Here is a 235,481-nt window from a genome sequence, read left to right as displayed (position 1 = left end):
TGGTGTTTTATCACAGCAACAGAAAAGTAGCTAAAACAGGTGCCCTGGTACATTATTAATTTTGCCCATAGTTCATCGTATTATTGAAAAAAAAAAAACCTTAAAAATAAACCTCAGGAGCAAAAGCTTGTGGACTGCAGTCATAAGGCTGCCCACTTTTTTACTCATATGCATGATTACCATTTATAGATGTTTATTTACTAGTGACTTGTCCTTCTCTTCTGTCTCTTTTCTCAGCCCGCTTTCCTTGACATTTTGGATTCCTTCCTCTTTCTCTCTGCCTTTGGCTGCTTGTTCCTTGTGTCTGATTCCATATCCAGCTCCAGTGAGTTTCCCTTCTCTCCTCTCCTGGCCTCTCCCAGGCAGCTGCTGGAGTTCTGCAGTTTTCCTGCCCCGAGGTTGTTCTTATAAACTCTAATAAAATGTGTCCTTGTGGTTCCAAAACGAACTCCAGGCTTGGGTTCTCTTATTTATCTAAATGACAGCAGACTTGCTTTTATTTCAAAGGTAATAGATGGAATGTTCTAGATGCTGGGTCACACTCAGCAGTCATCTGGAAACACTGAACGCATCATTTGTACATTTAAAGCACTGTAGAGATGAAAAGCCCCAACCCAGAGCAGATATGCCTACACTTTAGCAACCAGACCCTGACTACCTGGAGTCTGACCCAAGTGACTTGTACTGTCTTATGCCATCATCCAGGGCCTAAAACCTATTGACCCAGAGTGCCACGCCCAAATGGCTGGTCTCAAGAAAGACAACTATAAAATTTACTACTTAAACGTGGTGACAGTCAGGTGCCTGCTTGTCTGCCTAAATACGGACCTCACACAGATGGACACAAGGAAGACCAGTAACTTCCCTCAAGTGGATAGAGCAGTGTTCCTCAGCCTTCCTAACCATAAAATTGTTTTCATTGCTACTTCAGAACTTTGCTACTGTAATGAATTGCAATATAAATAAATATTTGTGTTTCCTGATGGTCTTAGGTGATCCCTGTGAAAGGGTCGCTTGACCCCCACAAAGGGGTTGTGACTCATGAGTTGAGAACCACTGGTATAAAAGAACTCTCTGGCTCTCTCAGGGGTCATCCCTGTGCTGGTAATTCACCTGCTGGGTCTGACTCTCCTTGCAGTCCATTTTCTTTTTTTTTAATTTTCATTGTTTTTAATTATGTGTAGAGGTGTGTGTGTGTGTGTGTGTGTGTGTGTGTGTGTGTGTGTAGGGTATGTGCATGTGAATGCATGTGTCCACAGAGGCCAGAGGCATCAGATCCCCTGGAGCTGGAGTTACAGATAATTTAAGCCACGATATGAGTACTTGGATGCAAAATCAAGCCCTTCGGTAGAGCAGCAAGTACTTTGTTTGTTTGTTTAAACAGGGTTTCTCTGTATAGCCTTAGCTGTCCTGGAACTTGCTCTATAGACCAGGCTGGCCTCAAACTCACAGACATCCACGTGCCTCTGCCTCCTGAGTGCTGGGATTAAAGGTATGTGCCACCAAGGCCTGGCCTGCAAGTACTCTTAACCACTGAGCCATCTCTCCAGCCTCTTTATTTACTTTCAAAGAGATTTATTTATTTACTTATTTATTGAGGTGTGTGTGTGTGTGTGTGTGTGTGTGTGTGTGTGTGTGTGTGTGCACCACATGAGTGCAGGTGCCCATAAAGGCCAGAGGAGAGCATTGGATTCCCTAAGGAAACAAACACAGGTCCCCTGCAAGATGAGCAATGCCCTTAACCACTGAACCATCTCTTCAGCTCCACATTTTCTTTAATAAATCTTTTTTAAAAAAATATCAATTCATGCCTTGTAAACACTTTAACACCCATACCTTTATAATTGTCACCGTCTTTCCTGGCATGGCAACTACCTTAATCAGGCTGTGTGTCAAAAGTTCATAAATGTAAACGGAGACTTTTCTGTCCTGCTTGGTCCCATGGCTGCTTTTGAAATAATCATTCAGAGATGTATATTAATTACAAAATATTTGGCCAATGGCTCAGGCTTATGATTAACTAGCTCTTACATTAACTGATTTCTACATCTTAAATTAACCGATTTCTATTAATCTGTGTATCACCACATGGCCCGTGGCTTACCCGTGGTGCTCTGGCATGTTGTTCCTTGGGCAGCTGGCTGGGGTCTCCTCCAACTCCATCCCTCATCACCTGTATCTCTGCTTAGATTTCCCACCTGGCTCTATCCTTCCTTGCCATAGACCAAAGCAGCTTTATTTATACAACCAATGAGAACAACACATATTCACAGCATACAGAAGGACATTCCACATCATTTCCCCCTTCTGTCTAATCAAAAAGGAAGGTTTTGACTTTAACATAGTAAAATAATATATAACAAAACAGTTATCAACTAAGAATCAGTTACAATATTTAGTCTATTTTGTATTTGGCAAACTTAAAGAAAATACTCTATCATTTATCCTGTTTTGGTGAGTCTAAAGTTTTATATCTAATTTATCTTTTATCATAACTAAGAAAAATAAAAACTATCTAGTCTTCAACACCATCAAATTCCCCAGAAAGATATATTACCTGAGTAAACAGGAAGTACATTGCAAGCAAATTCCAAAACTCTAGAAATGACAGAGACATCTGGCTGCCTGGACAGTCACCCAAAATTCTTCCGTAATGTTGGGGTATCCATCTTTAGCCTACAGGCCTAGAATATCTGGCAGACTTTTTACTGAAGCAGGAAACTTGAAGGACTGTCCTCTCTATTTTGGCAAAGTTTGTCAGTTGCTTTCCTCTGTGTCCTGCAGAATGTCTGGCAGTTTCTTCTGTGAAGCGGGAACTTGAAGACCATCCCATCTTTTTTTAGCAAAGTTTAGCACTCACTTTCCCGTGGGTCCTGCATGTCCAGTTTATACAGCATACTGTCAAGCAGTCCAGGCAAGAGTAATTTCCGGCCCAAATGGCTAGCCTTGCCACATTGAAAGCAAACTCCATATGGAATTTCTTCAATGCCCATCATCTTCTTTGAAGTAATTGGTGTTGCCAGGAGCAGATGTGTCTCATTGTTGAGAAAAGTCGGAGTTCTTAAAATATTTTAAATGCCATATTCTGTATGTCTCTGAAATGTTTGAAGACGACTTGTCTATCTAAACTGTATCTCTGTTTGACCTAGAAAACATACCAATATAGCTACAAGTTTGATTGTAATAGGTGACTAACTACTAACCTGCATTTCTTTATTATCCTAAATAGTTGGTAATAATAACAAGGACTAGCAATTTGCATAACATTGTTAAATGATTTGTATAGGTATAATACCTTGAATAAGAGTAGAAATGTATGTACAGTATGTTCTAACAAAATAATCTCAAATTTGTATCAATATACAAAGACCTATATGAATGTAAAATATTTCAGACAAGTAAGTTGCATTTTAAAAGTAGATTCAATAACTGATCCTTTTATCTTATCATATATACATATCCCCCTTTTTTTCTTTTCAGGGTAGATTAAATAATCTACCCTTTTATCTTATCCTCTCTATATCCCCCCTTTTTTCTTTTCAAAACAAGAATCCTGAATCTAATCTCCTTTGTTCAGCTTTTTTCGTGACCATTACAAATAACAACTTGTAACCAACCACCCTAAACAATGACAATTATCCATAACCCACTGAATGACCAAAAACTGTCCACTCCACCCTTTGGGAATGTGGGCATTGTGGTTTTTGTTTTTGTTTTTTCTAGAGCTGAGGACTGAACCCAGGGCCTAGCACTTGCCTAGCACTGAGCTAAATCCCTGTGGGCACTGTGCTCTTAAAATTACTTCCTGCTATCTGGGGGCAACAGCATCTTTAGGAGATCCTGAAAAAAATATTGGGATAATTATCAATTCCTGGGAGAGCTAGCTGTATCATTTGCTGTCCAGTCTCTGTGTAATGGGAAAATGCAGGGCTTATCTCAGATCCTGGCTAGAGCAGTCTGTGAGGCTGGATCATCTCAGCTAGCCACCTTGAGATTGAGCAGTTTGTAGTCCAAAGCCGATCTTCAGGTGGCATTTGTCAGCTTAGTGGTGTCCTCATCGTCCTGATGGAATCATCATTGTGGGGCCCCATCCTCCTTTTGGAAACTTCAAAAGACATGGTCATGGTTCACTGCAGAAAACTTAAACATTTTAAATCTCTTATGCAGCAGATATCAAAGAGGTTAAAGGATCAATATTTGTTATGTTCATCTAGAGTACAAAAACTTAATTCCTAGTTACCTGATAGAAACTCAAACCTGAAATCATGTACAGGAAGCTAGATGAAGCCTTTTTCTAGAATTAGTTAGTACTCTATATGATCGTTAATATCATGACAAAAAGTTTAAATATATATATTAATCTTACAAATTTTGAGATACTATTTATACCTTAAGAAAAGCTTTAAAGAATCAAAATAAAACTAAAGGATTATGAGGCTAGTGGCAATAGAATAGTTCCTTAATTTTTGTTTTTCTTCTGTCACATATCACATAAAAGTTGGTTAAAACTTGTATCAGTTGCCCTGACCTGCGTAGGAACAGGTCATGAGACTAGAGCGCCCCACCCCCCTCACTAAAATCCCTTCAGGGACATAAGCAACATATCTCTCTTTCTTCCTAAGATTCAGTAACAAACCAAAGCACAATTCTACCAGAGTTCACTCTGGGGAACCACTGGGTTTATTGGGCTTCCTGACAGAGCATGGATGAGGGCTTGTTTAGTGGAGTGTGGGTCCGACCCTCACCGAAAGGCTGCATTGGAAAGTCTTACCCAACAGGGCAGCTTTCCCACAGCCCCTAGATGGAGACCTCTCCCCTACTCCTTCCCTCCTTATAGCCTCTAGCCTCACCCTGAGGCCAGATGAGGCAGAACTGCACACAGCAGGTGGTATGGAGTGGCTGCAGATTCAGGTGAGGGTCCCATGACTGTCTTTGAACCTCTAGGAGGGGGTGTAGACAGTCAGGAAGTCCTGCAGAGTGATCTTTTGCATGGCTGAACTCCTGAAGATGGCTGTTTGCGCTGGAGGACAGTCATATATAACAGACCGACCCATCATAGACGGGGCATAGACTGATTACTTCCCCAGTTTTTTGTTTGTTTGTTTTTGTCTTTTCCCAGGATTCTGTAACAGATTTGGTTCCGCTTTCATATTAAAAAGGTAGTATTTTAAGACCAACGTCTAGTTGCTTTCCAAGACTCTCATAAAGAGTCAAGTTGCTTTCAATATTAATACAAAAAGAGATTCTTCCTTGTCTTGAAATTTAGTATTTATTTGTGTGTACCAAATATGAGACAGCTTGCATCACGTGGGTTCCAGCAACCGAATTCTGGTCATCAGACTCATGGCAAGTCCTGCTGAGCCATCCCACCAGCCCCCAAACTTAGTATCATTTCTTTTTTTATTTTCTACTTACACATTTTTTTTTGAGACAGGGACTCATGTAGCCCAGGCTAGCCTTGAACCCCTTGCTCCCTCTGCCACCACCTTTCAAGTGCTAAGATTACAGGATCAATGACACCAAGCTGTGTTTATATGTTTTTATGAGGAGGTAATGCCTCCATTACCCAGCCACACCTACCCAGCCAGGCCTAACTAATAACAGCAAGTTCTCAAAACATTAAAAAAAAAAATGCTTTGTAGTACAGCAAATTCCACAGAATTGTAACATTCCCTCTTGGAGAGAGGGGCTGCTCCCAAAGCTCAGTGTCTTCGTTAGGGTTTCTATTGCTGTGAAGAGACACCATGACCATGGTAACTCGTATAAAGAAAAACATTTACTTGAGGGGGTGGCTTACAGTTCAGGGGTTTAGTCCATTATCATCACAGCAGCAAGTATGATGGCCTGCAAGCAGAAATGGTGGTGGCTACATCTTGATCAGAAGGCAACAGGAAGTGGACTATCTCACTAGGAGTAGCTTGAGCATATATGAGACCTCAAAGCCCGCCTCCACAATGGCACACTTCGTCCAACAAGGCCACACCTACTCCAACAAAGCCACACCTCTTAATAGTGCCACTCCTGCTGTGGGATGTTCTGTATGTCCTGTGGGAGCCCATTCTCGGGTTCCTTGTGGCTTTACCCAGCAGGTCCACATAGAGGATGATCAGGACCACAGGCCTGAGTGCAGGTGTCTGAGATGGTCTGCACTTGGCTGTGCTGTGGGATGGTCTGTATGTCAAATTACTCTGATTGGTCAATAAATAAAACACTGACTGGCCAGTGGCTAGGCAGGAAGTATAGGTGGGACTAACAGAGAGGAGAAAAGAAAGAACAGGAAGGCAGAAGGAGTCACTGCCAGCTGCAGCCAGGACAAGCAGAGTGTAAAGATGCCGGTAAGCCACGAGCCACGTGGCAAGGTATAGATTTATGGAAATGGATTAATTTAAGCTATAAGAACAGTTAGCAAGAAGCCTGCCATGTCCATACAGTTTGTAAGCAATATAAGTCTCTGTGTTTACTTGGTTGGGTCTGAGCGGCTGTGGGACTGGTGGGTGACAAAGATTTATCCTGACTGTGGGCAAGGCAGGAAAACTCTAGCTACACACTCCCAATGATCATATGAGGGCAAATTACATTCAAACTACCACACTCAGGAAGTAAACAAAACTTACAGGTTCCAGAAATCTGAAACTTACAAGAGTCACAGTGCCCTGGCAAGGTTACTCAAGTCCCATTGCTCATTCACAGGGAGGCTCCCCCTCCCCAGATTATACCAGCTCCCTTTGTGCCTTCACTCAGAGCCAGAAGATTCTCCTATTAAGCTGTCTGCAAGTCCTGTAGGGGCTTCCAGGGATGCAGATTTCCTGGGTCTTCACCCATGCTGGGGTGGACTTTTTGGTGATGCAGTTGTCTTTGTGTGGTTCATGTTCTGGTAAGTAGCCCCAAGAGACTCACTGGTTCATGAAGCTAGACTTGGGTAGAATGGTTTCTGTGGTCCTTGGTTCATGTCTCCCCAGGAAAAGTCACACAATTGGAGGGTTACTAAAATCTTTGTTTAAATGTGGTTTCATTAAACTCAAGGATCCTCAAATCCATCCATACCTAGCAAATGCAGACAGACCTGAGCAGAAATTCTACTAAGAAACTTCGGACTTTTAAACATTGTTGAGACTGTTGTAGACTATGAGGACTTTTGAAATTAGACTAAATGCATTTTGCACCATGATATTGTTACAAGTTTATGGGGGCCATGGAGTGGAATGTGGTAGTTTGAATGCAATTGGCCCCTGTAAACTCATAGGGAGTGGTACTATTAGGAGGTATGGCTTTGTTGGAGGAGGTATGGCCTTGTTAGAGGAAGTGTGTCACTGTGGGGGTGGGCTTTGAAGGCTTATATATGCTTAAGTCATGCTCAGTGTTCAGTTCATTTCCTGTTGCCTGTGGATCAAAGATGTAGAATTCTCAGCTCCTTCTCCAGCACCACATCTGCCTGCATGCTGCCATGTCCCGCCATGATGATAATGGATTAAACCTCTGAAAACGTAAGGCACTCAATTAAATGTTTTCCTTTATAGGAGTTGCCGTGGCCATGGTGTCTCCTCACAGCAACAGAAACCCTAATGAAGACAGAAGTTGGTTCTGGGTGTGCACACGACAGGTGTAGATGCAAACTGTCCATCAGCGCTGTCCTGCAGGCTGAGGTTTCTAACAGGAGGAGAAACAGATACACAGCCCCGGGGTGGTGATTTACCTCTAGAGAGAGGACTACTCACTTTTAAAAAGTTTATCATTCAGGGGAAAAATTGAGTGAAGAACTTCTGGGGGGAAAATGGCTCTCTGTGGGCTGCAGTTATCTGGGAGAGACAGGAAAGCCTGTAAACTAAACTGTTCAAAATGACAGAAAGTCCTGTTTCCAGTCTGACTAGATTCACGTGCCCTAAAATGGTTAGGAATAAATACAAAACAAGGAAAGCAAAAAAAGCTGAAATGCTAAGGACAAAAAAAATCTCAGAAGCTGGGCAGTGGTGGCGCACACCTTTAATCCTAGCACTCGGGAGGCAGAGCCAGGCGGATCTCTGTGAGTTCGAGGCCAGCCTGGTCTACAAAGTGAGTTCCAGGAAAGGTGCAAAGCTACACAGAAAAACCCTGTCTTGAAAAACCAATAATAAATAATAAAATAATAATAATGATGATGATGCAATTTTGGGGCTGGAGAAATGGCTCAGTGGTTAAGAGCACTGGCTGCTCTTCCAGAGGTCCTGAGTTCAATCCCAGCAACCACATGGTGGCTCACAACCATCCATAATGAGATCTGGTGCTCTCTTCTGGCATGCAGGCACATATGTAGACAGAACACTGTATAAATAATAAATAAATAAATCTTTTTTAAAAAAATCTCAGAAATACCCCAAGTGGCAGAAGGAATGTTAGTCGATTTGTCTGTCTAGAACCCAATCATCTTTGTCTTTTGCTCCCTTTAAAAAGGATGCGTGTGAACTCCATGTAGCTGGCATCCCTTCTTCCCACCAGGGGCTGCTCTGTTCAGCTCACCCACTTCCTCCACTGTACACAATCACCCATGGATGTCAGCAGCTCCCTAAGGGAGTCTTTCTGGACTAGTCATTTCTTCATCAAAGCAAGCATCCCTGATGACCTCGTCGGCATCTGTGTCCACCAACTTCTCACCAACCACAGTGAGGGACGCGGTGAGATTGACGGAGCCTGGTGCCTCATTCCTCACGGTGTCCAGACAGCCGTCAGCTAGATTTTCGCCCCAGTGAAGCAAGGAGACCATGCAACTCTTCCTTGCCCAGGAAGCCAGGCCGGTTCCAGCGGATCACGTTAAAGGTTTCTTTTACCTCCTCCGTGACTGGTCAGACCTTGAAAGCACATTGGGCATCGTGTTGCTGAGGACACCTCTTGATCTTAGCTGTTGACCTTCTGCTTGACGCAGTGATGGTTAGGAACCTGCACAGCCAACGGAATCAGAACACCTTTGGCAAGCAGTGCTTGCTCTACATGCTACTCTCACCATTCTGCAAAACCAGCATGCCTCCGCTGAACGGACACCTCCCGCATCCACCAGCAAACCGGCAGACGGCTCATGTTTTCTAGTCGAGAGTGAATCCTGTAAGGATGCTGTCTATGGAGAGTTAACAGCAAAAAGGGAGGCATCAAATCCCTGGTGTACCCCTCATGCCCTCTAGATGTCTATTCTATTAGGAAAGAAAGCTAAGAAGATGCTGAGCTGTGTGATGGACGAGCCTCAGGGAAAAGCGTGCTGGCCAAAAAAATGTACAAACAAGGTCTATTTTTTGTGGGTAGAGTTTTTCATCAGGGCCTCTGTTCAGCTCTGTCCCAACAGCTGGCTCTCAAATAACCACACTGAGACTTATTATTAATTATAAATGTTCAGCCAATATTTTAGGCTTGTTACTAACTAGCTCTTACATCCTAAATTAACCCATATTTCTTATCTACATTCTACCACATGGCAGTGCCTTTTTCCAGCTGGGCATGTTCATCTGCTTCCTCTGTGTCTGCCTTGAGACCTCACCCTCCTTCTTCCCCTGAGCTCCCTTTTTGTCCACAAGTCCTACCTAACCTCTACCTGTCTAGCTATTGGCCAATAGCTCTTTATTAATCCAATCAGAAGGCTCCTTGGTAAAGACACATTTTCGAAGAGTACAAAAAGTTTATTCCAGCCAGGCAGTGGTGGTGCACGCCTTTAATCCCAGCACTCGGGAGGCAGAGCCAGGCGGATCTCTGTGAGTTCGAGGCCAGCTTGGGCTACAGAGCGAGTTCCAGGAAAGGCGCAAAGCTACACAGAGAAACCCTGTCTCGAAAACAAACAAACAAACAAAGATTATTCCATATAAGTTTTAATGTGAGGGGCATTAAGCGCTCACTAATTAATCACAGACAAGGAGGCACTAGGTCCCCCTCTTCCCTAGCTAGATGCTGGCCCCTTCTTACATGGGGCCCTTTTTAGTTTATCATAGGTTGAAAAATTACAATCTACTAAGCGACTATGCCCGTGAAAAGGAAAGGGATGAGATCTTGAGTCTCAGAAAACTGAGAAATTTGCGATGGGAATTACGCTAGACAAGAAGGAAAAAAAAAATGTACTTCCTTGAAATAGACCTTACAAGGACAGGCAGGTAATGGCTCGCTCGAAGCTGGATGGAGGGAGCATGGGAAAAAAATCCCCTTATGCTGTGGGACCTGAAGAGTCCCTGGTGGAGTGACAGCGAGAGCCCTAAGACCCTGGCGAGTCGGGGATGGGGACATGGAAGTTAGTTCCAAGTCTTGAAGCTGACCGTTTACCTGACTGTGACTATACCCTTGCAGAATCATGCAAGGATATAAGAAATGGCAGGGAATGAAAGATTGAATCAAGCCGTTGCCAGAGCAACAGAATGGGGTGGGTGGGGGACAGCGACTTAATTCTGTCTCCATAGAGGTTGCGCGGGTTGAACATCAACATTCCTGCACGCGCCAGGATGCGACAGCAGGGGTCTGGAGCCAGCCCTCGGACACAGGTTGGCCCCTAAGCTTTCTGATCTCTAATCCTGCCTGCTCTGAACTTTATAAACCGAAGACTCGTCCCTGAACCTAGGGTGCAGTTCTCCAGAATTTTCGGGGTAAGGAAGGGGGGTAGCTGAGCTGAGGGAGCGGGTTGGCCCGGGCCTCAAGCCATGGCGCCCAAGAAGAAGCGCGGGCAAAGCGCTCGCAAGCAGGCGAGCGACAATGCAGAGGCCCCGCTCTCCGAGCGCGCGCAGTACCTGCAGCGCGAGTACTCGCTGCTCTCAGAGAATCTAGTGGCCTGTGAGAAGCGGGTGGACCAGGTGCTGCAGGACAATACGTTCTTGAACCAAGAGGCGAAGCGCTTGCGCGAAGAAAACCGGCTTTACGCCAGTTATGTGAGCGCGCACGCGCAGCGCTGCGCCAACACCATCGTGCGCCTCGAGGACCAGAACCGCATGGACCTGGCGCAGATTCGGTGGCAACGAGCCGAGCTGGCGTCGCTTTACCTCGGGCGCGAGGACGGGGTGCGTGCACAGCTGCTGGAAATGAAGATGCGCGCGGAAAACATGGCACAGCAGGTGCAGGAGCTGCAGCCCTACAAGGCCAGTGAGCGCGCCCCCCGCGGACCGGGCGGGGTCGAGAGGGATGGGCGCGCTCCTACCGGTGAGCTGATCCGCGCCCCCGCTGCAGGAATTGCAGCTGGAGCAACTGGCGCGAATCCGGACCCTGGAGCGTGAGCTGCTGCACATGCGCGTGGAGCACACGCAGCTCCTCCATCGGGTGAAGCGGCGCTTCCAGGAGGACAAGTCCGCTTTTGAGCGCGAGGCGCGCCTGCAAGTGCAGTCCCTGACGCGCCGCTCAGAGCGGGAGGCGGCGCGTGCCCTTATTGCTCACACACAGGGCATCAGGGCTGACAATGGGCGTCTCCGACTTGAACTCCTGAGGCTTATCATCCGGGCCCAGGTCCTGCAGGACTTGAAACTACAGCTGAAAGAGCAGCAGGAGCAGCTGCGCCGGGAGCACGCAGACGTGCGGAACCTGCAGTGTGTGCACGGCTGGCTGCACCGGGGCCCCGGGGGGCCACCACTCTGGCAGCCGCCCCAAATTCACCACCCCCACTTGCGCATCGGGTCACTTGCCACCGTGTTGGAATCATCCTACACAACTTTAGGCGCCCAGGCTATAGCCCAATCACGTGTGGCCTCCCGGGCCCCGTCGTTGGCCCAGTCACACCGAACCTCCCAGACTCCTTCTGTAAAATCTTTTGAGTCTTCTCAGCCCCAGTCTCGGAAGGCTGGGTCTGTGGTTGCTCTCCTGAGTCCATCACGTCCTGGATCCCGCCCCTCCTCTCTGACTCCCTCGCACCCGGGCTCGCGGATCTCGTCCCTGACCCGGTCACGGAAGAGCTCCGGGGTTGCATCCCTGGCTGTATCGTCAGCTACTTCTGTCTTGCAGCGCAAGAGCTCTCGGATCTCTCCACAGCCTTCCTTGCGTGAGTTCTCTCAAGAGACTGACATCTCTGCAAAGTCTAGCTTCAAGCTCCTCCCCGTTCTGTCGCAGGATCGAGTCCCTCTCAGCCCACAACCGGAGGAGACAGCAAACACTGATGAGGATGCTACAGAAGGTGTCTTGGGGCAAGCCTAAACCCACGGCAGCGGGGAGGCCAGTAGGACTATGGGGTGGGAGAAACATACCCTGAAAGCTTTCTTGGTACATAAAGATGTTAATAGACATGTAAAATAAACCCCATGATGGCACCTGCCTGGTTCGCTGCCCCTGTATTTCAGGTGTGCAGAGGTCTGCCATGCATGATACAAGGGAGCTTGATGTCTCCTTGTCTGCTGGAATTCGATGTCCTTCCACCAACCGCCAACCTGGGTAGGGAACCAGCGAGGCAGGCTGGGGCTGTGCTCCGGGGAAGTTGAGTAGTGTTCATTTCAAGGGGATTTCTGCAGAAGAGAGCAGGTTATGTCCCCGTCACCACAGGAAAACCTACTGGGACTTTCCCAATCATTTAAAAATACATAGTTTCCAATTTAGGGAAGACTGCAAGAATTATCCAGAAATTCCTAATGCCACACATCTAGACAAACCAGGCATACAGGTTATGTTTGGGTCTTTGAATCATCTGGGATTCTGCTGGAGACAGTTGTGCCCCTTAATTTTAAACACAACCCTGTGTGTTTACTGGCTAGAACTTTGGCCTGTTTTTTCTGGTGCTGGGGTTGAACCAGGGCCACATGCATGATAAACAAACCTGAGCTACATCCCTAGCCCTGCCCACTATTTCTTCAAGACACAATCAAAATTAGGAAATTCACCCTGGAGAAAATACTATCAACAAAATTATACTGGCCAATCAGATTTCGTCACTTGTCACAGTGGCATCCATAGCTACCTATGCCCCTTTCCTGGGTCACATCTTGTAATCCATTGTCCTGTCCTTTTATATTTGTTTTGCTTTTTGTTGTTGTTGTTTGTTTTGTTTTGAGACAGGGGCTCTCTATGTCGATCAGGCTGGCCTTGAACTCAGAGATCCTCCTGCCTCTGCCTCTCGAGTGCTAGGATTAAAGGTGTGCTCTACCACCACCCAGCAACAAAACTATATTTAAAAACAATTTTTTTTAGGGCTTGAAGAGATGGCTCAGCACTGGTTGGTCTTCGGGAGGTCCTGAGTTCAACAGGCTGTGTGTGTGTGTGTGTGTGGGTGTGTGTGTGCGCGCGCGCGTGCGTGCGTGCGTGTACCATGTGCATGCCTGGTGCCTGCAGAGGCCAAAGGGGTGGCTGATCCCCAGGAAATGGAGTTACAGATGGTTGTGAGCCATGGTGTGGGTTTTGGGAACCAAACCTGGGTCCTCAGCAAGAGCAGCAACTGATCCATCTTTCCAGCTCCCTACATGTAGTCTTGTAGACAACAGTCAAGTTCCAGAATTGCTGAAGGAAGAGAGGAGCATGTAGGCCGTGTGGGAGTATGTCCTACTGCCCAAGAACAGCTTCATGACCATCTCTCTCCTCTGTCAGATCCAACATCTGAAATCTCCCTTGTATGTGCAATGTATGTCTAGAAGGATATTTGCATGCATACGGGTGTGCTTGTGAAGGCCAGAGTTCAACATCATTGGGTCTTCCTTGATCACTCTCTGTGATTAATGAGACAGGGTCTCCTGCTGAACCTTGGCTAGTCCAGCTAGCCAGTTTGCCCCAGCAGCCCTGTCTCCACCTCCCGAACTCTAGATGATGGGTGGGCCACATGCTCATCCAGCACTTTTATGTGGGTGCTAGGGCTCCAAACTTGGGTCCTCACGCTTGCCCAGCAAGTTCTTTATCCAGTGAGCCATCTCCCACCCCTCAGATGCCGCAACCTCAGTGTGAAACACTTGCCAAATATTACTACTGCTATCTGGGCTGATTTTGTGAGGCCAGGCCCCCTCACAAAATCAAGCCTATCAACATTCCCTGTAAAGGGAGTGGGTCATCAGACCACGTCCAAGATCCAGACCGCTCCCTACTGCCAGCCTCCAACTGGGTCTAACACTGCCCCAGCTGCAAGCGGGCCCCAGAAGTGCTAGTATAGGGGAGAGGTCTTAAGTAAGTGAAGGTGGGACTAGGCGTGAAGCTTTTCTATTGCGCAGCTGCTGTAAAATAAGTCAAAGACTGGTCCGCCGCCGGGCTGGACTCGAATGGCATCCTTCCTTTGATCTCTCGGGGGTGGCTGATGTCTGGTGAGTACCACGGCCTCTGGGGTGATCTGAATGAGAAATGAGAAATGTTCCCCACAGGCGCGGCTGCTTGAGTGCTTGGTCCCCAGTTGGTGGCGCTGTTTGGGGAGGGTAGGGAGGTACCACCCTACTAGAGGAAATGCACACCGGGGCGCAGGCTTTTCAATTAAAGGCCTCATCCTACTTCCAACTCTGTCTTTGCTTAGTGCTTGTGGTTGAGGACATGAGTTCTCAGCTTCCTGCTGCTACTGCCATGCCTCCTTGACTCGTGGACTCTTCTTCCTCCGGCACTGTAAGTCAAAATAAACTCTTTCTTAAGTTGCTTTCGGTCACTTTTTTTTTTTTTTTTAATCACAGCAACAAAAAAAAGTAACTCATACAGCTTTCCAGGAAAAGTCACGAAACACTCAGCTACCTTTTCACATTTTAAGTGCCTTAAAAAAAAAAAAAAAGTATTACTGGGCAGTGGTGGCGCACACCTTTAATCCCAGTACTCGGGAGGCAGAGGCAGGCAGATTTCTGAGTTTGAGGCCAGTCTGGTCTATAGAGCGAGATCCAGGACAGTTAGGGCTACACAGAGAAACCCTGTTTCAAAAAGAAAAAGAAAAAAAAAAAAGGATGGTTTCCCCTATTCCTTTGTATGGGACTTTGCAGTTTTCCGCATGGCCTGTGGGCTGAGAGCATGGGAGCTATGATGGGCACTGGGGACTGTTAGTCCACGGCAATTTCTAGATGCAGCTTCAGGACGCTGCAGATGGCCGTGGTGGGGCAGGTTTGTGACCCCAGCACTAAGAAGGCTGAGGAGGCAAAAGGATCAAGTTCAGGACCAACCTGGGCTACATAGTAAGACACTGTCTCCAACAAGCAAGACAAAATGGCACTGCAGGTGTAGATAGGGGACAGCAGGTGGGGGAGACGGGGGGGGGGGGGGCCCCCGGTCAGCTGGCCATCGGTGTCCTCCCATCCCCCTCTAGTGAGGCTATCTCGAGCCCTGACATAGAATGTGCAAGTCACCAATGCTCAACAAAACTGAGACAAACCCACCAAACACTTCTTAGGTCCAGTCAAAGAACCCACTTACTTGCTGGTGCTGGGTAGTCAGTGAGCATGTTGGAAGACACTGGAGGTCACCGCAGGCTTCCCTTCCCTTGGATGTGGATTGGGAAGTATCTCTGTAGCTCCAGTCTATCAGGGAAAACTGATACAGGTCGTCAAATCCCCTAGCAAGTATGCTGAGGCAAGGGCAGGGCAGGGCAGCGTGAGGTGTCAACTCTACTTAGGTGTAGAGGTGACCCCAGACTCCCGTCATCCTCAAGTTGCCACTGTGAGTGGCTCTCAGGTTCCCACAGTGTTCTGAAGATGTGGTGGGCACCACAAAAAAGATGCCTTTCCAAGTTTTAAATCCAATGTGCTTCCACCATTAGGTCACTGAAGAACCAACTCTTTTGGTCATTTGAAGGCCTACAATGCAGATCCCAGATACCAACACAGTGACCGTTAGGGATAGACATGTGCTGAGAAGGTGGTCTTCCACCTCCACAGAGTTCCTGTGAGTTGAAGAATCTCCAAAACTGACCCACATGCACACGTACCCTACAGGGCCGATGTGGTCCACACTGCTGGCCGCACACCTGCTTACAAACACCAAATGGGACCCCGTCAGTCTGAGAAGGTAGTGAGATGAGACCACTCTGACATTGTCTTCCCTCTCCCCAGGCCAACTGCCGGAAGCTTCCTAAGGGACAGGATGGGGGAAGCGTCTCTGAGCAGCCAGTTCACAACTGTATTATAACTCTCTAGAGGTGGCAGGACAGAGATGTCTGCCTGTTCTAGAGTCCACTTAGCAGGGCACGGGAAGCAGGCTGGCCATGCCTTGGCTACCAACTGGACCGAACCGCAACCAGGCACCCGGACAGCCTGCTCTGACCAACAGGCAACAATTAGCAAAGAACTCACACTTCACTCCCAAGTTCTGTCACGGTTAACCTCGCACAACTATGGGGAAGTGAAAGCATTATGGAGGGTCAAAGCCAGGTCTGGGGGCCTGGGGGTGACTCAGTAGGCAAAGTGCTTGCTGCTCAGGTAGGGTGCCAACTCATTGGCATCCCTCAGCACCCACATAAAAGCCAGGCTTTGTGGCACGTGTGTGTATCAGTTCAGGGGAGGGAATGTCACAGAGGGGTGGATAGCCTCAACTTCCAGGCTCCGTGAATACTCTGTCTCAAAATTAATTAATTAATTAATTAATTAATTAATTAATTAATTAATAAAGGTAGAGTGACAGAGGACCACTAATGTCTACCCCTGGCCTTCACATGCACACACATGCACCCACCTGCAGATACACACAAACCAAACCAAACCAGGTAGAGGCCAGCTGGTTCTGGAAAGTCACTTAAAACTCAAGTTTGTAGGGCCCGGGGGTACAAGATCATAAACTCAGCTACTTGGGAGGCTGAGGCAGGAGGATGGAAAGTTCAAGATAAGCCTGGACAATGTGAGGCTGTCTCAAAGAGGGCTAGGGTGGCAGTTCAGCCCTTGCCCAGCTGCAGCTAGGTCCAATCTCCAGAACTGCAAACCACTCAAGTCCAAGTGCCCGCTCCCCACGGACACAAGGCAATGTGCTCAGACAGCAGGCCTTTTTACGACCACACGTGCCTATGAAAGGCCTTCCCAACCCCACCTATCGGACATGAACAGACACCTGGCAGCCCTTCAGTGGAAGGCAGACATGCATTTTTGTTTATCCAAGTTTGTACTGTTAAGTACAGGGAATGTCATCTGCATCCTTGATTCATTGGCTCCATTCACTGCACGTCCGTACATTCACTGGCTCCAGCAGCCCAGATAGATTGCCGCAGACTTCACAGTTCCTTTGTTGGAACTACAAAGTCAATGGCATGAATTCGGATGCCGGGTCTTGAAGAAGTGACCCAGCCTGAACGAAATCACACAGGTGGGGCCCCAGTGAAATCAGCACCTTCGTAAGAAGAACAAACAAGGCTCCAGCTCCCTTCATGCAAGCCAGGAAGAGCTCATACCACAAAGTAAGATGTTGCCGTTCTGGTCTCCCAGCCTCCAGATCTGAGGACAATGGTTTCTCTTTAAGCCACTCTGTGGTGTTTTGTCACAGCCTCCAGCACAGACTAACAGTCAACAATGGTCAGTATGTACACACTAACTTAAGGAAATACTGAAACTTAAACACTCACTCAGCTAACAACTTCCAGTTCTGCCATACAACCTAACACCCAAGCTCTGTTCACATTGCCATGATTGAAAAAATTACTTTTTACAGGGCTGGGGATGTAGCTGAGTTGGCCTAAGTCCTGGGTTTGATTCCCAGCACTGCATCAAACCAGCTGTATGGTGGTGTACAACTATAATCTTAGCATTCTAGGATGTAGAAGCAGGAGGATCACAAAGTCCTGATTTCCTTCAGCTTTATGAGTTCAAGGGCAGGCTTGGCTTCACTGGAACAGCTGGGGCGGTGGTGGCGCACGCCTTTAATCCCAGCACTCGGGAGGCAGAGCCAGGCAGATCTCTGAGTTCGAGGCCAGCCTGGGCTACAGAGTGAGTTCCAGGAAAGGCGCAAAGCTACACAGAGAAACCCTGTCTTGGGGAAAAAAAAACAAAAAACAAAAAACTGGAACAACAATGGCTCAGGGGTTAAGAGCACTTACAGGTCTTGCAGAGGACCTGGGTTGTTCCCGGCACTCTTATGGTGCTCACGATCATCTATAAATCTAGTTCCAGGGTATTTGAGTCTCTTCTAGACACCCGTGGGTACCAGGCACACACATGCTGCATACATACATGTAGGTAACATACTCATTCACATAAAATTTTTTTAAAAAAATCTTAAAATTTAAAAGCTGGACATGGTGGCTGGCACATGCCTTTAAATGCAGCACTTGGGAGACAGAGGCATGTGGATCTCTGAGTTTGAAGCCAGTCTGGTCTACAAAGCAAGTCAGTCAAGATTATCTCAACCCTCCCACAAAAAAACCAAAACCAAAACCACAACTTAAGAGTAGCTTATTAAGATCGAGGCCATCTCTCAGCTCCACCTGATTTCCTGGGTTATCAGGTATCATATCTTATGGGGTGTAGCTCAGCACTTTCCCAGCAGAATTTGACCTTTTGCTTCCCATTTCCTTTTCAACTCCTTCCCAATTCCATGTGCATTTTTAAACTGGAACTTCGAGACAGGGTTTCTGTGTAGCCCTAGCTGTCCTGTACTTCAATCTGTAGACCAGGCTGGCCTTGAACTCAGAGATCCTCCTGCCTCTGCCTCCTGAGTGCTGGGATTAAAGGAGTGTGCCACCACTATCCCACAACTAACTGGAACTTTTAAAAATTAGGTGGATAGGCCTGCATGCATACCTATATACCACATGCGTGCCTGGTGCCCACAGAGGCCAGAAGAGGGTTATTGTGGAATAATCTTTGTACACTGTGAAGATGTGTCTTTGCCAAGGCACCTTCTGATTCATTTAATAAGAGTTGACTGGCTGGTAGCTAGGCAGGAAGGGGTCAGGTGGGACTTCTGCAGAGAGAGGAAGAAACACTAGATGCCACAGGACGTGGAGAGGAAACAGGAGGTGCAAGATGAAAAAGAGGTAAAAAGCCATGAAGCAAAAATGAAGATTAATATAAAATGGATTAATGTAAGTTATGAGCTAGTGGGATGAGCCTAAGCTATAGGCCGAACTTTCATAATTAGTAAGTCTGTGTTGTTTTTTGTGAGCTGGCGGCCCAAAGAAAAATCTGTTACAAAGGATGTTGTATCCCCTGGAACTGGAGTTAGACTTGTAAATTGTCATGTGGGTTCTGTTATTTGAACCTGGATTCACTGGAAGAGCAGTCAGTGCATTTAATTGCTAAGCCATCTCTCCAGCCTCCTGGAATTCTTTCAAAGTATAATCTGTTATCAGACCTAGAGATAAAGCTAGAAAACCTGATTTACAGTGGATACAAGTGCTTGGTCTCTTGAACAGCTTGCTGAATGCAGAGCCATGCCGTGAGCTCCACCTGGGAGACTGAGGAACCTGCCTGTCTCTATTTTGAAGGCAGGAGCCATTATTTCTTGTTTTGTTTTGTTTTTTTTTTTTTGAGACAGGGTTTTTCTGTGTAGCTTTGGAGCCTATCCTGGATCTCGCTCTGTAGACCAGGTTGGCCTCGAATTCACAGAGATCCACCTGGCTCTGCCTCCCAAGTGCTGTGATTAAAGGTGTGCGCCACAACCGCCTGGCCTTTATGCTGTATTTTTTTTTTTTTAAATAAGTTTCTATTTACTGTGAGAATTGAGTGGCTCTTTCCTGGAACCTGACCTTCTCCAACCCAAGACCTTGATTTGTTTTACTCCTTATAAGGGGCCCAAAAGATGGATTCAGGGCTGCTCTCTTTAACTAGACTTAGGAGGCAGTCACTGACCAACTCTTGGATGTACCCCAACAACAACAACAAAATCGAAGGCCGAGCGGTGGTGGCGCATGCCTTTAATCCCAGCACTTGGGAGGCAGAGCCAGGCGGATCTGTGAGTTCGAGGTCAGCCTGGGCTACAGAGTGAGATCCAGGAAAGATGCAAAGCTACACAGAGATACCTTCTCGAGAAAAAAAAAAAAAGAAATCGAGCTTGCTTCAAATTTGGCTCAAATTGTGGTAGTGTTCCTAATCTCATCGTTGGGATTAACAAGACATTTCTGGCTGAAAGTCGACATGCTGCTTTAGAACTGAAGATGTCCCGTGATGCACAGGGCCACCTCACACTGCTGTAAGGCTCACACTGCTGTAAGGCCTGGCTTATTTCGAGGGACATGAGCAGCTCCCAAGGCACCAGGGCCAGAGCTGAGCAGAGGAGCTTCTAGGGCAGTGGCAGGCAAAGGCCACCGCTTCTGCATCCTGAGTGGGCGGACCTGACCCAGCCAGCTCCTGAGCACCACCTGACAGCCAGCAGCAGAGGAGCCTCAGAAGCACAGCCTGGGATAGTGAAGTGGAAGAGGTTCATTCCTGAGGCGCCCAGCTTGGTGGCCATCTCTACAGCTCATGAGCCTGTGCAGAGAAACAGGACCAGTGAGAAGCATCCAGCTCTCAACCACATGCCCAGCAGAGGCTCCACTGCCCCTTCCTAGGACAGCTCTATGCAGGAAGAGTCCGGCCTGAAGCCAAGGCTCATCTAAGATCCCACACCACTGTGATATAACCTTCTGGTTACGCTTTAATGAGACCAAATAAATAGAGCCAAAGATCCGGTATCTCTTGCTGGATCACCTGCTAGAGAATCAGTGCTGAGGGCATTTCAACAATCTCCCTCTACCCAGGCGGTCCCCGACAGTCTGTGGCTGCTTCTCCACATACCCCCACGCTGCGCTGAATACCCAGTGTGAATCCAGGCCTCCCTGCAGCCCTTTAACAAGGGTGTTTGTTTCTATGGTCACCTGTGGAGGTTGAAGAAGTTTTTTTTTTTTTTTCCTCCCCATTTATTTATGTATTTCTTGTGCGTCTGTATGCACACATGTGCTGCGGGAAGTCAGAGAACTTAGGGCATCGGGTTCTCTCCTCCGACCGGGTGGGTCTCTGGGCACCAAACTCCGGTTCTCGGGCTTTGCCACACGCATGTGCCTTCACCCACCGGGCCGCCTTGTCAGCTCCAACCTCCCTCCCACCAACAGGAGACGTGATGAAAGAGCTGGGGGGGGGGTTAAAGGGCACCCAAGTGACACTCGGGACAGGGGCAAACTCCTCAGCTGAGGCAGCCAGCGCTGTGGCCGGCTCGGCCTGCACACGTGATGCCCGCCCCCCCTGTGCCCATTTCCTGGCAGGACTTCCTCAGGGAGGGACTCGGGGACCACCGGGCTTCGAGGCTTGCCGCGGCTGGCCCGGAGCCCCAGAACCGGGGAAGGACCAGCAGCTGCCTGCGGGTCCCCTCACACCTCCCCGCGCCCGTGAGTTCTCTGGTGGCGCGTGAAGAAGCCCAGGTGGCGGAAGCCCTTGCCACAGTGCTGGCACTCGTAGGACCTCTTGGTCAGGTGCAGCCGCTGGTGGATGCTGAAGCCCTTGGGCCACCGGAAGGCCTTGCCACACTCGCCGCACGTGTAGGGCTTCTCCCCGCTGTGGATCCGCTGGTGGTGGCCCAGGTTCTCCTTCGTGCGGAAGGCCTTGCCGCAGCTGCCACAGAAGAAGGGCCTCTCCCCGGTGTGCACGAGTCTGTGGCGCAGCAGGTTGGACTTCTGCTTGAAGGCCTTGCCGCAGTCCCCGCAGGCGTAGGGCCGGTGCTCCGTGTGGACCTTGCGGTGCTGGGCCAGGCGGTCCTTCAGGCTGAAGGCCTGGCCGCACAGCTCGCAGCAGAAGGGCTTCTCGCTGGTGTGATTCCTCTGGTGGCGCAGGAGGTTGGACACCCAGCGGAAGGTCTGGCCACACTCACAGCACTCAAAGGACCGGGTCCCGGTGTGCACCGTCTGGTGAGCAGCCAGGCGGCTGTGGCAGCTCAGCGCCTTCCCACACGTGCCGCAGATGAAGGGATGTCCCTCCGCGGCAGCCCTGCACGGCTCCTCCTCCTGCAGGCCCGGCTGCTTCCTGCAGGATTTCCCACACGGCCGGTTCGGGAAAGCTTCCTGGTGGTCCGCTTTCTCGCCAGAGGTGGCTCTGGGGAGGCGCACCTTACCCAGGGTCAGGACACTCTTCTTCAAGGTAGCCCCCCTCTTGGCTCCTGTCCGTGGATGGGTCCTCTCATGAGCTGAAGCCAGAATGCGGGCTCTCTTACGATCTGTGGACTGTCTGCCTCCTGGGGAGGAACAGACACGTTTACACGGAACTGGCCCAGGGACAAGCCAACTTACAAAGCAGCTATCCAACAAAGGACGAGAAAAAGCTAACAAGTGCCAAGTCAACGCAATCTACTTAGGGACTCAAAGAAAAATGGCATGAATTATGAAGAAAATGTGTTCAGTGTACACAGGTGAGCTAAAACTAACGAGACTTACAGGGCCAGGTACTCGGACCTGTAAAAAAGAAACCATAAGTGGGTTTAAACGGCCCCAAACCCACTAATTGTCCATCAAGCTTGTGTTGGTTCAAGTAACAGGCCTTATTCCTACCATGGAGGTGGGCCTGGGGCAGGCACTGAGAGCTGGCTGTCTGCAAATTAGAACCACCCACCCTCAGAGCCATAAGCTTCCTGCAAACAGAGGCCTGATACACTCCCAGCTGGGGGCTCCCCATAATCTGGGGCCCTCCCAGCCTGTCTCAGGCACATAAAGTGCCTGGTCTTCTTTCTGGGAGGATGTGCAGTAAAAAAAAAAACAAAACTCAGGGCAGAGGTGTATCTCAAGAGTTGTTTATCTGGGCTGGAGAGATGGCTCAGTGGTTCAGAGCACCGGCTGCTCTTCCAGAGGTCCTGGGTTCAATTCCCAGCAACCGCATGGTGGCTCACAACCATCTGTAATGAGATCTGGTGTCCCCTTCTGGCCTGCAGGGACACATGCAGGCAGAATACTGTACATATAATAAATCTAAAAAAATAATAATAATTGTTTATCGAAGGCCTCAAGTTCTATGCCTAGTATGGCAAAAAGAAAACAAAAGCTCCATGACCACCATCTGGAGCACCTTACTTAAGGAAAAAGCCAGGGTTTTCCCCCCAGTTTACAAATGAGCAAACACATGTGAAATAGAGAGAGAACCTGCCCCAGTATCACAAACCTGGAACATGTCAGATCCAGACAGACACTCTCTCTCTCTCTCTCTCACTCTCTCTCTCTCTCTCTCTCTCTCTCTCTCTCTCTCTCTCTCTCTCTCTCTCTCTCTCTCTGCTCTACCAAACAAATCTCTCACAGTCAAATCTCAGCCGCCCCTAGACTCACCACAGACAGTGCTAGGACACTGCCTCCCTTTCTCAAACACCTCCCTCCCACAACAACCTCACCACAAGGGTCCATTGAGACGTGTACACGTCCCTCCCACCAGAGCTAAGTGGCAGAAATACGCCACTCATCCACCTCCAAAAACCCTAATTAAGAAGGCACTCGGCAGGCTGGAGAGATGGCTCAGAGGGTTGGGAACACTGGCTGTTCTTCCAGAGGTCCTGAGTTCAATTCCCAGCAACTACATGGCCGCACACAGCCATCTGTAATGGGGACCTGATGCACTCTTCTGGCTTGCAGGTAGACAGAACACTGTATACATAATAAGTAATTTTTTTTTTGTTTTGTTTTTGTTTTTTGTTTTTCGAGACAGGGTTTCTCTGTGTAGCTTTGGAGCCTGTCCTGGAACTCACTCTGTAGCCCAGACTGGCCTCGAACTCACAGAGATCCGCCTGCCTCTGCCTCCCGAGTGCTGGATTAAAGGCGTGTGCCACCACCCCTGGCGTAATTTTTTTTTTAAGGGCACTCTGCATCCACTCTCCCACTGTGTCTGTCTGAGGGGTGGGAAAAGTGGCCTTAATCAGTGCCAGGAAATGTGGGAGGGGTCAACCAAGAGAAATCCATCCTACTTACCTGGGCAGACACCTTTTTGTGCTTCTAGAAACTCAGGTCTGTCCCAGTCTTCAACCCATGGTTCATCCCACTGATCCAGGTGAGAAATAAGGTCTGGTCTAGGGCCACAGTATCCTTTTCAAAAGTGAGAAATGGTATCTGATTTGTGTAAAAGACAACATAAGTCCAGGACTCAGACCAGCTCTGGGCAGCACAAGATGACCCCAGCAGCCCAGTCAGCCCCTGTAGATCCCCTGGATCCCCTGGAGAAGCTGCCTGGAAGCAGGAATGAGGAAGCCAGAGGCTCACAGGAGGGAAACAGGAGTATGCCTGCCCGCGCCTGAGCACAAATATGCTGACACAAAATGTAGGGACCTAGGCTACCTCCAGAGGAGCCAAAAGAGATGCCCTTGATCAGACACAGCACAGGGGTCTTAGCCAGGACCTACCAGGCTCCAGAAACCGACATGCAGCAGCCCTTACCCAGCTCGATGAAGTTCCTGAAGTTTTCAAGCATCACATCCCGGTAGAGGGTCCTCTGGCTAGGGCTGAGACAGTCCCACTCTTCCCTGCAGAAGTACACGGCCACATCTCTGAAGGTCACTGGCACCTGACACACGGATGGCTCCAGGACTGCCTGCTACTGAGTGAGAGTGAGTCAGAGAGAGCATGCTAGAAACCCATGCGCTGTACAGGAAGAAGGGGTAGGGCAGGCAGCGATCTCTGTGGTGGTTAATATTCACCAGGAATCACCTAGGAGACACACCCCTGTGGATGTGTTTGTGAGGATGTTTCCATAGAAATCTAACCAACCCTGAAGGTAGGCACTATCATTCCATGGGTGTGGTTCCAGCCTCCAGAAAAGGGAAAGGGCAGCCAGCTGAGCACCAGCATTATCCTAGCCAAGGATGCCACCTGTCCGGCTGCAGCTCACACTCCTGCCTCCACGATGGGCCTATGTGACATAGGCAGCTGTCACAGCAACAGGAAAAGTCACTGATACAGAAAACATCCTCTCGGTGCAGGGCATATGATTCTCCAATTTGTCCTGTGCCATTTTAAAATGAAACAGAGTCATAGTGGTGCACACCTTTGATCCCAGCACTCAGGAGGCAGAGGCAAGTGGATCTCTGAGTTTGAGGCCAGAGAGTTCCAGGACAGCCAGAGCCATGAACCATCATTAGCCACTGTTGTGGTTTGGCTGTAGGCAAGCATGACCTTCTCCTCACTCATCCCATTGCTATCAAGAGATAATCTTGATTCTGTAGTCAGGACAACAAGATAAGCAAACAGCACAGTAATAACTAGGTGGACTGCAATGCTAATGAGGGTGTTAACAGTCTACAGGATGGGAGGGCCACAACATTCACTAGAATTTGACCCACAATCCCAAGCTTCCTGTGCTCAGCCCCCTTTCCTTTTCATTTGATCCAGGGTCCAGTTCGTGAAATGGTGCTACCCACATTCGGGGTAGATATTTCCACTTCAGCCAACCAATTAAGAAGTCCCACTGCCATGGTGGCGCATGCCTTTAATCTCAGCACTTGGGAGGCAGAGGCAGGCAGATCTCTGAGTTTGAGACCAGCCTGGTTTACCCAGCAAGTTCCAGGACTGCCAGGGCTATGCAGAGAAACCCTGTCTCCAAAAACCAAGGGGGAAAAAAAAAAAAGGAAGGAAGGAAGAGAGAAAGAAAAGAAAAAAAGAAAATCCCCCTTGGGTGAGCCAACTATAGAGACCCAATCTCAAAAACAAAGAGTTCAAGGCCAGGTGTCCTAGTGTCAATTCTGCTCCTGAGATAGAATTCCGACAAAAACCAGAAAAGAAAGGCTTATCTAACTTACAATTCCTGGGAGGCAGAGCCAGGCGGATCTCTGTGAGTTCGAGGTCATCCTGGGCTACCAAGTGAGTTCCAGGAAAGGCACAAAGCTACACAAAGAAGCCCTGTCTCAAAAAACCAATAAATAAATAAATATAAATAAATAAAATGTTTAGAACTCAAACTTGCTTTCTCTAATCTTCCATAGTCCAGGGGCCCCAAACCTGTGTTTGCCCATCAATTAAGCCAATCAAGGCAACGCCCCACGGACATGCCTAAAGGCCAACCTCAATTTAACATCCCTTACCGAGGCATTCTTCCAAAAGGACTCTAGATTGTGTCAAGTTGAGAAATTAATCATTACACTTACTTTGCCTACGCCGCTACCTCAAAGACCGATTGGGATACTTTAAAAAAAGCAAGCCAAATAAAACAAAGCAACAAAATTTAATGGAACCAATAAAACTTAGATTTTCTGGTTCTAAAAAGGAGTTAGGAAGATAAAATGGCAAGCTAGAGGAAATGTTCCCAATTCACCATCCTGCCAAAGAACTAGTGGTATCCATTATAACTTTTACAAACTAACGGTAAAAAGAGAAAGCCATTCTATAAGGGTAAAAATAAGCTGTACTAATGCTAGCACTCGGGAGACAGAGGCAAGGGGATCAGGCACAATTGGAGCCCAGCCCGACTACAAAAGCGAGACCCTGTCTATAACAGGGAAATTATTTTTTAACACTTAGCACAAAAGTTGCGCCTTCGGCATTCAACCCTGTGACATTGAGCCTGGACTAGTTTATCTACAAACGCTCTGGTCTGCATTCTTATCTATAAACGACCTGCAAGGCCGAAAATTAGGACACACCGAAGCTCCGGAAACTCGGGTCCGGGTAGTGACTGCCAACCACAAACAAGCTGATCAAATGAGAACATTGCTTCTCATCTGAACTCCTGAACTGGTGCAAGTGCAGGAAATCCACCCGAAAACAAGACTGCAACCCTGGAGGGCAGGAGCCGACACAGCCCCGGACTGAGATCCGAGGGCTGCCCGAGCGCAGTACCAGCGAGAGGAAGGAAACCCGAGCGCGAGAGCCCTGGGATTGTGGGGAGAGGGTCCGTACTCACCGGAGGGTCCTCACGGTGAGCCCGCCCGGGAGGAGCGCTGCCCCGTCGGAAGCAGCGCTTGCGTCCAGCCTCCCGGGGAGCAGCGGCAGCGAGATGTGGGCGCATCTGAAGGCCGCAGGGGCTGCGGCGGGTCCAGTCGGCTTCGGCGCAAGCGCGGTGGCGCGGAGCAGGGCGACCCAGAGCTGCACGCCAGGCCGGCACCGGACGATCGCCCAGCTCCTGCAGCTTCAGTCCTCAGTTCGGCTGCGCGCCGCCCTGACTTCAACTCTGTAGCGGAAATACGCCAGCGACCGAAACCGCTTCCGGCAAATCTAGGAGCCGCGACTCAATGATGCGCGCCAGACAAGCCCCAGACAAGCCCGCGGGAAAGCGGAAGTGTGCGCCGAGCAGCCCCCAGGAGCTCTGACCTTCGGTTGCTGCGGGTAGTCGTGCTTGCTGTGCACCTGACTCGTGTGCACCTGTCTCCTTCACCTGCTTGTCCTGGTCCTGCAGATCCCTCCACCGTGGAGGCTGGGCTGGGCTGTGGCGTTCCTGAGCCCTCTAAGAGTTTGTGGTTTTTTGAGACAAGGTTTCACTGGCTGTCCTGGAATTTGCTGTAGACCAGGCTGGCCTCAAACTCAGAGATCCGCCTGTTTCTGCTTCCCAAGGGCTGGGATTAAAGGCATGTGCCAACGCACCTGACTTCTCTCTTTTTAAGTATGATAAAGTACAAGTAATAACACAACTTTCATTTTAACCTGTTGAGTGTACCAGTAGTGTATGGGACTTGCAGTTTTGCGTTTTGAAACTTGAAAGTGTGTTATCATGCAAATCAGAAATGTCCCTGCCCAGGGAACTTTTCTCCAGTTCCTCTCCAGCAGCCGGGGCCACCAACATTCCTTGATTGGAATTTGTCCTAGGACCTTCTCAACCCGATGTTTGCCAGGTTCATTTATGTGGTGGCATGGGTCAGGATTTCCCACCTCATTCTGTTCACTCATTGGTCAGTGGACATTTGGGCCACTGTGATGCTAAATGTAATCCTAAAGATCCAAACTTACTTGTAATTCTAGTTTAGGCAACACTTGATTCCATAAAATAAGAGTCCCACGATGTTGGGCGGTGGTGGTGCACGCCTTTAATCCCAGCACTCGGGAGGCAGAGCCAGGTGGATCTCTGTGAGTTCAAGGCCAGCCTAGGCTACCAAGTGAGTTCCAGGAAAGGGGCAAAGCTACATAGAGAAACCCTGTCTCGAAAAACCAAAAAAAAAAAAAAAGATAGTCCCACAAACTGAGCAGTTTTCTGTTTTATAGAGAGGGGAGTTAGGTCTAAGAGAAAGAAAGAAAAAGATTGGTCTTGTCAAAGTTAGTTTCTTCCTAAGGCAGAGACAGACAACAGAAAAAACAAAACAAAACAAAACAAAACAACCAACCAACCCCGCAGGGACACTGGGTTAGTCCAGGCTGCTTTTCTGTAAGGATTAAACCAGAGCAAACTCGACTGTCTCGCTCACTGAAACCCACCCTCTCTCTCCTGATTTCCCAAAAGGCCAAATAACAACCCAGCTTCCCTTGATGCATGACACTTGAGTATGGTTGACTCCTTTGCTGAGTCTGGTCAGCTAAGGGCCCAGTGTAGCTCAGATTCTAATTGGTCTTAATAATAAAAACCCAAGCCGGGCGGTGGTGGCGCACGCCTTTAATCCCAGCACTCGGGAGGCAGAGCCAGGCGGATCTCTGCGAGTTCGAGGCCAGCCTGGGCTACCAAGTGAGTTCCAGGAAAGGCGCAAAGCTACGCAGAGAAACCCTGTCTCGAAAAAACCAAAAAAAAAAAATAATAATAATAATAAAAACCCAGAGCCATATATCAGGGGTAAATGCTGAAAGATCAGAAAGACAAAAGAGCAAGCCATAGCCACCTCTTACCTCGCCAACTCCTCAGCCAAAAAGGGGGCTGACTTCCTGTCTCCACCCTGCCACATCAAGTCCTGTTTCCTCCTCCCTAGTGCCGGGATTAAAGGTGTGAGCCTCCCAAGTACTGAGATCAAAGGCATGAGATCCCAAGTGCCGGGATTGAAGGTGTGTGCCACCGTGGCCTGGCCTCTATGGTTAACTAGTGGCTGGCTCCACACTCTGGTCTCCAGGTAAGCTTTATTTGTTAAGAGCGCAAACAAAATATCACCGTAGCCCAGTGCAGGAGTCTACTGCCAAGCAATGGCTTCCAGTGGATTTTGTTGAACAAGGGTGCCATGAACATAGGCGTGCATTATCTGTTTGTCTTCACTTCTTTGCGCTATGTATTCAGGAAATAGAATTTCTGGGATTTTCCAGATTATGTTAATTCTGTTTGACTTGTCGAGGAATCAACACACTGTCTTTACATCCCATGCACCTGTGCTCTGAGCAGCAGACCCAAGGGGCTCAAACCTTTCATCCTCACCAACCATGCTCATTTTCTATTTGGAGTTGTTTCTGGGCTTTTTGTTTTGCTTAAATTGTAACCATCATAATTGATTTACAGTGGTGTGTTGTTAGAAACCATCATCTTGGTGTTGCACAAAGTAGCATAGAACAAAGCCAAAGTAGTTTGGCAAGGCAATTGCTTGCTATAAGCCGCAAAAATATACAAAGTAGGATTCCAGCTGATTATGGCAAAGCTAATACCTGGAAGAGGCTAAGGGCCTTTCAGAGGTCAAGCTGAGGCTCAAGGAGCCTTGGTGATATTTGGCTTTTGATTATCAACCGTTTCCTGCTATGAGTTTCTCGTGTGCTGTTGTAGCTTTCCCATCATTTATTGGGCACCATTTCCCCTCTACTAAAGGAATATTTAGATAACCTTCTGTGCTGACAGCTGTGCACAGCCAGAACCCCACCAGTTGAAGCCTCCCTGTAATTATCGTCATTGACAGCATCCGGCCAGGTCCATCCCCAGACGGAGCAAAGTACCTTATCAGAGACACCTCTGTACTCTCTAAGAACAGACTTAAGTGTCCAGACTACCTGTTTGAGAAAGCCTGGCAGATATGCTAATTAAGCTTAACTTCCTCCTTTCCCAAATCTTACCTCTAGTTCCAGATCTCCCTTTAACTATCACCAGAGGCATCTACCTGTGCACAGGTTGCCTAGAGACCGAGCATACTTTCCCCCACCCTGCAGAAAGAATGGCAGATAGCTTGGACAGATAGGAGCCACAGGAAAAAAGAAGGCAGTTTTATTTTCTCCCATTGACCTAGCAACTTATAGATTCTTAACATTTTCTACCAATTATGTTTATGAGTATAGTGAGCACGTAAGATCCGTCTTCTTAGATATTACCCAAATTTAGCCCTTAGTTAATTCATTTCCCCATTAGTCACTTCCCTAATGATAATTAACAATTACTGCCCCTCTGTGTGATTCTTATCACCCCTCCACTTGACCCGGAAGCCTGGCTTTGCACTGCCAAGGGATTACTGCTTGTCAGTGTATATATACTGGGACTCCCAGGACAGTGCAGAGAAGAAGATTTGAAAGAATGAATGACCAGACTAAGAGCTCAGTGTTCTGAGACTCTATTTCCCGAAAATAGTCCTCGCCTTTCGTAGTTCTCTCTCCTGAGCCCCTGGGATGTATAATATTTAGGCTGGTCCCTCTAATAGCATACAAGACTTGCTCTTTGTAAAAAGGGTGCACCAGAACCCAAATCCGACTAGTAAGCTGACTGAGGCAAGAAGTTCCCCTGGTCGTTCTAATGCAAGTGGTGACTGTGTCTGTTTTCTATTGGCTGGGATCTGACCTCACAGTCTTTTGCAATTGTCTTGTTTTTAAAGGAATCAGTGCAAAGGAAATAAAAGGAGAATGGATCAGCCACTTCAGGCTGTCAAGATCCCAGAATGCAGCGGGGTCTTTGTATAAATAAGTTTTACCAGGTAGGAGAAATGAAAAGGTTTGCATAAAAGTTTTACAGGGTGGGTAAGATTGAAGATGAAGGAGAAACTCTCTCTCAAAAATAAAATAAAATAAAATAAAATAAGAGCCAGGCACAGTAGTGCAGGTCTTTAATCCCAGAATTTGGGAGGTAGAGGCAAATGGATCTTGAGTTTGAGGCTAGCCTGTTCTACACAGCAAACTCCTGGACAGCCTAGGCTACACAGTAGAGAGATCTTGTCTGGAAAAAAAAAAAAAGACAACAATAGTAATGATGGAGACTTAAAGAATATTATCCCTTGGCAGGCAAGCTTTTTTTTTTTTTTTTGGAGGCAAGGTCTCACTATGTAGTTCTGTAGTTCTGGTTGGCCTGGAATGTAGACCAGGCTGGCCTCAAACTCACAAAGATCTGCCAACAAGCTATCTTTGATAGAAAACAAACACTTCTCACACGTCATATATATGTAAATTTCTATTTGAATGTTGTGTGTTTTAGTCATCTCCCAATAATGATGTGTGAAAGGTTTTAGGTTCAAGGTTCAAGGGAGACACTGTGATGGATTAACCTTTAAGTAAAAGATTTATTAGAAATATTAATGCCATAAACAGGCACGTTACAGCCTGCAAGGGTCTCTGAGGAGCATTCAGGTCTACATGCCAGACAGAGTAGGGGGCCTTTCTTACAATTTGTAGAGGAAGAGGGTGGGAAGGAGATTAAGTTTCCTTTTTTGGTTGTGGTTGGCCATTGTTAAAGATAATTGGTGAGTGGTCAGTTCAAGAAGGACAGGTGACTGGCTCATTTCTCTCGTGGCCATACAGATTCCCAAGTAACTGACATAAAGAATCTAGAGAGGGCTGGAGAGATGGCTCAGAGGTTCAAGAGCACTGGCTGCTCTTCCAGAGGTCCTGAGTTCAATTCCCAGCAACCACATGGTGGCTCACAGCCATCCATAATCTGGTGCCCTCTTCTGGCATGTAGACAGAACATTGTATTCATAATAAATAAATAAATCTTAAAAAGAAGAATCTAGAGAAACAAATTATTTTACTTCTGGTAACCAAAGAGGGGGTCTCTACAGCCGTCAGACAGAGAAGCAAACCTTTTGAAGAGATGAGACTGATAAGTGACTTCATCAACATAGAGTAAGACTTCAAAAGTGTAATGCAGGTGGTTTATTCCCAAAAAATTTTAAACAGAGTACAATTTAGGGGAAAAAAGTTTTCTGGTATAATACAATCCCTGGTGCACACGTAAGTATAATTACATTGAAACTCAACTCCGGGTAAATGTCATTTCCTCCAAACAGATGGGTTTTAGCCAGGTGGTAGTATTGAATACCTTTAATCCCAGCACTTGGGAGACCAAGGAAAGTGAATCTCTGAGTTCAAGGCCAGCCTGCTGTACAGAGCTAGTTCCAGGACAGCTGGGGATACACAGAGAAACCCTGTCCAGGAAAAAAAGTTTTTAAAATTTAATGTGTATGGGTGTTTTCCCTGCATGTATGTCTGTGGACCACATGCATGGCTTCTGACCAAGAAGCCAGAAGGCTGTCAGAACTCGAGTTACAGATGATTGTGAGCCATTATATGGGTGCTGGGAAATGGACCCCAGGTCCTCTGGCAGAGCAGGCAGTGCAATTAATATGAGCCATCTGAGCTCACTTTCTTTGTTTATTTTGAGACAGGGTTTCTCTGTGTAGCCCTGGCTGTTTTGGAACTCACTCTGGAGACCAAGGCTGGCCTCAAACTCATAGAGAGCCCCCTGCCTCTGCCTCCCGAATGTTGGGAATCAAAGGCATGCACCATCACCACCTGAGCTCAGCTTTAGCATGCACACACATACATGCATGGGGGATGAAAAGGAACTTCTGAAATATGTTAGCTTTTCTTGGCTGTGGCAACATATCTGGAGTTGACAGAAGATTTGTTTATGTTTACAGTTCCAGTCCATGGAGGTTGCTTCACTGCTGTGGGACTGTGGTGAGGCAAAAACATCATTGGTAGCAGAACAGTAATGGACGGGGCTGCTCACTTCATGGCAGCCAGGGAGTAGAGAGACAGTAAGAATGGGGGAAGGCATAACTTCCCCCCACAGACTGACTTTCTCCAACCCAGCTCCACCTCCTAAGAGCCATCCAGATTACAGGTGGGAGCCACCCTGCCCAGTTTGGGAAAGTTGTTTTAATTTTTATTATGTGTATGGGTGTTTCGCCTACATGTATCTGTGTACCACATGCATTTCTGGTGCCCACGGGGGCGCCAGAAGAGGGCACTGGATCCCCTGGAACTCAAGTTATAGACAGTTGTGAGCTACTAAGTGGGTGCTGGGAATTGAACCCAGGTCCTCTGGAAGAGGAACCAGTGCTCTTAACCTCTTGAGCCATCTCTCCAGCCCCTTGGAAAGGTGCTTTGCAAAAAACCTTGTTGGAGGCCCACAAAGGTTTCCTAGTGAGATCTGAGCTTGCTTTACCCAGCAGGGCTGCATTAGAGGGTGGTTTGACCACCTGTGTGGTTACCAGGTGATTGGAAGGGTCTGCACTTGGCTGAGCTAGGGGGGAGGTATTTTGCTCCACCCTTTGGCATTCCTATAAACAGCCCTTTAGAGGAGCCAGAAGGAGCCGGTGAATTAGGATCCAGGCCCTCCAGAAACTATCCTGTGTTTCTATTTGTTTCTCTCCCCTCTATCCTTCTATCTAAATCTCTTATCCTTCTCTCCTCAAGAGGATCCTGGGGTAATATGTGGGAGCCAGTCTCCCACAAAACTATACAAAAGTTGGGCATGGTGTGCACCCGCCTTTAATTCCAGTGTTCAGAAGGCAGAGGCAGGTGGATCTCTGTGGGATTTTTTTTGTTATTGTTGTTGTTTTTATTTTGTTTTCTTTTGTTTTTTTTTTTTGAGACGATTTCTCTGCGTAGCTTTGGAGCCTGTCCTGGAACTTGCTTTGTAGACCAGGCTGGCCTTGAACTCACAGAGATCCACCTGCCTCTGCCTCTTGAGTGCTGGGACTAAAGGTGTGCGCCACTACCGCCCAGGCATCTTTGTGGGTTTGAATCCAATCTAGTCTACATTGTCAGGTCCACGCCAGCCAGGCCTGCAGAATGAGACTGTCAAAAAGGGATAATAAATAAATAAATAGCTGGGCGGTGGTGGCGCACGCCTTTAGTCCCAGCACTCGGGAGGCAGAGGCCGGCGGATCTCTGTGAGTTCAAGGCCAGCCTGGTCTACAGAGCGAGATCCAGGACAGGCTCCAAAGTTACACAGAGAAACCCTGTCTCAAAAAAAAAAACCAAAAAAATAAAAAATAAATAAATAAAACTAAAACTATTCAAGCTGGGCATGGTAGCCCATACCTATAATATAATCTCATCACCTGCAAGGCGGACATAGGAATACCACTTACGGCCAGCTGAGCTACATAGTCATACCATCTGAAAGCACGAAACAAATCAAAACAACAAAACAGAGTCCAGAACGGACAATGCTCAGTGTTGGCAAGGACTGGAACAACACGAGTACCCACGTGCTGGCAGGAACATGGCACGGCACAGCACGAGAGCGCTGGGCTGCAGCACCCTCTTACAGCTGGACAAGCGCTCACGCCCACAGACCGAACACATGCATCTGACAATGACGTCGAGATCCCCAAAGAGATGGTATCCAAAGGTGGGGGGGGGGCCTTTGGGAAGTGACTGAACTTCAGTGCAAGCTTCAAGACTGGGACTTCTGCCCTTAGAAGAGGCTAGAAAGATCTCCCTAACGCCCTTCTGCTATGCTAGGCTGCAAGGAGGAGGCACCCACCCACGGATGTCTCACTAGACCCTGGGTCCCTCAGACTCCAAAACTTTTCGAAATACATTCCTACTGTCCATAAGCCACCCAGTTGACATTATTTGATTATTTATTTGGTTATAGACACCTAAGATTGAGATGCTTATAACCTGTAATGAAAGTTGTATTTACCTGAAATAAACACACATGTGCACATGAATGCTTTTACACAAATGATCATAGCAGTTTATTCTTGAGAGTCCACCCTGGAAACCCACTTTCCATAAGCGAGTGGACCAGTGAGCACAGGATGGCCTACCTACACAATGGGACTCAACTTGGCCAAGAGAACTACTAATGCAAAGCTACTTGACAGAGTCTAAAAACACTTTGGTCACATGCCAACGTGACCCAAGTCAGACACAGGGGCACCTACCTCACCAGTCCACGTGTAGGTGGTTCTAGGACACGCAGGGCAATTCTACACTCACAGGAAGTGGCGACCAGGGCAGGGGTTGGACTGACTCTGGAAAGGGCAAAAGGGGACTTTTTTGAGGTAAAAAGAAATGTTGCTTTTCTTGAATGTGGTATTGCTACAAGGGGCAAAGGAAATTCCTAAACTGTATGAAGTCGGGACTGTACTGTACTGTCTGAAATGGTCTGATAACATGTGTCTGCTAGATATGTCATGGTATAGTGAGTTTTCCAGAAAATAGGCATCATGTCCCTTTTAAATTATCTGCCTAGTTGAAGCTTCTAGGGTTGCTGGGATTTGCTCAAAACTCAAAATTGCCCTCTGGGACAAACATCTTCATATTGTCTCAAAACTAGTTGTTGTGGTTAATGCTCTTCTCAAAGGAATCCAGAAGCAGAAACTAGCACATTTGCTGGCTGGAATCCACTGTGGACTAACCCTGAGGAGCAGGGCAACCTGTGCTCTGCCTGTCTGTGGAGACACCATCTCAAATTCCTGCTCTCAAGCTGACAGATGTCCACTGATTTCTCTGGACCAGTTAAAATATCAAGTCCGCGATGGAGCCTTCCTAGATCTACAGTGCCACTAGTCACCTCCTTGGTAGAGCTATTACAAGGACTGATGCCCACTTCACTCACGGTTCTGGGATCTATCTGGCTTCCCAAGCACCCAACACAGGATGCATGGCACCTTCTTACTCTCATTTTTCAAATATCCAAAACTATTCCTCACAGACCCTAATACATCTTCAAACAAGTGACGTTAGAATTTGTGACCTGCTGACATCCCACGCAACCTAAGTCAGAAGCTCATTTTTTAGTAAAAGGGGAACCTGTAAGGCCCTGGCCCCCGTTTAGGGTAACTGTTGCCTTGCTTGCGGACCTTGACCTTGATATCCTCCCTATGCTAATTCCCTGCCAGGTTCCACCCTCCTGAATGCTTAAGGGAAGTTCCTTGTCTGTGTATCCTGCATAATAGGCATTAACAGCTTAGATGCAAGATTGTAAAACATCGGTAGCGAACTTCTGCCCTCTGGGGTTTCCCATTGTGCTGTAAGCCTATATTTAAGACCTCTTCCCTCCTTCAATAAACAGCATTTGGCATTTAAAAAAAAAAAAAAAAAAAAAAAAGACTTCTATCCAGAAGTCCCTCAAAATTCAATAGTGGAGTGTGGGGGTCAGCAGAAGATAGAGTGAGGTGAGGAAGGACTAGAGAAGAACAGAAGGTTACTTTGGTGAGTGACAACAATGTCTACTATATTGGCTAAGATGATGTCTTACAAATGTATCTATGTATCAAAATGTGCCAAGTTATTTGTTTCAAAGATAATTTTTATGTCATTCTACCTCAATAAAACTGTTTAAAAAAAAAAAAAAGAAAGAGACAGTTGAGCCTGGAGCTGCTAAAACAGAAAAAAAGTGATGTAGGCATGAGGGCACCACCCTCAAAGTACAGTGGACAGCTCTGAATGAGGACCGTGCCACCCCTGGTGGGCAGTAACTGCAGACAGGAGATTGTCAGCAAATCTTCACAAGAGCAGGTATCAACAGGACTTGGGGAGACAGCACTTCCTAGTAGAACAGCCCACACTGATGACAAAAAGAACGCCCCGAAATTTAAAAACAGCAATATAGAATGGTAGCAAGGTGTTGTAGCACACATCTATCATCCCCGCACTCAGGAGGCTGAGGGAGGGCAGTGAGTTTGAGACCAGCCTGGGCCACATGGTGAGAACCTGTCTCAAAAAAACAGAGAAGATAAAGGATATGACGATGACACAGATTTGGGGTTTTGTTTTGTTTATTGTCATGTGCTAGACACTAGGGACACAGGAATCAATGACACATGATCATTGTCCTCGGGGAACAGAGCACAGTGAAAAAGAGAGAATTCAAAATTGTGGTACTTAAAAGCAAGTACAGTAGCAGAGGTTAGCACTGAGCAACAGACGCACAAGACACAAACCCAGCTCGGTATTAAGGAAGCATTTGGGGGCACGGTGCCTGAGAGAGGTCTCACATAATAGTCAGGAGCAACTGGGAGAAAGGGGGAGAGCCATCAGGAACAGGAGTGGGAGCAGCCTGAAGGATGTGGGCGGGGGTACGCATCATACACATCAAATGCATTACCAGGAGTCAAACAGCTGAGAAAGCAAAGGCCAGGGACTAAACCCCAAGGCTTGGAGTTTACTCCCAGACAACAGGGAACCAACCTGCCGCTTTGCATGAGCAAGGCCCCTTTTTCCAACCTTTAGGAGAGGTAACCACTTCTGAAGTAATACAGCTCTGCTCTGTATACAGCGTGCTGGAACTTCAAAGAAAATGTAGAAAATTCTCTAGAGGCTCTCCCTCGGCTTTCAGCTCAAGGTCAGTTGTTCAGCCCCTCAGCTTTCCTGCCCTGGTGACAGACAATAGACCTAACCAAAGCAGCCCATGACTTGGGAGATGGGACTTGGACAACTGTGACAATCCACATCTTAGAGGCCATATATATATACTAAGCATGCCCATTTCCAAGCACCACTTGCTGACTCGGAGAGTGGCTGACTGTCTTATAAATTATCTGCATGACACTCCTGATCCATAGACGTCTCTCCTAAATGAACAGAGGTCTCACTCAGGGAAAGATCCTCCTGGTGGACAAGATCAGGGGGTGGGGTGAGATCTTTTCCATGCTGACTGAACTTGTAGAGATTCTCTTCAGTGTGCATCTTCTGGTGCTGAAGGAAGTTGGACCTCTGTATAAAGCCTTTTCCACAGTAGCTGCACACATAGGGCTTCTCTCCAGTATGTACAATTTGATGCAGCAACAGCTTCGAGCTCTGGATGAAGGCTTTCCCGCAGTCTTTGCACTCAAAGGGTCTGTCTCCAGTGTGGATCTTCTGATGCTCAGTGAGGTGAGCCTTCTGCAGAAAAGCCTTCCCGCATTCTTTACATTCATACACCCGTTCACCAGTGTGGATTTTCTGGTGTCGAATAAGGTATGAACTCAGAAAGAACGCTTTCCCACATTCATTACACTCATAGAGTTTCTCCCCAGTATGGATTCTCTGATGCTGAGTGAAGTTGGAGGTCTGACTGAAACGCTTCCCACACTCATTGCATACATAAGGCCGCTCTCCGGTATGAATTCTCTGATGCTGAATGAGCTTTGAGCTTCGAATAAAGGCCTTCCCACACTCCTGACACTCAAAGGGTCTCTCTCCAGTGTGGATTCTCTGGTGCTCAATGAGGTCTGAACGGTGTCGGAAGGCCTTCCCACAGTCTCTACATTCATACTGTTTGACTTCGGTGTGGATCTGGTAATGCCGAATAAGGCTCGAGCTCCGAATGAAAGATTTTCCACACTCGTTACACTCATAGGGTCTCTCTCCTGTGTGAATTCTTTGATGGCGAATGAGCAAGGAGCTCTGACTGAAGCCTTTCCCACACTCCTTACATTCAAAAGGCCTCTCTCTGGTATGGACTCTCTGGTGCCGAAGCAGGTCTGAACTGTGACAAAACGCTTTTCCACACTGGGCACACTTGAAGGGCTTTTCTCCTGTATGTACATGCTGATGTTCAACTAGGTTTGCATAGTGAATGAGGTCTTTCCCACACACGTTACACACATAGAGTCTGTCCCCGGTGTGGACTCTTTGATGTTCACTGAGGAGGGAGTTCTGACTAAAGCCTTTCCCACAATGATCACATTGATAAGGCTTCTCCCCTGGGTGAGAAATCTGATGTGGAACTACATTTGAATTAAAAGGGAAGCTCTTGCCACCAATACCACAAGAATGGCCCTCCCCTTCTATAAGCTCTCTCTGAAGTATAAGGAGGTTTGAGTTGAGAATAGGGTTTCTTCCTGACTTACTACACATCTGGGCTGTTTCTCCTGTTTGAATTTTCCAGTGGGTCACTGTCATCTGCTTGAAGCCCCCCTCCTGAGAGGGGGGACTCTCTAGGCCCTGCCTTTCTGGATTCCCCAACAGCTGCACTAATCTGTCTTCATGAAATTCCCCGGGCTCAGAGGCGGAAGGCTCCAGCACTGTGAGCTTGTCTGACATCGTATTATGTGAATTTTCATCCCCAGAAATTCAGGCTTCAGGATCACCTTCTTGCCCCCAGCTCCTACAGTAGAATCTGAAATGAGAAAAGAAGATGGTCTTTCCCCTTTGTTCACAGGAAGCTGCTGAACGGGCGGGAGGTCTAAAACTAAACTCCCACACAGGTGAGAGAGGAAGCATTTCCTCTGCCCACACTTCGGACGCTTCACTGTTACCAACTTTCCCCTTGCCTGGACCAAGCGTCCACATGGGAAGGTTTCCTGTGGCTCCATCTCTCATACGTCCAACCCCAGCACAAACAGGCCTGTGCTGTTTAAACAACACTACTCCTCTACCTTGTGTCCTGTGAGGGAGACTGAGGGGCAGGGATAGAGCCAGGGCTCCACTTAAAAATCAAGACATCTAATTCCAAAGACCGCTCCAGGAGAACCTGCCACTTCTCCTGCCCTCCACCCTCATCTTGTCCCCACCCAGTGCGCAGCCCATGGCCCACAGCCCTGCAGTCCCTTCAGGCGCCCTGTGGCACACAGATGACAAGGGGGCCATGATCCCGGCAAGACCTCCTCTCTCTCTACTGACCTATCTTAGCACAGAGATGGTGGTATCTACGGCTGAAAACCTTTTTCCTCCTGCAACTGGGCTCTTCCCCAACTTCCACATTTGACTGGCTCTCAACCCGATGCCTTTTCAGGTTCTCAAACCTCGGGCGTCAACTTTCTGACTTCTGCTAAATCCGCCCCCTCCTACAGTGAGATCTCCATCAACTTGTGTTTGTTCAGGCCAGAACTGTGCAATAATCCTTGGTTCCCTTTACTTTTATTCACTCCCCACATCCAATCCACCAGCAGACCTGTAGGCCAGGCCACTGTACTGCACCCTGCTCCTGTCTCAAAACCCCAGCGCCGGGGCTGGAGAGATGGCTCAGAGGTTAAGAGCACTGCTTGTTCTTCCAAAGGTCCTGAGTTCAATTCCCAGCAACCACATGGTGGCTCACAACCATCTGTAGTGAGATCTGGTGCCCTCTTCTGGCCTGCAGGGGTATGTGCAGACAGAACACTGTATACATAATAAATAAATAAATCTTTAAAAAAAAACAAAACAGCGCCATCCTCTACAATTATTTCGTAACACACAAGGATGACAATCTTCTAACCTGTCTCTATTACTTTTCTACAGAGCCAGCAGGATGGCCCCTTAAACGCATAAATGGAATGACGACTTTCTATTTTAAAAGCTTCAAGGCTCTCCTATCTGGCTACCACCAGCATCCTTCTCCAGGTAGGTAGATGAATTAGCAGAAACACCTGAGTCACTTACTAGGCATTTGAGGGCAACCTATGCCACCACCCCTTCTAAGAGCTGGCTGTTTCCAGGGGCCACGGCTCTACTCCGCTCCATACCAGCTTTCAGCTTCAGAACCGCCGGGGCTACAGCAAGGCAGTGCCGCCAGCCTGCTGCACCAGGGTCTAGCCGGCACTCAGCATAAGGAAGGCCAAGGCCACCCAGCCAACCACGGTGCTTAGAAAGGACCTGCTTCATCTCACACGTGTCACCACGGCTGCACTATTTACAGAGAAAAAGCCAGACTAGAAGAGGAAGCAGATCAGTCAGGAGCAGAGTGAAGGTTCAAATTCAGGTCTGTCACCCACAGAGTCCATGTCCTGCTTTGAGAGACTTTATCCTCTATAAATACATGTAGGTTTTACAGGGTGTTTTGTTTGGAGACGGACAGGATCAGTACTATGAAGAAATCTGCAGGTTGAAACTTAAATGTTTAAAAAAAGGGTAAAATGGACATGTGGTTTCTGGTTGCAGAAATCACGAATACCGTCTGACTTTTACTATTTTACATAACATAGTCGCACTAAGGATACTTACTACACATCATGTAGAGCTCGGTATGTGCATTCGAGGCAAGTAAGTGCCCTACCAATGAGCTACACTTCAGCCTCTGATATACTTAAAACGACTACGCTACCTGGAAACAGGCCTGCATCTGCTTACAAGAATAGCTTAAAACCATGTGTGCCTCTTTGTGACTTTTGTAAGTTCTTATTTTAAGGGAAGTTTCTTCAATGCAATAGATCTGCTTGACGAAATGCTCATCTCAAAATCAGCAAACTGGGGGCTAGGGAGATGGCTTAGCAGTTAAGCTACGCTTCTAGAGGACCTGAGCTCAGTTCCCAGAACCCACAGAGCCGTTCACAACTCCAGTTCTAGGGGATCCAGTGCCCTCTTCTGGCTTCTGAGGGCACCAGGCACACACATGATGGACAGACTTACATGCATTACAAAACACCCACGCACAGAAAATACAATAGAAGAGGCAAAGTCTGTGTAGCTTCTGCCTTGGGAATAACCAGGCAAGGGGGCCCGCCTCCTCAGAAGCCTGTGCAGATGCCTCGCCAGATGTGTGTGCAAAGCAGGTGTGTACCATGTTCTCCTCACAATCATCCGTACGTTTACCAGAGGCAGCTGACTGAGGTTAAAAAGAACAGAGGCAGTGGCAGGCTGCCCTCTTAGGGCTCCTCCTCCGACCTCTGCCCCTAGTACCTGCACACAAGGTCTCCCATAGACAAACAAGCTTCTTTCCCTTACAACCCCCGGGACCTTTCAGCAGCCATCTGCCATAAGCCAAAAAAGCAGTTAGGAGGGTTCTCTGAAAAACTTCAAGGGCACCATTCTGTTCTGGCCTGCTGCTTCTCTGACATGCCGTCCACCTCCAGCTCAGATCATGAGTCTTGGGGGGGTAGGGGGTGGGGTTCCCAGCTCTGCTGCTCTCTATCATCCCCCAAATCATTCCAGAACCAGGAATCCACCTTCAAAGAACCAGGAGTGTCCAGAGGTAAATGTACCTCTCATGAAGTATTAAAACAGACACGATGCCACAGCCAGGGAAGTAACAAAGGTATCTCTGTGAGTTTGAGGCCAGCCTGCCTGGTCTACTGAGTGAGTTCCAGGACAGCCAGGGCTACACAGAGAAAACCTGTCTCAAAACAAAAACAAAACAAAACAACAACAACAAAACCCCTCCGTGTAGGGAGTGGGTGGGTGGGTGGGAGTCAATTCTGATTTCTTTGTGAGCAGAAGACATTTATTTCTCTCATTCATTGGGATGGGTCTCAGAGGAAGGATGTCTGCTAGTGCACAGGGTGACCAGCTCCTCCTGAAAATGGCTTGAGTTTAGAGCTTATTCCTGCTAAAGACCCATGGGAAACTCAGGCCCTGGACTCCTGGACCACAGTGGGGCAGGATGCGAAGAGAGTTAAATGCCCCTAGCATCATCACAGAGATACCACAGACATTGACTCACACACTTCTGATTATGAAAAAGCTTCGTGGAAAAGCTAAGGACAGTTTGGCTGATACCTGACCCCACCTGGGAATCCTCCTTCACGTCATTAGGAGCTAATTCTGCCCAACATGCACATTATCTACAACCCCTGAAGCGCTGGGATGCCCGCTCTGCACCTCCTCCAGCAGAGGCGAAAGGCCTGAGGGAAGGCAGGAGGGCAAGATCCAAGCAAAAGAGCAGATGCGCGCACCTGCGCTCCATCACCTGAGCAGCCAGCCTGCAAGCAGCCAAGCGGAGGCCTGATCTGCAGGCGCCGAGGCTGAGTGTGCAACCCTTGAGGGCCTCCATGTCCTCCGGCGACCCGGTCCAGGCATCTACCACACCCAGCTCGGCGAGAAAAAGACGCAGGGCTCGGCCCCAAGGAATCGAGGCTGCAGACACCTGCAAGAGCGAAGTGCAGCCGGGCCCGGAACACCAACCTAACCGCTGAACCCCGCTGGCCTGGAGGCAGCCCGCCCGCCTGCGTGATCGACGACGCCCCACTCACCCGGAGCCCGGCGGCAAGAGGACGGCGCGGAGCCAAGCCAAGCCCCACCCGGCCGCGCAGCCCCGGGGCGGCCACAAAGCCCACACCACCGCTGCACACCCGGGCCGGAAGCTGCCCGAGGCCCCGCCCGGAGGACATCCGTGGTCGCTCTAGGATGAGAGTGGGGACCGGAGCCTTCTCCGTGCCAGACTTCCGGCCCAGACCACTGCATCCAGCCAGAGGAATCAGTGCGCAGACGCGGGGGCTGAATTGTTTGCACACGTGGGTGTGGGGTTAGCCGCGATGCCCAGCAGTAGATGTCGCCAGACTTCCCTGGAAGAGCTGGGAAAGGCAGGCCCTCTAGAGAGCGTTTACTGAAGGTGTCTTGTTGGTTGTGGTGGTGTTGGTTCTGTTTGGGGCTTTTGGTTTTAGTTTTTGGGGTTTAAAACATCTTTGTTATTACTATACGTGTGTACACGCGTGGTCAAAGGACAACTTTGAGCCACTGGGCCTGAGAAACGTGATCTTAGCTTTGTAATAAGCCACTGGAGACTCCGCGTAGTGAAATCAAGACGGGTCATTTTACTACCTTGCAACCCATTTATAGTAATCTATATTCTTTCACGGGGTGTGATCTCTCTTCCATCTTGCACCTCCTGTTTCCTCTCCATGTCTCCTGGAGTCTCTTGCACGCCTCGACTCCTCCTCCTCTTCCTTTCCCTGGAAATCCTGCCTGTACCTCCTGCCTAGTTATTAGCCGATCAGCTTTGTATTATACCAATCACAGCAAATGTGTCTTCACACAGTGTACAAATATCCCACAACAAGCAATGCATGTTAACTGCTGAGCCATCTCTCCAGCGCCATGGAGGGTACAACCTTAATAGTCATCTGTATTAACAAAAAACTGTGAGTTTTAATAGGTTTTATGCTAGTGCCCCCCCCCATAATAAGTTACTCGTCAACGCAGTAAGCCAGCTCAAGCCTAACTAAAAAAGTATAACAACTATATAACAGGTATAATGAGCAAATCAGCTCCCGGGATGGTTCTCCAGTCCCAGAGATCAAGGCCCAAGAAGTTGAATCCCCAAACTAAAGCAGGGAGATTTTATAGGTTATAGGCAAGGGGTGATGATGTGGCTGCCACAAGCTCTTGGTGCCTTTCCTTTGTTTGGAGACTGTCTGAGCAGGCTGGGTTTGGAGAGAGAGAAATAGGTCTTTCTGGATGAGTTGGAGGCTCCAACTGAACCGATTTATCTCTACTTTTTGTTGTTGTTGTGTTTTTTGAGACAGGGTTTCTCTGTGTAGCCCTGGCTGTCCTGGAGTTCACTCTGTAGACTAGGCTGGCCTCGAACTCACAGAGATCCTCCTGCCTCTGCCTCCTGAGTGCTGGGATTAAAGGCATGCGCCACCACCGCCCAGTTTATCTCTACATTTTGTATCCTGTTTACTTACCAGACTCATGACCTTATAGGCAAGCTTGACTGCAATTTTCTACGCTAAACTTCTAGGGTTCTTTGTTTTGCTGGGAGAGAAAGCTTAGCAGAGTTTGGTGCAGTTGTAGGGGATAGCTAAATTAGCAGGTAGAGCCGGGGCTCGTGTTTTCCGTTCCTTTGTGGATGGACCTAAACTGGCTTGAGGAACCTTTGGAAATTAACCATTAGGTTTCACTTCCAACGTTTTAGAAGTGGTTTTAGTTAGTGTTTCTGTTGCTGTGATGAAATATGATGACCAAAAAGCAAGTTGGGGAGGAAAGGGTTTATTTGGCTTACACTTCTACATCACAGTCCATCATTGAAAGAAGTCAGGACAGGAACTCAAACGGGGACAGGACCTGGAGGCAGGAGCTGATGCAGAGGCCATGGAGGGTGCTGCTTACTGGCTTGCTCATCATGGCTTGCTCAGTCTGCTTTCTTACAGAACCACAGTGGGCTGGGACCTCCCCTATTAATCAGTTTTTTAAAAAATGCCCTACAGCCCAGTGTTATTGAGGCATTTTCTTAAGAGGTTTCTTACTCTCAGATGATTTTAGCTTATGTCAAGTTGATAAAAAACTATTCAGCACACATATTGTTCTAAAAACTGCAGAAGGACTGTGTTGGCTCCTTCACTGGAGATGTCAACCCTTCCATGTCCCAGTGGCCCAGGATATCCCCAGTGAAATTCTGTTACCTGTCAACTTTCCAAAATCCTTTTGTCCCACCTGCATAGAAATCGTGGGTTAGCCGGGCGGTGGTGGTGCACGCCTTGGATCCCAGCACTAGGGAGCCAGAGCCAGGTGGATCTCTGTGAGTTCTGGTCTACAGAGCAAGATCCAGGACAGGCACCAAAACTACAGAGAAACCCTGGCTTGAAAAACCAGAGAGAGAGAGAGAGAGAGAGAGAGAGAGAGAGAGAGAGAGAGAGAGAGAGAGAGAGAGAGAAATCATGTAATCATGTGTTGAGGTAAAAACAAGTTCAAGCCGGGCGGTGGTGGCGCACACCTTTAATCCCAGCACTCGGGAGGCAGAGGCAGGCGGATCTCTGTGAATTCGAGGCCAGCCTGGGCTACCAAGTGAGTTCCAGGAAAGGCGCAGAGCTACACAGAGAAACCCTGTCTCGAAAAAACAAAAAAAACAAGTTCAAGTGTTGGCCTTTGAGTACCCAAAGCCGAGGGAGGGGCTGCACAGGCAGACCCGCTTGCTTGAAGCTCCAAGCCCTGAGAGGGATTTAGAAGCCAGAGACTGAATGCCGTTGGCACTCAGATGTAAGACTTGCTTCTCTGGGCTGTAACCACCAGTTGCCCTGGCACTTAGCAGCAGCCTTTGTAGTCCTCAGTGTCTAGTAGAAGTGTGTGGTGGCATCATGCAGGTCGGTTAGTGTTACACCACCTGGCTGAGCCTCGGGTTCCTGGATCCTTAACTCCTCCAGAGGCCAGTGTTTCAGCTCTCAGTCCTGACGGGTCTGAGAGCTTGGGGGCCTTTTAAAGCTTCTCAGCTCCCTACGACTCCTCTTGCAGCCAAGGCCGTTTCCCACCTTCGGTTTTTCACAGCCTAGTCTCCAGAGCCTCCGCTCCCCGATAATGGTTGCTATCTGGAACCGCCTTCTCGCTGCGGCCACCATCTTTGTCTTTGCTACCATTTTACCGCTCCCCAGCTCTTCCTATGACCGGATAAGCCTACTCTACCCTGATTCAAAACCAAAGTAGTAAAAGAAAGACCATTTGAGAGAAGTCTTCAGTTGGGCTTCAGGATGCAGCACAAGCGAGTTATCACTCAGCTGTCTTGGAAAACAAGCAAGTAGCCTGCTTATGCAAAAGGAAATGTGACAGGACTGTTTGGGCCAATTACAGCAGTCTTTAAGGCAAATGAAGGATCACGCATGTACTAATTATACTACAGTCCTTTGTGCAAACAAAAACTGTTTGCACCAATCATGGACCTTCTGTTTGGCTACCAGGAGAAGTGTACCTGTCTGGTCAAGTTGAAAATGGCTGTTAGTGTTCATCAAGGTATACGTGTGCGTGCATGCATGAGTGTATTTGTTTGTTTGTGTGTGTGTGTTTTTATGTGTGTGCACATGTGTGATGAGGACAACCTTTGGTGGTGCTCTGGCACTATCCACCTCTAGGTTTTTTGTTTGTTTGTTTGTTTTTGTTTTGTTTTGTTTGTTTTTGTTTTTGGAGACAGGGTTTCTCTATGTAGTTTTGGTGCCTGTCCTGAATCTTGCTCTTTAGACCAGGCTGGCCTCGAACTCACAGAGATGCACCTGGCTCTGCCTCCCGAGTGCTGGGATCAAAGGCATGCACCACAACCACCTGGCTCACTTCTGTTTAAAACAAACAAACAAACAACAAAACAATGGAGCAATGGCTTAGCTGTTAAGAGCACCCTTGTTCAATTCCCAGCACCCACAGGGTGGTGGCTCACAACCATCCATAACTCCAGTCCCAAGGGATCCAATACCCTCTTCTGGCCTCCCAGGACACAAGATAGGCAGGTGATATACAGATATACATGCAGACAAAAAACCCATACATATTAGATAAATGAATAAATAAATATTTATAGACAGAGTTCACCACTGGCCTGGAACTCACAAAGCCCCGAGATCCCTCGATCTCTGCCTCCCTGCAGAGCTTGCTTTTTTGTTATGTGTATGGATATTTATTTTACTGGCATGTATGTCAGTGACAAAGACACCAGAAGAGGGTCACTTTTTAAAAAGCCACGGGCTCAAACTCCACTCTTTGTGCTGCGCTTTACTGACTGAGCCATCTCCGCAGTCCCAACCCAGGCTTCTCATGGCCAAAGGGTGGGTGCAAGCTATGTGAAACTTGTGGTAAGTCATCCAGTGCCTTCTGGAGCTGGACTTGTGCTTCAGCAGCAAGTGTGGTCGTCCTGTAGCTTCCTCAGTTATCTGAGATCTTTCAAGTGTTTTAACAGCCTTACAGTAGCCGGGCAGCAGTGGCGCACGCCTTTGATCCCAGAGGCAAGCGGATCTCTGTGAGTTCGAGGCCAGCCTGGTCTACAGAGCGAGATCCAGGGTACACACAGAGGAAAAAAGGGCATCATGGTTGCCACAAGTGTAGTTTGACTGGACAGAGAGGGTCTGCTTAGCTGACAGTTCTCCATTCTAGGAAGCTAGGCACTATAGTCTAGTACTTGTTAGTTAAGGATTCAATTTAGGACCGCCACCCACTGTCTTACCGTAGTCACAGGAAAAATTAACATTAAAAGGAATGATTAGTTGTTGTGGGATATTAGTTGAAGATTTGTTACATTTGTATATGCCGTAGAACATTTGTTTAATGATGCAGAGATGTGTTGCATTCTTTTATGTTGCATTTGTGTAACTCCGAAGCTTTATTGCTTTGCTTGTCTAAAATACCTGATTGGTCTAATAAAGAGCTGAATGGGCAGTAGCTAGGCAGGAGAAAGGATAGGTGGGGTTGGCATTCAGAGAGAATAAATGGGAAGAGGAGAAGAGTAGAAAGGAGTGAGAAAGGGAGAAGAGAAGGACTCCAGGGCCCAGCCACCCAGCTACACAGCAAGCCATGGAGTAAGAAGAAAGATATATAGAAAGGTAAAATCCCAGAGGCAAAAGATAGTTAGGATAATTTAAGAAAAGCTGGCTAGAAATAAGCCAAGCTAAGACCAGGCATTCATAAGAAAGAATGAGTCTCCATGTGATTATTTGGGAGCTGGGTGGCAGGCTTCCCAAAGGGTAAGAGTAGAAAAAAAAATACCAACAATAATTAGTAGCTGGGTACATGTCTTGGGTGGATCTTTGTGAGTTCGAGGATAGCCTGGTGTACATAGCTAGTTCTGGGCCAGCCAATGCTACATAGTGACATCCTGTCTCAAAAAAGGGGGGGGGAGGTGATGATTACAGTAAAGCTTTATCATTATTAAACAATATGGTAACAGTTCTAAGCTTGTGTCCAAAGACATTTTAGACAGGGACTGGATCTCTGCTCAAGAGATAACCGCTCCAGAGGCTTCAGCAGGCTGAGCATAACCCCAGCTCAAACTTCTCTAAATTCCTAGAGAATTTAGGTAAGGGCTTTCCACTCTGAAGGGATCTTTTCCACACAGCAAGGTCTTTGAAAGACCTGAAGTCATTCCTTTGAAATGTAATCAGCAGAGATGGATTTCAAGTCTGTCAGTGTGGGAAGTTGCCCATGCTCCAATAATGATGTTATACCCAAGCTCATGGAAGCAACCCTAATTATATTTAATGAGTCATTAAAAAGACATAAAATTGGGGGGGTTGCTTGCTCAGAAGACGGGGTTCAGAGGGAGTAGGGGGCTAGATGCTAATGAATGTGAATTAAATAAAAATACATTGTATACATGCATTAAATTGTCAAGCAGTAAATAAAAGATGTTGAAACATCCCACTCCAGGGAGGCTCCTTAAGACTTGGGAAGCAAACAACACATGGGGCCTCAAGACGTCCCTAAAACCAGATTCCTAAGATTCTGTAAGCAGTAAGGACAGCCGCGGAGGGGAGACCTGCCCAGCTAACTGCACATCGTGCAGAGAGCTCCAGGGTCTCAGCTTTCCCGAGTCATTACTCATTCTAGGGTGGACTTGTTAGTGATGTTCCTCCTGATAGTAACCCCAGCAAACTCATTGGTTCGCACAGGTGAAGGGGTGTCACAGGACAGTTACAAATTTGACTCCTACCCACTCTTGTCCTTCCTACCAGCTTTCTGCTTCTGTTTCTCTAGCCACCTTGGAACTCCTCGAACTCTGCTGAATCCTCTGTAACCCACTGTAGACATTCTGTAGCCTGCATGTAGATGGATAGATTCACTGTGTGCTGTATAACCTGTAACCTCAAAGTTAATAATCATAGTTAAGATTGGAATAAAGTAACCTGTGTTTGCTTCAGCTCCATATCAAGGAAATCAGGACTACTTGGTATATTGCTTGGTATATACTTGGTGAAATCATTATGCCTTTTAAATTTGTTATTGTCCAATTGTGGTGGCCAACAGAGGATTCCTAGTGAGACCATACTCAAGGTCAGAGAATCTGAGCTTGCTTTAACCAGCAGGGCTGCATAATAGAATGATTTGGCCAGGGGCGTGGTTACCAGGTGTTTAGAAAGGTCTACATTTGGCTGTACGGTGTGATTTGATCTTGCAAGGGTGAGCCCTTTTGCCTCTTCCCTTGGCATATTATAAAAGCCCTTTTGAATAAAGCTCTGGGTGACTGGGTATGGACCCAGGCCCCTCCCGAAGCTATCCTGTGTCTCTTTCTCCTCCTTGTCCAGGTCTATCTTTCTACCTAATATTTCCTCATTCCCCTCTCCTCCACCTAAGAACCCTTCGAAAGGTAGAAGCATGTTGGAGCTGGATTCTGGCAGACTCTCACGTCCAATAAATTCTGATATTGTGGAAAAACACAAGTGTGCCAGTTCTCTCCCTCCATAATTTATTTGGGTTTGGAGAATTGAACTCCAGTGACCTGTTTGTTGGTGAATGCCCCTATTTGAGCCATAGCCTCAGCCTGTGTCTGTATTTTTAAATCGACACTACCAGCCCAGTTGATATAATTAGATGAATTCAATCATCTGTTGTCCTACTGGCATCCTTAATAACCCATATGTATAGTATATATGCATAACCTATATATAGATACAGAGATAGATGAGTGTGTGTGTGTGTGTGTGTGTGTGTGTGTGTGTGTGTAGTTTTTCGAGACAGGGTTTCTCTGTGTAATATCCTCGACAACATCTTAAAGTGTGTTTCATAATGAAAATTTAAAATATCAGCCAAGCGGGCCCATGCCAGAATTGTAGGGGAGTTTTGTTTTTTATTGGCTTTGGCTTTTCTTTTTCTTTTTTTCTTTTTTTTTAAAGATTTATTTATTTATTATGTATACAGAAGAGGGCGCCAGATCTCATTACAGATGGTTGTGACCCACCATGTGGGTGCTGGGAATTGAACTCAGGACCTCTGGAAGAGCAGTCGGTACTCTTAACCTCTGAGCCATCTCTCCAGCCCCTGGCTTTGGTTTTTCTAAACAGGGTTTCTCTGTGTAGCCCTGACTGTCCTGGAACTCGCTCTGTAGACCAGGCTGGCCTCGAACTCACAGAGATCCACGTGCCTTTACCTCCCAAGTACTGGGACTAAAGGCGTGCACCACTACCGCCTGGTGGTAGGAGAGATTTTATTCACTGCTTTAAAATACTGATTTAGGTATAAGGAATCTGAGTCTTTTGTGTATTCTTGGCTGAAACACAACTGACCGACCACCTAGAGGCTTGGTGCCGGATGCCGACTCAGCCAGAAGGAGGCCCCTGGCCACTCAAAGACATGCAGAAGGGCCAATGGGAAGTGATTCTTCCTTGCAGGATAAGAAATAAGAGATTCCTGGCCAGCCCACTACTGCGTTGGGGGACCTGTGTCCGTACAACCACCAGAGGGTTTGGGTGAGCAGCTTCAGCGTTGCAGTTCCGGAGACCAAAGCGGTAGCGCCCATGCCACGCCCATAGACCTCTACGCGAAGCCCGGAATACATTTCCCAGAAGCGCCCGCGTCGCACTGGTGCACGACGAAGACTTCATTTCCCAGAGCTCCCCGGGAGGGCCTCGCCCCCTCCACCTGGACCGCGAGTAACTGGAGAATTGTGCACCGGAAGCAGCTCTCGGACTGGTGGAACCCGGCGCAGGTGAGGCTCTCCGGTGGGCGCAGCGCAGCAAACTCGGGACCCCAGAGGCTGCTGGTTGGTCGAGGCCGTAAGAGTGCGTCTGGCATCGGAGGTCTCCGTGGGCTTGGGGTGAGTGGCCTGCGAGGTAGGGGACCATGGGGTGTAGGGGCCGGGCCCTTGCTCATCTGGATGATGGTGGAGCCATGAGGCTGGGCCAGAGCCATCCTGCTGGGACTGTAGCATATTTTTAGCGACCCGAGGCCTTCCAGCCGTGCACCCTGCCCTAGAAGAACTAGGCCTTCCTATGCCATAGGCTATTAGCTCAGCACTAGTGGATACCGGAGCTCCAAGCAGGGTACCGCCCCTTGTCTATCTGTAAAGGGTGAGAGTTGGCGTGAAGCAGCCGCTACCTAAGATCTCTGTTCCTGGAACTGCCAGCCCTAACTTTTCAGTCGTAGGGACGGGATGTACCCTTTTCTCTGCTTAGTAGGGTCATGGGTTGGGACCAAGCTGCTTTGGTTTGGATAGCAGCCAGCAGGAACCTGTGGCGGCCAGGGCAAAGGACTTCTTAGGGGGAACAGAGCTGGGTGTGTCTGGCAGCCCGTCGTCACTCTTCCTTGGGAGTTTGATTCGGTGCCTGTTGCCCATTGGCTCAAGAGAATGGGGCGGGGAGAACAGCACGTCCGATATCCTCCTTAGCTCACGACATTTGGCCCTCCAGGTGCAGCCACCATGGGTGAGCCCCAGGGATCCATGAGGATCCTAGTGACAGGGGGCTCTGGACTGGTGGGCAGAGCCATCCAGAAGGTGGTCGCAGACGGGGCCGGCTTACCTGGAGAGGAATGGGTGTTTGTCTCCTCCAAAGATGCAGATCTGACGTGAGTTGGGGCCATATTCAGACCTAACCCCTCCTCCCGGGTCCCTCTCCAAGCTGAAGAGTGCCCTGCTGGGTCTGTTCCTGAGCCTAGCAGTAGCCCTCCCTGAGTCTGGGTCCTCCCTGCCAGGTGACTGATCTGGCTCTGGTTGCTGGCTGTGCTAAGTAAACATCCTCCTGTAGTTCTGGGTGCCCACACCCAATACCTGCTAAAGCCCTGAACTTGGCTACTTGTCGCTTTGGCCACCCATCTCGCCTTAGACCTAACCAATTTCTACACCCACTGCCCAAGCTCCTAATTCCTGATTTCCTCGGGCCTCACCAGCCCCCGTGACATACTGGCTTCCCTCAGGGATGCAGCACAAACCAAGGCTCTGTTCCAGAAGGTCCAGCCCACCCATGTCATCCATCTTGCTGCGATGGTAGGCGGCCTTTTCCGGAATATCAAATACAACTTGGATTTCTGGGTAAGTTGGGGTGCTGGGGACAACAAGCTTTGGGAGCCAGGAGCTTAAGCTCTTGGTACTTCCACCGAGTCACCCCCAAGAAGTCCCCGAGGACTGTTTTTTTTTTTTTTTTTTTTTTGGTTTTTTGAGACAGGGTTGCTCTGGGTAGCTTTGCGCCTTTCCTGGAACTCACTTGGTAGCCCAGGCTGGCCTCGAACTCACAGAGATCCGCCTGGCTCTGCCTCCCGAGTGCTGGGGTTAAAGGCGTGCACCACCGCTGCCCGGCCCGAGGACTGGTTTTGCAGAGCCCTGGGGTCATTTGGCCAAGCGCTGACCTGCAGGATTGGGAAGCTGAAAAAGAGTCAGCACACCACACTATGCGACTGGAGGCAGGTTCCTACTGCCAGATTCTTGACCTCTCAGGCTTGGTTCATTCAGCTTCCTGAATCTACCAACCACTCGGGGTGTTGGACTGTCTCTAGCATGCGCCTTAGGAGGAAGGGCGAAGCATAAGAGCTCTGCCTCTGCTGAATGTGCTCCTCAGAGTTGGCCCACCTGCCTCTGGGCAATGGCTTGGTCTGGCTGGCCCCGATTAGAACCTGCAAAGATTCCCACCAAGATTTTGTCTGACACCCAAAGCTCTCTTTGCTCGCCCCAGAGTTTTCAGCAAACTGCCTGGTCACCACCTCTTCCCTGCTCTTAGGCCACGTCAGTTTAGGGAAGAGAGCTGGAGAGAGGCAGGGTGAGGCACTGGGAAGTAGAGCTGGGCGTGACTCCTCTGGAGGTGGGAAGTGAGGAGGGCTGCTGCTTTGTGGTGGGAACCCCAACTACAGTTTCCCTCATCTCTACCACCTGCCCCGCACGCGGCAGCCCTGGGAATGCCACTCGGGCCTCCACACCCAGGCAGGCAGGGCAGGACCTTCCTGTGTCCCTAGAAAATGGCAGCATCTAGAAGGTCAGTGCTGGGAGGCTTAGCCTTGTTCCAGAAGCACTTCAGATAAATAGGCACAGATAGCGCTCATATCTGAGTCAGGCTGTGTTCCTATGTCTCTTCCTGGAGGAACAGACTGTGGTTGTTTGTTTTTCTTTTTCTTTTTTTTTTTTAGTCTTTGGGGGCCTGCTGCCCAGCTTCCAATTAAATACATGGAGACTTTTCTTACTTATGAATGCCCAGCTTTTGCTGGGTTTGATTCTAGCCAGCTTTTCTAACTTAAATTATTCCATTCCTCTTTAACTATGTTTTGCCTCTGGGCTTTTTACCTTTCTTTATTCTATATATCTTTCTTTCCTTCTTACTCCGTGGCTTGCAGGGTGGCCGGCCCCTGGTGTCCTCCTCTCGTCCTTTTCTCCCTCCTCCCTCTTCTCTTGTTCTCCTTCTCTTTATTCTCTCTGCCTGGCAGCCCTGCCTGTCCCTCTCCTGCCTAGCTATTGGCCAGCTAGTTCTTTATTAGACCAATCAGGTGTCTTAGACAGGCAGAGTAACACAGCCCTACAGAGTTAGACAAATGCCGCATAAAAAAGCAACACATCTTTGCATCATTAAAGAACTAATTCCACAGCATAAACAAATGTGACGTCTTAAACTAATGTTCCACAACGTCTAACCCACCTGTGCCGCCCACTGCAGAGGAAGAACGTGCACATCAATGACAACGTCCTGCATTCAGCCTTCGAGGTGGGCACCCGCAAAGTGGTCTCCTGCCTGTCCACCTGCATCTTCCCTGACAAGACCACCTATCCTATTGATGAGACAATGGTGAGGGGTCAGGGCCCTCCTGGGGTAGGACCTGAGGGGGTGGGCGGGGCCAGGTGGCGGTTCTCAGCGCATCTCCTGCTCCTTCAGATCCACAACGGCCCGCCCCACAGCAGCAATTTCGGGTACTCGTATGCCAAGAGGATGATTGACGTGCAGAACAGGTGCTCCTTCTTGGTCTTGCCCCGGCCTCCCTGGAGAGGGGAGGATGGACCCTTGGGTTAGCGAGGCGTTGTCGCTGCCTCGTTTATCCAGTTTCAGAAGGACTTGGGGACACCGGGGGCACGGTCTGGGGACGAGGTCAGGAGACGCCGTGTCCCCGCAGGGCCTACTTCCAGCAGCATGGCTGCACCTTCACTGCTGTCATCCCCACCAATGTCTTCGGGCCGCACGACAACTTCAACATCGAAGATGGTCACGTGCTGCCTGGACTCATCCATAAGGTGCACCTGGCCAAGAGTGAGTGAAGCTGTCCAGCACACACGCCTGGCCCAGGTTACCTGCCTGAAGGGGCCCTGGGCTCAGCTGCGGGGTGGGCAGGGAGCTGGCTCTGGACGCAGCGCTCTGACACATCTGCCTCATCTGTAGGTAATGGTTCAGCCTTGACTGTGTGGGGTACAGGGAAACCACGGAGGCAGTTCATCTACTCACTGGTATGTATAGGGGCAAGCATGGCTGTCCCAGAAAGCTGTGCGGGGGAAGTGGTGGCGTAGGAGACAGTCCTTGAACCTTGCCAGGTCCCCAGGGGTTCAACTTTGGTTCAGTAGGAGAAAGTGTGGCCTGGATGAGGGACCTCCATCCAGGGTGAACCCTGACTGTACCCCCAACAGAGCAGAAACAGTAGTACAACCTCCCCACCAGGGGCATTTGGTACTCACTTGTAGATTTGACCAAACTTTCTGACCTCCAGGACCTAGCCCGGCTCTTCATCTGGGTCCTTCGGGAGTACAGTGAAGTGGAACCCATCATCCTCTCAGGTGGGCACCCTGCAGCTGTCCTTCCCTACAGCAGGGCAGGCCCCGTGTCTACCCTGAGGAGTGGGAGCAGACATGCCCCTGGGGGTCTGGACAGGGAGGCCTGACTGACCACCGGCCTGTGGTTCCCCACAGTGGGCGAGGAAGATGAAGTGTCCATCAAGGAGGCAGCCGAGGCAGTAGTGGAGGCCATGGACTTCCGTGGGGAAGTCACTGTATCCTTTGCCTCCAGTGATGGGCTGATGGTGAGGTCCTAGGGAGGAGGACTGTGGCTTCCCCTGGTAGGGTGGCCAACATAACTCCGTTTTGTCTCTGGTGGTGCTTTCCCGGGCAGCAGGAGGGCATCTGCTGTGTCTAGACCTGTCCCAGGAAAAGACAGGTACCTGGTAGGGCAAATGGGTAGTGCTCCTGCTATGGCCTTGACCAAGGTGTCCAGTTTGATTCAACAAAGTCAGATGGGCAGTACAAGAAGACAGCCAGCAACGGCAAGCTTCGGGGCTACTTGCCTGACTTCCGTTTCACACCCTTCAAACAAGGTGAGCTATCCCTCCCCAAACCCATAACCACCCCAGCCCGGGCTTGCAGGCTCCTTGCCGGCTAGTCCTTGGCTTCAGCACCAACTGTTCCTCCCTGTTCCCCGCTGTGGTCTCAGCCTCCATGCGGTGGCCATGGGGGTTTGGTGCCCTCCAGGCCTGGTCACCAGACCCTCGTCGGAGCCGATATCCACTGGGAAGCAGGACACTGAAGTTTAGGGTGTGTGGGAGGGAGCCTCCACCCTCCCTACCTCCTGGGGGGGACGGGATGGGGTGTCACCGGCTTTCGCCTGTCTGCCTCTGCAGCTGTGAAGGAGACCTGTGCCTGGTTCACCGACAACTATGAGCAGGCCCGGAAGTGAAGCACAGGGCAATCGGGTGCCCAGCTGGCAATGCCCAGTCGGTGGTCACCACTCTCAGACCTTGCCGAGAACTGAGGATAGTATCCAGCAACCTAAGCCACATGCTGGCCTCTCTGCCAGGGGCCTCCATGCAGCTGTCCAGGAGGGTCCATGTTTGTCCATCCTCGGGGAAAGGCCAGACCAACATCTTGCTCGTCTGCTTCTGCCCCAACCTCGGTGCATCCATGCTGGTCCTGATGTCCCTTGTCTAAGAAACCAATAAAATGGATTTTCATAAGCCTGGACTCAGAAGCTGTGTCCAGCCTTTCCCTCCCTGCAACAGAGCCTTCCTAGCTTGTCCAGTCCCGAGACCCACTGTCCCTGTGTGCTTCTTAGCTCTTAAGAGCTGTGAGGCCCAAGGCAAGAGTCCCCATGTGAAGGACCAGAGGGTGGAAATGTGGGTGTCAGGAAGCAGGCAGTGCAGGTCAGATGTGAATTGTCAGTGGGCTCAGGTATAGGACGGGGTACCTCCCCAACAGTCTGAGCTGGATTTTGGCCATGCTTAGCCCTTCCTGTTGTCTTTGCTTTTGGTGGGCCTGCCACCCAGCTTCCAAGTAAATCACACTCTACACAGGCTTATTCTTAATTACAAATGCCCGGCCTTAGCATGGCTTGTTTCTAGCCAGCTTTTCTTAACTTTAAATTAACCTGTCTATCTTTTGGCTCTGGGCTTTTCCTTTTCTATTCCTGTATGCCTTTCTTTGTTTCTTACTCCGTGGCTTGCTGTGTAGCTGGGTGACTGGCTCCTCCTTTTCAATCCTCTCTTCCCAGATTTCTCCTTCTATTTCTTCTCTCTACCTGCCAGCTCCACCTATCCTTTCTCCTGCCTGACTATTGGCTGTTCAGCTTTTTATTAGATCATCAGGTGTGTTAGACAGGCACAGTAACACAGCTTCACAGAGTTAAACAAATGCAACATAAACAAAAGTAACACACCGTAAAATTATAGTCTAGTACACCTTCTACTTGTCACACACAGGCTTCTCTGCCTCAGACTTGAGGATCTTGGTGGATCTTGATTTGGACTGATTCAGTGGGCCATTTGGGGACACAAGGATGGACCTGCAAGGAGACTAGTGATGAATAACTCAGACTTTTTTTTTTAATGTACTTTCAAGATTTTATTAATTTATTATATATGCAATATTCTGCCTTTCAGGCCAGAAGAGGGCACCAGATTTCATTATGGATAGTTGTGAGCCACCGTATGGTTGCTGGGAGTTGAACTCAGGAAGAGTTGAACTCTTAACTGCTGAGCCATCTCTCCAGCTCAGTGACTCAGACTTTCCTAGGACCCCCCAGGCCTGGCCTTGTTAGCTCCAGCCACCTGAGTGGTGATATTCAGGACCTTTCTATTCTCAATGTCAAGATGGTCAAATCCAAGCCAGTTAGGGCAGGACAGGAGAAGCTACCTAAGGGTGCTGTGGCTAGAGGCAGGTCACCTTGGGATTGCCTGTCGTGTCTGTGTCCACTGTAGCTCTGGGTCATTTCCAGGCTCCCATCCTAGATTCCATTCACCTAAGACTGTTAGGATTTTTCCTCCTCCATGATGACCTGGGGCTGGAAGCTACAGGCCCCTTGACTCCTCTCAATCTTGGAATGGAGCCGCCACTGTCCCTGAAGACTGGGGTAAGCAGAGGTGAGCATTTACTCCCAAGACGTAGCTCCAGGCAGGCGGAAGTGATGGTTGGCACCTGTGTAATACATTAACTTTCCCAGAGGGTGGTGACTCATGGCACCAGCCACATGGCTAAAACTGACAACGGGCTGCTAGACTAGTCGGGGTTCCCTAAAGGAACAGAACTGTTATGCATACATACATAGTGATTGATAGACTGGCTTACAGGATGTGCTCTGGGTAGCCCAACAATGACTAATACTGGAGAGGCCAAGAATCCAGTAATTGTTCAGTCAATGACGCTGGATGCCTCAGCAGTACCAGCCTGGCCTGGAGGACTCCCGGAGAGTTGCTGGTCTTCTGTATACTGTGTACATTGGGATCCTAGATGGACTTGGCAGCATCAAACAGGCAGAAAAGTGTCCTTCCACGTCCTGTTACCTGGGCTGCCACTGAAGGCACTCACTGCCTTGATTTAGGGCGGGTCTTCCTGCTTCAAATCATCTTAAGAAAATCCTTCACAGGTTGCCCAGACACTTGTGTTTTAGTTAGTTCCAGATGCAGTCAGAGTTGACTATTCAAACCTCTACGTCCCCTCCCCTCAGAAACCACATCCATTCCACCCCACTGCCTTTTTCCAGGTGATCAGCCTGTCTGCTGCGGTCTCATCATTTGCTCAGAATTCCTCAGCCCAACCCAACCTTCCTATACATTCTGCCTCTCACCTCCCAGAAATACTAAAGATATCCAGTTGTTTTCCCCCAACCCACTAACCCTTGGTCCTCAGCCTGCATCTGAGGCGTTTTGTCCTCCAGCAGGACAGTCCGTGGCCTGCCTGGTCTTTCACCCTCTCTAAAGCAGAGTCTGCTGGCCTCTGTCTGGGGGGAGGGGGGGGATGCTTGTGTACTGGTAACTGATTAGTTAGTGCTGCCTTTAATCTGGAGAACCAGAACCAGCACCAAGGACGCAACCCAAGGCACGCAAGCTACTCAAGAGCTATACTAGTTTGTAGTACCAACATACACCTCCCAGCCCCATCCTGGACATCTCTCTGCACGGCTTCTGGGAAGACTTCAACTTTGGGTTTTCCGGGTCTAATCAGACAGCCTGTTTAGGACTAGCTCTTCATCATCTCCCTTTCCCCTCAGCAAAATCGCCAGCTGCTTCACCCATGTTTGTAGAAAAATCCCACCTCCTGGAGAGATGGCTCAGAGGTTAAGAGCACTGACTGCTCTTCCAGAGGTCCTGAGTTCAATTCCCAGCAACGACATGGTGGCTCACAGCCAGCTGTAATGAGATCTGGTACCCTCTTCTGGCCTGCAGGGACACATGCAGTACAGAACATTGTATGCATAATAAATAAATCTTTAAAAAAAAAAAAAAAAAAAAAAGGAAAGAAAAATCCCACCTCAAGGAACAAAATGCAGGGGTTCGAGCCCCACCCCGCCCCGCCTTACTCCTCCCCGATCCCGCCCCTTACCCCTCCCCGCCCCCGCCCCTTACTCCTCCCCGATCCCGCCCCGCCTTACTCCTCCCCGTCCCCGCCCTTTACTCCTCCCCGATCCCGCCTCTTACCCCACCCCGATCCCGCCCCTCACCCCACCCCGAACCCGCCCAGAACCCGCCCAGCGGCTTCTCTTCATCAATGCGGCTCTAGTGGGCGGGGCTCGTGACGTAGGGACGTGAGAAGGCCAGCCCGGAGCACGATGGCGGCGGCAGCATCTGAACCCCTGCGTGTGGGCTTCGTGGGCGCAGGCCGCATGGCGGAGGCCATCGCCCAAGGCCTCATACGAGCAGGTGGGGAGGCGAGGCCTGGTTGGGGGGCTTTCCAGTGGGAGGAGCCCTTAAGCCTCGGCGGAAGGGGTGCAGATGGTTCGCCCCAAGGGCCAGTGGGGTGAGTTCGCCCTGTTCCTGGGTCTCCAGGGTCCCTAGGTGAGCCTGCAGGAGGGAGGGTGGGTGGACGAGCCAGGTGTGGTATAGAGAAAAATAACACAGCTTGTTTTATGCAACACTGATTGTGTCGTTGAATGATATTCCTTTAAATGTATTGAATTAAAGAAAATTACCATTAACTCCATTCGTGACTTCTTTGTGGGGGTTTTGCTCTTTTTTTTCTCCCTGTTTTTTAGAGACAGTTTCTGGTTTCCTGGTTTCTCCGTGTCGCCCTGGCTGTCCTGGAATTCGCTTGGTAGACCAGGCTGGCCCTAAACTCAGAGATCTGTCTGTCTCTGCCTCCTGAGCGCTGCGATTAAAGGCGTGCGCCACCTCTGGTGGGCTCAAGTTTGACTTATATCCTTAATGTGGCTGTGGTTTTATAGTTCCCTATGTGGCACAAACCAGGGATTTGTCTTAGATTGGACTGGTTTAATGCCAAGTTAGTGTCCGACTTCCTGGCCGCCGCCTCCTGTGCCACATTCTCTGTTTTCTGTTCGGGCATCCGTGCCACTCTCAGGGGTGGGCAGCTGCGTGACATTTGAGAAGAAGAGGATTGGCTCTGTGGACTGAAGAGTGTCCGCCATCACTGGTCTGTCATCTCTAGATGTCAACAGCACCTTGCATGGGAAGGCCAAAGTGTCTCTCCTACACTGCCAGATGTCTGCTGCCTGGGCGCTGGAGGGGGCGGGGTGAGGAGGGAGGCAAACTGCCTGGCTGAGGACTGCTGGTGAACAGCAGGGGCTGGCAATCCTGGCCTAACTGCTTACAGTGTTTGGAAGACTTTACCTACAGATTGCAGGTAGAGGAAGTTGGTGACCTTTGGCTCTCTGCTTGCAGATGAACTTTAAAGTCCAGAGGGTCATGATCATTAGAGAATGGCTTCCTGCAAGTCTCATGGTATCCACATGTAAAACTGGCGCACGCCTTTAATCCCAGCACTCGGGAGGCAGAGGCAGGTGGATCTCTGAGTTCGAGGCCAGCCTGGTCTACAGAGCGAGTTCCACAGGACAGGCTTCAAAGCTACACAGAGAAACCCTGTCTCGAAAACAACAACAACAAAAACAACCTGGCAGCTCACCTGCCTGTTGGTGCTATAACAACCGTCACTGGCATGATTAGCTGCCTCTGTACCTTCCGAAAACATGATTTCCACCGAACGGGCACTTAGTCCTTCCCCTAGACATCCCAGCATACTTTGCCCTGCAAGGGAGCTTGTTGCCTGTCAGGTCTTTATCAGATAGGCTATTTTTTTTTTTTTAAAGATTGTGTGTGTGTGTGTGTGTGTGTGTGTGTGTGTGTGCGCGCGCGCGCGCATGTGTTGGGTGCCTGCTGAGACTAGAGGAGGGCACTGGTTCCACTGGAGGTGGACAGTTATGGACAGTTGGCAGTGCCATGTGGGTCCTGGGAACCTATCCCATGTCATCTGCAAGAGCAGCAAGTATTCTCAGCTGCTGAGCTGTCTCTCCTTAACCATCCATCTGCCCACCCTACTGAGCCATCTTTCCAGACCCTCCACCAGCTATCTCCCTATCCACCATGCTGCTCCAGGCCTGGTTCCTGCAGAGATTTTGCATTTTTGGCCAACAGACCATAGGTGCTCCAGTCAGCTGCCCCTTCCCTGAAAGCAGAGACCCTTGGGCCTTGTCAGGATCAGGCAGGTTCCTGGCCCCAGTGTCCCAACAGCAGCGATGGCAGTGGTGGTCACGTAGGATCGAATTCCCGGGGATTGCTCAGCACGGCGGACACGAGCATCCCTGCTGTGATCCTATGGAGCCTTAAGCTAGCAGTGGATGAGGCACGCTGTTTCCCATCCTCCCTGCCCTCACCGGCTTCTGCCTCTCGATCCAGGCAAAGTGGAAGCTAAGCAAGTGCTGGCCAGTGCCCCGACAGACAAGAATCTCTGCCACTTCAGGGTGAGTGGGACTTAGGGTCTTGTCCTTCTGAAGCATTTCCCAGGGGCAGCTTTGGCTGAAGGTCTGAGATGGTTTGGTTTGTCCTGGAGAAGGCGAGGTCAGAGGTCAGGGAGAAGGTCAAGCTTCCGGAAGACTAGAGTACCCTGAGGGTGTGCCTGTGTACGGTGGTTGTGGACACTAAATTAGGAGGGAAGGTTCCAGAAGGTAAATCTTGGCATCTGTGAGGAGCAGGGCCTGCTGGGGGTGTTTCTTAGGCATTTGAGAGTCACGGCTAGTATAGACATTTGTAACCACAGAGGCCTGAGGGCACCCACGGGATGCGGGATGATGGATGGCACTCGGGTGGGTTGTCCGATGTCCCCTCACACGGTCATTTCTGGCCCTGGTGTCTGTGCAGGCTCTGGGTTGCCAGACCACTCACTCCAACCAGGAAGTGCTGCAGAGCTGTCCTCTTGTCATCTTTGCCACCAAGCCTCAAGTCCTGCCAGAGGTTCTGGCAGAGGTGGCACCTGTTGTCACCACTGAGCACATCGTGGTGTCTGTGGCTGCTGGCATCTCTCTGAGCTCTCTGGAGGAGGTAAGTGGTGTGCGGTGTGAATACAGCCTTGACCATGAAATAAGCTCTGCTGGCCACACTTGGGAGGCAGACAGTATCCCAGACAGTCTCCAGAAGTAGTTAGTTGGCCCACCAGGGTTAGTTAGTTGGCCCACCAGGGTTAGGTAGTTGGCCCACCAGGGTTAGGTAGTTGGCCTGCCAGGGTTAGGTAGTTGGTCCACCAGGGGTTAGGTAGTTGGCCCACCAGGGTTAGGTAGGTGGGGTAATGTTCTGCCACTGTACCTGGGAAGTAGGGACTCGAGGCTGCATTTAGCTGAGGTGTTTGCCTGGCAGGCTCAGCCTGCCTGACACTAAGCTCTCTCTTGTCCAGCTGCTGCCCCCGAACACCCGAGTGTTGCGAGTCTCTCCCAATCTACCCTGCATAGTCCAGGAGGGGGCCATGGTGATGGCACGAGGCCACCACGCTGGGAACGACGATGCCAAGCTCCTGCAGAACCTGCTGGAGGCCTGTGGGCAGTGCATAGAGGTTCCCGAGTCCTACGTAGATATCCACACTGGCCTCAGTGGCAGCGGTGTGGCCTTTGTGAGTATTGTCTTAACCCATACCCTGGAAGGCAAGCCCTTAGCAAAGGCCTTGCTCTCAAGGTCTCAGAGTCAAGCCTTGGGGCCTCGAGTGGTCCATGGGCTCTGCTGTCTCTCAGAACATCATGCTTTGTTGGACCATTGAGGCTGGCCCCTTTACCAAACTCTGGGTTTAGGCCTTATGGCCTCAGGTATCTGTGCCGATGTTTGGGGCCCTGTTTCTTGTGGTTCTGAGCCAGTGGTTCTCAGCCTTCCAAATGCTTCAAACCCTTTAATACAGTTTATGTTGTGGGGACCCCAACCATAAAATTATTTTTGTTGCTACTTCATAACTAATTTTGCTACTGCTATGAATCGTAATGTAAATATCTGTGTTTTCTGTTGGTCTTAGGCGACCCCTATGAAAGGGTTATTTGACTCCCAAAAGGGGTCGTGACCAACAGGTTGAAAGCTGCTGTTCAGAGCATTCTCTAGCTGGGAACCGTGTCCAGCAAAATGTCAGTTTTGACCTTCCCCCTTTCCCACTTCCAACGCTATTGCTACAGGTGTGCACATTCTCGGAGGCCCTGGCTGAAGGTGCCATCAAGATGGGCATGCCCAGTGGCCTGGCCCACCGCATTGCTGCCCAGACGCTGCTGGTAAGTGAAGGATTCCTCAGGAGAACGTTGGGAAGGCTGTGCTCCGGAGTGTGTGTGCCGTCTCCAGCAAACAGGAAGGCAAGGCTGCAGAGTCCAGACAGGCTGGGCAAATGTGTAGCTGCCCCCCCCCTTTCTCAACTCTCCCTTCGCTCTTCTCCCCAGGGGACAGCCAAGATGCTGCAGCAGGAAGGGAAGCACCCGGCCCAGCTTCGGACAGATGTGCTCACACCAGCTGGAACCACCATCCATGGGCTTCATGCCCTAGAGCAGGGCGGCCTTCGAGCAGCTACCATGAGCGCGGTGGAAGCGGCTACCCTCCGGGCTAAGGAGCTCAGCAGGAAGTGAGCCAGGCTCCAGGGAAGACTACAGGCTCCTTGCCCAGCTTCGGCCTCCGAGTGGTGAGAAGAGCCTTGAGTGGGTGTTGTAGTGTGCTCTCCTCCGAGCGTCACGGCCATCGTCAAAGACGCTGGGAAGACTTGTAAGAGACCCTCAAGATCAAGTCTGTTGCCTGTGACATTCCGTCAAGGAAGGAGGAGGTGGGGAGGGTCGCTTGGCCCTCATCTCTGATTCCAGCTCCTCCCTTCTGCACCTCTCAGCCAGTTTTAACTGTCCTAATTGCACATGACCTCATGGTCTCAGGAGGTGGTAGGATATGCAGCCTGCAGAAGATTAACTGAAGCAGGAGAGGGTTCCATGTTTGCAGATATGGGGGACATCATCATCATCCGTGCTGGCATGAGATGTTTTCATGGTGTGGCTGCTTTGGGGTCACCCACACTCCTATAAGCAACACCCCATCCATGCTCTGTAAGCCCAATAAACTCATTGGTTCCCCAAGTCGGACTTTGGTAGAATTGTGCTTTGGTTTGTCCTTGGTACCCTATAAAGAGGGGGTAAATATTTCTATTTCCTCAGGGAGACTATCTACAACATCAGGCAGTAGCCTCCTTGCTTGCCCAGGTTAACCCCATCTTCCCCTTGTCCCACCTCTAAAGACGACGATGGTTCTCTATGCATCACACAAGTGTTTCTACTTCCTCTGCACTTGGAAAAAAAGTGTCCATCTCTGCAGGCCTCCTCACCCCCCAAAGTATCAATAATCTTACTTCTAAAGAGTCATAATAGACAGTGCTGGTTCTTGCCAGGCGGTGGTGGTACACACCTTTAATCCCAGCACTCAGGAGGCAGAGGCAGGTGGATCTCTGTGAGTTCGAGGCCAGCCTGGTCTATAGAGCGAGTTCCAGAACAAGCTCCAGAGCTATAAAGAGAAACCCTGTCTCGAAAAACCAAAAAAAAAAAAAAAAAAAAAAAAACAGAAAACAGAAAACAGCTTGGCTGCTTGGTTATACAAAGCGCTGAGTGAGCTGGCCAATGATGAGAAGGCAGGTGATACAGACAGCAGAGGGGTCCAGCTGGGCTGCAGCATCACTTGCCTGTGTTGTGCAGACAGAAGACAATTGGCTTCCCTGGCTTCCAAGCCATGCTGAGTCTAGGTATGATGGAGTCCCAGGGTCTGATAGAAGGCACCCCCTCATGGGGAACCTCTTGGGCAGCCCACCTGCCAAGAGACTGATGGCAAACCAACAGATCTTTCTTTCTGGGACCAGGGCTGGGAAGGGGAACACACCCCTTCATTGCCCAGTCATGGTCCAGAGGTGACAGGCTGGGACACAGGATGTTAGCGCCTCAGAGGCAGCTTTGGGGCCATTCAGCTGTGATACTGTCATCCAGGCCTTTCTAGTGTATGCTGGTCACCTAGCCACTGCTTTCTGAGATAAAAACTGATCGATGCTCATCGTATTCTCTTTATTGTCCCACTTGTATATCCTCCTCCTACCCCATCCTATGGGGTGTTCCAGATCCAAGCATTAGATCCAGTCACAAAAAAGAAGACTAAAACAGGGTGGCTGATGACGTTGACTAGTTTCACCTTTATTACACAAGTGCCATTATACCATCTGGCCAGGTGAACTTAGCAAGGGTGAGTGTCAGAAAAAGGGCCCTACAATAAGTTACGAAATTCACAAGCCCAAGATCCTATTGAGGGCAGCTGATGGGTCAAGATGCTCTTGTGAGCCCATTTGGAAGAGGCTGGACTGTACCAGGTCCCAGCTGGGCTTCCCATAGTCAGTCCTAACTAGGTACCTAACTAGGTAGTGTCAAGGGCTCATCCTCAGAGGACCAACCTTCTAGCTTGATTTATGCCCCTCCGGTCACACCATTTTGTTCACCTGTAGCTCAGCTGCTCTCATTTTCCAAGTACATGGACCTTGGGGACAAGGCTGCCTGTGACCACGGCAAGCTCGCAACCCCCAAAGGCGGTGGTGGTGGTGGCTCCAACAGAACTCACACCCACCTTTCTGTGCTGGGTGTCTGCTCCAGACACTGCGTTTATGAATCCAAGGCAGGACCACCTACCCGAAAAGGCTGCCTATACTTCCCAGGCCAAAGGATCACTCTACTTTGCGGGGAACAGGCAGGCCTCTGGGGCAAGAGATCCAGGATTCCCTCTGGGGCAAGAGATCCAGGATTCCCGCACGATGCCTTTTACGTAGCAGGTAGCAATGGCTGCTGGAGAAAGGGGCTGCAGTTTCACCTTCCTTTCTAGTTCATGCAACTCGGTGCCCGTAGGGAACAGCAGTGCAACCCAGGTAGGTACACAGTGAGAGCAGAAGGCTCTCTTGAGGGGCCCATGAGCCCCTAGGGAGCCCCATCAGACACTAAAGGTGAGGCAACTGCGCATCTTAGGCCCAGCTGCCACTGGGGCTAAGGCCGCTGTGCAACTGGATATGCAGTACTGCAAGCCCCTGAGATATAGGACCTATTGCTGGGACATATGGGCACCTGGGCAAAGCAGCCCCCTCCACAACCAGGGCTCGGCCACCAGCACCTATGGCATGTAAAGAACACCAGCATATGCCAGCCTAAAAAAAAAGAAAAGAAATACACTTTTAAAAAATAGTGCTGCTGTTTGAACTCAGGGTCTCGGGCATCCTAGCAAGCACCATAGCATCCCTAGCCTGAGATGATACCTTGGCACCTTCTCAGGGGCGTCTGTCTCCCTAGCCCAGTGAATGGTAGTGTACAGACACAAACCTGGCAGGAACGCTGTGTGACCCAGTCAGCCCACCCTTGTTTATAGGGCAGCAGCAATATGGGGCCATGGAAACCTCCTGGACCTTGTGTCCCTAGGTGAAGGGGGCTTGGACAGTTAGAGAGGCCGGTGAGAGGTCTCACTCCTGAGCCCTCCTAGTCTTTGTCAACTCTAGTCCATCTGGGCCCAGGCCAAAGGAGGAAATACAATAGAAAGGACAAAGACAGAAACGGATGGAAACCTCTCCAAAAGAATAGTACAGGTAGCCTAGGCTGGAGCGGCTACTAGAGGCTTTCCAGGCTGGATGTAAATCCAAGGCCCAGGCAGGTCTGCCTTTCTGCAGACCTGGAAGTAGGTCTATGAAAGCCTGATGGCAGCTCCTAGCCTGGGTGCCTGGCTGATATGGAAGCTGCTGATATAAATACATTAGGCTTCTGAACCCCCACCCAAGTTGCTAGTGCTGGAGACTCTCTACCAACCATGACTGCCCAAGGTTCTCTAGGTCTTTAGGCTTGCGGAGGCCAGGGACATAGGTGACCAGATGGGCTCCAGTGTCTGCTACCTGAGCCTCCGTTCTCCTGTTCCATGTTGTCCCTCAGTTCTTAATATTTGTGTAGATTTTTGACTGGGGTGCAGTGTGGTTCCAAGCAACTATATTCTTGGACTTACATGGAGACCACTTTTGGAGACCTCATCCAAGGCTCCATCCATTGCCAAACTCTTGCATCCCGAGCCCTTCCCTACTTCATGTTTTCAAGGCTCAGACTATGAGGAGAGACATGAATCAGGGGAGAGTACAAGGACAGGGGCTCAGGACAGTACTTCTGCAAAGGCAGCATTGCCCTTCCTTAAGGCACAGGGGCCTCAGCTCTAGACCACCAGGAGCAATCTGAATCCACAGCTGGACAGAGCCGCAGAGTGATTCAGAAGCTGGACATTCCCCTGAGCCTTTGCTCCTTCAACCTGGGCCACCCAGCAATAGTTCCTCGGCGACACCCTTGGCAATACCAGGAGGTGGATGTGTCTAGGGGGAGGGTAGGAGTTGACTCTAAGGCACTGCAGAGTTCCCAGATGGTTGCAAAGGCTATATAGCCTGTTTCCAGGTAGATCAGATAGCCCCAGAAGTAGACAAAGTGGTTTGTGGTTTGTCCTGCCATTGGAATCTACTATACTCTGCTGCATCCAAAACCTCACCAAGTACTGGGCTTCCATTTCCCAGCTTCCCAGTCTCTTGTGAGCACACCACCCCAGCCAAGGGATGGGGGCCTAGCTTGGGCTCTGACCCACATCACCAGGGCCTTCAGTTATCAGAGCAAGAGAGCCCAGAGACCACCTCACTCGGCCAGCCAGCACTCATGCTTCTCTGTGAAGAGCATCTTTAAAAACAGGTTTAATGTGTTTTTTGTTTTTAAAACAAAACCAAGTGCTTTCCCACTGAGATGAGAACAGGTAGCACCAGGGAGGCAATGAAACAGAAGCAGCAGCCTCATCCAGTGCTCATGGGGGTAAGGGTGAGCCCCACAGGGGCCAGAATGGAGGTCCAGTCAACTGTTCTCCAGGAGGTGCTTGTGCTTATGGGCCCACATGTGCCTACCCGGCTTCTTTAAGCTATTTCCCCAAGACGCTGTGGATCACGGGGCAGGGCATCCTTTACCAACAGAACTCCTCCAAGCTGTGCTGGGCTTGCACCCCTGGACCTCTACAGTGGACTATACCAGGGAGAAAAGGTGGAAGGTGGCAGACTGTGTATGCCCCCTCTCTCCCAGTGCAGCAGGAAAATAAGACCAGTGGGCCACAGTCGTCACACGCCATCACGAGACGCTGCTGGTGAGGGCCCAAGGCCCCCAAGCCTCCGTGCCATGGTAATGAGGGAACGTAGCTGCACTAGCCTCAGGGGCCCCACTTCTCTAGGATCCTGGCTCTCCAGCCACCTCAGGGCTGTCTCTAGACCCCAAACAGCTTCCCCGGCTGTAGGTACCAACATTCCTCCTTGCTCAGTGGCCTCTTCCTCCTCCTCCTCTCCAGCCCCCATGCTAGACGGCAGGCTGGCTGGGGATGGAGGGGCCGCGGGGACCACCTCCTCTCCGCAGCCCTCAGGGAGACCTCCATCATCGTCCAGGTGCAGCCACTGGGCCACCTCTTCAGGTGCCAGGCGCTTGTAAGCCAGAGCTGCCAGATGTGTGAGGTCACTGAGCACCCTGCTGTGTTCAGCGGCCTCCTCGACCTGGTGGGATGACTGCTGCCCAGGCTCAAAGGCCGCCCGAAGACCCAGCAGCCAGCAGCGCTCTATGCTGCCTGCCTGGACCAGGTCCCAAGAGAGGCCAGCCAGGTATAGCATGTCCTTGAGCATGAAGCTTCTCATGAAGTCCAGCGGGGAGCCGCTGGCACAAGACACAGCAAGCCTCAGCAGCTCTCGCTTGTACAAATGTTTGAAGGCTGCCACCACACCATGTTCCAACGGTGCGGGGATGTGAGCCTGGCTGCTGCCCTTGGACAAGAAGAGCACTCGAACGGCACCATCAGGTGTCTGCAACTCCTCCGGGGACCCAAGGAGCTCAGGCTGGCACTGCCTGGGAGTCTCCCCGCTCTCTTCCAGGGCCGGCATCCTAGTGGCCCAGCTTGGACAGGGTGGATGGGCCACCAGCAACACAGCCTTCTGTTGCAGGCAGCTTCGGCGCAGGTAGCGCTTGACGCCAGGGACAAATTCCTCAAAGAACCAGCCCCGAAGAAGAGGACGACTGAGCCAGGCATCCGGACTGTAGCGGTAGGAAGCTGGGAACTTGTCCTGGTTGTGGTGACGCAAGCTGGGTGGGTCTGGTAGCTGCCCGATAACTAGCGGTTTTAACTTGTGGCTGCCCGTCAGGTTGGCGGCCAACAGTACTGTCACTCGGTCTCCCGGCCAGCGCCGGCTGCACCCACCAGGCCCGCTGGCGTTCCCAGTGCCCGGAGTTGCGGCCTGCTCCGGAAGTAACCTCCAGTAGAGACCAGTAACGTTGGCGTTGTAGATCTGTTCGTCACCATAGCCGCCCTCGGAGTGGGGTAGAGTGGCCAGCGCACGGTCAGGTAGAACTGCGCCGGGTGGCTGTGCAGGCTCCTCCTTGACAGGCGCAGGGCCTGCGGCCGGGGGTTCAGCCTCGCCATAGATGCGCTGGCTGGAGATGCCATGGCGCTTCTGCCAGCGCCAGAACCAGCCATGGCTAGCCTTGAAGGTACACTCGGGGCCATAGATCTGGCGAGCAAAGGCCTCAGCCTGAGCTTGGATGACCGGACCGGACAGCGGCACGCCGTGCTGGCGCAAGGTGAGGAACCACGAGTAGACGGCGCGGTCGATCTCCTCCTCGTTGGCCAGGCGCATCTTCTTGCGCTGCGTGCCCACCTCTCCACCAAGCTGGTCCAGAAACCAGCGCAGCTTGGGCTCGTCCTTGAGCCAGCCGCGCAGCGTGCCGCCCGGTACGCCGAAGTCGCGGCACACGCTGGCCTGCCGCTCACCGCCCTTGACGCGCTCGATGGCCTGCAGCTTGTCTTTGATGGAGTAGGCCTTGCGGAAAGTCATTTTTACGGCCACGCGGGGCCGCGGCCCGGGCGCGGTGGGCGGCGGGCGCGCCGTGGGACCCTGGCCGGCAGCGGGCGATCGCTGCGGCTCGGCAAGGCGCCGGGGCGGGGGAAGACGAGCGCGATGAGGGACCGGGTGCAGGGCCGGGCCGGCCGGTGAGCTCGTGGGGTACATGGCGTCCGGGGGTGGGGGGACCACCGGGCTAGCGAGCCTGACACCCCGCGCGGGCCACTCGGGGCGGGGCTCGGGGGCGGGGCTGCCCGGGTCCCTCCCTTTTGTCTCGCCAGCCCTGCAGGCACAGGCGCGCTACTCCCGCCCCCTCCGCCTCAGGGCGCCTGCGCAAAGTCTGGACTCGGGCGCGTCAGCAGCGCGTGCGCACACCAGCTCCGTTTCGTGCCGCCCTAGTCCGGCCGCTCCACTCTTCGGGCTGTGCAGGGGTGCTGCGTGTTGGGACTCCCGGTTCTCGGCTGTTTGTGACAACTCCTTCGGGTGAAGTGCGGCGCCCGAGGTAGCTGTCCCCTGGCTTCTGCTATAGTGGTTCCTGCATGCATCGTGGTGCATGCTCCGCGGGCGAGGCAGCGCGTGCTCAGGGTTGTGTCCCCCGCCGGGCCTGTCGTGGTCTGTGCCGCTGCGTTTTCCGGGAGCTGCGCGGTCGCCCTCTCTTTCCTTTGCAGTCCTGAGCTCGCAGTTCCAGGTTTTGGTTGCTGCGTCCTTGGCTGGCGTGTGAGTACCGTGGGCCCCGCCTCAAGGAGCGCACGTGCGGCAAAGGCTGGAGTGCCCCGGGCCCGCGCCGATAGGGTTGGCTCCAGCGGATCAGTGAGGGCTACGGGCGGGCGTCTGGTCCTGTGTGGGGCCGGGCCGGTGGCCACATGGTTGCTAGCTTCCTGAGTGCTGCTTCAGGCGGCCTGCCACGGCCATGACTGACATCCTTGCCGGGTCAGCGTTCGTCTGCCCCAGCTGTTGCCAAGGTCCTAGGTCCTTGCGGTTAAGCACCGAGGACATACCGAGCCCTAGGCATAGAGAGAACTTGGCTTCGGGTGCAGCCTCGTGGAACTTAGGAGGCCCACGAACACAGGGTAGAGAAAAGGCGTGTGATGCCGACTGGCTCAGAATGTCATAGGGCTACGTACTGATTTGAATAAGAGGGTCTGGGCACTTTTCTTGGGAAAGGGTCGTTGAAGGGTACGGCCGTTCTTTTTCTAATACGCGAGCGCTCTCTCCTAGCATCATAGTTTTCTAGAATGAAAGGCTACCTCGCAGCAAAAGAACTTGTTGAAGCTAAATCTTGGGGTGCCACACCCCAGAGGTGCTTCCGAATCGTTCCTGTCACTCGGGGCTAACTGGGTCTTACCTCAGGCGGATCTTCATGGATGAAGCAAAGGATGGATGTGACAGGACCACCAGGTGCCCCCTGAGCCAATCCCATGGGGCAGCAGAGTCAAGAGAGGAAGAAGTCCTCAAAGGGACAAGGAGTCCCCTCCCAGGCTCTGTGGTGGCTAGTTCAGCATGAGCCTCCCCTTGGACTGCTGGAGACTTCAGTAAACAGTTGGGGGGTTGGCAGAGGGAGCCACTTACACTTTCTTAACCTGGGGTGTGTGCTCTGCATGACTTTCTGTCCTCTCAGGAGGAAGCTGGTACAGGGCTAATCTCTCCAGGCTCAGCTTTTGGATAGCTGAGGCTCCGGGGCTTACTACAGATGAAGCGGAGGTGCTTGAGAGGGCTTGGGTCTGATGGTCAGAGTGAATTGTCTCCTGGGGGCTGACGGCAGGAGATGGTGGCATTGAGCGTTTCTGCTGTGCCAGAGATCTCAGATGGTATGTGCTTGTTGAAGGTTGGAGTCGTTGAGACATTTGTGTGGAATACAGGTAACGGAGCATGCCTTGGTCTCTAGCTCCTCTCATCCCACAAACTCAGCGGATTTGGGTGGTTAGACCAATCAGAGCCTTAATTTTTCTTGTTAATTGTCTAAGATGTCACACAACCATCTCCCGCTTAAGTGTGAGGTTTGGCACAGGTGTGTTAGCAAGTGGAGAGGACGAGCTGAGAAAGGAAGAGCTGTCCAGCAAGCCTCAAGACCTGTGTGTCAGGTCAGGGCACCACGGGTTAAAACAGAAGTAGAACTCACCAACCATGGCATTTGGGACAAGGAGGTTGGGGCTGCCTGGGCTTCGGCTGGGCGTTAGCCTCTGGGTCTCAAGATGGGCTCACAGCACAGGCCAGTGTTTCTGAGTAGGACTGGGATATCCCCGGGGCAGAGTGGGAACTTGGAGAGGTAGGATTTAACCCGTGAAAAAAGACCAAAGGCATCATCCCTCCTGTGCCTAGGTAAGTGGCTACCCCACTACATGTCTGTTGTGACTAAAGAGCTAGCCTTTGCTCCCGAGCCCTCCACATTCCAAGGGCTACCAGCTGCCCCTTTGGACACTTGACACAGAAAGTATTGATGGGCAGCACTGGTTCGCAGGCTTCGGCTGGGTGAGCCCAGGGGGTGTTGCTATCGGGGTAAAGGGGTATGAGTTAGGCTTGCTGGCGGACCCCATTCCCTACTCACCTTCCTCCTGAGGGCGGATAGTATTGGGAGCCCAACAGTGATGTGACCGATGGAGTGACATGCTATTTCGGAATGTCCAGAGGACAGAACATACGGGGCTTAGGGCTCAGAAAGCCAGCTCTTAGGGAGATTTTTCTCTATCGTTCCCAGCACACGGAACCCTTCAGATGTTTGCTACTGTGGTGGGGCACAGCTGTGACATACCAATTCTCAGCTTCTCAGGGTCCAGTCCCCAAGCCGGAAGTGTCCTTGGCGGGAGCCACTGCCTGGTCTAAACTAGTAGAAGCGATGAGAGTCAGCACACCTGTGCTCTTCTTTACAGAGCAGATATATAGGTTGGCCCTCGGAGGCCGCAGCTGGCCAGTAAGCTCTTTTGGCTTGTGAGTGTGAGTGGGTTTAGGGCCGGGTGCTGGACTACATGGCCATGCCTAGCTGTTGAACATATCTCAGGACCTAGGACCTATCGGGTCTGTCTGCCACAGGAGCTGCCTGCTTCCAGGGCCCTCCAGAGCTCAGGTATTGTCCGCCTCTCACACAAAGGGTCTTGACCGCTCAGCTCTGGTGGCCAGTCTTGCATTCTAGACTCGAACCTATATCCAAGAGCAGGGCAAGGGCTGCTTAGGCCGTTTCTTTCTAGGTCCATTGGTGTGTCTGAGCCTGCATCTCCGGAACTTGGCTTTCCTTTCTGGTACTTCAGTCTCTTTGGCATGTGTTTCTGCTGTTGTCCAGATAAAACCTCAAGAGAAAGAAAGGGCAACCCTGTTGTAGGCATGTGGGTATTGGCAAACCCGTGCTTGTGGGGGTTTGAGAAATTCACTGCTGCTTGTCTTCAGCCTATTTTTCCTGGACAGCTACAGGTTTGCATATGAGTGTCCTCCTGGGATGCATGGAGTTCAGGTATGCCCAGTCTGGGTGCAAACTGGCTAAAGTCCTCAGCCTATTGTACACCTGTGGAGAAAGCAGGTTGGGGAAGGACCTTGTCCCTTGGGAGCCTTCGCTATTTGTGCTCAGGTCTTGGGTTGGCATCCCAACCCCAAGCTGGCACCATTTCCGTAAGAGGTCCAGTACCAGTGTGCACACTGGACCTTGGTGGCAGCAGAGCCCACAGCTTGGAGCTATCTGGACCTGGACCACTTGGTCCCTTGGAGATAGGGCAGTGGGGGAGTGTCTTTATCTTCCAAAGCCTTGCCAGTGAAGGGGAGATGCTGGTCTTCTTCCACAGCTAAGGGGTCATCCGTAGGTGCTAGCTCACCTTGATGCAGGTTGTTGTAGGCTCAGAGAAGGACAGGGGTGGGAGCAGGCAGCTTCCGTGGTGGTTTCTGCTTGTCTCCTAGAGAGTAGGAACCCTAAGAGCTACATATCGGGCTAACGGAAGAGTGCTGCCCCTCAAAGATGAGGACCAGGCAGCCACCTGGGATTTGGTGGTGCATCTCATTTTATCCACTTTTGCCATGCCACCTTGACGAGCAGCTTCTGAAAGGCCAGCCAGGCTGTGCCAGGCTGCCCGAGCTGCTGTCTGCCGTGGGTGGCCTTGCCCGCTCCTCTAACCTTGCTGCTTTTCCTTCATGCTGTCCTAGGAGGCCAAAGCAAAAGTAAGTACACCTGCAAAGTGCCCTGTGTCTCCCTTCACCTGCGCCAAGGAGCCCCCAGCCACCGCCTTGCCCGAGGGAGGCATACCCATGCCGAGTTGAGCTTGCTGGGACAGGGCAGTGGTGTATAGTTAGCTGTTCTAGTGGCAAGTGGGTACCCCATGTGGCCCTGACACCAAGCAGGCCAGCACGTAGCCCTCTGCCCCATGGAGAAGTGGTGGCCAGTCATGAAGATGTGGCCTAAGGAGGTGGCCCTGTCCCTTCCAGGGGGAGCATTGGAAGTAGCTACATCTGTTTCCTTCAGGAGGGTTCCAGCCTAGTCTAAGTTTGGTAGGGGGGCAGCTTAGTGGGCATCGCTGAAGGGAATGGTCAGCCTAGACCGGTAGTGCTCCACAAGAACAGAGCAGCCTCGGGGACCGAAAGCCAGGAGGTGGGCGTCAGTCAGGTCCTGCTGTGATGGCATGTACTGCCCCCTTGGCGACGGTGGGTGATGTCACAATGCTCTGCCTCCTGGGATCCTCCTCAGTCCCTGCCCCTGCCCCTGCCCCTTGGCCTTGGTAAGTGAGGGGGTGGCCTGGAGACCTCTCTGCGCTGGGCCTCTGGCTCCTGGCCCTGGCTCCTCACAGTAGAGAGCGCTTGGGTGGGCTGTACTAAAGACCTTTAGATCTCTCTTGGAGGTAGGCTTCAGGGTGTGACAAGTAGAGTTTTCCAAGGTCCTGAGCAGAGGTTAGATTTGGATAGCTTAACGCTCTTCCAGTTAAGCATTTTGTTGGTGTATTAGGAAAAGATCCTAGACGGTGAGGTGAAGGTTTGCTGTCCAGCCAAAGGATCCCCTCCCATTCCCTGAGAGCCCAGCAGATGGCCTAGGTGTTCCTTACAGACCCACAGAAGTAGCAAGATAGCAGCATCTGTACCCTAGTCCTTGAGTTTTGTTAGTCGAGTCCAGACTACAAAAATCTCGAAAGGACCACCCTTCTAGGGCAGGGTGGTGGCACTAAGAACTTCCTTGTGGCCTCCTGGGTTGGCTGGTAGAGCCTGGAACCTCCCTTCCATTCAGCTTCAAGAGTAGTGGAGGCGAGTCGTCCTCTCTGTGGCTATTGGTGTGTACTTCAGAGTCACACCCTGCCGAGGGAGCAGGTACCTAAAGTCACACACAGCTTGAGGTAACACCATGCCCAATAAGGAAGCGGAGACCCCTGGGGCAAGGGTCTTGTCCACTGATTGCCGTCTCGAGTGGGATATGGCATCCTGAGACTCTGGGGTCTCCATGATGACCCTTCGGGTCAGAGGGATTCCGAGTTGTAGTCTGGTGGCCTCCTGATGAGGAGGTGATGCCAGCTGATTGAGGATCCCTGTTGGTGGTGGACACTCAATCCCTGACCCATCCCGGTGAGGTCAGTCAGGCTCACAGAGACACTGTCCCTTTTCCCAAGACTTGCCCCTGCTCCGGAAAGGCACCCGGGTCTGGGTAGGGTTGTGTGGCCAGGATAGGTGCAGGTGACTTTCAGTGATGGGCCGCTTGCTGGTGCTCCATCCACCTTGGCAGTCACAAATCCCTGTCACCGAACTGGAGACATCAGCCACCTACCTCAAGGAGGTGTGAGGCTCGGCATATGCAGAGCACAGCCCGTGTACGTCTGATTTCAGTGAACCATGAGTAATTTACTAAAAGTAAGCACGGAACATCTCATGGGGTGTGTTGACACTAAAAAAAAAAACAAACAAAAAACAAAACCAAAAAGAAGCCATAATTGTTTATATTAAAGCCCATTGTCAATGAGTACAGCTGTTTGTTTTATTTGCCACCCTATCTGGGGGCCCCGGGAGAGCAGGTATCTGCTGAGTTTGGAGGTGGTGTTAGATCCCTTTCTGAAGCTATGGGCTTACTGGGTTAGCAAAGACAGCACATGCAGTCCTAAGATGTGGGGGTTTGCCTATACGCGTATGCTGCTTTTGGTTTACCAAAGCTCCTGGTGTGGATTTGACTCTTGTGCCCTTGCATGTCATCTGGCAGAGCCCCTTCTGGTGGCTTGCCCTCTCCTTTCCCCGGGCCTCCCTGCCCACCCTTGCCTGCCAGACCGAGGAGGGCGAGGGAGGCAGGTGCCTCTGCTGTGTTGCAACTGCCCTTCTTGTGCTTGCTTTTTAATGCTGCGCCCGAAGATGAGGAGCGGGAAGGCCTCTTGTGCGCTGGAGACCGTCTGGGAGGACAAGCACAAGTATGAGGAAGCCGAGCGGCGCTTCCATGAGCATGAGGCCACGCGAGCCGCCGCCGCCACCGCCTCTGTCCAACAGCTCCTGGCCAAGGTGCCAGCTGTGAACGGGCCCAGCCAGGAGGACCTAGAGGACACCGACGAGGCAGAGGCCCCCTCCACCAGCAGCAGGAGTGATCCCAGGAAGAGCCACGAGTGCAAGAAGCCCCTCCAGAAAAAGAGGAAGCGATCCCCCAAGAGTTGGCTCGGCCAGGCGGACCTGGCCCTCGTGGGCCTCTCAGCCGACCATGTATGGCTGGACAAGCCCCTCTTCGACCAGGCAGAAAGCTCCTACCGCCAGAGGCTGGCAGATGTGGCCGCCCAGGCAGCCCAGCCGCCTGCTCTGGCCCCTCGGGGCCCCTGTGCGCATGGAAGCCACGTGGCCTGCCACCACGTGATCTGGGGGATCTGGGTCAACAAGCCTTGCTTTGATCAGGCTGAGCGGGCTTTTGTGGAGTGGTCTCAGGCCTTGCTGCTGGCGGTAGAAGGGAGCCAGAGGCAGGGGACTCCTGACACGGGCCAGCCGGCTGTCTCGCCTGACCTGGCCTTGGCCTGCCAGCCTTGCCCACCAGCTAACGGCCAGCCTCCTCTGGGCAGCCTGCAGGCGCTGGTACGGGAGGTGTGGCTGGAGAAGCCCCGGTACGATGCAGCGGAAAGGGGCTTCTACGAGGCCCTCTTTGATGGCCACCCCCCAGGGAAAGTGCGTCTGCAAGAGCGAGCCAGTCAGGCAGAGGGTGCCCGGAGAGGCCGCAGAGACCGTCGGATTCGCAATGCTGTGGGAAACAAGCGAGCCGGGTCAAAACGGGCTGATGGGGAGGCCCCCTCTGCCCTGCCCTACTGGTACTTCCTACACAAGGACGCAGAGGCCCCCTGGCTCAGCAAGCCTACCTACGACAGTGCTGAGTGCCGCCACCATGCCGCCGAGGCCCTGCGCATAGCCTGGCGCCTAGAAGCCGCCTCCTTGGCTCACCGACCCACACCCCGTTCTGGCCCATCCATGTCCAGCCTGAGACCCAAGTAGGAGAAATATGGCTGCAGGTGTCGGGACGGACCTGGGCTACGAGCGTAATAAGGGACAGCTGTCTCTAGGCTGGTGGCCCTCATACCCCCCTGTGGACCTGACCAGCTTGAATGTAGGGGTGGGGTGGGCACCCGTAGTGCTCCGTCCTTGAGGGTTACAGAGTCCTGAGTTGCTAGTGTTGGTGGGAAAAGGGGTCTCCATGAGACAAAGCCCCCCATCAAGGAACCCAGAAGACAAGATTGTTATTAGCTGGGTGAATGAATGGGAAACCTTGTAGCTGGGTCTCCAGCCCCTGACAGGTGTTGACACCCACAGCCCAGGTTAGAGTATGTGTTCATTGAGGTAAGGGTGGGCGTTAAATCCAAGAGCAGCACATGGCTGATCCTGCAGCCTCTGAAGGGTGCTTGTCATTTTGACCTCCCCGTGAGGAAAGAAACCTGCCTTTAGCCCAGGGCCCCCAAGGGATCTTGCTCCAATACAGGTGGATGGAGTCCTAACAGTGGTGTCTGAAGGGCTGGTGGCAGATCATAGTGACCGTGGGAGGTGGCCCCTAGGCACATAGATCTGATGGATAGACATAGAAGGGACAGGAGTAACACCAGTCTTGGGTGGCGAGGGGCAAATGGGAGTGGAACCCAGTCGTCGGTCTGCCGCCTACCTGCCCCTGTGTTCACAGTGGCCTGGCTCCTCGCCAAAGCATCCTGGGAAAGGGGCACAGTGTCAGGGCTCTGACCTTGTTAGAAGACACTTGGGGTGGTCTGGTGATGGCCTGAGGCCTTCCACCCAGAAAATTGGCAGAGTGAGATTGGTCGGTCTGTCCCACCTGGCAGGAAGGGCAGGCTAGTGAATGGTGGGCTCTGTGGGCACTCTGCGGCCCCTAGCTCCCATCCTGTGCCAGGTGTAGGAACCATGTGGTAGGGCTTGACTTGCAGGAACCTAATGACCTATGGTCTAGAGCAGCGGTTCTCAGACTCTGGTCTTGGTAGCCATTGGGCTTTCGTTGTACCCTTGGGTTTTTTTAACCATCTTAATCAAAACAGAGAGGTGCTAAATCTTCTGCTTATATACTGAAAGAGAACGACAAACTTGTTGCATGCTGGGATGACACATTTTTGTGAAAAAGAACTTTAGGGGCCAGAGTGGACTTGTCTCATGGTTAGAAACCTGTTTGGCTGCAGGGTGGGCAGGTGGCCGGCTGCCGATCTTGCAATTGCTTTTGTGCTCTAGCTGCTGGTATGGGTTGTGGTTGGATTGTGTGGTCAGGGCCTGGGTGCCTAGTGGTCTGGAGGACTGGCCTAGGGATACCCCTCACCCAGTCCCTGGTAGGGGAACCCATCTGGGGGATGGGAGGACTGTTGACTCTTCCTTTTGTGTGTGGAAGGGGCTTGGCGGTGAACATTGTGGTCGTAGGCAGCAGAGAGGCCGTTCATGAGCCAAGCAGGACTGTGAGCCGGCCCAGCATGTCACAACCCCGTTGGTTACCTCTGGCCTGGTCCTGGGTACTCAAGCAGGGTAGGCCTGGAGCCTGTCGGGAAGGTGAGGCCTGCAAGTTCTTCTGGCCACACTGACCTGGCCACTCTTTCCCATCTCAGCAGAAAAATGGCTACAAACTTCCTAGTGCACGAGAAGATTTGGTTTGACAAGTTCAAATACGATGACGCGGAAAGGAAATTCTACGAGCAGATGAACGGGCCCGTGACTGCTGGCTCCCGCCAGGTGAGGACCCTGCTTAGGGCTGGTGGAACCGGGTGGGCCGGAGACGTGTCGGGGCCATGTAGAAGGGCCTTGGCAGAATGCTGGGGTGCTTCTGCCCTGGGCTCCTGACCCTAACACATGGGACAGCCCACTCTTAATGCTCCCAGGCGGCTGGGGCCAGCAAACAGGTATCTAGGGGTGGTGTGTGGCCAGGCCTCAGCATGTGTGGCCACCTGCAGACTTCGTGTACCCAGACTTTGTGGTCCTGGCCTCAGCCACCTTCCGCTTCTCGCTGTCCCGGGAGCTTTCATTCTGTGTAATGCATTCATCTCTTCGTAATGCATTCTTGCTTTTGGAGTGAGGGTTCTCAGAGATTTTGTTTTTGTGCGTATGGGGGTTTTTTTTTTTTGTGTGTGTGTGTGTTTAAAAAATTTTTTTTAACCAAAACAAAAAAGACCGGTTCTTTCTGCACTGTCTGCAGGAGAATGGTGCCAGCGTGATCCTCCGTGACATTGCAAGAGCCAGAGAGAACATCCAGAAATCCCTGGCCGGAGTGAGTACCCACGGCCCGTGTACCCATGGGCTCGTGCTCGGCCAAACAGCATGTCTGATATTTTTTTTTTTTTTTTTTTTAAACCCCTCAGTACTGCTGACTATTTTGGCCTTTGGAGCAAGTTAGGGCACAGGGTGTGGTGCTGTGCTCTTGTAGGGCGTGAATGCTGAGGCCTCCGTACCCACGTTGCCATGGAAAATGGTCTTTCTCTAGACTTTTCCATGTCTCTTCTTTCATGCGTACTAGAGGTCACTCTAGCTATTCCTGCAGTGCCTGCTGTGGGCTGCCTGGGCTAAGTGGTGTCATTTTGCAGGGTGTAGACTGGAGGCACCTGCCTTGGAAGCCTGTTCTTCCTGCTTGCTCCCTTGCTGAAGAAGCACACATCCCCTATCCCTGAGACTGCTCTGTTCCTCCTGATTAGGTGGGGCCCTTCATAGAAAGGGGATAATTATTTAGTGAGGTTATGCTAGTCAGCATCATCTTGGACCAGGGAGGGACCCTGCATGGCCTCCAGGTCTCAGACCAAGGCTGGGTATGCCCCATCTGACTCTAGCTTTCTGGGCTAGCTGAGGAAGGTGTTCCCTTTAGATGGCAGGCAGACTTGCTCTGTGTTCCTTACTCCAGAGAAGTCAGGACCTCAATCTGTCTCTCTGGAATGGGTTTATGCCCTGGAACAGGTTTTCTGGTGGCTTCCTAATGGGTTACCACAACCTTACTGCTTAAAGCAATGTGAATTTATCATCAGATGGTCCTGAAGGTCAGAGGCCGGAATAGGGCCAGAGGCAAATAGAGTTGGGTTCCTTCTGAGGCTCTGAGCATCCATTTCCTGCCTGTCCGCTTTTCTTGGGGCAATGCATGTCCTTTGGCATCTCGTCCTATCAGCCTCCACCACCTCTGTGGCCCTGCTGCATCCCATCATCACAAGGGTCCTTGTGAATGCACCGAACCTACCCAGATAGTTCAGGTTCTTGTTTTGTCTTTAAACCCTTCGCTGAATCTTGTTGGCCAGTTTTGAAAGCATGCTGTGTGAAGCAACTGATTTATAGTCAACAGGCAAATTCCCATTCAAAACAGGGAAATGTAGAAAAGATCACTGGTCCCAAACCATTTCAGACTCCTGCCAGGCTTCCTGAATAGTGCTTTGTGGCCGGCCCATGTGGCCCCTGGGAGACAGTTTTCACCTAACAGCACTGTTGAAGCTGAAATTTTAACAACCTTCCTGCCTGTGGAAGGCAGAGATCTTCAGCCTTTAAAAAACAATGGTTTTAATATTTCGTCCTGATTCCCCTTTTGGTCTAAATTAGTAGTGGTGGTTTTGCTAGTTAATTTTCAAGAACTTTGCAGGTGTACTTTGTCACAGAAATCTGCGCTGTGGCAGGAGGTTCTGGGTATATTTGATCCCATCACATTTCTTAGCATCTGTCTAGATGGCCACGGGAATTCACAAGTCTCATCCGGGGTCTCTGACCTTTCAAGTCCTTGCACCCAAGGCGGCCACTGCTTCCTTCAACAGTTTACTTCCCAACAGTGAATTTGTTTTTCTTTGCACTCTAGGAGTTTCCCCAGCTACCTAGCCCTGGCTTTTTTTCTGCTCTACAGTTTTCCCTCAGTTTCTTCTCTCCCATCAGTAGCAAAAAGAAAGCAGGCTATGCCTTCCACACCTGGCCTAGAAATCTCAGCTAGAGCCCGGCGGTGGTGGCGCACGCCTTTAATCTCAGCACTCGGGAGGCAGAGCCAGGCGGATCTCTGTGAGTTCGAGGTCAGCCTGGTCTACAGAGCAAGTTCCAAGAAAGGTGCAAAGCTACACAGAGAAACCTTGTCTCAGAAAAAAGGAAAAAAAAAAAAAAAGAAAAAAGAAATCTCAGCTAGGATGGAACTTCCTGGCTAGGTGTGCAGTCACAGCACTTGGTTAAACTGAGGCAAGAGGATTGCCACAAGTTCGAGATCTGCACTTGGGAAACAAATGAAAAACCTCTCAGCTGAAGATCAGGTTTTTCTCACTTAGAAGTCCTGGAAACAGTGGGACTAAACTCCTACTGTGCCTCTTACCTCTGAAGGCCTGTGCCCACTGCCATCTCCACACCGTTAGGGATTTGTTCCCGCAGCACCCCATTTCCCGTGGCCACGGTCTCCATCAGATTACCACAGCTAATGACACAGATCTGCTATTTTACAGTTCTGGGGGTCACATCTCTAGAGGTATCTTATGGAGCAGAACCAGGGTGTCCATGGGATCCTTTCGAAAGTCTGGAGAAAACCCACTCCATCTTTCCCACCTGTCTGATCACCCTGCCTCTACCTCCCTCATCCCGCTGCCGTGCATGGAGCATTTAGAGCAGCGGTTCTCAACCTTCCTAACGTTGCGACCCTTTAATACAGCTCCTTATGCTGTGCTGACCCCTAACCGTAAAATTATCTGCTACTTCAGAACTGTAATTTCGCTACCGTTATGTATGAATCATAATTTAAACTTTTCTGATGGTCTAAGGTGACCCCTGTGAAAGGGTTGTGACCCACAGGTTGAGAACCACTGATCCAGGTCTTTAGTTCCATCTATTAAATCTGCTTTGCTGTGTGAACTAATGTGAACTAACATTATAAGCTCTGGAGATTCAAGAACAGCCATTTCCAGGGCACTATCCTACCAGACGGTCAAGAGTGCACAGCCTTTTCAAAAGGCTGCACACACACACACACACACACACACGTGACCCCATCCATCTTGGTCCTGCCTGACTTGTGTTAGTCCTCATCCTGTCATTCTCAGTTCCAAACTCATGATCCCATGCTCACCCAGTGAAGCTCAGGCTGGGTAGACATGGGATAAGGGAGACAGATTTATGCAATTGGTCTGGCACATTAAGATTCAGCATCCAGAAAGCTGGGTCATTCTCAGCAGCCGTTCACCGTCTTGGCTCTGCTGGGCTGTCCCTTGCCAGATCCTTTCCTGCATACCAGGCCTGCTGTATAGAATGGGAAAACCCTCGGGTGTTTTGGAAACAGCCCTGGCATTCCAGCCTAGCATCCACTCACAGGCTCTCGTCTTTGGAACTGTCTGGCCTTGCTTGCTGGTGGACCGAAGGTACCTCCCTTCAGTGCTAGCTGTGCCAAAAATCCTACCATAGGGCTCTGCTGCCACATGCGAGTATTTTAAAAAACAGGAAGTTACATTTGTTGTCAGCCTAAATGCTGCTGTGCCGTGTGTTTGGCAGAGGGCTGTGTCTACGTTACCTCTTCTGTGGAGCAGATTCTGCTCGCCTCCCTCCTTCAGAAGACGTCCAGGCAAGGCCTGCTGAGATCATCTGGGGCTAGGACTTGCATGCAACTTTTTTTCAGTAGCCCTGCCTGTGAGTGGGACTAACATCTGAGAGCATGAAGCTAGAAGCCTGGGTTTCCAGCAAGGGGAGCCCGCCCTGTGCCCTCCTGAGCCTTCCGGGGCCACCTCAGGAGCAAGCTCACAGGTGCTGGCACCACCTGCATACTCCTTCCTTCCAGCCCTTCAATTGCTTTCCCCTCCTGTTTCTAGCTCAAGGTGATGCTGCCCAACTCCCCTGAGGCCCTGGGCCAGGCCACCCCTGGGACTGTAAGTCCTGCTGCTTTCTCTGTTTGGCCCCCTTGTCCTATCCTCTGCTTGGCTGAGAATGTCACCGTGCGCTGTATAGCCATTCTCCCTGAAGACAACAGCTCTTCACTGCTCTCCCTAAGCGAAGTCTGTCCTGTGGCCCCTTACCTACCTAGGCCTTTCTATGTTGCTTTTCCAGCAGATCCTTGACCACGTACCGTAGGGGACCCATTAAGACTGACTGAGTCTTTGCCAGACCTTCAGCTCAGTCTGGGCTCTGCTTCTGAGTGGCTATAAGGGGATCCTAGAAGCAGACTAAAGTACTAAGACCAGTGTTCCCCCCGCTTACAGAGCTCAGGCCCTGGGGCCTCCAGTGGACCTGGTGGAGATCATAGTGAGCTCGTTGTACGGATTGCCAGTCTGGAAGTGGAGAACCAGAACCTTCGAGGCGGTGAGGGCTTGGGCCTGACAGGTGGGGCTCCAGCTCCAGCCTCCGCTATCTGACTGGTACCCCCCCCCCTTGTGCCCACAGTGGTACAAGATCTGCAGCAGGCCATTTCCAAGTTGGAGGCCCGGCTGAGCACTCTGGAGAAGAATTCACCTGCTCACCGAGCCACAGCGCCACAGACCCAAGTGAGTACCCTTCCAGACCTGGGAAGGGGCCTCGGACTTGCGGTGGTCGGTGCTGGTTTCTGCCTCTACCTCCTGACTTGCCCCAGGCAAGATTGACCCTTAGGGCGGGCTGCCTCGGTCTTCCTTCCGTTAGCTGGCATGTCGAGGGCTAGACGAGTCTCAACCCTCCCTGCTTCCTCTGTGGCAGCATGTGTCTCCTATGCGTCAAGTGGAGCCTCCAGCCAAGAAGGCAGCCACCCCAGCAGAGGATGATGAGGACAATGACATTGACCTGTTTGGCAGTGATGAGGAGGAAGAAGATAAGGAGGCAGCCCGACTACGGGAGGAGAGGCTTCGGCAGTATGCAGAGAAGAAAGCCAAGAAGCCCTCCCTGGTGGCCAAATCCTCCATCCTCTTAGACGTCAAGCCTGTGAGTGGTGGCGGGATCCAGGAACAGACCTCACAAGCTGGAGGCGGGGAGGGGTGTTGTGTGGCCTGACCACAGGCTCAGGTTCTGAGACACTGTAACACACTCTCCTGACACAAGAACAGAGATGTGGAGCAGGACGCGTGCACATTTGGGGCTATTCCCCAAGAGCTCTTCAAAGAAGCAAAGTTGGGTCTTGTAGTTTGGCTGGGGTGGAGGGTGGGAGGGCGGAGGGTGGGACAGGAGGAAGGGGTCATGGGTGTTTGCCCTGGTGTTCTGGAGGTTTCTGAGATGGTTTACTCAGCCCCCCCCCCTTCTCTCACAGTGGGACGACGAAACAGACATGGCCCAGCTGGAGGCTTGTGTGCGTTCCGTCCAGTTGGACGGGCTGGTCTGGGGGGGCTCCAAGCTCGTGCCTGTTGGCTATGGCATCCGGAAGTTGCAGATCCAGTGCGTGGTGGAAGATGACAAAGTGGGCACCGACCTGCTGGAAGAGGAGATCACCAAGTTTGAGGAGCATGTGAGTGGGCGCGGGGCACCCCCGGGGGTGGGGAGACCGGGTGGGCGCTGGGACACTGCGGGCCCCACATCCACAGCAACATCCCTCTCAGGCCCCACTACGGAACATGAGCAGGAAGGCCTTTTGGCGGTCTCCACCACCACCCCCTCGTCTCCATCCACAGGTGCAGAGTGTCGACATCGCAGCCTTCAACAAGATCTGAAAGTCCAAGCGTGTGGTTCGCGTGTGTGTGAGCACCTGTTGAGATTAAAGGCTGAGACTCCGCACTCTGGCTCTTGTGTTACTTGGTGTGCCACACTCTGCCAGGCTCTAGCCATGCTTGGCCCAGCCCAGCCCACCTCTTGCCTCTTCAAGCTGTTTGGGCCCAGAAAGAGAATCTGTTGGGCCCACGTTTGTCCACCCTCTGCCTCTTGTCCCTGCTGCTGTGACCATGTGGGGTACACCTAGGCCCGATCTAACATCCCTCTTGGCTCTCCTTACCTCAGGAGGGGCACAGCAGTTAACTGGAGTGAGGCACGTCTTTTATGGTCTGGGATGGTTAGATATGGACAGCCAGCTGTACTGTGTGGAATTTCACCTCCCATTTCCACTTAAATCCCCTGTGGTCAGTGCTTGGGTATTGGATGAAATAGTGTGGCCATCTAGGTGAGGGGTACCACGTGTGACTGTTTCCTGTCAATGGTGTTCACCATGATCCTTCAGCCATCAGGGAGCAGTGTGGTCCTTCCCCCTCAAAAGCTTTCCTGTGGGGCCTGAGATGCAGGATCCAATGAAAGCTGTCTCCTGAGGAAGGATGACTTAGCAGTTAAGAGCACTGGCTGCTCTTCCAGAAGATGGGGGTTCAATTCCCAGCACCCACATGGAAGCTCACCACCGCTGTAATGTAACTTCAGTTCCAGGGTTTCTGATGCCCTCTTCAGGCCACTGGGCATTAAGTCCCTGTAGTACACAAACACAACACTTTTTTTTTTTTTTTTTTTTTTTTTTTGAGAATAAATTTTGCTATGTAGCCTTGGCTGGCCAGGAACGTGGTAGAGATTCCCCCTGCGTCTGCTTCCCCAGGGCTGGGATTAAAGGCATTCACCACAGAAACTGCCCTGGGACATTGACTCACTATGAGCCTGGTAGCTGGGTTGAGCCAACACCCTCCACACCTGAAAGGCAGCTCCGGCCGGCCTCTAGGGGCGCCTGGCTGGCCAGGCAGAGGCTAACAGTTCTGTAGGTAACCCCATTGGCCCATCCCTAGTCGGGGGCAAGAGGCCAGGGTGAAGTACAACCTAATCGATCACTCCAGCCCTGTTTGGAGTTGCTATTTTGTCTTTGCCGCTGTTAGTTGAGGTCCACTATCCTGTAAGGACCATCGCAGGGGCGAGCGGCTGGCTAGCTGGAGTCAAGGAGGCTGGGGTAGGGGTGTACCTGTCCTCTACTGTGCTGGTTTGGGTCCCTGGAACTCTTTATCGGTGAAGGTGGCTCGCCCCGCCCACTGCTGCCAGGAAAGGCCCCGCCTCTGGGTCAGTTAGTTCCCTGGACCAGTGCCCTGGGGGGCGGAGTAGGACGCCATTAGCCAGGCTTGTCAAGCTGCGTGTACCGTACAGAATTGCGATGGAGCTGGACGGCGAGCGCGCAGTGGTGCGGCCACTGCTCACCGACCTCTACCAGGCCACCATGGCGCTGGGCTATTGGCGCGCAGGCCAGGCATGCGAGGCAGCAGAGTTCGAGCTCTTCTTCCGCCAGTGCCCGTTTGGAGGCTCCTTTGCCTTGGCTGCCGGCCTGCGGGACTGCATGTGCTTCCTGCGCTCCTTCCGTCTGCAGGACGCAGGTAGTTCCGCAACCCGCGCTGGCACTCCCTCCTCTGGCTGGGAGAGAATCCCGCTCCCGCCCCCGCGCCCTCTAAATGTGACCCTGACCTCTGAGGGGACCTACTTGCACTTGGCTGGCCAAGTCCTCCCCCAGACCACATGTATTCTCTCTCGTCCCAGACGTGCAGTTCCTGGCTTCAGTGCTACCCCCAGACACCGACCCTGGGTTCTTCGAGCACCTTCGGGCCCTTGACTGCTCTGGGGTGACGGTGCGGGCCCTGCCAGAGGGTTCCCTCGCTTTCCCTGGTGTAAGTGTCCTGCGAGCTGGGTGGGTTGGGAAGGGGCGCGGCGGGGGCGGGGGGCGGGGGGGAGTGGTGGCCCAGGAGGTCCTGCTGTGTGTGGATCTAATTACTCGGGCCCCCGCAGGTGCCGCTGCTGCAGGTGTCTGGGCCCCTCCTCCTGGTACAGCTGCTGGAGACGCCGCTGCTGTGTCTGGTCAGTTACGCTAGGTGAGCAGAGCTCCTGAGAGATGCAGGCAGTCGGAAGGTCTGGGGGGCTACGTCGGCCCACTGGGGCGACTTTGCAAGCCTCACCCGGGCTCCCCTCGCCTGTCACTCTCCACAGCCTCGTAGCCACCAACGCTGCTCGGCTTCGCCTGATTGCAGGGCCGGATAAGAGACTGCTCGAGATGGGCTTGCGCCGAGCTCAGGGTCCAGATGGGGGCTTCACGGCCTCCGTTTACAGCTACCTGGGCGGTGAGGCCTGGAGAAGGCATAGGCTGGGGGAGGGGAAGGTACCACCATACCCGGAGTCCCTCAAGCCTGCCTGCCTTTCCACCCAGGCTTCAACAGCAGCAGCAACACCCTTGCTGGTCAGCTGAGGGGTGTGCCCGTGGCAGGGACCCTGGCGCACTCCTTCGTCACTTCATTTTCGGGTAGTGAGGTGCCCCCTGACCCGGTTAGTACTGTTTTGTTTTGTGTCAGGGTCTTATGTAGCCCAGATTGCTCTTGACATCCTGATCCTCCTCTGCCTCCGTCTCAGTGTGTGTACTTCCCATACTGTGCCCAGTCAGTACCTTTCTCAAACCAGCTCTGCTGTAGAGGACAAGATCTCAAAACCAACTCGTATCCCACTAGGGTGGGCTGGCCCCGGTTGTTATATGCTGACAGATACTGCCCTGGACACTTGGTCCAAGGCTGCACTAGAAAGCTGGCGATACGTGCTGCCACCTTTGCCCTCAGGCCACGGTATACTGGCCACTCCCAGGTTGTATGCTGTACTCTAGAACCAATTTGTACTAATCTTGTTCTACAGATGTTGGCTCCAGCTTCTAGTGAGGGCCCCGCAGTGGACCTGACGGCCAGTGTCAATTTGTGGCTGAAGCGTGTGTGCAGCTATCTGGGGTTGGAGGTGCAGGAGCCACATCCAGGGGAAAGGGCAGCATTTGTGGCCTACGCTCTGGCCTTTCCCCGGGCTTTCCAGGGCTTGCTAGATTCCTACAGTGTACGCAGGTGAGCTGGGAGCATTCTGTCAGGGTGGCCTCGGTGGAGCCACTGAGCTCCTGATCCCCCCCCCCTTTTTTTTAACATGCAGGAGTGGTCTTCCCAACTTTCTGTCCGTAGCCCTGGCGCTGGGAGAGCTGGGCTACAGGGCAGTGGGCGTGAGGCTGGACAGTGGTGATCTGCTTCAGCAGGCACAGGAGATCCGTGGGATCTTTCGAGCTGTTGGTGCCCAGTGAGTCCCCCATGCGGGGTGTGGTGTGCCTGCTGGAGACTCCTTGTGCGAGTCCCAGGGAGATGGGGTTAGGACAAGGAGGGATGGCCTCTCCTGTCGTGAGACCATGGGCCTAATGTCAGGGGCAACGGAAAAAGCCCTGGAAGGGAGGAGTAGGGTAGGACCATCAGGGGCTCCTAAGAAAAGGGAAGGCGTAGGCATGGCTGACGGGGAGGGAGGAAGCAAGGGAGGAGGCCAGGGTGAATCAGGAGCATCCGTTACATGCAGGTTCCAGGTGCCCTGGCTGGAATCTGTCCCCATTGCAGTCAGCAACAACATCGACGAGAAGGAGCTAACACGACTGTCCCAAAAGGTGGAGTGGAAGGGGGACAGGTGGAGGGCAGTCTAGGGGGCCCTGGCACCCTACAGGGGCCAGCTTGGCTCAGCGTCACCTCCTCTCCCCACAGGGCAGTGAGGTGAACGTCATTGGCATCGGCACCAGTGTGGTCACCTGTCCCAAACAGCCCTCGATGGGCTGTGTCTACAAGGTAAAGAGAGTGTTTGGCCCCAGGCGGGGCAAATCTGGAAGAACACGGGTGGTGGGGTACCCGGGGGGGGGGGGGCGGGGGACGGGGGTCCAGCTATCCGAACACCCGGTCATTGCAGTTGGTGTCTGTGGGAGGCCGGCCTCGGATGAAGCTGACAGAGGACCCCGAGAAGCAAACCCTGCCGGGGAGCAAGGCTGCCTTCCGGTTCCTCGGCTCCGATGGTGATTCCCCTCTGCCTCTCCCTTGCTCCTTTTTCAAGTCTCCGGCCCCCGTGTGACGTTATTCTTGCCTTGGCTCAGGGTCTTTCCTCCTGGACCTACTGCAGCTGGCAGAAGAGCCTCCACCCAAGGCCGGGCAGGAACTCAGGGTTTGGCCCCGAGGGGCCCGGGAGCCCTGCACCGTGAAGCCAGCCCAGGTGGAGCCATTGCTGAGACTCTGCCTGCAGCAGGGACAGGTGACCGCCCCTCACATGCACCTTCACTTCAGCTGAGCTCTGATCCCCAGCCGGCATCTCGACCGTCCCCTTCCCCTCCTCTGCAGCTGTGTGAGCCACTTCCAACTCTCGACGAGTCCAGAACCTTTGCCCAGCAGTCTCTGAGCCGCCTCAACCCTGCTCATAAGCAGCTGCAGAACCCTACAGTGTATCCGGTAGGGTTGTAGGGGGCGGCCTGCCCTGTGTGTCCTACAGGCCCCGGGCCCCACCCCCCACCCCCAGCTTCCTGTATCCCTTTTTTTCTCTCCACAGGTTGCGCTGTCAGAGAAGCTGCGGGCCCTGGTAGACAGTCTGAGTGCTGGGGGGCCCTTGTGAAAAATCACAGGGGTGGTGAAGTGCCAGAGATAACATGATCCGCTGTCCCCACAAATTGTCGTGTGTCGTTAATTCACAGATTTCTGCTGCTCACTTGACTTCCAGGGACGGGGCCAGAATTGAGTTGAGGTGGCTCAGGGACGGCTGGGCAAAGGTTCTGGACTCATCCAGGGATGAAAGCGCCTCATATAGCTGTAGAGGAGGGGAAGGGGAAGGAGAAGGGAGATGCTGGCTCCGGATCAGAGCTCAGCTGCACTGGGAATCTGGAATACTCGGAAGCACAGGTCCGGCATGTGGGAAGGCAGCCATGGGCTGGACTGTGGGGACCAGGTCTGAGTGGAACAGCAGGGCCATAAGACACAGAGGGTTTACGTTTATCTCTGTTTCGAGGATGTTATTGCGAAGGCCCTTACCTACTAGAAGCAGCTAGGGGGTTCCTAAGGTTGCGGTGAGGTGTCAGAGTCTAATATAATAGCCTCAGGCTCCCATATCTACTAAGGACAATGTCCCCCATCAGTAGAGGTATCTCAAGCTTCCCATGCCAGCCCTGCATGATCTATCATCTGTTCTAGGCCAATCGGGCCCTGGCCTCGGGTCTCCGCTTCTGACCCAATAACCAAGGAAGGAGGAGAAGCTTGGAAAAGCTGAGGCTCCAGGGGGCTGGCTCTATGAGGGCTGGAACTGCCTGGGCACAGCCAACTGAGCAAGGCTGCAGAGGAACTGCCCAGGAGGAAGTGTCTTAGTCACTGTTCGATTGCTGTGCAGAGACACCATGACCACGGCAACTCTTATAAAAGAAAGCATTTAATGGGGGGCTGGCTTACAGTTTCAGGGGTCAATCCATTATCATCACGGAGCGGAGCAGGGTAACATACAGGCAGACGTGGTGCTGGAGAAGTAACTGAGAGTTCTAGATACAGAAAGAGACACTGGCCTTGGCACGGGTTTTTGAAACCTCAAAGCCCGCCCGCCATGACACACTTCCTCCAACAAGGTCACACCTCCTAGTCCTTCTCCTTTCCAATAGCGCCACTCCCTGGTGACTAAGCGTTCAAATGTATGAGCCTATGGGGGCCATTCTTATTCAAAAACCACAGGAGGTTCATGGCTTGGCAGGAGGCAGAGTTGGGGCTTGGGCAACCTGACCTGAGGTACAGGAGCTGAAGAGGTGAATGCCCACTACTTGGAAGACTTCCAAGTGCACTTCCGCCTGCCCAAGTAGACTGTCAGACCAGTCCATCCAGCTCCCCTGGCTTAATTCTGGGGAGTGCCTATAGTGTGGCTGGGTGGGAAGGGGATTTAGGGCAGAGGCTGGGTCAGCTTTGGGCAACATGAACCTGGAAAGGGATACCACTGGGAACACAGTACACATACACACTGCCTAGGCAGCCATGGGAAGAACAGTCTCAGCCGAGGGGTGGAGGACACATAAGCAGACATCTCACCTCAGAACCGGCCCACATCACAACAGTGGGTACTTGCAAACATACTTAGGAGGCTTCACCTGCCCTCACCTCATTTGCTCCACACCCCAAGTGTCTTAAGTTCAGAGATGATGACAGTATCCGACCACACCCATCCCCAGGATGTCTGGCTGTGTGATAATCCTGGGGCCTAGACCAGCCCCTGACCCTGCTAGAGCCTCCTCAGAATGACCTAAAACTGCTCTGGGCCCCTCCCCCAGATAAGGGGGCAGGCAGTTGGGTTAAAGACCTTCCTCCTCTTTATAGTCCACTATCTCCATGGGTACTGGTGGGCAGAGCCAATCTTGCCATAGTGCTTGACTCCAGCAGCCTGGGCAGCAACCCTTCATCATAAGCCCATGCTAGGCTACTTCTGTGATTTCCCCAGCCAACCACTGGCGCATGCTCAGACACGCATGCTCGTATGTGCCTACGCCACCACGCCTGTCTGTAGGCCCGCCTGTGGGCCCGCCCGGGGCCTGATTCTAGGTCAGGTCTGGGCACACCTTCACTGGAAGAGTGGTGGCAGGTGACGCTGGTAGGAACACCATGGCTGGGGGAGTATGGGGCCGGGGCCGGGATGGCCCGGTGGGGTCCCTAACTCTTACAGCCCTAGCTGAAGGGATCCGGGCTAACCAGGGGCAGCCTGGGGGACCCTCTTCCACAGGCCCTCAGGCTGAGCCCCCGGAGCTCGGGCCTGAGACTGAGATCTACCCTCAAACACTCACCCTTGCCTTTGAGGCCCAGCCTGGGCATGAAGTGGCTGCCCCCGCAGCTGGCAGTGAGAACTCTTCCCCACATGATGCCCAGGAGCCAGCCCCCGAGAGACCCTACCCGGTGAGTATTGAGGAATGACGATAGAGGATGCAAAGTTTGGCTCTTGTTCACTCGAGCACTAGAAAGACAAGAGGTACTGGAGCCGGGAAAAGTATTAAGGGCAAAAGAGGGATGGAAAAGATCACAGGGGAAGATCGGAGGGATGAGCAGGCCGGGGAACTAAGGATGATAACTGAGACATGGCTTGGGGACTCCATAAACTCCGTGTCCCACGCCTTCCCTAGGCTTCCCAGTATTCCTGGGAGGAAGGAACCCTTGCAGACCTTGCTTTGTATACGGCTGCCTGTCTGGAGGAGGCTGGCTATGCAGGAACCCAGGCGACAGCGCTCACTCTGTCCTCGGCCCTGGAAGCCCGGGGGCAACGACTGGAGGAACAGGTTAGCATCCTCACCCCCTACCCAGTGAATCCCGCAAGCCTCCCTTCTGGGTAGGAGGAGAATACAGCCTCAACCACACTCCCCCTAAAGGCGATTTGTACTGAGTGAAGGTGGGCGCCTTGCAGGCAAGAGTCTCCTTTTGCGTTCAAGGGACCCTGACCACTTACATTTGCCCCCTTTACCCAGGTCCACGGTCTGGTGCGTGGGCTGCTGGCACAGGTGCCTAGCCTGGCAGAGGGGAGACCCCGGCGGGCAGCCCTACGGGTGCTGAGCGCACTGGCCCTGGAGCATGCGCAGGATGTGGTGTGTGCGCTGCTCCCCAGTTCTCTGCCCCCGGACCGGTAACCCGCCCCGCCCTCCCAGCCGCGCGGCCCCACGCGGCTTCCTTCCCCCTTCCCCGCTTGATTGCTTAATCATAGAATGTGGTCCCTGAAGCACCGGGCTGTAAGGGAGCAGGGCCTCGGAATCCCCTCCCTTGACTGTCGCTGCTGCCTCAATCGGTACCCAAGTTTAGTTTATCGCGCGCGCGCGCGCGCGCACACACACACACACACACACACACACACACATACACACACACACCCCTTCCTGCTTTTTCCTGTGGATGTGGGTGGGGTAATCGAGCAGGGTGACTTGGGTGCTTGGAAGCCTCTGGCTCTTGGAGTCATTTACCCCAGAAGTTATCTTTGGTTTATTCTGTATAATAATTAAAATAGTAGTTAGTGGTAGTGGTAGTGGTAGTGGTAGCAGTCAGGTCTGTTTCCTGTCCCTGACCTAACAGGGCTCAGTGTGGTCCAGATGGCTGCTGATCTCCGGGACTGGTGTCTGCATGTATCTTCTCTGGGATGTGGGCCAATGGGAAAATGGTTTACGTCAGGAGGCTTTTCCTGGAGTCCCTGAGGATTCCATGCAGCTCCTTCCTCCTCACTGTGTGGCCCTTCACCCCCCAGGGCAGCCGCTGAGCTGTGGCGAAGCCTAAGCCGGAACCAGCGTGTCAATGGCCAGGTGCTGGTGCAACTGCTGTGGGCGCTGAAGGGCGCAGCGGGGCCGGAGCCCGAGGCACTGGCGGTAAGTGGCTCCGGGAGGTGCCGTCAGGGGGCGTGGCCCAGCCACAAAGCAGCCGAAGAGCCGCTTTGATGGTGATGGTGGGACCACAGATCAGCTCCGGAGGCACACGTGTGTGGCGGGATTGTCCTTGCGCACATCCACATTTGGCAGAGTTCCTAAGGCTGGGCTCACTTGATCGACAGGCCACACGAGCTCTTGGGGAGATGTTGGCAGTCTCTGGCTGCGTGGGAGCCACTCGAGGTTTCTACCCTCACCTGCTGTTAGCCCTGGTCACACAGCTGCATGAGCTGGCTCAAGGTGTCCGGTCCCCTGACAGCCCTAAGGTTTGGGAGCCTTTCCACCGAGGGCCGCCTCACAGCCACGCCAGGTGAGAAGGTATACCTGGGTAAGTGAGGGGTGGAACAGGCTCTTCTCACCCTCACTGCCCACTGCCCTACTGGTCCTACCTCCAGCTGCACCGTGGAGGCCCTGAAGGCCCTGCTCACGGGGGATGGTGGCCGAATGGTGGTCACATGCATGGAGCAAGCAGGAGGCTGGAGGAGACTGGTAGGAGCCCACACGCACCTGGAGGGCGTCCTACTGCTGGCCAGGTGAGGAGACACCCCAGGACAGCACAAAAGGAGGAGGCTCCCTGCTGGCCAGGTGCGGTGGTGGCATGGAGGAGGTGGTGGGGATGAGCCCTTCCAAGCGAAGGAAGAGCTGGCTTTTGCCCTTCTCCAGTGCCATGGTGGCGCATGCCGATCACCACCTGCGAGGCCTTTTTGCAGACTTGCTTCCTCGGCTACGAAGTTCCAATGACCCGCAGCGCCTCACAGCTATGGCCTTCTTTACTGGGGTGAGCCTGCTTCCCAGAACGGTAGCAAGGGGTGACTGTCTGCGCAGACGCAGAGAAGCACTGACTCTGTGCCCCGTGCCTAGCTGTTGCAGAGCCGGCCCACTGCACGGCTCTTACGGGAGGAAGTCATCCTGGAGCGGCTTCGAACTTGGCAAGGCGACCCAGAGCCCACCGTGCGCTGGCTGGGCCTACTTGGTCTTGGCCACCTGGCAATGAATCGTGGGAAGGTGCCAATCGGGTAGTGCCGGGCGGGCCAGGAGGGTCCTAGGCCGAGTCTGGAAGGGGTTGGGCCACAGTCCTGTCTTTACAGATTAGGCATGTGAACACGCTGCTGCCGGTACTCCTTAGAGCGCTGGGCGAAGGCGATGCGCGGCTCGTGGGTGCCGCTCTAGGCGCACTCCGGAAACTCCTCCTGCAGCCGGGAGCACCGGTGAGGCTCCTCAGCTCCGAGCTGCGACCACGCCTCCCGCCGCTACTGGACGATGTGAGCAAAATCCTGCCCCGTGGTCCCACCGTGTCCTGCTTGGAACTGTCCATAGATGCGCAGTCCCACCCACAGGCTCTCCCTGGGGTGCCCACCCAGTTGCCTGTGGTCCTGACATCAGATCGAGCCTTAATCTGAAGCCCCGATCGGCCCAGGACCTCCTCTCCCACTCTTGCTTCCTTGAGCTCTGACTGGTATTTTCTTTCACATGAAGGCTCGGGACTCTGTCCGTGCTTCAGCGGTGGGACTTCTTGGAACGCTGGTGCGGCGGGGTCAGAGAGGGCTCCGGCTGGGGCTTCGGGGACCCCTGCGGAAACTGGTGCTGCAGAGTCTGGTGCCGTTACTGCTGCGCCTACACGACTCCAGCCGGGACGCCGCTGAGGTCGGTCTTCTGTCCCACATCTGTCTCATCCAGTACTTCCACTCCTACCTTGTGGCCTCTCTGAAGGTTTCAAGCGGGGGGACAAGGGCCTCAAGAACTTTCAGGTCCAGGTCTTCTTCCTTTGCGCCTCACCCTGGGCTTTCGCCAACCTTTTCTGGCCACAGTCCCTTTTCTTCCACCGCTTGGCATCTTCTGGACCCCTAACTCGGCTTGTTTCCTCCAATCCAGAGCTCAGAGTGGACTTTAGCTCGCTGTGACCAGGCCCTTCGATGGGGCCTGCTGGAGGAGATGGTCACTGTGGCTCACTACGACAGCCCCGAGGCTCTCAGCCGCGTCTGCCACCGCCTGGTTAGTAGAGAAAGCGCCCTGACGGAGAGAGGGAGGGTATGGTCAGCGGCTCACTAGACCTGGGATTCTATAGGCCACGCCCCCTCCACCTGAGCTAACCGTGACCACCACGCTCCTATGAGGCCAATCCACAGCCTTTGTTCATGCTGCCTGCTCCAGCCTTTTTTCCAAGAGGAATGATACTTCTGTGCTGTCGTGAGCATTTGTGTTCCTAGGTTCAGCGATATCCGAGCCATGTTAAGCATTTCCTGAGTCAGACCCAGGGCTACCTGCGGAGCCCACAGGACACCTTGCGCCGGGCAGCCACTGTGCTCATAGGTGAGGCAGTCGTACCCACGTGGCTAGGGCTCTGAGAGCTGAGCCAACCCCTTCTAGGGTTGGGCCAGACCTCACTGGTTTGCTTTGGTACAGGCTTCCTCGTCTATCATGCTAGCCCCAGTGGAGTCAGTCAGGACCTGTTGGACTCTCTGTTCCAGGGTGAGGACTAGATCCGCCATGGGGTAGAGTACTGGAGAGATGGAGGGTCCTGGAGAGGAGTGGACAAGACAGAATGGGTGAGGGCCGGCCCCAGGTTCCTCTCCCATAAATCCTAAGTGTCGCTTTATACAGACCTAGGACAGCTGCAGGGCGACCCGGAGTCTGCGGTTTCCGCGGCAGCGCACGTGTCTGCCCAGCAGGTGGCGCTGCTTGCCCGGGCGCAGGTCCGACCACGCCGCTCCAGCCTCTTACGCTTCATCCGCCGTCGCTCACACCCTACAAGGCCCCATCCACTCTATGACGATAGTCCCTTCCTACGCCGGAGCCTTGCAGGCCGCTGGAGCTGCCCTGAAGCTCGGTGAGCCAGGCCCGGTATCCAGATTCATGGTCACACACTATCCATGCTGTCACCTACAGCAGATCTGCAGAAGAGGCTCTGTTCGAGTCACCCTGGGCCTGGTGCTGGACGCTGGCGCTCATTGCCCTGAACTACTTTCTATGGTCCCACCATGTGACAGCTGCATGGCAGATGGCACATTCCATCCCAAGTCCCTCTTGTAGTGTTGTTATTTATTCTCTGCCAGGCCAGTTCTGTCAACTCCCTGGAGTGTGCCCTCTGCCCCAGCTTGGACTTGGCGCCTGTCCTGAATAGCAGCTGCTTCCCAAGCAAGGGTCTGATGGAGGCACTGAAGTTGACGCTGCCATAGGGCGCCCTGCCCGCTTCCTCGGGCTCGGTTTGCCTAGCTACAGTTGTTCCTATCATGGCTTTCCTAGTTCCGACAGCAGCCTGTCACCCCGGTTTCTTCTTCCAGCCGCTATTCCTTACAGCCGTCCTGGGTTATGTCCCCTGCGTCCTTGAGGTTATGTCCTCAAGAGGCATTGACCTGCTCTCCTGTCCACACCTGCTGCCCCTACTCCTTTGGATAAGCAATCCATTTCCTACCCAGCCCGACTCCTGTCAGAACCACCTGTACAATGGTGTTCTCCAGAAGGTATCTCTAACATCCCTTTGTGCTGGAGAGCCCAAGCCAGGATTGTACCCGTGGGTTGAAGTATGGCAAGCAGGCACGCCACACCCACCAGACTGTGAATGGGTATGCCATTACCCAATGTCCTGTACCGGGCTCAAATGGAAGGCATAGCTGGACAGACAGGAGGAGTCAGCCATAGTTGTGACCCCCACCTCTCAGCGCTTGCCGAGGCAGCTTCCTCCACTTCGAATGCCTGCCTAGGAATTCCTCAGGCTGCAGGGAGGCCTGCTCACAAACACAGGCTATGCACAGGGTGGTCATGAATGGGGGGAGCTGTTTCCCCACCCTGGAATCTCTCCGGGACAAGCGTGGGATCCCATTCACCTTTGCTTCCCTGGCGCCTACGTGGAAGGTGTTCAGACTAAACATGGCTGGGGGTGGACGACTGTCTCAGAGAGCGGCTGTGATGAGCTGGGCGCTGCGCAAGATGCAGCTCGCTTGGCTCCAGGCGAGCGAAGCGGCGTGCAGCAAGACGACGGTCAGGGACCGGGGAGATGGCTCAGTGGTTAGGGCACTTGTTGCTGCTGTAGCTCCAGTTCCCAGGACGGACTTCTGCAGAAAGCCTTCCCACTGCAAGTCCCCCAGCTAGGGGCTCGAGTCTGAACTGTGCTGTGCCCTCCCTTTTTTCTTTCTTCCTTTTTTTTTTTTTTTTTTGGTTTTACGAAACAGGGTTTTCTGTGCTGCCCTGGCTGGCCTGGAACTTGCTAGGTAGACCAAGCTGGCCTTGAACTCACAGAGATCCACCTGCCTCTGTCTCCTGAGTGCTGGGATTAAAGGCTTGTGCCACTGCCTGGCTTTTTTTTTTTTTTTAAGTGTTTTTTGTTTTGTTTTGTTTTTGTTTTTGGTGCTCTCCCATTCCACACAGGCCCCGTTGTAGGCCCAGCCAATATCCTGTTTCACATACTCTCACATGGTCCCTTTCACTGGAGATCTCACTAGACCTTCCACCGGGGCTTTGGGTGTGGGTGGCAAGACCTGCCTATGTTCTGCCCTCCAGGACCTAAGGGTCCCGGAAGCGTTACTGTGGTGCCATGCTTTCTAGAATCTGGGTTGCTTCCATTCTGTTGACTCAGGCTTGCCTTCCAGGAGTTTTTCAAGGACTTCTGGGTAAGATAGCTGTCTTGGCTAATTTTATGTCAACTTGACAATAAGGTAGAGTCATCTGGAAGAAGGGTACCTCAATTGAGAAAATGCCTTCATAGGATCCAGCCAAAGGGCATTTTCTTAATTAGTGATTAGTGGGGAAAGACCCAGCCCATTGTGAGTGGTGCCATCGCTTGGTTTATGATCCTGGGTTCTATAAAAAAGCAGGCTGGGCAGGCCATGAGGAGCAAGTCAATAAGCAGTACTCCTCCATGGGCTCTGCATCGGCTCCTGGCTCCTTCCCTGTTTGAGTTCCTGCCCTGACTTCCCTCAGGGAAAGACTGTCATCTGGAGGTGTAATCTGAAATAAACCCTTTCCTCCCTGAGCGGCGTTGGTCATGGTGTTTTATCTTAGCAATAGAAACCCTAATTAAGACAATGGCAGAACAGTGGCTGCCTCTGTAAGAGCGGATGAAGAAGAGAGTCAGAATAAGGAGGGAAAGAAAAGAAAAAGATTGTCAGAAACAGAGGAAGTGAAAGGATGATGGAGGAGAATAAACATGCCACACAGAGGAAAATACCTACCACAGACTCCGCTGCACAGGTCCCTGGCTGGGGGAAGCGACTGAGAAGCTACTTCCAATAGGTAAGGCAGATAAAAGCTTGGCAGTCAAACCCCCAGGACAAGCCCACAGCACTCAGGAGCCTCAAACCCACTTGCCATTTTTTCGGTAAGGGAATTGATTTCTCTGGTGGACGGTCTGCAGCTGAATGAAATCTCATTTTGTTGTGCTTCTGACCCCAAGAGCAGCCATCTTGAGGAGCTGCTGTTAAAAACAAAGCTACCCCCCAGAGGCCTGAGATAGGGAACATCCACAGGTTGGGGAGACTTAATTGGCCTGCCATATCTGGGAGAAGGAAGGCCCAGAAAAGCAGATATGGGGAATGGGAGGCCCAGACACTAGCTGGCAGAAGTGTGGAGGCTGGTTCAGATCAGAAGATGCATAAAGGGAAACAGTAACAAAAAACTGTCAGCACCCTCAACCCCAGTTCCCCTGTGTAGCTCTGGCTGCCCTGGAACTGGCTCTGTAGATCAGACTGGCCTTAAACTCACAGAGACCTGCATCCCTCCACCTCCAGAGTGCTGGGATTAAAGGTATACACCACCACCACCTGGCAACATTTTTGTCTTTTATTTCCCTTTTATTCATCTAATTTTGTAGCTGAGCCTTTTCACTATTGGGAAATCTTGTTTTGTTTTCTTGAGAGAGGGTTTCACTATGTATCCCTGGCTGGCCTAGAACTCACAGAGATCTGCCTTCCCTGCCTCCTGAGAGCTGGTATTAAACGTCCAGCTGAACCTATCTTTTAAAATAGAAATAAAGACATCCTAAGGCAAGCACAGGCTAAGGCAGTTCATGACCACTGGGTTAGCAGTGCGGAAGACACTTAGAGAACACTATCCACAGAGAGGAAAGAGAGCAAACCTCAGTTACAAGAGCACAGGAAAGGATCCGTTTCCTGAGAGCAACAGCAGAGTGAAGGACCCCACCAGCCCAGTCTAGCAAGCCAGCAGTACCCTGATATTAATAGGGAAGAAAATCACAAACAACAATCTAGCTGATCACAAAACAGTAACAGTTACGAGGGTTTGTACACATCTCAAAACTAAGCTACATGGATAAAACATACCAATGAGGGAGATTGATCAATGAGATTGTAGAACTAGATCCAGCCATGTATTTTCTCCAAGCAGCACACGCATTGTTCAAGATGTCCAGGGATGATAGTCAAGTAGGGGGAAGCAAACCATCAAATGAAAGGAAGCTGAGCACAACTGATATGGCTAATCTCATAAGCTTCCAAACAGAATTCTATAGCAGGCCGCTGGATGTTAGAAAGGGAAACGTGCATCTAGAAGATGTAGTGATTGGAAATATGAATGCTGCAAACGTTGGGTTTCATAAGACAAACACTAATGGACATATAAGGTCAGATAGGGTCACATAGATTAATAGTGGGTGGTTTCACTATCGCACGCTAATCTCTAGATAGGGCATCCAAACTGATAACCAAAGAAACCTCAGTGCTGAACTCTGCAATAGAAGAAGTGAACATAACAAATAGAATGAGAGAATAGTCCATCCAACAGACACAGAATGCACACTTTGCTCAGTACACAGTGAAACTTCTCCAAGACTACAAACCAAGTCTTTCCAAATACAAAAGGATCAAAGAATCTCTTGTACGTTATCAGATTACAGTGTAGTTAGGAATCAGTAATAAGAAAAACAACAGGAACTGTACAAATACACAGAGATTGAGTAACACCTTTAAATGACCAGTGGGTCACTGAAGAAATCAAGGAAGGAATTTGAAAGTTTCTAAAACTAAGTGAAAATGAAATACAACGCACGCACGCACGCACGCACGCGCGCGCGCACACACACACAAAAAAAATTAAATCAATAGTGTATGTAGTTTTAAAACTTAAAACCAATCTCCCCAAACACAAACAAATAAAAAAAACAAACAAAAAAATTGGTGAAAAATCCTATTAACTGTAGCTTCAAAAACAAAAAATACCTCGGTGAAGAAGACCCTAGAAGGTGGAAAGATCTCCCATGCTCATTGGTGGACAGAATTAACCCTGTGGAAATGGCTGCATTACCAAAAGCAATCTAATCTACAGATTCAACACAATCCCCATCAAACACGTAGTGACATTCTCCTAGAAACAGTAATTCTAGAATTCATATGGAAGCACAAAAGCACCCAGACTGCTAGAGGAATTCTTGGTGGTGCTGGAGGTATCCCAGTACTGGATACTAAGTTTTAGTACAGAGGCACAGTAACAAAACAGACTCAGACCAATGGAGAAAAATGGAGAGCCCAACAGTGTTGTAGAATATTATTTTAAGGTTTTTGTTTTGCTTTGTTTTAAGACAGGATTTCTCTGTGTAACAGTCCTGACTCTTCTGGAACTCACTTTGTAGACCAGGCTGGCCTGGAACATTTGTTTAATGATGCAAAAATGTGTTTGGTTAAATATAATTCACCTGTGGTCAAGAGGCTGAGTCAGCAACTAGCTGACAGGAAATGGTAAGAAGAAGCCCGGTGGAGAAGGGTTTTTACATAGGGTTGAGGAGAAACATGAGGGCTTTTTGGTGGACGCGAGCAAGGCAAGGAGGTGAGCTACTTGCTATTCAGCCTCTATGGGGAGCAGAATTCCACCTTAAGCTTTGAAACTTGAGTTCTTTAGAGGGAAAGAGATTTAGTTAAGTTCCCTACATAGCTTTGAAAGAATCAGTGCCCGAGGGAACAGACACCTAATTTTTGATAAAACCTTCAAAAACATACATTAAAAAAAAAAAGACAGCCCCTTTAACAAATTGTTCTGAAAAAACTTGATTTCTCCATGTTAAAGAAGGAAACTAAGCCTGGCATGGTGGTGCACACCTTTAATCCCAGCACTCAGGAGGCAGAGGCAGGTGGATCTCTGTGAGTTTGAGGCCAGCCTGGTTTATATGGCAAGCTCCTGGACAGCCTGAGCTACATAGTAGAGAGACCTTGTGTGGTGATAATTTGTTGTGCTCTAACAATAAAGCTTGCCTGGAGATCAGAGTAGGGAGTTAGTCAGTAGAGGCCAGGCAGTGGTGGCACACACCTTTAATCCCAGCACTTGGGATCTCATGCCTTTGATCCCGGTACTTGGGAGGCACATGCCTTTAATCCCAGCACTTGGGAGGAGGAAACAGGGAGTGATATGGCTGGGCGGAGAGAGGAAGTGATAAGGCAGGGTGGGGACAGGAGCTTGGCCTTTTTTATTCCGAGGATTCAGTAGAGGTAAGAAGTGGCTGTGGCTTGCTCCTTTGTCTCTCTGATCTGAGTTGCCGTGGTCATGGTGTCTCCTCACAGCAACAGAACAGTGACCCCCAACAAAATGCTCCAGCTACAGTGTGATGTTCAGTCCCGTCTGCGGAATAAATCCTGAAAGTTGCATGTCTGCGATGTGCCGGGAAGAAGGGGGCTCTGCTGCTGCTTCCTCTTCTCGGCAAGCTAAGGCTGAGCTACACTGTGTAGGGGGTGTGGCCCCCACCAAGTACCAACACACGCTTCTCCTGGCTGTACAAGTTCCCAGGGGGTGACCATAACATCTTGGCCACAACACTTAGGGACATCTCTCCCTAATCACAGAGCCCATGGGCTGCTAAACCTTGTGAAGAATGGACTCCCCCGTGCCATAAAATCTGTTGGATTCCCAGAATCTGCCTGTCCATAGGTCACACTTGTATGCCTGTGGTATTGTCACAGAGCATGGGTCTGCTACCTTACCTGTGTGCCCCAAATCCCCTGAAGCAGAGGGTCGTCCTGCCAGATTTACCGGGCCCATGCCTCCCCAAGAGTAGATGAATGGTAAAGACTGCAAACAGTCTTTACTCTCAGAGAAAGGCCCACTTGCCCAGCAGAAGCAGAGACCAACAGAACTGCCTGGCAGAGGCACCAATGGAACCACCTAGAAAGGTCACTCTCGGGGTTGGGGATTTAGCTCAGTGGTAGAGCACTTGCCTAGCAAGCACAAGGCCCTGGGTTCGGTCCTCAGCTCCAGAAAATAAAATAAAATAAAATAAAATAAAATAAAATAAAATAAAATAAAATAAAATAAAATAAAATAAAATAAAATAAAATAAAATAAAATAAAGGTGTGTGCCACCACAAAAAAAAAAAAAAAAAAAAAGGTCACTCTCCAAGCTGGTGAGCTATCTGTAGGCTGTGCCCCAGATTTCCAGATTTTATGGCCTGTCACCCATGCTGGTGAGGCCTGTTGGTATTGCCACTGTCTTTGAGTCATTATCTCTGCTCCTCGCCCATATTCCTGTGAGTAATCGCAATACAATTAATTGGTTACCAAGTTGGACTTTGGTTATATCCATGTTTTGGCCTGTCCTTGGTTCTCTAACTGGGATAAGTAGACGTTTGTTCCTGTCTCCCTGGGAAAAATCTGTCACACAACAGGGCAGGCTCACTCCGGCCTCACAGGTTGGCAGGAGTGAGGTGATAGCCTTCATAGCCATCTTGCTTCTGTGTGGGCAGACCCCACTCCTACCCATCCTGCCAATGATCCAGGACCCCTGAAAAACGCAGTCACATCCAGGTAGTGGTGGCACACACCTTTAATCCCAGCACTCGGGAGGCAGAGGCAGGTGGATCTCTGTGAGTTCGAGGCCAGCCTGCTCTACAGAAAAAGTTCCAGGACAGCCAGGGCATCACAGAGAAACCCTGCCTCGAAAAACCAAAACCAACCAACCAAACAAACAAACATAATAAACAAACAAACAAACACAAACTCGGTTGCTATTCTTTTCTTTGTACATTTATTGAGTTTTCCCAACTCCTGGGCCTGCTTCATTGCATTTTAGCCCTATGGTTGAGTTAGGCTTTCCGTGTAAGGCTTTGCCAGGCAAGATTCTGCCCCGGCTGGAGCGGAAGGGAGGCAAACAGGCTAGGAAGGCTTCTGGCTTAGACTTGACAACAGGGCCAGGGAGGCATAGAGTGCACACATGGGACCCTGAGACTTTGGTTCCCAGTGCACCTGGGGGGTGTCCACCCGCAGCGTTAGGCCACATTCTTCTAGCAAGACCCAGGTGGGAGCCTCCTCATCCCAGCTGTTCCCAAGGAGGCTGAGGGGCAGGGACACAGAGCTCGGCTCCTGCCATGGGGTGCACTGCTCCAAGATATGCTCCACCTACCAGCATACCAGAGGGGGAGAGGTTGTAGGTGGTGGACCTGTAGCCTGAGCCCCAGGGCTCTGCAGCGCATGCCAGTGTCAGCCTTCCCGGATGTACCCAGGGCCCCCCTGCCGCATCCCCAGGGCCATGGCCTCTCACCAGCTCCAGCTGCTTCAACAGCATCGTTGTCTCCAGAGCCTCAGCCAGCAGCTTCTGCTGGGTTTCAGTCAGCGCTGGGGAGAGAGATTGGGGCTGAGAGAGGGTTCTGGGAATGCCCCAAATGGAACCCAGTCCTTCCTTCCTGTCCCAGGCTGATCTAATCCTCCATGGGCGGCTCACCAGTCAGTGCTCCCAACAGGTAGAAGATGGGCGCAGCAAGTTCCAGGACCAGGTCTCCAGAGGGAAGCACCAGACACTCGAGGATGCTGCCTGCCGGGCCATCCAGAGGTTCCACCTGTCCGCCACGGCACAGGCCCTGCTCCAGCTGAGGCACAGGTGGGGTAAGTGAGGCTGGGCAGGCTTGGGTAGGCCCTGTCCACCCCCAACACCCTCACTCACCGAGGCCTCCAAGGCTTCCATGCTGGGTTGGTCGTCTAAGAGTCTCCCAATGTCCCTTAGTAGTTGTTCTCTTAACTCCACTTCTAAGTGCCGCAGTTCCGCGGAGCCAGCCTTCACCTCTGCCCGCAGGCCTTGGAAGTCTTCTGTGATCACCTGTTCCTCGTGAATTGCATCTGGAGGGACAGAGGGCAGCACCACCCAGTGATGCCTAGGAGGTCTTGGGGAACACGGGGAGGGGTAGATTCAGGGAGCAGAGGAGTCTCAGGGTGGACACGTGGGTACTGACCAGTCGAGAGCTTGAGTGGCACACACATGGACTGTAGTGTGGTAAGCAGGTTAAAGGCATGCCGCTTCTGGCCGTCCTCTTTCCTGTGGCCTGGGCAGGGCATGAGGAGGGTGGAAGGGGAAAAGGCTGAGATGTTCCCTGGATCCTCCCAGCTCCATCTCTCCTGTCCTGCTGGCAAGGCCAGGGCAGAGGAAAAGCTAAACAGGGCCCAACAACTCCACCCACTGCGTGTGTGTGTGTGTGTGTGTGTGTGTGTGTGTGTGTGTGTGTGTACACACACGCGCCCACCTCCACTGGAGGCTAACCGCCTCATGCCCTGAGTACGGAGCAGCACCTCATCGCTAACAGATATGTGGGACTGGAGGGGCCTTACTTGATGAGGGGAGCTCAAAGGTCCTCTTCTTATCATCAGGAAAGAGAAGGATATCTGCCAGCGTGAAAAAGCAAACAGGTCACCAACCCCCTTATCAACAGGGCTCTTGGGACCTCATGAGGGATTGCCCCCTATCACCCACACATCAGCACCTGGCACCCTTGACCACCCTGTCTGGGAGATTATGCAGCCAGGTACCCATTGCATCACCTGGTGAGCTGAAGCATCCCAGACTTCCTGCTTCCTGGCCAGGTAGTCTGGGCTCTAGAGACAGGCCCTTGACTCTACACTCACCCCATGTAGGGTCAATGAGCAGCTGAGCCACCCGGAATGCAAGGATGCTCCCTGCAGGAATGGTCACCATCTTCTTCCGGCTTAGGTGGCCCTTGCTTTCACCCTGAAGGATGGATAGAGACTCAGGGATGTAGAGCGAATAACTGTGGGTGAGTGCTGGTGACTGGCTTTAGCGGTTGTAGCTCACTGGGCAAGTGAGGCTATGGGTTGCTTCTGCAAGGGTCTTGGAAGAGCCTAGACCAGCTGCTGCATGGGAGGCAGTTCCCTGGCCTCTTAAGATTCGTGTCATGGCTATGTGCTCAAGACAGGGCCTAGGGCTAGCCACACACCTGCAAGCATGTGACTCCAGGCAGTGCAAACTGGCCTGAGCCCTCCCGGTCATGGGTCCGGGTGACCTGCACCTCTTCCTGTGTCTGCAGCACCTCTGTCACCACGAACACATCGTCTCCACGACTCCGAAGCTGTTGCAGGATTTTATGTTCAGGCTGCTGCAGGTGCCTATAGAAAGATTGCAGGGCTTGCCCACCGTAGACTAGCTCCTTTTTCTACCCCCTGATGACAGGTGGGATGGAAAGGCTAGGGAGAGCCAGGCGGTGGTGGCGCACGCTTTTAATCCCAGCACTCGGGAGGCAGAGGCAGGTGGATCTCTGTGAGTTCGAGGCCAGCCTGGACTACAGAGTGAGTTCCAGGAAAGGCACAAAGCTACACAGAGAAACCCTGTCTCGAAACCTCCCCCACCACCAAAAGAAAAAAAAAAGAACCCAACAGTGTCTAGGTGGTTGTGGGGGTATGACAGATTCAAACAGAGAGAAGTGGACACATGTACCTGTGGGGAGAGTCCATTCTGTACTGTTCATAAACGCTCCCAGAACGCTTCACTCCTTTCCCATAGCAGCTGCGAGCTCAGCCTGATCCTCAAGATACAGCCCTGGCAACCGGGGCTTACTGGCTCAAGTAACATCCTTCCCACCCTGCCATTGTTCATAGCGCTCCCTTCCTCTGGGACTTCCCTTGCTCAGTGCTGAGAGACACTGCTTCAGAACCCTCCTGATGCCCGGCACCCCGCAGACTTCCCAAGAGCCTGGCTGCTCAAGGTCGGAGAGCCCTCCTCCCTGCCCGCGGCTCACCTCTCTTGATGCATGACCTCCCAGGTGTTCTGAGCCACACGCAGTATACACACGTTCATGGAGGCACTGCGACTGCCAGACAGGGCAACCGCGCCAGCAATCTTCCCCTGGTCTATGCTTGCCAGCGCCACGCGGCCCTGCATGTTCCCGTCGACGGCGTCAGAGATTTGGAAGCGGCCGCAGCATTCGGGTTCTGAGGCAAGACTGACTCTAAGGTTCGATTACACTAACCACTGCCTTGCCTTGCCTCTGTAGCTGTGGGTCCTTTAACCAGCTCCCTCCTCTGGAACTAGGGCCAGAGGAACAGAGCTGGCAGAGGAAGGGGGCAGAGCTGATAGAGCCCAGGAGGAGGACAGGCGGGGCTGAGCCCACACCCTTCTATTCAATCTGTGGGCTCGGGATGGGGATGAGGGGAGCAGGGAGAGAGATACCTGGTTCTGGAGCACTGGGTTCCAGGATGTCTTTGATTGACAGGTTGACACACTTATAGCGGGATTTCCAGAACCATGAGCTCGAGAGTTTCCTGCTCAGGAGGCTGTAGGGTCTGAAGCTGGTGGAGTTCCGAAGGCTGTCCACTGGGATGAGGTCTCCATTGCAGTCCAGTTCTTTGATGGCACTCTTGACCACCTCCTCAAAGGCTGATGGCATGATCCTGAGGGCAGACAGATCGGTCCTCTTAGTTGTCTCCAGCACTTGCTAATACTCTCCCTTCAAAGTGGCCTTGCCTTGCTAGTCCTGACACATTCTGACTGACCACTACACCAACACAGACCCAGTGTTCACTTTGTGGCCCACTTGTCTGTCTCTCCCTGGAGCCATGGGCCCTGGAGAGAGGAGGCAGCCTGTACTAGGTCCTGTACTAGCCACACCGTCAATTCCTGTGTGTAGCCCTTGGCCACTTGTTAAGGTCTGGGACATCCTGTTGCCCTCCTTGGCTGAGGACCAAGGCTGGGGAGGGAACACAAGCCCCCACTTCTGGGATATTTGGCACAGGCACCCACAGCAAAGCCAGTGTTCAGATTTCAGTGGTTTCCTCCAGGGCTCTCTCTTATGCACAGCTCCATGAGACAAGTGTCCTGGATGAACTTTCATGGGTCAGAAGCCAAAACACGCCCAGGACAGACAGACAACCTCTTTAGTGTGGAGAAGCAGCCCTACCCCTAGGAAACTGGGTTCCTGGGGCCTGCTGATGGTGGAGAGTGAGCCAGGAAGGCACTTGGAGGGCAGGGAGGGACTTGTGGGCCAGGGAATCAGCATGAGGTCCAGAAGCCTAGAAAGTCAAGCCCAAACCAGGCTGGCCCCACTGTCTGAGCTAGTGGGTGGCCTTCAAGGAGGCTATGCCCTAGAGGCTAGAGTGTTCTCAAGCTGTCTGGTATAGCAGGGCTTCTGGGAAAGGCTGCATCCCCCACCCGACAAACAGGCATCTGGGCCATAGAGCAGACCAAGCCAGAGGAGGAGAAGCCTGACTCTGGGAGAGCTGAATAGCAGGGTGGCTCACCTCGGTCTTCAGATCTTTACCTCGATCTTCAGATCTTCACCTCTACTGAGGTGCCTGGGCCCACCAAACGAAGCAAGAAAGTGCGGGGGACCAGGGAAGGGTCTCTTGTCCGCTCAGCCGGGAGCCACGAGCTCTCAGCTGCTAGGAGGCGCCAGGACACAAAAGTGAAACTGTGAAGCTGCAGCCCCGACGCAGCGCACGTCCAAGGAGCCCTCCCTCCCTCCCGGAACAGCTGAACAGCCGAATAGCTGCAGTCTGGCTGCCCCAGCCCCCTCCTCTTCCCTGGAGCTCACCAGGACTGCGGGAAGCGCCTCTCTTCTCAGTAACTGGGAGCTTTGGTTTCATCTGGTCCTGGTACCTAAACCTGCCCAGCACTTTTTCTTTCTTAAACATCTGGGCAGTAGGAAAAGATCTACATGGATTTGTGCAAATTGTCCAACAAGCACATCATGAGTTATCAGGAAAATGCAAATCAAAACTAGATTAGCATCAAGGCTGGCGTTCATCCTAAGTAACTAGTAGTAAGAATGTGGAGACACAAACCTGGGGTTGTTCCTGCAGGCAAACGGTGGCGGAGCAGCTTTAGAATACATTGGCGGTTTTTCAAACAGGTTGTATGTTTAGTTACCAGGTGACCTAGGGATTGGACTTTTAGGTGCATATCCAAAGCAAGAGGTTAGAGAGGAGGAGAGGAGGAGGAGAAGTAGCTGCGGGTTGTGCCTGTCAAAAGTGAAGCGTTTGCCTAGAAAGCAAACAAGAGTCAAACACATATGTATACACCAATGTCCATGGTAGCATTTACATTTTCTCTTTAGATTTTTAAATTTTTATTTTATGTGTGGGAGTGTTTTGTCTGCATGTATGCACCTGCACCATATGTGGGTGCTGGGAACTGAGCCCCAGTCCTCCAGAAGAACAGCAAGTGCTCTTAACCATCGAAGCATCTCTCCAGTCCCCATGGTAGCATTTTAAAGAGTCAAACAGATAACCCTTAAATAACTGAATGTCCACCAATTCATACACAGATAAGGAAAAAAATAGTAATTCTGTACAGTGTTTTGTTCGGTTTTGGACCCTGCATACACTCGGAAAGAAAGTGTTTTCTGACTAAGCTCCCTCACCTACCCACAGTGGGGTGCCATGGCAACTGGAAAGAGAAAACACACTCCTAGGATACACTTCAGGATGTTGATGAACTGTGAAAACACCGCCACAGGCAAATGAAGCCAGACCAAAACCAAACCAACTAACCAACCAACCAAACCCCACTCATTACTGTGCAAGTTGTTTTGTATGAAACTCCCAGAAGAAGCAAATCTGTTAGTGGTTGCCAAGGTCTCAGGAAAGGGGGAACAGTAACTCCTAATGGTTTTGGAGTATTTTTCTGGGGGTGTGAGTAATCATCCCACACTTTTATTTTATTTTACTTTTTGAGACACAGTCTCATTATGTAGCCTCTGCTGGCCAGGAACTCAGCTATGTAGACCAGACTGGCTTTGAACTCACAGAGATTCACCTGCCTCTCCTCCTGAGTACTGGGATTAAAGGTGTGTGCCACCACTGCCCATACACTTCTGAATATGGTAGACTCATGGAATCATGCACTTTTTAATAGCTGGAGTATAAGGTAGGTATATGAATTGCTTCTCAGTAATGGCATTTATTGTAAAAACTCTGGACTCCTGGAGGGGTGTGTGTAGAGATGGGTTCAGTGGTTAAGAGCATGTGTGCTCTTGCAGAGGACCTGAGTTTGGTTTCTAGCACTCACATGGTGGCTCACAACCAGAGGATCCATCAAGTTCTTCTGGCCTTCACAGGCGCTGCACAGACAGGGTGCACAGACACACATGAAGGCAAAACACCCACACACATAAAATAAAGTTAAAGACATATTTTTATAAGTCTGGAGTTTAGTAGAAGCACTCAGTCTAGCTACAGGCTCCTTGAGGCCCTAGTGTTCTGGTATCGCGTGCTTTGGAACTGCTCTAGACACACGGTTCCTTACAACCAACCTCCTCAGGCCTCTCTGAGTTTGTGGGTTGGAACCACTGTGGCTTGAGTCCCAGGCTTAGTGTAGATAGAGCTCTTGAAAGTGTCCTCTCTCCCAGGCCCGGCCACGGCAGGGACAGGCTACTGTCAGGTCCCTTCACTGCCATCCCCCAGCTCTTCAGGGGCTGTTTATGGGCCAAGTGGGTCCAATATTTCATTTCAAGACATGTTTGTGGACAGAGATGTTCTCTACCAGGACCCCAGAAATTAGGAAGCTCATCCATATTTCTGACTCTAGGGATTTGCAGGCCCTCTCTATTGGACTAGAGAGGCTCATACACATGGTATTAGTCTGGTGTGGTCTTTCCATGGTGAAGACTGGGCACCAGCCTGGATGGGAGTGTGGCTGGTGCAATTCCTTGTACTATAAAAATAACCTGAAATAAAAAGTTCTGGACTTGTTGGCTCCAGACTCTAGGTATTGTTAGCTCCCAACTCTATCTTGTCCCTTCCTGAGGGGGGAGATCAACATCCTGCCTTGGGCAAGGGGGGTATAAACCAACCTCTGTTCACCTGCTGATGCAGGCCTTGCAACCTGACCTTGAATCTAACTAGAGGTACCCAGGGCTGAAATGCCATGGCAGTGGAGCCCCCCCCCCCCCTCTCTCTCTCTCTCTCTCTCTCTCTCTGTGTGTGTGTGTGTGTGTGTGTCTGTTTGTCCATATGCACATGCACGCACCCATGCATGCATCCCTGTGTCTGGCCTGGGACTTGTCCTGAAGGCTCTGCAATAAGTATGAATTAGCACCTGGGACTAAGTGTTTTTCCTATAGCAGGTTCTAGGGATGAAAAAGAGATCTCTGCCCCTCCCTGAAGGTGATTCCTGGTGTCCCTGAAATGTTGCCACTGCACAAAACTAGAAGCTTAGATTCAGATAAAAGGGCAACATTATCTTGTGTTGACAAAATCCCAGAACCAGTTCATCAGGTATCGAAGGGGCTTTGGGCACACTTTGAGCTCTGACTGAACTCCTTTGTTGATCATGAGTCCACGTCCTTGCTTGTATAGTGGGAGGCTCCAAGGAGTGGAGAGCCAAGTATATATGTATGTGTCCTCGTTCACCTCAGCTGTCAGCCTGACACAACCTAGAGTCACCTGAGACAGGGGAACCTCAAATTGACTAGGTTAGATTGGCCTGTGGGCGTGTCTGTGGGGCCATTGCTTTGAATGATGATTGATGTGGGAAGGCCCAGCCCTCTGTGGGCGGTGTCATCCCTAGGCGTCTTTAGGTGTGCTTGGGCTGTGTCAGAAAGCTATGGGGTTACAGGCTAGGGAGTGAGCCAGGGAACAAGCCAGGCAGCAGCTTTCCTCTATGGTGTCTGCTACCATTCTTGCTTGAGTTCCTATGCTGACTTCCTTCAAAGATGAATTGTAAAATATAAGTCAGATAAACCCTTTCCTTCCTGTTGTAGAATATTATTTTAAGGTGTGTTACTTTTTGTTTAACTCTGGGAAGCTGTGTTACTTTGCCTGTATAAAACACCTTATTGGTCTAACAAAGAGCTGAAAGGTCAATAGTGAGGCAGGAGAAAGGATAGGCGGGGCTGGCAGGCAGAGAGAATAAATAGAAGGAGAAATCCGGGAGGAAAAATGACGAAGGAACGAGAGGTGAAGGAGGAGGACATCAGGGGCCAGCCACCCAGCTACACAGCCAGCCACGGAGTAAGTGTGAAATTCAGATTACAGAAGGAAGAAAAGGAAAAAGCCCCGAGGTAAAAGGTAGAAGGGGTAATTTAAAGTTAAGGAAAGCTGACTAGCAACAAGCCAAGCTAAGGGCAGGCATTCATAATTAAGAATAAGCCTCCACATGTGATTTATTTGGTAGCTGGGTGGCAGATCCCCCAAAAGAGTAAACAACCAACAACACCACCTCCCCTTGGTTGGAGTGTTTTATCACAGCAACAGAAAGCAAACTCATACAGTATGTGTATGTTGTATGTATATGTGTTTATATCTGTGGGTATTGTGTGGGTATGTATGTGTTTACTTGTTCATGTGCTTGTACATGTAAATTTATGCGTTCATGTTTCTATATGAGCATGTGCAAATGTGTGTATCTGTAAGTATAGATATGTTCGTGTTTATGCGTACACATTTCCTCAGTTGCATGTGTTTGAGTGTATTAGTGGGACCTGTGCCAGGCCAGGGCTGCCCACTGCAGGAAGCAACTCCATCTGTCGTGCCAGGTCTTCAATCCCCCCTGTCCTCTTCCAAGCAGTACCAACCCTCATGAGCCCTGCCCAGCTTGCTCCTTATTTCTATCTCTCCAGCTGGGCCAGCTCTAATGCAGGGACAGTGGGAAGTGGTCTTTGTTTGTTTTCGTTCTCTGAGACAGGCTCTTTTTATGTAGACCAGGCTGTCCTCAAACTAGATCCCCCTGCCTCTGCCTCCCGAGTGCTGGGATTAAATAAGTGAGCCACCACCCCCGCTGGAAGTGGCCTTTTGAGGGCAGAGTGGACTTGATCTTGTGGGTTTTCAGCAGGATGTGATGAGCTCTGCTTTACTTTTGGTTTATTTATTTATTTATTTATTTATTTATTTATTTATTTATTTATTTATTTTGGTTTTTCGAGACAGGGTTTCTCTGTGTAGCTTTGCGCCTTTCCTAGAACTCGCTTTGGAGACCAGGCTGGCCTCAAACTCACAGAGATCCAACTGGCTCTGCCTCCCAAGTGCTGGGATTAAAGGTGTGCACCACCACCGCCCGGCAACTTTTGGTTTATTTTTTAGTTTAAATTTTTTTTATTACATTTGATGTATTTGTGTGTGTGTTCATTTGTGTGCACATGCATGCACATGGACTACAGTGGGTTTGTTGAGGTTAGAGGACAACCTTCTAGAGCTGGTCATGGGGGTCAAACTCGGGTCCTCAGGCTTGGGAATGGGTGCCTTTGTTCACTGAACCATCTTGCTGGTCCCTGGTGTATGCTTTTAGAAGACAAGTGTGTAGGGAAACGGGACTGAGACATGAAGGCCAGGTAGGTGCCATCCACAGGGAGAGCGAAACGGGTGTGGCACATTGTCCTGCCATCTCCAGGTAGTGGTTTGGAGTAGCCACCAGCCTGGATGCGGGCACTGTTGGTATGTATTCCTTATTCACATTTTCAATTTGTTTTGTTTAGGTTTTTTTTGTTTTGTTTTGTTTTTTGGAGACAGGATTTCCCTGTGTTGTCTTGGCTATCTTGGAACTCCCTCTGTAGACCAGGCTAGCCTCAAACTCACAGAAATCTGCCTGCCTCTGCCTCCCGAGTGCTAGGATTAAAAGTTGTTCGCCACCACCAATTAAAAGTGTTCACCACCACCACCTGGCTCACATTTTCAGTTCTTTAATAATAACCCCAAACCCAAAGTTCTGGCCTTGTTGGCCCCAGACAGCTGGTCTGAGAGGGCAAGATGTGAATAAACATAAAAGGAAGACATTTGTGTAAGTGCATAGGGAGTCCCCACGCCCTCTCCAGCCCCCACTCACCGGCTGAGGGCCCCTAGTTCCTCTTGAGGGCTATGGAGTCTGGAACACATTGCGGCAACCCCCAGACACCCTGTGTGACAGGCTTCCTCCTTCTGACTTGGTTATGGGCTTTGAGAGGTGATGGGGGTGACCAAGGCTACCCTGGGCAAGATCTGGATAGGTCTTTTGAGTTCAGAGCCAGACAGGTCTTTGGGGTGGAACTGTGACCAGGGCCTAGAAGCCTCGGACCAGGAGGATTCTAGGGAGAGTGGGTCTCAGACAGGTCATTTGGGCGAGGTGAGCCCATATAAGGCTGCCTGAAGAAAAGGAAGTTTACTGCACAGCTGCAGCCCGCCAGGATTGGCACTGGGCCAATAACAGCAATGAACTCAGGGACCAACAGAGCCTGGCCGCGGAGCAGGAACGAGTTGTGGAACACAGGAAGCCCAACGACAAGAGGGACACAGGACTAGCCTGGCGGCCAGCCTCCGGGATGGGGGTGGGGAGCACCGTCAAGGTGCTGTGACCTGCGGACCTAAGAATGGGAGGGAGGGGCTTCTATTTCAGACCCAGACTCTTGGTGTAGCTGCCTTGCCGGCCCTGGGGGGAGGGAGGCATCACCTTGGCTCCTCCTTCAGTCCCTCAGCCTTTAGCCGGGTCTTGTGGCTGAGGCGAAGCTGAGCGGACAGCAATACGATAGGTTCTTTGGGTCCAGACGGACCGGGCGAGAGTGTCGCTTTTCAGAGTGGTCGGGAAAGGCTGCAGAAGGACCCAGGGTGTTTAAGACTGCAGGGAAAGTGGCCAGTCGCTGCCCTCTGGAGACAGGCAGTCGGGGGCTGAAGGGGGTCCCTGCTCCCTCATGTAACCGGGGCCCATCTGTAGGTGCCCATTCCTGGCACATCCTTCTCGTCTTATTTCCTTTTGCGAGGGTCAGGTCCCAGTACCAACGGGATGGCTTGAAAGGACATAGTGCCCTGTGTCCCCCACTCCCACGCCCCACATTTCCCCTAGGTCTTTCTGCCATGCACTGCTTTGGGAGTAGGGCTTGTTTTCCAGGAACTGATGATCCATGAAGCCTGGGACTCAGCAGGTGGAAGACTGGAAGGTGAGGCGGAGGCAGAAAATTATGGGGACATGGGAAGGGAAAGGACCCCCTTCCCCTGGAGTCAGATTGAAACTTCTCATCAGTTTGAGAAGCAAGATCTAGCATAATTAACGTGTGCAGTAAAGACTGCTGGCATAGAGGTAACATTCTCATATACAGATATTTTATGTATGACTTTGGTTAGGACCTCTCTCTTTTCAGTGTTAGTTGTTGAGGGGATCCCTGTAGGTGCCACACAGGGAAGCTAACTGTTAGAAGAAATAAGATTGAAAACCCCTTGCAGATTGACTTTGTCAACCTGGATCAGACTTCGGGGGAGTCTAATGCCAGGGAGTTCATTGTCAGCATATTTAAAACACAACAGGGGGCTGGAGGGATGGCTCAGAGGTTAAGAGCACTGGCTGCTCTTTCAGAGGTCCTGGGTTCAGTTCCCAGCAACCGCATGGTGCCTCATAACCATCAGTAATGAGATCTGGTGCCCTCTTCTGGCCTGCATACATGCAGGCAGAACACTGTATACACAATAAATATATATAATAAAATAAATCTTCAAAGCACAGTTGCCAAAAAGGTTTTCAGGCAACAATCTGTCCAGTTCTAGATGCACAACAAAGTTTAAGGTGTGACTACATAGAAACTCCTTTACAAAGTACATGTGACCATTAGGGTGGGTTCTATAGCAAAAAAGACCTAGAATCTAGTGTGGTATCTGATCAATAGCATAGAGGTCAGCAGGCCATAAAGTACATGAGACTTCTCCCCTAAGGATGATCTAGGGAGGGAAGAACCTAAGGTAATCTTTCCGGGGAATTTGGAGGAGGTCTGCCTCTATAGCAAAAGGTGGGTGAGGTCTGTCTCTTCAGAGAGCAAAAAGGTAACCAGGTCATTAACAAATTCCACTCCCAGCCTTCTGGGTGGGAACACAGGTATTTTATCTTCTTCATTGAGAAGAGGCCTCTCTGTGTTTAACACTCCTGATTTTCCCAGTGATCTGTGGACACAAAGACTTTTGTGCCCCCAACAAGTCACCTCCTAAGAACCACCTGGAGGGCTTATTTAGGTTTCTTAGCAACTTTTTTTTTTTTTTAAAGATTTATTTATTTTGTATACAGCATGTATGACTACAGGTCAGAAGAGGGCACCAGATCTCATTACAGATGGTTGTGAGCCACCATGTGGTTGTTGGGAATTGAACTCAGGACCTCTGGAAGAGCAGTCAGTGCTCTTAACCTCTGAGCCATCTCTCCAGCCCGTTTCTTAGCAACTTTTTTAAAAAAAATTTTGAGACAGGATTTCTCTGTGTAGCCCTGACTGTCCTGGAACTCACTCTGTAGACCAAGCTGGCCTCGAACTCAGAGATCCACCTGCCTCTGCCTCCTGAGTGCTGGGATCAAAGGTGTGTGCCACCACTGCCCTGCGTCTTAGCAACTTTTTGAAGAAAATTTCAAACCCCACCAAAGTCCAATATGATTATTGTAAAACAGCCAGTTCTGGCTGCCCCTTGAGGAGCCTCTGCCCTCACTGGAGTGTCTTTCTTTGAATGAATGTTCTTTGAGATCCCACATCCATGCTTTCCTCTGAGCATCTCTCTTTCTCTTAATTCTGGTGCTTAAGCCTATATTAAAATATATGTATTATACCTCACTCCTGTTTCATATTGGCTATTCCTGAAATTCTTTAATGTGTCAATAATATAAATCCCCATTTGGTCTCAGTTGAGGTCCCTAAAAGTCCAAGGGAACTCTTCAGGTACCTGAGGGTGACACTGGGGAGCTATACCTCCTTCCTCTGCTCTCACAAAATACTGACAAGTTCACACCATCCATATGTCCCCAAGAGCCTGGTGGAATGCTCCATTCTATGGCCAAGGATACCAAATTCAACCTAAATCACACAAATTCTCCAAAGAGGAAAGCAGTTTGTTTGGCAAGAAGTTTATTTTGTTGTTGTTGTTGTTTCTTTACTTTTTGTTTTTTGAGACAGGGTTTCTCTGTGTAGCCCTGACTGTCCTGGAACTCACTCTGTAGCCCAGGCTGGCCTTGAACTCAGATTTACCTGCCTCTGCCTCCGAAGTGCTTGAGCCACCACTGCCCAGCTTTGCAAGAAGTTTTTAAAGACAGAAAAGGAGAAATGTGTATAGGTTGTTTAGACCCAAGGTGACTGGTCTTGGAAACCCAGGGTGTGACGTAACAGCTGCAGTTGATGGAGGTATCTCTGCTGTACTGCCCAAGTCATATTGTCTGAATTGTTTCAATTACAAAAATCTCCATGTCATGGGCTGGGCCTGCAAAGCACAGGTACATGTAGAGCAAACAATCTCTATCAGGGGTCCTGAGAAAGTCATTGTCCCAGACACATGGGGCTGAAGCCTTCTTATGTCTAGTTTTACTGAGTCTGACAAGAGGGAACTCATAACAAAATAAACAAACTTGTGGCCAGAAGTGGCTCTGTGGGTCTGAGAAGCTTTGCAGTAGGGGTTGGTGGGGTGCGGGGTAAAGGGGCGCTCTCTCTCTCTCTCTCTCTCTCTCTCTCTCTCTCTCTCTCTCTCTCCTCTTTCAGTCACTTCCTGCTCTCCTCTCTGCAGGAGATATATAGGTCAGCCTGCCAAGGACCTTTTCCATTACAGTGAGTCATGCTCATCTGATGGCCCCTGCTTGCTGACATTTGTGGACCTCCGCTTGGCCAGGATGGAGAGTCAAGGAAAAGCCACACCCTGAGAGTGGAATTGAAAAAAATCCCCAAACTGAGTGCGGGCTGAATCAGTGGATGAGAGAGTAAACACTTCCCCGCCCCCCAGTTTTTCAAGACAGTGTTTCTCTCTTTCTTTCTTTCTTTCTTTCTTTCTTTCTTTCTTTCTTTCTTTCTTTCTTTCTTTCTTTCTTTCTTTCTTTCTTTCTTTCTTTCTTTCTTTCTTCCTTCCTTCCTTCCTTCCTTCCTTCCTTCCTTCCTTCCTTCCTTCCTTTTTATTAAGAGATTTCCTATTCATTTTACATATCAACTACAGATTCCTCTGTCCTCCCTCCTCCCATCCCCAGCCTCCCCCCTCCCCCACCAACTCACCGCCCATTCCCACCTCCTCCAAGGCAAGGTTTTCCATGGGGAGTCAGCAGAGCCTCGTACATTCAGATAAGGCAGGTCCAAGCCCCTCCTCCCTGCACCAAGGCTGTGCAAAGTGTCTCACCATAGGCACTAGGTTCCAAAAAGCCTGCTCATGCACTAAGGACAGGTCCTGATCCCACTGCCTAGGCCTCCCCAAACAGTTCAAGCTAAACAGCTGTTGAGACAGTATTTCTCTGTGTAGCCCTGGCTGTCCCAGAACTCCCTCTGATGAGCAGGCTGGCCTTGAACTCACATGAATCTGCCTGCCTCTGCATCCTGAGTGCTGAGATTAAAGGTGTGTGTTACCACTGCCTGGCAAAAATTTATGTACATGAGTGTTTTGCCTGTATGTATGTCTGGGCATCATGTGTGCACCTGGTGCCTGAAGACTTGAAGATGGCCTGGAACTGGAATAACAGACAGTTGTGAGCTACCATGTTTGTGCTGGGACTCAAACCAAAGTGCTCTGGAAGAGCAGCCAGTGCTCCTAACCACTGAGCCATCATGCTCCTAGAGTGGACACTTTTGAAGGACAAAGTGTGTGTGTGTGTGTGTGTGTGTGTGTGTGTGTGTGTGTGTGTGTGTGTAATATGTATACAATGGGTCTAACATTCTGTGTATGTTCTCCAGATAAAAATACTTTTAAAATGATGACACTTTCCCCTTAGGCTAGCCCCAGGACACGGAGGCAGTATCTGGGAGGTCTTGGGAGTTAGGGCTGGGAAGGCAGGTATGCCAGGCCCAGGGCACACCCAGGGTGGCTTGGGACCCGATCAGGTGGGAAGATCAGAGGAATCCCTGGCATTAGAAGAGCCAGAAGGGAGCATAAGAGGCAGTGCATGAGAACAGAGGGGATGGAGAGGGACCAGAGAAAAATCTCCCCTGGGGAAGGAAAGGAAGGAGCCTACGACAGACAGCATGGGCAGCAGGGATGTGTGACTCACAGTGGTGTCTGCTGGCTGAAAGACTCTCCATTCGCCCCCACGACCTGCATCAGGGCAGCTCTGCAAAGAAGCATGCTTTTTTTTGTTTTTGTAGAACAGCATGACATACTAATTCCACAATAATGGATTCCACCGAGAGTGAATGAGACAAAACAACGAAGAATGCAAAAGAATGATCATAAGGATGTTCAATGAAATCAAAGAACACAAAGTCTTGAGTGAATTGAAAAGCAATACAAGGGCTGGAGAGATGGCTTGAAGGTTGAGAGCACTGACTGCTCTTCCAGAGGACCAGGGTTCAATTCCCAGCAACCACATGGCAGCTCACAACTGTCTGTAACTCCAAGGTCTGACACCCTTACACAGACACTCATGTAGGCAAAACACCAATGCACATAAAATAAAAAAATTTTTTTAAAAGCATTACAAATTAAAGGCTAAATGAAACAAGGAAGATGGCAATGGATAGGAATGAGGAATTCACCAGTGGTAAGGAATACTGAGAAAGATCTAATCAGAATTTTAGAAACGAAGAGCTCAACAAATCAAGACTCAGTAGAGCGCCTCACAAACAGATCAAGTAGCAGACAGTCTCAGGGCCTGAGAAAGGGGTGGTGGGGGGTGACTTCAAACATTCAGACAGGAATGAAAATAAAACAACCAAGTAGGAATAGAACATGGGCGATCTACAGGACACATTACAAGAACAAAGTTATACATCATACACACAAAAGAAAAAGAAAACTAAGGACACAGAAAATATATACAAGGCAGAGGAGATGGATCAATCAATAAAGTATCTGCCATGTAGGCAAACAGTTGGTATAAGCTGGAACACAGGAACTGATTTTGGATGCCTAGCAAAGCCAGGTGTAGCAGATGAGAAGCATGCTTTATAGAGAAAAAAAACATAGGCAGAGCAGAGGGGCAGTGGTGAACACCTTTCAATCCTAGCATTTGGGAGGCAGAGGCAGGTGGAATTCTATGAGTTCGAGGCTAGCCTGGTCTACATATTGAGTTCCAGGACAGCCAGGGCTACACAGAACAACCCTGTCTTGGGGGGAAAAAAAGGCAGAAAAACCTGAGGGAGAGAGCAGGCCATGGGGAGATGGCCACAAAGTACTGGCTCAGGGTGGGCATGACCAGAGAAGGCATAGCAATCCTGCAAGCCCGTGGGGTGGGGAGGGAACTGAACCAGCATCCCATTCAGGAGGTAGGTGCTGGAAGTGGCCTGTATTCTAAGTGCTGGCTTCAGGCATTGGCTCAGCTCTATACCTGATAGGGTTGTTATAAGGTTGAACCTGTTAGGCCCAGGGATGTGGCTCAGTGGTGGTGAGCTTGCCGAGCACAAGGGTTGGCCAATTTGTAAGTGTTTTTAAATTAACCTTTTGACCTTTATTTTTATGTGTATGGGTGTTTTGCTCATCAGATCACTGGGACTGGATTTACAATGAGCAGCCGTGTGGGTGCTGGGGATTGAACTTGTGTCCTCTCAACTGCTGAGCTATCTTTACAGCCTCCATATAAATGCTTTTTAAGCTTCATGATGGGAGATTCCAACCCAGTCATTCTGGGACACCTTCCCTTCTCTGTTCTGAGTTTTGATGGAGTCAGTCCCATCACCTCTTACACACACACCTGTATACATCATGTTAATTTTCTGTAAAGTGCTATAAACATATTTGGAATTAATAAATAATGTTGTGATATATATATATATATATATTTGGGGGGAGGGACGTTTTCAAGACAGTGTTTCCCTGTATAGCTTTGGAACCTACCTTGGAACTAGCTCTGTAGACCAGGCTGGCCTCAAACTCACAGAGATCCACTTGCCTCTGCCTCCCGAGTGTTGGGATTAAAGGCATGCGCCATCACTGCCTAGCGGTGCTTGATATTTTTGATGTTAATCCTTGCATGTACTTTATTGTTTCCTGTAGCTGGAGGCTTTTCTGTGTCCCGCCTGGTCCGTGGCCGCGTGTAAAATAATCACTCAGTGGCTTATATCAATTATAAATGTTTGGTTGATGGCTCAGGCTTATTACTAGCTAGCTCTTACATCTTAAATGAATCCATTTCTATTAATCTATGTATTGCCATGTGGCCATGGTATTACTTGTGTGCTAGCATGTTGCTCCTTGGGTGGTCTTTTTCTCCTGTGTCTCTGCTTGAATTTCCCACCTGACTCTATCCTGCCTTGCCATAGGCCAAAGCAGTTTTATTCATCAACCAATAAAAGCAACACATATTCACAGCATGCAGAAGGACATCCCACATCAGTTTCCTAATATTCAAATATTCAAAAGGAATCACTGGGCTACAGACATAGCTCCACAGTTAAGAGCACACATTGCTCTTGTAAAGGACTCAAGTTTGGTTCCTTGTGGTGATATTTTGTTTGTGCTCTAACAAATAAAGCTTGCCTGGAGATCAGAGTGTGGAGCTAGCCACTAGAGGCCAGGAAGTGGTAGCACATGCCTTTTAATCCCAGCACTTGGGAGGAGAAAACAGGAAGTGATATGGCTAGGTGGAGAGAGGAAGTGATAAAGCAGATAAAGTCTGAGGATTCCTAGAGTTAAGAAGTCTTTCTAGTGGCTGGCTGCTCTGCTTCTCTGATCTTTCAGTTTTCACCCTGATATCTGACTCCAGGGTTTTTATTATTAAGACCAATAAGAATTTGTGCTACAGTTCCTAGCATCCATATCTGGTGATTGGAGACCACTTATAACTCCAGAACTATGGTGATCACATGCCTCTGGCCCCCATGAGCACCTTCACTCATGCTCACATGCCCCATCTACATACATACATGATGTGGATACATACAAATGATCAAAAGAAAATAATTTTTTTAAGGTGTCTGTGGTCTTGCCCCACATTGTGAATTATCCTTTGGAAAAACTACATGGTTCTCAAAGTAAGTGGACCACACAGTTCTGTTGCCGTTGTCAACACTGGATGTGGATGTTTTTATTATTATTTAGTGTGTGTGTGTATTGTATGTATGTATTTGTAGTGTGTGTGTATGTGTGTGTGTGTGTGTGTGTGTGTGTATTGTATGTATGTATTTGTAGTGTGTGTGTGTGTGTGTGTGTGTGTGTGTGTGTGTGTGTGTCACAGAGTGCCTGTGAAGGTCAGAGGACAATATGCTGGAGTCAGTTCTCTCTTCCACTACATGGGATCCAGTAATAGAACTCAGGTTGGTTGTCAGGCTTTGTCACCAGTGCCTCTACCCACTGAGCCGTCTTCCTGCCCTGGGGAGCGGACTACTTTTACCTTCAATTTGACAAATGTAAGTGCCAAGACCAGTGTCTGTAAAATAACTCTGACGGTGCCCATCTCAGTGACATTTGCCCATCCCTGGACAAATCTACAACCCCTGTCCTCCCAGCAAATGCCCAGGGCTCTGCTGCAGCCTCAGTAGTGGATCCCAGAGTAGAGAATTCATCCAGCACAGAGGACAATCTTAGCGCCCATCCGTTTTTGCTGCAAATAAATAAAAAATAAACTTAGCGGCTTAAAACAACATCCAAGCTCGGTGGTGGCGCATGCCTTTAATCCCAGCGCTCAGGAGGCAGAGGCAGGCAGATCTCTGAGTTTGGGGGCAGCCTGGTCTACAGAGTTATTTCCAGGACAGCAAGGACTACATAGAGAAACCCTCTCTCAAGAAGCCAAGAAAGGAAAAACAGCCGGGGCGGTGGTGGCGCACGCCTTTAATCCCAGCACTCGGGAGGCAGAGGCAGGAGGATCTCTGTGAGTTCGAGGCCAGCCTGGTCTCTAAAGCGAGTTCCAGGAAAGGCACAAAGCTACACAGAGAAACCCTGTCTCAAAAAAAAAAAAAAAAAAAAAAAAAAGACTGCAGGCGGAGCTCTGGAGAGACAGCCCAGAGGTCAAGAGCACTTGTTGCTCATGCAGGACCCATGTTTGATTCCTAGCACCCACATGGCAGTTCATAAATACCTGTAACTATAGGTCCAGGAGATCCAGTGACCTCTTTCAGCTTCCTTATACAACTGTACAGATGTGGTGCCTAGACACACATGCAGGCAAAATACTCATATGCATTAAAAAAAAAATCTTAAAGAAAAGACTGTAGATGGAGGTTCCATTTCACAGAGTTTGGAGTATTTCTTCCCCCTTCTAAGTTTTGCCAAGGTCTAAGTCTCTTTAAGTGTTGAGGTGTGGGCAGGGCCAATTCATGGCCACCAGTTCTGGTACATAAGTCGCTCATGGGCTTGTCCTCTTGGCCACTCCCTTGGGTACATCTGGCTGCAAATGACTGGGAAGAACCAGAAACATTCCAAAGTTCAGCTGAGAGTGTGGCAGTGAGGAGGTCTGGAGGCACAGAGACAGGACTGGGTGAAGAAGGAAGCAGGAAGCAAAGATTTTTTAAAAAAATTATTTATTATGTATACAGTGTTCTGCCTGCATGTATGCCTGCAGGCCAGAAGAGGGCACCAGACCTCATTACAGTTGGTTGTGAGCCACTATGTGGTTGACTGGGAATTGAACTCAGGATCTCAGGAAGAGCAGCCAGTGCTCTTAACCTCTGAGCCATCTCTCCAGCCCACAAAGATGGTTTTGACTCAACCTCTCCATAAAGATGTTCTATTTGGGAGTGGCTTCTCACCTTGCTTTCTGAAACCTCCATATGAGCCATCCTTCTGCCTAGACTCCCTAGCCAATGGGTTGTGTTCTAGCCTGTGTGAGCAGATGCTTCATTAGAAGCACAATTCATGTGGCCATTTTACTCATATAGATATTTATAGAAACGTATTTGTGTGTATGGGTGCATGTCCGTGCCATGGCATGTGCCTGGAGGTCAGAGGACATCTTCATGGAATTAGTTTTCTCCTTCTACCAGGTGAATTCCAGGGGTTGAACTGAGGTCATCAGGCTTGTACCCAGTGAGTCATCTTGCTGACCCTTTCTATATTTTTAATTTTTTCTGAAGATATTTAATTCCTTTTGAGAAAAAAAGTTTATATTTTAGAACATTTCCCACTCCCTGTACTTTTTTTTTTTTTTTTTTTTTTTTTTTTTTTTTTTGGTGTTTTCGAGACAGGGTTTCTCTGTGTAGCTTTGCGCCTTTCCTGGAACTCACTTGGTAGCCCAGGCTGGCCTCGAACTCACAGAGATCCGCCTGGCTCTGCCTCCCGAGTGCTGGGATTAAAGGCGTGCGCCACCACCGCCCGGCTCCCTGTACTTTTTTATTGTTGTAGAACTGAATTCCCGTAGTTAGCCCGAAGAACTCTCCTTTAATTTTACTTATTGTGCAGGTCTGTGGTAGATGTGTAAGAAGTAAATCTATGAGGTGTGCTTATGGCTCATCACAGAGTCACAGATAGGCAGGAGGCAATAGGTCCCCTTCTCCTCCCTGCTGGTGGCTGGTGCCTGCTTATCTCAGAACTCTGAGAGTTGGAAAGTTGCAGACAGTCTGCTACGTGACTGAGCCTAGGATCAGAAAAAGGGAGAAACCTCAAACTACAGAATATTCATTAGAGAAGACTTTCCATCCTGAACCAATAGGATTGGAATTTGGGGAAAAGGCTATACTAGAAGAGTATGAATATTTTACCTATCTGGTATATCAGAGTCTGGATAAGAAAGGACATGATTTTCTCTCAGTCAGGGCCTTTAAAAACCACTATCTTGAGCAGCAGAGATGGCTCAGTGGTTAAGAGCACTATCTGCTTTCCCAGAGGGCCAGGGTTCAATTTCCAGCACCCACATGGCAGCTCACAATTTCCTATAACTCCACTCCCAGAGGCTCCAACATTCTTCTGGCCTCCCTGGGCACCAGGCATGCACGTGGCAAAATGTGTTTTTATGTAAACAGAGGAAAAAACACCTATACACACAAATAAAATTCAAAAACCAACAAACAATCCTTCACTGTTTTGCAACAAATCAGTTTGCCAGCCATTTTTGCCTTTTCTCTATGCTGACATCCTTTCTATGTAAAAACTGCTTCCCTTTAAATCACACCCCAATGGCCTATCTGATCTTCTTCTTCCTTCTTGTCTTTTCTTTCTTTTTTTTGAGAACCTCTCACTCTGTAGCCCGGATTAGCCTAAAATTCTCTATGTAGAATATGCTAGCCCAGAACTCAGAGAGGTCCGCCTGCCTCAGCCTCCAGAGTGCTGGATTAAAGGCAGGAGCTACTTGCCTTACTTTTCTATTATTATGATAAAACACCGTGGTCAAGACTGAAGGGATCGTTATCAGCTCAGGACCCCCATGACCAAGTTCTCAGCACAAAGGAAATTTATTTGTCCCAGAGAAACAAAGGGCAGGGAATAAGAGACAAAGACAGGAGACAGAGGGTGAGGGAGAAGGGGAAGGGAACAAGGGAGAAGGGGAAGTGATATCTGTCCCAGAAGTGGGGATAAAGGACAGCCTCTGGATAGAAGAGACAGACAGGGCACATAGACAAATGGGGCTTTATAAAGGTAAAATGGGAAACCCTATCTTAGGATGAGGTGTTTAATTTTAATTAGGCATGTTAATTAGGTGAGCCAAAAGGGGCTTTTGATTGCTGGACTTCAATACTTGGATAGCTGGATCTCAGTAGTCAGCTTCCGGGGAGGTAGTGACCAAATAAGGGACTAGGCCTTGGTAGCTAGCTTTAGGAATGTAATCTAATGGTTTTCTTTAGCAAGACAGAGGGGATGGAGGGGAAGGGCAAGGCTTGCCAGAACCATGTTTGCCATGCTTGGGCTGGCTAGAGTCCCTTCAAAGGCAACTTATAATAGGGACACATTTAATTTGCCTTATGGTTTCAGAGAGGTAGCATCCATGATTGCAAAGAACAGCCAGGGCTCACATCTTGATCTACAGCCATGAGGCTGAGTGAACACTAGGAATCCTGAGTCTTTTGAAACTTTCAAGCTGGCCCCTATGACACACCTTCTCCAAGGCCATACCCCCCTCCCCCCAGTCCTTCCCTAACAGTTCTACCAACTAGGGACCAAGTATTCAAATCTATGAGCCTAGGGGGGCCATTTTCATTCAAACCACCACACCACCTGTCCTAGTTAGGGTTCCTATTGCTGTGATGAAACACCATGACCAAAAGCATGTTGGGGAGGAAAGGGTTTGGCTTATACTTTCTCATTACAGTCTATCATTGAAGGAAGTTAGGACAGGAACTCAAATAGGGCAGGAACAGATGCAGAGACCATGGAGGAGTGCTGCTTACTGGCTTGCTTCCTCTGGCTTTAGGCTTTCATTTTTTTTTTTTTTAATTCTATGTGTCGTTTACATCATTAATTTATCCCATTTATCTTTTCTTTCTTTTTTTTTTTAAAGATTTATTTATTTATTATGTATCCAGTGTTCTGTCTGCACATATTCCTGCATGCCAGAAGAGGGCACCAGATCTCATTACAGATGGTTGTGAGTCACCATGTGGTTGCTGGGAATTGAACTCCGGCTGGAGAGATGGCTCAGAGGTTAAGAGCACTGCTTGTTCTTCCATTTATCTTTTCTTGCACGTGTTCACTGCAAAGAGTCACTGGTCTGGTTCAGAGCCTCGGGTTTCTACTACACTATCGATGCCAGGCCCTCACTAGGGCTCCTCCTGGAATCCTGTTGTTGCCCTCAGCAGGCTTTCTTACAGAACTCAAGGCCGCCTGCCCGAGGATGGCACCATCTACAATGGGCTGGGCCCTCCTCCATCAATCACTAATTAAGAAAATGCCCTACAGGTTTGCCTAGAACCTGATCTTAAGGAGGCGTTTTTCTTGACATTCCTTCCTTTCAGATGATTTTAGCTTGTGTTAGGCTGACATAAAACTATCCAGCATACCACTATGCCATATTTAATCTACTTTCTCAGTTTTTCCCTTGCTTTCTGGCTGGAAATGTAGTTTAGTTGGTTGAGCACTTGTCTAGGGTAACAAAGCCCTGGGTTCAATCTCTAGCACCCTACACAACTTGGCTTGGTGGCACATGCCTATTGAATTGCTTGGGAAGTGGAGGCAGGAGGATAGGAAGTTTTGCCTAGAGTGAGATGGAGGGCATTATAGGCTACATGAAGTCCTGTCCCACAAAAGATTTGTCTACTCTAGTCATTTCATACAAGTGGGGTATTTGTTTGCCCTTTCTTGACGGCTTCATATTATTTAGCATAAATCTACATTATAACCTATATTAAAAACTTGGTTCTTTCTTTTCCTCCTTCTTCTCTTCTTTTGAAACTGGGTCTTTCTATACAGCCCTGACTGTCCTGGAACTCACTATATAGACCAGGCTGGCCTTAAACTCTTCTAAGAGACTGCATGCCTCTGCCTCCCAAGTGCTGAGACTAAAAGCATGCTCCACCATGGCCAGCTCTGCCTTGGCTGTTTCCTCCCCCCCTCCCCAGGCCTCCCAGACAGGGTCTCACTATGTAGCCCTGGCTCTCCTAGAACTTCTGTAGTCCAAGCTGAACTTGAATCCAGAGATCTGCTTGCCTCTGCTGGAATTAAAGGCTTGCGCTACGACTGCTGGGCTAGCTCCTTTCACTTCTTAATACTGGGGCTTCCAGGTGTGCACTGCCAACCAGCTCTAGACTTCATTTTCTTTTTCAGGCTTAACAATAGACTGTGCAGATATAGCTCAGTGGTAGAGTACTTTGCCAGACTCCTCGAGGCCCTAACACACTAGGGCGTAGTGGCACACGTCTTTAATTCCAGCACTTGGGCGGCAGAGGCAGGCAGATCTTTGAGAGTTCATAGGCCAGCCTGGTCCACATAGTGAGTTCCAGGACTGCCAGGGCTACATAGTGAGACTCTGTCTTGGGGAAAAAACCAAAAACAAAAAAAAAGCCACTGGATAATATTCCATTTCCGTGTGAGCGGTCACTTGGGTTGTTTCCAGTTAGCTATTATAATGAACAAATATGATAGAATCGGTATTTTCTTTTTTTAAAAATTTATTTATTTATATATATATTTAATGTATGAGTGCTACCTGCATGCCAGAAGAGGGCACCAGATCCTATTCTAGATTGTGAGCCACCATGTGGTTGCTGGGAATTGAACTCAGGACCTCTGGAAGAGCAGCCAGTGCTCTTAACCGCTGAGCCGTCTCTCCAGCCCCCAGAGTTGGTTATTTTCTACTCTTTGGTTATACACCTAGATGTGGAGTTGCTTGACCACCCGGCAACTCTACTACTGAGACCCCTCCAACGGTTTTCTCGAGGTTGCAGCCTTTCCCACTAACCCCACTTAAGGAGTTTTTTTTTGTCTTAACATCTGTTACCACCCGCAAAAAACAGCCTCCGATTCTTTTCTGCTGTTCTCGTGCTGCCGTTTAGCAAAGGCGTTAAAAGGGCACACCTTTAATTCCAGCTCCGTAGGCAGAGGAACGTGAATCTCTCTGAGTTCGAGGCCAGCCTGCTCTACATAGCGAGTTCCCTGTTTCCCCAATCAGGAATACATAGCGAGACTCGGTCTCAAAAACTAAAATAATAAAAGGGCTTCCTGAGTCCAAGAGAATTGTTACTCATCTCCTCCAAGGCTTCCACGGAACTCCCATCGGAGGAATAAGGCGCAGGAATTGGTGCGGAAGCCAGACTGCCCCGCCTCCACTTCCGGGCGCTTCAGGATGACGGCTCGTTTCCCGTTGTGCGCATGCGCTCTCGCAGGGTTGCCTAGGCGACGGTGCATCCCAGCCTCAAATCCACGCCGAGTCCAGCCCAGCTTTCTTCGGCCCCGCCCGGAGGAAACAGTCGCGCAGCGATGACGTCGCGGGGGCCTGGCTGGGCGTCGCGGACTCCGGAGATGGAGGAAAAGGAGCTGCTGCGGCGGCAGATCCGCCTCCTGCAGGGTGAGGGGGGCCGCGGCCCCGGGAGCGCGTCCACTTGTTTCTCGTGATCGCCGCGGACCCTTTCAGAAGCGGGCGCTGTCGGTCGCGGTCTCCGGACGGTCGGCTTGGGTGGGAGTAGGAGCGGCCGGGTCCGGGTGCGGCCCGCCCGGTGACCGACCCTCTAGGCTTCGGGGCGAGTGAGCGGGCCTCGGAGGGCTCGCAGCAGGAGACAGCGCGGTGGCCTACCCGCGGGGGCTCGCGTCGGCCGGCCTCCGGGCCCGGCCGGCTCCGGAGCGTTCCCCTCCGCTGCCGTTGAGTACCTTTCTCTCGATTCGGGCACAGCCCCCTCGTACTCTAAGGCTGACTCCCCAGGCATCTGCTTCCGCAGCTGAACGTTTTTAGAACCTAGTTGGTCTTGAGAAGTTTTAACACCTTTCCGAGATTCCCCCACCGAAAACACTTAGGGGTCTGGAAAGCCAGTGCTGGGCAGAGTCCAGGTGGCCTGCCCCTTCGGGGCTACTTCTCGGGGTTCCCTCAAGCCGGCCCGAAGTATCTCCTAGTCTGGGCGTGTCCTTCCTGTGGAGGGTGGAGGCAGACCCTGTGTGTGTGTGTGTGTGTGCTGTGAACCGGCCTGCGTGTGTGTGTGTGTGTGTGTGTGCTGTGAACCGGCCTGCGTGTGTGTGTGTGTGTGTGCTGTGAACCGGCCTGCGTGTGTGTGTGTGTGTGTGTGTGTGTGTGTGTGTGTGGGCGTGGGCGGGTTGTGAACCGGCCTGCGTTGCTTCTCTCCTCCTGGGCTCCGTGAGTCACTTCATTGGAAAATCCTTGTGGTGGTGGTGGTGGTGGTATCAGGCTTTTTCTGTGGGAGATACGGTTATTAGCTAGTGCGGGCCGTCAGTAGGTGTATTGTATTGTTTTTTCTGTCTGTCAAGCACTGGGTTACAGAAGCATCCGTTCTGAGGCGATTACTAAGGTGCAGTCTGACTTCTTTTCCATGAGTGGGCAAATAGAGGGCTCTGTGGAAGACTTACCTGTTCTTATCTGGGCACTACAGGTTTCTGTGGCCTGTTTTATTTTTGTTTTTGTTTTTTTATATGAAGTGACACTTGCCCTCAAAACCCTATGGGCCTAGGAGACCAGTGAATAGAAACAGTTATACCTCAAAAGCCGCATTTCCAGAATAAGCAGACAAAATAGTAATGAAGTAGTAATGATGGGGAAGAGCTCGTGGAACTGACAAGCCTAGAGATTTGGGCTGAACTTTTCTATGGTTTCCAGCCACTTTGGGCTGCTCTCAAGTCAGGAAGGGGCACAGGAAGGAGACTGTGTCTAGGGTATTAGGGTAGGGGTAGTAGTCTTGATTGTTGCTGTTTTTATTATAGGCAGTTTTTATTCACACTTCCTAGATAACTGAACCTGTGACTCTGCCTTCTCAGGTCTAATCGATGACTATAAAACACTCCATGGCAATGGCCCTGCCCTGGGCACCTCAGCTACTCGATGGCAGCCACCTGTTTACCAGGGTGGCAGGGCCTTTGGTGCCCGCTACTCTCGTCCGAGTCGGAGGGGCTTCTCCTCACACCATGGCCCTTCATGGCGCAAGAAATACTCCCTTGTGAATCAGCCTCTGGACCCTTCGGACCCAGCCAGTGATCATGCTTTGCAGGCATCCATCAGGTCTGGGGACAGCCAGCGTCCTGACCCCCAGCAGTATGTACTGGAGAGACAGGTCCAGCTCAGTCCAGATCAGAATATGGTTATTAAAATCAAGCCACCATCAAAGACTGGGCCCACCAGTGCTTCAGGGGCCCCGCGGGGCTCCTTGGAAGACTACGACGAATCCTGGAATGACCAAAGACCCCAGGGAAGTGAGGTCGAGCTCCCTGGTGGACAACTGCAGCCTGCAAGGCCAGGAAGAACCAAGGTGGGTTACAATGTGGACGACCCCCTTCTGGTCTGCCAGAAGGAGCCTGGCAAGCCTCGGGTGGTGAAGTCTGTGGGCAGGGTTAGTGACAGTCCCTCTGAGCATCGGCGGACAGTCAGTGAAAGTGAAGTTGCCATCAGGGCACACTTCCCATCCTCGATCGTGCACCAGCGTACTGGTGTTGCCCCGGGCCGGAAAGTAGGCCCTCATTCTGCAAGCTACGCTGAACAGCTCATTGGAGACCAAAGAGCAAATACTGGCCATGCCGACCACCCAGCTTCCTTGGGTTCAGTGGTGGCTCCGGTCAGACCGGCAACAGGAACCAGGCAGGTCAGGGAGGCCTCACTGCTAGTGTCTTGTCGGACCAGCAAGTTTCGGAAAAACAACTACAAATGGGTGGCTGCCTCAGAAAAGAGTCCACGGGTCACTCGGAGGGCTCTCAGTCCCAGAACAGCTATGGAGAGTGTGAACAAGGCCACTTTTGGCACAGTTGGAAAGACAGAGAAGCCACAGCTTAAAGTTGACCCAGAGGCCAGGCCTGAGAAACTGGCCACATCATCCAAACTTGGACCATCTCCCAGCAAATACAAGTGGAAGGCTTCCAGCCCCTCTGCTTCTTCCTCTTCCTCTTTCCGTTGGCAGTCAGAAGCTGGCAGCAAGGACCATACTTCTCAGCTCTCCCCAGTCCCATCTAGGTCCCCTTCAGGGGACAGACCAGCAGTGGGACCCAGCAGCTTGAAGCCCCTCTTTGGAGAGACTCCGCTCTCAGCTTACAAAGTGAAGAGCCGTACCAAGATTATCCGGAGGCGGGGCAGTACCAGGTGTGCATCTTTCCATCTTGCAGTATCCTATCTAGGTGGGTGGGGTAGGGCTCATTAAGGCTTTTTGGCTCCTGAGTTAGGGAGTTTGGAGCCATTGTGTTACTTTAGCTGTGTTCCCTTCCGAGTTCCCAGGTTAGGGAAAAAGAAGGCCAATGTTGGGTCTGTTCAGCCCCACCGATGTGTGGCCCAAGCTGGGAGCTTTGTGTGTGATTTTGGGTGATGCTTCTCGTAGGAGTGAGGCTGGAGGTAGTGTTGTCATGTAGAGATGTGTCAGGTAAAGCTTGAGTGATTCAGGGTCTTGCATGGTGGGGGGGTCTCAGCAGGAATGGGGAGGCAAGAGCTCTGATACTGGTAATGCTGGCAGACCTATCCTTTCTTCTGTTGGTGAGAAACTAGGAGGCCATTTCGGGTAGTTTCCCTTCTAGGGAGGGGGGCTGGGTTCAAAAACAGGGTGTCATGCCAGGTTAGGTGCTTGGAGAGCAGCACCCTGGGTCTGTCTAGTGTATAGCAGTGTGTAAATGCTGCATGGCTCTTCTGGCCAGAGCAGTGGGTTATGTGTCTGAGCCGGGGGTGGGGGTGGGGGGGGGTGGACTCGGGGGCTGGGCTCTGCCAGGTGTGCCTGGACTTTCTTGCTCTGTTTTTATTTGAGGGCTTTAGGTTCCAGGAAGTCAAGCTTTGTGGGGTGCTGTGCCCTGGCCCAGACAGAAGGATGCACCATTTGTGTTATGGTGGGTGACAGTGAGAGGGGCTGGGACACTGCATTTCCCAGGCTCTCCCTGCGCTGGGCTCTCTGGCCACCCTCAAAGTGTGCTGAGGTGTTGGGTGGCTATCGTTCCAGAGCAAGCAGAGTGGTTTTACATCCTAGCTGGTGGTGGCCAAGTGATCAGGCTGAGCTACTGCTTTATGAATACATATTGCTTCGGAGATCACTATCCTTGCATGACTGTGGGAGACTGAAAGATGGCATCCTAGAATATATGGTTAGGGGTCAGAGACTTCAGATCAGCTGCTGATGGCAAACACTCTCTGCTTACCAGACAGTGTTCTTCCAAAAGACACGTCCTCTCCTTGCCGTGAATCCCACTAAGGGAAGTTCTTCCTGCTGTCGTTATTTGGTCTTCGGCTCTGTATAAGCTCATTCCTTCTGGCTCTGTGCTCCAGACAAGTGCTGTTTGTAGTTATCTGACCCTCAGTCCCATCCTCATAGTGCCTAAAGATAGATTTGTTCTTATCATGCTGTGCTGGGGACCTTGGAGGGGGAGTTTTGGAGCAGCCTTGAAGATGTGCTGGGGAGATGACATTCAGAGCTGAAGTTAGCTCCTTTTCAGGAGCGCAGTCCTTCGCCATCAGCTTTTCCTCTAGTTTTGCAGGGCCTCATCTGGCTTGGAGAAGGGCTGGGGCAGGGGCAGGGGCTGGAACCACTTGGAGAGTATGGCAGCCTGTGCGGTCTCCAGACGAGGAAGGTGCTTGAGCAGATCTACCCAGTGGGCATATTGGTAGTTTTGTGTGTTTTATCTCCATAGCCTTCCAGGGGACAAGAAGTGCAGCCCCTCAGCCACCACCACCACCAGAAGCCACCTCTCCCAGCGGCGGAGACAGGCCCTCCGGGGGAAGAACAGCCCCATTCCGAGGAAGACTCCCCACAAGGGTCTGATGCAGGTCACCAGGCATCGGCTGAGCTGCATGCCATCCAGCCGGGCCCACCTCTCCACCAAGGAAGGTATGACAGAGAGGAGGGCTCTAGGCACTGGCTGAGGATGAGCTGCACTCTGCTAGGCTGGTTCGGAGCCATGTTAGGAGGGTGGGGCATGGGACCCAAGAGAGAGGCCAGAGAGAGGGGTGGGCCGGACACGGCCGGGTTCTCCTTGGGCAGTTGAGAAGGATGGGTTAAAGAGGCTTTCAGCTTTGGGCGGAGAAGATGGAAAGTCTGCCGGTGTTGCTTGGGTGTGAAGAAGGGCTGTGGGCTCCTTCCTGGAATCTTCTAGGTCAGCATGATTTGCTGTGTCTGTGGGGTAGAGTGGCGTAGAGCCTGGGGACAGCAAAGGTGGTTTTCTGTTGGTAGGGGCCGACACAATGTCCCCCAGCCCCATAGGTGGGCAGGGGAGGGTGCGAGGTGAGGGGCCTTGAGTTCAGTGGCTCCCCCTGTGGTGTGTTGGGGTTCCTGAAGCTGTTGCTGCTGCTGTCACCACTAGGGTGGGGGAGGGGATAGCCTCATAATTGTAGACAGACACGGTGACTGCAGAGTGTCTTGGTATTTCTGTTGCAGGAAGGACTGTGGGGAGTCTTTCTGTCTCTTCACTTACCTGCTTACCCACTAAGCATGTGATGGGCACCTTGGGGTCAAGAATTGTCATGCTGGTTCCTGGGGATGCTGAGCCACATCCCACTGGAGGCAGATGGCTGCTTGAGCCCTTGTAGATAGCCTGGACAATTGGCTTTGGTCAGTAAGGTGTCCTGAGAACAAGAAAGCAGAAGAGTAGAGTTATGGGTGCAGGGAGGGTGTAAACACTAGGTAGGCATTGGGAGTGCTTTTTGAGACTTAAGTGAGGAGGGGAAACAGTATTCAGGTATGCAGGTGAAGGCCGTAGTTGAACACAGAGCAGAAGGAAGGTCATATAGCCAATGTGCTATACAAGCTTGGAAAAGGGGATGGCCCCAGTGGAAAGGACACTAGGTCATGGGGGAGGGAGGCTCTTTTATGCCACAGTAAGGAAAAGGAATAGGTTCTGATTGCGATGTCAAGGAGGGGATAGATGAGGGAGCCAGGAGACATCAGGAACATCAGGTGGCAGGATTGGGCTAGTGGGCTGGAGCAGACAGTGAGTCAGGATGGCTAGTATGCAAGACCTTGCATGTGAGGTCAAGGGAGGGTCGTCATCTAAGCAGAAAGTGAGCTGTGGAAACAGGATGCTGAGCCCGTGGTTGGTATGGCTACTCAGGTAGCAGTCCCAGAGACAACTACTACACAACTCCAGATAGACAGAGGTCACAAGGGTAGGCTATCCACAGGAGGTAGGCCTTGCCAGGGTTTTGGCCAAGGAGATGAGAGTGACAATAGTCATTTCTCTAGGCTGGAGCCTGGGTAGATTTGGCTTGCTCCAGGAACTGGCTTATGGTTTCCTTCGCGCCCTCCCGCAAGGCTTACTGTCTGCCTCTTTACCTTGCGTGTCCAAGAACCCCAGCCTGAATGATAGTCAAGGCTCTGGCCAGTCTGTTTGATTCCCTGGGCTGGGGTCTTGCCATTGCTGAGTGGAGCTTTTCTATCTCCAAGTGGGTCCAGCCCCCAAGCTCATGTGGATGTTAGAGGTCAGGGTCTCCCCCGTACATGGAGTCAGTGGATAAGGGCTACCCTTTCATCTAGTGCTTGGGGGTCTTCTCTTTCTCCAAGAAAATGCTTATCCCTAGTTCCAGATCTCTTCTTCATGCCAGTACCCTGGTGCCTAGGGAGGGACCTGGTTGCTCAGTAGACTTTGGGTGCCCAGGAGTGGGGTAGCTTAGCCGTTTCTGGCCCACCCCTTCTCCAGGTCACTACTCAGCCCTACTGTGTGACCTAACAGCCAGCAGAGGGCGCACTTGCCCCTCTTATCCCTCCATCCACCTTTTTCTGGTAATTGATTGCCTAATTTCCTCTTTATGTGAAAGAAAGCAGATATCAAGTAATTTGCAGCAATAACCTGCTAATGCTGGGCCAGTATCGAAACTCCCCTGTTCATTTCAAGTGGCAGATAAAACACTAATACATAATTATCCTTGCAAATTGGATTGTTTTAAATAACCAAAAGGCTACGGCCAGAAGAAAGCGATCCCATCTCCCTCGAGTTACTCTTGCAGCGTAATTGCCGCGTTCAATCAATTTCCCTGGCATTAGAAATTCCATCACAATCAACATTAAGCTTTATTCATTGTGATGGCTAAGAGCCGGGCCATTTCTCCTCTTTTTCTTAACTGGCAAAATTAATCAGGGAAAAGATTTTAAACATTTACCCGTGCGAAAGAGGTCAGCGCTGCCACTATATTGCTCAGCAGATAAGGGGGCTAATAAAAAGAAAATTGAATTACTAATGATCACCAGGAACCGAGTATATAAAACCTGGCAATCGCCAGTTCAGGAGAAGGAGAATCAATTTTCTTGGGACAAGGTGTGCTCATTTTTTATTTTGGCGCGTATTATCAGCAATTTAATTTGAGAGCGCATAAACAGGAGGAAACAGTTAGGGAATAATGAGCCTGGAGGTGTAAAGTGCTGCAGGATATATGCTGTACACAATTTATTTGGCACAACAGATAATCGCTTTAATTGAATTCAAAACTGCATTGTTCAGCAGCCATGGGGCTGCTCATGCCTGGGGACCAGGAGTGTCAGAAGGGTTCCAGTCTGATGTGGTACCTCCCTACTGGTCAGCCTTTGGTTGTGGGGTGGGGTGAGAGCCCCCAGAGAGAGCCCTGAGGGGGCCAAGGAGGCATGTGTGCTAGGTCTGCTGCTGAGACCTGCGTGGTCTGCCTCCCATGGACAGATGCTAGAAAAGGCATTTGGGGAGGGATGAACCTTTAGGGATGTGGCAGTTGGTAGTTACCATGTGATGCTGTGCCTTGGTCACTGTGGGGATAGAGGACCTGGGAGTCTTGGAGTGAGTGCCCAGGCTTGCTCACCTAAGGGCATGGCCTAGAACTAGTATTGTCTTGGCTCCCTGAGCTGTGTGCATAGGGTGCTGTTTAATCTGACACAGCAGCCAACTTTTTACCTGCTGCCCTAAGTTGGGGCACTGTCAACTTACTTAGTATCAGTAAGTTGTGGGCTTCTCACCAAGAGCCTCTTGGAAAGCACTGCCAAGAAAAAGCCATTGTGGGTAGACAGGCTGTGTGTCATCACTTCTCAGAGGTAGGCTTGGATAGGAAGACGCTTCTCTTTTATCTTCCCATGGGAGATATGTGGCCATTGCTTTCCTTTTCTGCTTATAACTATGTCTTAAAATTTTGGTCTTGGGACTTAGTAGTTAATAACTACATTTACTGCTCTTGTAGAGGACCCAAGTTAAGTTCACAGCTGCTTATAATTTCCGTTCCAGGGGATCTGTCACCCTCTTCTGGACTCTGTGCATATCTGTATGCATGTGTGGACACACATATACTTAAATCATTTAAAATAAAATAAAAAAATATTTTTAAAAACAGGGCTGGAACAATGACTTGGCAGTTAGGAGCATATCCTGCTCTTCTAGAGGATCCTGTTTGATTCCAACACCCAGGTCAGGTGGCTCACGGCTGCCTGGAACTCCAGTTCTAGGGGGTCTGACACTCCTAGCTTCCATGGGCATCTGTACTCAGGTGTTCTGTGCGCGCGCGCACACACACACACACACACACACACACACACACACACACACACACACACACAGTTAAAAATAAAATGAATTGGCCAGTCATAGTGGTGCACACCTTTAATCCCAGCATTCTGGAGGCAGAGGCAGGTGATCTCTGAGTTTAAGGTCAGCCTAGTCTACAGAGCAAGTTCCAGGACAGCCACAGAGAAACTCTGTCTCAAAAAACCAAAAATAAAATAAAATAATAAAATAAATTTAAAAAATCTTTTAAAGCCAGGCTGTGGTGGTACACACCTTTAGTCCCAGTACTTGGGAGGCAGAGGCAGGCGAATCTGTGAGTTCAAGGCCAGCCTGGTCTACAAAGGACAGCCAGGGTTGTTATGCAGAGAAAACCTGTCTTGAAAAACAAAAATAAAAACAAAGAACAACAAAAAATTCTTTTAAACAAACAAACAAACCTTGGCCTTGCCCTGGAAATAGAGCCTTCTTAGGTAAAGGGTTAGTCTGGTAGGTTCTGGGTTGGGGCTTGCTAGAGGGCTGGATAATAAGGACTAGGTGAATTTTCACTGTGGTACTGTACAGATGGTGGGCTGACCTCAGACCCATCTGCTTCCTAGGCTTTCACAGGGGCCTCCTGGGCATAGGTACCTGCCTCTAGTCCAGAGTTCTTTAGCATGTGACAGGAACCATCTCTCACTTCACCATGGTAGGCCTGTAGGATGAACATTTAACATAAATGTTACCATTTATAGGTAAGAAGCAGAGTGGCCACTCATTTTGGGTCACTGGCAGAAGGGTAGGTAAGGGTTTTGGCCCCTTGGCTGGCCAGGTATCCCTCAATGAAGGTCCTCTTGTCCTGCCTAGCGTGAGAGTCTGCTGGGATGGGTGCTCAATCCCAGATTCACAATTTTTTAAGGAAGTGCTCAGGAAGTCCTCCCCATGTAAGCACTGTTAGCGTCTTAGCTCTGTACTCACTCTGCCCATACTCGCTACAAAGTGGGCAGCTCTTTTCCCACCCTTAGCCTAGAGCTGGCACCCGTGGAGGCTGGGAACCCCTCAGATGTTCTGTGTTCTCTGGGAGCTGATCCTGCCCTCTAGCTTCTAGCCATTCTGGAGGCAGCCTCCTCAGAGCTCTGGCTTGTCTCTCTGTGTTTGGGTGAGCCCTGCCTTTATATTGTGGTAGGACAGCCTCTCCATTGCCACTCTTGGCTGTGGAGACAAATGTGCTCAAGCCTGCTGACCTGCTTGATCTCTTGTGCTGTCCTGCCCATCAACTTCCTCCTTTGCCCCCTTAAAGTGCCTTGGGTCCCCTGCTGCCGGCAGAGTTCCCAAGCAGGCATTTCTGATATATAGGGGTCCTTTCAGAATCACTTTTTCAGCTATTCTGGGGAAGAGGCAACTTGCCAGGTAGCTTTGGGCATGGGAGGAGGCTCATCCGGATTCCTCCTGTAGTCCTAGCTTCATGCTTAATTTGTCCACTGATCTGTGGTACTGGGGATTGAACTCAGGGCCTGAACATACCTAAGCAAATGCTCTGCCACTGAGTTCTGTCTTCAGTTCTCGTTTTGCTTTTTATTTTGGGACAGTCTTACTCGTTTTCCGGTTGGCCTTGGCCTCCTGCTGTAACCCAGAGAGGCCTTGACTGGCGCTCTGCTTCAGCCTCCTGAGGAGCTTGGATAAGTTAGCCTTCTTACTTCACCGATTTATTTTTAAAGCCTAGGTTATGTGTGCAGCCTAGGCTAAATATGTCGTTAAGGATGATCGTGAGCCTTCCGCGGCTGCCTCCCAGTGCTGGGATCATAGGCTGAGCCGCTATCCTGGCTTTCATTTCTCCTCCTTTGCCAACGTACTTTGGGGCTCTTGCTTCTGATTAGGTCTACCTTTTCTCTGCCTAGCTTTGGCCCTTTAAAAGCCCTGCCCCTTTTTGAAGACCTTATTCCTTGGCCAAGAACTGTTCATTCATGGGCCAGATCCCACCCCTCCTAGCCAAACCCCATCTACTCTGGCCAGACATTAGATTTTGCTTCTTCAATAGGTCCTCCCTCTGAATGCCTTTCCCATCTCCAGTCAGACTTCTCTTCTCTGTGAGTAGACCTACCCACTCTGGCTAGCCATTTCTCAACACTGTGTCTGCCTACTGACTTTTTACAATGTGATCCTTTTCTCTCAGATATCCAGGGTCCCCTGCCTTCAATCAGGCAACTGCTCAGTGCCCGAGGCCAGCCTTCCAAGCCTATCTGCTTTAAGACCACACGGCATTCCCACTTCCCGCTTTTCTGCCTTCTGTGGATTTCTGCATCTGTTGTCTGAATTGCCTCACTAGAAAGATCCTGCATGAGGGTTTTGTCCTGCTCTTGTCACGTAGATGTGAGTCCTTGGTGCAGGGCAGGGTGGGTTGGCTTCTTTCATTGCAGAAACCAGAAGAAGCACTGTTTGGAACAGGGTTCTCCTCTGCAGAGTGCTTCTTCTGGGTGACGGTTGTTCTCTCCAGTTCTCTCACCACACGTGTTGGAAGCCAGTACCTGGCCTCACTCCAGAGCTCCTGTTGGGTGAGCGAGCCCTGCTGCTCTGGGGATACTTGTCTCATCTGACTTAGGCTGGGCAGGGTTTGGTCAGTATATGGGCCAGGAAGGTGTGCATCATGGTGTGTTTGATTGCCTGTTGAGAGAAGCGCTGCTCATTTGGGAGATCTCAGGTCTTTCCAAGGCCCAGGACTGTTGGAGCATCATTATACTTAGCAACTGAGGATGAGAGCGTCTGCAAGGAACTGACCTGCCAGTGGAAACCTGTTGGGATATTGTTCCTGCCTGTGTCAAGTGTGCCTGGTGGGTCAGGACCAGTAGTGGCATACCTGGGGGGTCCGTGAATATCTCATAGCACTGGCTGGCTATGGGAGGGCATTGTCTCACCACTTGTGCCACTGAGGGAAGTTGGGGAAATGTAGGAGCAGGCGTGTTGGCAGATGAGAGTGCCCACACACCGGCTCTACAGCAGCACTGTGAGCTGCAGTCTCTCAGGTGCCCAGTCCTCTGCTTGGCCCTGAGCTGTGTGGTCTCTAGGGAGCTGACTTCCAGTGGAGTTCAGCCAGAGCCCAGAGTGGTAGCACAGAGCTTTAGGAGTGGCAGCTTGGTTGTGACAGCATCTTTCCTTACCAATAGCCCTTGGTGGCCTTGGCTGGCTGCTCTCTCTAATGCAGCCCAAGGCATGGGTCTTGTCTTGTAGGGGAGCAGGGAGCTGCAGTCAGAACCCCAGGATAGACAGCAAGAATGCATGCTGCTTTCTCTCTAGTCATAGCCCAGCTGAGGTAGCCAGCAGGTGCTGTGGGGAGGGTTGTGGCAGTACATTGGAGCCTAGGGTGCTTGTTGGGGTGCTCAGGGAAAGCTTGGTGCACCTGACAGGGAAGGGCTCAGGGCCAGGTATCTGAGTGAGAGTCAGGCTTGATAGGCACTATTTAATGCTGGGTGATGGGATTACCCACATTAGCTACAAGTTCTAGAACTTGGCTGAGATGATTGTGCACATAAAGTAGCTCAGCCTATTTGGGCTGCTTGGTGTCATTGTCTTGCTGAGGGAATTTGGACCTCCTATGTTCTTTACACTGCTCTCTGGTTTTTGTTTTTGTTTTCTGTGAAATAAAAAGTTGACTGGCCCCAGGGTCTCTCTGCAGATCAAGGAGCTGGAACCTTTAGGTGTTTCAGACCAGTGTGGTGTTTCTCTGTGCTGTGTGGTAGCTGTAGCTGCCGCCGCTGCCTGGGAAGCCCTGCCCAGTGCCTCAGGGGTCTGCGATCCATTGTTGCTCACTGGTTTGCAGCTGGGCTGTTCGATTTTACTACGGCAAACACTGTTAAAGGGCGTGAGAGCAGTTAAATCTGGAGTCCTACTTTCATAAGGGAAAAAAGAAAATGCTGAATTAGGCTCCGGGAAAGGCATCGGCAGCGATCCTTGGATCTTGCATAAATTATCAGGCACGCTGGAGGCCTCCAATTTTACGTTTGTCGAAACCATGCTAATTAATTATTCCACAAGAATTGGCGTGAACACACATGTGAGCTTGCCCCTTCTGACTCCTGGCTTGGGAAGGATGGTGGTGTCAGGGTGGCTAGAGCTTGTATCTCTGAGACAGCAGGCCCCCTCTGGCTTAGGACAGTTTGGCTAGCTCCTCTGTAAACAGAAGTGAGAATAGTTCTCTTGACGCTTTCCTCCTGAAGAATCGCCTGTCTTCTGGGTGTCCTGACTGACTTTGAATCAAATACTACACCTTGGCTCCTGAGCCTAGACTGGCTTAAGAATCTCAAGAGCTTAGCTTAACACTGGGTGCTGGGCTGCAGAGTTAAGCTTGGGCCAGCTGCCTCTTGCTGGGCCGTCAGGGCCCATGGAAGCTGCTGACTCCTTTGAGGATACATTACTGAGCCCCCAGGGATTTTCCCCAGGAAACATGGCGTAGGAACTGTCCTGGAAATCATCTCCCATGACCTGGTCTGTACTCACGCACATCAGCAAGGCCTAGAGGCAGCATGTGGATACAGTTTAGCATACTCATCCTTTGTTTGCTACCTGACAGTGGCATGGGTGCCAGCTGCAGGCAAATGCCCCAATGTGGAGTTGGTACCAATTTGTGGTGGGTTGTAGGTTTCAGGACATAGTGACAGGGCTCTAGGTAGGCCAGGAAAGGGTTCCGTACCCAAACCTGTGTCATGAGTGTAGGATAGATTCAGGGGTCAGGGCACAGCCCATGAGCCAGCCTTAGGGCATAGCTTTCCAGTGCTGGCCTGTGCCCTGATAGTGGGCAGCTTTCTGGAACCTTTTCGTGTTGGCTAGTCCCCAGGTAGGTGGTTGGTGGTCTTAGGAAGGTCGTCAGTCTCACTGTAATGGGGCAGGTGACAGAACTCTGTGAGCCGGGGGCACACCCCTCTGGTCGGGAGAGGTACTTGAGGAGTTCCACCCAGCTTGTTCCTGTGAGTGCTGTTTTGTCTGTGGTACTGTGTCTACAGTGGGTCCCTGCCTGGTATTGCTTCTTAAAGCATTTGGGGCTTGAACCTGGGTATCCTATATGGGTTTGGCAAACCACGCTGTAAGGATCCAGACAACCCCTCCCTCTGAATCCCCCAGTCAAGATGTTTCACATGATGGAGAGCAGAGATGGCACCGTGTACCAGACAAGCTGGCTTTGGTCACTAGTTCATGACTTAGGTTGCTCAAGGGCTCTTCTCAGGTCTGCTTTTCCTGCGATGGGGGACCTTCTAGAACCATGCAGAGCCAGAGGCAGCAGCACTGTGATTAGTGCTTAGAGACACGAGTCCTGTGGAATGATGTTGGAAGTTGCCTGGCGTAGAAGGGTATACGCATGATGGGTTTGAGAGCATCCATGTAGAATTGTTTTTACTGCTTAAGACAGCTGGGCATGGAAGACAGTTGGGTAGTTGGGACACAGTGTTCTGGAATAGGCAGGGTTCCTCTTGCCTTCCTGCCAGGGAGCCTTCCTAGGTTGCTTCTCCACAGTGAAAGGGCCTGACCTTATCTCCTCTGGTCAAGGACACTAAATAGAAAGGGTATTATTCCCTGCAGAATCTCATTGGGAGCTCCAGAGCGGCACCCCAGCTAGGGCTGGCTGAGGAGGACAGCCAGGCCTATGGGGCATAGGAGGTGCCTGCCGAGGGTTCTGGGGAGAGGTAGCTGAATGTGGAGCCCCTCTCACTTCATGGACTGGCCTTGTGGCGAGGAGCAGGGTATGGCTTCATGGGGCTAGAGGTCAGGCTGCCATCGCTGCTTGAGGGTTGTACAGAGACCCTGTTTTGCGCCTGTGCTGGAGCCCAATGATGACATTCTGAAATTAGCCAGGGTGTGTTGGAGTTTGACATGAGCAGCCAGCTGGCTGGGCCTGCTCCTGCTGCTCTGCTAGCCAGTGGTTCTGGGCCTTACGACTGACAGCTATGTTTAGGGTCTCTAAGGCTGTTATGTATGCTTTGCTCAGAGAGTCTCTAAAAACAGTCTTTGGCTCTTTCCTTCATGCCTGGGTCTTCTTATTTTTAAAGGGAAATATATGCCTGGGTGGGGTTCATCTGGTTCTAGCTCAGGATGGCTTCCTGTTCCCACAACTTGATTTGGGCATCAGGGCTACTGGGCATCAGATACTGGTGAGTATCTGAAGGCAAGGGCAGTAAGTCACTTTCCCATGCCAGGGACCCTGATCTGCCCCGAGAGTGAGGATTGGTTGGGGCTAACAGTGCTTGAAAGTCAGCAAGCAATGAGACCAGATAGGGAGGGCTCGTGTTAGGACCTCACCTACCGCAGAGTCCGGTCCGCCTGAGCATCTGAGGAAGCGGTGGGTGGGATGGAAGCGCTATGGATGTCTAAATGTGCAGTCTGGGGCTGGAGGGATGGCTCAGAGGTTAAGAGCACTGACTGCTCTTCCAGAGGTCCTGAGTTCAATTCCTAGCACCCACATGGTGGCTCACAACCATCTGTAATGAATTCTGGTGCCCTCTTCTGGCCTGTAGACATACATGTAGGCAGAACATTGTATACATGATAAATAAAAATAAATAAATAAAAAGAAAATGGAATTCTCTAAAAATAAATAAATAAATGTGCAGTCTGTTAGAATTTCATTCTAGGTGTAGCTTTTCAAAATTATTACACGTGTGTGTGTGTGTGTGTGTGTGTGTGTGTGTGTACAGTGTGCACACGTGTACCACACCATGCATGTGGAGGTCAGAGGATGCCTTCCATCATATGGGTTCTTGGGATTGAACTCAGTTTATCAGGCTTGGTGGCAAGAGCTTTTATCTGCTGAGCCATCTTGCTGGCCCTTTTAGCTGTTTTCTATAAGTTAACTTTGTTTTTCTCCAAATACTTTATAGTTTTCATGTGACTTTTTTCCCTTTGACCCATGAGTTATAAAAGGTACTTCTTAATTTGCAAACATGTGGGGATTTTGAAGTTATTATTTTAACTAATAATTTCAGTTTGTGTGTGCAGTTGGATTTCAGACCATTTGATGTTTCTGCAGAGTTATAGCTCAACTTGTGGTTTTGGTAAATTGCATTTGAAAACAATGTTGTTCTGGCTGGCCGGAAACTCACCGAGACCCACCTGGCTCTGTCTCCTGAGTACTGAATGCTAGGGTCAAAGGTGTGCACAACCACGTCTGACTTTCATCTAGTCATTTTCTCAAGTCCAAGTCTAGAGGAAACCTGTTAATACTACTTTAACGCCTTGGTGCTGCAGTTTGAACTCAGGGCCTCACAACTGCTTTTCATGCTCTGTGGCACTGAGCTGAGCATTCAGCCTGCCACAGTTGTTTTTTAGTTTTTCGAGACAAGGTTTCTCTGTGTTGTTTTGGTGCCTGTCCTGGATCTCGCTCTGTAAACCAGGCTGGCCTCGAACTCACAGAGATCCGCCTGGCTCTGCCTCCCAAGTGCTGGGATTAAAGGCGTGCGCCACCACCGCCTAGCCTTTTAAAAACTTTTTATTGATTCTTTGTGAATTTCACGCCATACACTTCAATCCCACTCATCTCCCTGTCCTTTGATATCTGCCCTCCGCCCTTGCAACCTCCCATGGAAGCTGTGGCGTGTCACAGTGTGTCACACAGTATACCCTTTTGCCCAGACAGCGTTATTTGCAGATACTCATTGCCGTGAGTCGTTGGACTGGCTTGAGGAGTCGTCTGCTCCACCATCAGAACTGGATCCTCTCTGGGACTCCTCACAGATGTCCTGTTGTTGTCCTGTGTCATGGAGATTTGCAGCTTTGGGTCTTCTCTGTGTACTTGCTCAGCGAGGAGTTACTGTAATCAGAGTCTAGGTCAGGCTGGCTGGAAGGTCATTTGTGGTGCTCTTGGATGGAACTCCCCAGCCTGAGGACTCCCTTGCTGGCCTTCCTCTTGACAACTGCAGCCTTCCTGGTCTACGTCCTCTTTGGGAACATGTGCTTAGATGGAGATCCATCCTCTCATGATGTCTTGCCCACTGGAATCTGGAACTGAATGCCTTCCTTTCCCTTGATGCTTCGGTCCCTCTGGTGGTTCCACCAAAGGAAGATCTGTGGCTGCAGGATCTGGGGGTGTGGCCGTCTCAGGGCCGGGCTGGGTGTGATATCATAGGAATTCCTGGAGAGGAGACTGCATTCACTGTAGCCTTCTGCTTTTCGTGGATTTTCGGATTATTCATCCCCTCTCTTGTGTCCATGGACATGGTTGTGGCTTAGTGTTGCCAACAATAACTTGTTGGCTGTAAAGGGTTCTCATTCCTTACACAGGAGGAAACATGGATTAGGCAAAGCCTGCCAGAGAGGAGGTCTTCAGGGCCAGGAATGGTCAAGAAAGCACCACATTCACATAGCCTTTTCAGGGCTCATGGCCTTCTAAATTGAAGATTTAGTCTGAATGCATAGAAATTGATGAAATTTACAAAGAAAATCTATAGCTGGGTATGGTGACTATAAATCCAGCAGCTTGTGATCATTAAGTGTCCAGTTATTTGTGGCTTTGTTTGCATGTCTGTCTCTCAGGCCTGGCAGGAAGGAACCCTGGCCTTGGAGATAAGCCCCTGGGTCCCAATCTTCGTTTTGGTGCTTTCGATCCATAGGTCTTTAGGGGCTTCCTCAGGGGCCAGCAGCTGTGCATGGCCTGCATGCTTATTTCCACTGCTGACTGGTCCCTGCGGAGTCAGGACAAAGTATCCAGTTGGAGTGGACTGGCAGGTCACTGCTGTAGAGGAGTCTTCTGACTAGAAGCAGACCACTGTCTTCCCCATTCCCTTTCACAGCCCTGAGTCCCACAGCCCTGAGCCCTGAGCCAGGGAACGTGGCTTTCCCTGCTTTGCCCTGAAGGTGATGCCCAGGGGGAGATGTTGGCTGTATGCAAACACTCAGAGGGGCCAATCTTCTCTCTGGGGCTAATGCACAGGCTGCCATGGATGGGCACCTGTCATATAACCAGTCACAGGCTGCTGCCTGGCCTTCTGCTGGTTGAGGGGGGTGGAGTAGACTTAGGGTCACAGCTGGTTCTGGGCCTCCTGTCTCATTTGGATCTCTCAGCCAGGTAGATCTGGCTAATGTAGTTCAACATAGGGCCTGACTAGAATCTTGCCTGTGTCCTTTCTTCCTCCTCCTTGGAGAGTATGGCATCTAACTGGGACATCAGAATTCAAGTAAGTAGCTCACTGTCCTGCAGTGAATTGGTGTTACCTACAGAGGATAATTCCTGGGTTGTGACCTTGGCTACTTTCTGAGTCCTAGCCACTCGAGAAAAAAGTTTTGGAAAGGGTGGGGTATTCTAGTAGTTGGAAGCAGAATCCCCATGTGTCTCACAGGATGCCCTAGAATTCTGAGTGCTTACATGAGTAACTTCCTTGAGGCTGTGACAGTCCCAGCCAACTATCAGGAAGCTTGTTGGGTCTCAGTGGATGACAGGTTCTGGGGAGTTGCTATCTACCTGCCGTAGCTGTGCTGAGGGAGTAGATTTCAGAGCCCCCTGAACCTGCTCCATGTCAGCTACCCTACTCCAGGGCCCACTTGGGACATGCTGAGGGAACCCAGTGCCACATATTTATAGGATAAAGTACTGTGATCTCTGTTCATGGCGCATCTACCCCTCTTAGCTTGTTAAAGTAGGGTTGGGGGAACCTGTGAGATGGGCTGCTGTCCTGGATGCCTTTCCTGTGGGACAGTCATCGGAACCCAGGCTCTTACATGCAGGGCTGCGGCTGGTACCTCAGGCTGCAGACATGCTGTGGTTTGGCCCTCCAGCCTCTCTCGTCGTCCTTTGTCATCTGCTCATCTAAATTAGTCTTAAGCTGGGTGTTCCTTCTGTACAGAGCATTCAGAGCTGCCCCGGCTCTGATGGGGTCTGGCAGCTCTTCTCTCGATGCCCTTCTGCATCAGTGCAGAGGTGTAAGTGGCAGGGTGCATGTCTCTGGTAGAAGCTCTGGCTCTGCACTGGGTTGGTGTCACCTACAGAGGGTAAATCCCGGGTTGAGATACTGGCTACTTTCGGAACCCCAGCCGCCTGAGAAGGTTTGGAGAGGGTTGGGCAGTCTGGCATCGGGCAGCAGAGTCCTCATGTCTGTCTCTCAGGATGCCCTGGAGTTCTGAGGGTTTCATATGTGGACACCAAGCCCGTTTGAGCTGTGGTCATGCTGCAAAGGCTAGTCCTGTGTAGTCATTACTGGATGTCTAGAAGGTTGAAGTAAGACCGTGTTTTGGGGATTGTCTCCGAGACTTGTTCTCTAGGCTCAGAGCATCTGTTTGCCCTTCTCCCCTCTGTAGTGCTGTGGACCTTCCTCCTTCAAGTCCAGCAGAGGAGCCCATGCTGGGCTTGCCCTCCTGGGAGATATCATTCTAGGGTACTCACTCCTTTCATTTTTCTTTTAGGACCTCACCTGCTCCGGCTCCAGAGGCCTATGTAACATCTGTCTGTCTTCTGTAAGCTCCTCCTTGGGTCCTGGAGAAGCCCACCTGGCTTCTGACTATGCTTTCTAGATGGGCAGGGTCAGTGGCAGTTCTGCCTTTATATCTAGGCTTCAGGTCCCAGGGTGGGGTTCCGTCTTTAGGTCTCATGGTCAGATGGGCCATGGGGGCAAGGCTTGGGTTGTTGATACTGATTTGGGATGGTTCAGGATTAGCTGCTATCGTGTGAAGCTCCTCTGTGGTGCTGTTAACCGGAGAAGGCACCACCCTGGAGCCCTCAGTCCCTGGGTACTGTAGGTGAGTTTGAGGGCTGCACCTGGGGGTGGGTCAGTACTGTTTGAAGATCCATCCGCCAGTCTGCCTCTGCAGCTGTCTGCTCTAATTCTAGTTGGCTACCGCCTGCTGGGCTTTGCACCTCTCAGCTCTTCCCCAGTCCACAGCGTGGTTCCTTCTGTTCCCTCCTTCCCTCCTTGTTGGAGGGTCTTGTGGTCAGATGTATTCCTGGCTCTCACAGGTGCTGTGCTGTACTGTATTGACGACCCTTCCTCTCCAGGACATCCTCTGGCCTCGTACAGCAACTACTGCTTCCTGGCCTTAGGCGCTAGCAGGTTCTTTGCTCCTGAGGGGACATTACCAGGAGATGTTGAGGCATGTGATGTCATTGCTACTGGATGGGAGACTCCGGAGGAAAAGGATGTATGTTTCATGTTTTGAGGGTGATAGTGCCTATCCTACCAGTGGGCTTCATTTGAGGCCAGAGAGGGAGCCCTGCTGTCTGTTGGGGCCTTCCCTGGGCTGAGGGTAGTGGGAAGGAAGTTCTTGCTGGTTTCTCAAGGCCCCAGTCTGCACTGTCAGCTCTGTGGGCAGGCCTCGCATGTGTGCGCCTGCATCTGTGTGGGGTTTGTGAGCAGAAGCACGGCTGAGCAGGTTTTCTGGAAGCTGTGATATGAACTAGATCTTTTTCGAGAGTAGTTCTCACCCTGCCATCTCTGACTTGCTCAATGGGCCTGTCCTTGGTGCTGATCACAGTGCAGGCGCAGTGACGGACTCCCAAAGGTCCTGGCAGTGAGGCCCAGCTCCAAGGGTTCCCCTGTGCAGCTGGCCTACTTCTCCATAGTAAAAGGCCAGGGTTGCCAAGAAGGGCCTGGTAACCCAATGTTAGCAAGAGGACTACAGCTCCTCCTTAGTTGTGGCTGTCTTTATAGAGTGTGGTTTCCAGGCTTCCTTTCAGAGCATCTTTTCCTGGCTCTGACTCGGAGTAGAGGAGGGATGCCAAGAGAAGGCCAGGCTGTGCTGAGCAGGATGCTCCTGCCCTCTGGGGGAGTTTATCAGATGAAGTCAGGACCTCAGGCCGTCTGGCAGCAGCCACTCAGCTTGTGATTTATCCTCTTGACTTCGGAGTCTAGCCAGGCTCCACTCGGGGGTAGGTCACATGCAATTCACAGCTATGGATAGGAGGGAATGAGCCCAGTGGTGGTTCAATCCATGGCTCCTTAGGATAAGCTGAGGCTGTTTCCTTACCTGGCTGTCCAATGGAATCATTTAATAACTTAAGCAGCTCAGCTTCTTGGGGGGCCTCAGAGATACAGCCTGGCCTTTGGTCTCTCCTCCCACCTTGCCTTGAACATCATGCTGATGCTTACATAGCAGGCAGGGCCTGGCGTTCTGGGGGTGTAGCTAGCTGTGACCAACAGAAATTGAGGGGACCTGAATCTGCATCCAAAGGTCACTATGGCCTGTCCCCTGAAATTGAGGAGGGCCTGAGCATTCTGCCTGTACCTCACTCAGAGCCTAGAGGTACTTTGCTGGCACAGGCAGGCCCTGTCCTCTGGTACTGTGCTTATGCCCATGCATATCTGGGAGTCTGACTGACTTCCATGTGCAGGCATGGTCCCTAGAGGGCACGGGGACATAAACATCCCAAGGTAGAGGGGAAGGATCTCAGGGTCCCCAAGTCACAAGGATGGTAGAGCAAGGATGAACCCAGTTGGATGAGCTGGGGCTGTCCATATCCTTAGGGATAGGGGCATCAGGGTTAGGAGCAGGTTTTCATCTTTGGTGTGTGCTACATTATGGTTTGGGGCTGTAAGTGTTCCTATGGGACGGAGGGAGCACTGTGCCTCTGCATACTTGGAGCCAGTGTCACAGCAGATCAGCGAGGTGGAATCATCGTGATCCATGGTCCAGGCAGGACTCACGGTACCAAGGAAGGTCCTTTTCCGTATGTGTAGAATATTGACGTGGAGAAGGCTGTCCTCTAGTCAGCCTGGGACTCGAAGTTAACTGGGGGAAGCTGCAAGCCGGTCAGGGGCTACCTGGGCAGCCCCTGAGGTGCAGGGCAGGCCTGCTCCCACCCTGTGGTGGCAGCTCTCTGATGGTGGGTAGCACTGTCTTCCAGCCTGTAAGGTCGGGTAGAGTGATGGTTAGAAGGGGAGGGGAGATCCAGCCCCCCCATAATCTATAGCGACTGTCACACAGCAAACTACTCCCATTTCATACAGGCGGGTCAGGTGTCGTGCACGATCGATGGCCGGCGCACAATAATTACAGGAACTAGCAGCTGGTGTTGCTTGAGTGACTTTAGGAAGAGTAGGGTCTCAATCTTCCCTCTAATAGGGCTCTGACAGTCTGAGGCGGCAGCGGCTTTGGTGGCTGAGTGTTGGGCTGACAGTGTTGTCATTAAACACCAGGTAGTGTGGAACAACAGAGAATACGGATCTTGCACAGGGGGACAGGGTGGTTGACAGCAGTTATTTGTCATCACCGAGCTGCCCAAACTCCTCAGGCTGCAGTGTGAATGGCTGCTTAGGGTGACTTATGGCCCTGTCTGGGGCTGCCGTTGTGATTTGATAATCTGTAAATGTTTGTCAAAGATGGATTCCTTGTTTCCATGGTGCTGCATTGAAGGCTGATGACAAGCCAGCTGTGGGCTAGGGGATTCAGACAGCCACTGGACCATGTTCACCTGAGGGACAGAACAGCTGAAGAATCTGGGTCTCGGTCAGGTACCTGAGATGGGCCAGGATGTGATACCAGAGAGCCTCCTCCTCTCACAGGGCTGGGTCTTCCTGCTATTTTTATGTTGGGTGCACATATATGTATGTGTGTGTACACATGTGTCCCTGTCTCTTGTACAGATTCTGACTGGAAACTAGAAGGCCTGTTGCTATAACTGCCCAAATGACTGTAAAGTCCTCCTCTGCTGGTAAGGACTTGAGGCATGTTTTTCTACCATTTTGGGATTCTGGCAGGGCCTTCCTAGAAGCTAATGAACTTCTACCTGCACGTTGCCTTGCTGCTGTTCCCAAGGGGCCTGCTGGACATACTGGCCTTGTCCTCAGAGTACAGAGCCAGGGTGTTCAGGAGGGGCCTGAGATGCCCCATCATGCTGCCTGTGCCCACCCCTAGACCTAAGGACCTGGCTGCTTGTGGCATGTCTTTTCCCTTTTGATTTGCTGGGAACTATCAAACACAGGAAAAGTAGAGTGATTTATTAGACTCATAAAAATTCATACTTTGAGATTCCAGTCATCCCGCATCTGAAGCTTGTTAGAGCACGGTCTCTGGCAGCTCCTGCCGTGCCAGCGTGGTGGTGGGGAGGGTTCCCCAGTCGCTCCCTCCCTGCCTTAGCTGCCATCCTGCCTTATTTAGAAAAACAGACAGACAAGCTTTGGAAGCACAAGGATGACTCTTTCTCAAAGGACGGTGGTTGGGAGGGCAGGAGTTTTGTTGTGATAATACAGATGGAACCTTATGTCTTCATGGGTGAGAGTAGGTGGCTGGAACTCCTTGCTCTAAAGACCTGGGCTGACACTGGTCAGGTATTGGAGTGCTAAGTATGAGTGGTCTTTGGGGCTAGTTTGGGTTGGCATTACACTTGTGTGCAGACAGACAGAAATCTACCTATAGTGTGTGGGCATAGATGGAGACATGGGCATGGGTAGAGGTGTGGACAGGCATAGGAGGCCAAGTTCAAGTGGGCAGGCATGATTCTAGCAGTTGTCATGGACAGAGGATGCAATGCCTCTGTAATCACTGACAGACTAGTAAGAGTAGGAGTTGAGCCCTGTGTGTCCTTTAGAGGCTCCTGCAAACCCTGTTTGCCCTGGTACCCACATGGCCTGAGCTGGACCCGTGTGCTGAGCCTCTGGGTTAGGTGGTATAGGCCGCTGCCCTCAGTTCTTATGTGTCTTGCTGCTGTTGTCTTATCAGTATATTGAAGGGCTGCCATGACCTTCAGTTCTGCCATATGATTGGCATTGTTTTATGTGAGAGCATGGGAAGCAGAGAACTCTCTGCTTCTAGTGACAGGGATGTCAGGTCATTTGGCTGCTGCCTCCCTCAATAGTTGAGGGCACCTGGGAAGCTGGGGCCGGGGACAGGCCTTCAGCTTTGTGGGTTTTTTTTTTTTTCCGAGACAGGGTTTCTCTGTGTGGCTTTGCGCCTTTCCTGGATCTTGCTCTGTAGACCAGGCTGGCCTCGAACTCACAAAGATCCACCTGCCTCTGCCTCCCAAGTGCTGGTATTAAAGACGTGCGCCACCACTGCCCGGCGCTTTGTCGGTTTTGATGTTGCTTCCTCTCAAAGTCGTTGGTCCCCACAGCTTGCCAGTGCCACCATCAGGGAGGCAGGTGTCCTGCATGAACAGACTGGGATGTAGTACTCATCAGTACTGATTATTTCCTGTGCTCCAAGAGGCCCTGCTGCTGGCTGCCTGCTGTCATGACTGAGGGCAAGAGGCAGCACATACTCCATTCGTGGTGTCTGGAAAAGGAAAGCAGTTAGAACTTCCTAGCTAGGTGTCAGGGACCAGAAGGCAGAAGGGAGGCTTCCAGTCTAGGTCTAGGTAGGGTCAGGACCCAGTAGACAGTCGTGGGACCCTGCTAAGAACTGGTCTTTATGCTGTCTGGGTATACAGTGGCATGAACTGATGAGTGGGAAGCAGTGCTGGTTCTATACATCCATGGTCCAGTGGAGGGAGTTATTGCTGGGTGGAGTGAATGAGGTAATATGCCTCAGCTCCCTAGAATCAGATGCCACACACAGAAACAGCCAAGCCTAGTTACAGACTTTCTTACAGGTAAGAGGTGATGATGGAGATGGTCAGAGATCAGAAAGGTTGAGAGACGCACACCAAGGAGCCTCTACCTCTGGCCTGCGGTCAGCCTTTGACTCTACCTGGTGTCAGTAGGGACCTAGCTGTTGGTGCCATACACAGATGTTCCTCCCCAAGTGTACTCCCAGGCAGTGAGCTTAGGGCTTCCAGGCTGGGTTCTGCAGGAGCTATTATTGCCTTTGGCTAACGTCAGAGCAGGATGTTCTAGTTCCAGTATGGAGTTACACGTAGTTTGGTCTGGCACAGAACCGAGGAGGCTGGGAGGATGAAGGCTGGAGCCTTGGTTTTACCTTGTATAGGAGCTATTGGTATCATACTTGGAAAGATGGCCACTGAGCTATGGAAAAAGGAAATTAGATGGTGTGTGTGTGTGTGTGTGTGTGTGTGTGTGTGTGTGTGTGTGTGTGTTGCATGTCTGTGCAGAAGGCAGTCTATGTGGTACAGCTACAGTCATACACTGGGAGAAGCTGAGGCAGAGCCTGGGCCAGGGGCATTTGACTCTGAGCTGTGGTTCTAGGCAAGCTTTGGTATGGTGGAAACAGGAGAGAAATGGCCCTGAGCCAGAGACGGTCCCACAGTCTTATGGGAGGAGCAGGATAGGTTTAGGTGGCGTAGGGATTCCCAAGTAGAAGAGTCTCTTTTGGAGTCTCCTTTCTCCTCCGTTATAACACAGGAGTGTCAGAGTCTACCTTGTTTGAATTTCCTCTCAACTACCTCAGGGGCTAATAATCACACCTACCTGTGTTCCCCAGGAGTGATGAGCTGTGGGCTGAGGTGCCCCCCTGTGGTCAGGAAGTGGCTGATTCCGCGGTCCTCGCTTTGGTTAGGTCTTGCTATGGCCCCAAGCTCTGGTCACTCTGACTATGCCACCTGGCCACAGTGTGGACTACAATGTGCATCATCTCAGATCTCAGCCCCAGGCCTTTATAGGGTAGGCTATGTCTGCTGGAGTCAGGAAGAGCTCGCTCACCCAGGAGCAGCCCTTGCCCGCCCTGCTTTCTGCGAGAGACAGAAAGTCCTGTTGACACTGCCTCTGCTCCCTCCCACTGCACTAGAGGGCACTGCGCTCCGTCCAGGCCCGCGGGGTGTGCATGTCACGGTTTTCAATGTGGGAGCAGAGGCCTTTCAGAGATGCACGCTGCACGTTCTGTTTAGAATTTTGTGGCCATTTTCCCAAGAGTGCGGTTCAGCAGGTGTGGGGCAGAGGCTGTCTGGCAGGGCCTGGTGCTGGCAGGGCACACCACACTGGCTCTGCAGAGACAGACCGGAGTGCGGGCCTCTTATGCCTGTCCATATGTGACATGTAGTCCTTCTGCACGAGTTGGGGAGGGGGACAGGTTGCTGGCGAGGACTAGTGTCCCCCAGGGCACCTGCTGACTGCAGCAGAAGAGACAGGGCCTCTGGGAAGTGGGAATGGATGGCGTAAGACGGTATCCCCTCCCATTGTGCTGTCTCAGCTGCCGAGAGTCTGCCCAGAAGCCACTAAGCTCAAATGGCTTCTCACTACCACTCCTTCTTGTTCATCCCAGAATAGGCAAGGGGTCCACTCTTGCCCCCACCACTGCTGGACCTTCCCTTCAGCCCTTTCCTAGCCCAACTCAAGAGAGACAGGGCACTGTCACATGAGCAGAACACCCAGACTTGAGAAAGGGGCCTGACCGGTCAGGTCCTTGCTGAGTACCTGGCCATCTCTAGTTTATCTCTCCATTTTTACCAGGGATGAGGGTACCCTTGTCTAGGACTGTCCCTGCTTCTTGAAGCCCTGGCATTTCTCTAGTCTTGGCCTGTGGGTGTAATCTGTGATTGCTTCTGCTCTTCAGAGCCAGGTTCTCTGGAAAGTTGCTCTGGAATGTCTGGAATGACGTTTCCTGTCTTGCCCCTGTGTCTACAAATGGCACTGGAACACCATCTATTGTAACACAACTAATTAGGCAATTAATTGTGGGAAGTGTACTCTCATGGGAGAATGGCTGTGCCTTGGCTCTGGAGCCCTTCTGCAGTTGTGGGGACTCAGGCACAGCTCTTGAACTATGGGATGGCAAGAATAGTGTGTAAGGTAGAAGAAAAGGACTTAAAGGGAAAGTGGGTGGGCATGCAGGTGTGTGGTGGTACTGGGTCACAGTAGGAGCATTTACCAGGCCAAGGCGATAGGCATAACCCCATCTGTGTCGACATGTTCCTGCAGGCTCTGGGTACTGGAGCTCACTACCACCTGCCTGTGCCAGTGAAGGAGGTCAGACTGGTGGTTGCCGCTCTCTACCTCATGCTCATGTTTCTTCTCCCAGGCCAGTTGCACCAGGACAGATCCTGAGCTGGCCTGGAGCTTGCATCTCATCAGAAACTGTGACACGAGGTGGGAAAGACCCTTTGGACTCCTGTCCCTGACAAAAGGGAGTTGGGTGTGTACAGTTAGCCAGTGCCACTGTGAGCTGGTTAGAGACTGCCCATGCTGATCGTGAGGTGGGGACCATGGAAGAAGATGCTATTGATGGACAGACAGGACAGCTAGCCTAGGAGCCGAATGGGAAGGGAAGTATAGTTTATGGAGCAGAGTAGAAATCAATGCGGCTTCTGGAAGAGCTGATCCGTGATGAGTTCTTAGAGTTGACTTAGCCGGTGAAGAGTATAGACAGTTTGAAGATATTGAAAAAGTGTCAGAGTAGCTGTTGATAAAAAGCAGATTAGGCAATATATGAAGAAAGTTGAATCATCCAGAATTAGAGGCAGCGAGCCTGATTGGGCAGATACTCTCAGCCCTGTAGCCATCCATCTCTGTGGCTTAGTCCCCTGTCCTCTACCATGAAGGGTCCTCAACCTGGGCAGTACTATAACAACTCTGAGAAGCCAGCTCCAGATGGCCTTCTGTCTCTGCCCTCTCCGCATGCATCCTGGAGTGTTACAGTCTTCCTGTGGATCTGACCCCTGCCTGCCTGTTTCCCAGCATCTTCGCTGTCAAGAACTTGGAGTAATTTTCAGAGTTCTGTCAGGCAGGTCATATTCTTCTTTGTAGGCCCACTTCTCCTGTTCCATTGGCATGTCTGCCTGATGGCTGACCCTGGCACATTCTGTGCTTGGGTGCCAGTTTCTGGCCTCCATCTTAGCTGACCTGGTTGGAATGGAAGGATATTTTCTTAAGCCAGAGCTTACTCTGCTGAAGACTCCTACTGTCCTGTGCTAGCCATCCCAGCAGAAGCTGGCTGCTGTTTCACCTACCTGGTTCTGGGGCCCAGCTAGGGTTGATGGACACCACTCTTTTTTTTTTTTTTTTTTTTTTGTGATAAATATTTTTTATTTTACAATACCATTCAGTTCTACATATCAGCCATGGGTTCCCCTATTCTCCCCCGTCCCACGCCCTCCCCTTACCCCCAGCCCACCCTCCATTCCCATCTCCTCCAGGACAAGTCCTCCCCCGAGGACTGTGATCGACTTGGTAGACTCAGTCCAGGGAGGTCCAGTCCCTTCCTCCCAGACTGAGCCAAGTGTCCCTGCATAAGTTCCTGGTTTCAAACAGCCAACTCGTGGAATGAGCACAGGACTTGGTCCCACTGCCTAAATGCCTCCCAAACTGATCAAGCCAGTCAACTGTCTCACCTATTCAGAGGGCCTGATCCAGCTGGGAGCCCCTCAGTCTTTGGTTCATAGTTCATGTGTTTCCATTCATTTGGCTATTTTTTTTTTCAATAATTGAGTAAAACTGAAATTTATTATATGCCACAGTCGTCCTACGGACCTCCATGCTATATATATATATAGCCTCTATGGTTCTATGGGTTGTGGTCTGATTGTTCATTTTATATCTAGAATCCACCAATGAGTGAGTACATACCATAACTGTCTTTCTGGGTTTGGGTTACCTCACTCAGGATGATATTTTCTAGTTCCATCCATTTGCCTGCAAATTTCATGCTTTCATTGTTTTTCTCTGCTGAGTAGTACTCCATTGTGTATATGTACCACATTTTTTTCATCCATTCTTCCGTTGATGGGCATCTAGGTTGTTTCCAGGTTCTGGCTATTACAAATAGTGCTGCTATGAACATAGCTGAGCATGTATCTTTATGGTATGTATCAGCATTCTTTGGGTATATGCCCAAGAGTGGGATGGCTGGGTCTTGAGGTAGTTTGATTCCTAATTTTCTGAGAAACCGCCATACTGATTTCCATAGTGGTTGTACAAGTTTACATTCCCACCAACAGTGGAGGAGTGTTCCCTTTGCTCCACATCCTCTCCAACATTGGTTGTCATTGGTGTTTTTGATCTTAGCCATTCTAACAGGTGTAAGGTGGTATCTCAGAGTCGTTTTGATTTGCATTTCTCTGATGATTAAGGATGTTGAGCATTTCTTTAAATGTCTTTCAGCCATTTGTAGTTCTTGTTTTGTGAATTCTCTGTTTAGCTCTTTAGCCCATTTTTTAATTGGACTGTTCAGTGCTTTGATGTCTAGTTTCTTGAGTTCTTTATATATTGTGGAGATCAATCCTCTGTCAGATGTGGGGTTGGTGAAGATCTTTTCCCAATCTGTTGGCTGTCTTTTTGTCTTATTGACTGTGTCTTTTGCCCTGCAAAAGCTTCTCAGTTTTGAGAGGTCCCATTTATTAATGGTTGTGCTCAGGGTCTGTGCTGTCGGTGTTTTATTTAGGAAATGGTCTCCAGTGCCAATGCGTTCAAGAGTGCTTCCTATCTTCTTTTCTATTAAGTTTAGTGTAACTGGATTTATGTTTAGGTCTTTGATCCACTTGGACTTGAGTTTTGTGCATGGTGACAGATATGGATCTATTTGTAATCTTTTACATATTGACATCCAGTTATGCCAGCACCATTTGTTGAAGATACTTTCTTTGTTCCATTGTATAGTTTTGGCTCCTTTGTCAAAAACCAGGTGTTCATATGTGCATGGATTAATGTCAGGGTCTTCAATTCGATTCCATTGGTCCGTATGTCGGTTTTTATACCAGTACCAAGCTGTTTTTATTACTATAGCTCTATAGTAGAGTTTGAGGTCCGGGATGGTGATGCCTCCAAGGGTTGCTTTATCGTATAGGATTCTTTTAGCTATCCTGGGTCTTTTGTTTTTCCATATAAAGTTGAGTATTTTTCTTTCCAAGTCTGTGAAGAATTGTGTTGGGATTTTGATGGGGATTGCATTGAATCTGTAGATTGCTTTTGGTAAGATTGCCATTTTTACTATGTTAATCCTACCTATCCATGAGCATGGGAGATCCTTCCATTTTCTGATATCTTCTTCAATTTCTTTCTTTAGAGATTTAAAGTTCTTATCAAAAAGGTCTTTCACTTGTTTAGTTAGTGTTATCCCAAGGTATTTTATATTATTTGTGGCTATTGTAAAGGGTGATGTTTCTCTGACTTCTTTCTCAGCCCTTTTATCATTTGTGTATAGGAGGGCTACTGATTTTTTTGAGTTGATCTTGTATCCTGCCACTTTACTGAAGGAGTTTATCAGCTGTAGAAGTTCCCTGGTAGAGTTTTTGGGGTCACTTATGTATACTATCATATCATCTGCAAATAGTGAAAGTTTGACTTCTTCCTTGCCAATTTGTATCCCTTTGATCTCCTTTTGTTGTCTTATTGCTCTAGCTAGAACTTCTAGTACTATATTGAATAAATATGGGGAGAGTGGACAGCCTTGTCTTGTTCCTGAATTTAGTGGTATCGCTTTGAGTTTCTCTCCATTTAATTTGATGTTTGCTGTTGGCTTGCTATAAATTGCTTTTATTATGTTTAGAAATGTTCCTTGTATTCCTATTCTTTCTAAGACCTTTATCATGAAGGGGTGTTGGATTTTGTCAAAGGCTTTTTCAGCATCTAGGGAGATGATCATGTGGTTTTTTTCTTTCAGTTTGTTTATATGGTGTATTACATTGACTGATTTCCGTATGTTGAACCATCCTTGCATCCCTGGGATGAATCCTACTTGGTCGTGATGGATGATTGTTTTGATGTATTCTTGGATTCGGTTTGCCAATATTTTGTTGAGTATTTTTGCATCAATGTTCATGAGGGAGATTGGTCTGTAGTTCTCTTTCTTTGTTGCATCTTTGTGTGGTTTGGGTATCAGGGTAATTGTAGCCTCATAAAAAGAGTTTGGTAGTGTTCCTTCTGTTTCTATTGTGTGGAACACTTTGAGGAGGATTGGTATTAGTTCTTCTTTGAAAGTCAGGTAGAATTCTGCACTGAAACCATCTGGTCCTGGGCTTTTTTTAGTTGGGAGACTTTTGATGACTGTTTCTATTTCTTTAGGGGTTATTGGTCTATTTAAATGGTTTATCTGGTCTTGATTTAATTTTGGTATTTGGTATTTATCCAGAAAATTGTCCATTTCTTCCTGGTTTTCCATTTTTGTGGAGTACAGGTTTTTGAAGTATGATCTGATGATTCTCTGGATTTCCTCATTGGACACCACTCTTGGGTGTGGTCAGAAATCTTTTGGCTCTCTGCTCCTGTGGATGGGGCAAGACTCCACCGCAGTGTCCTCTCCTTTCCTAGGGGAGCTTGTGTGGTTTTTGTGACCAGAATGCTTACCTTGGCTCTTCAGCTGGCTGGAGCAAGAGGTGGGGAAGCAGCTTTTCCCTGGGTTGCCTTACGTATTTCTTTGTACAAAGTACTAGTTCTCATATCACCCTATATATTAGCTGGTTGTGGAGTTTTCTTCCTTTGAAGTTCCATAAAAGTCTGAACTGCTTCTCAGCTCCTGCCTGTGACACCTGTCAGAGGATCCTGCCATCTGTGGTGGGGCCACTTAGAGAGCTGTGCTCCTGGACAGTGGCTGACTCCTAGGCCCCCTGCTCAGCCACTTTGGGCCTTCCAGACTTCCTGGGCTGAGTGGTCTCCCTTCTCCCCTCCTGATGAGGGAGGAGGGTACAACCATGCTCTTGAGAGTCCCCTTGAGCTGCTGCTCCTGACCAGCCCCCAGCCTGGGAGCAAGGGTGTTGAACCTCACAGCCAGAGAGTTCAGCCTTGGACAGGAGCTGGAGCCCTGCTGATAGATGGGGCTCATATCCCATTCAAATATGATGCCAGCAGTTTTTTTGTAGTTTGTCTTCCATTGCGGTAGTAAAGTTTTTAATTAGGAAAGCTAATGAGTTCGATTAGTCATTAGAAGTGACCTCTGGACGGCGGGCGGAGAGGGCTGCATGTGTGGGCCTGATAACACAGCCAGGGCAGCGTAGGCAATAAAGGCGCAAGGGCCTTGATTTGAGTGAAGCGTGCCACAGGGGATACATCATGCGGAGAAAAAAAATTACAGCCCTGGGAGTCTGTAATGAAGGGAATTAAACCAACATCCTATCTAAATAACATGATTATCTACACAAAACCCTTCAGCCAGCAAGGCGGGATGGGCTGCCCCCACCTGTGTCCTCTGGGAGGAGGGCCCAAGCTGTTCCTGACAGTGAGTCTGGCTGCCCAGGAGCGCTAAGTCTTTATCCCCGTCTACCAGGGAGGGAGGGGAGGGAGGGCCCATCCTCCTTTAAGCCTGTCTGGTCCCTGTGTGCTAAGCATAGTCTTCAAACCCTTGCTCCTGCTGGCCACTGCAGCCGGGTTTTTGGTTTTTGTTTTTTTTCCATTTCTGCAGCCCATCTGTCTGACAGTTTGCCCTATATCCCTGGGGTCATTGTCATGAATATATCTGAGCTGTCTATCTGGAAAGGCTGGGGACGATGAATAGTTTGGGACCAGACTAGGGGGATGCAGCCCCACTATTGGGTGGACGAGCTTCATCATCCTCTTTGTGAATCCTTCAAATCATTTCACTCTCATGAGAGAGTTGTTCCTTGGGACCATGGTAGGGGTGATGTTGTGTGAAAATACCCCACCTTGCTTTACAGTGATAGGAAGTCAGAGAGTCTGAGTTGTTACCCTGTATTTTCTTTTCTTTTTTTTTTTTTTTTCAAGACAGGGTTTCTCTGTGTAGTTTTGGAGCCTGTCCTGGATCTCGATCTGTAGACCAGGCTGGCCTCGAACTCACAGAGATCCGCCTGCCTCTGCCTCCCGAGTGCTGGGATCAAAGGCGTGCGCCACCACTGCCTGGCTGTTACCTTGTATTTTCTTGGTGTGACAATTGGATACTAACAAGTGACATGCAGGAAGTTAGTGAAGAAATTTGATCCTAGGCTTGCTAGTAGGAGGAATGAGAACAGCAGAGACCTCAGCCTAGGTGCTGCCACTCAAGTACTGACTGTTCAGAGCTGCTGCATAGGGGAGATCCTTTCTAGAATTCAGTCCTGTGGGCAGTGGAGGTGGAGGGCTTCCCTGAGGAGGTAACATCTGCTGGATAAGGGAAGGTTATGTTAGCTGAAAAGACGGCCAGGGAATAGGAGCAGAGCCGGTGTTGACCTGGTGCAGGCTGTCAGGTGGAACCTGGTTCCACACAGCCCCGTCCTAGCTCTTGCCATTGGAGTGTGCTGGGCTGTAGAACTAAGCTTTGTGGCTCTAAGCTGTGGGCGAGTTTTAGGATTCGTGTCTCAGTAGCCATGCACACACTTAGGAGACCCACGAGCAGGGCATGAAGAGAAGAGGTTGCTGGTTAGTTATTAGGAGCCCTGGAGCCTTCTGTGTGCTGACCTTAGCATGGGGAGCAAGCAGGTTGATCCTTGAGCATTGCTCTGGTTGATAGGCCCCTGTCTACTGGGAATGCTGGCCTCAGATAGCCCAACTGTAGGCTTCCGATGTAGAGAAGGAATGGTTCCATAGGCCACATTCTCGTCTCAGGAAGAAGCAAAAGCCTGGGGCTGGGCTTGCAGGCAGTGAGGTCATCTCTGGGTTATTGACAGTGAGGATGCCTGTGTTCTTGGGCTCTTAGTTGGAACAAACTCATATTGATTGTTGGCCTCTCCTTGGTTCTAAGACCTTGAAAATCCAATTCAACAAACATTTATTTATTGATACCCCCTGTATACCAGGCTCTCCCCTGTGTCCTAAACATGTTGGGTTATAGGGGCAGTGCTCAGAGTTGCAGATCACTTTGGTAACTCAGCGAGGATCACAGAATTCCAGGTAACGCAACTTCTCTTAGATGTATTATTATTATTATTATTTTGGTTTTTCGAGACAGGGTTTCTCTGTGTAGCTTTGGCACCTGTCCTGGAACTCACTTGTAGCCCAGACTGGCCTCAAACTCACAGAGATCTGCCTGGCTCTGCCTCCAGAGTGCTGGGATTAAAGGCATACGCCACTACTGCCTGGCTATATGTATTATTTATTTAAGTTTTCTGAGACATGGTCTCACTTATGTAGCTCTGGCTGGTCTAGAACTCACTATGTAGATCAGGGTAGCCTTGAATTCAGAGATCTGCTTGCCTCTGCCTCCTGAGTGCTGGGATTAAAGGCATGTAGTGTGTGTACACGTGTACGTGCGTGTATCTTTGTGTGTGTGTATGTCTGTGTCTGTGTTTGGGTACGTGCATGTAAGTGTAGGTGCCTATGGAGGTCAGGAAAGGGCTTTAGATCCTCTGGAGCTGGGGTTATAGGTGCTTATGAGTGCCCTGCTGTGGGTGCTGGGAACCAAACTTAGGTCCTCTGCAAGAGCAGTAAGTGTTGTTAACTCCTGAGTCATCTTTCCAGCTCTAATGCAGCTTCCTGCTTGGTTTCTGAACTCCTGTTTTCTCCTTGGTCAGAACCTGCTGTTCTTAGAGACTGGGAGAGAGACAGACAAGGAGATGGGAAATAGAGATGACATGAAGGAGAGAGACTGAGACAGACAAAGATGGGAACAGAGAGAACCAGAAGGGGGAGAAAAAAAGAGAAAGTCAGAAAAATAAATAACTTTTCAAAGCTAAGAGAGGGAGGGAGGGAGGGAGGGAGGGAGGGAGGGAGGGAGGGAGAGAGAGAGAGAGAGAGAGAGAGAGAGAGAGAGAGAATCTGAAAAGCTGGCGAGATGCCTCAGTGGTGACGGTATTTGCTGCCCAGTATGAGGACCGGAATTGGATCCCTGGGGCCCACATGGTGTAAGGAGACTTCCCTAAGTTGTTTTCTGACCTCCACGTGGGCGGTGTGACACATGTGCGTGTGTGCATTCACCTACACACAAGTAACTAGATTAACTAATACCTTCTTACTGAGTTCTCAATAGAAAAGCGAACTTGTTGAATAGGGTGTGATGGCAGGTGGAGGGAGGAGCTGGCAGGAGTCCTCTAGATGCTGCTATGGCATCGTTTTGGCTGGCATCTGCCTCTGTTCCCTGGGACCAGATAGCTCTTGCACTGTCACTCTGCGTGTCACTGAACCCCAACACAACCCAGGAGGGCTTTGACCAGGTGACCCTGAGACAGTGTGTGTGCTGACTGAAGCCCTGGTCGGAGCTGTAGCTCTGATGCAAGTGGGGCATTCAGTGCCATCTCAGTGAGGAAGGACAGTTGTGATGTGGGCACTGTGGGTATGTGGGCTCATCTTTTCCCTGGCCTTTCCAGAGCCTGTTGGGCTGAGGCGCTGCTTCAGGAAGCTGAAATGTGGGAGCTCTGCTGGTCTCCAGCAGGTCACTCTCAGGAACTGTCACAGCAGCTGGGTCACTCAGAGCTTTTATCTCTGAGTGTTCCTGGAGCAGGAGGGAGCTAGGCACAGACTGAAGGGACTCAGACCACCTGGGTGTGTTTGGCTTGGTTCTGTTCAGGGCCCCGAGTCTCATGCCAGAGGGGAGCAGCCATGAGAGGCGGCCGTGTTAGCTTTAATTATCTGGGCAGTTAGAGCTGTACATTATGAAAGTCGGGCAATTAGGCGCATTCCTTGAAGCTATGGAGAAATTGCTGGCTATCAAGTGGAAGGGAACTCGGGCAAAACAGATCCCTGCTAATTGCAAGAAACATTCAGCAAGAAAAAGCCATCGTGGATATCACTCCACAGAATGTTATGAAAACAGTGATTAAGTACATAAATCTGTTTGGGCATGGTATTGGGAGGTGCTGGAGAGGAAGTTGAGTTTTCTGGTGCCCCTCCCATGCACAGGGGCAGGACTTTGTCTGCTCCAGCCTCTGGGACCAACCTTGGAGTTTGGAGTCTAGCGGTTCCTGGCATGGACTCTCACTTGTAAGGAAGGGCTCCCTGTTGCCTGGAGATCAGCTTGCTGGGCTTCTGCTCCTACTGGGAACAGTCATGCAGTGTTCCCATCCTGTTACGATGACTGTGAGGATGTTCTGGGCTCTCGGAGGCCACACCAGCCACCTCTGAAAGCCTTAGCTGCCAGGCTCTTTGGAGACATCTATGTGTGTACAAGGGGGTGAGGCTGGAGACCAGGGGTAATAGAGATCCCCCTAACTCAGAAAATAGCCTTGGCCCCTTAGGGCTTGCTAGCCCTGCCCCTGCTGATCCATGCTAAAGCCTGCGTTTCCTTTGCAGCCTCCAATGCACACATGCGGACCCCACCCTCCAATAAGGTGATCAAGACCCGCTATCGCATTGTCAAGAAGACCCCAACTTCTCCCCTCAGTGCTCCATCCTTCCCCTCATCTCTACCCTCCTGGCGGGCCCGGCGAATCTCATTATCCAGGTAGGAGGGCCTTATCTAGATGTCTACAAACCTGGGTACTGGCTCACTGTCTAGGCATTGAGGGCTGAAGATTGAGACCTAAGGCTTCTGGGATCTCAGCTTCTTCAAGGAGCTACATGGTGTGCAACATCTTAATTGGCAAACAGCCTAATTTTTTTTCATTTGTTTAGCAATTTGTACACCATATACACAGCCAGCTTGCTTATATGGCATGCCTACAAAAATGTATGTGTGTGTAAGTCCATTGCTGATGTCAGCAAGCCTACTAATTTGTGGGACCTCATGCACCATGGATACAGCTGCCCCGACATATTTGGGTCCTCTACAATGAGCTGCCCATGAGTGTCCTTGCTGAGAAATTTCTGGTGAGAGAAGTCAGGCCCTGAGCAGCCTGTCTGAAAACTACCAACATATTAACTGTCAAGAATGGTGATGTAGCCGGGCGGTGGTGGTGGTGGTGGTGGTGGTGGTGGTGGTGGTGGTGGTGGTGGTGGTGGTGCACACCTTTAATCCCAGCACTTGGGATGCAGAGCCAGGAGGATCTCTGTGAGTTCGAGGCCAGCCTGGTCTACAGAGCGAGATCCAGGACAGGCACCAAAGCTACACAGAGAAACCCTGTCTCGAAAAACAAAATAAAACAAAACAACAACAACAAAAAAAAACCAACCAACCAAAGAACGGTGCTGTAGGGTTCTTCATTGCCCTGCCTAGGCTGTCTCAATGAATGCACTGGCCTTGCTGTAGCTACTGTGTCAGACAGCCACAGGGTAGGGACAGCAGTTTACAGGAAAAGCCTGTGTGTGTGTGTGGCATTTGGGGGTCTTCGCTGGGTCTTTTGGGACAGTGCTCCCCACTCATCTCTTTGTTTTGAGGTGAGAGTGTCCTACCTGCAGACTCAGGGAGCGGTGGCAGTCCAGTGGATAGGTAGGGAGCAGGGAGTGGCCTAGCCTTGCGCTGGGGGAGCTGTAGGTCTGGAGCCTGGGCAGATCCACTTGTAGAGCAGTGCTTCCCAGGGCCTGCCGCCCGCCCTCCAGGAGTGCTGCTTTGCCAGTGTTCCTGCTGCCGCCCAGAGGAGTCCAGGTTGGGCTGATACCACAGGTACATCATACCGTGTGGACAGCCCTGCCTGCTCCGGGGCCTGTGGCGGCGAAGGGTGTGTGGGTCATACACTTACTTAGCTTGTATGTCCAAGGTCTACTGGCCTCCTCCCTTACTACTGGCCACACCAGACTTGGCCCTGTTGCCGACTTTTCTGGAGGCAATAGCTGGAAGTATATTTTAAATTAATTTTACTGCACTTTTTGTAATATTTTTGTTTTAAATAGATTTATATGCATCTTGGGGGCTATTTCTACAAATTTATGAAGATAATTTTTACTCTCTCGATAAGGTTAAATTTACACCTGCTATTTCCATATTAATTCACATTGCTAAGTGGATCTAATTTTCTTCCGTTCCTCTATCTGGTGAGCATGGCCTTTCCTAATGCAATTTCCCCCTCACTAAATCACTGTGATCGGGAGTCATGATCGAGCTAAATTAACTTAAATTAATTTACTTAATAAGAGCCCCAGATCATCGTGAATGAGGTTCAGATTTATTGATTCTCAGCTAGTGAGAACCTCCCCCTCCTGCAGCCAGTATTAGTCCTGCATCCCTCCTCGTGGGGCATGGATAGGGGCACAAGGTAATGCTCCTCGGGGACCCAGCCACCTGCTCCCTCCAACCTCGGAGAGCTAAGCAGGCTCCAGGTTTCAGCAGGGCTGCCTAGGAGGGCCCTAAAGGAGTCCTTATGGAGAAACTTGTGCCCAGGCTCCAGTGGGCTGAGAGAGTCCTGGAAAAGTGAACTGTTGGTTGTAGGTCTGTGGGTGCACAGTCAGTGGGCATGCCACACAGTCTCTGTGGAGACTAGGAGGTAAAGAGCAGCCAAGTCACCTGGGCTCCTCTCTCTAAACTTCCTGTCCTGTGAAGGTGGTACCTGGTGTGGTTCAACTGTATGGGTGGGCAGGAGGTGGGGTGGATATTCCCTTTTGATGGCTCAGGACCCACAGCCATAGGTGTCTGAAATGAATTGATATGCTAGCCAGTAGTGGGCTCCAGGCCTCAGTGTTCTCCCTGTACTCAGAGGTATAGTTCAGCTTACCAAGCTGGACACAGTTGCTGAGGGTATGTAGAGGGCCTTCCACTCTTTCCTGACCACTCACCCTGGTCACTTCTAAGCCCTTGTCAGGTATTTGGAACTCTTATGGGTCATGACTTCTGGGCCTAGGGAAGGAACTAAGCTTAGGTATACAGCTCTCCTGAGACCCTGGAAAGAGCGACTGCCGGCAGATTGGGCCTCCCTTACCCAAGGTCACCCGTGCCCTGCTGTGGCTGCCTGCTCAGCAGAAGGGCTGCCAGCTAGTTGTTCGACCTGCTATCGCCCGCTGCATACACTTGGGCTTGGCTTATTGAAGCAGAAGAAAGAGCTTGTCTCTAAGGGCAGCGGTGAAGCGGCGGTGGTACCTGCTTCTCTGCTGTCTGTGCCCTGTCAGAGCCGGGGCCACAGTGAGTATTTGGCAGGCTTGCTTCGGGCCAGCTGACTCTGAAGGTTGCTTTCTCAGGTCTCCTTGTGCCGTAGGAGGGAGTGGGATGACGTTGGATTCAGGCCACCGCAGACCAAAGACCGCTGCAGTGAAGAGAAAGCAGTGCTCTTTACTGGGACTCACCTTAGGCCCATGGCTGCCTCCACCTGGGGAGGGAGGACATCCCTGGAGGGTCTGGTGGGTAGCCCTAGCAATCTTGGAAGTTTTGATGGACAGCGTTGGAGAGTGGTGAACACATGTGGTGGGGTGACTCAGCATGGATAGGAGATGGCCTCTTCTCAGTCTTTGCAGATACTGTGCTTAGAGATTGGACCACTCTGGAGAGGATGGCTTGCTACATGACCTTGGGTGGGTAAGCCACTTCTGGCTTGAAGCCTTAGTTTCCTAATCTGCCCTTGCATTGGCATTATTCATTCTGAAGTATCAGAAGGGAATAGTAGGTCGTGAGTATGGAAGACATGGACAGTGAGTGGCAGAGAGGTTCCAGGGTTTAGGTGGGTCCTCAAAGGCCCGGAGACCAGCCTGTTTGCCTCATCCTAAGCAGAGCTTGTCAGTGACTGGGCAACATCATAACTTGGGTGAGGCCTCCTTGCTACGTCCTGGGGCCTTGTGCCTGTGTTCTTCCCTCTGCTCTCCTGGGGAGGCAGAAAGTCTCTGCACCTTGGGCAGTTAGCACGGCTACTGTTCTGGGGAAAAGGCAGGGTGACCATCTTTTTCCCTTCTGGGAAGTTCTGTCCATCCCTTCCTTGGAGCCTCAGGTGGCAGTGTAGGGGAACTGCCACCATCTATTGTCTGAACACATTGTACTAGGAGGTGACCTTACTTTAAGGTCATGAGAAACTGATGGTAATATGCTGACAGAATACTCCCAGGGGGGGAAGTGGGTCCTCTTTCTACTGTTGACACTCTCTGGGCTGGACATGGAAGTCAGCTAGTGACCTCAGATTTTTTTGGTTGTCTCTGTCTAGGCAGAAGACTGGGAGGCTGCTGAGGTACCCTTAGGACTTGGAGGTAGTCCCATTCTGGGTCTCTGAGGATGGGCATGCCCATTGAGGCTGTGGTTGACAAGCTCATCTGTTGCCCTGGCCAGGTGGATGCATAGAGGCCTGTGACAAGGTGAAAGGACCACAGTCCGTTCTGGTACAGGACTCTGACTTTGAGGGTAGTATCTGTGGTACCCATCTCTGTCTTCTTGGGTGCTGGGTACTGCTCAGCTCTGCGGCTTCTGTGTTGAAAGTGGTACTTAGCTCATGCACAGAGGGGTCAGCAGGATGGAACCATTGTTTAGTTCGCTCAGTCCAGGGCCTGGGAGCCCCACTGCACCTCACTTGGCCTCACCTCCGCCTCCCAGAGCAAATCCTTGAGCATTGCACACCACTCTTGTCTTGGCACAGGGCTTGTCCCCAGGGGTTTCAGGCCCAGAACCAGCCCAAATGGCCCTAAGGATGCTGTGCAGGCCCGGGGTCTGAGATACAGGGGCAGAAATTGAGTGGGGCTTCAGAGAGGAGCCATCCTACAACAGAAGAGCACATCAGCATGGCGGGCGGGCGGGCGGGGTTTTTTCCCTAAGATTTGTGGATTTGCTGTGTCCTTGTGGCTCTCAGCAAGTTCATTAATCTGAACTGCAGCTGAAATGTGACTTATATCCCTAAACTGCCTGTCACTTTTTTTCTTTCTCCAAATTCATTTGACATGAAAGTGCGAAATAAACAGAAGCCACTGTGCTTAAGCAGATGAATCGAGAGGCTTTTCCAGCCCAACTACAAATGGTCCTGTCACAGAGCTGCTGCTTGCTGGGGTGCCTTATTTTATTTTATTTTGTGCCCGTGCGGTAAATCTTAAGTAATCTCTGTGCAGTTTGACGAGGTTTAGGCCAAGATTCTGAAAGGCTCTGAAACGCTTCTCCCAAAGTGACGTCTCATTAAAGAGGATTCAGCCAAGGATGGGAGGAGGCTCTTCTTCACGGCCGCTTCCTGTGCTCTGTCTCTGTGTGTTTCCTTAATGAGCAGGTGCACCTACTAGCCTGGCTGTCGGCAGCCGCCCTGCTCTGCCTCCTGCCTGCTCTCTGTGCAGGGGACTGTCTTGTGACTGCCAGGGCTGCCACAACAAAGTGTCACCATGTGTATAGCTCAGAAGTGGGAATTTACCTCTCACTTCTGGAGGCCAAAGTCTGAGATCAGGGTGAAGACAGATTGTGGGGGCTGGGAAGGACTTGCTTTTGGTTTACTGGGGGACATCTTCATATAAGGGAGAAAAAGAGAGCTCATGGACATTTGGTCTTCTTACTTAAGGACACTCATCCCATCCTGAGGACCCGATCCTCGGGCCCTAATCTGATTCTTAATAGCCTCCCAAAGGCCCTGCCTCCTAATGACATTTCTTAGATCTAGGGCTGCAACATTCCATCCGTGACGGGATGTACGGTTCACTGTCAGCAAGAGCTGGAGTTGCCACAGCTTCCAGACATTCTAAGAGAGTGTAGTAGTAAGAGGTCCTTAGGGTGATTCCTTATGAGGCCAGTGGTCCTTCTCCCCAGGATTACTTCCACCTTGGTCTCTTCCCTGGTCTTATACAGCCCTCTGGCAGTTTACCAAGGCCCTAGCTCAGCTCAGTATGGAGTTCTAGTCACACTGATGGCCTTAGATGCCAAGGGGGTGAAAGTGTATTAGGTTAGGGCCTGTTGGAACCTAGGTCCTAGTAGGGATGGCAGTTGGGAAGTACATGGACAGATGAGTAGCCACTGGTAGTACACGCCGAGGTGCTGAAATCTGTCCACAATGGCACATTGGGGTTTGGTCTGAGGGAAGACCCATTTGGAAGCAAGGCTTTTAGGGGTTAGGGCAAGGCAGCACAGGCCATAGCAGGAGGGCCTGCTTTTCTGTGGCCTGGAGAAGAGTTTAGAATATCTGCTGAGAGGAAAGGAGCTGGCCCCCGAGGCAGGGTCCTTTGGTCTGCTCCTGGGCCAGTCCAGTGGGGGGTATCACGAGGTATAGGATGGGCATTATTCCCTCCAGGTACTTGCTAATGAGGCAGCACCGTTGTAAGCCCTCCTTGGGGGTTGCCCCCTCCAGCTCAGCAGGTGAAAGGTGTCTCTAGTTCTGGCTGTGTGGATAAAAAGGTAGGCTTACTCAAGATAGTCCACCTCCCTCAAGGGCAGAACTGAGCCTCTTTGACTGTTACCTCAGCCCAGGCCATGCTTTGGCCTTAGGGCCTGCTACCACAGTGCCACTGACCGTCAGACTGCCTTGTCCCCCTGTCTCAGGACAACCAATTCTTCTGCTGGCAGGCTTCCTTCCATAAGACCAGGAACTTGCTCTGCTGGGTCCCTCAGCATTTGCAGCTTTGGCCTTGACTGTGAGGACCTCCCTCATCCAGGTGGCTTGCATGTTTTCAGTAGGATGAGTGGCGTACATCTGAGCCATAGCTCTGAGCCTCCCTCTGTGCCTGATGCTCTTGCAGGAGTGCTGTATTGTGGAGGTCAATAGGGGTGGTAAGGAAAGAAGACGGGATCCCTGGGGTGGTGCTGCATATAGTGGGTACAGTGGTTAGAAGTATTGCTGTCCATCTGGGAACCACCACAGCCGCCTCTGATTCCCTTTCCTCACCTCAGTGTCAGTATTGGGAATGTGAGTCAAGACCAGCCTCCTTACATACACACACAGGGTTGCATGTATGCAAAGGCTGTTACCCCAGGTCAGGAGGTCTAAGAATAGGGGTTTCCTGATTCACGCAAGGCCAGGACAAGAGGAAAGGAGTGTCCAATACTGTGGTTCTGGGGAACGGGGTCTCTGGCGGGTAGCATAGAATGGTGGTCATGTGGGTTAGGGTTATTCACCTGATTGGCACCCATATTTTACTTGTTGACTGTGTGGATGTTGTGACTCAGGTCACAGTCTAGCTTCCTGACCTTTCTTCCAAGCTCCATCAAGTGGGTGTCGTCGGCAGGCCACAGTGGGTGAGGCCTTCCTTCCTGCTTAGGGACTAGATCTGAAGTGCCTGCCAAGCTGAGTACAGCCCATGTGGTTTCTGTCTCGCTCTGGTATCATCACTTGTGTGTTCCCTCACTCAGTAATCATTGAAGACCCCTGCCTGCCTGGGAGCTACAGCCCAGCAGAGGCCAGCCGGAACATGTCACTGTCCCTAGGCTGAGAAGACAGCAGACCTAGGTATAGCTCTCAGGACTTCTCTGAAGCTGGGGAGCCTGTTGGTGAGTGGAAGGTCATAGGCATAGCAGTGGCCGGCCTCTTTGTAGGGGAAACGGTACGGCCTAGATTGGTCGATCCTAGGGAACCCCATAGGAGGCCAAGGAAGTAACAGTGCGGGTGCTCAGCTGGGTCTGGAGCAGAGGAGTCTGGCCTTAGAGGATGAATATGGGGCCCTGGAGTGGCCAAGCAGGCCTGGACAAAGCAAGCCAGCCCCCTGTCCCAGCTCTTGCTGTAGAGTGGCAGTGGTGGATATAGTGTCTGTGAATGGGGTTATGCAGCTTCTGTCCCATGCATGGCCCACTGGGGCCTGCTGAGGTGGCCTGTAGATGGCTGCCAGCAGGTCCAAAAGCCGTAGCTGCTGGGCCTGGGCTAGAGGTGGCACTGGTCTAGGGCTGGAGCTTTTCTGAATCTGGTCCTTGGCTCTGGGTCACAGGCTGCCTCCTTGTTCCAACTGTGTCAGTAGTGCCTAGCAAAGGAGGGAGGGAGGAGTTGCTTTTGGTTCATGGCTCACATGTTCCCTTTCCCAACTAGTTTCTTACTTTTTTTTATTTATTTTTCTTTTCTTTGCTTTTTTTTCATATTTTTTTATTTATTTTACAATACTATTCAGTTCTACATAATAGCCACAGATTCCCTTGTTCTCTCCCTTCCTGCCCCCCTCCCCTTCCCCCCAGCCTACCCCCCATTCCCACCTCCTCCAGATAGTTTCTTACTTTTATTTTCTTTGAATAACCTTTTTATTTTGATATATTTTGTACTTAGAGAAAAGGTGCAGAAACAATATAGAACTGATATATTCTTTACCTAAGCCTACCAGTTATTTTCATTTTGCCCATACACTGCATTGCCTTTTGTGCCTTTGAACTGGTTCTTGAGGACGTCTTTGTGGTCCTACACAAGTCTCTAGGCAGGACGGACATCCGAGGTCCAACTTGATCTCTGTGGTTATGTGCTTGGTGAGTAAAGGCCCCAGGTGTTGTGTGGAATGTCCCTTCACTGGGCTTTTTAGATGTCTTTTTGGAATTAGGTGTAGATTTGCTGTTGGGCAGGAAATGTTGTAGAGGTTCTGATGTGTTCTTGGCTTGCTCAGTGAGCTTGCTCAGTGGTCCAGGAGCTTCTGGCCAGCCCGTGTGGCACAGGTTACTCTGATCCATCGATGGAGATAGTGAGAACATGGCAGACTCGCGTTGGTTCCCTGTTGAGTTGTTAGCCAATCATCTAGACCTGTGAGGGATTTTCCAGGCCCTCCTTCCTTCTGGTGGGTTGATGGAACTCTGCCTGTGGGTAGTGACCCCTTGATTGTGTGTGATGGTGTGGTCCTGAGCTTACACTGGAAAGTAGGCTGTCATCTGTTCTTATCATTATTTATTTTGGTCTTCAGTCAGTCCTATCCTTCAGGCTAGGTTGGGTTCTTTCAACAAGGCCTCATTGTTCCCTGGACACTTACTTTTTGTGGGACATGGTGCTCCAGGTTCACCCTGGACTTTCCCTTCCGTGGTCGTGGAATCAGTCACTTCTTTATAAAAGCCCTGCTCCTTATGGTGTGTCTTTGCAGTGTGTAGAAAGCCTCCTGTGGTCAAGCATTAGTAGTGCTGACATTTAGTCCTGGGCGAACACACCCTCCCATGTTGCTTTTGAATTTCCTCTGTATCTGCTTGTGCTTGGATGTGTGTTTGTGCACACACCACCACTGGCACTGCCACTGGCACCACCACCACCAGTCTGTGGCTCTCTCCAACCCAGAGAGTCCTCATTCCATCAGTGTCAGTCTGTGTGTTCATTGTTCAAGCCTGGAACGCAAGTTTCATTCTCTCCAACTAAGCACAAAGAACAGGGAGCCTGCTAGGTAGAGTAACACACTGTTCTTGACACGTGGTGAAGTGTAGAAGTCTAAGGGTGGGAGTCTGAGTCTTGGTGAATGCTATATGGGCAGCGCTTGCCTGTACAGGGACACATTCCTCTGCCCTGCCTGGGTCCTGCCTCAGCCCCAGTGCAGTTCCCAGCCAACTTTCTCTCCTCCCTTAGGCTCACTTGTTTGTTCCGGAATGACACCTACGTTACTGTCCCTCACTTTATGTTCTCTCTCTCTCTCTCTCTCTCTCTCTCTCTCTCTCTCTCTCTCTCTCTCTCTCTCTCTCTCTCTCTCCTCTCTCCCTCTCTCCCTCTCTCCCTCTCTCCCTCCCTCCTTCCCTACCTCCCCCCTCCCCCTCTCTCCCACTCTCCCCTCTTCTCAAGACAGGTTTTCTCTGTGTAGCCTTGGCTGTTCTAGAACTCACTCTGTAGACCAGGCTGACTTTGAACTCACAGAGATCCACCTGCCTCTGCCTCCTGAGTGCTGGGATTAAAGGCGTGCACCACCACCGCCCCAGCCCTGTTTTTGTTTGTTTGGTTGGTTTTTGGTTTTTTTTGAAGACAGAGTTTCTCTATGTAGTTTTGGTTCCTGTTCTGGATCTCACACTGTAGACCAGGCTGGCCTCGAACTTACAGAGATCTGCCTGGCTCTGCCTCCCGAATGCTGGAATTAAAGGTGTGCGCCACCACTGCCTGGCTCAGCCCCTGTTTTATACTTCTCCTTGTGGCTTCTTGTTCCATATTGATGCAAATTCTCCTTGGGTGAACGTTTGAGCTGACTCTCACTTGAGAGATGAGAGTAAAGGCTGTCCAGCACCTGTGCACACCTGAGCTTCCCCTTTTCTCTAGCGGGGATCACTGGAATGTGGAGAAGACACATATTCAGGTTGTATGAAATTGCCTAGTCTTCCTTACTAAGGGTAGGATTCTTTCTGTTCCCCTTATACCAGATGTTATTGAGTTGTTGTTTTTGCTTTATTTTAATTTCTACTGTCAGGGTGTAGCAGAGTCTCACTGCATCCCCTGGTGACCATGATGTTGAGCACTTACTCACAGCTTGGTCAAGGCCCTTTGTTCTCTTCCTTTGTGGAAGATCCAGTCAAGTGTTGTATTCTACGTGGTGGTTTGTCTTTTCATTCTTGGGCCGAGGGGGTGCCTCTGGTTTTTTACAGTACCATGTCTTCTTTCCCTGCCCTTTCCTTCATGAATCAGCCTCATGGATTGCCTAGGGCCCAGGAAACCAGAAGGTGGTGGGCCTCATTCTGGTGCTTGCCCTCCTCTGTGTGTCCCACCTGCCCCCTCTGTCACCTGTCCCATGCCACACACTATAGTGACCTGCACACACTTACCTCTCAGGCAGGCTGTCTGCCAACACCATTGTGCTCCAAGCCCTGGTCCCATGCTTCTATCTCGGGGAACGTTTACTGGATCCCATTCCCTGCCAGCTCACTCCTGCCCCTCCCTAGCCGGTCAAGAGATGCAGGCCTGAGTGTGTCTGTTTGGGCCCTGTGTGTACCCGCTGTCAGGCTGCTCACTCATCTTCCGTCTGATATTCTGAAATTGGAGAAGTTGGTAAAGAAACCAAAGTAGGATATTGCCTGTGGGGAACAGGGATTGCATTCAAGGTAGCTGGCTCTCTGTCCTCTGCAGAAGAAGCTAAGCAAGGAGCAGGTGTCATCAGCCTGTAGCAGGAGATCTTGGGGGTCCCTCTGGCCCCGGGGAGGGCCCTTGAGGGTGAGTCCTGGAGCTTTCATTCCCTTCCTGCTTTGGCCCCCACAAGCTTACCCACGTGGTGTTGAAGGAGGCCTCTTCCGGCAGGTTTTTTAGAATTTTATTTTATGAGAACAGGCGGTTACAGCTCCCCAAGTGCTGTAAAAGTTAATGTGATGGCCTCCCTGCGCCTGTGCTCATTTTTATAATTTTTTATTTTATGAAACAGGACAGGGAGCTTAGTGACTTATTACTATTCATTTCGTTTCAATGCAGTAAATATTGATTCAGTTGGGGGTTTTCAATTTAAACCACTCGGCGATTATATAAAATATTACTGGCTTCTGAAATTATGCTTACCGATCCCTTCGGCTGCTCATTAAGGAAGGAGTGCAATTTTTAGATCCCTTTGCCTTCATCATTCTAATAAATGGGCTGAGATACGTTTTTGCATGGAAGGTGCCACAGAAGTTGCTAGCAGGGGCTTGACAGCATGGATGCAACTCTTAATTTGGAAGTCATTTCAAAGAGTGCCTTGGTTATTTATTTCTGTTTGAGGCAGGCAGGCCTTTGAGCTTGGGTCTTCGGTGGTGCTGGGCTGCAAGGCTGAGTGGCATCCTCCTGAGCCGGACACCTGCTGCTTCCACTAAGGCTGAGGCCCATGCCATTTCAAAGCCTTTCAGGGAGGGATGGGCAGGAAAGCCATCTTGTAAGGGTAGCAGCTAGCCCCTGACCAACACTGAGGCTGGGGTATACCTGAGGGATACAGGATTCTCAGGAAGAGAGGGTACTTTCTCCGAGATCTTTTTGTTTATTATTACTTTATTTAATTTATGTGTAAGGTGCTTTGCTGCATGTATATCTGTGTATCAATTGCATGTCTGATGTCGGCAGAGACCAGAAGAGGGCATCAGATCCCCTGGAATGGAGTTATAGGCCATTGTGAGCCACTTTGTAGGTGTTGGGAATTGAACTCCAGTCCTCTACAAGAGCAATAAGGTCTCTTAACTCCTGAGCCATCTCTCCAACCCAGAGATCTTTGAACCCAGCCCTTGCTAACTGGTGGGACAGAGTCAAGACCGAGACTTGAGTCCCCGAGGCAGAAGCTCTTGGGTGCCAGGGCCCAGCTGGTGTTGATGGCTGAGTTGGTTCCTACTGTCTGACAGGCAGGACGTGAATGTCACGCTTTGCCAACAGGTACCTTTCTTAGACTCTGCCCTCAGAGCAGGAAGCCAGCTGGAGCTTCTGCACCCGGCTCTGTTCCTTTGCTTGGTCACTCCACATCTAAGTTGATAGCTTTTGGGTGAGTTTCAGAATGCCCTGTGACCAGGACAAGTATGTTCTGGACTGCGAGTTCCCTCCGAGACTTCAGTGCCCCTGTGTTCCCAGGTAGGAGGAGAGCCTGAATTATCCCTCATCTGCCTCTCAAACTCTGGGAGAGTGGGACAAGGCTGTAGTCTACAGGATCCTCTTCCCACAGAGCCACACACCCCTCTGACAGCCTCTTCCAACATTGCTACTGCTGTTTTACCAGGATTTCATGGCTGCTGGCACGAAGCTAAGAAGCGATGGCTGGAGCGTTTGTGATAAGACCGTCTGAGGGAGACAGGGAAAGGGTACAGGACCAAGAGGCGTCTGGACACATAGGCCTAGGGTCTTGGACTTGGAATGGCCCCATGTTGAGGCCCTGTGGGGCCAAAGGAAGGCAGGGCAGGCAGCATGATCTGTTCCCCTGCCTTCCTGGAGTATCCATTTGTCCCTCTAGTCTTTGTCCTCGAGGGCAGCACTGAAGGTAGACAGACCACAACATGAGGGCGTCAGGAGGCGCTCGGACAAGGAGCCATCCCAAAACAGTACCTACACATCCTCCCTGCCCAGGGCTCTGCACTGCCGCCCTCAGGGGTCGTCTCCTGCTGGCCCTTGTGATGTCTGTCTCCTGAAGCGGTCTCAGTCTGCTGTGCTGTGATGGACTGCCTGCCTGTGAGTTCCGTGAGCTCTTCTCTTCCTTCTTGCTCTTGTCCCTCTGTGATGTGTGCTCGCTGCCTTCACTCTTGCCTCCTTGTTTGTGTGGAACTGTGCCTGACCCTGAGGCTCCATGCATAACTGGGAGACGCTCTCCAGAAGATGCTGCCAGGCACAAGGATGCTGAGGCCTGCCCAGCAGAGGAGTAATTGCTGTGTGTGGATTTTGTAGTCCCAGATGCTGCTGCCTTGAGTACAGGCCTGAGGGATAGCTCAGGTGGGCACACCCTGACCCTCCTCCAATCTGCCCTGGACTCAAGCTTCTGGAGAAACCTTACAGCTCAATGCTTTTCCCTCCAATGGACTAGTCTACCACAGCTCTATTGCACACGGACAGCCTTCTTGGGCTAGGCTGTTGGCAGAAGGCTGGGGCTTGGGGGTAATGGGCTCTTCTTTGTCCCTACTGAGGAATTTGTGGACTCCAGATCAAGGCTGGCTTCCAAGGCACTGGGTGTTGCTCCTGTTTTTGAGTCCCATGTTGCAGAATCTGATTGGAGGGTATAAAGGTGACTGACCTCTTTCCCCTTCTTGTTGGCTTGTGTGACTGACGTTCTGTCTAGTGTGATAGGCCTGTAGTGAAGAAGGTCACAGTCAGACAGGTATGACCTTACCATTCTGGTTTGTAGATGGAGGGTTGTCTCTCTTCCTATTGTGGGTGAATCCCGAGGGACAGGGCCCAGGAGGGCCTCAAGGAGACTCTGCCCCAACATAACCACAGACCACACCATGAAGTGTTTAATGACAGAGCTGGAAGGCACATCCTTTCCGTTTGTGTGAGGATGGTGGTAAGAAGGAACATTCAGAAAGCCTGTAAGCTTTTCCTTCAGCTTAGAGAGCATTTGTGCTGTCCCATGTGCAGTGGCAGTTGGTGCCTGAGCCCCATGGGTGAGGGGCAGGCATGGGCAGTCCTGGCCATGCACAGCAGAGAGAAGTGGAGATGGTACTGTGACAGGAGAAACAAAGTATCTCTGTCACTCGTGCTACCTGGTGCCTTACATCCTGAAATGCTGTTTTAAATACCTCTTTTAGCCTGGTTTTAGAGGTGGTAGTCAAGTGTCGTTCAAATAATCAATACCATGTCTAACTTCCTATATATCAATCCTCTAGCTGATCTTACCTCAAAAATGCTTCAGCTCTCAGGGCTGGGCCTGGTGTTGGGATGGTGTGTAGTGATGGCCTTGCCTTAGAACCTCCCATGGTAGCTGCTATCTGAAGGGATCATGCTATTTCTTGGGCTCCCTGCCAAGTGCTCACTTAGGATCCAAGTGGGCTCGCCCCAGGACCCCACTGTGTCATGTTGGGGAGGAGGGTGGCCAGGGCTGGCATCTCTGTCACAGTACTTTCAGGAGGAAATGACACTTTCATGGGTGTCAGAGTGTCCCCAGGGGGCATGGGCTCTCAGGTCAGGGTGAGGCCCCTCTTTTGTCCCATCTCTTTCACCTGCCTCCCAGCCTCTCATCTCCATTTGCCCCCTTATAATGCCTGGGTCTTTTGGTTTCTGCCCTCCACCCCCCCTTCTCTACCTGGCATTTGCTGTGGCTGTTCAAAGTCTCAGTGTTTCACACGCTGCCTGGGCAGCTGAGGCTCGTGGAGGCCTGCAGTGTGCTTTGCTGGTGACAGTTGACCTGGTGTATAGATTGGAGTTGAAGTTTTCGAGACCTCCTTTTCTCAGGAGCAGGCTCAGGTACCCTGGTCAGTCTACAGGTGGGTGGGCAGGTTGGGACCCCAGCTCCCGCTGAGCCACTGCCAACACCACGCCAGGCTCTTGAGGGCTTTCCTCAAGTCAGCAGGGTGCCTGCGGCTGCCGCCCCTCCCCAGAGCTGTAGTCCCCTGTGTAATTTGCAGTGGGATGTCTGTTAAGATTTCGCCCACTTCCCAAGTCAGCACTTAATTGGCAAGGTGCTTGATTTAACAGCGTGGGAGCCTCCACCGGAAAAATGGCTTGAATAAATCTCTGCCTGACGCCAGAAAATAGATATAATCTCAGCATTAACTACATTAATAGTAGCAGGAGCTGAATTAAGAAAGCCATAAAGCATAGGTGGGAAGCGTAAATTATGGTCCCTCCTCCCCTGAGTGTTTGGGTCAGGGAGGTCGGGCCTGGGCGGGGTAAGGGCTTAACCACCGAACCTGAGCAGGAGCCTGAGCAGGAGCCTGAGCCGAAGATGGAGGGACAGCTCTGACATGTCCTGACCTAGTCTCCAGGGTCTCAGCTGTAGGGAGGTTATCCTAGCCCTCCCTTCCCCCTGGCTCTTGTTTGTCCCAGGTCTAGGGAATCCTGGCAGAGTGGGCCAGCAGTGCCATGAGGAGCTGGAAGAGCCCTGGGTGTCATTAGGAGTGACAGCGCAGGATTGAGTCTGCAGAGCACCTGACTCCAGACCCCGTGCTGCCCCCTCCTCAAAGGAGGCACCACCCCGTTGCTGGTTGGACAGCTGGCCTGAGGGTCACCATCCTTCCTTGTTGTTCCTGTGGTCTTCCCAGGGGCCCTCAGATGACGACAGGGCTCTGCTAGGACATCTGCCACTGGCTGGGCTCTTGTATGGGTCTGGTGCGGGGCTGTCCTTAGTTTTGAGAGACCCGGGTGGACGTGTCCTGCAGACGAAGTTGTGTGCTGCTGCTCTGCCCTGTCTTTGGTGGCCACTGCCATTAGAAATGTGGACTCGTGAGTTTTGGTTTAGTGCTTTAACTCACCATTGTTTATTAGTCACTTGCCTGTGGCTCGCCTGTTTCTCGTGATTCATAGGACCCTTTGAGTGTTCAGTGTCACCTTTGTCATTTACCCAGCTTCCGTTTGCTTTTCTGTCGAAGGTCCTTTGCCAGAAGGTCCTATTTTTCTATGCTGTGAAGTTTCTCTCCCTCTTAAGACTCCGTGCATCCGTTTCTGTAGGCGAGCCTTCCCTGAGACCCCTGCCTCTTACCTACAACAGTCTGATCTCCAAGGCTCTGTCCTGAGGTTTTCCTGTAATAGAAACGTACAGCAGGCTCTAGAGAGTTCCTTCTCTTTGCCTCTTGCTGTGGATTGGATTGTGTCCCGTTGGAATTCGTAAGGAAAAGCTCTGACGCTCATGTAACCTTATTGGAGAAGAGGTCTCTGGGAGTGAGTGAAGTAACTGGGGTCATACATGTTCAGCTCTAATCCAGTCTGACTGGCGCCGTATAAGAAAAGGGAGACACAGGTGCATGCCTGGAGAAGAGCTGGGTGAGAACAGCGGGAAGGCGCCATCCAAGCCACGGAGGGAAGCCTCCCCCGGGACCAGTCAGTGGCACCTGGGTCTGGAACTCAGCCTCATGAGGAAACGTGTTTCTGTTGTTGAAGCACCATGCTTTCTGTGGGCAGCCTGAGTCGGGCGCCTTACCGCAGGGCCTCAGGCTGCACAGGGTGCTGTGGGTCGCGGTAGCTTTCTCTCATGACTTGTCATTCTGCTGTTAACGAGTGTCTTGGTTACTTTTTGCCTTGGCATCTGCCCACGAAGCTGCTCTCAGCCTTGTCGGACATGTCTTGAGGTGACAGAACTTGGATGTTTGTGGAGTTCAGCCTGGGATGGATGAGAGGATTGGTAAATAAGACAGCTGGGTTCCCACGCTGTTGGCCCAGCTGCAGGCAGTTACAGCGTCAATGTTGCAGTCCCTGTCTCTTACTGGAAAGTTAAGTGGGGTCCTCCATGTTCAGCTTCTGTCCACAGGAGCCATGATGCTGGTGTATGGTAGCATCTCACTGAGGGTGTGTGTGTGTGTGTACAAATGGGGGTCAGATGACAATTTGTGGTGGTGTGTGTTCTCCTTCTTCTGAGTTCAGTCCCAGGGATTGAACTCAGGTTGTTAGGATTGGCAGCTTGGCCTTAACTTGCTAAGCCATCTTGCCAGCCCTTTCACTTTATCCTGACAAGTTAATGTTGCTGAGTGTCTTCCATACTTAGCATTCTGTGGTTGTACTTTTTCATCGAGTTCTTCTTCAAGTCTTTTGCCTGTGTTTGCCTTTTTATTGATTTGCTGAAGTGCTGTGTACATTATGGATATATTCTTCCCCTGGATATCTTCTTGCATTCTAGGGCTTGCTTTTTGTATTGCTGCTGCTGCTGCTGCTGAAGCCAGGTTCTTGTACGTGCTAGACAAGTTCTCTACTACTGAGCTACACCAGCAGTCTAAGGGCATGCTTTTTAATGCTCTGATTTATCATTCTTTTGTTTTGCTTTTTCACAGAGATCCGCCTGCCTCTGCCTTCCCAGTGCTGGGATTAAAGGCGTGGGCCACCACTGCCCGGCTATCATTCTTTTCTTTTATGAATAGTGTTCTTTAAGAAAAATTTGCCTACCCAAGGTCCTATTTTCTCCCAGCAACTTGGAAGTCACCTCTGAGTCTATGATCCTTCTTGGGCTGAGTTACCTCTCAGAGGAGATAAGGAGCTCCCTTAACTCACCAAGCCCATGGGTATCAGCCCTCACTCAGACCCTGAAACACTAGGCTGTTCTGGCCGCTCCGCTTTTTACCAGTGGATGGGTAGACCGTTGGAATTGTTCCTTCACACTTGCTCTTCCAGGAGAACTTTAGGAGTGCTTTTGTAGCCTTCCCCAACAGCCATTCCAAAGCGACGAGATTGCACTTTCTTCTTACGCTTTGTTTCTTGCACACTCAGGAAGGCCCTGCCTTGCTGTGTGTGTTGCCCGTTCTCCGTGTTAAGGGAGTGCCACTGCCTCCACATGTGGGCCAGATACACCCGCTGTGGAGTCTTCTGAGTTCTTGCTACTTTTTCTTCCATATGTATTATTCCACCTGGTTTTTGCTAACATCTTGGAAGGATTTTGATTCTCATACACATTTACCTGTTCATCCCTCTAACTCTAGTGAGTTATTATTGTTGAGCCTTGTGGTCTTTCCCTGGTGTTGGTATAGAGGCCACTTCTTAGCAAGGCTTCCCTCATACAGGGAGCCAGCTGAATTCCCTACACAGTCTTGGAGGGCTTTTCCCATGGCTTGGTGGAGGAGTGTCGTTCTGGGTCTACTTAGCAAGTGTGACCTATGGATACCTGAGGTCCTAACTATGCCCCTCAGCAGCCGACACATTGGTATTGAGTGGGTCCTTGGCTGACAATATGGGAAAACTGGTGCCCAGTTGCAGAGACTGAGGGCACTGCCTGTGGTACATTCCAGCCGTTACCACCAAGGATAATTGTGCTGGCCACTGGGCCCCAGCCTCTTTACCTATGTTGCTGAACTCTGCACTCTGAGTAGGGCCATTAAGGCCCAGCAATACCTGTTTTTTGCAGCTAACATACAAAACACCAATAGCTTCAGCTGAAATGGATTTTTAAAAGTGTCATTTTATGGAGAATTTTACTTTCCATCTTGTTGTTTATTAGGCTCTTAAAGGGAAAGCTTGTAATGTATCCATTGATCGAAATACCAATTGAATAGACGTGAGCACATAAAGTACATAAAATCGCCCAGCCCCTCGGAATAGGGCAGCGGCATTTGTAACGGAGGCAGTGCAATTAGCTTTACCCACCGCCGCTGGGCTGGGCTGGCAAAGGGTGCCCCGAATCACTGTTGCTCATTAACATGAGAGAAAGGGTGGAGCAGGATCCCCCGAGCAGTGATACCCTGAAGAGTCCTTGGGCGACATAGCAGAGCTCTTCCTGGGAGCCCTGACCGTGGGTCAGCCTCAGGCCCTAATTAGCCAACTTTGTCCCACCTCCTTCACCAACAGCCACCCACTTGCACCCCCTGCCTAACCACGGCCTTACCCGCCCCAAGCTGACCTCTTTCTTTCCTTTGGTGCAGTTTACACGGTCACCCTTCTCCGTGTGTGTCTTTACCTTCACTGTGGCCCTCCAGGGCAAGATTGCCCTTTTCCTTTGTGCCTGGTGCCCGGATCCCCCCAACCTCATGCCTCTGCTCTGCTTGTCCCTCATGGCCCTGGTAGTCTTCTCCCCAGGACTGTCTTCCTGGGAACCTGAGATGCTGGGTTGTCCAGGTCATTGAGATAAGGCCTTTGAGTGAGGCTTCTCTCTTCCAGAGCAGTTCGAGTGCTGCCCTGCCCAAGCTGTGCCGGTACCGAAACCATTGGGTAGGACTAGCACTGGGGAAAGGAGTGTGTTGTACTGCTTGGTACCCACACGCATGCCCGTGTACTTGCACACACACAGGCACACGTACTAGCTCACTCCCTGAGCTGAATGGCTGGGGGGGGGGGGGTGGTTGTGGTGGAAAGCCCTGCTAAGCAGTTTAGTGCCTGTCACGGCGGCTCCGCCTGACCTACTTGGGGATTCGCCGTGCAAGCTGCCTCTTCTGCTGACTGCGCACACTCTCGGTCGCTCAGCTCCAAGCTTCAAAAACCGTGCTCCATTTCCTGAAAAATGCTTCCCTGGTTGTTTTCTCTGCTCCCCAGCCAGCCTGCCCAACTCCCGTTCCATCACCTCCAGCTTGGGCAGCCTGGCCCCGCATGCTGCATTCTCGGGGTAGCAGCGTTGGGGCCACTACTCTGCCCTCGTGTCCCCTGACCCTCCTCTTCTTTCTGTACCATTGTTTCCGTGGTGCTCAGCCTTTGATGTACAGAAGGGTACTTTGTTGTCAGATCTCCTTGCCCTCGCCAGCAAGTCTTCCTGGTTCTGTCTCCCACTTTCCCTGCCTGAAACCGACCAGAGCTTTCGACACACCCTCGCCCCTGCCCTTCCCGAGAGGTCCTGGGAACCCACACCTCTGCTCCCATATCTGCCGTGTGCCCGTTAGTACAGGTTTCCTGAGCTGCCTGCATTCCACGCAGCATGGGCCTTGTCCTCTGGGAGTCCTGGGTGACAGATACATGGCTAGGTAAGATCCATGCCTAGGCTAGGAGCATCTCACCTTCACTGGATATTGAGGAAGGCTTCCCCAAGGACATAATGCCTGAGCTTGGACCCAGATCCAATCATGTCTTCAGGCAGAGGGACATCATGTGCAAGTTTGTTCCTTTCCCAGTTTCAGTGGGGAGGGACACAATACTTTGAAGGCTCTGCAGCTTTCTAGGGTAACTGGAATTCTAGACTAGAGAGAGGGAAGGTTTGAACATGGGGGCCATAACCAGAAAGGACGCAAGAGCTCAGCCCTGTGGACCTCTTGTGAAATACATGGGATGAGGAAATTGGGGGAACTTTATCAGCTGTGTCGTTTCAAACAAATGGACAGGAAAGATCCAAAGGTGAAGGGATCCTCAACCTGAACCAGTAGAAGCCAGGCTGAACTCCAGGATGTCAGCAGAGGACAAATGGATGAGGCCTGGGGTTGGCGGGAAGGTAGCAAGGCCTTAGTTTCTGAGAGGTCTGGGAGGCAGAAGGTCCTGGGAATGGAGGTAGACAGAGTAGAGGAAGAGGGTAGGTATGGGGCAGGAGGTAAGTATAGAAAGCAAGTATGAACAAGTGTTACTCGGACTTTGGCAATGAAGGGAGGGGGACAACGTGGACTTTTGTTTGTTTCTTGTTGGGAAGAGGTATGTTCATGTGAATGTTGTATGTACACATACGCACATATACATGGAAGCCAGAGGCCAACCTTAGGTGTCGTCATTCATTCCTCAGGAACCATCCTGCTTGCCTTTTTTAAATTTTTTATTTTTTTGGTTTTTCTAGACAGGGTTTCTCTGTGTAGCCCTGGCTGTCCTAGAACTCGCTTTGTAGACCAGGCTGGCCTCGAACTCACAGAGATCCGCCTGCCTCCGCCTCCTGAGTGCTGAGGTTAAAGGCGTGCGCCACCACTGCCCAGCCCACCTTGCTTTTTGAGACAAGAGCTCTCACTGGGCTGGAGCTCACCAAATCAGCTAAGCTGGGTGGCCAGTGAGCCCCGGGGATCTGCTTCTCTCAGTAGTACTGGGATTACAAGTATACACCTCTGCACTGGCTTTTGACATGTGTACTGTAGACTAAACTCTGCATGTCCAGTGCCTGCAGATGGAGGCATCTCCCCAGCCACCTGTCCGTTTGTAATAGGCAAGGCTGGAGTGCGATGGATAGCAACCAGGGCTGAGCTGGGAGGCACAGGAGGGTTCTGGGTAGGACTCACTGTCTTCACTTCAGTGTACCCATAAACTAGCTGTGCTGTCTGGTGTGCTGAAAGGAAATGAACTTCATGTCCCACCTCCTTGTCCCAGCTGCCCGGGTAACTCTTTTCCCTCATCAGCAGTCTCTGTAGAAACCCAGCTCTGATCTCAGTATCTGTTGTTCAAGATGCCATTGGACCTGGTATGTGTGGCTTCCAAGTTTAGAATTACTGGGCTGTGGCCTGGGCCTCTGCATGACTCCTGACTGCGCCCTGCCCAGACTCTTCCAGGGTCCCTGCTCCCTTTCCGCCTGTGCTGGGTCTGTACTGGTCACACTGGTCTCTAAGAGAAGGGTGAGTTGCATGTCAGGGTCCCATGCATGAGGACATTACAGAGCCCAGAGAATGGCACCCAGAATCTGGGTTGCAGAGGCCGGGCTGCCTGGAGGACTGTGCCCACAGAGGGGCAGGTGGGCAATTGTTAGGACTAGCTGTCTGCCAGATGCCTGTCCCCCAAGCCGGAGGCTGCGGCTGGTGACATAAGTGTTGGAACATTCTGTGTGTCCAGACCCTGTAAAGCTAGGGAAGGAGCAGGCTTAGCCATCCAAGTACCTTCAACCCCATCACTGCCTTTCTGCCATCCCAGACAGCTTCTGGCATGGAAGTTTCCAGTGCTCATAAGGAAGTAGACACACAGCATTTCTTTTTTTCTTTCTTAAAAAAAAAAGAAAAGAAAAAAAAAACTACTTTTGAGGTGTGTGTCTTTCTCCCCATTATCACTGCTTTTCATTTAAAATGTTATCTCCCCCTGCCCCATCCTTTGTACCCCCCCCCCCAAGGGGAAGAGGGGAGGCCCAGCCTCACCCTGGTGTAGTCAAGGTTATGGTGATAAATCCTGGGGCATTGTCACTTCTATTCGGAGTAAATTGGCTGGCCGCTTTCGGGCTGAAGGAAAGATAATTTGCTGTAGTATTTCAAATGGATTAGAAATGGATTTGAAGGGAAAGTTCATGCCTCCCATTACAAAGGCGAGAAAGAAGACTATCTTAAGGCACTGTTCCCTCCCTGGCCTTCATTATCCACGCTTAATACCTTTCCTATTTTCCAGCGTTAATGAAATTTCCTGGCGGCATGGGCCTGCCGGACGGATGGGAGAAGCCTTTAGATCTGCGGCTCCCGTTGCAGAAAAGGAATTACAGAGCCGTGCCGTGAGGGCAGGCGCTTGCAGGGTCCTTGGCCCTGCTATTATCTCATTAATTTTATCCCTCTTCTCTGTACAGTTCGTTTCCAAAGGCTGTCCTCTCCATTAGGGTAACAATTTACTGGAGTGCTGTGACACCCATGGCAGTAAAAAGCTACAAGGCCCCACCTGGCGCCCTCTGCTGCGGCTTCCAGAGCCAGTGAGCTGGCGGGGGTGGGCGGGGGTGGGTGAGGGAAAGGCCTTTGCCTTGACCTGGTTAAGCCCCGGGGTCCAGCTAGATCCCCTTGAGGTCTCATCTCTAGCAACACCCAAATGTAGATTTTTCCACACAAGGCTCCCAGGCTCTCGCTTGAGCCAAGCAGCAGGTAGCACCTGTCCCCATTCCCTGCAGGCCCTGGATCCACAGCCCTTTGCACACGCAGTCAGGACAAGAACAGGGGTGCTGTCCTGCATCTGCCCAAGTAGCTCCACAGATGGCCCACAGTTGTTACCACCATCTAATGAGCAGGTTTTGAAGGAAGACAGAGAAAGGGCAGATGGCTATTTCCTGATCACCCGTAAGAATTGAAACATGTCAAGCCAGGTATGGTGTAATCTCAGCACTCAAGAGGTCGAGGCAACAATGTCTCTTGTTTGAAGTCATCTTGGCCTGTATAGTGCGACCTTATCTCAAAAAAGCAAAGCAAAATAAAACAAAACAAACATGTGGAATAACTCATACTGTCTTGGGAAGAATTGTAACCACAGATGAGCCTTTCAGCTCTGGAGACCAGTCATGAAAAATTGGCTTGTTCATTTGAGGGTGAAGGCAGTGAGAACCAGGTCTGGGCTGAGGCATCCTAGTCTAGCCTGAACCCCATGCTTTCTCCTGGCTCCTGGTTTCTTGAGGTAGGCCCTTGACGGTCCCCAACTTGAGACTCCCTGATGTATAAGGGAGGGGCTGCAGGCCTCCTTCTTGGGCAAGTGCTTGAAGAAGAAAGGAAGTCCACAGTTCTGGCTGGGCCTGGATAGGTCTGTGGCTGCCTCACACGGTTTTAACCCGTGGCTCCTTTTCTGTGGCTACATCCAGGGAAGAGTAAATGGGAATCACATTCAAAGCTCACTGTGCATTACACAGCTCCTAAGATGCCTCTGGAGGGAAAGCATCAGGTGTGTTCTCACAGGGCTGGGCAGATTGTAGTTGAGATGAGTGTGCTTGTCTTCTGACCATCATATTTCTGGTGGCTGTGTGTTTGCTCACATTGTATAGCATAGCGTAGCTATACACGGTGTAGAGATGGAGTGCTTGGGAGAAATATTATGAAAAGAGAGCTTGCATGGATCCCAGTCAGGAGCTCATCAGGTCTTCTGGTAAAGACCAGAGCTGACTTCTGGCTTCAGTTGTAGGGTGGCCAGAAGCTGGGTAAGAGGTCACTGCTGCAGAATGGTACTCTCCAGTCCCCTCTTGCTCAGAATGCTACTCTAGCCCCGGGCTGGTGGTTGCAGGGATGTCTTCCCTAGGATAGTGAGGAACCAGCCAATCTCACATTGAACAAACTCCAGCAGCTACTGCTCTAGTACCAGTTTATTTTAACTGGGGATTTGGAATTAAGTTGAACATCCCGTGTGAAGTGGCCATAGCCCTGAGTAGAGGTCAGGACATACCATTGACCCTCTAACGGACAGGGTTGACAGTAGATCTCTCTTGGTTGGGCCTTTCCTCATACCCAGTGAAAGCCAAGGGCACAAAGTCTGATAGACTAGATCCTGGAGGTCACAGTCTCTGTCGTAGGATTCCCGTCTCTAACCCAGATAGTGCCCAGCAGAGGGCTGGCTAATGAAGTGTGTGATGGGTAGGGCAGTGAGTGGCCAGGCAGACCGATCCCTGCAGCCTGGCTTCTTGGCAGGACTCTTTCCCTCCAAGATTGGTGGTTGTGAACTTGAATTTTAATTAAGAGAAACTGGGTTAAGTGCCTTCTGTGGCCTCCCACCACTGTGTTTATACTTACACCGCAGCTTTGGTCCCCTGACGGCGGCTCGCTTTGCTCACATTATCTCACTAATGAGCCCTCCGAGGCCACTGGCTGGCAAGAGTTATCCCAACTTGCAAGTGGAGAGACCAAGGCTCAAAGGGGCTATGGTGCTGGGTGGTAGAATGGTAGCTGAGCCCAAGTGCATGGCTGCCTTCCCCTCGTGCTTTTCTTCTTGGGTGGCTCCCCCCTGGGTTACAGGCAGTGCTGCAGGTGTCTTGGCAAGGCAAGCAAGCAAGCAAACCTCCTCTGGCTGTTACTCTGCAGTTCCGCTCTCGGGATACCTCCTCGGCCCTAGTTGGCTGGAGAAGAGTCTGTTACAGCTGTGGGATCCTGAGAGACTTCAGACCTTGCTTCCCTCACGAGCTAAACCTGGATAGGCTACAGGGCCATGGGCGCCAGTGGGGTCTGGAAGAGAAGGGTCACAGCCCTGTACCAGGCTGGATATGTTGTGCACACCTTCCATTTTAGCTGTCCTCTGGGGAGTGAGGACTGCTGTTCTGAAGGCCTCTGTGTACTCTGTTGCTACATACCTGGTGCCCATTGCTCACTTTGCCACTAGAGGGCAGTGCATGCAGGCTGTGATCATGTGATAAGTAGTGTCTGATTTACATAAACATTACATACCACCAAAATGTGTCTTGAAGTTTGGCTGCATGCTGAGCCCTCTGGGCTCACCTGGCTGCTGGAGCACCAAGTTCCCTCCCTGAGGTCAGTCTGCTCACATCACAGCTAGGCAAGGGCAGTCACATCAAGGCCCTTTCTCAGCTTGTATGGTGCTTGAGCCTCCAGGGGTCCTGGGGTGTCTGGTAGACCTGAAAGCTTGAAAGAGTGGGGAGCAGTAAGGTGGTCTCTGAGGTCCAAGACTGACCTAGCTTGGGTCTGTACTCCAAGTCACCAACCCTACAGCTGCCCCTTTACCTCTTGAACAGGAATTTCTACCCCATACAGGGGCATGGTGAGGTTGAGACCACCCTCCTACATTCTCAGTGCAGGCCTCTCTGAGCAGTGGACAAAGAGAGGGTGCCATGAGCAGCAGTCCATGTTGATCCCATGACAGCTTTGGTCCTGGGGCACAGTTTCCACCATCCTTGGCAGAAACCCAAGTGGGTGTCATATACTGGTGCCAAGGTGCCAGGGCCCTGCACTGCTTTTCAAAATACAGTGCTCCAGGGAACATCCCCAGCATGGAGATACTCACCAGCGCCCAGGCTTGGAGACACTCTGCAAGGACAGGTGTGTGTGTTGGAGGCCAGTCCTCTCTGTGGCCCATTGGAGCTCATGGATTTCTAACCAGTGTGTCAGAAGTCCTTGGCTGGTGCTACAGAAGTGTCTCTGTGAGAGGTAAGGGGACAGAGGTCTCCTGGCAGCTGGACCAGAGACACCCAACAACCCCAACTGTAATGTATCCCATACAGCAAGTGCTTTAGCTTGGGTTTAGCACTGACCACCAAATCTGAGCTTACTCTGGGCCATGTCTAATAAAGAGTTTGTTGTCTCTGTAGGTCCATGGTGCTGAACCGCCTGCGTCCAGCCATCACTGGAGGCGGGAAAGCCCCATCTGGTTCCCCTCGGTGGCGCAACAAAGGCTACCGCTGTATAGGAGGGGTTCTCTACAAGGTGTCTGCCAACAAGCTCTCCAAGACCTCCAGCCGGCCCAGTGAGGGCAGCAGGGCCCCCCTTCGCACAGGTGAGATGCAGTGCTGGAGAATATGTGGGTGAGCACTGAGTGTCAGTGGGTCTCACTGTCTCTGGGCTCAGCTGTGGGCAGAGCCATATAAGGGACAAGGCCAGGGTCCTGGATCTCAGGGAGCTGAGAGAGTGAATGCACCCAGAGAACTGGATGGGCACAGGGCTTCAGCAGCTATCCCTTGGGAAACTGAAGGGGTAGCCAGAGTGGGGGCAGTGTCCCCTGGGAGTCTGAGTGGCGCTGGCCTCTTGCTTGGCTGAGCAGCCAGATTTTCTGTGGGAGACCGTACAGGAGCACCTGTGTTTTGCTCTTGGACAAAGGATGAGCCAGGTATGGTAAACATGCCTGGCTGAGCGAACACCTGGGGCCACGGCACCCCTAATCACATTGGTGATGCCTCGCCAACTGTCTCTGGAGGCAGACATCACCACTGCTGCAAGCCCTGCAGCCCGGGGACAGGCTGAGGAGAAGGAAATGCTTTGGATCTGCTTATTGTACAATTAACTAGAAAAGTATTTTGGTTTCAGTCCAATCTTATCCTCTTCTTCGCCCATCAAAAAGCACGGCAAGATTATGGGTTGCTGTGGAATTCAGAGCTGTGCCCAGCTGTGCCCAGCAGCCCTATTCACTCACCAGAGGGGCTGGAAGGAGAAGAAATCAACCGGGGAGAAGGCAGTGCCAAGGGCATTCCTGGGTTCACGAAGACACAGGGACTATCTCATTTGGGACAGACAGTTCTGTGTCCCTGCCAGGCTGTGCTTCAGAGCTGTGCCTCAGGTTCAGAGCATCAGGTGCTGTTCTCTGGACAAGATGCACAGGGAACACAGATCCTGACGTTTATTCCTTTAGGGTGGGAGAGCCTGGTAAGCTCATTTAAGAACTGTGGGAATAGCCTGGGCTCCTGCCCTGACTCTTACATGTCCTTGGGTCTCCGCATCCCCATCAGTACCCACTGTAGTCTCCCTGCTCCTGTGCTTTTGCTCTGTCTCGTATTCCAAACACTGTCGCATGCTCCAGGCTTCCTAAGCACCAAGGCTTGGGATTAGGACTGAACCTTGGCCTTGGAAATAAACCCTCTCATCTCCTACATTGACCACCATTACCTAGTGACTGCCACATGGTCCTGTCCTCAGGTACAAGGACTAGCCGTCTTGTGCTAAGTCCTGATATACACTGTGTTTGGCTGGATGGACCTAGGGCGTGGGGCTACCCCAGCCACCTGAGCTTCTTGTATCCCTCTTATCTGGGAGAAGCAGAGATGAGAGGTGTAAATTCTGCCAGGGCAGGCAGTGGTGTTGGACTTGGCCTCTCATAGTCCTTCACTGGGAGATGATGAGCTCTAAGCTACGATGAGGGCTGGGCTGCTTCCCTGTCCCTTCTCACCAGGAAGCTGTGTCTGTTCCTGTGATCCAGGAACCAAGTGCTGAGTTCTGTAGACTCTGCCTTCCTGGCTCACACACACAGAGCCTCCACATCACTGTGATATGAACAGTCTACCCCTCTTACTCTGGGCCTGGCTCTTTTGCCCCCCTTTCTTGGCTATAGACCCAACTAAGAAGGAATTTCTTCTCCCATAAGTCCTTGCAGCCTTGTTTCCCAGTGCTCTAGCAGCCACCTAGAGCCTGTCTTCCATTTAGCCAGCTGTCTAAGGAAACGTGATGAGAGCAGGGTAGGACTCCCTCCCAGGGGGCCTCTCTACCACTACTTCTACCTCTGTCCTTGCTCTTGCCAAGGCTTCAATCTGCTGCCAGTCAGGACTGTCATTGTCCCTGACCTAGCTACCTAAGCCCTGGCAGCCACACTCTAGGACCTTTCTGGGGCTTGCCCTTTCTCTCCTTGGGATGGGATGTGGGGCGTGTTGAAAGACACAGGCTGGCAAGACCACACCCTTCCCTCTGAGCCAGGGGAGATGACCAGTGAGCTGGATAGCACCTGCTGCCTGGACACCCCCCACATGACCCCCACCCCACAGTGAGGAAGGTGGATTGCTCCCAACAGTGCACTACCGCTGACTGGCCCACTTACACTGGTCATAATTAAAGAAATAAATTTCCTTCTCTAGTGTCAGCAAACCTTTGACTTCACAGGAGGGATGGGGCACCAGCTCCTCTCCTGGCCACCCCTCCAGGCCCTCAAGGATGGAGTCAGCATTAGCCATGGCTTTCTTGGCTTTCTGAAGTTCAGCCCACTCTCCCAAATCTACTTGCTATTCACATGGCCCAGTTCCTTCACCCTTGCCCTGAACTTTTGCCTGGGACCTGTGTCCTTGGTTGGCTGGACTTGCTGAAAGCACAAAGAGCCTGACGGTCCCTTCAGTGAGGGACAGAAGTCTCAGACTACAGGGCTAGCCCTGGCTTCTTGAGGGCCTCCTGGCCGAAGTGAAGCAGGTGTGATCGGTAGTTCTCTGCTGCTGACTTGCCACCTATATGTTCTTGGGCAAGGGAGGTCTCTGCAGCTTTTTCTTTGGTTTGTTTTTTGACACAGGGTCCTTCTGTTATGTAGATCTGGCTGTCCTGGAACTCACTCTGTAGACCAGGCTGTCCTCAAACTCACAGAGATCTGCCTGCCTCTGCTCCTGAGTTCTGGGATTAAAGGCGTGCGCCACCACACTGGCCCCCTGTGACTAAGGATTTGTGCCCTGCCTTCCCCACCCTGGGTACCGGGAGGTCACATTAGAGCGGCATGCAGGGGAGCCTTGTCAGCTGCACTCTAAGGGTGCACAGCTGCCAGGTCATGGAGACACTACTGACTGCTGTTCCTCTTTGTGACTTCCTCTACCATTTAGTTTTCTTTCCAAGATTGCAGCTCTAGGTGCCTTTGTTGAATGTGCCCTGCCTGGACCTGGCAGGCTCTCAGCTGAGTAGACCTGAGCTTTAGGAAGCCCTTGCTCCAGCCTCCTGGGAGCAGCTAGACAGCTCAGCAATGGAACTGGGGACAGATACCTGAGCTCAGCCCCTTGTTTGCCTGGTGGGCTCTGCCAGAATGATAGCCAAGTGCTGAGGAGGCTTTGACCTCTCCGAAAGATGAGCTCCCTTTGAGGACCAGGGAACAGACAGGACACTGAGCAAGGGTGGAGCTGGACGGAGCCAGTATTTATTTTGGGAAACTCCAGGAAGTGAAAGTGCTCCGGAGTGCACAGCAGAAGCAGCACCTTCTGCTCCCAGGTCAGGGTGTGCTGGAGCTTTTTGCACCTCTGGTTGCTTCTTTTCAAGCCAGCTACTTTATGTGCATTTTTAACACTGCAAAGCATTTGGAAGGTGCCTTCCCATCCTTGTCAAAACTCCCACCGTGAGCCCCACGCTGATGTGATTTTAAAAGCAGAAAGTGGAAAGATGAGAAAGCTGCTCCCTACCAGGTCCTGACAGGTGGCACGTGATGCCCACGTGTCTCTGGCTGGGAGCAGATGGTGCCAGTGTCACCAGCAGGCTGGGCGACAGCCCGGGAACCGGTGCTCATTGACAGACTATCACATTGCACGTCACTGGTTACGAAGACTGGCAGGTGTGAGTGTGTGTCTGTGCCACCTGGACAGTACTCCACTGCCACCCTAAGGACAGGTGTCCTCGGCTAGAAATAGAGCCACCCTAAGTTCTTCCTTGCTTCTCCACACCCCGAGACCCTTACCCCACCCTTCCTTTCCCTTAGCGCTTCCTCCTCAGGCCCTGCAGTCCTTCCTAGGCTCTCAGCTCCCTGTCCCTACGTTGAGGCCTCGTTCATGCCCCCACTGCCTAAGCCTGCGTAGCTGTGCAGTGGAGTCCCGCTTCCCGCTGGGACCCGTGGATGCCCTTTTTAAAGTCAAGGGCGCTGAGGTTAAGTGTAGGGCACCTCTGACCAGAGAGCCCCCCGAACTCCAGGAGGGTGACGTCTGCCCTCACAGCTCGTTTAACAGACTCCTCAGGGACTTCTAGCAGCAGACAGGGTTTCCCTAGCAGGCCTGGTCTTGCCTTGGGCCCAAAGTCCCTAAGGTACCAAGGTTCAACATACCATCCACCCCTGTCTAGGGAGGATTTTAAAAGGGTGTGGGGGCTCTCAGGGCCAAGTAGCTTACAGAGTGCCCAGGGGAGAGGGTCTGAGTTTCTAAGCAATGAGACATGAAGGGCTGCCGCGGGTCTGGAGCAGGGAGGGAGGAGCGCTGCTCTGGAGCAGATCACGGGTGCTCCGATCATAATAGAGCCGGTCGTGTGGGTTCAGGCTCTTGAGAACATCCCCTTTTAAAACCTAGATGGCTTTGTCATCACCTCAGGTCCTCAGAACTTCTGAGTGATGTCACACTTGTGCCTCTTACTGCTGTATTCATTTCAGCAGCTGCTCGGTAGGAAATCGGATCTGCTCTGGGAAGGGTCATGTGTGTATTTGAGGAACCAGGGGAAGCCATCCTGAGCAGGCCCTGCCCTGCCTGGTGTAATCCTGGGCTTGGCCTCTATCTTTAAAAGACAAGCAGAGCTGTGTGGTGAGCCTGGGCATCCTCCACGTGGAAGCCGTGAGGTTCTCAGGGAACCCCATTCCCATCCCGTTGTCTTCATGCCACATTGGTCACCTCAGAAAGGCCAACTGGATTTTGGCGTTGGGGATTTTGAGGACTATGAAAGGGAGGGAGGGAGGGAGCCTTCCAACTTTTAAGTAACAAGCTCCACCCTGTCTGCAGCCACTGTGCAGAGCTGCAGGTCGTATTTCCAGCTGTGCCAACACATTCATTTTCCCCTTCCTCCTCCTCCTCCTTCCACCCTCCTCCCTTCATCCTTCCCTCTTTTCCCTCCCCCTTCCTCCTCCCTCTCGTCCCCTCCTTCCCCTACTCCTCCCCACCCGCCCCCTCTCCCTCCCTCTCCTTCGAGCATCCTCCCCCACCCTCCCCTCTTTTCCCTCCTCTCCTCCCCTCTTTGCTCTCTTCCTCTTCTCCCGCTCCCTATCTCCCCCCACTCCTCCTCCCTCCTCTTTCTTTTTAACAATCCTTTAAGTCTAAGAAAGCCGTCTCTCTCCTGTATAGGCCCATTTTCTCTACCCTGGTATGAGAAACCTCCTCTGTTTCCTTCCCAGGCTCTACAAAGTTAGATGCCATCACCCTTTGCCATTTGCATGATGGCCTCCTTGGTAGCCAGGCCAGGGACAGAGCCTAGAGACATGTCAATGGGCCAGTCACTACCTCAGCCCAAAGACCTGCCCCATGAGCCAACTGGGCACTAAGGAGCAGAAAACTGGGGAGCCAGTAGGGAACCAGCAAACACCAAGTCAATCTTAGGGAGCCTGGCTGGTTGGAGACATCGGGGCTGGCAGGCTCTTCTAGGCCTTGACCCTGGCATGCTGGATCCAAGGCTGCCCACCCTCAGGATAACCCAGACACAGGACCCGCTCTTGATGCTGTGTCCCCAGAGGGAAGGGCTCCTGGAAGAAGCATCTGTGCCTGAGCTAAGTTCGAGGGGACTTTGCCTGGATGGTTTGGCAGGAAGCAGGTGTGAGTCATCCAGGGAAGGGCAGGGAAGGGTTACAGTTGGGCTGTGGCCTGGTGTGACCTGTCCCTTCTCCCGTAGGACGACCGGACCCTGCCACCAGCTGCAGTCGTTCCCTGGCCAGGTGCGTCCCTTGAGGCTGGGAAGGTAGGGGCTCCTGCTCACTCTTGGGCTCACAAACCTCTCTCTGTGTGCAGCCGGGCCGTCCAGCGAAGCCTGGCCATCATCCGGCAGGCGAAGCAGAAGAGAGAGAAGAAAAGAGAGTACTGCATGTACTACAACCGCTTCGGCAGGTGTAACCGTGGCGAGCGCTGCCCCTATATCCACGACCCTGAGAAGGTGGCCGTGTGCACCAGGTGCCCTGCCCAGCCTTACTGACAACTTGGGGGGTTAGTGGCAAAGCCTGGCACCAGCCCTCCCCAAACCTCCCTATCCCATGCTGCAGATTTGTCCGAGGCACATGCAAGAAGACAGATGGGTCCTGCCCTTTCTCGCACCATGTGTCCAAGGAGAAGGTGAGTACTGTGTGGTCAGCAGGCCTGCTCCTCCAGACATTCCTGGGTGCCATCCAGCCTCCAGACAGATTGTACGGCATAGTTTTCCTTGGTCTTAAGTTAGCAGCTCCCGCCTCCAGTGTCCACAAGCTCACGTAGTCCTCCAGCTCACCCCTTCACTCCCATGGCCCGGCCGTGCTGTGCTGCATCTTCCTCCTGCTGGAAGAAGCACCAAACCTGGGGTCCCAACATAGCACCTGTGAGAGTCTCCTCCTCCTGTCACCATCGCCCCAGGTCCTATAATGATGCCAGGCTGCTTCCCACCTCCGCTACAGGAACAGGGGAGGGAAGCCTCCTAGATGCTGCTGTAGTATGAGGAGGTCAGGGTCTTCTGTCTCCTGTCCCAAGGCTGCCATGGGTGGAGTAGTGGTCAGAAAAGCCATGGCAGCACAGCTGAGATTGCCGTGCCCAGGTGTGCCCCAGCCTGGAAGGATGGCGAGCACGGCAGCCAGGCCCTCACCTAGACCCACTGACCTCTGAGAAGACGGCCATGAGGGTGAGGCAGGGCCTGGGGCCAAGGCCGCAGTGCAGAGGAGGCGGGTGGGTGAGGCCTGCTGCTGCTCCGACAGCTTTTCCCCTTGAGAAGCTTGGAGAGAATCAGCATTTTTCTCCCTAATCGAGCTTCGAAACTCTGTCGTGAGCAATTTGGAAATTCACGTCGAGTTTCAGGTTCATTAAGCGCCAGCTCCAAAGCCCGTGCGCACTCCAAGCTGTCTAATGTGTGGGCCGCACCAGCGCCCTGAATTAATGTTATTGTTATTTGTGTGGACGTGGCGGGGTGCAAACAAGGTTAATTGAAATGAGAACGCAGTTTCCTCTTGGTAACGGCCCCGCTCTGACAGCCAGGAGGAGCTCTGTTTGGTGCAAGAGTTGGCTTTATTACCCCTTTTTATTAGAGCTAATTTGGGCTCTATATCAAAAACCACATTAAGGGAATTGTCTCCAGCTTCACCACCGCCAGCCCAAACAGGGCCCCCAGCCCCTCTCCCCTCTGTGGCTGCAGTTAAAAGACAATTAAAAATAAACTCTTGCTCAGTAAATCACCCTTTGTTTCTTTGATTTCCCCTCCTCTCTCTACTCCAGGGCTGCTGCCCCAGCCTCTTCCTCCTTGGCCTCCCTCAGACAGGTTCCTGCCTTCCCCTCTCCCACCTTGCCCCAGAAAAGTGACTTTTTAAAGCCCATGGATTCCTTGGGTCAGGAAAGTACTCCTCAAGAGCCACTGCTAGTCCAAGTGTGGGACATGTGTCAGCAGGCTGAGATGTGTGCATTTTGAGATATGAGTGACCTCCTGGGGCTGAGGAGGATGTGCTGGGTGAGGACAGTGACAATGCCCATTCTCCAAACAGTCCAGAAAGGGCTGATGATTGGCCCATGGAAGGGGAAGGAGCAAAGTTGCCTAGAAAGTTCAGAGGTAGCCTCTTCCTTGGATGGTCTCAACCCAGGTCCCGTTGCCCATCGTCCCCTCCGGGCCCACACGGTGGTAACAAGTAGCAGTTGTAGCTGTCTGTCATCAGAGCTGTTGCAGCTCTCCACTAAGAAAGGCACAGGGTATTTATCTAGCTCCTGGCCTGAGTCACTTGCCCAGGCCTGTCCACTCACAGCTGCCAGGGTGGGTCCAGACTTTCTGCTCCAGGACCCAATTTACTGATGGGCTAGACCTTGGTGCTACCATGTGGCCAGTGCCTGACCTGGTGTCCTAGATGTCCAGCTCCAAGTCTGCCCCACCTAGATAATAGAGCTATGTCCCAAGGCTCCCGGGATACACCAGGCCATGGGCTGGTGGTCAGGAGCCCCGTGTACTGTGTTCCTGGGTAGGGAAGAGCACACCCAGGAAAAGCCACTGCTGCAGACTGCCCCGCTCCATATCTTCATTTGGGCAGGGTTAGAACAGATAAGGGAAGCAGGGGTTTGATGTGGGAAAATGATTCCCTGGACCCCAGCTGCTGTTGGCTGGCTTGGTGTGTTCATTCTTTGTGGGGTTTTTGTTTGTTTGGTTGGTTTGGGTTTTGTTGGTTTTTGCCCCTGGAATCTCTCCATACAGCCCTGGCTAGTCTTGAGCTTACTATGTAGACCAACCAAGCTGGAACTCACCAAGATTCACCTGTCTCTGCCTCCCAAGTGTTGAGATTAAAGGTGTGCACCATTTACAACCCAGTTTTGTGTCCATTTCTCCCTCCCACCAGGAGGACCGTGGTGAGGGTCTTGAGGAAGGATCTGAGTGGCTGTTGTCCAGCCACGGGACCCTCTTGGGCCTGCAAGTCCTGGTGTTTTTACTTGTAAAGTGGATGTGGTGCAAAGGTACAGACTTTGGGGCCCTGACCTTTCTCCCCTCCCACAGATGCCTGTGTGCTCCTACTTTCTGAAGGGGATCTGCAGCAACACCAACTGTCCCTACAGCCACGTGTATGTGTCCCGCAAGGCTGAAGTCTGCAGTGACTTCCTCAAAGGCTATTGCCCGCTGGGTGCAAAGGTGAGGGGGCCCGGGCGGGCACGGGACAGGCTCGTAAGCGGTCTTCAGGACCCCTCCGCATTGACGTCGGTAGTCTCGCACAGCCTTGAGGTGGTCACTGTAATTCTGCCCATCTCGCAAATGGCTCAAATGGCAGATACTTGCCCAGGGTCCAGCAGGGCAGCTAGCACCCCAGGTCCTCATACAAGGGCAGCAAGGGGTTTATAGTAGAGCCTACCCAAAAATGGAAGGGATAAAGTGGCTGAGATTGTGAAGCCCGGGGAGACTGCTGTGGGAAGGCCAGTAGTGACGGAAAGAGGTGTCAGAGGTTGGAAGCTGTCCAGGACCGAAGGAGCCGTGTGAGCTGTGTGGCCGCCTGCTTCCCTGAGATGCTGGGGAGATAAATATATATATCCCACTTCCATCTCACCTATGGTGGAGGGCTGCTGGTAAGGGTGACCTAGGGCTGCATCCCATATCCCAGTGGAGGTATGCAGTGTGGAGTTAGGGTTGGGAAATGGGTAGGAGGGCTGGCACCATAACCCTGAGGTAGCCTGCAGCCTCTTCCTAGATGTCCAAGACTACCTGTCTGGTTGCCCAGGCAGCTCAGTCCTACCTGTTGACTTTTAGGAGAAACTCCCCATAGCTGAGCTAGCGTGATCTTACCAACTGCACAGCGGCAGGAGAGCCCTGGAGATCTAGTCCTCTTCGCCAGGCCTCCCATACCTGAGCTCCTCATACTGGGGTTCTGTGCCTGAGGTGGGCCTAAGCATGGCTAGGGACTCTTGGAGGCCTTCAGTCCCTGGTATCTAGTGAAAAGCCATGACACACGACTCGGGCCCATGGAACGCGCCTTTGCTGTCTTTCCTGTCTGTGGGTCCCCACCCTCACTTCCAGCCTTGCCAGTGGAGTGAAATCAAGGCCAACGGGCAGTGTGGGTTATGTCAGTGCCAGGCCAGCCCCTGTCCCAAGAACCCTTCCGAGCTTCACATCACGGGGGCACCAGAAGCAGTGTATGTGCCCCATCCTACCTGGGCACAGCCCTCTAAAGCTGCCTGAGCTTCTGGATACTTTCTGTCTTTTATCCTGTCCCTGTGATGTGAAAGTGGCTCAAGTCTTCCTTCCCGAGGACACAGTGGTGACTTCCTTGAGCCCACTGATGCTTCTGTATTGCTACTGACAGCGTGAGCTTGACAGGAGCTGTCTGTCGGGTCACCTTGAAGGGCACTGATCCCTGGCAAGGAAGCCCTTCCGGGGAGGTGGGGACTGGCAGGCCTTGGCAGGGGCACTGCTAGGCGCTGGCCCAGGTGAGGGGCAGGACCCCATGGAGGCTGCAGCTGATTATTGTAAAATATTCCAATTTAAATGAAGATATCAGAGCGATATTTAAGTCCTGCTTCTATTAGTGGAAGTGCTTACTGCGTCCCTTTCTGCGTGTCAGCGCTGCGTCCCTGCCGCATGATGGATAGCAGCTTGTAATTATATATGGGGGAAAGCGCTGAGCAGGCCGGATCCAGCGGGAGGGGAGGTAGCAGCCTGGGCCTGTGAGGGTTAATTTTATTCTCTAAATAATATAAAAAGTGCTGAGTCGTCACCTTGCGCCTGAAGTAGAAGTCCTCAAATGGGCCCTAGAGAGTTTATAATATTCCACTGAATCAAGTGAAACTGTTAACCTTGCTTCATAAAGCCAGGGCTTGTTAAAGAGGCGCGTTCCCTTTCCTTTTGAATAATTTAGGCTGGGAGTAAGTCTCTGCTCCTTCCCTTTCTGGGGGCCATGGGGCTGCTCCAGGTCTTACCACTCGGGGTAGCCTCTGCCAGCTGGCAGACCGACTCTCCTGGACCTGAGGACAGATTGGTGACGGCAAGCTGGGGACTGTTTGTAGAACGCCTCTCACTGTCAGGGTCTGGTGTATCCTCACGCTGGAGTAGAAAGTGGCAAGTGTGTCACTGTGTCACTTCCTCCCACTTCTGCTTGTGACCTAGGGCACACTTTGATCACTTGACGGATGCGATGCCAGCTTTGCCTCAGCGTGTATCTCCTTAGATCATGAGTATTCTGGGTAACGTGCCCCAGGGCACAGAGCTGACGAATCTGTCTTCTGTATATGTATACCTGTGCATTTGGGGTGTGCGTGTGCATGTGTGTGCCTTTGGGCACCATCCATTTGTGTGTGTGTGTGTGTGTGTGTGTGTGTGTGTGTGTGTGTGTGTGTGTGTGTGTGCATGTGTCCCAGCTTTTTCTCCCTCTCTGCTGAACCTGCTCACAGCTCTCCACTCTAGCCAGTGCCTCCTCTGTCACCTCCTGCATGTGCTGAGGCCTGTCCAGGACCCCTGGCTGCAGGTTTCAGCGCTGTACTAATCCGTCCCCTGACCTTCTTGGCTACTGAAGCGCCCCAAGCCCTCCCATAGCATCTTTGGTTTTCCTGCCCATTGCTGTCCTTCAATCACCCCAAATCTTTATTTTGGGGTGCAACCCTTTTATATTCCCCATAATTTATGAGTCTGTTGAAGGGCCTACCTTCATCTGTGATCACAGAGAGCTCCCATATTTGGTATTGCTGGCTCCATTAGTTGTGCTGAGGTGGTTGTGGGTAAGGGTCAGACTCCAGTCCAGCCTGCCCTGCCACTTGTAGCCATGACCTACACAGGTCTTAACCACTAGGGATGCTTCTTTGTCTAGGGATGAGGGCTCTGCCTCCCACATGGGGCTGTGATGGTAAAAAGGGCCATGTGATGACCGTCTTGTGCAGGCCGCCGTGTACTCTCTGAACTCTATTGTTGATTTGCTCGTCATGTGAGGCCGTTACGTAGTGTGCTTTTATGTAGTGAGTGTATTTCTCAAATGAAATCCTAATCTGTCCTCTTGCCCTCTGAATGTGGAGGCTTTAGAGGAAGTAACAGATTCATTGAGACATAACTCACAAAGCACTAAGTTTTAGTGTCACAGCTTTTGGTATATTATTTTTTGTTTCTTTTTGGTGCTTGGGACCGAGCCTGGGGCTTCATGCACACTAGGCAAGTACCCCACCATAGAAATAAGTCCTCGTTGCTCATGTTTGGTTTGGTTTGATTTGGTTTTTTAATTATGGTATGAAATGAAAAAGAAACGTTGTGATCCAGAGCTGGGATGTGACTCCTTGGTAAAGCACCCGCCTTCCATCAGGAAGGCCCTGAGTGTGAGTCCCAGAGCTGTGGAGCAGATCTGCGGCATACCACGAGTAGCGGTGCTCCTTATCCTGGCCTTCTTCAGGCAACAGCTCTGTCTTGAATTCAGTTTACGGTACTGAGCCAGGACACACACCTGTAATCCCAGCACTTGGGATGCAGAGGTAGGATCAGTGCAAGTTATGCTCAGTCTGGTCTACATCCCGAGTACTAGGCCAGCTAGGGTCACACAGCAAGACCTGTCTCAAAAGTAAGTACATAGTCACAGTAATCTGCAATTACCACCACTGTGAAATATTTTCAAAGCTTTTTCAGCACCCCAAACTGAAATACTACAAGTACATTAAGCAGCAACTGTCCTTTCCTCCCTGTCCCCAACCCGGCAGCCTTGTCTAGGCATTTCACATGATAAAATCAGCGTTTGTTCCTCTGTGTCTGGTGTCTCGGTTCTTTTTCTCAGCATAGTGTTTTCCGGGTTCATGTCACAACATCTATAAGAACTTCATTCCTTTTCATGGCCACATAGTATTCCATCACATGCATGCAGGCATTCTGTCCATCCCTGCATGTCTGTAAATAGACATGGCTTAGTTCCACCTTTTGGCTGCTGTGAAGGATGCTAGAACACTGGCATACAAGTATCTGCTTTTACTTCCTTGCTGGATCATATGTCAATCCTATATTTGTCTTTTTGTAAAGCTGCCAAACTGTGTTCCATGGTAACTGGACGACTTCACATTTCCATAAACAGGGAATCCTCCCCACCGCATGTTGTGAACTCCTTTGTTAACGCTGATAACAATTTTGTATGGGTGTCTTGGCATTTTTGAAACAAGATCTGTCATCTGAAGACAGACAAAATGTTACTGCTCCCATTTCAATGTGAAGGCCTTTTGTTACTGGGTGAATAAAGTGGCAAAAGTGGACATTCCCCTCTTGTTTTCCGCCACTGAGCATGATGCAGCCTTAGGCTTCATATGAAGTGTGATGTTGTAATTTCAAGGTAATGCTGACCTTACGGGAGAAGTTTAGAAATACGTCCTTCTTTCCAGTTATGAATGGTTGAAAAACCTCAGGGCTAATTCTTTGTTAAGTGGTGTAGTAGAACTCAGCAGTGGAGCCTGCAGTCTGAGGCTCTTTCTGGAGAAGTCTTTTTACTCAGTGCTCTGGGATAGAGAGTGAGTTTTCCAAAAGTGTGTTTGGCTAGAAGTTCTATCATCCCATTGCTCTTTGCACAGAACAGCTGTTTCGTTGATCTTTCTCTATTGGTGTTTTTCCCTTTTCAGATTCATTGTTTTCTGTTCTTTTTATTACTTGCTTCTGCTTGCTTGGCATTTATTTTGCCCCTTTCCTCTAGGTTCCTGAAGTGGGAGCTTAGAGTACCGTGAGGTTTCCCTTTTTCTGAGCATGTTTGCTTAGCTGTGTGCCCAGCACTGTGGTGCTGTGCTCTCCCTCAGGCCTCCTCCTGTCTCTCCTGCTGCTGCTTTCTGACCAGGGCTAATCCAGAAGTGCTGCTCAGTTTCCAGGAATCTGGAAGTGTTTCTTGTTGTCTTTCTGACCTTGATTTCATCTCCTCATAGTAAAGAATATACTCTGTATAATTTCAGTATTTCTCTGCTCCTATCCCCACCCAGCTTGGACTCAAACCCATGCTAGGCAAATGCTCTACACTAAGCTACATTTCATCCCCAGCTATTTCAGTTTCTAATGGCCTATTTGTTTGTTTGTTTTGGGTTTTTCAAGACAGAGTTTCCCTGTGTAGCCCTGGCTGTCCAGGAACTTACTCTGTAGATCAGGCTGGCCTTGAACTCAGAGATCCGCCTGCCTCTGCCTCCTGAGTGCTGGGATTAAAGGTGTGCACCACCACTGCCTGGCTCTTTGGACCTGTTTTGTGACTCCGAGAGTTGTCTGTCTTGAGTATTTTCTACAGGATGGGAGAGTGCAAGCAGCAAGACCCAGCTTTCCTTCCTAGCTGCTCTTTTCTTACCAAAACATGTGGCTTGTTGCTGACCTTCAGTTGGAAACAGCTTGCATTTATACCTGTAAACGCAGCTACATTGTCATTTATGTAAAGGCTTTAAACTGTGGTTTGTTTGTTTGTTTGTAACAAAATCTCACTATGTAGCCAAGGCTAAACTCAAACTTCATATCCATGTGTTTCCCAGGGGTGAGACTACAGCCTTTCCCCAGCTGTGCTTGAAAACATGTCGGACCACAAATGCCAGTTTTGTATTGTTATGTGAGAACATTAGACCTCAAGAAACATCACTGGGTAGGGAAAAAGGAGCTGCTGTGGTGCCCTGAAAAATGTTTTCTTTTGTTGGATAAAACATTCTGTGATTCCATAATAGATTTTGCTATTGAAAGATTTTTAAAATGTTTCCTTTATTATTATTATTGTATGCATATATATGTATGAGCATATATAATGTGTGTACATATGTATGTGTGTACATATACATATACACATATATACACACAGGATGTGGAGGGGGTATGCACATGCTGTGGTGCATGTGTGCAAGCTAGAGGACAACTCTGGAGGCAGTTCTCTTTCCACTGTCACATTGGTGTCAGGAACTGGAGCTAAGTGGCCAGGCTTGTGTCATCAACTCCTTCACCCACTGAACTATCTTGCTGGTCCTAGAGATGTTTTTGAGTTTTGTATTGTATCCTTTCGGAGTTTTTGTCTAGCTTTCTCTTTTCTTTTTTTCTTTCTTTCCTTTTTTTTCCTTTGAGACTCAATATGTAGTTAAGGATGATCTTGAACATTTGATCTTCTTGCCTTTATATCCAGAGTGCAAGCATGCCAGGTGGGGCATGTGCATTTAGGGTAGCTGCTTCCTCTTGATGGCGTCACCTCATAGAAGGCCTTCTGGCTCTGTCTTCTCTGCTCTGCTGCCTCCTTTTCAGATTGAGTTATGGCCCTTCTTTTCTTTGATGGATCAACTCTATAATTTAGCCTTTTTCTATATGTGTGTTTGTGTGATACTGAAATTTTATATGTTTTTATTGTATGTGCCTTGAGTATTTTGCCTTATGTATGTCTGTGCACCACTTGTATGCATGCAGTATCCGTGGAGGCCAGAACAGGGCATTGGACCCCCTGTAACTGTAGTAACAGAGAGTTGTGAGCTGTCATGTGAGTGTAACCAGTGCTCTTAACCTCTGAGTCACCTCTCCGACCCCCCACCCCATGTATTTTTTATTTTCATTTTATTTTTAATCATGTATACTTGTATGTGTCTGTGTGTGGGTATGTGTACACGAATGCAGGTGTACATGGAGGCCAGAGGCATCAGATCTGTTTGTGAGTTGTGAGCCGTTTAACATGGGCACCAGGAACAGAACTCTGGTCTTCTGGAAGAGCAGCACATACTCCAAATCACTGAGCCATCTCTTCAGGCACACTTTCTGGAAGTTTGTTTTTTGTTTACTTGTTTATAAAGATTTATTTGTAGCTGGGCAATGGTGGCACACACCTTTAATCCCAATACTTAGGAGGCAGAGGCAGGCAGATCTCTGTGAGTTCAAAGTTGGCCTAATCTACAGAGTGAGTCCCAAGGATAGCCAGGGCTGTTACACAGAGAAACTCTGTCTCAAAAAACCAAAGAAAAATATTTATTTATTTTTATTTTATGTATGAGTGTTTTGCTTGCATGTATTCTGTGTACCACATGTGTGCCTGGTGGCTGCTTAGGCCAGAAGAGGGTATTTGAGTCCTGGAACTGGAGTTAGATGGTTGTGATCCGCCATGTGGGTTCCTTGAACCAAACCCAGGTCTTCTGCAAGAGCAGCCAGTGCCTTTAACCTCTGAGCCATCTCAAATGAAGCTGGAAAGAGAGAGAAGATGAATGGGAACAGCCCTGTCTCAGGCATCAGTGAGCCACAGTGATGAACCAGAGCACAGTGAACACTGCAGAGAAAGAGAAACCTGTGGTGGCCATCTCAGGAGCAACGTGTTTGTTCTTACTGTTTCAGTCTCAGTTGTTTACATCTTTTATTTAGTGGTCTGTATATGTGTGCACACACACACATGTGCCTGCATGCATATTTGCCACAGCATGCAGGTAGAGGTCAGGGGACAACCTGCTGGACTTGGTTCTCTTTCCTTCGGCATGTGGGTCATGGAGATCGAACTAAGACCTCAGAGTTGGTGGTAATTGCCTGAGCTTGTGAGTCATTTCACTGGCCCAGGTTCTTCTCACTGTGTAGCCTTGGCTGTCCTGGAACTCAACTATATAGACCAGGCTAGCCTCAAACTTGAAGAGATCCAGTTGTCTCTGCCTCCCAAGTCCTGGGATTAAAAGTGTAGGCCACCATGCCAGGTCTAGGATGTTCTTTATAGTAAGAATATGTTCTTTGCCATCACAAATTTGCCTAATTTCAACTTTGAATTAAGGTTGGATTTTATTAAATAATTCATTTCTATGGAGGTGATCTAAAACTTTATCCTCTTAGTTAGCCTTGTAATATACTAATTTCTGTTTATCACTTCTTATTTTTTCTTAATTTTTATAAACCATTTATTTGTGTATTTGTGGGTGTGTGGATGAGTGTACCATGTGCATGCAGGTGCCTTCAGAGGCCAGAAGAGGGCATTAGATACCTTAGAACCTAGTTAGGGTTAGTTATGACTTGATTGACATGAGTTCTGGGAACTGAAGCTGGGTCCTCTCAGTGTTAGCCTGCAAGCCATCTCTCCCACCCTGGCTGTCCTGGAACTCACTGTGTAGACCAGACTGGCCTGGCCTCGAACTCATAGAGATCCACCTACTTCTACCTCCAGAGTGCTGGGACTAAAGGCTTGAGCCACCATGCTTGGTGCTCTTTTTTATTTCAATTTTCATTTATCACTGCTGTGTGTGAGGGGGCCACTTGTCATGGCATGTATGTGGAAGTCAAATGACTGCTGTGGATTTCGCTCTCGTTCCAAGCCATTGTGTGGATTCCCGAAGCTGAACTCAATTCATCAGGCCTTCAGAGCAAGACTTTTACCCACAGGACCATCTGCCAGCCCCCAGTCGTCTTTCTTACTCAACTTTTACCTTTTGTTTGTTGATTTTCTCATGGTCCTGGTCACTTAGTGCTTCTTCATGCAGCTTCTTCAGGTGCAGAGTTGGCCTAGATGTTCTCCTCATGACAAGCCTTGTTCTTTTCAAGACTCTCTGGCCACATAGACTGTGGTTCTCTGTTTTACTCTTCTGTGGATTTGATTTGTTCATGAAGTAGAATTGTGTCTTGTAAATTCTTGAAAAATTATAAAGAAAACTCTTTGGGTTGGAACTTCCTTAGATACTGACTGAAATTCCTTTATGGCAATAGGAAAAATCCAAGTTTTGTTATTCCTTGTCAGTTTTTCTGGAACTTGTCAATTTCACCTGTGAATTCAGATTGATTGGCATAAAGCTTGTTCTTGATGTGGCATAGGTCTTTTTTATTAATTTATTTATTTTTCTATTATCAGCTTGATACAGTACAAATTCTTATCTTAATAGTGAAATGTTTCACTGAAGCTTGCCCAGTGATTGAGCAAAACCAAAACTTATTATAAGACACAGTCATCCTAGGGTCCCCCCTGCTATGTAGCCTCCCTGGTTCTGTGGGTTGCAGTCTGATTGTTCTTTGCTATATATCTAGAATCCACTTATGAGTGAGTACATACCATGTTTATCCTTATGAGTCTGGGTTACCTCACTCAGGATGATATTTTCTGGTTCCATCCATTTTTTTTTAAGTGCAGGTGATTGAGTCAGAGGCTTCCCACACAAATGGCTTACACTGTATCACTGAGCTGCACCCTGCCTCATGGCTCTGTTCATCCTCAGCATCTAATTTGGCTTCTGTAATAGCATTGCCTCTGTGTTGGTCCCTTGCTTCCTGATGATTAGTTATTATTACAAGGGACGCCTTTTGAGTTTCCTGGCTTTAACTCCTGCTATGTTTTACCTCTTTCCTTCACATGTCTTTGGTTCATTTTTCTGCTTCCTCTGATCTCTGGAGATGGAGCCTCTTTTCCACACAGACACCTAAGGCTCCAGGATTCTAGGGACCACACTGCCCTCCACAGACGGTGGCGCACTGTCATAGTGTTCCTTCATATAGTCCAGCTGAGAATCCAGCTGCTTATGGAGCAGTGCAAGCCCAACTCCAGGTGCTTGGGTATGTCACTGTCAGGCCTTTGCATCAGTGAGGGGCCTGTGTCCAGGTCTGGGAGTGAGGTGGACCCCATCTCTGTGTCCTAAGCGCCTGTGTCCAGGTCTGGGAGTGAGGTGGACCCCATCTCTGTGTCCTAGGTCTGGGAGCCAGGTGGACCCCATCTCTGTGTCCTAAGCGCCTGTGTCCAGGTCTGGGAGCCAGGTGGACCCCATCTCTGTGTCCTAAGCGCCTGTGTCCAGGTCTGGGAGCCAGGTGGACCCCATCTCTGTGTCCTAGGTCTGGGAGCGAGGTGGACCCCATCTCTGTGTCCTAAGCGCCTGTGTCCTGTTCTGGGAATGAGGTGGACCCCATCTCTGTGTCCTAAGCGCCTGTGTCCAGGTCTGGGAGTGAGGTGGACCCCATCTCTGCTACCTAGGAATTTTCTTTCATCATTTGCGTTCTCATCATAGCCCTTGGATGATCTAAAGGAAGTTCTTTACTTTCTTCCTAGGGTTTTTGGTGTTTTTCAGGAACATTAGACCAGTTTAGCACTTTCTGGGAAGAATGCACATGTGTTTTAAGGGGGGAGGGGAGCAAGTGAAAGTTGTTTTTCATTCATTCAGAAAATTTAACATGTAATCAGTGGAAAATAAAATTCCATATTTTGCATTCATTTTTTTTCCTGCCAAGTTTAAAGTCCATCATGTTTGACCATCATGTTTCAGTGTGTCTCTGAAATTCCATCTCATTTTAGGTGCTTGTGGGCCACAGCATGGAGTAGTGGGGTCCAGGCTGCCTCTGGGCTGAGGTCTGCCTGTCTGTTACAGCTTGATGAACAAGTGTGTGGGGCCCTCGGCACTACTTGAGTGTCACTGTTCACACTGGACACACACACACACCTGCACGGGCTCACATGCAGGCCACATGCTCACATGCATGCTGGCCGTGAGTCTCTTGTTCTCTGGCCACTCCAGCCTTTAGTTTCTCTCTCTGTCGGGCTGCCCTGAGTTTTCAGCCCAGGTTGCTAGCTGGGCCCAGTGCACAGGAGCTCACATTCCCTGTAGAGTGAACAAGTGAGTCTGTGAAGGGAGGACCGTGCCTTCCCCTGCTTGCAGGGCAGGTGGAGTGCCCACATCACGGGAGCGCGTCCCACCAGGGCGCTTACTCTGTGCGGCTCTTCTCGGGGCAGCTGGACGCCTGCTGAGAAGTGCGTGTCCACTCTGTGCGGCTCTCTGCCAGGCTTTGTCCTAGTTGTGGGAAGCAGGGTAGGGGATACCCTCCTCCCTCACAAGATACATTCTAATAGATAGGTCATAAGGCCTGTGAGTCCTGTTTCTTCCTGGCCTACCATTCTATACCCATGACTTAGCATGGGCTGCTCTGGTACCGTGGCTGATTTTGAGTTTTCAACTTTTGACAAATCCTGTGAGTTCAGGGGGGTGTCTCATTTTGACCTGGGGCTTCTTGTTTCCTGGTCCAATGGGAAGTATAATTTGGGTGCCCAAGATTAACTAGGCTCTGGTTCTCTCTGCCAAGCTGTGCCCATCCAAACTGGGGGGGAGGGTAACCCTACCTTGGAGAGGCTTTGGAGTTGTAGCAGCTGGACTAGAGTAGAGCTTGGGAGCCCTGAGCACACATCTCTGGGTCTCCCCCCTGGCTGGGCCTAGCCACTGTACACTGGGCAGAGGCTGCTGGAGTCCCTGGTGTGGTCTGGTGGACAGAACTGAATCTTAGTCTTGGCCTGGGACACCTGCTGCCTGGCATGCCCTCCCCCTAGCCTCTACACTGGTATAATTAGCCCCATGACAGGTGCCATGGATCGAGTGCCTGGCCCAGCCCTAACCCAGTGATGCCCGGCCTCAGCCGACCTGCCTTGCCTGCTAGCCTGGGCTCCTGGCCCAAACCCTATGAGGTCCCCTGAGGCCTCAAGCCCCACCCTCCTTCCTCTGCTCCAAACACACCCACTGGAACAGAGACAGACAGACAGAGCAGACAGGCAGAGCCCCAGCAATGGCCTGGCCTCAGGCTCTGGGAATCCCCAGGCAGGTGCTGGCCCTGGCCCTGCCCTCAGTGCATGTCCAGGTGGAACAACTGTAGCCTGGTGGCCTCATCATTCCAGCAGGCAGCCTTTAGTGAGACCTGCTGGGCAGCTTACGGGGTCAGGGGGCTCCCACTGGGCTGTATCTGGCCTCCTCCCTGTGTGTAGCCATAGCGTCCGCTTAGCCCTACCAACCATTATTCTTCCCCAGTGCAAGAAGAAGCACACGCTGCTGTGTCCTGACTTTGCCCGCAAGGGTATTTGTCCCCGTGGTGACCAGTGCCAGCTGCTCCATCGTAACCAGAAGCGCCATGGCCGGCGGACAGCTGCACCTCCTACCCCAGGGCCCAGTGACGGGGCCCCCAGAAGCAGGGCCTCAGCTGGCCATGTACTCAGGTGACAGGTCATATAGGTGCTGTGTATGTGAGCGTATGGGAACTGGAGGTGGCCCGTCCCTGCTCTAAGGACATTTAGGACCCTCTGGGGTAAAGTCTCACCCCAAAACGGTGGGCTTCAGATCCAAAAGGGAATCTCAGTCGGAGGCAAGAGCTCCTAAGATGCCTGTATTCTAGATCCCTAAATGTGGACAGAGTCACAAACACCCCCATGCATGGAGGCTTTCCGAAACCCTCTCCCTACTTGGTGGGAGGAGTATGCCCATGGAGGATAGGGAAACCAGAACTGTGCCTATCTCCTATGGATTGTGGGGACTCCCTACAGATGAACCCTAGGCCCCTTAGATCTGTATAGACATACCCAATAGCCTCTAGGGTTGGGTATGGAGGCGAGGGTCTAGAAGCCCTGTTTTAGGATAGGTGCCATGCAAATAATTGACAAGCACCCTCTCTCTCCAGTATCTGTGGGAGAAGTCACCCACCCTCACTTTGTTCCCCCTTTCATGCAGGAAGCACTCGACTGCTCAGCGCCCTGTCAGACAGATGTCCAGTGGTCTGGCCTCCAGAACCGAGGCCCCAGTCTCGCCCCCCCACTCCCCAAGGGTATTAGCCTCCACCTCTACCCTGTCTTCAAAGGCCACCGCTGCTTCCTCCCCTTCCTCCTCCCCCTCTCCTAGCTCCCCCACCCCATCCTTGGACCAGGAAGAAGCCGCCTCTGGGACAGGTGGGACAGGCTCCGGAACAGGCTCCAGCAGCCTCTGCAAGCTGCCGTCCTTCATCTCCCTGCGTTCCTCCCCGAGCCCAGGAAGCCAGAGCGGGCCCCAGTCCCCCAGGAGCCCCCGCACCAAGGACTCAGGTGAGCAGTCTAGCCCCTCCTGGATCTTTTAAAATGTGCACTTCAGAATGGCATCCCTGGGTGGGGCCTGGGAGTCAGTGTACCAGGTGCCCAGGGCAGGCCAGGGAGGAGCAAGCACAGCAGTGGCCGTCTTGAAGACCACCCCAGCGAGGGCTGATTTAATTAGAAAGCACCCATTTCTGTTAATTTGTTCTGGAAGATCACCGCACACTCCTGGAGAGAACAGATGTTCCCTCTCCCCAATGAGCGTTTGGGGCTTGGTAAATGGCTCCACTCAGCCTTGTTTAGGAGAGAAAAGAGGATTTTATGGCTGCAAACGACCCTTTCTGTAAACATTTTACAGCTCTCTGCGCGTTTGAGTGACGATAAACCCCACGCAGCTCGGCGGGCTGCAAATTTGCGACCATACGGCTATCATTTTATTGTCATATTTCACGGCCGTAACGTTAATGGAAGATGCTTGCTGCAGGCTTCTCTAACAGCCCCACTGAGCACACTGAAGCGCCTGCTGTAGGGGCTGCCTCCTGGTTACATCGTCCTTCTTGGGTGCAGAGTGGATGATACCAGGCCCTTGCCCAACTGGAACCTAGATGGGGCAACAGTTCCCTCCATGTAGGTGGCCACTGGCTAGCGAGCAGCTGTGGACCCCGAGGCAGCGTGTGTCTGTAAAGATCATGAACCCAAAAGTTAAGCCAAGGACCAAAGGAGCCACAGGGTTCTTAAACCCGACATATAGTTTGGACAGACTAGAGGAGGGCTCCAGAAAGCTCCTGAGGCTTGTTCGGCCAGGAAGGGAGCTGGAGGGGCAGGTGCAGCTGAGCCTGGGACAGTATCTGGCAGGAAGCCTGGCTGTGCCTGTTGAAGCCGCCCCGAGGACAAATGGGGGCTAACCTGGCCGAGGCTGTTGAATCTGCAGGCCTGGGCCCAGCTGCTGGGCCTCACTCCTGTCTTTGGCTGGCTGGCCAGTGAATGGAATTAACAGCCCTGAAGAAAGGAACCCGCCATGAGAGAGGTCTACAGGGGCACGTGGGCCGTGCCCCAGAGCCACATTGAAATAGCTGTGGCCAGCGGGACACTGTCAGTGTGGGAGAGTGGTACAGAACATTATGAAGAGAATGCTCTCGCCAGGCAGGAGCCCTCAGGACATGCTGCTCCGGGGACCCTCTCTTTCCTGCCCCTCCTGCCTCCAGGCCCTGTCAGCTTCCATTGGTCTTACTCCCCTCACCCCTTTGGGGCCACCTGCTTGCACCCATCTCAGTTTTCCATGTGGGAAGCACACCTGCCTTGTCTGTGTCTGGCAGCCCTGCTCCAGGTGTGAGTGTGGCATGTGCCTGCGTGTCTGCACGCACCGGTAATTATAGCTCAGCCTTCAGAGTGGTGTGGCTCCCACCCGCGGGCCGCCCCCTCTACAGGGGCTGCTGGCCCTCCTAAGCTGCCGCCCAGCCCAGGAAGACCTTGAACTGGCCCAGTCCCTAGTCCCCTTCCCTCTCTGCCCCTCGGGGCCTGGCTGGTGGCAGGGACTGAATAGATCAGAGCTGGAGGACAAGTGGCTCCTTGCAGACCCTCGCTGCCTGCCAGGCCTGGGCTGGTAGTTTGCCCTGTCCTGAGCCTCAGCCAGAAACTTGGAGTGGGGAAGTTCCTTCTGGGCTGGAGTGGCTTGATGCTTGACCTTTGCTCTCTATGTAGGGAAGCCGCTCCACATCAAACCACGCCTGTGAGGCTCCCTGGGGACCAGCCCGCACCTACCTCAGACCCTCACCCCTGGAGAGGATGGAGGCTCTACCCACCTGCTCCTGAGGAGAAGCAGCCTGCCACTGAGCCCAGCTGGGGCTATAAGCAGGGCACGTAGCTCCTTCCATTTGGCTTACAGCCTTTGGAGGCCTTTGTGTGCCCAGGCCTTGTTCTCCTTCCTCAAGCCAAGGCCCTGTCCATTCCCTGTTCTCCCCCTCCCCCCAAGACACTCAGCCTCACACTAGGACTTACCCTGGCTCCCCACCCATCAGGGTGCCATGTGAGGTTCACCCTGGTCTGTCTCTTGTGGTGGGTGTGGCAATAGCTGTAGGATTTGTACCCAGCCCTCCCCATCCAGGACTCCTGCCCGGGGAAGAGGCCTGGCCAGGCTTCTCTGGTGGGCATTTGATGTTCAGCAATAAAGGTTTTATCCTGTGTCTAGTTGGTCTGTCTTGAGTACTACATAACCACAGGACCCTGGACATACAAGAGAGGAGCCCTCTCCTACCTTTGCAGGGCTAGTCCTGCTCTAACCAACTCTGGTGTGACTCAGGCTCGGAAGCAGCCTTTCCCCTTGGCCAAGTCAACACAAATGGGGTTTGCTGGGTTTCAGAGCATAATCTGATGTTATGTGGGACAGGCTGGGACCAAGGCAGAGGAGGAGAAGGCCTGGCTACCCCGGGGAGGAGCATGGCTTGGAAAAGCTTCATCTTCAGGTGTCTCTAGCAGACTGGGTTGAGATCCTGGTTCCTTCTGCGTAGACACTGGATAGGAAAACTGCACACAGGGTCATTCAAGTGCCCCTTCCAAGGGTGAGGCATGGACCATCAAAGGATTTGCTTGCAGGCCCTGAGTGATGCAGGCCAGCAACCTCCTGGTGTGTGTACTGAGTATTTGTCTAGACCAGCTACTGCCCGTGCTGTAGTGTAGTGTGTGAGACACTGCCATGGTGGCCTGGGCCCATGCTCCCTCCTGTGACCCAGAACCCCAGGCCCCTCAGCCTTCGCTGTACCAAGTCTGTCCTTCAGGATCCCGGTGCCCAGTCCACACACAGGTGGTAAAGACCTCTGCCCCCCAGGCTCTAGGAGATACAGGTATGCCGTTTCACGCTTCACCACAGTCCTGCCAAGGAGGCGAGTTTCCTCACCTAGGCCTCCATGAGAAAACACGTTTATTCACAAAAACTGTCCAGCATAGGCAGGCTTAGCCATGTAGCCTGGCACCCCTCACCATCACCCTTTCACTCTTACTAAGGCCCACTGTGGAGAGTTCAGTAGAAGGGTGGGCTCTAAACCTGGACTAGTCCAAAGAAAAACCTGAGACTCAGCCATCAGTGAACGGATCAGAGTCCCCTGACACTGGACCCCTGGAGCTTGATGGGCAGGACCTGTAGGAGGGCCAAGGTGGGTTTCTTCCTGTCGGCAAGTCCAACCCAGCCAGGTGTCCTTGCCTGGCATCAACTGTGGCTCCTCGATGCCTAATTAGGGGGTTGCCCTATGCCACCCACAACCTCGGCCTTAAGTGGACCCTCCTTCATTGTTTAGCCAGGGTTCCCATGTGAGCACCAGCAGAGGAGGTGGGGTGGGGGATGGAGGAGGCACACATGGCTGGACCAGTGGTAGAGTGCTTGCCTAGAATGGGAAACTAAGTCCACTGAAATGCAGTACCACCCATACCTCAGCCACCCAGGGCCGTCTCTGTATTCTCCTCCCTGTGCTTCTGGGGTACCCACCTATGAGACACTATGAAAAGAAAGTCTCTGGCGTACAGGTCTGCCTCCCTCCTCTCCCTGGGTAGGAGGAGGATCTGTCTCCCTCGAGTAGATCCAGGCTGCAGCATTGACCTGTTCCCTGTCGCCCACCTCCTGCCCTAAGGCTGATCCTCCCCAGGCTGGGATCCTTAAGCACTCTGGTTTCATAGGTAGGTTCTAGGCCAGCACACCCTCATGCTTTGTGCTCACTTCCCCAGTGAGCGCCACTGCAGGCCCGACTCCTGACCAGCCCAGTGGGCACCTGAACTCAACTAGTACTGGTGTAGGCGGAGACAGACATAGGCGCTGCTCTTCTGGCCCTTCCTCACCTTCTTTACCATATGCAGGGCTTAGCAAGCACCTGACAGAGGCACATGCAGCCTCCAGACCATGGTGGATGGGCTGGAGATCTTCCACCTCGCAGGAGAGTGAGCAGCATGCAGCTAGTCCGCACACGATCCGAGTCCCAAGGAACTAAGTGAGATGTGGGTGAATATGGGCAGCTGCCGGGGGTAGGGCCTGCTGGACAGGGCCATGCAGTAGGTACTCATGAGCCCCAAAGCTGGTCCCCTGAGGCTAGCAGGCCAACCTATCCACCTCCCAGTTGAGGAGCCTTCCAGCTGCATTGATCAGAGGGCCCAGATATTGCTTCCTCTGAGTGAAGGACCCAAGGGTAGAGAATAGGTGTATTTGTCATCCTGGCGTTGTCAATAGGCGTTGGAGCTGTTGAGCCGAGTATCCCGTACACTGGGCCCAGTAGCAAGCAGCAGCCTTGAGTAGTCTCAGGAGGTAGGTGGTACTGGTTGTTTGGGGTGGCATGATGGGCACCCTAACCTTCCCATCACTTCTCACAGTCCAGTTCCCCTCCACTCAGAGCCCTTGAAGAATCCCTGGGCCACATGTGGTCTCCCAGGCTCCTCAACATCGCCCACAAGTCTGACCTTGATCCAGCTGCCCTGGCTATTCTGCCAAGCAGTTCGTCCCAGCCCAGGCTATCTCCCGGCATTCAGGGCTCACCCTTCCCTCTGCTCACGTCTGAGGCTCTCCTGTCTCCTCAGTTTTCCCCACACTTCACTCAGCCAACCCAGCAGCCTCCAGCTAGCAGCAAGTCAACAACTGTCCTAGAGTCAAACAAACAAACAAACAAACAAACAACCCTGTCGTAGATGAGACCACAGCTCAGTGCAGCCTGGGAAATGCCAACAGAATCGAGTGCCAGGCCCTGAAACAGTGAGTGAACACACTTTTTGAGGTGCTATGCTTATGATGGTTCTTGGCACACTGGGAGGGAGTCAACATTCTCCTTTTGCTTTTTTTTTATTCTTTGTTTGTTTTTGAGGCAGGGTTTTGGTTTTGGTTTTGGGGTGTGTGTGTGTGTGTGTGTGTGTGTGTGTATAACCCTGGCTGTCCTGGAACTTGATCTGTTGACCAGGTTGGCCTTGAACTCAAGAGATGTGCCTGCCTCTGAATACTGGGATTAAAGGTGTGCGCCACCATACCTGGCTGCTTTTTTTTTTTTTTTTTTTTTCCTTTTTCTTACAGTAGGCAGGCAAAAAACAAAAACCAGGCCTGGAGGAGACAGGCCGTCCAGTATGAGCGTTTCCCTCCTCTACTCTTTATGCCCAAGGCCACATGGGATGCAATGCCCAGACCTGTAGCTCATCCTTAAGACCCTGGGCTTCTGGGACTCAGCCTTTTGCCAAGCTGTAGGAGACAGGGGCTACTGAAACACTGGCTCACTTGGGAAGACCTCATGATCTATCTCAAAGACTCCCCGTTCGAGGCCAGCCTGGGCTACTAAGTGAGTTCCAGGAAAGGCACAAAGCTACACAGAGAAACCCTGTCTCGGGGGAAAAAAAAAAAAAAGACTCCCCTTTGCGCCCAGGTCCACCGATAGATACAGGTCGTCTCGGGGGGGAAAAAAAAAAAAAGACTCCCCTTTGCGCCCAGGTCCACCGATAGATACAGGTCGTCTTGGACAAAGCCTGTTACCGTTCACAGCCTGTTTTCTCATCTGTAGAATGGGCATATACACTGACATGGCTCTGGGTACCACCTCAGCGCTACAGAGTCCCAAGCTATGTGTTCCAGCGATGCGTCTCTGAAGCCTCCTCCTCTGGGACAGGCTGAGGGGAGACTTTTGTGGGGGAGCTGGGAGCTGTTCACTCCTAGCTGCCAGACAGTCTCCCTGTCAAATAGCAGGCACCTGGGGAGGGAGCAGGCGAAGCCTCTGGCATCGAGGCATCCTGGGATAGGTATCTTGTGAACATCCTTCCAGGCTTTTTTCTGTGCACAAATGGTTTACATTGAAGATTTTTATTTTTAATAGTTAAAGGAGTATAACCGCAATGAAGATAACAGAGGACAAAAAACGCCAGCTCCGAGTCATGCCCAGATGTTGCTCCTAAGTGCACTCCTTTTCCATCTTCTGTTGGGGTCAGGAATTCTGGGAGGGGGGGGGGGGGTCGCAGAGCTCACACCTCCTTGTCAGCTACCCTCCTTCTTCTTGTGTTTCTCTTGCGCTGAGTCTGCCTCCCAGTAGGTGTAGAGAGACATTCAGCGGGAGTGAAGATGGCAATCTGTTTTCCACCTGCCACCTCAACTCGGGCCCACCCTGCAAGGCGCCTCCAAACCGCAGTGGTGGGCAGCTGGGTCTAAGATTCCTTGTGGGCCCCGCTTGGCGTCCAGGCCTGTCAGCCCCACCGCCTTCAATGGGCCCTCTACTCAGGTGGTCCCCCCGAAATCTGCTCCCTTAGCCCCATGGCGGTCCACAGGCATCTGTCCCTCTCCACCTACCACACCGGTCAGAGAGGCCTGCGGTTCCACCGTGCATCCCGCCGCCGCCGCCCGAGGTGCCAGCAACTTTGTTGACTGAATTCCTGAACCCGTCCCAACCACAGGATAAAAATAGCCGGCGCTCCCGGGCAGCTCGGAGTCACCGGTGTCAGGATGGTTAGAGGTCCCCGTTCTGGGGACTCCAGGCCGGTCGTGCCGGGTGCGGGACACACACAGCCAGCTAGGCCACCTAACGGAACCGAGACGTCGAGGGAATCCCCTGGGCGCACCTTCACCGCCCCCTCTGCTGCTGTGCGATCCTGGGACCTCAGGGCCCAGTTGGCAGAAGTCTGTCGCTTGGTCTCGCGCCCTCCGCTGTGCAGTCCCACGCGGCGGCCACCAGGGGGCCCTGCCCACTCCTCTTGCCGGCGGCCCATCCCCACCCCTTCCCACAGCTGTTTCCCGCAGGAGATTGACAGCTGGGCTCCCGGTTGCCATGGGGATAGGCAAATGAGGGCGGCAGGGCTGGGCCTCCGATTGGCCCGGGGGCGCCGGCCCCCACCTGGGGAGGCGGGCCCAGGAGCGCGTCTCTATAAAGGCTTGCGCGGCTCGGCGCTGGGTCGAGGGAGGCGGGGCCGGCCGGCAGCGCGGGTGGGGCGCGGGGCGGGGCGGGAGAGCCCCGAGCGCGGCGGAGCCCGGGGCGCGGCCTCTGCACCCTCCAGGCTGGGACGGCGGAGGAGCAGGAGGAGGAGCGCAGGATCGGGGCCCTTCGCCCGCCCGCAGCGGGCCGGGGGGCCGCCCGAGAGGCCTGGCCGGCGGCGCTCCCTGAGCGCAGCCCGGAGTTGACTGCACGAAACTTTTCCTGCACCCTTCGGCGGCGCGACCCGAGCCTGCGCCCACCGCGGCACGAACCTCGGCCCGGAGGGGGGGAGCTAGGGGGAGAGAGGCCCGCGGCTCCCCCCGCTCCCCCGCCGCCCGTCGGGGCGCGGCCGGGCGCGGCGGCGGGGCTGGGGCCCCGGGCGATGGCCGCGGAGCTGGCGATGGGCGCAGAGCTGCCCAGCAGCCCACTGGCCATCGAGTACGTCAACGACTTCGACCTGATGAAGTTCGAGGTGAAGAAGGAGCCGCCCGAGGCCGAGCGCTTCTGCCACCGCCTGCCGCCCGGCTCGCTGTCCTCGACGCCCCTCAGCACGCCCTGCTCTTCGGTGCCCTCTTCGCCCAGCTTCTGCGCACCCAGCCCGGGCACCGGCGGCGGCGGCGGCGCGGGCGGCGGGGGCGGCGCGGCTCAGGCCGGGGGCGCCCCGGGGCCGCCGAGTGGAGGCCCCGGCGCTGTCGGGGGCGCCGCAGGAAAAGCGGTGCTGGAGGATCTGTACTGGATGAGCGGGTACCAGCACCACCTGAACCCCGAGGCGCTCAACCTGACGCCCGAGGACGCCGTGGAGGCTCTCATCGGCAGCGGCCACCACGGCGCGCACCACGGCGCGCACCACCCGGCGGCCGCTGCGGCCTATGAGGCCTTCCGGGGCCAGGGCTTCTCGGGCGGCGGTGGCGCGGACGACATGGGTGCCGGCCACCACCACGGCGCTCACCACGCTGCTCACCACCACCACTCTGCCCACCACCACCATCACCACCACCACCACCACGGCGGCGCGGGCCACCACGGCGGAGGCGCGGGTCACGGCGGAGGCGGCGCGGGCCACCACGTGCGCCTGGAGGAGCGCTTCTCCGACGACCAGCTGGTGTCCATGTCGGTGCGGGAGCTGAACCGGCAGCTCCGCGGCTTCAGCAAGGAGGAGGTCATCCGACTGAAACAGAAGCGGCGCACGCTCAAGAACCGCGGCTACGCGCAGTCGTGCCGCTTCAAGCGGGTGCAGCAGCGGCACATTCTGGAGAGCGAGAAGTGCCAGCTCCAGAGCCAGGTGGAGCAGCTGAAGCTGGAGGTGGGGCGTCTGGCCAAGGAGCGGGACCTGTACAAGGAGAAATACGAGAAGTTGGCGGGCCGGGGCGGCCCCGGGGGCGCGGGCGGGGCCGGCTTCCCTCGGGAGCCCTCGCCGGCGCAGGCTGGCCCCGGTGCAGCCAAAGGCGCGCCCGACTTCTTCCTGTGAGCGCCGGACCCTGGGCCTCGCCGCCGCCGCCGGGGACAAGTTGGCGCAGGCCGCCCCGGCCTCGGCTCGGACTCTGAAGCCCGGGACTCGCGCGCGCGCGCGGGCGGTGCAGCTGCCGTGGTCCTCCGGTCCGCCCTGTGTGTGCGTCCCGCCGCGAAGCTCCCGGCTCCAGGTAGCTACCGCGGTGCGCCACCTCCGCCGGGCCACCCGCTCTGAACGTCCTCGGGGTCGCCGTCTAGACGTTGTCGAGGTCCCTCGGCGCCCCGGGAAGGGTGAATACTAGCGAAGCCCGAGCCAGGTCTGACTTCCTCGGCAACGATCACTTGTACAGACGTGGAGCGCAGTTCTGCGTCCCGACCTCCGCCCACCCGCAGCGGGGCCGCGCGGCCACCAGCTCCCGGTAGCCTCCGCCGGCCCTGCGCTCCTCCGTCGTCTTTCTTTCTGTCTCTCTTTCCCAGCCCTGTTTTTACTCCTCCTCCTCCTCCTTTTTAAAGCGGTCTTATTTTCGCAACAGGAATATTTATTTTGCTTGATAATTAGAAAGCCCAGAGGCTCCCTCGGAGGTCGGCGAGTGCCCGCATGTGCCCTCGCTCGCTCGCTCGCTCCGAGGGGTCCGGCCCTGCCTGCCCTCCAGCCCGCTTGTCCCCACCCCGTCCGGTTCTCCCTATAGAGGAAGCCGAGGAACTTACCTGCGTGTCGGTCCCACTGCCCTGCTGTACTCGACTGGGGGAGGGGGGTGGGGGGCGGCCGTGCTCAGCCGGGTGGGGGCTGGCCCGGACTCCGGCGCTGCTATTTCTCTATGCACCAGATCGTATTTATGACTCCTGGGGAAATATATCTTATTTTAACCTTCCAGAGAATCGAAAGAATTTTAAAAGTAATGCACAGTTCTAGAAGAAAATTTTTAAAGAGGAGGCTTAGGCCTGAACCTCCTGGCATGGGCGGGTGGTAAGGTGTTTTTATTTAATTTAAATGGTGTTTCGTTTGTGGAATCTTTTTTTAAAACTTGGTCGCTTTTTTTGGACTAGCCAGGGGAGAGGCCCGGCGGTGGGCACTCTCTAAGCTGGGCGCTTCGGCACGGGCTGAGATCTGGTTTTCTGAGGCTTGGCTCTGGTGCTCTGAGGCTCCTCCCGTCCTGTGCTGCTCCCGGGCGGCTCCTGCTGAGCCTTCTGAACAGGACGCTAGACAACTCGTTGAAAAAAAAAATTGTGTTGTTGGTTTTTGTTGTGTTCTTTTTTTTTTTTTTTTTCATTTGTTACGAAACTGAGGAAAGGAAAAATTTAAAAAAATAATAATAAATCTGTTTAGATCCAAAAGTCACTGGAACCTGGCTGATGTGTCTGTGGCTTTCATTTTTTACATGTTTCCCCTGGAATAGAAAAAATATGGAAGTCCCTGGACTGAGTGTTACTTGAGCTGCGGTGTCCAGAGAGGCAAGAACAGGGAGAACTTGACGAGGAGGCAAATGTATCTGTCAGTACCCAAGACAGCATTCTCTGGCTGGCCTTCTAGGAGCTGGGCTGCCATAGAGGCAGGTCAGGGCAGAGGCTGTAGGCGTCCTTGGTGGCGAGTTCAAGTGCATTGCAGTTGTGTTCTGGTGGCCCGAGCTGTCCTGGCTGTTCTTGCCAGCTGTCCCTCTCCCAGGGGTGGCCCAGCCTCTGTTCTCCAAAGCATGCAAGCCCAACCTGGGTTAGTAAGAGAGATCTCTGAGAATCTCACCTTTCGAGGCTGTGGGCAGCTACAGACTTTTAGATGACAGTTCCCTCGCTTCGTGAGAGTGTAAAGGTCCGCAGTTTGCAAATTTAGAGCCCAGAGGGGCTCCTGCCTAGACTGTGGCTCTGTCGGAAGTCGGAAGCTCTACATCCGTTGCACAGCAGCTTCAGTCTTGAGACAATCCCCCCCCCCCCCCCCCCCGAGTTCAGTCGTTCAGTCTCCATCCCAGGTCCGAGAAAGGCAAATCACCTTTGTCCCCCCCCCCCCCCCGGCTCCTTTTGCCTTAGAATAAAACTCAGGGAGGGCACCGTAGGACCCCAGGCTGGGAGCAGCTGAGCCAGCGTTTTGGGGAAGATGCTGTTTGGGGGAGATTTCCAAATGCTGTTGGAAAGGAAAGAAATGGACACTCTGGATTGAGTTAAAAGAACTAATTCAGTGTGAGGCGAGACCTGCAAATTCCCGCTGCACTGAGGAAGTTCACACATGGTGTCTTCCCAAGAAAGGGCTCTGAGTTGAGGGAAACTTGGCTGCTGGAGGCCCAATGGAACGCCTAAGTCCTAATCGAGAATGAGAATGCTTCTCTTCCCCTTCCATTGCCCGGAGCCATTACAGAACCACCCTCTTGGAGGAAGTTCAGAGACAGGTCCTGAGTGACCACAGAGGACTTCTTTCGGGGACAGCTGGCAACAGCTGTGCCCACCCTCATGGCCCAGCACTCTGGCCTCTCAGCATCCAGTACTCAAGGCTTGGCCTGTCCCCTTTGAGCGTCTGGGACTCCCCTGCAGCACTGCTGGGTGAGGTAGGTACCCAGGAGCCACAGTGTGCTGGTGTCCTCTTAGGGCTGCTCCATGTGCTCACCCCACTTGTGAGGGACTAGATCTGAGTCCACTTACCTTCTCCTCCCTTCTCTCCCTTTACTCGGCTCTTCCTCTAGGACGGGCGAGGCATAGGAATGAACGAGGACCTTTTGGTAGTCATAGCCACTCACTCTGGAGTTAAAAGATGGTCTTTTCTAGAAGCTTTTTGGGGAGCTCGGAAACCCCATGTGTGGGAAGTTCCTTTGGCTTTCCCTTGTCCTGTGCAGGGAGGGAAGTCCTGGCCTGTGCACAAGGAGGGTACTCTTATACAAAGTCTCTCTCTCTCTCTCTCTCTCTCTCTCTCTCTCTCTCTCTCTCTCTCTCTCTCTCTCTCTCTCTCTCTCGTTGTCTCAGACAGGGTTTCTCTGTGTGGCTCTGCCTGTCCTGGAACTTATTCTGTAACCCTGGCTGTCCTGGAACTCAGAGATCCACCTGCCTTGTCTCCCGAGTGCTGGGATTAAAGGTGTGCGCCACCACTCCTGGCTTAAGGCTCCCATTTTCTAAGGAGGTCTCATTGTGTCCCCGAGTACCTTGCTGAAGATGAGGTGGTGAAGGTGGAGAGGCTTCAGGCGTCCTGTTTCCTGGCTCAGAGGTTGGGGTGGGCTGCCATGGACTTGGGGGTGCCTTAGAGCTCCATTTAAAATGGTCTTGAGAGTCCTGCGGGTGCCAATGTACGTGTGTGTGTGTTCGTGTGCAGATGTGCATGCTTGTCCATTCTGTGTTGGTGTGTCAGGGCAATAGCAGTACCAGGTACTGGCCATTGGCCTACCTGGACCACAGGGGCTAGAGGACAATGTGGTTCTGGGACTGGGGCAAGGGTGACCATAGTCCAGAATTAGCCTTCACTCAACGCCTTGTTCACTGTGCATCCAGGGCCTTGCCGGCTCCTCGGGTGCTCTAAGAGGCAGCCATGATGTCCCCAAGAGGAGTCTGGTGTCTCCCGAGCCTCAGCATGAGAACCAAAGCAGATCAGGCCTCCAGTCCTTACCCACCAGCCATTCTGGTCTGAGGATGTGGGGTGGGGTGGGGTGGGAGAGATACCTTACTGACAAGGCTGCCTGAGGACCACAAGATCTGCTCAGCTTATACCCCACGCCCTGCACCCCACACACATCCTTCCACCTGCCTCCCGGGGACCAACAGGGACTAAAATGTCAAACAACGGATCCAGCAAGAGAGCTCAGCTATGTCCTGGAGGAACATTTGAGGCTGTTTGGTCTTTTCCTGTGGTCTGCAAAGATCTCACCACACAGCACAGACTCCAGCAGATTCAGCTTCACAGAAAAGTCTGCAAACCTGGATCCACGAGTCTTATCGGGTTGCAGGTAACCCTGTCCTGGCTCTGTCGCTAGTTCTGGGCAGCCCGTTTATTTGATAAGCACCAGAGCTGCTGCGTGTGGAACAGCTTCACCTCAGCTATCCCTGCACCCCGAAGCCCCTCCACCCCTCGCCCGTCTCTACAGCTAGCTCTAAAGTTGGGACAAGCCCCACTTGTCTCTAGCACCCCACAAGGAGGACACAAGCCAATGCTGTGTGCACACAGGGACACCAACCCAGCACACACGGATATGTGCGTGCAGATAGCCACGAATGTGGGTGCAGAATGTGTGCACGCAGACGCCTCCCGTCCCAGTACATGTACAAGGCTGGCTCCAGGCAAAGGCACAGGTCCTCTAGAACACACCACCAGATGAAGGCCTATGGGCCTCACATAGATACACAAGGAGGAGGAGAGGGGATTTTATGAGTGATGGTCCCCTGATGGGTGCTGGGCCCACAGCTTGGACAGGGCAAGTATGAGGAAGAAGCTGGCCATGCCTCAAGCTAGGGGTTTCCTCACCAGTCAGCTGCTTTGGAAAGAGTAAGTGTGGGAACTTTGAGCCAGCCGTGAGAGCCACCGGGAAAGGACACCAATCCTGCTAGATCCACAGCTCTCTTGTTCATCCCCCACCGACCCTGTCCTCAGGACCCAGCTGCCTGGTCAGCAGTTTGTGAGGCCATGGAGTCAGGCTAGAGGCCAGGGAGGCCCTGCTGGGTGCAGGGACTGGGTCCCTGCCGCCTGCTCTTCCAGATTCAAGCCCAGGCCAGGCCAAGGTGGAGGCATGGTGGTGGTGGGGGGGGATGTACCATGACCCATCACCACAATCCTGCTCTTGCCTCCTGGGAGGCATGTCCTGGGGAAAAAAACAGAGCCTGGAGAGGCGATTCATTTATTTGAAGATTGATTTAGCATCTCCTGTGTGCTGAGGTGACACCATTCTGGATGTGACAGAGCCAACCCCGAGGTGAGAGGTGAGGGTCTCCTTCTTGAGAGACAGATGTAGAAGGATGGGGTGATTGGGGGTCAGAGAGTGAGAACCAGGATGGGGTAGCCCAGGGAGAACTTTCCATGCTGAGGGAACTGTGGAGCATCAGAAAGTGGGGGATGTATAGGCAGCCTCAGAGGAACAGATGAAAGTGGGCCCCACCTTCATAGTATGACACCCTGGTGGCTGTGTGAGACCCCGGCATGCTGCAGGTCCAGGGTCCAGAGGAGGATCAGGGGACACTGTCAGTGACGGTGGAGAAGAAGCACTGGCTTCCTGGAGCTGCTCTGTGAGCAGAAGGGGGTGCGACCACACCCCAACTCTCAAGGTGTCCTGCGGCGGAGGCCAGTGGCTACTCTAGGAGCCCCAAGTATCCTCTCGGTCCCACCGAGGGATGCGTGAAATCAGAGCTTCATCCCTGCCACTAGCCAGCGAGGACCAACCAGAGGCAGGGGTGAGAGGAGAGGAGGTGAGGCGGAGCAGGGCAGCAGGGCTGCGGGAAGGGGTGAAGGTGAGACCCTGCCAGGAGGCAGGCGGGGTGAGCGCTTGCACTCTCTGGCCCTGGACACTCCCGCCCTGCGGAAGATGCCGTGGAGTTCACATCCGCTCGCTCAGCCGCTGCAGGAGCCAGCACAGCAGAGGCAGAGTAATTTGCGAGGACTGGCGGGCTCAGCGCCTGCCTAATTCACGGAGACACTGCTCAGCTGCTGAGGGCCTGAGCTGTCACAGCCAATTAGCCCGGGGCCGGGGAGGAGTGTGCTGGGGGCGGGCTGTGGGGACCCGCGACCACAGCCGAGGCTGAAGACCCTTTCCTTGACGTGAGCATTGTCTCCAACTTCAATGCCTCCTCAGCCTGGCTCCTTCTGACCCTGGAGGCCCCTTCTGTGCTGGCTGCTGTGACGTCAAGGCTCTTGTCCACTGACACCAAGGGCTGATGGTCCTGAAGATAATTAGAATCAGCTCTAGCCTGGGGGTGAGTCCTCCCCAACACTTGGCAACAGGCATCACCTGGGCCAGAGCTGAGGGACTGGACTCTGCCACCCCTCTGTCCTATATCCCTCAGTGCTGTCTGGTGGGCAGGTGAGTCACCAGAGACCTGCCCTACCTCCCCAGCACCTCCCAACCACAACCAGTCCTGGCTCTTTCACTCCAAACCTATCCTGAGAGATGAGCTGGAGATCTGGAGGACTCTGAGTGTGCCGGACAGATGTGCGTGACCTGCTTGGACTCCTTGGAGTGGTCTTGGGGTGGCAGCCACCGACTATGCTGATAAAATTGCTAAGGCAAAGGGGATCAAGCGCTACCCACTGCCACCTAGCTAGTGTGCTGCCCAGTAGCTTTGAGGCACCCCTTGGGGGCCCCTCTTGGTGATACAGGCTGCCACAGACCCCACCCCAGCTTCCGCCGATTTGATTCACTGGCCAGACCTCTTTAACCCACGTTAGGCTGTCCCTAGAAGGAGGTCACCCCCGAGTCTCTCAAAGCTGCCGTCTAGGCAGTGGGGGGCTGTTCCCATGTCTCGCCCACCCATTGCCCTGCCTGGCTGGCACCTTCCGCTCCTCCGCTACAGTTGAAGGAAGGGCTGTTCTTTGTCAAGGTGGGGTGTGACTCTGGCAGGGAAGTAGCACTTGCAGACACATGCACATGCACTTGTGCGTCTTGGTGTGTGAGACCCCCGACGGGGCCACCCCAGGACCTGGAACAGAGCGGTATCTTTGGGACCGGATGCGTCAGAGCAGCAAGTTAAGTGTTGCACCCAACAGCGGACAGAGCGAGGGGGTGTGGCTCAGCTCAGAGGACAGACTCCAAGGTGCAGATGTGAGGCCAGGAGAGTGAGCAGGAATGGGGAGGTCGGCAGTGAGTCTGGGAGAGAAAAAAAAAAAGGGGGGTCGGTAAAGAAGGGGTGGGAAAGGGGGAGGGGACCAAGAAAGTGGGAAGGAAGAGAAGGAGTAGAGGAAGGAGGAAGGGGAAGAGGTGGAGGGGTAAAAAGGAAGGAAAAAGAAGGACAGGGGAGGGAGGGCCTAGGGAAGAGAAAGGAAGGTATAAGAGAGGGAAAGAGGAAAGAAGGGCTTGGACGGAGAAGTCGGAAGAAAGGTGGCTAGGAGGGAGGGGAAAGGGGCGGGGCAGGGGAGGAGGGGAGGAGCTGGGGAAGGACAGAGTCAGAGGGAAGAACCGGAAGGGGTGAGGACCCCACAACGAAGGAAAACGCAGCTCAGGTGTCTCACTGGGCATCGGCAGGGCACCCGCTTCTGTGGTAGCTGGTTTCGGGAAGCCAGCCGGGGCTGTGAGGAAGAGGGCTTCGGGCTGAGCACCCATGACGGCTTCTAGCCGTCTGATGGGTAGTTCCGGTTAGTCTAAGCCCTGTCTGATGGGGGCCACTCTAACTGAATCCACTTCCCTCTGCGTCCTTGGGGACTGAGTGGCCCAAGGGATGGTCTCAGCAGGGGAGGAGACCCAATCTTCACCTACTGCACAGTCAGGCGAAGTCCACTCCCAGCTCTGTCACACCCCCTCAGTAGTAAAAGGACATCAAGCTGTCCCCACCCACCCCGCCACAGGGGGCATGGTAAGAACCAGCAGGTCTCTCCACAGTCCTTAGTCAGTCTGAAAAGCGCTGGCAAAGGAGGACAGGAGACGGGTACCAGGGTGCCCCCCCCCCCCCCCCCCCCCCCCCCGTCCATGGCCAGAGACATCTTGGCCACATTTATGGTGTACTTGGAAAGCTAGGGACACAGCTATGTCCCGAGGAGAGCATGGCTTCACAAGCTGGGACACCAGTTGCCTGTCCATGGGGATGAAGTGCAGCTCAGCTCTGTCCATGCCCACCTTCCTGCACAGAGGCCACTATGCCCAATGCCAGCCTGCCCCCCATAGGTCCTATGAGCCTGTTCCCAATGGGTTCTATCCAGCAGGCAAAACCCAGGCCTTAACCAGCCCTGGGCATAGTGTTCTGAAGACAGTCTAGCCTAAACCCTCGGGGTATTTTTTTTTTCTGTTGAGTTTGGTTAACAGGATTGAAGACACTTGAGAGCCTGGGTCTTGGGGTCACATGAAGATTAGAATCCAGGGAGGCATGAACCCAGAGAGAAACACTCCGCAAGAATTCACAGGAAAAGCCCAGAGATATTCCCAGACCCCACTGCCTGGCATATCTTAAACATCAAACCCATACCCACACATTAAATAACATTGCAAGTGCATTGTGTGGTGGACAACAAACCAAAATTGCTCGTTTGTAGCTGGAGAGGCATTTGGAGAAAAGGCTATTTAGACCGATCTGCAGCCCACAGGCCACTGGAGTCGGAGCGAGAGAGCCATGCAGGGAGGCTCCCACACGCCTTCTGCCAAGAGCTCCGTTTTCTTGAAGAAAATGAGAAGGGGCAAGAGATGGGCTTCTCCACCTCGAGTGAGCAGGGACACACCCTCCCCCATCTTGAATTGCCCACAACTCTTCCACACCTCTACTGCGAAAGTGGCACTGTACAGTGACCCCTGTAAACTCAGGTAATACAGAGCTGAATGAACAATGACTCCAGCGGAGCAGACCAAAGTTTTCCTAGATAGGGTCTCCCATGTCCCTGGCTGGCCTTGAACTCCATATCGCTAAGGATGACCTTGAATTTCTGATCCTCCTGCCTCTACCCATACCCCAAGTGCTGGGGTTACAGGTGTATGCAACCAAGCCAGATTTCTTTAGAGGTGGGAAGTGAACCCGGGTCTTTGTTCATCCTAGGCAAGCACCCTACTAATTAAACTACATTCCTAGTATTGCAAATTGAATTTTTATCTTATGAAAATCCAGAGGTTGATGGTCCACTACTGCTTCATGAAACACTCTGGGATTCAGGCTCTTTCTACCTGGGCCTAGATACTAGCCAGCCACTTTGGCTCCAGGCATTCTAGGTAGGAGAAAGAAACCACCTCTTTTTGTTTTGTTTTGTTTTGTTTTTTGAGACAGGGTTTCTCTGTGTAGCTTTTTGCCTTTCCTGGAACTCACTCTGTAGACCAGGCAGGCCTTGAACTCACAGAGATCCTCCTGCCTCTGCCTCCCGAGTGCTGGGATTGAAGGCATGCACCACCACCGCCCGGCGTAACCACCTCTTCTTGTTGTCTTTTTGAGACAGGGTCTTTCTTATCTAGCCTGAACTGGCCTTGAATTCACGGTTTAGCCAAGGACTTCCCGCTAATCTTCCAACAAAGGCTTGGGAAGCTGTCCCATGTCTAGGAAGACCTGTCCACCTAGATGTCTTATGCCCGCAAGTCAGCCACACGGCCTCACCTGGCTGCAAGGAAGTTCAGGGACCCCAAGTTCTAACTGCTGAGTCCTTGTGCAAAGATCCCTAGAAAGAGGGTGAATGAGTGACCCCACAACTCCATCCGGGAGCTGGAACACAGGCCTGGGGGACAGGAAGAGTATAAGGAGGAGTCAGCCCAGCTGAGAGGATGAGAGACTGGCTTGGCTCTCACCTGAGGAGGAAATGCAGGCCATGGACCTCCCTCCTCTAGAGAAAGCCCCAGACAAGCTACCCATAGCTGTGCTCCAAGACCCTCGGAAGCACAGACAAGGCCCCTCTGAGAGAACTAGAGCCCGGGGATCAGAGATGAGCAGCTGGTGTAGGCCGAAGACAAAACCTATGGAGTGACAGAAGCCTGTAATGAATGAGTAGGAATATGAGGAAGGAGTGGGATGAGGGGAGGATGGAGACTGGAGAGGGAAATGCACGGATGATTCAGAATGTGGATGTGGATGGACTGGTGTTTGTATGTGGGTATGTGTGGATAGATGGGTGAGTGGATTGTGGGATAGCTGGATAGATGGATGGGTGTGTGGATGGATATGTGGGTGAATGGATGGGTAGATGGATGGACGGATGGGTAGATATGTGGATGGATGGAGGGATGGATGGGTGGATGGATGGATGGATGGATGGATGGATGGATGGATGGATGGATGAATGGGTGGATGGACAGACATGTGGATGGATGGATAGATGGATGGATGGACGGACATGTGGATGGATGGATGGATGGATGGATGGATGGATGGATGGATGGATGGATGGATGGATGGTAGACATGTAGATAGGTGAGGGGAACTAGTAGAGGTGTGTAGATGAGTAGAAAGGCAGGTATAGAAAGTCATGGGAAGCTCCAAGCTCACACAACAGGTCTCTTCCTGCTTTCTCCACTTCTCCCTCATTGTCCTCTTCAAATCTTACTCACCCACGTCCAGAAGACCTGCCCAAGGCTGCAGGGCACTCCAGGAGCCCTTGTTTATGTCTCTGTTCTTCTTGCCATCGGGTTCACCTGCCTCTGTCCTGACAGCAGCCACACTGTTAGCAAGGGAGGCAGGGCTGTGTTTCCACTGTTGGCTCCTGAGCCCCTCAGAGAGCCTGGCGTTCAGGGAGACTCAGTAAGCATTTGTTGAAGGAAAACTGAAAAAAGAAAGATGGCAAGATGGACAGACCAGCAAAAGCTCCTCCCAGTTCCACTTAACCACCTCCCTCCCTTCCTCAGTGGTCAGCCAAACTGCTCCCTTCTAAGCCCTCCTGTGGCTCCTCCTCCATCGGGGTTGGCCTGGGTGCCATGGCTGGCTTTGGGCTCCTCCCTATTGTGACTTATCCACTGTTCCTTCAGGTGAGGTGACCTTGGCTGCTCCCCGACACTGTCCCTCTGCCCCCCTCCTCCCAATGGGCTCTGGATTCTGTTGTTACCAGATTTGGAACATTTAGGGGCTTTCCTCATAGTTACGTCGGATTTGGCTGAGTCTTTCTGTCTGAAGGCGCAGGTCTTGCAGTTCCTGGAGGCTCCAGGCCGTTGTCCTGGGTTGACTCCCTTGACCACTGATTGACTCCTGCAAAGCCAGGGGGCCCTGGCATTATGCATGACTATGGTCACCTTGAGGACCCTAACACACATGCTTCTACTGCAGGTGCAGGAATTTGGGGCTCCAAGATCATCCCTACATTTTAAAAACACCCCTACTTTCTGTCTCTCTGCCTATTGTTTATCTTCTAATCTTGCTGGCGAGTACATTTTCCCATTAAACTTTCTCTTGCTCTGTGATTGGGTATCTCCTCTCCCCTATTGCTAACTTGGCCACCCCTAGATTCTTTGACTGTGGGGAGATTTATGTGAACTTATTTGGCCTCAACTCTTCTATAATAGTGCCACTGACCCCTGGGGTTCCATGGTGAGGACTGAACACCCTTGCATCTCTCCAAGTATTCTCAAGGCCCAGGCTCATTCTGTCCTCATGTTCTGGTTCCTCTGGCTCCATCTCTCTGGCTATTTGGTCTGTTCCATATAGCAAACATTTTTACTTATTTATTTATTACTCTTCAAATTATGTACATGCATGCATGTCTGTGTGGGGGGGTGTGCACATGAACGCAGTTGTCCTAGAGAGACCCCCTGAAGCTGGAGTTCCTGAGAGTTGTGATCCACCTGAAAGCTCCTGACGTGGCTTCTGGAAACCAAACTCAGGTCCTCTGAAAGAGCAGTGTGTGCATGTTCCTAACTGCTGAGCCATTTTTCCAGCCCCACATAGTGGACATTTTCTCATCTGCCTGTGGCCTGCTGATGGTTAATTGTCCTGAATTAGTTACAAGGGAGACACAGCATTATAGCTTCTCCGAGGAGGGCAGGTTTTACTGGGGGTAGGGCCTCCCCAAAAGGGTGCCAGCCTGCGGTCTGGCAGCTTGCTGGAAGTCATTATTGCCAGTGGCCGGTCTTTTCCCTGTGGCTGAGGGACTCTTTCAGAGGAGGCTAGAGGGGTACTCTTCCCAGGCGACAGACTCCTGGTGTCCTCGGTGAGAGGAACAGGGGCTGAGTCTGAGATGTCACTCAGTCCCTTGCATCCAGTGAGGGTCTCCTGCCTGTCCTTAGTAAACCTGGTCCCTAGGAGTCTCCAGGAGCCAGAGGGAGGAGGTCTGGTGGCTAGAGCCACAGAGGGCCGCCAGACAGAGCCTTGTTATTCTGTCCTGAGGCCCTCAATCCACTGAACCTCCTTGCTGCACTCAAGACTCTCTGCTACCTTCCAGCTGACCCTTATTCCCTACATACTACCTCTCTCTCCAGAGTCTGCCTTTTTTGGTGGCATTTGGGAAACCCCACAGGATCTGGGCTCAGGTCACCATGTCTAGAGGATGACTAAGGTTTTGCAGGGCCTCTGGGTATTTTTCTTGGAGCCTAGGACAGAGTTTCCTGAGGGCTTTGGAGGTTCAGGAAGTAGGGCTGAGGAATGGAGGTAAAGGGATTTAGCAAAATCACTGTCTCAGGGTAGATATTAGAACGAATAACTGTTTTTTTAGGAGCACTTTGACCTTGAGGAATCCTTGTGGAAAACCGTGAATGTTTCCCATGATCTGTAGAATTGTTTTGCTGAGGGGGCTTTGCAGCCATCCCATGACTTTGGCCACAAGAGGCTTCAGGCACACCTGAGGCTCTTGTATTATTGTGTATTGCACATAATAAAGGACCAGAGTCATGAAGGGACGTGATGCTCTCCTTTAGTAAGACATGTACATTAAGATTAGGGACTTTGGTATGAGGAAATATTTTTGTGTAACTTTCAACCAATAATGCCTTTGTACGGCTGTTCAGGGTTCAGTCCGTCAAAAGAGGTTGGGCCTTCCTGCTGCCACATAGGCTTTACAGTTTCATCTTGGGAGTGCCTTCTTTCTTCAGCCGACCAGGGATACATGATGCACTCCGACAGGACGGGATGCAGCAGCTGCCTGTAATAGGCCTGAGGCAAGCCACCCTCCATGCCACTCTGGGGCAGCCCAATGGGCTGTGGTGTTAAGGCAGCCGACTCTGGTTGCTGCCGACTGGCCATCCCCTGTCCCCATTAAGGGACAATAGAGAATAAGCAGTTTTCTTTCTTCATTTCCCCGCTGTCTGCTAATATCATCTTGATGATAATTTCTTTTAATGGGCTATTTGTGGTAATTATGATACACTGAGTGAGTAATTGTATGTGACTCTGAGCACCCACCATGGGCAAGGGAGGTCCAGAGGCCTCCACACTTCTGGCCTGGAGAGCTCTGCCCGAGACCTGCCACCACCTGCAGCCCTGGCCCCCTGGCATCGCTGAGGTTCCAGGCTATCAGCTTCTCCCCTGCGTTAGGGTGGGGCTATGCCTGGAAAGAGCAGCGTGCTTCCTGTTGGGGGCTTTTCCTGAGGGTGAGGGATGGCAAAGGGACCCTATTATAGATGGTGCCCTGGCTAGCCTGTTTGCAGGGGACTCAGCCCTACTCTAGTCTAGCTACAAAAAGCATTGACACCTGCCCACTGCCTCAGCTTGCCTTTGGGGAGGAAGTTCACCCAGGTGGGGTTTCAGGCACAGCAGGAGTCATGCAAGGTGGGCACCTGGAGGACTTTCTCTCCAGGCCTCCTGTGAGGAAGCTGCTCTTGTACCATGGCCCTCTCACTGTGCTGGAGGCTGGTTTCTGACCTCCCTGGAGGCTCCAGTCTCTTCCCTGGGTACTGCTACTCTTTTTGCAAGCCTACGTTGGTCTTTCCAATAATTGGGACCTCCCATGTGCCAGCAAGCCAGCTCAAGTAGCCCTCCAAGGTCAGCCAGAGTCCTGCCCGGAGGTTTTCCAGCCATGGGGGGTGGGTGGGTGGGTGGGTGAGGGTGGGGGCTCAGGAAGGTCTAGAAAGGCACAGGAACCTCAGAAGCCATCTAGCCTCTGACCAAGACCCCTGAATTCCAAACATCCTCCAAGAACACTGGAGCCTGCCTCCTCTTTAGACAGGGGAGGCCTTGACACCCTGAGCCTATGCTCAGGACACAGACTGCTGGAGTCCCTGAGGGTATCGCGAGGCAGAGCCCTGTTGGACAGGGTGGGTTGCAAAAGCACCGTTCTCAGCCTCAACCAGGCCCCAAAGCTCCTCACCTCTACTACTGTACCCACCTCTACATCCCACTCCATCATCACCATACCACCACCACCATCACCACACCACCATCACCATCACCACACCACCACTATCACCATACCACCACCATTGCCACCCTAACCATCGATACCATCACCATACCACCACAACCATCACCATACCACCATCACCATCACCACACCACCACCATCGCCACCCTAACCATCACTCTCATCACCATACCACCACCATCACCATCACCACCCTAACCATCACCACACCACCACCATCACCACACCACCATCACCATCACCACACCACCACCATTACCACACCACCCCCATCGCCACCCTAACCATCGATACCATCACCATAACACTACCATCATCACCACCCTCACACCACCGCTATCACTATCATTACCCTACCACCACCATTATCACCACCACCACCACCATCTTCAGTGCATGGGTGAGGCCTTGGGTTCAATCATCAGCACCAGCCCCCTCCCACACACACACACACAAGAAGAGCAGAGCTGGCCGTAAGATGGTACCCACATGAACTCCTTCCGCGGTGCTCTATGCATGATGTAATAAAGCAAGGCATGAAAGGGCCATGGGGGATGTAGCAACCCAACTGCAGAGGCAGCCCCCCAATTACCATCCTGTGGGCATGAAGAGTTGACACCTGGTTCTCCTCAGGAAATATGACTGGGATGATGAAGGTGAGAAGCGCTGTGTGACTATTCCCCACGAGGGTTCATGTGCTAGAAGCTGGGTCCTCAACCAAAACTATGTGAAAGATGATAGGACCTTTAAGAGGTGGGGTCCAGTGGGTGGTCCTCACATTTTGGAGGGCTTCCTTAGGCAGAAGAGGCTGGTGGGTTAGAGAGGGGATTGGGGAGGCTTGTGGGACACACACACACACACACACACACACACACACACACACACACACACACACACACACACGCTGCTGCCTGCCTCCTCCACCGTCCCGCCAGCCCCACGGGCTGTGATAACAGCTTTCCTCATGTGGCTGTTCTGGTCAATAACCCTCAGCTCCTGGAGGAGGCTGATGGCACTGCCCCCTCTGTCATAATTAAGCTCTTGACGCCTAATTAATTGAGTGGTCAGGATACTAATTATCGTCTTTATTGAGACTGGAGGAGGGTGAAGGGCAACCTTGGCACTGAGCACCCCCTGCCTGGCGGCTTTGCTCTTGAAGACCCCAGAAAAGTCTCGGTGCCAGCCTCAGTTTCCGCTCTCCCCTGGGGACCCACTCCCACCCCCAGGGCCCCACCCCCATCCCAGCCCTGGCCCTTTCGCTTCCTCGTGATTCTGCTTTGGGGTCTCAGAACATGTCCTCTTTGCTCCTTAGTCATCAGGTCCGCTCGTGCCTCTCTGGGCTCCCACGGGTAGCCACACATCCCGGAGAGACGCAGTCACAGTGGCCAGCAGCTAACGGTGGTCTCACAACTTGGAAGTGGTTTTTGAAGCAGCTCCCCGCTAACAGGCTCCAGGAATGCCTGGAGGGGCTGAAGAGCAGGAAGGCTGGTGGTTGGGGAGGAGCCAGGGGTTGGGGTTGGCTTAGCGCCTTTCCTCCATTTTCATCCAGTCCACCAACAGTGGGTTCTATCCCTGCCCGTGGTAGGCTCACTAGGGTCCTGGCCGGCCACACCTCTTCCTTTCCGGGCCCTGCATAGGTTGGCTGTACCCATTCTGTGATGGTAGTGACAAGCCTGTTTGGGGGTTGCTGGGAGAAGCTCAGTGTGACCCTCTCTAGAGCCTTGTAAGACAGCGGCAGCTGGGGGAGGGGGCAGGGAGGGAGTGGGGAGTCCTGGGAGAGCCTGAGAGGAGTGAGCCTGGAGAATGCCCTCAGCTGGCCTCTGAGAGGGGCATCTTGGGCTCCAGGACTCTTTGGAGGAGCAGCTAAGCAGGGGGGATTAGGGAGTTATCACACCCTGCAGGGGTCAGCTGGGCTGGGGCGGACTGGTGCTGGGACCGGATTTTAGCAGCCAGCGAAGGCTCAATCGCCGGAGATTGGAAGGACCCAGGCGAATGGTCTCAGTTGGAAGACAGGGCCGGGGTCACTTGCTGCCCCCATTCCCCAATCCTTGCAACTGGCAAGTCTTCCGCTCAGAGGCAGCACCTCGAAGAAAAAGGGACCCACATCGCAGCCGGGACTCGGGAACTTGGGGGTTCTGGGGACTGGGTGGGAGCGCCCGCCTGTCCCAGCTCACGGCCTGGCGCGGTTCCACCGCCGACAGATGGCAACAGGCGAGGGGGTCCGGCTTTGCAGAGAGGGGCGTCAGATGGCGCCGCCCGAGGAAGCGCAGGGGCCCAGGGATCTGAGCATCTGGAGGGGTTGCGTGCCCGCTGCGCCGCGCGGGTGGCAGGGGAGGTGACACGCTGAACTGCCACCGCCGGTGCCCCGGGCTGTCCCAACCCGGGCAAGTGGGATGAGGTGGGAACCGCGGATCGCACAGCTGTCTGCAAGCAGCTGTGCGCCTTTGGAAGACAGCCCTTGCCGTACGTATGCGCGCGCTCAGGCCTGCGTATGAGCTCAGGCCTGCACGCGGGCTGAAGTACAGAGCAAAGTCAGGACTTTCCGCGGATGTTCACCGTTGTGTTCACAGATCGATCCCCTTGCTGATGGGGACTGTCCCCCTCCTCACTGTCCACAGCCCACCTACCTGCCTGCAGCTGACCTTGTGACCCATGTCTGGGACACTAATACCGTGAGGGTGAAGTAGAGATTGGGTCCCAGGAGATTGCGGGGGCGGGGGGGGGGAGAGGGGGGTCAATTTAAGTAGCAGGAGCAGAGGGTTGAGGACAAGTTCCTGTCCCTCAGGAGCCCTTTCTGGTCTGAGCTTTGAGTAGCTAACGCACCTCCACGACTTTACCTCTTGTTAGAAAGTGAGAAACAGTGTCCTACAGAGTGAATTCCAGGACGCCCAGGGCTACAACAGAGAAACTCTGTCACGGGGGTGGGTGCAGTGGGGGACGACGGGGTAAGACGACTCGACAAACAAAAGCGAGAAACGGCCCCTTCTCCAATGCCCTGGTGCCGGGGTTCCCTCACTGGACACTTGTGGGTGTCTACAGCAAGCTGAGGGCACAGCCTAGCTGGCGGAGTACAGCGTGGGTTCTACATAACCCGTGCAGAAGCTTCCTGAAGATTGGGTTGGGCTCCTCCACAGGAGATCCCTGAGGAATGTCCGTGGTCCAGCTGGACCAGTTCAGAGAACCCCTCACTCAGGGTAGGGCGCAGCACTCAGACTTGACCAAAGGTGCCAACTATCTCCCCCTAAAATCCTGGGTGCTGGGCTCCCCTCCCCTCCGTCCCAGAGGGGCAAATCTCTTTTTCTTAGAGACCAAATAGAGAGCCTGGTTCGCGTAGGACCGGGGCACAGAGCACTGGACACAGCACAGGGAGCCATCGCATGGCTGTGGAAGGGGGGAACTGTATGGGAGCCCCCAGAACAGTGTTGCCCTCGAGGTGGTGGCTCCAGGGCCCAAGGGGGCTAGGCTGTGACTATTGGAGTCTGCTGAACAGTTGTCTGTAGTCCTTGAGGTCCCAAGGGGGACCGACCATGCCCTTTATGACTAGACCCCCGGGAAAGAAGTGCCAGAGCAGGAGAGGGTCTGCGGGTCCGGGCTTCGAATCAGGGCGGCAGCACACAGCGGGGAGAAGAGCGCTGTGGCCCGCGGAGCTTGAGTAGAGTCCCTGAAGCAGTCTCCTCCTCCTCCTCCTCCTCCTCCTCCTCCTCCTCCTCCTCCTCCTCCTCCTCCTCCTCCTCCTCCTCCTCCTCCTCCCCATGCCCCTCCACAAGAGGGCAGCGTTCTCCCGCCAGTTCTTCCTACCTAGCCCCAGCAGCCAGGGAGCATCCCCATTAGATGGACAGAGGCAATGGGCAGGGGGCTGGGTAGGGATCCCTCCCAGAGGCGTGCTCCCCACCAAGCCTTGCCAGGGGTGCTAGTGGCACCAATGTCC

At 51.6% G+C, this 235,481-nt stretch overlaps 12 protein-coding genes, 2 long non-coding RNA genes and 1 pseudogene across 40 annotated transcripts; 8 read left to right on the top strand and 7 right to left on the bottom strand.

Annotated features, from left to right (window-relative positions):
• Positions 1–8,369: 8,369 nt before the first annotated feature.
• Positions 8,370–8,737, bottom strand: LOC143269677 (myosin regulatory light chain 2, smooth muscle minor isoform pseudogene; annotated as a pseudogene).
• Positions 8,738–9,229: 492 nt separating this feature from the next.
• Ccdc166 (coiled-coil domain containing 166) lies at positions 9,230–12,291 on the top strand. Its single transcript, XM_006989300.4, has 2 exons — positions 9,230–11,072; positions 11,161–12,291. The coding sequence occupies exons 1-2, from the start codon at positions 10,641–10,643 to the stop codon at positions 12,112–12,114; spliced, it is 1,386 nt and encodes a 461-aa protein (XP_006989362.1). The 5' UTR covers positions 9,230–10,640; the 3' UTR covers positions 12,115–12,291.
• An 8,100-nt stretch (positions 12,292–20,391) lies between these two features.
• Positions 20,392–26,855, bottom strand: Znf707 (zinc finger protein 707). Its single transcript, XM_006989299.4, has 4 exons — positions 26,607–26,855; positions 24,149–24,305; positions 23,687–23,800; positions 20,392–21,975 (listed from the first exon to the last, which is right to left on the bottom strand). Exons 1-4 carry the CDS (start codon positions 26,709–26,711, stop codon positions 21,119–21,121), a joined length of 1,233 nt encoding a protein of 410 aa, XP_006989361.2. The 5' UTR covers positions 26,712–26,855; the 3' UTR covers positions 20,392–21,118.
• A 9,661-nt stretch (positions 26,856–36,516) lies between these two features.
• On the bottom strand, positions 36,517–42,841 carry Znf623 (zinc finger protein 623). 3 transcript variants are annotated; one of them, XM_006989298.4, is made up of 2 exons: positions 42,625–42,841; positions 36,517–38,858 (listed from the first exon to the last, which is right to left on the bottom strand). In XM_006989298.4, the coding sequence occupies exon 2, from the start codon at positions 38,780–38,782 to the stop codon at positions 37,286–37,288; it is 1,497 nt and encodes a 498-aa protein (XP_006989360.1). In that variant the 5' UTR covers positions 38,783–38,858; positions 42,625–42,841; the 3' UTR covers positions 36,517–37,285. The 3 variants fall into 3 exon arrangements, with proteins under 3 accessions (XP_006989360.1, XP_015863151.1, XP_076412236.1); XM_016007665.2 differs by having other exon boundaries at positions 42,328–42,730; XM_076556121.1 differs by having other exon boundaries at positions 42,342–42,730.
• Positions 42,842–42,884: 43 nt separating this feature from the next.
• Gfus (GDP-L-fucose synthase) lies at positions 42,885–55,963 on the top strand. Of its 2 annotated transcripts, XM_016007676.3 has the most exons (12): positions 42,885–42,983; positions 50,449–50,765; positions 51,466–51,622; positions 51,971–52,085; positions 53,692–53,820; positions 53,908–53,981; positions 54,143–54,276; positions 54,406–54,470; positions 54,728–54,794; positions 54,927–55,006; positions 55,228–55,327; positions 55,631–55,963. In XM_016007676.3, the coding sequence occupies exons 3-12, from the start codon at positions 51,477–51,479 to the stop codon at positions 55,684–55,686; spliced, it is 966 nt and encodes a 321-aa protein (XP_015863162.1). In that variant the 5' UTR covers positions 42,885–42,983; positions 50,449–50,765; positions 51,466–51,476; the 3' UTR covers positions 55,687–55,963. The 2 variants fall into 2 exon arrangements, with proteins under 2 accessions (XP_015863162.1, XP_006989359.1); XM_006989297.4 differs by lacking the exon at positions 42,885–42,983 and having other exon boundaries at positions 50,708–50,873.
• Positions 55,964–58,986: 3,023 nt separating this feature from the next.
• Pycr3 (pyrroline-5-carboxylate reductase 3) lies at positions 58,987–63,804 on the top strand. The gene is made up of 6 exons (XM_006989296.4): positions 58,987–59,140; positions 61,127–61,191; positions 61,589–61,768; positions 62,118–62,330; positions 62,875–62,967; positions 63,130–63,804. Exons 1-6 carry the CDS (start codon positions 59,050–59,052, stop codon positions 63,310–63,312), a joined length of 825 nt encoding a protein of 274 aa, XP_006989358.1. The 5' UTR covers positions 58,987–59,049; the 3' UTR covers positions 63,313–63,804.
• Positions 63,805–67,436: 3,632 nt separating this feature from the next.
• On the bottom strand, positions 67,437–69,938 carry Tigd5 (tigger transposable element derived 5). The gene has a single exon (XM_006989295.4). The coding sequence runs from the start codon at positions 69,786–69,788 to the stop codon at positions 67,863–67,865; it is 1,926 nt and encodes a 641-aa protein (XP_006989357.1). The 5' UTR covers positions 69,789–69,938; the 3' UTR covers positions 67,437–67,862.
• On the top strand, positions 69,343–84,659 carry Eef1d (eukaryotic translation elongation factor 1 delta). Of its 23 annotated transcripts, none has more exons than XM_016007648.3 (10): positions 74,250–74,311; positions 75,915–77,020; positions 78,617–78,740; positions 79,201–79,272; positions 82,799–82,855; positions 83,186–83,285; positions 83,367–83,467; positions 83,655–83,876; positions 84,199–84,393; positions 84,557–84,659. In XM_016007648.3, the coding sequence occupies exons 2-10, from the start codon at positions 75,915–75,917 to the stop codon at positions 84,593–84,595; spliced, it is 2,016 nt and encodes a 671-aa protein (XP_015863134.2). In that variant the 5' UTR covers positions 74,250–74,311; the 3' UTR covers positions 84,596–84,659. The 23 variants fall into 23 exon arrangements, with proteins under 23 accessions (XP_076412233.1, XP_076412234.1, XP_015863143.1 ...); XM_076556112.1 differs by lacking the exon at positions 82,799–82,855 and adding an exon at positions 75,301–75,425 and having other exon boundaries at positions 74,305–74,431; XM_076556108.1 differs by having other exon boundaries at positions 74,305–75,425.
• LOC143269768 (uncharacterized) lies at positions 72,723–73,556 on the bottom strand. Its single transcript, XR_013046452.1, has 2 exons — positions 73,418–73,556; positions 72,723–72,901 (listed from the first exon to the last, which is right to left on the bottom strand). It is a non-coding gene; the product is annotated as an uncharacterized LOC143269768 (long non-coding RNA).
• A 1,259-nt stretch (positions 84,660–85,918) lies between the features above and the next one.
• On the top strand, positions 85,919–89,316 carry Naprt (nicotinate phosphoribosyltransferase). The gene is made up of 13 exons (XM_006989289.4): positions 85,919–86,212; positions 86,373–86,500; positions 86,619–86,701; positions 86,817–86,947; positions 87,034–87,149; positions 87,507–87,703; positions 87,786–87,926; positions 88,194–88,278; positions 88,373–88,453; positions 88,572–88,674; positions 88,753–88,907; positions 88,994–89,101; positions 89,199–89,316. The coding sequence occupies exons 1-13, from the start codon at positions 85,996–85,998 to the stop codon at positions 89,259–89,261; spliced, it is 1,608 nt and encodes a 535-aa protein (XP_006989351.1). The 5' UTR covers positions 85,919–85,995; the 3' UTR covers positions 89,262–89,316.
• A 1,821-nt stretch (positions 89,317–91,137) lies between these two features.
• On the top strand, positions 91,138–98,030 carry Mroh6 (maestro heat like repeat family member 6). Its single transcript, XM_006989381.4, has 14 exons — positions 91,138–91,561; positions 91,786–91,938; positions 92,125–92,279; positions 92,889–93,006; positions 93,189–93,373; positions 93,459–93,596; positions 93,727–93,841; positions 93,925–94,068; positions 94,152–94,325; positions 94,540–94,707; positions 94,936–95,055; positions 95,271–95,373; positions 95,467–95,532; positions 95,665–98,030. Exons 1-14 carry the CDS (start codon positions 91,274–91,276, stop codon positions 95,892–95,894), a joined length of 2,157 nt encoding a protein of 718 aa, XP_006989443.1. The 5' UTR covers positions 91,138–91,273; the 3' UTR covers positions 95,895–98,030.
• LOC143269769 (uncharacterized) lies at positions 92,603–95,791 on the bottom strand. Its single transcript, XR_013046453.1, has 3 exons — positions 95,667–95,791; positions 95,239–95,581; positions 92,603–95,201 (listed from the first exon to the last, which is right to left on the bottom strand). It is a non-coding gene; the product is annotated as an uncharacterized LOC143269769 (long non-coding RNA).
• A 4,968-nt stretch (positions 98,031–102,998) lies between the features above and the next one.
• Positions 102,999–107,732, bottom strand: Gsdmd (gasdermin D). 2 transcript variants are annotated; one of them, XM_042264975.2, is made up of 11 exons: positions 107,512–107,732; positions 106,445–106,665; positions 106,014–106,206; positions 105,216–105,384; positions 104,887–104,989; positions 104,593–104,646; positions 104,220–104,309; positions 103,934–104,106; positions 103,715–103,859; positions 103,535–103,608; positions 102,999–103,392 (listed from the first exon to the last, which is right to left on the bottom strand). In XM_042264975.2, the coding sequence occupies exons 2-11, from the start codon at positions 106,659–106,661 to the stop codon at positions 103,150–103,152; spliced, it is 1,461 nt and encodes a 486-aa protein (XP_042120909.1). In that variant the 5' UTR covers positions 106,662–106,665; positions 107,512–107,732; the 3' UTR covers positions 102,999–103,149. The 2 variants fall into 2 exon arrangements, with proteins under 2 accessions (XP_042120909.1, XP_015863152.1); XM_016007666.3 differs by having other exon boundaries at positions 107,532–107,666.
• Positions 107,733–127,477: 19,745 nt separating this feature from the next.
• Zc3h3 (zinc finger CCCH-type containing 3) lies at positions 127,478–211,528 on the top strand. Its single transcript, XM_016007647.3, has 12 exons — positions 127,478–127,969; positions 129,382–130,690; positions 132,214–132,410; positions 162,888–163,038; positions 188,133–188,317; positions 193,843–193,885; positions 193,959–194,117; positions 194,207–194,276; positions 196,654–196,785; positions 208,317–208,501; positions 209,010–209,356; positions 211,043–211,528. Exons 1-12 carry the CDS (start codon positions 127,882–127,884, stop codon positions 211,072–211,074), a joined length of 2,898 nt encoding a protein of 965 aa, XP_015863133.1. The 5' UTR covers positions 127,478–127,881; the 3' UTR covers positions 211,075–211,528.
• Positions 211,529–216,306: 4,778 nt separating this feature from the next.
• On the top strand, positions 216,307–218,977 carry Mafa (MAF bZIP transcription factor A). The gene has a single exon (XM_076556107.1). It carries the CDS (start codon positions 216,635–216,637, stop codon positions 217,718–217,720), a length of 1,086 nt encoding a protein of 361 aa, XP_076412222.1. The 5' UTR covers positions 216,307–216,634; the 3' UTR covers positions 217,721–218,977.
• The last annotated feature ends 16,504 nt before the right edge of the window (positions 218,978–235,481 follow it).

Source organism: Peromyscus maniculatus, chromosome 20 (assembly GCF_049852395.1).
Source record: "Peromyscus maniculatus bairdii isolate BWxNUB_F1_BW_parent chromosome 20, HU_Pman_BW_mat_3.1, whole genome shotgun sequence".
Classification (NCBI taxonomy): Eukaryota; Metazoa; Chordata; class Mammalia; order Rodentia; family Cricetidae; genus Peromyscus; species Peromyscus maniculatus.
Note: the sequence above shows the minus strand (reverse complement) of the source record. Positions and strands in the feature narration are given on the sequence as shown.

What these genes read in the sequence shown, in the direction of transcription:
- Ccdc166 (XM_006989300.4), top strand. Translation starts at nt 10,641, where the DNA reads ATGGCGCCCAAGAAGAAGCGCGGGCAAAGCGCTCGCAAGCAGGCGAGC. An exon ending in AGGAGCTGCAGCCCTACAAG is followed by an intron (nt 11,073 to 11,160) that starts GCCAGTGAGCGC and finishes CCCCCGCTGCAG; the next exon opens with GAATTGCAGCTGGAGCAACT.
- Znf707 (XM_006989299.4), bottom strand. Translation starts at nt 26,711, where the DNA reads ATGCGCCCACATCTCGCTGCCGCTGCTCCCCGGGAGGCTGGACGCAAG. An exon ending in CTCACCGTGAGGACCCTCCG is followed by an intron (nt 24,306 to 26,606) that starts GTGAGTACGGAC and finishes CTCACTCAGTAG; the next exon opens with CAGGCAGTCCTGGAGCCATC. An exon ending in ACAAAAAGGTGTCTGCCCAG is followed by an intron (nt 21,976 to 23,686) that starts GTAAGTAGGATG and finishes GTTCCTCCCCAG; the next exon opens with GAGGCAGACAGTCCACAGAT.
- Znf623 (XM_006989298.4), bottom strand. Translation starts at nt 38,782, where the DNA reads ATGTCAGACAAGCTCACAGTGCTGGAGCCTTCCGCCTCTGAGCCCGGG.
- Gfus (XM_016007676.3), top strand. Translation starts at nt 51,477, where the DNA reads ATGGGTGAGCCCCAGGGATCCATGAGGATCCTAGTGACAGGGGGCTCT. An exon ending in AATACAACTTGGATTTCTGG is followed by an intron (nt 52,086 to 53,691) that starts GTAAGTTGGGGT and finishes CGCCCACTGCAG; the next exon opens with AGGAAGAACGTGCACATCAA. An exon ending in TTTCACACCCTTCAAACAAG is followed by an intron (nt 55,328 to 55,630) that starts GTGAGCTATCCC and finishes CTGCCTCTGCAG; the next exon opens with CTGTGAAGGAGACCTGTGCC.
- Pycr3 (XM_006989296.4), top strand. Translation starts at nt 59,050, where the DNA reads ATGGCGGCGGCAGCATCTGAACCCCTGCGTGTGGGCTTCGTGGGCGCA. An exon ending in CTCTGAGCTCTCTGGAGGAG is followed by an intron (nt 61,769 to 62,117) that starts GTAAGTGGTGTG and finishes TCTCTTGTCCAG; the next exon opens with CTGCTGCCCCCGAACACCCG. An exon ending in GTGGCAGCGGTGTGGCCTTT is followed by an intron (nt 62,331 to 62,874) that starts GTGAGTATTGTC and finishes CTATTGCTACAG; the next exon opens with GTGTGCACATTCTCGGAGGC.
- Tigd5 (XM_006989295.4), bottom strand. Translation starts at nt 69,788, where the DNA reads ATGTACCCCACGAGCTCACCGGCCGGCCCGGCCCTGCACCCGGTCCCT.
- Eef1d (XM_076556108.1), top strand. An exon ending in TGACTGCTGGCTCCCGCCAG is followed by an intron (nt 78,741 to 79,200) that starts GTGAGGACCCTG and finishes CACTGTCTGCAG; the next exon opens with GAGAATGGTGCCAGCGTGAT. An exon ending in GCCAGGCCACCCCTGGGACT is followed by an intron (nt 82,856 to 83,185) that starts GTAAGTCCTGCT and finishes CCCCGCTTACAG; the next exon opens with AGCTCAGGCCCTGGGGCCTC.
- Naprt (XM_006989289.4), top strand. Translation starts at nt 85,996, where the DNA reads ATGGAGCTGGACGGCGAGCGCGCAGTGGTGCGGCCACTGCTCACCGAC. An exon ending in GTTCCCTCGCTTTCCCTGGT is followed by an intron (nt 86,501 to 86,618) that starts GTAAGTGTCCTG and finishes GGGCCCCCGCAG; the next exon opens with GTGCCGCTGCTGCAGGTGTC. An exon ending in GTGAGGTGCCCCCTGACCCG is followed by an intron (nt 87,150 to 87,506) that starts GTTAGTACTGTT and finishes CTTGTTCTACAG; the next exon opens with ATGTTGGCTCCAGCTTCTAG.
- Mroh6 (XM_006989381.4), top strand. Translation starts at nt 91,274, where the DNA reads ATGGCTGGGGGAGTATGGGGCCGGGGCCGGGATGGCCCGGTGGGGTCC. An exon ending in GGCAACGACTGGAGGAACAG is followed by an intron (nt 91,939 to 92,124) that starts GTTAGCATCCTC and finishes CCCTTTACCCAG; the next exon opens with GTCCACGGTCTGGTGCGTGG. An exon ending in TGGCAATGAATCGTGGGAAG is followed by an intron (nt 94,069 to 94,151) that starts GTGCCAATCGGG and finishes CTGTCTTTACAG; the next exon opens with ATTAGGCATGTGAACACGCT.
- Gsdmd (XM_042264975.2), bottom strand. Translation starts at nt 106,661, where the DNA reads ATGCCATCAGCCTTTGAGGAGGTGGTCAAGAGTGCCATCAAAGAACTG. An exon ending in CTGGAGTCACATGCTTGCAG is followed by an intron (nt 104,990 to 105,215) that starts GTGTGTGGCTAG and finishes TCCATCCTTCAG; the next exon opens with GGTGAAAGCAAGGGCCACCT. An exon ending in TGTTGAAGCAGCTGGAGCTG is followed by an intron (nt 103,393 to 103,534) that starts GTGAGAGGCCAT and finishes GTATGCTGGTAG; the next exon opens with GTGGAGCATATCTTGGAGCA.
- Zc3h3 (XM_016007647.3), top strand. Translation starts at nt 127,882, where the DNA reads ATGACGTCGCGGGGGCCTGGCTGGGCGTCGCGGACTCCGGAGATGGAG. An exon ending in ATTGCCCGCTGGGTGCAAAG is followed by an intron (nt 196,786 to 208,316) that starts GTGAGGGGGCCC and finishes ATTCTTCCCCAG; the next exon opens with TGCAAGAAGAAGCACACGCT. An exon ending in CCCCCGCACCAAGGACTCAG is followed by an intron (nt 209,357 to 211,042) that starts GTGAGCAGTCTA and finishes CTCTCTATGTAG; the next exon opens with GGAAGCCGCTCCACATCAAA.
- Mafa (XM_076556107.1), top strand. Translation starts at nt 216,635, where the DNA reads ATGGCCGCGGAGCTGGCGATGGGCGCAGAGCTGCCCAGCAGCCCACTG.